The sequence below is a fragment of the Neopsephotus bourkii genome, unplaced genomic scaffold (assembly GCF_033783945.1).
Source record: "Neopsephotus bourkii isolate Nb327-2 ecotype Australia unplaced genomic scaffold, CSIRO-AGI_Nbou_v1 NB_1060, whole genome shotgun sequence".
In the NCBI taxonomy this organism is placed as follows: Eukaryota; Metazoa; Chordata; class Aves; order Psittaciformes; family Psittacidae; genus Neopsephotus; species Neopsephotus bourkii.
The window spans coordinates 2,671,867-2,911,577 of NW_026901548.1; the positions used below are offsets into that span (position 1 = coordinate 2,671,867).

The window sequence follows — 239,711 nt, forward strand, 5'->3', positions numbered from 1 at the left end:
AAGGGGCTCATCCTTCCCCCCCATAAGGCGTGGAGCCGCGGTGAGGGGCGGCCGATCCCAAAGGAAGCACTGTCCAAGCGGCCCCACTCTCCCCTCACTTCCCTCCGCCGCCTCAGGCACCGCCCACCGCCCCGCCCACCCGCCGCTGCGGCCTCTCTGATTGGCCAGCGGGGGGAATCTCAGCGGGCCACTCTTCACCACATAAGGAGCGGCGGGGCCGGCGCGGGGCTCACTGCCCGCCCCCAGCCAGCAAGACGAACTGAACCGAAGCAGGCAGACACTGCCATTGTGATACGAGACGTGGGCCGCGCCCCCAGCCCGGGCGCAGCGCGGCTCGGCGGGGACGCCTCGTCCTCTTCAGCGCCGGGACAGCGGCGGCCGCGGCTCCGGTCCCCGCCAGGCCATGGCCGAGCTCAAGTCGTTGGGCGGCGAAGCGTACCTGGCGCTGCCCCCGGGGTACGGCCCGTCCGCCTTCGCCTATGGGGCTGTGCGCGGCGGTACGGAGGGCCCGCGGGGAGCCTACCCGGGGGGCGGCGGGGCGGACTTCCATCCCGGAGCGCTGGGCAAGTCGGCGGAGAGCAGCGGCGAGCAGAGCGGCGATGAGGAGGACGGCTTCGAGGCCGGGGTGAAGGGCGGCGCTGGCTTCGAGCGAGAGGGCAAGCTGAAAGGGGGAGCCCTGGGTAAGAAGCCGAAAGAGCAGCGCTCGCTGCGCCTCAGCATCAACGCGCGGGAGCGGCGGAGGATGCACGATCTGAACGACGCGCTGGATGGGCTGCGCTCCGTCATCCCTTATGCCCACAGCCCCTCGGTGCGGAAACTCTCCAAAATCGCCACCCTGCTCCTGGCCAAGAACTACATCCTCATGCAGGCGCAGGCCCTGGAGGAGATGCGGCGGCTGGTGGCCTACCTGAACCAGGGCCAGGCGCTGAGCGCCCCGCTGCCCGCCACCCTCAACCCCTTCGCACAGACGGCCGTGTACCCCTTCGGCGGAGCGGCCTTGCCCGGTTGCCCCGAGAAATGCACTGCCTTCACAGGAGCCGCCTCCCTCTGCAAACACTGTAACGACAAGCCTTGACTGCTGCCTTCTGCGGGCTTTCGGGGGTTATTTTATTTATCTTTTGCTTTTTTTCTGTGCACTTTTCTTTCCATCACCATCAGCCCCGGCTTCCCACCATCAGTTAAGTCTGGGTTTTCTTTCTGTTTGCTTCTCTTAAAACACCCCTGTCCCCACACCCCATCTGGAGTGTTTGGCAGTTAATGTGGACCCCAAAAGCACCCGCTTACAACTTTTATTTCCCCCTCCACACATGCAACTCCATCTATAGAGTTATTTCCTTCCCAGCCTGTTAGTGGACTGTGAGCGTGATGTTGCTTTTCTGCTTGCTCTGATCTGCAAAGTTTTTGAGCAGTTTTTAAACTAAACTATAGGAAAACAGGGAGAGAGATTGATCTGGAAATGGAAACCTCAGCGAGTTCTCTTTGGCCTGATCAACCTGTGTTTAAAAAATAGCTTAAAAGGAGGGAGGGAAGCAAAATCCAGCTGCAAAACTATGCAATGGTTCAGAATCATGAGGGTGGGGGGATGTAGCCAGCTCGGCTTGGACTGCACCCGCAAATCCAAATGGAAATGTCATTTGGTAAGCTTTTGGGGGGGGGGGGGGGGGAAGTTTGGTGCTCTTGATAAAACTGTAGATGCTTCAAAATAAGATGCTTTCTTCTTCTTCTTTTTTTTCTCTTAAAAAGAAAAAAATAGCCTGTTTTTTGAACTGAGAGGAACCTGTGATTGTATCTACTGCTTGCTCTTTGCCTGTTTCTCATCTTGGTGAAGTATTCCAGATGATTTTCCAAAGTCATTGCTCATCATGATAAACAAAAGCAAAAGGTCACTTAACGTATTTATATGTATTTATAATAAATAAAAGACATGAATAACCACTTTCTCTGTCCTACATGTCTCTAAAGCCAGCTGGCAGTCAAAGCAAAACTGCTGCTGAAGGAAGGTAAAGCGGAGACAGTCCTTTGCAGAGGAGCAGCGTGGTGAAGTTAGGTGAATGATGGGAGTACTTGGAAAAGCTCCTCATCAGCAAGGATTTGTTTTTTCTCCAGTTTCGCATGAATCGTGAGCACACAAATGTTGTTTATGCCTGACACTTAGAGTTCAGTAGAAAGAGACGCGTTCAGCTTGTGTATTTTGATGCCTGTGGGAGAAGCTGTGCCCTGAAAGTGGTGTTTGAAAGGGGGTATTATAGCATCAAGCTTAGCTCTGTGGACACCCATGTATGTCGTGGCGAGGGAGGAAATTGCTTAAAGACTCTACTTATCCCTTTGGCTTGGTTTTCTGTTATACATACAGCCTGACCCTAGACTTGCGTGTGGGGTTTGGGCCACTTAGTATCATGACTAAACTAATGATGTCTCGCCAAGTATTGACTGTGTTAGTACAGGTTACACAGTGAATCCCTCGCTGGCGAAGTTACGGATGTTGCTTGTGCTGGTTTAATTTGATTTTCTGGTTTATGATGTCTAACGCTTTGGTGCCTTGTATGCTTCACTAATCACTATATAATAATAGTAATAATTAAGGTGCATCCAGTGATTCCTGTTCAGATTGGAATACCCACCCAATGTCAGAGCAACCGCATAAACTGGTACAGTCGCAGCCTGAGGGGCTGGAGCTGTCCATGGCCATTTGTGTTAGGAGTGGGGTGTAACTATTTAGGGTTATTAAACCAATTTCCATGCCTGTCGCTAGTGTTATGCTAATGTGAAGAGGACTGCCGTCCCTCTAAAGCTGCTTGTCCATGGCACTTAATTTTAATTAATACATTTCCAAAAGACTTGTTTTATTTGGAAAACCAAGTGCGTGATTAAACCTCGTTCGTAAAGACGGATGCTTAAAGCTGGATCCTGCATGTTTCCGATTTTATATCTTAATTTCATTTTTTACAGCATAGTTTTACAAACAGTTTCTTTGTAGCACTTTTCATTTATTCCATAAAAGCAAATCTCGAAAATACTCTTTCAAAGGCATCTGATGAAACAGAAGCTGACCAAAACCACTGCTGAAGCAGAAATGGCTGGAAAGTGCAAATCAGCAAAGGTCATTTGCTGACTGAGCTGTTGCTAGATAATATTTGGGAGGGGAAAAAAGGTCAATTTAGCAGAGAATCATGAGGTTTAGGGAAATATTTATTACTTCTGATTCAAATTATAGAAGATAGAGCACTTGGGAAGAGTTAAGTGAAGATTAGTTTAATTGTTCATTTTTCACCAAAACTGAAATACTTGGTGAATAAAGTATTTAACAGCTTAATATTAAATATGAGTTGAGTTTGGGTAAAGACTTGCACTGGTAATAATGGAATTTAGGATTGCTTCTTTCTCAAATTAATATGGCAACAAATGTGGCTTGCTTATTTTAGAGCCTAAAAAAAGTCTTCACAGCCTTAGAGACAAGCTATTTTTGGAACAATGGTTTTTAGTATCATGAGGGTTTAATTTTTTCCCCTATAATTTACATGAGTAAAAAGCTTCCTCATATTACTGTATCTACCTAGAATCCTAAAAATACACCGTTGGAGAGTCCTTGGAGTATGAGAGAGCCCACTTTGAATTAAACAGTCTCGGGAGGCTGAACATGGAATTTCAAATGTAGGAGATGAAACCTGCATTGAAGAGAACTTTGGTAGGAAAAATAGCAAGCTTGAGTGTCTAGATACTGTGAAAAGGCTAGGTGTTAAAAAAGAAATGTAGAACATAGCAAAGCAATGCTGGAGGAACTTGTAAGTCATGGTTAAAGTCGACCTTGTTGTACAGGGGAGTTAATTCAACAGTAAAAAATCCAATCGTAACTTTTGCTGCGATTAACATGTTCATATCAAACTAAAACTTGCCTGACTTCTCAGTTAATCTGAAAGTTTGGGGCTGTGAGTTGCTTCTTCCCACCACAGACTTGTAGGATTTTAACTCTTCTCACTCAGTTGAATCCCATGCTGAGCCCGTAGCATTTCCCGTTGACAGGAAGGATCTGTGTCGCTCTGATTTACACTTTGTGCTGAGCTACTGCTAAAACCACTGCCAAGGGAATGGATGCCTAATACTGGTGGAAAGATGACTTTGTTGGGAGGGGATGAACCAGCATCTGATCATTGTGTTTATGTGTGCAGCGTGGTTTTTAACCTTGCAGATGTGCATGGTTATCCTGAGGATGAGATCCTGTAACTTGTTATTTGCTTTTCCCCTTCTCTGGCATATGAAAAACAACTTACTTTGTGTACCGTGTAAGGTTTTAAGTGTCTGCTTCCAGCTGATGTTTCAGAGAATACAAAGGGAAGACTTCAAAATGCTGAAGGTCTTTTTATTTCTGCTTAAGTGTTCTTGTTATGGTGCCTCCTTTTTTCTTTTTCCAAGAAGGATTTATGGTATATGCTCAGATGGAACGGAAATACAGATCATGTGTTCTAATGTATTCTTTATCCTTGCATGTTCATACTCTGAAGAAAACTTAATGCCAACTTTAATTAAAGATAATATATTGTTTTCTAACTTAGTTTTTCTTTGAACTGCAAGAATGATCAGCATGAGGTGTTATAAGGAGGAGATGCAAAGAGAAAATGATCCACTGTATATTAGTAATTTTTAAGCTGCATAGTTCTACTCACTAACAAAAAGTAAGGTTTTCCTAACCAGTATATATAACCTTACTAATAGGGAGCTGGAAACTGTTGTCAGTTTGCACTGCATCAGTCAAGATTCAACATGAGCAGCTTTGAGCTTGCAAGTAAAATCTTGTTTAACCAAGTAGAGGGAAGCAACAGGTTTGAAGATGGAGGGCCAGGAAGGTGACTGTCTACTTCAGACACCAGCAAAACCTTAAATCAGTTGGAGCCATTTGATTTTCCTTGTTCTTTAACCGATACAGCTGGTATTTCGACGTGCTGCCGCTGTATCTGACTATTGCTGCATGCTGAGCTTGTTTCTAAGCCTTTAGAAACTGGTCAGTGTTCTCAGATAATTTTTTGAAGTCGTTCTTTACATAGATATACCCATAATTTCCATTTTAAAATTGTAGTTGGCATTTTATAAGGGTAAAATGTATGTAGGATCTGATCCTGCGGCTGGGTTACTAATTGGCAGCATTTCTGGCGCTATTAGTGACAGCAAAATGGGGCCTGATGCTGCAGGGCACAGCAGTGGTTTCTGAAACCAACATAATGCTGCCTTTAAGAGGCTCCAGAGGACCAGAAAAATCTGTACAAGCTTTATCCCTTTACTGTATTAGCCTTGTAGCATAACTGTCAGCATAGGGCATGATGGATAAAGACCTCACTTAAAAGCTCTCGAGGTTCTTGAGACCAAACCTGCTTGTTGCCAGCTCAGCAGCGAGGGAGCCCTTCTCTGTGTCCCACAAGGCTGTGTTCTCACCAGTGGCAGGTTTCTAGTTGTTTTCCACAGTTTGGATTATTTAGCTTACTATTTAGGAGAACAAAACCAAGCATTTGACATTGCACACATCCCCTCCTGTTCCTATAGCATGTGTTCAAAAAAGTGTATTTCCTTAAAACTACAGTTTGGACTTTGCAGTGTTACTGACATTTATTTATAGCTATGCTTGTTGTCTGCCGTGTGAATTATCGGCAGAGAAATCACTGCTCTGCTCTCAAACAGGTGAAACCACATTTAAAGAATACTAGAATATAGCAACCACTATTTTTAATTGTCAAAACTGCTTTTATTTTGTTATCTGGCATTTGATAGAATTCTGATTAGTGTTGCAGAGTAGAAAAGTTGGGGGGTTTGTTTTCGCTAATCCTGATTAAGGCTAGAAAACACTCTTGATTACAGCAATTTTAATAATGTAAATTTGTGATTTGTTCTTTAGTCTTTAATCCCCTTTGGCATCCCGTTCAAAGGGAGATGAAAAATCCAGGGATTTATAACATTGAAATCAGTCATTCCCTGAATGCTTCTCAGGCAGTTTTCCTTCTACCTGAAATAAAAAATACCTAATGGATAACGAAATATTTTGCTATGAAATTACAAATGTTTGCATGAGGTTTTTCTTTAGAAAACAGCTTAATGTCAAGCATCTTCTCTTTATAATAAAGTGTATGTGTGTAAGAAAAGAGAAGCAATTATCAAAACAAAGACTGTATTCAAAATCTTTGGCATTTATTCAGATGCTTTGAAGTAGGATTTTCACTATGAAATTATATCATCTTTTCCTAGTCAAAATTCACTTTAATTCTTTTACCCATTACCTCAAATTGTTACTTCTATTTGTATTTATGTATACATATAGTTTTAAAACAATCCAGTTCATTTTAGTGCTCTTAGCTTCGATTAACAGTGAAATTTCAGTTGATGTTTATTCCTGAAATGATGAACCGTTTTGAGCATAACTCTCAATTTCTTTCAGGCCAAATAAATTAAGATAAAGTATTAGTGCTAAATTAATTTGTAGAGACATTTAGCCAAGTTATTTCAGATATAAAAAAATGTGTGGGTTTATTTTGTTGCTGTACTTAAGTTGGTGAAATTTGCAGAAGATAAATGACAAACGTGATGTCTTACACAACAGAGAAGGAGAACATGATGGTTTTCAAACTCCCTGCCTCAGTGAAACAGTAAAAATACATCATTTCATTATTATTTAACATATGATTTTAATTTTCAAGTCTTTATTTTCATCAGTGATTCATGTTTGTTAAAATCTGTTTTGTTAATGCCATTTATATCTGCTTTATTTCTATTTCCCTGTGCTGACACTAATGTTTTGTGTGTTTATGTACATCGATACGGACTTGTACTAGGAATATAACCCAACCTCCCTCAGCTGCCACTGGGAAAAAAAAAAAGCTCTCTGCTCTTTTGCCTTAAGTATTTCAAAGGGAAAAACATGGCTGAGCAAAGAACCATCACCCCAGTTTTTCCTCCAAGCCCACTTTTGTCTAAAGTAATGAGGCCATAGTCAGTTGGCTCCAAGGAGCGTTGTGATTTAGTGTGACGTACAGTGAATCATTGCAGATCCATTCGGACTGCATTCGTTATTTTAATGAGACGGAGGCAAATCTGGGTTTTTTGGCCGCAAACCTTAAGATGCAAGCATAATGTGAAATGTTTGTTGATTGCCACAAGGCAACTGACATTATAGATTTTTATCGCCATCATTATGGGGTTTAAAACTCACCACTTCCCAAGATATTTAGCCCTTTCCCCCTCCCCTGCAAATGACAGGGCAGTTAGAGTGCTGACATTAAAAAGCAAAAAGCTCATCTATTTATTTCCTGCACTTATTAAAAGCTTGTGTTGCATCTTAGGGTCTTCACTATGGTTGTTTTATTCCCACTTTCCCAGAGGAGCAGGAAAACCCCGACCGCAACGCGGTCACCCAAAAAAGGTCACATTCATTTGGGCGACAGCAGCACTAGGTCCCCACCAGCCTTTGCTTGATGTAGTATGAGAAATGACACTGAGGCGGGCATATCTCTGCACAAACAGTAATCACAGTAATGGTGTTCATAGGAATTTACTAGTGCTCAACTTTTCTGGAGTCTGGAGTAATGTTTCCTCTGCTGTGGTACCAGTAAAGAATTTATTGGGCTTGTGGTTGCCTTCAGGCAAGCGGCAGTCAATTTATAAGAGAAAAGCTTCCAAAATGAGGGTACACTGGTAAATGTGGGTGTATGTGCAGGTGTGTTTGTGTAAAACGCACATCCACGGGCAGGATAGGTTGATGTGTATCTATAATGTCTTCAGGTATATTGCACCTGTGCCTGAAGGAATGTTTCTGTCATTGATTTACCTGATTTGTCTCCATCAGTTGGTGGTGCTTTATGTTTGCATAAAACTTTGTGCTTCATTTAGCGTGAGGTGTCCCTGCCCATGGCAGGGGGGTTGGAACTAGGTTATCTGAAGTTCCTTTCCAACCCTAACTATTCTATTATTTGATGGTAGTACAGACAGTGTCATTGCACAAAGACCTCTGCTCTCCTGGAAAATGGCTTTGACCTGCTCAACCTGACAAACCCATGAATAATACTGTTCATCCTTTTGTTTTACCCCTAAAATACCCAGAAATGATGTTTTGAGACAAGACAGGGTGCTGGTTTCTCATTCTGCCTCTGGCAGCCTTGCAATGAACACAGCAGAGGACCAGGTACTTTTTTGCTTTTCCTACTTTCCAAATGCATACGTCTTGTTTTTATTGATTTGCTAAAAGTAAATGTCATGCCTGGCGCTCCTCACAGAGATGTCATGAAGAAATCCTTATGCCTCCTATTTGAGAACTGAATTACCTTAGTGTGTTTTATCTCCTGGCAGCTTCAGTGTAAAGCAAAGCACGCAGCTGACAGCCATAGTGGACGCGCTCCGTGTTTACAGCAGAACTGGGGCTGTAGGGGGAAAAGATGAGAATCTCTTGCCAAACGTTAAAATGGCTGCTGACTGGGAGGCCTCTGGCTCAGTTCTGCATCCTTTCCAGTGTCCATGACAGTAGATTTTTACTTCTAGCAAGTTTTTCCCCTTTGGATTTTTTCCCCTTTCTTGCCTCAATCTGTTTCTTGGAAGATTTGAGGATGGAAAACACTTTAGTTACAGGAGCTCTATTACTTCTAACAGTCCTTTTTGCAATTGAATGTGGCACTGTATACAGTAATCTTGGTACGAGGAGATTGCACAACATAGGTAAGCTTATTCCTGTGTGACCTGACTCCTCTTCCAGGTGCTTGCTTGTAGCAGCTCTAAAATACCCTTTTTTCTTAGGGTGAGGGGGGGAGGCTATGCAGCAAAGAGCATCTTTTCTCAAGTGTTTCTTTGCAGACATTTGGGGGTCTGTTTTATGTCATCGTGACCAAAATCCCTTTTCAGGCAGGAGATTTTCCTCTCCTTTCTGAGCTCCTGTTTGCACTTGTTAGGACCAGACTGCTTGTTGAAGGTCTAATTCTTGCAAATCATCTCCCCTGTAAATGCTTCTGCCCTCGGTGGGATTCCGATCCAGCCTCAGACAGAATGGTTTCTGTACCAATATGTGAGAAATGAATTTTCGATCACATAGAGCATGCACATCGAGATATTTACTTGGTTTTGGTTTTGGAATTGAACCAAATTTGGAAGCAGCATCTGATCATTTTAATGAAATTCTGCTGCTTTTGACTTCCTCCTCCAGTTGCCTTGCCCTGAGGCACAGGACAGATCAAGGCGTTTGCCCATGGACACACACTGACTTGAGCGAGTGGCTCTCAGTGTTTGAATTCGGATGATCTTAGCTTGCTGCTTTCCTAAGTAAGCTGCACATCACGCTGCCTCCTCAGCAGCATCCACGCTGACATTTCTCTTTCTCTCTCAGCATACTTGGGGTCTCTGGGAAGACTGAGCCTTTATTGTGGCAGTGGTGTCACCCAAGTCACCTCCTGGTTCCTTCTGGAGCAGTGATAGCCAATGGGAAAGGAGGTGTAGCTTCATCTTGGCTATTTTCTAGCAGTCTCCTGCTGCTACAATAGCCTGAGGTGACTTGAACCTACCCTGGGGACCAGCCGGTCCCCAGCTGCTTCCAGAGTGGAGAAGCATAAAGGTGGCTTCAAGCCACCTTTGTTCTCCAATCCTCATCTTGCACTGAGCGCAGACGAGTCATAGGGGAGAATCTGGGCCAGAGCTTATGAAATGCTTTGCTATAGAAACATGCCCTCACTGCAAAATGCAGCTTTCTGGTTCTCTGAGCTCCTGTCTCAACGCCCTTCGCTTCTTGCCTTGCAACAGGGGAAGATGGCTTTCTCTGTGTCACTGTCACCATTTAAGCCATAGGCTCCTAGTTCAGAGAGCATCCTGCACAAACCCAGTGACCCCAGGAAGCAAGACTGATACATGGTGGGAGGAGGAGGAGGTATTATCACTGTCTGCACAACTCATTGTTTTCATTTTTACAAGGAAAATGGGCACTTTTAACAGGGATTCTTTATATTCATACACTCACATCCCTACTTTAGCCAGCCTGTGGTTGTGAACCAGCCCCAGTTTGTTCTCACCCATCTTGAGGTGATTATACTTACACACCTGTAATTCCCAGTTAAACACCCAACTTTTGGTTTTCATACCATGGAGTTAATCCATTTCCAACACTAATGTTGCCCAGTATTACTCTCCTGACATCAGGGACCCTTCTCATTTTCAAATGAGACAAGTGCCAGCCTCATGAAATTCACTTTTTGTGATGAGCATTATTTGGGCAGTCAACTCCTGGCACTTCATTTCTATTCTCTGGCCCCTCCCATAAATTCCTGTGTAATGCCCAACATTGCTGACAACACACACGCATTTCTGCTGGCTGAAACACTATCAGTGGCTGGTTTTAGTTGTCCAACATGAAATAACTGTTTTCACCTACCCAATGGTATTGAAGACTCTGCTAAGCAATGACATGAGGAGTGATGTGGGCAAAAGGAGACAACCCAGGTGACCAGGTAAGGCACAGAAGATACTTCATTCAACCCCGACAAAAAGGTGCATGTCTGCTCTTTTGCTGAACATCACAGGTATGTTCCACAGAGCGTAACTCTCACCAGGTCCTGCAACTGGAGCAACGCTCATCTTTTGCACTTTACTACCATCTAAAAGCTCCTCCAAGGGGCTGCACGTTTAGGTTTGGCCAGCAGAAGGTGGCACAGCCTCAGTGATGTGAGGGGCATCTGGCTCAAACCAGAATGCCCCATAACCACTACGATCATGACAAAGGCTGATTTTTCTTGTCACAAATCTTCTGATGACTCTGGAAAGATTTTCACCCTGTTTGTTACTGGCCTACGTTTCAGTCACTACATTATCTGAGCTGCCAGCCTGAAACACTCTATTTGAGTTAGACCAAAAGTTTATTCTGATCTCGATGTCAATTCAGATGTGGTTTTACCCTGAATTTCATTTAGTTCAGGTGTTAAAATCAGAGACTGGTACACCCCAAATAGAAGGCACAGGATAGTGGAGTTTAACCCAAATATGATTAATATTGAGATAGAAGCATGTATAGCTTGGGATAGACTGAAGACCCTCAGTTCACATAAACTTGGCCATCACAGCTCAGTGATGTCACTCTCTAGTATCTCTCTAGATGGCCACAGACAGAGCAAAGTCTCTTCATTCATTCAAGAGTTGAGAAGTGGAAATTACATCTTTCCTCTTCATTTTCTCTGGGAAAATCTTCTGACTAATTTATGGAGTAGTTAATCTGGTTTGCACGTGTGCGAGTGAATGAGCATGGCGTGTGTCTTTGCGTGCAGGAGCAAGAATTATTTCCTGATGGCAAGATAATGGAAACATATTGGGGGTGAGAGAAGGGCTTCATTAGAAAAGCACAGCTTCACGAGGATGGTTCTTGCATATGAATCATGACTCATCTGCTCCAGCCTGAAAAACTCACTGGGAGTCAGATTATTGTGCTTAACAGCTAAAAGTCAGGCAACTAATTAAGCCTGCTCTGTCTCCATCCTGAAGAATAATAGATAACGGTTTCCCAAGGGTAATTCATGTCACTGTAGAATAGGTGGACAAGTTGCCTTGTGGGGATGCTTATCTCTTGACATCGACTGCAGAAGCTGCACAGGTAGCTTAAACTAGATGCCTGGTTTTCAGACACATAGACACCGTGAGAGCAGCCCCCATCTTACTGCCTCGTGCTAGAATTAGGACTTGAAACAAGAGCTTAAAGGGTTGCAGATTCCTGGCAGTCAGAATAACCTGGCCCCAGTAAGAAGCAGCCCATCAGCAGTCAGAATAACCCAAGGCAATGTGAAATTAAAAGCAGGTTTAATTAAAGCTGCTGAGGGAAAGTGTTTATGTCTGTGGGAAGCAAGTGTGGTCACTAAATAATATGGCATAATAACAATGAAAGAGATAAATGAATAGGGGTAAATGGAGTAAATCATACTGGCAAACCTCAGAGTCAGGATCTTAAAGTTGAAGGTTGCAGACAGTGCAGGACATGCAATGTTAATCCTACTGAACTTTAGGATCATAGGATTGTTGAGGATGAAAAACACCTTTAAGACCGAGTCCAACCATCAACCCAGCACTGCCAAGTCCACCAATAACCCATGTCCCTAAGTGCCACATCTACATGTGTCTTAAATACCTCCAGGGATGGAGGCTCCACCACTGCCGTGGGCAGCCTGTCCCAGTGCTGGACAACCCTTTTGGGGGAAGAGATTTTTCCTAATATCCAATCTAAACCTCCCCTCATGCAACTTGAGGCCATTTTCTTTCTCCCTATTGCTTGTTTCTTGGGAGAAGAGACTGACACCCAGACAAACTGAATTTATCACACAATGTATTTGAGTGGATGAGGTCAAATTTGTACCTCTTTGTTGCCCAGCAACTGTAGCTGAGCATGGTGATGTTATTTGCTATAAGAAGGTGTTACACAGACACACGTTCAAAAACAAGCCATCATGAACCTAGAGAAAAGTCCCTGATCCTATAGTTATGAACTGGAAGAAAGCTCTTCACATGCAAGGTGGCATTTTGCACCTGAGAACACAGCAAATACTAATGCATTTCTGAAATGCATAGTACAGCACTGCATTATATGCTTACATCTGACTAATGTAATGTGAAAGTGGCCTAATGCAGTATGTTATTTGTCCTGATATAGTCTGGAGCTTCCCTGAACAAATACTGAGGAAGCTGTGAAGCTGTCATGCTTTATAGAGTCTACTCAAAGGCTGGAGATTGAGTAGCTATGATTCTAGAATGCAATTGTGCTTTTAAAGCATCTCATTTCCCAGGGTGGAGCCTTCACAGACACCCAGAAGATTGTTTAGCTGATGTCCATAACTCTTCCCTGGTTTAAGTAGGGCAGCAGAGAGGGCACTGATCCACGACGCACTGTCATTTGCTATCAAGGCTTGACAGCAGCATTCCATATGTCTCTACTGGAAAATAGTCTTAATGTCCCCTCCAACGCAGCAATTTGCCAGCCAAGATATCTGCAAACTCTGGATCCAGTGATGGAGTGAGGGTGCGAAGAGTCATCCCTGTTAACCCGTGACTGCCGCATTTGTCATCCTTACAAGGACGTTAGACACAATGAAATGAGTTCTGGTGGAAGCCTGTGCCTCCCCGAAGTGGGCAAATGGTAGGTTAAGAGAAAGCAAATGAAAGGTAAGATTAATAGCATTTAGCATGGCAGATAGACTAGCAGTTTGCTAATTAAAGATGTTAGAACATAGAAGCAGCCAAGGATCAGTGGCTTTTAATGAGGATGTTGTAGGGTGATTTAGGTCTAATTTTCTGCTTAATAAGGCTGGTTTAAAAAGTAATTTTGTTGGGATGTGACTCTCCTAAACCTGTTCATTATCAGTGATGGGACTTCACTTCAACACTCCAGGAAATGTTGTGTTTAATTAATATTGTGTCGGCAAGTGGATATGCTGACAGATGAGAAAAAAATTGATGAAGAACTTTCAAGGACATTGACTTCATTACACAGCTTCATTATAGCCTGAATAACTGGCTAAATATGTCACTGGAAAGATAACGTGCCACTTTTAACTCTTCTCTTTGTGTTGTTCGTGTAAGTAAGCACGTACGTAAGGAAGTGTATTTTCAAACTAGCCACTATTGGAACAAAATCAGCATCATGGGACCAGTTCTGCAATGTTTTCTCACTGCATTCATTGATCTCTAACTGATGGTGAGCTGTTTAAAGCAAAATACTGTAGGTTACTTACATGCATTCATTAGCCTTTTTACTTGCACAGAGTAAGACTTCAGTAAGTGACAGTCTTCACTATTGGGTAGTTTAATACAGCACCCTGAGAAAAGAGTAGAAACTGATTTAAAGGAGTTTTATTTCTCTGGGCAAAATAACATCCTGATGTATAGTGATGGATTGATCAGTGTCTCTGCAGTTGTTGATGAAGATGTATTTATACCTGTTTGGTCAGTTTGTCAGCAGTCTGTTCAAACCCATGATCATGTACACATGCATACATTCAACTTATACATACGGGGAGCAAAACTAAATGTCCCAAAGGTTCTGAATACTTTGCCTGTATGTGGAAAGGGATCAGTTTTAGCAGTCTGAGTGAATCACAGCAGGGTTACTTCTAGGCAGGAGAGAGTGTCTTACCCTGATATGAGAGCAGAGGGAGAGAGGTCATTACTGGCACTTTCCTTGAGCCAGGAATGTTTTTAGTATCTGCCATGCAATAATTTGGTACCTGGGAAGCATCTCGATCAAATCTTCTTATCTCAGTTCAGAAGAACTACACAGGAAATACAGCAAAGATGATTTGTTTCAGGCTAGGTGATGTGACCCAATGGTGACCTTAAAGACTTGGGGTCAGGATCCTCTGATTCCAAGTATTATCAGACTTTTTGCAGCAAGATAAAAAGGCTTCAAATCTGATCTTTTAAACAAGGATTGGGAGAGGAAAAGAAAAGCACTAAGTACAGGGTCTGGAGCAGTGTTTACCTGGAGGACACAGAAAAGCATCCAAAAGGTGTCTGACAAGCTTTCGAGAGAAAAACAGGTCAAGCAGCAAACCGCTGACTTCTGGGTTTCAGTTGCTCCTTCTTTGAGAAATAAGGCTCTTTAAAGAAGGAAAGGAAGAAAAACAAAGATCAACCTTTGAAGCTAAAAGCAAAAGGCGAAAATAATGTTTTCACTCTTACTCATTAGGGATATTAGCCAAGAGAAGAGGGCCAGACAGGGGAAAGGGAAGAGGCGCTGACTGGAGGCGACAGCTGGAGTTTATGTGATGCGTCAGTTCTCTTTAACACCTCCATTTTGTGCTGCTGTCACCTTCAGATGAGGACTTTTACAGAATGGGATTCACAAAAAGCATTCTCCTGTATCAGCCCTATTACACACCGGAGAGCTTTGTCCCCATAGCACTGTTTGCACTTACCTTCATAGATGCAGAGAGACCCTCACACGAGAGCGTGTCTGTGTCTGTGCAGCCATGGGCATGTGTGTAACTTGGCCCTCACCCAACACCTTTGAACTTTACCCATGTGCCAGCAACCATTAATAATGACTCATTATTTTTTTACCCTTGGTAATAAGGAAAGCAACACTCGGCCCAACTGTTCAATGAAAGAGTAACAGATAGCGTCCTGTCATCACCGCAAAGCTCAATCCGCTCCAGCACCTTATGTCTACAGAAACTCAGTCAGATACCATCCCAGGTTTGGAAAAGAGGAAGGGACTAATGAAAGCTGTCAATCTCCACCCAGGTTGGCTGTGTCGGTACATGTGGAATGACCTCCCTAATGGGTAATTGCAGGATTAGAACCTCGGAGTTTAAGTATCATGCAGGGACATCTGTCAGTGGAACAAGCCATCGCCTGGCAGTGGTACGATGCTCTTAGACACTTAATATGGCTCAGCCCACAGGAGAAAAGGTGCCTGGGAGCTATAACACTGGTTAAGCCTGTGAAACATGCAGATCCCGACAACGTGACTGTAACTGTCCACTTGCAGGCACAGCTTCTGCATGTGAGCGTGGGAGGATGGCGTGCAGAGCCCACGTGTGCTGGGTATGCATCACCCTTCTCATGTGTGCCTTGGGAAAGCAGGGACTTTGCTCCATAAGGGTAGCAAGCGCTACTCATTAAATGTGCCAGTATAGATGCCATCATCTGTGGTGGAATCACACCTACTGTGTGGGACAGCAAAGGCCAAACAAGTCCTAGATGAAAGCTCAAGTCATATCCAACTTGCTTCTAATGGATGCCCACCTTAAACACCACGGCTTCTTCTTTCTTCTGAGACAGGATAGAGTCAGGGTCATGCAACTTTTGTAGCAGAAATGTTCTGAGTTGCTCATCTTTCAGCATTTTGGGTGGCATGACAAGCACAAGCCCATAGGCATAGAGATCACCCAGTCCATTCCTTCATACTAATCGCCATAAATATGCTATTGGCCAATAAGGGATTAAACAGCTTATAAATGAGGCTCAGGACACTTACTGGTTCTGCTGATGGTGTCTTCAGTTATCTCCTGCATCCAGGCACATTGTCTTCATGGTGCCATCTCAGAGGGGAGAGCTGACATGGCCAGGGCCAGCAGGGAGATCAGTGACAGAGCAGGGCATCATCTTCTGACTGCCTGGACCACATAGGTATGAACTGAGTAATGAAGCAGGGCATAAATTTGGAAGCAAAGGGTGGTAGCAACCCACGTGTGTGAGCAGCACACATGTGTCAGCAGCCCATGTGTGTCCGTAACACATACACTTGTTCACAAGAAGAGCCTGTTGCTCCTGTGTGGTTTCAGGACTATTTCAAGTGAGCATTCACCTTCAGGGCTGGAACAGAGTCCCTCAGCACATGCTCTGTAAATATTTAGATGGACTTTTGAAAGCAAATGTCATTAGAAATTGGGCTGTTGTATAATCCAGTGCAATGCACAACTGTGTAATCGTCAGATATCCAAGGATGTAATCTTTTGTAACAAGCCAAAATCGAAAGTGTGCTCTTATTAACATCCCAAGTGTACTAAGCGTTTGGTAAACACTGGAAGATACATTTCTTGCCCCAGAGAGCATACAGTCTGCAATATTAATATTGAGTCTAGATAAGTCAACGTTTGCTTACTAAAATCATGGGCTGAATACTTTATAGCACCCGCACAGCTGCAAGGGTACTGCAAGCGATGTCTCCCTGTGCTGCCACAGAACACAACACGAGTCTGTATGCAAAGCTTCACCTTACTGTGCAGCTTTAAAACTGTGGCAATAATGTCAGTTAACAACGTCTCCTGTCACTAATAGTAAAGGTAAAAGAAATAAGATGTTTTCTGCAGATCCCCAATGGGTTTCTTTCAGGCAAGGACCATGTACACTAATACAAATCATATTTCACGTTACTCACAGGACATAGAGATAATCAGAAAGCTATCTTCATAAACAGAGGGTTATTCATAATCCCTCACATGGCATTTCAATTATCAGTCTGATGACGATGTGACATTATGGATGAGGTTGTGATTAAATTTTCTTGTGTAATGACCCTAAGTAAATCTTTGCAATTTTCATTTTGCAGAGATTTAATATAGATTGGTGGCCTGTTGTTTGGCCCCTCTTTAATCCAGAATCGCTCATTAAATTGGGACCAGTAAACATCTGATGATTGCATTTCATGGGCTGAGCTATGAATTTAACATATTAAATCTACATTCCAGATGGATATAAGCATCTGTTCTCATTATGGTTATTGGTGTTAATCTGAAACCCTGACCTGTTTCTCCTGACATTACTCATATTAAATTCCATCCCAAATTCTAACAAATATTGGCAGGAGGGCAGGAGGTAGCTGGAATGCCTTCACGTGCACATAATCCAATGAAAGATTAAGAACTGAAATTAGGGGACAAATAATACAAGCGTGTTTCTTGTTCTCAGAAAGCGGCTTTCATCGCTGCAGCAGGTAAAACAATTCCTTTTGTGTTCCAGCACTGAAAAAAAGACCCTGGAAAACCCCAGGAGCCAATTCGATTTGACCATGTCCTTGCTAATCACTGGGCTTGAGCTGTATCCTTTGCAGAGCGACACATCCCTAATTTGTAAATCTGATTTGTCACTAAATCTCTGCAGACTTTGACCCAGCATCTTGCAGGCACTTGTCTGGCATTAACCAGGCTCCTCTGCTTCAGAGCCAGTCAGCTGAAAGTCAAATTAATCGGTGACTTCCAAAGGCCATTAGGAAGGTCTCTGTTACAGGGCTGCCCAGAGCTTCTCTGCACTGAATGATTCATGTTTATTGCAGCCGGGGCATTTATTTATTAGATTGCTCAGTGTAATGGGAAATTTAAAACGACACACATTGTATTACAGGGAGGCTTAGCAAAATATTATCTCCCTGTTACTGTAAATCAAACAATTCTCAATGTCAGTTCGGATCACCTTTGCTCAGCAAAAGTTTTTCCAGAGGGTTTGTTTAGTTCCTTAGGGTTTTTTAGCTTTACCTTAAGCAAACATATGCCCTCTTCCCAGCCTGCTGTGTGAGACAGGCTCAGTGCCATGGACTGCGTAGGGATGCTGACTGTAATCCCGGATTTGCTTGGGTCTTCACACCCAGGTTGTGTGTGAAAAGGACGAGACAATGCAGCCCCATGGTAAAAAAAAAAGATGAGCCAAGAGGCTGGATATAGATTTTTGGCTTGAAAAGGAGGAATCCATTCAACATTTTAAATGGATTTAAAGGATCCAGATGCCTCATTAACTGATGCCCCAGGGTATCCTGGCTTATTGCTAGGGAGGAAAAAAGGAGGATCCAGCCTCTGGGGTGGTGGGAGAAGGAAAAGCAGCCCAGAAAATTGTAAATACCGAACAAGCCTGGCTAAGTCTAATAGAGGTGGGCTGCAGCAAAAAACCTGGACTATACCCATCACTGGAGTTTACCCTCCTGTACCACATTCCTCTGGTCAAGGCTCTCCGCATGCAGACTGTGACTAATAGCAGGAAGAAGGGTTAGGGGGAGAGCTTTGTGGCGTTTTTGACACTAAATATTCACCTGCAACATATAAACACTGTCCCTGCAGGACAAAATGCTGGAAAATACACAAAAGCTCTGGTTATTGCTGAAGAAGTGGGATGCAGCGTTTCCTGACGGCTGCACTTGTCTGTAAAACCTCCCTGTGATTTGAACAGGCTGAAAAGTGAAGAAACACAAACATTTTATTTCTAATATGAACAGAAGTTAATGAGTAAAACAAGGGAAATGGAGATTTAAGCATGTAGTAGGTATTAGAGAGAGAAAACTCTGGTGCAGTCTCCCGTAGTCATTTCATAATGGGGGAAAAAATCAGATCTCTTAAATACTGTCTTCAAGACCATAAAAAGAAAGGGACAAAAAGGATTGCAGCATTCAGTGGGTGAAAATACCCACTGAGGTGTGTATCTACCATCACTCATGGTTGTAATAGGGCACAAGTAAAAAGCCAACCCTGTCATTAGTAATTAAGCCTGCATCATTCACGGCAGAGCCGCTGTGTCTATGCAATGAGGCTAATTGTCTCCAACGTCCTGTCTGGCTTAGAAGAGTCCGGTTCAGCGGGTGTACAGCAGCGTTGGCCACGCTTCAGTCAGAGCAGTTTGACTTCAGCCCCTCACCCTGATGCAGGGTTTGGGACTGGTGGGAAGGGTTGTTACTGCTCACCAGCATCTGCAGCTCCTGAGAGCCGCAGACACGGGAAGGATGGAGCACGGTGTTGGGATGACGGCAGCGGGAACACAAGTACAGCGTGGAGACGCTGCCTGAAACGACCTACCCAAATTCAGGTTTATTATTATTTATTATTGATAATCTGTTTGTTATTCATATTTATTATTCATATCCAGGTATAGTGGCACCAGATTTTTGCCTGGTTGCTCCCAGGACAAGTCCAACAGCTGCACTATCAGTGTGTGAGCATCACCAAGAGGGTCACCAGGACCAGCTTGCCAGAGCAGAGAGTAGAAAGCAGCAAGGGAAAGGGGTCCTGGAGGAGCTTTTCTGGCTTAGAGGGTCACAGCAAGCATGCAAAAGACACCTGAGTTTAGCCACAGGACGAGCTGATGTTTTATTTGGGTTGTTATATCTACTGGTGCTGCCCGCTGGTTGCAGACCGGTGCTATGTGCATGCAGGAGCTGACACGTAAGTGGTTGATATCTCTCATCACATAGACTTCCACAGCATAACCATGGAACAAGTGGGCCTAGAGAAAATCAGAATTAAAAATGCCTTCCCCAAGAACAGTTTTACATTGGAGAAATCTTATTGCTGCCTTCCAGTACTTCAAGGGAACTGACAAGAAGTCTGAAGATTGACTTTTTAAAAGGGCCTGTAGTGATAGAACAAGGGGAATGGCTTTAATCTGCCAGAGGGGGGACTGAGTTAAGCTCTTAGGCAGAAGCTCTTCCCTGTGAGGGTGCTGAGGCGCTGGCACAGGGTCCCCAGAGAAGCTTTGGCTGCCCCATCCCTGGCAGTGCTCAAGGCCAGGTTGGACACAGGGGCTTGGAGCAAGCTGCTCCAGTGGAAGGGGTCCCTGCCTGTGGCAGGGGTTGGAGCTGGAGGAGCTTTAAGGTCCCTTCAACCCAAACCAGTCTGGGGTGCTATGAGTTTAAGTAGAGAAAGGAACTCTCTATGCCAGGGAAGGCAGTCCCTGAAATTCCCCCCAGCCTCCAAAATGAGGATTTTAAAGCAGGGATAATGCTGAATGATGGCTCCGGGGAACCATCCTGTAGCTCCCAGCACAATGGACCAAAGATTTTAATTGCTTGTTAACTACTATTGTCGCACACAAGTTAGCAAAGCTGGAACCATCTGACATAAATCACTTCTATCAGTCCAATAAATCTTCTCTCAAAATGACAGCTTTGCAGACAGCACTAAATTAGAGCGGCCGTTGCACAGACCTGTACTTACAACTGCCGCCTGCAAACCGGTGACAGATCTGTTGAGACCAAAACACTTGGCATTCTGCTAATGTCTGTCATTACCGTGATTGATAGAGCCCCTCTATCACACTCTGCAGTTGTCTCCGTTTGCAAAGCTTTATTAAATTACCACGTCTCCCAACTGTTATCCGCATCAGTATAAGGAAATGACCAAGAGCAGTCAGGGACATCTTGAGGTTTTTCAGCTCCAAAGACCTGGGGAGGTGGGAAGGGTGAAAGCTGAGGCTTTGCTGGCTTTTCTCTAGCTAAAACACTGAGTACAAGATTACCTTTGTGCTTGACATTCCACGCTGGGCAGCGGAGGGGTTGCTCCTGATAAAAGAAATAGGTTACATTGACAACTCTCTCTCTTCCGCTCCAGGCTTGGCAGGACCAAGGGACTTTCTGCTTCTTTCAATGTATTCTAATTATGAAGGTTGAAGGATTTATTCTGCAAGCCCTGGTGCTCTCGGGGCCGGGGTTATCTTAATGACTCTCCTGCAAGTGTTCCCCTTGACCTACCTTCAGTGCAGTAACAGGTGCCATTACAATATATTCCGCCCCTATGAAAGTCCTGTCGTCTCGGAGCCTTTAGGAGGAAGAATATACAGATATATTGTTTCTATAAATCCCCTGGTATTATCTTTTATCGGTAGTAATAAATGTCCATATTAATTAACTTAATGGTTTTAACTGCAGTAATGACTTTGTATTAAACTAGTGCGCTTTCATGTCCCATATAAAAGCTGCAATAATAAAATTCATCTACAGTATTCTTTCTTTTTTTTCAACTTCTATTGTGCTGAAACAAAGCAAACCCATTGCTGGAATATTCCAGCCACCAAGGCCAGCCCATGAATCAAGCCTGGTGTAAATCACTTCCACTTTAGAATGAAAGTCTCTTCAAATGTGGAAAGTTCTGAGGAAGTTGCACATAGAATAGAAACAAAACGGGGCAACCGCTTTTCTCTTTATCCTGTGTTTTGCTGACAAACAGTGAATCTGGTCCTCAAGCTTCTTTCATCTGTTGCTGTGAATATTCAGGGTGTTCCCATGAATATTTGAGACAAATTCATGGGGTTTTGTAATCATTTTGGAACACGTCAGTGCCAGAGGAGGTGTTGGCTACCAGTAATGGGGCAGGAAATACTGCGTGTGATGAGAGGAGCAAGCGAATAGCGAAGAAATACCTCCAAAATCTTGGCTTTATTCCCCAGGTTGAAATGTCTTTACATTAAATGTGAACTGGAAAGGTGGAAAATCAGCAGTGAGGGGGGTGGTGGGCTTCATAGAAAGCTTACCTCCATAAACTGACATCTGTGAATTGTTTTAACTGGTTCTACCAGAGCTCTATTAGAGATAGTTTCAGTGACTGGTTTTGCTGTGGATTTCAAGCATCATGACTGTCTTCTGTGACAGCCTGTTTGAAATGGCCCCATTTTATAACTGTCTGTTACAAATGTTTTCCCCAACTTTAAAACACTCCTGTGGATGTGTTTGTTCAGGGTTCCTAAATCCTCCTGAGAAAGACCTCTCCTGGCATCCCAACTCCACCTACACGATTCCTTTCAAGCAATCTGAAATTGGAGATAAAGCCCTAAATTAGAGCTTCTTGAAGGTGCTGCTTTCCAGAGGTAGTTTATCTCTTGCATTAGATTTAGGAGATAAATAGGGGATGGACCAGAGAGAGGTCAAGAAGTGGAACCCAGCATCCATTCACAGGGATTTCCTTCATGTCCGAGTTGCACTGGAGAATGACTAAGGCTGTGTACAATCAGGTTTGAATTTTGCACCATAATAGTAATGGATCTTTACAAATTACAACTTCCCCAAGCTTCTTCACGCTTTCTAACAGAAGCACATTGCTGGCACCAGCTGGTTACAGCAAAAGTGGAAGCCAGGTCTCAGTGGAAGGTTTCTGGTCTGGTCAATAATCCCAAGTATTTAACAGTGCATATTAATCTCTAAATTCTTTCCAGGAAGAAATTATTAGATTGAAATGACCTTTACAAGCAACAAAGTGCATGGAAAAGCACCTATGAGCCCTTTGCATGGCCACCAAAACACAGGTTCCGTTCCTCCTGCTCTAACTACTGAGCCAAGCTGCTCTCTGTAAAGATGGTTTTGAGCTTTTCTGAGCAGCTTAAAGCAAACTCACTCTGACTCCAGAGCATCTTCTCCAATCCCATAGAACCATAGAATCCAGACTGGTTTTGGTTGGAAGGGACCTTAAAGCTCCTCCAGCTCCAACCCCTGCCACGGGCAGGGACACCTTCCACTGGAGCAGCTTGCTCCAAGCCCCTGTGTCCAACCTGGCCTTGGACACTTCCACTTCCTTGAACGCTCCTCTGAGAAAAAGGCCAGAAAACATTGAGGTTCTTGATAGCTTCTTTTGCTTTTGATGCTTTTTGGCCCCAAGAGCTGAAGCTGTGACTGTGGCTGCCAATCCACACTATGGATTGTCTGGGGCAGTTGGGCTGGGTTGGTGGATAACACCCCAAAGCCAGCTCTGAGCCATGCTGCCATGCCTGGGCTGCACTAGCGTGCCTGGAGCCTTGCTTGACGGCTCCTCGGGGAGTGCTGGTTATCCTACAAGCTTTATGTAAATATTTGTAAGTGGCACATCTGTCTGAATTACAGCCGTGCCCTCCTGGATTGCTAATTGTAGGTTTTAATTCAGCTCTGACGACCAGTTTACATAAATTAGGGAGCTGGCAGTAAGCAAGCTTTGAGGAGATGGGATATTCAGTGAGAGCTGATTTTTTTCTCTCTGGAATGCTTCTCCTCCCAAGCTAGTGCTTCTTCCTTTAACTTGAATTATTGAGGGGGGGATAACAGAGTAATTCATCTCTGTTTGTTGAAGGCGTGCAGCACTCTTTTGTCTTTACCCCAGTGCTGGTGTGCCCAGCTCATACCAGTAGCCTAATTGACTTCAATTTGCTATATAAATGAAAAGGATTTGGCATTTAATTTCTATGGCATAGCCATTGGCAAAAGCCAGAGCCAGCATGCCTTGGCATTGCTCCACTGGCTTGCTGAGGTGAGGCTCTGCCTGATACAAACACGATGTGCATGTTCCCCAGGCAGTCAGTGCTGGATGAAGGATGCACCAACCAACAGGTACTTAAATGATCAATAAAAGTCTTTCAGCTCTTCTTCAGCTGCATGGGCTACAGGACTGGTGTACCCAAGCCAGCTCTGGTCATTGAATAAAGCCCAGCCAAGCTGGTTCAACATACAGCTACAAAAGGGACTGGGACTATCCCTACAGGTTTTAACACCACCATTTGTTTCCCTGGCTCTTGCGTGTGCTGGAAGCATTGACGCACCCTCATGCATGTTCTTGATATAGACAACTTGAAATTCAGGAATGTCACTCTCTGTCCTCTCTGAGTGAGACTGCCAGCTCCTAAAGGCACTGAGTGGTGCCTGCTTGCTTGCGTCTTCCTTCTGTAAAATACCTCCCATGCATTAAGCCTTCTAGTATGGGTCTAGATATAGATAGAGTATAGTGTAGTATAGTATAGTATAGTATAGTATAGTATAGAACATCCTCATCCCCATCCTTGCTTCCTCTGTATGTTTTCCCACATCCCAGACTGAGCCCTAAAAGAGAATATTGTCTTAACCCATCACTGATGCAATGGACCACAACAGGACTGCAGCCAGTTGAATTTTTGACCCTTTCTTCCCAACATGTACGCTAAAAACAATGAATTTAATCCACTTGGGTGACAATTCAGCTGCAACCAGGTTGGTCCAGAGCTCAATAAAGCTGACAGGACTCTTTCCATCACTTCCTCGCTGGAGCAGGGCTGCCTCCATGAGCACTGCAAGCGGGTGCACAATCGTGATACCTCACTACATCCAGCAACCAAACTTTCCAGAACAAAAGCTTCAGGGTTATTTTTTCCTCTGGCTGGCAGCTACTTTTTATGGAATCACTCAGGGGCCAGGTTGCAGTTCTGTAATTGTACAGGGCTGTCATCCTCATAAATATTAAACACCACTTCCAAGTGAAACTACAGCTCCTTTTATTGCACAAAGCGATGGATATCCCAGCTGAAACCGTTCTGCCTCCTTGCTGGTGCCTGCTGAAAAGTGACTGTGGTTCAAAATATTTATCGATGCTTTGTTGTATTGGGAGAATGCTCAGTGACAGATGGACACTCTCTTTAAAACCTCAACGTATGCAAATCTCCATACAAAAGAGCCCAGGATGTTTTTAATATCACACACTTGCCTCAGGACATGTTTTTAAATCCCCACTTACCAAGAGCCCTGGCTTTTTATCAGTCAAACGCCTTAAGCACTATGTCAACGTGGACATCTGGCCGCGTGGTTAAAAAATGTTCTGTTTGCTAAAATATTTAGTGATGTGACAGGGGTTTTAACTGGGGACATCGGGTCTAATGGCATATGTTCCAACCCAACTGCTCAGAGAGGGAAACCTAACGAGGTAGCTGTTCGGGGCAGTTTGCTGTTTGGTGTGTAGTAAGCCCAAATAAAAAGGAAGAGAGAAGACCGAAGCCAGGCGTTATTCCTGAGTAGTGCAGGGATGTTAAGAATTGTGTTTAAAGACATTGACGGAGTTCATTGGAATTGTTCTGATTCCTCTCCATCATTTGGATGTGTAAGAGAGAGTGTCTTAAGGATGTGTGTGGGTTTGAAGAGCTTCTCCCTTGTTTTCAAGCCGTTTAGGAGGCCTGAGCAGCACTGACAAAGGGTTTGGGGCTGGTGAGGATGGGTGGGAGAAGATTACTAAGGAGTGAATGGGTGAAAACAACAGTCAGAAAAGCATCATGAGTCTTTCACGTTTCTTTCAAACCTCTCACATTTAACACTGAGCTACTCAGCAGTGGCAATTCCCACCCAACACCATCTGGAGAGGAAGTCTTCAAGCTTCTCACAGGTTTTGGTGCCCTATCAAGCACCCAGACCATGGCAAGGAGTTACGATCCCAGCAATGCCAAGCATCCACCTTTCTTTCATCCAACTATCCCTAGCAAGTCCTCCTTGAAGGACGTTGTCAAGTTGAGAATTGAACAGAAGGCGTTGAGTAAAAGAACTGTGGAGCAGTGACAGGCCTCTTCACTGGGACTCCTCTGACTCAATGAGTGCTAACGCAATGCCCCAGCCTGGTACCAGAAGACCTTTTGCTTACAGAGCAACCATCTTTTAGCTGTAAAAATCAGACATGCAAAAGTGATTTCCAGCCCACTCCACATGGATATGCCATGGTTTTGTAAAAGCTAATTGTTACTTACCTGCTAGAGCTACTCTACTCTCAATTAACACCCCTATTATTAGGAAGTTACCACATGTGAATTGAAACATTAGGCAAGTTTGCCTTCTGCATGGGCAACCAGGCAGCCTGAATTGCTTAGAGAAATCCAGGCTTCCTCACCTCAGTGCTAATGCTAAGTCCAAGGATAGTCATTTAACACTGTCATTAACCATTTCATTGCTGTCATTTCAAAAGGAGTTGATGTGACACTGCTGCTGTTACAAAATGAGCTCACGAAGGAAGAAAGTAACGTGGGTCACGTCACCGTTGTCATGTTTGATGGTGGAGACTGAAGAATCACTTTGAGGGCAAAAGTTTCCTTTCCCTTCATTCAAGAAGAAAAATGAACCAGAAGGACCAACCCACTGTCTGACCCTTTGTCTTGTATGTATGTGATACCTGCATTTTATGTCACTGCATTATTCATGTTTATGTTTGATTAACGAAGACCCGTTGGGGTTTAATGGTATTCAGTGAGGCTGCAGATATGTCAGTGTGCCACAGTTTCAGGTCAATATGTTATAATAAATGAGGCCACTTTTCCTGAGAACAAAATTGCTGCCTTTTGTACTGACTGGTGAATGCTGCATTACTCCATTGCTCTTGCAAAATGAACGAGAAGATAAATTTGGTGGAAGAGCTGCATATTACGATGCAATGTGATGATGTAAGGCAAATGAACAGTAAAATCAAGGAGTTTCAGCTCATTCATGCAGAAAAGAGCAAACTGTGTCGGAGCCAAGCTCCATTCACATCGGTATCCTGTCTCCAATGGTGACCAGAACACTGCTGAAGGTCCAACAACCCCCGAAATGCTGATGTGATAAAGTCAGGTACGCAAAGTAGGTGCACCACCACCCAAAATAGGTTTGAACCCTGAAGCACAAGGTTCTTCTCTCTTCCAAAGTGCTGTTTATTGTGATAATTGAAGTGAAAAAGGTGATTTAAATAGAGTTTATTAAAACTGTTTTTACCTGGGGGGGTGCATAGATGTTACATGGAAGCCTAAAAGGTCTGGGAGGAGATACCTGGCCCCTTATCTGGCACTTCTTGTGACTGTAGAAAAGGGGGGGATTCTGCAGGGATGAACCAGCAGAGACATCTGCCTGGAGATCCGGTCCCTGTTCCCTGTGGTCCCTGTGGTCCTCCAGGCACCTTCTGGTTTTGGTGCCTATCACTGCCAACTTCCCAGCTCTGCATCTGCTCTCCCTCAAAGAGAAAGGTTTTGGATTCACCCCTTTTCTTTTCTGGAAAGAGACAAAATGCCAGGACTAGATCCAGGGTACACTGAAGGGATGAGGCACCATTGTAGGCAGCAAGTGCTACATTTGCTGCTTGTTTACCAAATTAGAAGCTGATAAAGCTCTCTTAAAGTTCCAGCTTTTTAGCAAACCCCTAAATGACTTCATTTTTAAAGCAAAAAGTTGTTTTCTCCAGCGCACATTCCTTCCTTTGTGTCGTGTGCTTGTCTTCGCTGCATCTCTCCCGAGAGCAGCTGGTCACTCTATTTCTATAAAGTATTAATACCCCACCAGTGATATTTATGTACCCAGATCTATTTTTTTTTACCTTTAGATGTTCAACAGCATGAATATTCTTATTTTTTATTTAAAACTAATTTGGAGTTCTCGCTCTCCAAGGGGTTTCTAATCACCAAAAAGTGCCGGAGGCTAAAACTGATTGACAGGAAAACGTTGTGGCTTCTGAAAAGTAAATTGGCTATTGACAGAGCAGTATACAAAGGAAAATGCTAAATGCTTATTATTTATGAGCTATTAGGGAAAATGTTATTAGCATCTGTTTCCCACATGGGCAAAAACACCTGTCAGACATCAGGCAACTATAAAACGATGCACAGTTAATAGTTACTTTGTTTTAAAAGTCATTAAAATTGAATGTCAGCTAAAACTTAGGAAAACATTCTTCTTCAAACAACTTTTAATCTCGCTGTTCAAAACCAAACCAGAACTAAAAGGAAAGACCTTGCCACGTTTTAATTTCCGGGAGCAGAAAGAAAGAAGATGTTTGATTTGGAAATGAGGAGGTGACTTCTGGTACACAACAAACAAGGTATGAGGAATAAAAAAGCAGAGGAAAAAAGGGACAAGTTGGCTGCCCTCCTGGAGCTGTACAACAGAGGGAATGCAGGGCAAGGTCAGGCATTGATATGGGTTCCCAGTCGCAGGGATGTTTGGATTTCACTTAAACCTCTGGGTCTGTCTTTCCTCTGTCATGGTGCTCTTCCAATGTGGAGGTAAGCATAGAGCAGCACCGGCCTGACTCCAAAGCCAGCTTTGGCATCAACCACAGACCAGGGTCCTGATGTCCTCTGGCTGGGTGTAAGACCCGTTGTGTGGCCTTCCGGCAGCAATAGCAATTAGCTTAATGAGTTGCACCTTATGGGCAGACTAATGGTAGACTCTTCTAGGTGGGAGAAGCATCATCATCATGCCCCATCCCTGACAGTGCTCAAGGCCAGGCTGGACAGGGCTTGGAGCAAGCTGCTCTAGTGGAAAGTGTCCCTGCCTGTGGCAGGGGGTTGGAACTGGGTGAGCTTTAAGGTCCCTTCCAACCCAAATCATTCTGTGGTTCTATGATCATCAGATCTGAATCACAGTCACCATAAGTCAGGACCAAACTCTGCTCTACACAGGATGGGTCACATCCACGTTGGACTTTCTTGTTGTGGATGCAAATAAAAAGGGAAATTGTGGCCAAAATGTTCCCCAGACACTGGCCAGGCTCCTTTCCCCCTGTCTACATTGCAGCTGAACAGGGATTTGACTGTATTTTCCAGCTGTTGCTGGAATTCCTGGAGTTGCAAAGAGCTGCATCTAAAAACACCCCGAGCATCTCTCTGCCTTACAGCAAGAAAGGGGATGAGGCTGGGACAATCCAGGCATTTCATGCTCAGTATATTTGAGTTTAGTCTATCAAGACTGAACCTACATCAGGAATTAATTCTATTAGAACTGTTGGAGAAAGTGAAGATTCATCAAGGGGTTTTCTACTGAGGAGAATCCAGCCAGCATTAAAACAATAGGAAAACAAGGGGGTTTAATTCTTAGTTTTACAGAAGCCAGAACATCTTCTGCTGTTCTATGTGCCACCAAGATTTATTTACCCACGGAGCCATTTTCCCTTTAAAAATTCAGATATGATTTTTCAAGCAGCCTTATTCAGGAGGCAAACCCGATCTCTGTGTTTATACACAGCTGAGCACACCAGCAGCATCTTAAAACCAAAGGCTTTTTTATGACACATGATGTGATGGCACTTTCCCCTCCAGCTTGGTAGCAACTTTAGCACAGGTTGTGAAACCAAACCCAGGGGGTCTTGAATGGATGTAGCTCCTAAAGGTGAAAATACAAGTAAAATGTGTTGTTTTCAGTGTCTGAGCAAGTGTAACAGCAAAATGTACCCACATAAGCCTTTGTGGTGAGCAGAAACATGACTTATCTTCCCGCAGCTGCACATAATAACTGCTGTTGCAACCTGAATAAATCATTTGTGTCTATACAATTTGTGTTCTCACCTGGGTGGGAATTTCATACCTGGAATTTCACTCTGGGAAATAGAAAAAAAAGACAGATGATCTTTAAAACAACCCCTCACCCCAAAGTCACCCTGGTTTTACTCGCAGTGAATGGGATCGTACTGATCCAGGACACAAGGACAAACTCCGTGTGACACCAGTAAAAATGCCAAGGAAATATAATATAAAATATTGCTTGTCCATTTAAATTATTTAATGTTATTAACATTAATTACCATACTTGGACACCCTGAGTGATTCACACATTTTCCCTCCCCCAACTTCTCCTCCAAAGCTTAACTCTGAGTTTCGACGTCTACTTGTTTCCTCCCTTTATTCCCTTAGAGAAGCAGAAGGGATTTGGCAGATGGTACCTCACCATCCAGTCCACTTTGCTCCAAACCTGATTTCTTCTGTATCTCCTTCTTTTGCACCACAGCCACTAAGTCCAGTTTGGCACATACATGTGTGTCCAGTTTCCAGCTATACCCATAGGGATACTGGAGGGTCTGCAAGGGTTTGGCCCATGCCAAGGTCCAGGGTGCACTCAATTAGTGCTGTTGGGTGTCAGGGACTCAGATCTCTCTGCATCCTCTCCAATAAGGCTAAAGAGATACTGGAGATGTTCAGCACTCTGGTGCAATAAAAGGGTCATATTTTAGTATGGATAGTAGTATAAATTACCTTCACTTGGTGAAACTGTTGGCTTTTATGAGTAAGTTTTAATTCAGTTTCTCCTGTAGCCCATAAATTGAGACAACACCTGGTCTGCTGGAGGGAAACTGTCCTCATTGCATCATGGACCGGGGATTAGCCTGTGCTTCTGATGGGGTCGGCCATTCTTTATACACTGTCAAGGTAACAGCAAGGTAAAGGATGCTTCACACAAGACCTCCTGGAAATGGCCAGGAAGGGAGGCATAAGATGTTCTCAGTTCATTATTAAATCAAATTCTGGGGTTGGTTAAAGACACGATGACATTTTAGCAGCACAGGACAAAGCAGTGACTTTCCAACCAGCACCATTACCCAGTAGAAGCAGATGTGCTTCCCAAAGCTGCATTAGCGCAATCCAGACCCCAAGTACCTTCAGAAAGACTTAGGGATGCCTCTTGCCCTTGCCACCTTCTCCCTCAGTGCTCCCAACATCAGCGACCGCCTCTGCCTTGTCCAACCCTCCAGGCAGGAGCCCTCCTGGGTGGGTACTTCATCATCTTTGATGTGCCATTTTCCCTTTGAAATGCAATGTCTCACTCATCTAATCCTCATCACATTTGGGAAGCTTCTCTTCAGGCTTTCAGATCGGGATGTCAGGGGAGTAGAGGTTATTTTTGAAAAGGGCCAGTTTGAAGTTTTTTGTTCTTAAAATGTAAATGCTTTTTTTGATCAAAATGTAGAGTAACTTTTTTGGTGGTTGTTTCTGGTTGGGTTGAGGTTTCATTGGTTTTGAGGGGGTTTCTTTGCTTGAGATTGTAAATAGCTCTCAGACACCCTTGGATCTGTTTTCCTAAACTTTCCCTTGATGCTCATTGTAGAGTCCCTACATTCCAAACCTCCAAATTGCTTTACAAGCATATGCGTGGGATCACTCCAAGAAGAGCTGTGCTTACAGCCAACAGAAACCAACACTGTGCCCAATCCAGTCCCAGGGAGTAAATCCTAATCAGACCGAAATCTGCTGTAATTTATTCCATTTGGCTCATTGAAACTGATCCTCTCCAACCCCTGTGCCTGTCTCAGGAGTGATGGGTACTTTCTTCCCAAGGAACCACCGGGATGGATGGGAGCTGTGGTTGAGCAGCTCTGAAATCCCCCAAGCCCACATTTTCCCTTGGACAGACATGGATGTAGAACGTCAAGCACAGCATGGGGTGGCTTCCAGCAACACCTTGAGTACAGAGATGTGGTTTGTTTGGACCTTGCTTTGTACACGGATCCTGCAAACACAGCGGCTGCTCCTCGCTCATCCAGGAGCCGAGAGCCATGCTCGAGGCATGGCAGCAGCAGGGATTTAACTTTGAAACGACTTGCACTCAGCCTGTTTTTCCTTACACTAACCTTTCCTCCTCCCAGTCTTGAAAGTTAGAAACATCTTTTGTATTCCAGAGGCCAAAGGGCCAAACTTGCCTTTAATTAAAATGCATATTCTTTAATTAAAAGCCCCATAACACATGAAGGGCATTCATTGAAATACGATGTGTGACACAGTCATTACCCTGCTGTTAATTACTAATTAATGAAGCTATTTCAATTAATAGCTTCCCCACTGTCACTCTGGCTTTGACAGGGCTCCGTGCTGAGAAGCCATAGCGGAATCACAGGCGATCGTAACTCCTGGAACAGCACCAAAAGGCATCAGCTGAATATTCATGTCGGACGCCGTTAACACTTTTCAATTAAACATAATAAAGTAAAAGCTCCGTCAAAAGTGTATATCAAACATGCGTCAGCCTTTCCCTCTCCCCCTGTTCTCTTCCAGCTTGTCAAAAATCAGTAGAAAGCAGTAGGGGGAGGGAAAAAATGGGTCTTTTTCTTTCCTTTTGACACTTGAGGCTGCAGCATCGTTTATCAAGCAAGTGGTGCTGCAGCATGGGGGGAAGATTTACACCGAGCCCAGGCTGCAGTTGGAACACACACACTTGCAGGTGGTTCTCGTTCTGAGGGCCAAGAATGAATCCCTCTCCTGTTTTATCTCTCTTTCCTACAGTAAAACTGCATGGGGACAGGTCCTCAGGGGTCTTCCCAGCCTTTTTTAGGGAATCTCAATAGCAACATGTTTAATTTCTGCGGTTAAAGGTACCACTTCCCGACTGCAAGTTGCAATTACAGAGCTGTGTCGCTGAAGAGGTTCCTGTTAAAAGCTGGTATAAGGAACAGGGGGGAAAGAAGCTGGTTTTGCAGTTGAGTGTTAAGTTACATAGGTCCTAAAAGATGCAGAGCTGCAATGTGCTCTCTCGGGCGCCATCTGCTTGAGGTTTCCCGTTCGAAACATTGAGAACGAGACCAAGAGAAATTCCTGTGCAGTCCATCCATCCTGAACCCCAAACGGTATGTTTGAAGAGCAGTTTTTTTCATGCAGACCTTAGGGAGGAATCTCTTAGATAGGAAACATTAGTTACAGAAAGCTGGAAATTGGGAGAAAAGGATGATATTGCCCAACTATACCTATTGCTTAGGTGCATAGAGTTATAGGCTCATATGATTTGTTGTAGAAGGCAAAAAAGACAGTGACCTGGTGTGGGATTATTCTGCTGTGGGAATAGGGGAGAGAGATGGAGATTCCCATGATTCCTATGGGAAAAAAAAAGAGGAAAGTGAGAGGGACCACGAGGAGATGTTACAATCCACGTCTCAACTTGAAGTTTCTGTCTGAAGCCAAGCAAGGCAATACTCATTATGTTGCCTGTTGGAAATGCATTGCTGAGGCATTAGCTAACAGCACATCATTGAAGGGACTAATAAATAGATCATGTGTTTTGTGTTCAGCATCTCCTGCTCTGAATGCTGGGAACCATCTTGTGCGAGTGGAACTCCATCCTTCCTAGTATAACCTTTCAGCTGCTGCCAGGTTTTCCCACCCCCTTTACAGAGCCAGGCAATGCCCAGTTTCCTTCCCCATCCTTACAGACAGGTTTTCTTTGACGCTTCAGGATTTCCTGCTATGGTCCTAGGCTGAGACTGGAAGCAAAAATCACACCAGCTCTTGAAAACAAACATTTCAGACACTCAGGAAACCATGGTTACATCACCCAGCGCCTTCCTCCATTTGGAGGGCAGTCTATAAAAGCAAAGACCCTTTTTTTCTCTGAAGCAGCAGCCAGATATGCTGAGAATAGGGCAGGATGATTTTACTCACTATCTTGAAGGTACTAGTCCCCATCTTGCTTCTAACTCACTCTGCCTTACAGCAGTTGCTTGCAAGCCTTGGACCATGCAAGAGTAGAGTCAATGCCTAGAATAAAACCCCCAGAGGTGGACAGACAGTCCTTCTGAATTATTTCTTTTGCCTCCTGCTAAAATCTGGGATGTTTTTATTCCTTTCTTCTTTTCCCTTACAGCCATTCCCAGACCGAGCCCTGCTAAAGCTGAGTGCAAGTGGAGCCCAGCTGATGTGCTGAAGCATAACTGAGGAGCAATCATTTTTGTCCAGCTGGCTGACATCTAAAGGCTGGTCTCTGAGGTCTCAATTAGGATTTGGGCTGCCTCACCTCCGCCTCTCCTGGGAAAAGGTTTTGCCTCTTCTGCTCAATTATACACAGTGTCCTCCACATGCAAGATGGACCGGGCGGGAGGGAGCTTGAGCTCTGCTTCAGTTGTTAACATCTGAAGCATAATTCAGAGCCACACATTGCTGGAAAGGCTTCACAGATTGCTCTTATAACATAATAGGCCCTTGATCTGCTATGTTTGTGGTAGGTTTTGAGCCAAATTACTTAATTGGATAGGCCCCTATTTTATCTGAATGCTGTGGCCCTGTCTCAGGCAGCAAGTGATGCTACACAGAGATCTGTGCCTGACTTCCCTGGTGCTGGTGGTGACTTCTGTGTCGTTCTGGTGCTATTCCTTATTATTAACAAAGTAAAGAAGGGCAGAATTCACACAAGTCGCCCTTCATACATTACACTGCCTGCAAAAGAAAAAGGTGTTTTGGGATGTATTGGGAGAAGTATTGTCTGAGATCAGAGATGCCCTTCCCTGGAAATATTAATCCACCAAACACGGCTGAATCTCCTGGAATAATCCTCTCTAATGCACGTTCAGGAAATCAATTCAGTGCTTTATTCTTTAATCCAGAAATCTCCAAGGAGGAGGAGGGAGAGGATGAACTGACACCATCAGGAGTGGATAAAAATTGGCACTGCATGTAAGGAAAAGAGAGAAAACAGTGTCTTTGCTGAGAGTGATGACATGTTCTTACCAGCCCAATGGTAAAGATTCATCTATAAACATTGAAGCCCTGAGCAATGCCTACATGTGCTGTTTCTTACTCATGCTGTAGGTTTTGGCTCTGCATTAAACCTGCCAGAAAAGGTACGAAAGCAAAACCCTTCTTGGTTTCCATCATCTCAGACACTCCTGGATGTAGATGCCTTATTGGAGCTGTCAGCCTTAACCCTCTCTCAATCCAAACAGCAAACCCAATCACTAAGATCCCAAATTCCTTTACCTTGCTGTTACAATTACAAGACACATATTCATGTGTCTATTCGGAGTGTGTTTTAAGGGTGACAGCCCACACAGATACAACCCACACAGACAGGTCTCAGCCAGGCTAACCATGGCAAGTTCAGCATATAATTGCATGTGTACTAGCATAGCTGGTTCTCAAACAACAGTGAATCTGGTTCAGTTTCCATCCTGAACAGCTTTATCCATATCCTTTAAACCTGTGGCTAATACATCCTAATGATGATCTTTCACGCTTGGTTTCTATCCTAAACCCTTTAAAATACAGCTGGTTCCAGGCACGTTTATCTTTCAGCTCTCCCATTTGTCAGCCCCAAGCTATTCCCATTTCCATAACCTGCCAGGAAGAGTTTGCCCATCTCAAGCCTCTGTCTCTGCTTTTGGATTTCAGTAACTTTATCCTAACTTGAATCAAACTTACACAATGCACTTCTGAAGTGATCCGAAGATGCCGAGAGAGATCACTTGGCATTTGGCAGAGCTCAAAGGATGAAGAGCTGCATCCAGAGTTTGGCAACAGAAAGACTAAAGCTTTTCACTTCACTCATCACAGAGACACAAGCCAGAGAAAAAAAATCTGATTTGGAGGTGAATCAAAATTTCCCCGTGTTTTTTAATCCTGCAATCCTTGTTTAAGTAAGAAATGAGTTAAATTTGGATCTTATACCCTCAGCTGACTCCAGGCACAACGTTCCCCCTCTGGAAAGGTTTGTCCTGGTCCCTGGATCCAAACCTTTATCTCCAGGTGCAGAACAGCCCGTCCCCACCGGTGCTGGCTCTCCTGGAAGGGCAGCCCCAGGGCAATGCAGACATTTCTCAGGTCACCCACTTTGTGTGTCCTACTTAGAGGCTTCTGTAATGGAAACTGCAAGGACGGAGGTTTTTTGCTGAGCTCTTGCTGCTCCAGGTGGCTCCTGCAGTGGGAACTGCAGCCTCCAGCCCTTTGCAAGTGCAATTGTGCCCCAGATGGGCTGAAATACAATGAAACACAACAGATCACGACCAGTTACTCATCTGAAGGTCTCCTCTCTGATATCTGATTATGCTCTTGCTGATAATATACTTTTTTAGGGGGGCTATTTTGTTAAATAACCAGTAAATACCCAGGTCTGGGGTGCAGAAGAAGAGGGCACGTCCTCCCTTGTCACCTCCCCAAACCTGCTAAATGGCTAGGAGAGGGATGGACTATAGGATGGAGGAGACAGAGGGAGGATGCTGGAGGATGGTGAAGTGGACCTGACAAGCAGGTTCATAGAACCATAGACTCCCAGACTGGTTTGGGTTGAAAAGGACCTTAAAGCTCATCCAGTTCCAACCCCTGCCATGGGCAGGGACACCTTCCACTAGAGCAGCTTGCTCCAAGCCCCTGTGTCCAACCTGGCCTTGAACACTGCCAGGGATGGGGCAGGTTGGTTTTAGCAGCAAAACCAGATGAAGGCAACTGCAGCTGGGAAAAATGTGACACCAGGGTTATGGGGTCATAGAAACCAAAGAGCAAAGTCCTAGAACCACCCATGAACAGCCGAAGGGACAAGGATGAATCTCATGAAAGCATCCGCTTCACTTGTAACTCAGGCACACAGGAGGGATTGTAAATGAGTGAGTTTGTCTGAGACTTGTTAAGAAGGGGGAATAAAACCCAACATGAAAGGAACTTAACAGCTGCAACGAGCCTAAATGGTTGCACAAGAAACTCCCCTGTCAACCGCAAACGGTTTGTGTTTAATGAGGCTGCAGGACGTGCGCGAGTAGGTTGCTAATTTCTTTGTACAAAGCCCTGCCCGTGATTCTTACACCTGTACCTTGCCATTGCCTCCCATGGAAGTGGGATTTTTTGGAGCTGAACTGAAAAACAATCTATTAAAGAATAATTAATGCCAAAGCACCAGGAGCTCGCACCCAGTGCTGTGCTTGGAAGAGCAAAAGTAAGTCACTAGTAGATCAGCAGATGCACAGAACAGGGGAAAGCAATTTGGGAAGGGATTCGAGGGATCAGATGAAGCTCTTCTGACAGCCACTTCCTCAGTCAAATCATTAATGTTTGTTAATCCTGTGCAAAAATCTGGTGATTTGGGAGCAAAATTTCACAAGTATTTCAGCACTGCTTTAGGGCACCAAATCCTATTACAGGATAATGGGACTTTAGCATTCCAGGAGCTGAGAGACTTTGGAAGATGTGGGTTTATATGGGAGGGCTCCTTCTCTTTTCATTATTGGATTAAAACCTACCTCACCCTTAATCCTGCTCCAGGAACTGCGCAAGCAGGGAGCTAAACCTGTCTGGAGACCGACTGGAGCATAAAACCCCAGTTACCGTCCCTATGGCTGATGGCCATGCTGTGCTTCTGTTATTCCTGTGACTCTTTGCTGATGGAGCTCAGCTCTCCTGGCTCACACCGTGTCCCTGGCACTGCTGTGGGGCCATCAGATGGGGCAGCTTGGCCTAAGGTGATGCCTGAGAGCCCCAAGGGTCTCCCTGCACAGAGACACCCCCAAAAACTATAGCCCAGGAGCGCCCTTGTTTTGGTAGAGGGAAAAAGCTCTTGCTTATAACCTAGTTGTACTAATGGAACTAAGCCTGGTTTTCATGTGTTTCCAGGCCACCTGCACTGAGGACACTTAGAAACAAACCCAGGAAAATTGGTTTGAAGAAATAAAACAGGGAATTAAAAAGGGAAAAGCACTTCAAGCTACCGGCATGAGCTTGATACCCTGGACCGCAACTCTCTGCCATCCCCCCCCCAGCATAACCCCCATTTTTAATTACAAGCAGTCAAACTGTAAAGGCATTAATGGACATCTTAATTATTGCATTAAAGTTTGAAATGGAAAAGTCCTCATTATGTGCCATGCAGTAGGTCACAGCTGCAGTAAATGGTGATATTTTGCTTGTTACGATGCTGGGTGCCCTTTGCAGAGCGGTGGTGTCTTTGGGGCATGTCCCAGCCCTGGGGAGCTGGCAGGTGGATGTTAGATCAGGTCTCTGCTGGGAGAGCATCTGCTTGTGTTTTCAAGGCGAAAGTACGAGAGAGAAGTGCTCTTTGCTATTTCCTCCCTCCTCCAAATTGTGCTATTTTCCTCCTGTTTTGCTTTCCATCTGCTTGAATGTGTTTATTGATTTTGTGTTATGCAAAGTGCAATAAAACAGAATCCTTCCAATGCCAGCTATTGAATATGCCCCAAACTATTTAAATGCAAACCAATCCATCAGTCCCAACCCACAGCAGCAATACAACATAACTGTGATTAATCAGCCCTTAAGCCCAGTACCAGATTCCCAGTCCCTTCTGCACAGTACCTGTCCCTGCTTGCCCAGGGCAGGCTGGAAAGCTGGGATCCAGCCTGGCAGGCAGGGTAGTTATCCTGGGAGCTGGATAATTCATGGAATGTGGCAGAGCTAATTCTTCTATCTCAGGCTTTACACAGTTGTAGGATCCCATGGAGAACAACACGGCTGGGTTTAAGGTGGGTCTGTGGCTTCTTAGAGCTTTTCAGGCCAAAATAGCTCCAGGGTGTGTATCAGAGGCTGTCCACCCCTTGGTAAGAGGAGTAAAGGAACAGGAAAAGATGAGGGCAATTTGCACTCTGCTAAAGTCTTCACCATCATTTTCATGCCACAAAGATTCATGTTGCTTTATTCTGAACACATTGAGGAGAGAATGAGTGAACTCTGTAGTCCTTAGAGATATTTTCTTGATCGCTTGACCTTGCAGATGAGGTTTGGAAACTCCTTTAGTGGCTATTTGCCTTTTTAACAGGTACCCCCAAACTTTTGTTCCCTTCCATACTAACTGTACAATTGCCACAGAATAAGGGAACAGGGATGCTGGGGCAGCAGGTCCTGGGACTCCCCAGCACTGGCTCCATCGGTTACAGCCACCAGCCAGGGCTCTGATCACTGCCCAGCTGTGCCATCCGTACCATCCGCACTGCCCGTGCCAGCTGTGCCAGCTGTGCCAGGGCCAGGCTCAGCAGCATTCAGGAGCTGCCACATCCCAAATCTAACAGCTCCCTCTGTTGGCATCTGTTCGAACCTATGAGCGAGGATGCAAAGAAGGGATCGATCTATTTCTATCAGCGCAATCTCCAGGTGGAAGGCAATGTCTCTGGGGGGGGATCTCCCATCTAACCAAAGCCTTGCTTCATTTGTGCTGCTACTCAAACAACTGATAATGGACCATGTCTCCTGATGCTGCACTGACCACAGCTCTGCTGAATAGTACCATGCAGATGGATGTGCTCTGAGGCCCCATGTACAAACACACACAAGGATGCTGTGAAAATCTGCCAACCCTGATATTGTCCCAGGAGAGCCTCCCCATCCTCTCACACCAGCCCTGAGGAGTTAATCACATTAAATGCACTTGAGCTCTGTCTGGCCCTGACTGATCACGCAGATTAGCACCTCTGCATACACAGGGAAGTCAGACAGTGTGAAAATGATTCGCTGCCTTTATTCTGTTAGATCCTTCCATAACAAAACCTCTCAGGCAGCAAGCCAAGGCTAGGTTGCTTGAACAGATAATAGCACGGCTGTGTAAAATGGTTTCAATACTTCTCCAAAGAGGTACGAACATAATGAAACCTCAAACGTACTTCAGCTATTTAACTCGTTAGCCAGCTTACAGAGAGGGGTAGCCTGGACTGCCCACCAAAGTGTTAGCTGAGTTTGCAGAGAAGGACCAGCAGCAGCATTGGCTTCTCATTGAAGATGAGTTCCAAATCTCCCAGCTTGCAGAGCCAAGGGGTGGCCAAGCTGCCTGCTTCGAATGAGAGTGATTTAAACGCATCAACTCTTCCCCAAGAGATGGTGCAAACAGCAGAGAGAACCAGAATCCCCTCCCTGTGCTCCTCACCTACAACGAACACCCAGGGAAGATGTTGAAAAGAAACCCACATCTCTTTTTCCCCTATGTCTCTATAGAAAGGCCATGCGAACAATCTGCTCAGACTGGATGAAGGACAAGGCTGGCAGAGATGGCTCTGGCTTGCATTTGCTCTGTGTGCCCTCCCTATTTTACCCACTGATTTTAAGAGGCTTCCCAGCAGCACTCGTGTGTCCTGGCTCTGCAGCACCTCAGATACAGAATTGTAGCAACCAGTCTTTTAGAGACAAAAAAGCACAGAAGGAGCTAAAAAAACACCTTCTTATCAACCCAGCCCCCATCAGGTCACAGGGATCCCATATTCTCTTACAAACACATCAGCCAGTCGCATCTGTATCTCTTAATATCCCCAGTAAGTAACCCAGCTTAGTGGCACCCATTAACGAGTCTGCAATTCAAAGGCTGTCAGTATTTGCATTATAAACTCAGCCACTCAGAGACTTTACATGGGCCCAACACACCCTCCAAGAGGAAATTTGGCCAAAACAAAAGGAAAAGCAGGGGGTAACCTAAAGCTTTTCCTGCACCATGAGGTCCCTTGGGAAATCTGCCCCCAAGGCTCAGCTGAAGGTTCCTGGAGCAATCAAAGGGGTCCTTTCAGGCTGTAAGCTGGAGGTGGGAGGGAAAGCAGTGAATTGCTTTAATACGAAACATCACGTTTAAAACAGAACCTCCAAAACCAGACAGCGGAGGCTGGGAAATCCTTCCCTTGTAGAGATACTGTGGGGAAACCCCTCAAAATAAGCAGAGTTGGGCCTCAAGTCCATAAAATATAGAATTTGGCACTTGGATTTAAAAATATTTATAAATAACTTAAGACATTCAGGCTCAGAGGCGTGTACAGCCGAGGGATCCCCTCTGACCCAGGGAACCGCAGGGATCCACATCCAGTGCTATGGATCCCCAATGCAGAAATTTGCTCTGTGCTTAACACAGAAACAAAACCTGCCCCTTGCCGGCTCTTTGGAAAGTCTCCTGTGTCCCTTTGGGAGCGCATGGGGGATGTGTCCAACCAAGCAAAAAGCATTTGGGAGAATAGATCCATAGTACAGGACGTGACCTGTTCTTCCGATACATTCACAGCATATGGCAAAACAGCTCCCAGGGGATTCCTTGGCTGCACCTACACCATGAGGTCAGCCCAGCTATGCCTGACCATGGGTGACTGCACCTTAGCTTGGCTCTTACATTGGAGCTGCTCTATGTTGGCTCAGGGATGGAGCAAAGCCAACCAGGAGAGATGGGAGCCCTGATCACATCAGCTGATGTGAGAGATTTGCTTTGCCACATCCCAGCTCAGCATCAATGCAACCTCATGCCCCTGGATCCACAGCAGACATCCAGCCAGAAGGCAAGCCTGGAATTCATCTCAGCCTGGCTTGTACCTATCAAGCAGGCTGCAAACAAAGGCACGCAAGGGAGGGGTAAGGTCAGAGGTACCTCCATTTGGATTATTCCTTTCATTTAGCTCAGAGGACAAGTGTCACCATCCGCCCTCCTTATGGTCCCAAACCACAGCAGCCTTTGGAGACACACCGTGTGAGCTGCTTCAGCCACATGGTGCTTGTCCACTACACACAGACTGGGGCACGTTGCTCACACTGGCTGTATCCTCACTGGAGATGTTGAGATGGAATGGCTCTGCAGGCCATCAGCTATGCCCTGAGCAGACTATAAACTCTGTATTTCTTTCCTCTCATGGGTTCCATCCAGACCCACAATGTATTTGGTCCCAATATATGTTTTCCTATTAAACACCTAAAAAAATAAGTTCTTTGGCACTTGTGCGACGATGACACAAAGATGTGACACTCTCCTGCCCTTGGGCTGCCTGATGGACTCATCTCTAGAGGTCCATATATGCAGAGTCTGTGTCCACCCTCTGGGCCTCCCCGAACAGGAGGAATGCACAGAGGCCAATGCTGTTAACAGCAGCCACCAGGTTGAAAACAGAGATCCAGGAGCCGGTCGTTTCAATCAGGTAACCAGCCAGGTACACGCAAATGACACCTGGGATGGGAGAGAAGAGAAAGAAATGCAAAGGCTCCATATCCAGATCCTGTTTTCCTGCAAGGATAGGACTGCCCAGGAGCGGCTGAGATTGAGGAAGGTACTTTACCTAGGAGGGCTCCACCTGTATTCCCAACACCTGTAAAGGAAAGCAGCTGTATCACAGGAGGAAGCTGAGGCTGCACGTATGGAATAGACATTTCATAGAGCTCAAACCTCCCTGCTGATGACCACATTCCCCCCAGAATCCTTACCGAACAGCAAGCCAGCACACGAGGGGGCCAGATCCTGTACATTCACTGAAATGCCGCTAGTGAGAAACACAGAGGAAAAATGGTTCTTTTAATGGAGCACGGCTCCTTTTTCATCATTCACCCCGAGTTCGGTTGTCAAACAAAAGGAAGGGACCAAGGCAATAAATGGCACTGGGAGGGAAGAGGCTGAGAGTGAAGCAGCACCAGAGAGTACCAGGAGGAAAAGGATTTGACTTCAAGCATTTAGAGGGGCAAAAATGCAATTCCCTCCCTGCTTCATCTCCCTAATCCCTGCTGGTCCCAGCCCTTCCCCACAGTAGAGTTTTGCTGCATCATTTCCAACCTATTGAACCCCACCACCCTCACAGGGACCAACACAGGATGCTCAGACAAGCATCACTTCTTGCTCTGACGGCAATAAGGGAGGCAGCTACCTTCAGGACCCCGAAATACCTAGTGTGGGGTAAGAGCTAAGGGCCACAGCTCCTGCTGCTGTCGCTGGTTACCTGTGGTTAAAGGTCTGGAGGCCAACGGAGGCGGAGGCAAACACAATTGCTTTGCAGAAGCTGGAGGTCTGGCCTAGGCACAAAGCAAAAATGCTCGAGACACCGGAGCCAATGACCTGGAAGAAAGGGAAAATCAAACACCACAACAGTTTCTGTAGGGAATAAAGCGAGTCCTTCATGGACAAACTGTTCCCTTCTACAATGGCAAGAGCTCGTATGCACCAGGTGCTTCTCGAGGCTTGTTTTCCTTGGTATCCTGCCCTTCTATGTCTGTCCGGAGGGATGGGATGCTGTGGAGCAGGGAGGATATGCTGTGCTCTCAACCAGCATTTCTATTTCTGTCCATCCTTGTATTGCTATTTCCTCAGTATTTAAGGGGTCATTTGGAGTGACAGTGTACGTTTGGCCTCTGCCTGTGAAGGAAAACCTCTCTCTGGAGCGCTCACACCTCTCTGTGCTCAGCATCACTTTTGGTCCACGCTCTGCTCCTCAATCAGGGGTTTGCGCTGTATTTCATTTCCCATACATACTGATCACCGACCAGTCTGCAACCCTTCCCTCTTTCCACCTATAACCACCAGCCCAGCTCCATAAGAAGTCTAATCTTGCCATGTAAGCCCAGCCCAGCAGGTACTCAGGTGCCTCTCTTGTGGCTTCAGCTCTCTTACCTGCATGAACTTACGAATGGTGATGGTTTTGTACCCTGGAAGAGAAAGGGAGAACTGGAGTTAAGCACAGCTCACCAGGTCTCTTTGTTCTCCAGCCAGAAGACCACAGGGTCAGTGGATTTCATATGGCCAGATTTCATTTCCAGGTGGATATTGCAAGTGAGATCAAAGGGAGCTCCAAACACACGGATGGGATTTGAACCTTTTCAGATCAGAGCCTCACATCTATTTGCTGGGTCTTCATCCTACCGACAAGCCCACCTCCTCCCAGCCAGGTCCTCTTCCCACATCTCATAAAATAAGAGCTGAGGAAAAAGCCAAAAGAGCTCTTACCTTGGCTGATTAAATGGTCAGACAGAAATCCACTGAACAAGCTTGTTGGAATCGCAACCAGCCAGGGGACTACATTAAACACCCAATCCTGAAAGGGAGCAAAAGTCAACAGAGGTTTGCTGTCAGAGCCGAGTTTCTTTGCAAACACTTTATGTGATAGTCTGTGTTATCTGTAGAAAGGAAAACAAATGGAGTGATCAGGACTGCTTGCAGGATCTCTACCCCCTTTATACAGCAAGCTCCCTGCTACGCCCTGCATGACCCCAAACTATCTAAGGCATCAGGAGCATCACAGGGCTGTAGCATCTGTGGGTTTCTTGCCTTTCCTTTTACTCTGCTGACCCTGCAAAGGCAGAAAGCTCTGAGAAAGAGGGATTAAAGTTTACTGCTCATAAAGGTGATGTGGCAGAGCCACAGAGCCCTGCAAAGCAAGTACAGACTTTACTCTGCCCTGTGGGTCATCAGTAAAGCTGCCGGCAGGATTCCGCCATCAGCTTCAGCCTCATTAGCAGCATCCCTGTGAAGCTGAGGGAACAGAGCTGGATTTTCTAATGCCAGGATTAGGGAGCGTTATGGGCAGCAACATATTTTGGCCTATTTTCAATTAAGCGAGCTTGCTGCAGTTGTAATCACAGATGATTACCGGACATCAGGATTAGAGCAGATCAGAGGTGTTTTGGTGCCCAGATCCCACGAGGAGCTGAAATCAGCACGGGCTGGGCTGAGCATCTTCTCAGCTGTCTGAACCATCCATCATCTCCAGGGTATCCCCCTTTACTCAGAGCCTGTGACCCCATGGGGGCATCCCTCCCTTCCTTGCCTGGTTTTAGGATGCCAGTTCTTGGGTGATCTTGGATTTGAATAATCCTGTTCCTGGACATCACATTAGAGTTCACCTCCAGCTTTCAGTGCCTCAGAACTTTGGGTCTTGGTCACTTTTGGAAGTGTTACCCTATAGGGCTTGTGGTTGGGTGTCTGTTAACACAGACAGGTTGCTCAGAAACTCAACCCCAACACTCTGAACTGTCCATCCCTACAGCCTATCACCTAGAGCCAAACCACTCCATCACCTCCATCCTGATGGGCTGCCAGCAGTGGTAAGGGCAGCCCACCTGCAGAAAGGGACTTTGACCAGTAGGTGACATAGGCTTCCCACATTAAGGATTATCATCCATCCTTTAAAATCAAGCATCCTCAAGCCCCTTTATATTAAAACATATGAAGCGATTACCAGATGCAGGAACGCTCATAGAGCATCTTACATAAAGGCAACATGATATAATGCTGAACAGATGGTAAATTATTGCTGCACAAGCACATTACTTGAGGTGCACAGATCTTGTCACTACAATATGTTTGCTCGTTTTAATACATGATTTTAATATGAATATCAAGTCTGCCATAAAGCACTTTACACATGCAATATGAAAAGGCATTTGTAAGCAGCTCTGAAAAGTATAAAAACCTAACAGAGCCATTGTGTGAAGATTGCCTTGAGTTTCTGAGAACAAGATCTAAATACCAGCTCTCAGCCCAGATGAGCATTGCCTAGGCTTCTGATGAATGGGAGCATCATTGGTGCTGAGGAGAGGGAAGCTGTTATAGTAGTTTTGAAGTATGTGTTATTAAAGGTAATTATGATTTTCTCAGGCTTGAGCTATACCATTCCAGTACAGTTAAAAACCCTGTGAAAACCCAAATGTGAATGGTGGTCATTTGCAACTGCATAGCATCATGAGCTCTGTGCCATTTGGAGACCTCAGAAGAAAAGCAGTCTAAAACCCAAATATAAACCTCTCTTCCCTGTCACGAAGTTGCTCCAGCTCCACCCCACTTCAGCATCCCTAAAGGAGCAACTAGAAACCAGCCTCTGCTTACCCGAAGGGAGGATGCACCTCCGAATCTATGTGCAGGGGAACAACAGCTCCTAACCCCATAGAGAAACCTCCCACCTCTTCCTGCTTCCCAGCCTGCTCTTACCAAATCCCTCTGCCATCATATTGCTCCCTAACAACCCATTTCAGCTGGTACCCAGCACGACCTCATGCGCACAGGGACCTGCAGCGCCTCAGAGCCAACTTACTTTTGACTCGGGGAAGGTTTCCTTAAAGAAAGTTGGCAGCCAGGAGAGGAGAGTGAAAAACGTGCTGGCCGTGGAGAGCTGAGCGATGATGACAGCCCTGGAAACACACAGCAGAGAGGGAACCATCAGGAGGGACAAATCACATTGGAAAAGGGCACTCGAGCAACCAAATCTTTCAGTTCCTGGTGTACAAAGGGATCCCTCACAGTGCTACAATTGCTTCCTGCTGTTTCCATAGGTAATGACTCCTTTTGGCTTGCCACTCGCAGCACTGCTGGTTCCTCATCATCGGCATCACTCAGTGCCCAGGCGAGGTTAACTGCAGCAGCAATTGTGTAAGTGCATTTCCAAGTGCTGAGAGCTGGCCTGCTCCGAGAGGTGTTTAGGGCTTCCTAGGGATTTGTTATCAGCAGATGCTCCACGGTTATTCAAGGCAGGAATGGGCTTGCTGCCCTGCAGCCCCACCACCCTCCTCCCTGCCTTAATACAGCACTTGGGAGCATGCTTGGATGAGCTTCAGTACCGAATGCATCATCCCCAAGGAAAAATGGCTATTAAAAAGATGTTTTGCCAGCAATGAGAACACCCCTGAGCATCACTTCTTAGGAGCCCATTACAAGCAGCATTTCCAACCAGACTGGTGGGGAATATCACTCCAGAGGAGCACAAAACATCCAGGAAACAGCCTGTGAAGGAAAAGGATTTGCCAGTAACAGTGAAACCTGACATTCCTCTGGATAGGACATAAACCCTTTTGTCAAGCTTACCTTTTTAGTTCTTTATTTATATAGAAGGGGTTGGAAAAGCTGGTCATGCTTCCCAAACACATGAATAAGTGGACAAAACACACATATGCAGAAGAAATAAGCACAGAAGGGAGGAAAAGCCCTTGGAAGGAGGCTGCTCCCCAGCCCTGCTGATGCTCAAGGCCACCGGAGCTGCCTACCATATCGGTGGCTTCCTGAACAGCTGCTTCCAAGGAACTTTGGTCTGCTTGGATATGGAGAGGCCTCTCATTAAACAGTCTATGGGGATGATGAGTTCTGCAGGGAAGAAAACGTACAAAGGGAAGCTTTGATCAGTAATTTTCTGTGCAGCTGGAGGGAGCCTTGGGATGCCGCTCTACAGCTACCTTTAATCTCCTTCTCACCCTTGTTTTTTGGCTATACCGCTATTGAATGCTCATGAAAAGACCTTTTCATAGTGACCAGCATTTTTCCACTGTATCCACATACTTTTCCCATCCAGCCACCTTTGTTATATCTCCTGTTATAATGAAAGAAAAAGCTCTTGAGCAGGGACCAGGATTGGATTTTGTGCAGCATCAGGCACACGCCACACTCCTGATGAGCTGAGCTCACATCACACTGAACTAATAATGCTGTAGCCAGGTGTAAGGCTTTTCCCATGTGTGGAATTACTCCCAGACAGTTACCTCGGAAGAGACGTTCCAGATTAACTGGTTTTTAAAAGCTCTATGTGTAAATGCTCTTTGTTTGGAATAAGAATCTCGCCCTGCTTTAGCTTAATCCACTTTGAAGATCATGCCCTGTTTGGTGTTTTCACTGGTACTTAAGAGTACCAAGGAGTCAGATCAGGCTCTTGGCAGCAATATAATCCACTGTGGGACTTGGAATAGGAAATCAGCAATGCCAGAGCTCAAAACTGCCAGCACAAGGGATATAGGTGACTGGATTTACCTTTCTCACTCAGGAGGTACTTGCAGGTGCAGTAAACCCAGAGCAAAGTGAGCAAACCAGAGAAGTAGAAAACGCTCTCCCATCCGTACCAATCTAGGAGGAGAGATCCAGCACCACCAATCACCAGTGTCCTGCAAGGAAAACCACCCACGGTTACAGGTCTGGCCAAGAGCATTGGGACTGGATGCATCAGTGGGAGATGCTCCCAGGGTGGATGCTACACGTCACTAAATGCACTTAAAAGAGCTGCTGCACATCAGCCCCATCACACTGTGTCTTTGCAACCTGCCTGCTCCCTGCATGGCGTCTTGGGCCAGATCCTCACCCGGAGAGGAGAAACCATGAAGGGATCTCACCAACTACTGGAGCATGCACATCAGTAAGGAACCTGGGGTTACTGGTGCGCAGGAAGCATCTCAGAGAATGTATAACACTGGAAAGCGAGGTGATTAAACACAGTAATATTTCTATTTGCCTTTTAAGCAACCCTTCCATTTAGAAAGAATATTCTCATGGCCATTAACATGGGAAGTTATATTACCCCATCTATCAAAGAGGACAGGTGAGCAGTTTCAGGCCAGCCCTTGCTCTTCCTACCGAATCAGCCTGTTTCCCATAGCAATTCAAATGTTGCAAACACCCTTCAAAGTCTGGCTTGAAAAGAAAGCTAAAACCATACACAAACCCTTGACATGCACGACAGCAACTGCCTGAGGCTTCCTCAGCTGCAGCCGCTGTCCTCAAGGGCCCAGGAAGCCACATGCAGTTTGGGCTGTGAGTTTTGCCTCCAACCCTTTAACGGCGTTTCACCACGTAGGGTGTCTGGAGACCGCCACTTTGCTGCTCAGAGCCTTCTGAACTTACCCAAACTGCGAGCCCGTCCCCACCGTGCTGTAGGTGAAGGCTCGCTCGCTGTCACGGACCTTCTGGGATAGCAGGCTGGCCAGAGATGGGAAATACACCCCTATAAGCAATGGGAGGAGGGCAGGGAGCAGTCAGGCTCCTGTGCCCTTGAGAGCAAACCAACAGCAAATGTAAAGAAGCCAGCAGGAAATAAACATGGAGACAAAGCACCAAAACCCTTGGTGAATTCAGAGCAGGGGCATAAAACAATGAAAGTGAATCCATCACCATGGAAGTCTTGTTTGTGGTCTTCTCCGTAATCCCTTGTTTCATCATTACCTCGGGCTGCTGTAAATCCATCAGTGCCAATGCACTTACCCCAGCAGTTCCCAAGCGCTGCAGCTTGGCAAGAGGGAAGGGAAATCATCCCAAATGATCCAGACATTTTAGCAAGGACTGACTATAGCCAAGTGCTTTGAAGGGGTTTTAAGATGTGGAAAACCAAACAGGAACAGGGATGGTTTCACAAGCAGCAGCCCTGGCCTGGCACAGAGGTATCTACAGGGGAATGATTTGTCAGTGGCTTGCTCTAGAGATGGCACCTTCTTTTCCAGTGGAAGTCCTGGATGCGGAGGCAGCTTTGAGGCAGAGGATGGCTCAAACATGCAGAAGGGTCCATGCAGTGCAAAGCACATGGCTTGCACCTGAATTCACTGCACAAGAGCCCCCGTGCAAGGAAGGCCATGGGCAGACAGACACAGACACGTGCTCAGGACATGGGTCTCACCTTGCAGCAGCCCCATGAGGAACCTGGAGGAGGCCATGAAAGCGAGATGTGCAGAAGTGATGTGGGTGAGCAGCGGGGTGAGCACCGTGAGGAACCCCCAGGCCGATGCTGACAGGAGGAGGACTTTCTCACCTCCTATTCTGGAACAGAGAAACCACGTTATCAAAGCCAAGGGGAGGACAAAAGGGCAAAGTCCCCCAGCCAAGACCCAAGGGCTTTTCCCCATTCAGCCTGTTTTTAAGAGCCACCTTTCGGTCAAACCTGTTCTTCCCTCACAAACGTCTTTAGCCCCTGGGGAGCAGCTCTGACCTCCTGTCCCTTCCCACCTCAGCCTCCCCTGGAGCAGGCAGTGAGTTGGGATTGCTCCCACCAGGACACTGGCCACCAGTGCTGCCCACCCAGCTCCTGCACACACCAGCCCTAGAGGCAGCACCACATTGATGTGCTCAAGGCTCCAACAGAGGGGAAGCTCAAGCTGCTGTCACCATCCTGCTTTTCTTATTCAGTGATGGTGTTTTCTCTTCCATCTGCTCCTTTGCACCAGATCTGCCTGTTCAGATGTGGGTTTTTGCTTGCAAACTATTGAGGAACACAATGAAACTGCAGAGCGCACTGCATGGGTAATGTACCTCTTCCAGGCACGTGTTCCTCACAAAGGATTTCATAGGAAAGCCCTCCTAAGAATGGGGTGGCTGGGGTAAGGAACCCAAGCAGGCGATTACTCAGATCTTTCCTTACAGTTAGCTGGGGAAGTTGGTTTTTAATTGATGTGATAAAATGGAGACACTTATTTTCCCCAGACATGATGGAAACTGTGATGGGGGTTTGCTTGTGCATGAGAACAGAGGGTGGAAAAACTGGAGGTGCTGAACTGGAAACGAAGATGGGCTGTGCAGATCAAATCAAAGCTGTAGGGCTTGCAAAAGGAAACGTTTTCTTCTTGTGGTTAGTCATTGCAGCTATAAACCCTTCCTGTCCAGCACTGCTGGGATCACACTGTTTGTCAATGGACAATGAGCAGCAGCCATGGACTGTGTGAAGAGCATCAGCATTTATCACTTCTCTAAAATAAATCCTGCTTCACACCCACCATTTCTTTCATATAAGCCTGTGGGTTTGCTTTTTTCACTCCAGTTACGGAAGCAGTGCTAAAAACAACCTCCATCAGAGGAATTACGCTGGTATAGAAGTGCTCTTCACTGTTTCCAGGTGACAAAAACCCTATGTTGGTCTGAAGTGCCCATTAACGTGGCTGTCGATCCCTCCTGGCAGTTGCTCTGTCAGAGCTCTTGAGGCCATAGTGGTTGTGTGGATACCCCCTGTGTTTGCTGGGGATTTTGGCTATGCAAAGTCCATCAGTGCAGACTGCCCTGTAAGCAGTGCAACAATTTCAAGGCAAAGGAATCTAATCAGACAAAACTACACATCCCCTCTGAAATCAGAGCTATAGACCCTGAGTGAGGCTGGTGGAGAGACCTCAACGGCTCTCAGAGCAACCTGCAGTGCCCCATAAAGCATCTCCCCATGGTTACGCTTCACCCCATCACTGTCCCAGGGTGAAACCTGGCACTGCCAAGACTAGAACTGGGCTTGGTCAAACCCAATCTAAGTGTCATTAAATGAAGCCTGAGAACAGTTTCCAGTACTGGTCACTGATGTGTCCCCCGATAATCTGTGTCAAGCAGTAGCCCCAGAAGAAGCTGCTGAGCACTATCCCAGACTGCTTCTTGTCCCAGTCGAAGGAGGTGCTCAGGGCGACGGCGCAGATGGGCACGGTGACACGGGCGCAGTACAGCAGGCACGTCCCCAGCAGCAGCATCACCGTCCAGACACGGGCCTCGGGCCTGCAAGGAGGGAGAGGAAGATGGGGAATGGTCTGTGGGGTAGATCCATGCACAGCGAGGACTCAAGGGTCAGTCTTTGCTTGCAAGCTGAGTCTGTCTTCATAAAGATCAATGCAATCCCCTGTGGCACAGTGGTTGTGACACATCTGGTGACTTTATGAATGATGCTGACATTCCACCCAAACACTATTTGACCCCAGCAGTAAAATAATGCCTGTCCAGAGGCTCCAAGGTGGAATGGGCTGCACCTGCATTGCTGTGGATAGAGGGAAAGGAGGGGGAACCTGCTTGCTTTTTTTTCCCCAAACAAATGCTGTAGAAACTGTTCTTCAAAAGATAAGGATAACAAAGAAAAGCTCAGTGCATGAGGTTGGAGGTATTTGCATAGGACACACTGTCTTGGTAGCAAACATTTGCTATTTGGCATTCCTACCCATTCCCCAGGGAGGGTGGCTGTGTGTTACTCCTCCTAAATAGGAGGGAGATGGAGGTTTTCTTTAGTGAGAGACAAGATATGATGGGGCTAAACAGCCCAAAGAGAGGAGCAAGATAATCCAGGCTGGCCTGATAAGAAGCCCAAGATAGTATGAGCAATAATACGTTAACAGAATACATTTTTTGGTACATAAGTACCCAGCCTCAAGAAAAGTGAACCCCCCTTCAGAAGATAGAAATAAGTGGGAAAGCAGTTTTCTCCTGCTCCAAGTCGGCGATGTTATTCTGGAGCAGAGACCCACATCTTCCTGTAAACTTCAAGCTGCGATAGCTGAACTCTTCTGCCTCCCCTCAATCCCACTGACAGCCTGGATCCCCTTTTGCCTACGAATCATGGAGTTAAAGGCTTAGTATGAACCCCACTGTTTGTATTTGGTTATTTCTGTGCCCAGAGGGGAGCACAAAAGCACTGAGCAAACAGACTCTGCTCCAGAGATGACCACGGAATTCACCGGAGCGGGGCATTAACCTCTGTGCTTTCCACCCTACTGAACATTCCCACCTCCTGCACTGGAAACAACCTGGGTCACTTCGTGTATCAGAGTGAGCGTTTATTCCTCTGTCCTGGAACGATGATAAACGAGGTTAATCCCACACAGCACAAAACCATTTATAAACGTGTCAAATGGGCCGTCACAGGGGGAGGCAAAGGAACAATGAGAGGGAGAACAGGCTGGGCACTTGGACCTGCTGGAGGTGGATTTATTGCTGTTTCCTGACAGGGCAGATAAGCAGCTCAGTGCCAAGCTCTGGCAGGAGGCACTGGAAGGGTTTCAGTTGGTGCTTTGGAGGTTGGAACCGTTGTTACTGTGGATACGTATGAAATAACACAGGAAGCAGAAAACCTCACGTATCTTTGCTGGGGGAATGGGTAAGCATGGGTTGAACTGCCCCATTTGAACTGATAAACACTCTCAGGGTCCCTCCTGGTCTCACAGCAAGAGGAAGGGATGCAGCAATCGTACCTGAAGTTGGTGTGATTTGGTTTCTAATCAGTTCTGGGATCAGCAGATCCACCAAAGTCACCTTCTCATGGGAAAGCACAATGAAGCCAAAGGCTCCTGGATGCCACGTGGCCTGGACAGACCAACCCCAACAGGACGATATGGGCAGGGCTTGGGTATAAATCCCCCATCAGAGGGCAGATGGGGAGCAACTGGCAATGGAAAATGCTATGGAGGGATGTCTGAGACAATCCAAGATGGGATGCTCGCAGGTATAAGCAGCCAACATTCTGCACCCACCAAAAGGGGCTGTTACCAGACCAGGTCCATCATCTCTCCAATGATTATTTTGAGCTATTGAACCTGCAGCTATTGAGGTAACAAAGTCAAACGCAGCAGCCTGCAATGTGCGTAGGTATCTCCTATTATTTAGCTGCCAAGGTAGTTTTCTACATTGTGCTTTTCCCCCTGGAGCAAAGGGAGAGCTTTATGAGTTTTCCCACTGGATGAGCTCTGCCTCTTCCCCCAGCAGTTATCCTGATGAGCACAGCAGCATTTAATGGGATATTAGAACGACATTTCTTCCTTGGTCCTAAACCTTGTCTGGCTCTGCTAGGTGTGAGATGGAGAGAAAAGGACTCATGCAGCTCAACCAGCCTTTACTCTGCTTCTCTTTGTAATATTGCCATGGTCTGTTCCATGTTTGCAACTAGGAAATGCAGCAACAACAGCGCCCAAGGAAGGTGCAGGCACAGTTTGGTGCTAATGGAGTGAACCCCCAATAGCAATGAGCAGGCTGCGGGGCAGCTCTGGCTTCAGAGCACAGAGGTAGGATGGAACACTTTGAGATCCCAAGCTTTTCTGTCACTCCAATGAGGAGGGAAGAGTCACCCAAGCCCCCAGCCCCTGTGTTGGGGACACCCAGGGGGATTTGGGGGTGTGGAGGGACAAACACCATTCAAAGCACAGCTCAGATACAGCAGTGGGAAGGGATTCCCAAGCAGGGATGCTCTCCTGACAATCCTCATCCCCAGGTGATGTTTGGATAGAAATCCAGTGAATTTCTTCTCTTGACTTTTATGCTTTTTCAGGAGCACTATATAAGCCCTTGGGCATACAATGCAGTGCCAATGCTTTGATTACTCCACTCTATACATTCATATTCTCTTCTCATACATTCAAATGCATCAGTAGAGACTTACACTCAAAACAAGTGGAGATGATAAAGATGGCTTCAGACAACCACTTGCTCCACAGGTGGCATATCCAGGTAGGAAAATCCACTGAAACAATATGAGTGACAAACGTAATCACTGGGTGCCCACACCCACCTGAGAACATAGCAAGGATTATTCCTCCGCAAGGACAATGATGTGCTTGCATCAGAGGAAAGAGCTCTGTAAATGCATTTTCTCCTAATTATAGTTATCACAGAGGCTGCCGATGAGTCAATGCTCTGCTCAGTGCAAAACAACAACAGCAAAGGTTGCAGAAGGAACCTCTGCTAGCACAAAGGGGGGAAAATAGAGCTCTCCTTCAAAAAGTAAGGAATAAGGACGACTCAAAGACTAGTTTTTGGGGGTAAAATCAGCCATCCGAGAAGTGGAGCTTTATCAGCATTAATGAATTTAATCTAATAGATTAACTGAGGAAGGAGGTAGAGGTAATCTGTGCTGGAGACAACCAAACTGAGTCAGAGTAAAACCTACCTAAACTTAAGGAAGTCGCAGCCATCGGTGTCATCGGTGCCACCATGCCCATCCCACCAGCCAAGTGGACACACTGGGCATCTCCCCACAATGGTCCTGGCTAAGCCCCAGCTATGTGGGGCAGAAACCTCCATGAGAAGGGGCAGCCACCCCCAAACTATTGGCAGGTGAACAACCAGAGCTTGTCTGGAGATGCCTAATTGACTGAATTGGATGCCCATGGTGGCAGTGACTTGCTGGTGCCCAGCCTGTGCTCTCCTGCCCTGTCCTGCCTCTCTGCTTACAGGCACTGCAGGTGCATCCCGTCTGCATGGCACCAAAACCCTCTTTACCGAGCGAAGCAGCCATGCAGCTAGAAAACACTTCCTATTTCATAACCTCCAACCACCACCCAGACAGACTATAATTAGTTCAAGCCCTAATGACTCTTCCTGGGTGGCTTTCGTATAGCAGCAGCCCTACATTTGAGCAGCTCTGCTTGACGTCCCTTGGTCCTCCTCTAAACACAGCCCTGGGTTCTTGGGGGGGGGGGGGGGGTCACAGCTTTGCTTTTAAGCACCCAGCGATGCCCTTGGGACACAGCTCCCACCAACCAAACGGGTCCCCTGCCCAGGGCACAGTGGTCAGGATGGATTTCCAAGGATGCTCAAGAGCCCTAAAGGAGCAAACCCAAGCCGAGCTGTCCCGGGGTGGGAGGGGAGCCAGCAGCACAGGGTATCTTTATTTGCAGTGTGTTTTCCTGCAGGAGGAATTTCTCCAGTAGATGCCACAGAGCAAATATTTATTTAACTTTATTTCTCTTGACCTGCTCCCTCCTTTCCCCCTGCTCTGTCGGTCTGCAGACACTGCAGGGCACTGTTAAAATGGACTTGCTGGAGTTGAGGCTATCAATCAGACCACAGTTTAGTACCCCCTCCAAGGCACAGGTTTGGGCCCTTGGGTGTTTTCAGGTGGTAAAAGAGCTGTGTTAGCAGTGCTACAAACAGCCTGCCCCAGCAACAGCTCTTGGCCAGAAGCTGTCTCTGAGGTTTGTGGGTGTTTTCCATAACTGGAAGTGGGAGAAGATCTGGGAGCTGTAACTCCTGATCTGCGCTGGAGCAGTGCCATGGCCAATGTGGGCACAAGCATTGGCAGCAGGGCTCACCGCCTACCCCTAGGGCATCTTCACCTCAGTTCCCTTCTCTATAAACAGACTGAAATAGCTCTGTGGGAGATGCACGGAGGGTACACCATCAGGAGCCACCTCCAGTGCCCCCAGCCTGCTTGCTCATCCCCACCACCAGCAGTGGACACTCGCCCATCCCTGCCAGAACCCCAGAGCAGGATGGGGATGAGCCCACACGCTGGTACCCACCTCCCAGCCACACTGAAGGGCCAACAGCTCCAGACCAAGGGCACCCAGCAGCCCAAGCATGGGACCGCCTCCCAGGGGAACATCCCCAGCACATGCCTGCAGTCCCGCTGTGCCTGGTCCCTTGCCTCAACATGGGATGCTTCCCTCCTTGACACCCATTCCCAACCCCATTGGAGCATCCCACTTCTAAAATCTCATTTCCACCTTACTTGCCTATGGCTTTAATTTACTGCAATCAGCACCACAACTGCAGCCTGACTGATGTGGCATAAACACAGCAGCCATGCCCACAAGCCTATGCAGGGAGGTAATACCCAGGTAGTTATTTCTAAGGCACTTTGACCATCCTCTCACTGCTCCCTCTTTGTTTCCCTCAACAAGAACTCCTCCTTCCCTTGGAAATCCATCACGCTTGTCAAGAGAGAGATGAATTCCCCACCTCCTTGAGCTGATTTTGTTGCGCTGCAGACTGGCTCCAAGCTAATGATTTGTTGCTGTCAAAAGGAGCTTTGGGGTTTAGAGGAGGGGTTTTTTCTCTCCCCATCCACCCGCTGACAGCCAACAAGAGCAGCACAGAGGACACTGGGCTTTTTTTCCTGGGAAAGTTGCTGGTTTCCTGCCCGCCTCCTGTGCACAAGCTCCCTGTGCAGAGCCGCAGATGGCAACAAAGTGGTGTTCAGCGAGCATGGCTCTGGGTTTATTCCCTCTCTTCGCGTCTTGCTTTCAGCAAGAGCAGGGATGAAATCAGATTTCAGCAGCTCCTATGAGCTGGAAAGGGTTGTTAAGTCCTGGTGGAGGTGGTGGGAAAACAGAATGATGCAGCACGCGCACGCTTTGCACGCTGATTGAAGGGCATCCATGGAGCAGCCAGGAATGGAATGTGTCTTCCCTACGTTTTCCAAGGGAATAAAGTCCTCAGCAAGGTCATGATTAAAACCAGGGTGAGGAATGGGTATAATAGAATACCCCCACCACCACCAAATGCAACCAAAGCTGCAACATCATGTTGGCAAGACTCAGAAACACAACGGGACCGCTGGCTCCAGCCACAGAGCGCAGTCAGGAGACTGGAGCCCAGCCTGTGACCAGTGCTACGACTCCTTTTATCTCTGGAGCTTAAAGAAACTGATAGAATAATCCCTTGTCTTCGGGTGTAGCCAGAGGCTGGGAGAGGCAGAGTGGTTCCAGGGGTCATTTGTTTCCCAGGACACACTGACTTTTCCATGTTGTGTTTATCTGCTGGAGGCACCATCCCAAATGCCAGCCCCATATCTGCTGCTGGATCCACTTTGTGTGCAGCCTGAGTTATCTTCTTACTGCTTCGGTCCTCCCTTGGTTAAACCAGAGATGCTTAAACACATCTACATGCCCCAGTCCTGCTTTGGCACGTTAAGATCTCCATTTAAAAGTGCTATCTAAATGTCCAGATGCGCTACATAAAGTGTTGCTCTTGGAAGAGGAAGAGGAGACACGCGATAACGGAGCTGTTGGAAACCTGCATAAACATTTGGGAAAGGCAGCTGGAAAGGCAGGATAAAACATAGGGCAAGAACATGGAAGAGGAAGGAAAAGCCATCGGAGAAAGGGGAGGACAAAAGAAGAAGCAGGATGAACAAAGATGGAAAATTAAACCTGCCAAGATAACTGTTGATCCCTCCTTGCTCTGACAGCACAGACAGATCTTGGAAGGCTGCCTGGTATGTCTTTTGTTGGAGCATGAAAGGAGAACCCATGTCACTTCCCCCACTTGATAAGACCTTGCCTTCATGGCAATAACTCACACTGGGAAATGGGGAGAGCTCTTTATTTGCACATGCTGTTTGAAAACTGGCCACCAAATTGACTTTAAACCACCCAATGAGGTATTTTATCCAACTCAACCAACCTGCGCCATGAGCTGGCTGCTCGCTCCTCCTTTCTGCTCTCCCTTTGCCCTGCCCACCCTCTGCCTGCTCAATCACGGGCTGTGACCACATGTGTGTGTCCACACCAAACAACAGGCAAAGGAGCTCAGCTTCTGTAAATGACAGCAATAGAGATAAGGACCTGATGGGAGTTATGGTTATCCTGCTGCTCCTTCACATTAACCAGGTTCTATTAACTAGCAGCACTGAAGATGGTCAGAATCACTGCAAAATACATCTGTCTCGAGCCACAGACTGTCTTCATCTACATCCACTTTCATTTGGGAAAGTGTTATCAAGGGGTTTTAAAGAGATTTGGGAAATGGGAGGGCTCATTCTGGCCAAATGTGTTGATTTTGTACTAGAGGAAGAACATCTAAATGGAAATTCACCTCATGGAAACTTGGTGCGAGGTTCTTCCTCTCCCATCACTCCTGTTTCACAGAGGGAACAGTTAGAAAGTGGGAGACAGAGAGAAATGAATATTCCTAAGCGCTTTTGAGGAAAAGAGTCTTCCAATTTTAAGCAACCCCAGCACCAAAAGTCTGCTTTTGAGACCTTTTAGGTGAGATAAGCATGGGTTTGGTTGGACTTTCAGGTCTCTGACTGCTGGAAAAGCCTCCCTTGGGATGGAAGTTTAAAGCAGCCATCATCCTGCTGCCCCTGCAGGAAGCAATTGATGATAAACCTCAACTTATCCAGTGGCTGCCTGTTGCTGGAAAGGGCAATTCCTCCCCTTGGCGTTCCACCTTCCACTGGACCATGTTGCTCAAAGCCCCATCGAACCTGGCCCGTTTGCTTATCCCCTGACTGTTAAAAGTGCTCAGTTTGGGCTTAATAATGTTTTAATTACTTAACTTGAAGAACGGTTCGTGCTGCTGCCCAGCAACTATTCCAGACTTTATCGTAATTAATTATCAGCAGCAGCACCAGCATCCCTGCTGGCACACTTCGATAAGAACCACTTCTCAGTGGTCTCAGCACTATGACTGCAGGCCAGAAACAAGCTCTAAAGGCTTTCCCCCCCCTCATGTTTCACATTAATCCCAGATCTTTCCCTTTTTCTCTACCATCTCCGTTGGAGCCTGCAAAGCGAAGCAGCGAGGACTGCCCGGGGCGGTGGGGCCGCGTACCCCGGTCCCATCCTCCTGCACCCGCGGGGCGCAGCACCGGGGCGATGCGGGTCTTGGACCGGCCGAGGTCCCGAGGCGGAACACCGGGCGCTCCCGACACCGCCTCAGGCTGCCCGACCGCCTCCATCCCGAAGCCGCATCAGGCGGTGGCGAGGGACCGAGGGATGCTGCAGGGGGTGTCCCGGCAGAGCGCTGCGAGCAGCGAAGCAGGGTCCAGCCTTACCTGGACCAGTGCGGGTCCCCGCCGCCATCCCTCCTCACGCCGCCGTGCTCGGCGCTGCTCACCGGCACCTTCCTGCCGCTGCCGCCGCCACCCGCGGCCATGCGGGCAGCGCCTTCCGCCTCGGCTCCGCTCACATCGCGACGGCCGCCGGCTCCCTCCCCCGCCGGGCCGCGGCCACGTGTCAGCGCCTCCCGCCGCCCCGTTCCGGGAAGTCCCGCAGCGGGCGGGTCCCGATCCCGGTCCCGGTCCCCGGTGCCGGTGTCGTTGCCTCCATCCAGCAGCCACAAACCTGCGCGGTTTTAGCGCTTTCCCCTTTTATTTCCCCTTCTCCTCCGGTAAATACTGACCCCCCCTCCTCGGCAAAACCAAACGGGGTTAACGAGGGGCTGAACCGTGTCCCTCCTCACCTGAGAGCAGGGAGTGCAACATTTGGGGAGCCCCCTGCGGCTCCAGCTTCCATGGGTTTGCCAGCAGAAGAGTCTCCCCCTGCTTTTTCAGGATTAGAATTGGACATTATATTCCTATCTAAAGAATTTAATGAATAAAATGAAGAGGGATCAGTGTTGTTGCAGCTTGATTTAACTCTGTTGCATAGGGCTGAGGTCATGCTGTAACTGAAAGGACGGACCAGAGTCTGTTGTAGAAATCAAATCACAGACTGGTGGGGGTTGGAAGGGACCTTAAATCATCTAGTTCCACCCGATCCACATCTTCCACTAGACCAGGTTGCTAGAAACTCAAAATAGATCATTAAAACGGTGGTTATTTCAGTCAAAATAAGAGGACTCGTGACTCATTTCAGGAATACAAGGGAGCCAGCAGAAGAGCGTTAGCAAAACATCATCCAGGTGATTCTGTGGCTGGCAGCAGCCTGGATGGAGGCAAGACAAAACCTGAGGTCAGCAAAGGACCAATAAGCTCCTGCCCAGGGTCACCAAGGTCATAGACAACCCTGGGGAATGTGCCAGCTCCTGGGTACCAAACTGCACCAAGAAGTACAGGATGCAGGTGCAGGGCAGGCATCTCCCCTCTGCTCCTGTAAATGCCCATTGAAATAAAGCCTTTAGCAGACTGTTGGTCACCTCACTCACCCATTCTTCTTCTCACATAAATACCTTGCAGGTCCCTAGCAGTTAGCTACTTAAATCAAGAGGGGTAACTGCATTACCGAGTTGGACTTCAGGGAGTCAAATAGCAAAGAGGCTCCTTACGCCCCATAGAGAACTCCAGAAGAACGCTGCCAGGGCTGACCAAAGCATGAATCATACTTTGTCCTTTGCTTCAGCATTTCTTCCTCAGAGAGATCTACCTCAAAAGGCCCTTGGCACAGTCACACAGACCTGCTGCCAGCTGAGAAAACCAGTACAAGTTTTGCTACAAGTGGAAACTGAGAGGAACCATGTGTAGTAACCACAGGGCTTAACCTCCATCCAGTAGTAGGCTTTCCGCCCTTTATTTGGACAGGAAACTGGAAACTATAAAGTATTTTTATTCACTCTGCTACTGTGCCCGTTTCCAGAAGAGGGAGCCAAGGCATGGGAAAACACAGCCAAAAATCAAAGCCATTGTTCGACGTGGGGGGGGTTACAGAGTGTGTATGCTTGGAGTTAATTCAAGGCAGGAGGGGATGTGAAGTGCTGATGTAGCTACACAAGTGAAATGCACATCATAAACTCAGAAACGAACTAAAAAAGTCTTGGGCATGGGACAGTATCACATATACAGACAACTTACTAACTTGAACCCCTGCATGAGTTACTACTACGCTAAGTCTCACTGCTGTGGGATGCAAGACACAACAGCAGCTGCTAACTTACCAAAATTAGGATGCAGTTTGGAAATCAAGCACAGTGCAGCTTTCTTTAGCTACAGTATTCTTCAGTTCCTCCCCAATTAACAGCTGCTTTAACTAATTTGCTTCTCACATCACCAGCGAGTTTCACTGTCCAAAATAGCTGCAGCTAAAAAAAGCATTTCAGCGTAGCATCTCTTGCATGCACATAAATAAGAAGTAAAACCACAGACTGCATCATTTTCTGGAAGCTAAGCTCCCACTGAGCTGATTAAATGGGAAATGGAGTTAGTTCAGAAGACAGGTGCAAGAACACAATCTCCTACCGTTTTTCCTGTGTTCAGCTTAACCTGCATGAAGATTCAACCCACAAAAACATTATTGGGTTAATGTATGAGCTGAATTATCACTGGAGCTTATCCACATAATGGTTGAAGATTTTATGAAGCACAGCTCAAGACCAAATCCTGAAGGGGTGTGAAAGGAGAAAGAGGCTCACAGGTTCCCTAAGAGACAACTGTCTCCTGAAAGGCCAGTCCAAGTGCAGCCTGAAAGCCTCCTGCTAACCAAGAGCAGTTTTAATGCGACTTGTCCAGTCTGAAGAAAACAAGTGTGGTTTCTCGTACTAAACACAACCTTGCAAAATCACTGCAGACTATGTGCTGAAAACAAGCAAATGATCAGGTTCACAAATGGAGACTGCTTTTAAATGAACAGCAGCTCCCACCCAGGAATTCCCCTAACCAGGTGAGAAGTAGCAGCATATTGTTGGAATTCCCATTTGATGAATACATCAATGTGCCCCCCAGAAGAGGTAGTTTGGGTGATCTCACCCTCAATTTAATCATATGAAGGCAGGAGGAGATAGGAAATGAATAAAAATCACTTCTAGCACCTCAACATGTCCACTGAGAAGCACAAATCCTTTGGAGAGTGCTGTTCATCAGCTTTGTGTTTTGTCCCTGCTCAGCTGAGCACTTGAAGCAGTGAGCTGATGAACTGGACTAGGGACATCGAGCAGGGCTGAGGACACGTTGCCATAAACCCAAGTTGTCCCTTTTCATCAGGAACATGACGGTAGGAACAGATACTGACCAGTAACAGCACTTCTGCATGGAAGAGACACCTGCAGAGCAGGCCAGAGCCTGACCCAACTTGCTAAAGGTAGATTTATGGCAACATATGACTCCATATCCTTTTCTATTTTTTGAGGTAAGCACCTCCAGGATGCTTTCAGCTGTGGCTGACAGCAGGAGACCCTGTTACCCGTGAAGATAACACACACAGGATCACGCTCCAACTCAATTTAATAAGCTTCTTAACAAACTTGGACAGAAAGTGGTTTGAAGTAAGTCGAGCAACACTCATCTACTAGTCAAGGATTCTTTTGAAGTAATGCTTTTAAGCTTATACTCAAGCATACAAAGTAAAGTTTACAAATTAAAACCAGTAAAACCATCCTAGAATAATGTAATGGCTTCCCCTATACGTACAAGGAGAGGAGACAGAATTCTTTCCGGGTAATTTCACACATCTCAAATGCTACGTAAGTGCTCTCCACATTCATTTCAATTTTTCTTTTAGTGTGGGTGGAAGAAGCTGAAAGTGATTCAGTGAAATCATCTTACAGAGAGAGCGGTACTTCACCTGGTTTCAAGCAGTATATGTTTGCCTCTTCAAAAGTCTTGAGAAGAAATGCTTTACTTAAAATGCTGACAGCTTCTGTGCAGCAGCCTCTGTTTTCCAGCTATATAAAATCAAACAGTTTGGTAAGTACTTCTCAGAAAGTATGACCAATCTTCATGGAAACCTATTACATCCCCCCCTTCACTAATGACTCCATTGTACAGCAGGAGCAGCCACAGTTTAGCTTAGATTTGACAGGCAGAATGAGACATGGCAACAGCAAAGACGACCGTTATTAAGGAGGTGATAGGTTTTGCAAACAGATTTGGAGCCTAAACCACACTTGACACAGAGCCTTTCTGCAGTGGTATTTAAGACAGGGTATTTTACAACCCAACTGCTTTGTGTCTTTATGAAAGAAATCATATTTGCTTTCAACAAGAGAAAGGTTGAGGACGGGGAGGAATGACTGTAGTGTACGATGTTTCATTACCAGGTTTGCCACTGTTGAGCCTGGAACAAATCTTCTTATAAAAGTTATTCTCATGTTGAGCTAAATTAAGTGGAACAAAAGATGTACTTTTTTTACACTAAAGCAAACGGATCCAAGTGGTGTTTAATAGTATTTGTTAAAGTGGTTATCTAACAAAAATGGGTTAGCAAAATCCCATTCATTAGTAGTCACCAAAGAAGACACTTCTCATGCATATGACAAAAGTTCATTCGTGTACTGAGACGTCTGTTTACTGTGTACAATATTTCCATAAATTATAATATGTTTCACAGCCCCTACCATTCAAGAATATTTCAAACAGATTATATATTATATTTGTATATGCAAACTATTTTATATACACTAATATAAAGATCCTTAGAAGTACCAATATCACTACCTTTATGCTTTCTCTAAAATGCATAGCTTTCGAATATTTTCTTGCAGTTACCAAAAACTTTACAGATTAAAGCTGCTTATCAATGTGGCATGTTCATAAAAACAAAGGGAAATAGTTCTATGCTAATTTGATAGTAAACCCCTTAAAAAACAGGTGTCTTTTATAATGGGAAAAAAACCCAAACCCAAACCCAAAACCACAAGCTAGTGAGAATTCAAGTAATCTATGCTCAATCTCTGTCCAAAGACTATAAGAAATTAATGTAGCGTTCTAGAAGGACAGTGAACTTCTCAACCAGGACTCTAATACTGCATTTCTCATGGAGAAAAATGCCACAAAATGCTCCACTTTCCACTTCAACCAGGACAAGCTTTAGATGACATTTACTACCACCACAACCCGTGTCAGAACAGAGGAAAAGCTGATCAGTTCTGTACAAAGAAATAAAGAGCTATTCCAGTTTTCTTTCTGCGGTTTGTTATTAAAGTTGTATTAAACCATACAGTTTCTCACAAACTAAAAGTCACACGTGGTTTTCAGACATTAACCAACTTGAAAAAAAAAAGAAAAAAGAAGAAAATAAACTTAAGAAAATAAAGTTAAAAAAAAAGAAGGGAAAAAAAACCAAAAAACCCAACAAACAAAACAAACCCACAACTGTTAAAAGTCTGGTGTTAGAATAACCAGCCTGGGTGAAGGCTGCTGTAGTCGGGGGGCTACTGTCAGCTTCTTCTGTATAAACTTGAAGATCTCCATACCACAAATGCCTCAAAGTGGAGAACAGAATGACCAGTAAGAAATGGGAACAAGTAATTTTGTTATCTCCATCATCTAGCTTAACCTTGGCGCTCCACAACTCTAACAGCTGCTTAACAAACAATGGCTTCCCCCCCACCCAGAAAATAGCTCCACAAGTAAACAGTGTTCACAGTAATGCAATCAGTAACAGGTTTTGTTAGATCCCGTTAAATCAGGTGTATCTGCAAAGCTTTATACAGTTTAATGCGTTAAGTATTCCAGTAAAATTAAGTGAAAACTAAGTTTCATTTCTACAGGGTAATATCTACCATACAAGACTAGATTATGTACAGTATGGGACCGGTGTGACAACTGCCTGCGTTTCATGATGTTAAACTATTTCACTCATCAGCTCAGTCTTTGTTTAACTAAATCTGTAATAACTTGATATACAGACCTAAAAACCTAGAGATTGATTTGGCAAGATTAGTGCTTACTACCACTGGACATACCCCAGTGCTGCAAAACTAAGTCAACCAGAGCATCCCATACCCAAAAGATTACAATTTGTTGACTTGAAAGCCTGGACTTCACATGTAAAACATTAAAACTATAATCCTAAGTGGAGTGAGGACAGTCATTAAACAAATACAGGTGAAGATGAACTGCATCTCTTCAGAAAGGTATGAAAGAATTGAAAAAGAAACAAGGAAACTTCGGCTCTGCTCAGCTCAAGGCAAAACCAGCCCAAGTAGCTCTAAAACTACAATTCTTACTCAGCAAGCATAAAGGCAGATCCTGCACAAGATGATGCATCAGAGGCTTCAAGCTCCTCTCCCCTCCACTGGATTTCCTAACATAAGACATCTTTCAGCTTGCAAACATCCAGCAGCCTTCAAAGCTTTTGTAGCCTGCTGGAATCAGTGCAGTGTCCACAGCTGCAAAGTGAATGTAGTGGGGAAAGGCCCCTGTTAAGAAAAAAACACAAATGCCTCTGGGGGCCATTTTGGTCATTAGTGAAAATGAAGGAAAAGAAACGTCTTTCCAACAATACTCCTCCTGAAAAGATGGGTCACTGATCCATTATGAATATAGCTCTCACCATATAAAGCACCAAAAAAGTCAGAAACAAGGAAAACAAAAACAAAATAATTCCTTAAATTATGATTTACAAGTTTGTACACTATTTCCTAAGCAAAACATTGACCTTACTGCAAAGTTTATAGATGAAAACTTGACCAGTTACTTTGAAGGGGAATGTATATCTGTCTATAACTTAAAGGTAGAAAATATTCACTGTTCTATATACACATTTCAAACAGGAGACAATTAAACTGAACTGAATAGTTGCCAATATAACACCGTGTTAACTCGCTGGCGACTAAACTAGGCATCAGTAGCCAATTAGAAAGTTTTGAGTTCTGTACTTCTAAAAATGCTCTTGTTCCTGTCCTGTTCACTTGGTTTTTAAAAAGGTATTATAGTGCATAGCCTAAGTCAGACTTTCAAAGAGATACAGCGCCTTTCAATGCAGTTTTTGCAGCATTTAAAAGGGACTTTTCTCCCTTCAAATTCGATGTTCATTGAAAAATCTGAATTGAGTGCTGTACTGTAGTAAAAATATTTCAGTCACAGACTGATATAAATGTATACTGTGCAGTACTAGGATTGTTTGGTGTCCATCTGCACACGTTTTACTTGGGTTCTTCAATCGTCCCCTTGCTGAGGTCTGTCATTTTGGGGTATTTCACTTTCTTCTGGTCCAGCTCATTCTGAGCCCACAGTAGTAGTTTCAGTAATTTTGCCAACTTGGGTGTTGATTCACGATTTTCATAGTCTAGAACAGCTTGATTAACCTCACTCCATACCTGGAAAAGAAATACTGGAGTTCAGTAATAGTCTTCATATGATTAACACTGCTAATGTCACAAAGACATTGCAAAGATCACACCTAGTGTGCCAATTCCTCAGGACAAAGCTCTTCAGACTATGAGCCTGGAGAAAACAAGAGAGCCAGGTAGTTGAATACTTCATGGTTTTTGAATCTTGCTTAAGAAATACTTCTGTTCTTTTGTAACCATTAGATACATTATTTTTTTAAACGTATCAACAATATCTGGACATTATTTTCATCACACATTAATAAAAGACATCAATTTCCTTTTGCAAAAGGACTACCTTCTGTCGCTGCATCATGTTAAGCAAGTCTCCAAATGGTGATTCTTCAGGATTATCAAAGGCAAGCAAAGCCAGCGTGCGCTCCATTTCTGTCAGGCATTCCCTGCTCTCCTCCCCTTGCTCTGCTAATTGGGTCTGAGCAAATTCCAGAGCTGCTTCTGTCTCACGCTGCCGAATCAGCTCAATCAAATGCTGCTGCTACATAAGGAAGATACAGCAATATTAGCTAAAGAAATTAAATCTTCATTATGGCAAGGCTGTAATATTCAGACACTAGTGTGAAACAGGAGACAAACAGTAATCCATACGTTAACAGTTTGAGGTCAGTCGTTCTTAATGTGCAAGAAAAGCAGCAGACATCTCTCAAAAATCTACTCAAAAAGGCAAACTGATGCTTCTGAATAACATGTTTTGAAAAGAAGCATTACTCAAATGCCCTGGTTTCAGTTGGAATAGAGTTAATTTTCATTTTAGCAGCTGGTACAGGGCTGTGTTTTGGTTTTAGTCTGAGAATAATATTGATAACACACTGCTGTTTCAGTTGTGGCGAAGTAGAGCCACTAAAATTCAAACTAACAGTAACTGAAGTTGGTTAAGCCACAGACCATAGCTACTGTTGTAAGTTTTCATGTTGCTAATTGTATATAATGGTTCCTGCGCCATGCCACAAAGTTCCCTATCCCTACAAAACCATGCCAAGAGCAAACATTTGAAACTGCATCCATGTTCAGTCACACAAACCTCCCAACACGCTGCTAAAGTCTGCACTGCTCTCAGCAAGCTCTAAACCAAAGTTTGCTACCTGTCCTTACCTGCAAATGAAAGTAAAGATATCTGTTTGTATCTAGCAATTCTGGATGGAGGCTGTTTATTAACGCAATGGCTTCTTGGATCTGTCCCTTCAATATCATTTCTCGAATCTTTATTCTTTCATCCAGAGTCTCTAAATCAACACTCGGTTCAATTCCCGACTCCATTCGAAATTTCTCTGCTGCTTCTTTAAAGCCCTCTGAAATAGAAACATTTTACCTATAAAACACATTTCCTTAAACACTTAAATACCAGTTTAAATGAAGATACTTCACTATTGCATGTTCGTTTGGGGTTTTTAAAGATTAAATCCAAACTTCTACTAAATTCCTTCTCTATTTAAATAAGCATTCCTCCAACAGACATCTAACAGAACATACTTAATTCATTCTTAATTCATGTGCCTTCTCTAAAGATGCATGCAACTTGTAATCCCACACCTCTTAACTTGAAAGTCTGCTTTATACTTAGAGCAATGTGCTCATTCCAAAGTGGGATTTCCAAGATTTGGGCAGTTTTGCTTTGCCCTCCAGCCCCCAAATCTGTTTCCACAGCCCTAGCAGTATTAACAGCAGAACATTTGTTTCTTATACTATAAAGTACTATACAAGTACTATAACTGTACTTTTTAAAGTTAAAATAGCTATTTTACATGCAAAGTCATGTTTTCATATACACAAAAATGATTTACACCACCGAGATGCTCTTCCTTCATCCCAGAGGCTTTACCTACACACCAGTGTAAACAGGGTGTAGATGGGACACAAATGCCTCCGCCCAGGCAACACATTAGTCTCATGGTATGTATCATAATTGCTAAGGACAATTTCTGAGGAGTTTTGATTGTTCTAAGTATAAAGTTAGGCAATGTGCTGTAGGGGTTAATATTTCTGGTCTCAAGCTGTTTTGTCAACAGTGCCCTTCTAAGAGTTTATCTTCCCAGTCAGTTAAAACTTGTTTCTGATAGCTCTTACAGCTTTCAGAGTGTTATTTAACAAATGCAACATACCTTGGGAGTCTGTTTTAAGGCACAAAAAAGGACATCGTACAAAACCAGGTTGTGTTTCTTTACAGCATTCCAGAAAACACTTTATTTTCTGTATCTTTTAGCAGAGGAGTTAAGGCTTATGAATGTTACTTCTATTACATGGAAACTGCTCAGAACCTAAATCTTGGTCAGTTTACACAAGAGCAGTTGTACATTTCTAAGAGCAGCCAACAGCAGTCACCAAGTCCTCAAAGCTCTTAATTTCACTCTATTGAGTGATACATTCCAGCCAAAACTGCCTTGATAAAGTAAGTGACATTTGTTCAAGAGCCTCCTAAGCAACACTACTCACTGTTACCTGTAACAAGGTAGTTCATGATAAGGCGGTTCATGTCTGCTCTCTGGATATGCAAGTTATTAAGTTTTTCCATCCATTCATCTTTTGTGATTTCATCAGGTTTTTCTGTATAACTCATTCTGGACTCTTACTACAAGAAAAGAAAGCATCTCATTTAACAGGATTCAAGCAGTAGCAAGTTTAATGTGTGCAAGCACTGTGTTACTACCATCTTTGTATCTTTTTTATGAAATCTTCTAATAAACCGAATGAGAGCCTTTTATCTCAAACCACAATTTCATATGTTCCTCCTCCTCGTTCCTGCACACTTTCACATCTACCAGCCGGTCTCTAAAGCTGCTTTCATCAGTCATCAGTATAAAACATTCAAATACCATCTTCTTTTACTTACTCCAAATAAAACTTGGTTGGAATTCATACAGGACACACAACATCACTGTGTGAAAAAGCGAATCAAAGTTTGACAGGTAGCCAGAAAAAAAACGTAGCAAACTTCTAAAGCAAAGCCTATGTAAGCAGCATTTGCTTTAAAGTCTTCCCCAAAACTTAGTCCGGGCGGCTCCATACTCTGTACAGCTACAAAACTACTCGTTACATTACTCAATGTATAACTAAAGACTTACGCTTAGCTTTGCTGTCCCCAAAAGTGCTCCTGTCAATGCTACGATTAAAATGTTATCTCATTGTATTTCTCTCGACATTTATTTCCCGATTAGTAAGCAAAGCGCTTTGCTAAACCCGGCATTTAACCATTGCTACAGCCAAGTCACGATCACGGGGCAGCGAAAGGGGAGGAGAGGCGGCAACAACAACAGCAACAGGCACCGCCACCCCTCGCAGGCAAACACGAGCGGCAGCGCGCCTTCTCATCACCAGTCGCTTCCAACAGGTTCTTCCTTCTCTCAACTACCGCCAAACCCCCACCGCGCCCAGCGGAACCAGCCGGCTGGAGGTACCATCAACCCGGCGCCGGCCGAGGAGCCGATCGGGCTCCGACTTCGCATTCACACCGCTCCCAACACAACCACGCGGCAGGGGAACGGGGCTCCCAGCACAACGGGCCCTGGCGGCCCGAAACACAAGAGACATTCACCCGCTGGGGGACCCCGACCTCCCTCCGCCGCCTCGCAACCCCCGGCCCGCCGAGCCGCTGCCCCCAGCCTGGCCCTACACGGGGCCCGTGACACCGAAGCCCTCGGCCGCGCTCGCCACAGGCCCAGCACTTCCCCGCCACCCGCAGCAGCCGGCCGCGGTCTGAACCGCGGGGCCACGGGAAGGGCCCTGGCAGCCCCCCGTCCCCCCGAGGGCAGCCGCGGACCGCCCGGCGCCATCTTACCGAGAGCGCCGCGGTGCCGGCTCCGACGCACAAACACGGGGCCTCCACCGCCTCCGCCAGGCCGCTGGCGTGGATCTCGCGAGAGCCGTCCTCTCGGCCAATCAGCAAGAAGCTGTAACCATAGAGGCGTCCCGCGGGATAGATTGTACACCCGCCCGTGTGGATCCACCCCGCCGGCGGTACCATAGAGACGGCACAGGGGTGACGGCGCATTAGAACCGCGGCCGTCAGTGGCGTGACGGAGGCCGGGGTGGGCTGTGTCTGGTCTGGCTGTAGGACGGCAGCAGGATCGGTGCTGTGCCGCTCAGGCGCAGCCGTGCAGCAGCGCTAGCCAGCCGGATCGCGGTCACTGGAGGCCGATGCGCACAGCGGGATAGAGTGCCAGGCCTCGTTCCTTATCCAGCATCCCTCGCGGCCTCAGGGCCGGGCCTGAGCTGCTTCCACTTGCGGTCATGACGCCTTAACTAGGAGCTCCCACGGCTGCTCTGTGGCCCACGTCCCTGCCTGGCACGTTAATAATACTTCTCTGTGGGAGAGGGACAACACCCGTACTAACAACCGGGGCAGAAATTGATGCTTTCGTTGGTCTGGTCCCTACCTCTGTGCAATGGCCGTGTGTGTGAGCACCTACACGGACACAGCAGGGTCCTCAGGAGAACAGTTGTTCTAGAGCCTTCCTTGGCAAGGGCTGGCTATTTGAGTTGGGGCTGCAGCGACAGAGTTGGCCCTGTCACGATAGTGGAAATGGAGGAGAGTGCTGCAAGTCCCAACTAGTAAAGTTCCACCAGTTTCCACATCGATATGAACTGAGGGCTCTGGTTTGTGATCTCTGACAGAATTTGTCTTGGCTGCTGAGGACAATTAATAAACTAACTGTGGTTAAACCCAGTGGGGTTTGTGGCTCAAAGCATTCCACAGCAAACAAGAACACACCTCAGTTTGTGTGTTAACATGGACAGTGGGTAGAAGATCTACAACTTTTATTTTGCAAAATGAAACTGGTCATAAAAAGGTAATTTCACTTACACAGATAATAATTTTAAATCAGAAACTCACTTCTATTGGCTATGCTTCAGCTTTGCCCTTTCCACTCATTTTCCATTCCTGTTTTTGTAACTGCCCAATAAAGCTCAGCCAAAACAAAGCGAGTCATACTCACTTTGATTACAGTTGTTCTTAGATTGAAACCAAGAAAATCAGCAATGAAATGACTATTATTTTAACTTACCTCCCCAAGCAAAGCACCAAGCTTATAAATAACACAGAACATTGGGCAAAGGACTTCAAATATTTAGTAATAGATGCTATTAGTTTTGACAAAGCAAGCTACAGCTGGCAAGTATCCCTGTTGATTGGAGAGGGCTCTTCCTCAGGCTTTACCCTAAAAGCTAATCTTAATTAATTTGACTTGTTGAGAAACATAAATGTTCAGACCCTATTTTGGAACCAGTGGGCTTGTAAATCTTGCTTTGATTTAGTCTGGTTCTTGTTAGCTCCTCCCTAAAAGGTGGAGTTTCTCACGAGACTTCCATAAAGAGGGAGAGAGGGTAAAGATGCCCTTCTCTACGAGGGGTTCCTGACTTGTCAATAGAGGGAGACATACCCCCAACAAGAGAGGAGGCAACAGAGCGTAGTTCATAGCCACAATTGCTGTTTACAGGTAAAGAATAAAGAATAAGTATCACTGTTTTCTAGTAAGTAGAATAATGTAGTGAATAAGTAAGGTAAAAATGTGTGAGCTGCTGATCGGTTTCATGCGTGACTGTGAGGTGCTGGGATATGTTTTTCCAGAGGCCGAGAAGTCCAACCAACTGCAACAGAGGTTTCTTTTTACTCCTTTATTGTTCCTGAGCTAACGAAGAGTAAGAATGAGCTGAAAGCAGCTCTTGAGTTGTGTGTTTGCTTGTCATGAAGTATAGTTTGTTGTTTGGGATTTTCTTTGTACTTGTAGGAGTTGACATTTCTTCTGACCATAATGTTAACAAAAAGAAGTTTGCAGTGTTTCTGAGCAGAATATCATGGCCAGCTGCATTCTATTCTTTTCCATAAATATGCTGTCCCTAGTTTTTTGATGTTTCTGGTAACATCAAACCTTCTTGGAAACTGGGCTTTCATTTGAGGGAAAAAGAGTTATAACCACTTCAGTTGCAACAAGCACACTGAATGTTGCTATAGTAGCATTTTCTTCCTGAGTCTGAAAACAAAGTAACTTTCTAATGCATGAATTGTTTTTATGCGGTTAAATACTACTAAATAGTACTAGTGGTAGTGACACCTTTTTTTGATGGCATCATTAGCCCAATGTGATAAAATCCTAAGTGTATTAAAAAACCCTATAGAACTGTTATGCCTTTATCTTGATACAGGCCTTTTGTTTCTCTACTAATGCTCTGAGTATAATGAAATCTCTGCATGTTTGGGGGACTGAGTAGTGTTCTTGAGTAATAAACGACACATTTACACAACTCCTGATAGAAAGCTGCCTTGTGACCTTCTGTATTTACCTCTTTTTAACTTGTATTTCACTGAATAAATGTTTGATCATTCCATGTATAATACCCATGGCTATATTTAATGAAGATGAATGCTTTTATTCCCTCTGCTTCATAACTTGGAATACTTAAGGATTTGGAAATACCAATCTTGCATGGCTTTTCTTTGTTAAGATTTACAAAATTAAGAAGGGAGTAGGGAGATACAAAGCTGTGCAGCAATTCCTACATTATTCCCTCTTTTCCTATCATTAGCGCCTGATTCTGTTAAAAAACCCTCACATTCTCCCCAGATTTGGAACCAAACCTGTCTTTTATTACTTAGGGAAAACCTTGCAGGATACTTCTGAGTACAAAGTTGGATTAAAATGTCTGGAAATAAACTGCTTTGTTCTCAGGAAATTATTGTATGGTTTCAATATGCCACAATGCTCTAAGAATCTTACAGTAATGAGGGCAGGAGTAACAAGAAAAGTGGGATTTTGGGGTAAGACTACAAAATTGAGATGAAAAGAAACATAAGTACTGTAATTCAGTGCAGTTTGTAGAATTTTTAAATGAGTTAGGATTTGATAAACCCTAATCTCAGAATGCCATTTTGATGACTGATATTTGGAGTTGAGTGAATTCTAACCCAAGATCAGTAATTCCTGGAACACTCAAAAAATCCCAGCAAAAAAAGGGGGGGAGTGGAGTTTACCTATAACTGGAGGTAAAAAATATTTGCAAGTTTCTGTCTGATGATAGGGCAATCCTATATTTCTGTGAATAGGATTAACCCTCAGTAAATATTTCTCTGTGTTCATTCAGTCTTTGCAACTAATGAAATATCAGGAGCCTTGGAGAATCAAGGACCCAGAAGATAAGCTACTCTGACATCTGACGTATCTATTTTGAGTGCTGTGCTGAACTCCAGGGACAGAGGCCTTTTTCCATAAACAAAGAGGTAAAACTGAGGCACAACCCACAGAAATTGGTCTCTTCTGACCTAAAATGATCAAGTATCTGTTAAAAATACCAGAGATGGAGGGAAGAGAACTTGCTCATTTGTTTTCCTGCTTCTACTCTTTTCATGGGCTAACTCTGTCTCTAGTTTTTACCTGGCTACTGAAATTTGCTTACCGGAACATTCAGTGAGGAAGAACTGAGAGAAGGGGTGAGTGTTTAAGTAAGTATTATGTTGAAGGGGTTTGCATCTTCAAAAACTGGAGAAGGTTGCTGTCTTGGTGAAGGGAAAGGTGGGTGTGAGAGCAGAGATGACATCCCAAATCTAAGGGGACCACCTCTTTTAAGGAAAGTTAGTGCTGAGGGATTTATTGATACCTCAGCGTAAGCTTTTGCCATGTTTAAGGAGAGGTGGACAAGGTGCTTACTAGATTTTTTTAGAAGCTGATTCATAGTCATTAATCTCTGTTAGGATTTCCCAGCAGTGTTTTCAGTTCAAACCAGTTAGAGACTATCATCATGTTATATGTGAGGAGGTCTAAACCAAAATAAAAGGTACTTCTGCTTTGCTGCCAGGACAGTGCAGATTCAGAGCAGTAACCCAGGAGTAAACTTCCTAAATTAAGGGAAATGAGGTTTTTACAGGAAAAAAAGAATGGGAAGGGAAAAAACTGAGGTGTTAATGGTACCCTTAGCAGGCGTTTAGTCGGCAAAGGTAGATAACTCTGACTTGGTCTTGAAATTGTAATGTGGTTTGGATGGTATTCACTGGGTGTGCAAAGTGAATCAGTATTATGTTAAGATGGTGTAAGCCTCTTACCAAATATATGCAAGGGGAACGTAATACCTGTTTCACTGCTGGATCCCCTATCACGGGCATCCCCTGTTCACTGCTGGTGTACAATTCCATGTTTTGCATGTTCCCTTTCCCTTGGTGTGCAATTCCTGGGTTTGAGCACTCCCTAGATGCTAAATTTGTCCATTAACAACATGTTTTAGCTTTTCCCAGGGCATATATCACAGCGCAGCTTGATCTACCAAATCACAAGGTATTTCCCTTCCATGTGCTTTTCATTTATTGTAGCTGCAGAATGAAAATCAAACTCTCCTTGTCTTTAATCATGGTGTCTTGTACTTTTGCACAGCAGTCCACTGGAGGGGGGGGGGGGGGATTACTTCTTGGTGCTCCTGTGTAAAGTATGTATTTATACTGCCCAGTTTTACAGATGGGAGAAAGAGGCTGACTGTGCTAATAGTACCTTTTCCAACATTGTGCTGTGCTTTTAGCACCAGAAGTCACCTGCATAGAATGCAGGCTTCTAAAAGATGCAAATTATTTGATGGAATCCTGTAATTCCACAGAATTCATGCAAAGTGTGTGTGTGCTTCCTCATGTTTTCATTCCTTAAATCCATTTTAGTAAACACTGGGAGCCAGCTGAAATCAATGTTATCAACCCATGAGGGAAAATGTACACTATTAGGGCCAGTCAAAAAGCCAAACCCCTCACTTCCAGCTGCCTGAAAGGGTCTTCAGGTGCCCAGGTCAGGCCTTGTAGATACTCCTGTAAACATCAACACCCCTCAATGACTGCAAGCTGCAGGTCGTTAATATCACAAATGATGGCAATAGAAACAAAACATGTAAATGGGAATTAACTATTTATAGATATGTATAGCAGCTTGGATCCTGGAGAGCTTTTTGGGTAGCCTGACCCTTTTAAAAGCAAACCAATGAGGTGGATGAGCTGATCACTGAACTTCCCTTCCTCAGCACTCCATAACCTGGACCCAGAGGAAAGCATTACTGCAGCAATTGCGTTTGATTCTTTAAAACAGGTAGAATAGGAATAAACCAAACCCCAACGGAGTACGCACAGGTGGGCAGCACGGAGCAGCTGGCTGCAAGCAGGAGAGGGCCCCCCCTGCCATGTTAATCCTGTCACGAAGCTGTGCTTCTCCTCCAGGAGAGGTCGTTGCGAACAAAACGGTGTTTAGCGCTGTTAATGTGCAGTTTCGCTCACGAATACAGCCGGGGTTCTGTAAGGTAAGATCAACACGTATTTTAGGTATGAGAATCGGGAGCAGGCGTTGTTGATGCCACAGAATTGGTCTGGGAAGGAAGGCCTGAGGTGACTGGAGCTTCCCGCCCCCGGAGTGGGGAGGACAGGCGCGGCCGGCGGGAGGCGCGGGCGGGGCTGCGTGCTACCCGCCCATTCGCCAGGGGGCGCGCGGGCCCGCCTCCAACCGAAGTCCTCCGGGAGCCGTGCGCAAAGCGAAGCGCTCTAGGCAAGCCGTTGGTCGCCATATTGGTCTCTATGGTAGCGGGGGCGGAGCGCCCCCGCCCAGCGCTCTGGCGCGGCTGCGAAGAGGAAATGGCGGCTCGGCTCGGCTGAGACCCGCGGCGGCAGCGAGATCCTCGCACCCCCTCCCCGCGGTGAGTGAGGCAAGGAGGGAGGCAAGCAGCCGGAGAACGCACCGGGACGGGAGGAGAAAGGGGAGCGGGGCCCGCCGCTGCGGCGGAGAGGTCGCGGCAAAGGGGCGGCCGCCTCCGGCCTGGACGCCTTTGGGCTCGGACTATAAAATGGAGGCGGGCGGGTGGTGCGGGTCAGGGCGGCCCAGGGACCCCAGCGGCGGGCGGCGCGGCCTGTTTTCAGGGGGATCGTCGGTTCGGCTGCAGGGCGCGGGCACGCCGGAGGCCTGGCCCGGTTCCAGAGGAGGTCGGCGACTCAATGCGGGGGCCCCGGAGGACGCTGAGAGCCGCCGCCCCGTAAGCTCATTACGTGGTTGGGCCGGAGCGGAGAGGACGCCCTCCCCGGGCGGAGCGGGCTGGAAGGCGGGATCCTCCATGTTGGGGGGAAAAAAGGAGAGAGAGGACGGGTGTGCTCTGAGGCGATCGACGCCATAACCAAGCTGACACCGGCGAGCTTCTCCGTAACGTCAGGACCGACTCTAACCGCCTTTTCCGTTCTGTTCCACCGTTGCCCTAGTACCGGTTGCGGGGTCGTTGGGGCGGGGTTAGCGCACGCGGCTGGGAACCCCGGAACATAGTGGTGGGGCTGGGGGCCCTCGGAGGGTGGGCTTAGAACTCACCTGCCCCGAGGTGATGGCTGTTACCATTGAGCGGTGGAGGCGATCTCCTTATTGGTGAGTTAAACAGGAAAAGTGGAACTTTAACATATTCCTTGTGGGGGAAAAGAGATGGGATTGGATTTTTAGGCAGTAGGGATTGTTGGCTGGCTTTAAATACCCTGTCAATAACGGTTCCCCATCCCTTGTGCTAATGTGCTGAACCACTGTCTCTTGGAGGTGATGGTAGTTTGGAGCTGCTCATTTGGCTTGCGAAAGCCGTTCTTTGATGCTGACCAAATATTGTTTCATACAATTAAGTAGTTTTCAGTGTATACCTCCAAGCGATAGCTATATTTTAGTAGTGGGTTAAGAAGATCTTACCGTTTTAGCTTGTCATTTTTAACTTGGAAAGAACCTGAAACCTGTGACAAAACGCATGTGTGTTACAGTCTCCCTGCTCTTTGTATGTTCAGTAATGCAAAACAGTGTAACATGCAGGTTTTTTCTTGCATGTGCTTTCATGTTTTCCTTCTAGGAACTTCAGGGAGACAAAAAAATGCTGATTTCTTTTATTTAACTCAAAGGATGTATATAGTATTCCTGATTTCCCTGGTTATTCCCCCTCGAGCTATTTAAGATTTTTTTGCAGAAATAGCTCTTTTGAATACTGAATCAGCACAGCCTTGTTTAAGTAAATTCTTTGGCAGCTGGTACTCAGCTATATTTTCCTTTATTTGATGAGAACTTGCTTTTTTTGTCTTTCTGTTTTACCCAGTTTTCTTGTAAGTGGCAATTTGAATTGGTTTAGCTTCGACTGTGTCCTTGCTACTTCTCCAAACAAAATATATAAGCTGTTCAAGCACTTTAATTGCTGGTCAATGACAAATGATAATGTGTAGTTACTGCACAAGTGTAGCACATACTGTGTTAATTGTAATAGTTATTTTGGGTTGTGCTCCACTTTAATGTATGCCAGCTGCTTGTTACTGTTCTTTGACATTTGGAACTTTCTATAGGAATAAATATAGACATGCGCTCAAAATAGCTCTTCACTTGGGCCTTAAATTTATTTTTCCCATGATGGCTGCAGAAACATTGCTCCAAAATGTGGTTTAATGCATTTTGGTGGAAGAGTAAAGGCTCATGTTAACCTTCAGCCTACTTGGAGACCACATGACCCCAGTGATTTGCAAATCAAGTAATTGTTGATTTCAAGACCGGCATTTAAATAATTCATTTTTTTTACAAAGTTTCTGTGGTATTTGGTTTTCTGAAGATGTTTATATTTTAGTTGATTTCTGTTGGTATGCAAATGAAGTTTGCAAGTGCATGTACATGACAAAATACACATCTTAAAACTGTTCAAATATAAAATGATACATGTAATTCACACATTATGTGCCTTTTGAGTTTAAAAACACCCCAGCCAACCAACCCTGAAGTTCCCGAAAGCAATGTTAATAGAATTGTCTGGGTCCATAGTAGTAAATAGGAGTTTTTCAGTGTCTAGGAGGCTCATCAAAAGGCAGTGTTTGTTCTACTTAATCCTGCTTCACCACTGAGTTTTTTCTGGTAGTAGGTTATTTTATTTGTTTCCCACTTAAAATAGTAATTGTCTTCAAAGTTGTAACTTAAAACTGTAGGATTTTAATTCTATTCAGCCTGGAACTTCAGCTAGAAATAGTAAGTGGGGAGAGCAAGGGCAAGGATTATAGGGGTTAGACTGAGACTTTATCAAGTTTAACTGATAAAGATGGAAGAAGGGGCTGTACTAGGTAAGCGTAAGATTTGGTGGTTATGGTAATGTCTGTCTAAACTAGTATTATTCTCTGGTGCACTTTCTCTGCCTAGTATCATAGTGCCACAAATAGGACAGTGGTAGGAGATTTAAGGAGGGGATTTTAATGTACCTAAGATTTAGCTAGTTTATGCAAGAGCTGGCTGTGCTTTTTGTGTGCTATCAGGCCTGTCTCCTCACTAGGAGGATCTTCAACAACTGTGAGTTACAAGGGTTGTACTACTATTAAGTTTTTATCTAATATAGCTTCTGAAATCAGTGAGAACTTCACAGGTACTAATGGTGGTAGATGTCTGGAGCATTCATAGACTTTGGGGTCAAGAAAAATATTAGATTTCCAGTTAAGGAGTAAGAAACAAAGATTAAATGTGTGTTATGTGTGTTCTTGCAGTAAACGCCAGCCAAAATTGGGACCTGAACTGTTTACTGCATTGTTAATAGGATGGGGGTGTGCTGTAGTTAGTGTGCTTCACTGAATTTTGTGGATAAATTTATTCGTTTTACTTCATTTAATGAAGCCTTTTTGTTAGAATAAGAGTGAAAAGGGTAGCTGGCTGTATTTAGCTTACTTTTTACAAATGAAATAAGGGAAAAAGTATAAAACCACAAGATTTTTATTTTTGTTCAACAGCTGTGCTGATGGAGTCAAATCATAATCCTGTAGTTGTTTTGAGTCCATTTCTGTATACACAGTTTTGACTGACAGCAAGAATTAGACATGCCAGAGGATACAGATTGTTTAATTATAAACTAAGTACAACAGTTTAGGCTCTGTAGCTAGTTTATGTACAGTTATAATGCCAACTTGATAAAAAGCCTGTACAGCTTTACTAGTTGGTGTAAAACTGTTTGAAAAGGGGGATTTTTAAGTACAGTGAAAGTATTCAGGCTGAAATCTGACAGTTGTAGGATTGTCATCCTTCATGTTTAAATATAAACAAGCTTATGAGCTGCTGAAGAGTTAAACTGTGAGGTTCTCTGATTTAGCCCCAGTGTTCTGAATATTCCATTACCAGTTAACAGCTGCTGAACTGTTGCTGTTCAGTTAACAGCAGTGTGCCTAGCAGTCATGATGAAGAGCTCATTTCTTTGGTACTTAAGTGGATGAATGCCAGATTGCGTGAATCACCTTTCCAAAGTGCATTTTCTTCCTGTGCAGTTGCTGAAAATGTGTTTTCAGTGCTGCTGAAGAAGTTAGATTCAGTAGCAGACACTGAACATTAGTCAAATAAGTAGTACGTATGTGTAAAATATTTCCAGTCAAGGTGACAGTAAAGGAATGGTAAAGCTATTGTATCTTGAGTTTATCCAATAACAGTCAGAGTTTGTAATTGACATTTCTGTTGCCTAAACTTAGACCCATGGCGTGTAAAACTGGCCTGTGCTGGGGCCTTTAAAAGGTTTGTTACAGAGAGATGCTTATGTTTGTTTCTTTTAATCTAAGCTTGTGACCACAGACAGCTGCGTTCTTAATCTGTATAAAGGGGGGGAAGAAAAAATCAGAGGTATCTACACTGCTTGTGATTCTGCTCACTTTTCCTAATGAGCAAAGTCTATTTTGCTGTCTCATTTTTGCTCATACTGTTCAGACCCCGAGAGCAGAAATAAACCTGACCAAAAGTAAATCAATTTTACTTTGCTGTCTTTGGGTAAATTTTCATTGTTAGGGCAGATATGGGATTAGCTTACTTGGAAGGATGTGAATAAAGGCTTCAGAAAGTATTACAGGAGTAGTAAAACAGCCAGCTGTCAATCTGTTAGTAAGCCAATAGAGTGTATGTGCATAGTGTTTTAAACACCCATGAAGCTCTGGAATAGAAAATATCAATGGCATGTGTATGATACTTTTCTTTCCTCTTAAAATTAGTATTTCCTCAAATGCAGAAAACAGTAAATTAAATGTGAATTTTGTTCATTGAACACAATTACGGGCCTTTGGGTTGGAGGATATGCATAGTCTTTAAGTGCTGTTACTAAAGCTGTGTTAGTACAGTTGTCAGTTACAGTTCTTTTACCAGTTACTCACAGGTCTGTGCTGGCAAAAGCTCTAATATGTATGCAAATATTTTGCAACCTGTTTGCTAATGTAACTTTTTTCATTCAAGGAATTTGAATGAACTTTCAAAGTTTAGCTTTCTCATGAGATAAACTGCCGCCCTCCTTGGAATGGCCTGTACTAGTGTGTTGCTGGAACTTTCTTCTTATATGTGCAGATGCACTGATAAACCACCATTGCACCAGGATGGTGCACACCTGATACCCCACCCTGCAAACAGAATGACTGAGGTGAAAGTACAGGTTTGCAGGTGTAATCAACAATACAAGGCACTTGGCACCAACATAGCTCTGTTGATTAGACATTGTATCCTTTCACCTTGAGCAGTTGTGACAGTGAACATCTGTAGCGTAGGTATGATCATAGTCCTGTCTATCATCAAATAAAATTTTCATGTTTGCCAGATTTCTGGTGGACCTGCTGCTAAAGCGCCTCAAATGTTTCTATGAGAAATCACTATTTAGCTGTGGGAACTTCACTGGTTCAAAGAAGCACTTTTTGCTCCTTATCCAGAATAAAATACATGTGTAATACTTGGTGCTGTCCTCATTTTGCTGCACTTTCTGCTGAGCGATCATCCCTTCTTTCCTTGAATTTTTTCTTCTGACTCTTCTGATCCTCTATGATGCGGTCTGAAGTAAGAATTTTTAAGGATTTTTGCTTGAGAAGATGATTTTACAATCTGAAAGGCGCAAAACCTCCAGAATGTGTTCATTCTCTATAAATCAGAGAGCTACTTCATGTTTTTTTGCTTGGAGTCGTTGGCTTCTGTGGAGCTGTTCATTGTCTTTTGTAACTGCTGCTGTGCACTAGTTGTCTGTATGTGCATGGTAGTGTGGCTTTGTCACACACATTAAATTCCGCACTTTCAGGAGGTCCCTCATTCACTGCAAGCACACAGGGTTGCTGTCCTGTATGTGCAGTTTTCCACCATGTGAGGCAGTGGCCTTCTTATGGGGCTTACATAAGGTAAGTGTGTAGCCTGACAGAAAACGTGGAGGTGGAGTATGTATTCGTTTCAGACATACAGTAGAAAGGGTTTATAGTGCTGGGTTACCAAATACATTTTAATTTTTAAGGATTAATATCTTTATTATTTAAAGTACAGAGACCAAGTGATTGTATTTATTGTTTTTAAGGGAAGCTCTTTAGCTTCTTTAATCATTTGCTTAATGATTCTAAGAAGTAAGCTGTCAAGTTCATTTGCTGTTAGACTGTTTCTTCAGTATCATTCTCAAGTGGAAGAAAGTGGTCTTGTGAAATCATAAATGTATTTGGTCTTATTTTTCATGAGTGAAATCTGGAGGAGAATTGAACACTTGTTTCTGTATCTCTGGAAATAAAAAGAGTGATTGATGGCTGCATTTTAAATCTCAGTAGCTGATTGGCGTCAGCCCTGCGTATTGGTGGTACTTGGTATCGTAAATGTGCACTTAATAGGTTCTCCAATACCAAGACAAGTGTTTTGCACCATTTACTGGACATTTGAAGTAAGTTTTCAACGCCAAATAAAAAAGCAGCTGCATTTAAAATCGGAAAGACTGCAAACCACAAAACATCATTGAAATGGTCAATCTGGGTTTCCAGGGATGTCTGTTGGTAGAAGGGTGGTAGTGACGCACATTACTGAGTTCCTTGTGAAACCACATCACGACACCACAGGGTCTTGCAGTACATTCAAAGATTCCTTGGTAAAATGCCGTGGAGATTGGGGGGGGGGGGGCTCAAAAGGGATACAGAAGCCTCTGAATTAATGCCCCCAGCATTCCCCTGGGAGATCTGATCATGTTTGTGTGCTAAGGTGTCCCTGAAGAGCTTTTCCCTTGCATTGGAGACTATTGCAATATGGGTGCCATCAGGCATTTATCTCTACCATCTTCAGAGGATGCAGATTCTCTGTTGTCTGGTGCAGCCATATCTATCCAGAGGGAGCCTTATCTCCCATGCCACTTCAGTCATTTTTTTTCCGTTACTTTTGGTAGGAGCTTAGATGGGGTACCACTGAACGCAGAAAAATAAGGTTTTACAAGTGCTAGAACCTGTCTTTGTAAAGAGATGGGGGAAGGTGAGGGAAGCAGCAGGTCTGAGTGAAAGGATGGAATGTGAGACTCTGCTGTAGATGTCAGTGGTGATATCCCTGACAAATTAATATCGTGCATCTGGGGGTGAAATGCTATTCTGATACTAAAAGCTACCTTCAAACTAGATCCTCGTGATGCTTTGTCCTAATTTGGCTCTGTAGCACTGTTAATATTTGCCTGAAATTGTAACTGCTTTATGCAGTATTGAAGAAGAGTGCACATTCCTTAAATTGGGATGGCTCATTTCTGAGGAATGTGGTGGTATTACTGAATTATGTATTACTGAATCTATTTCATGTGAATTTCAAGGCTTTTTAATGTGTGAAGTTTTTAAATGGCAATCATGTACTTACTCTGAATAGGAAGGAATTAACTGCCACTTGTAAGTTGTTAGTGTTGTGGGTATATGAGATGGTGGATTTGTTTATAATCTTGGAACTAATGTCTATTTAATGATCGTCAGCAGAGCAGTTGCATACAGACCAGTAGTACAGTTCTTGTAGCATTTTTCTATTGTAGGTCTAACTGTAAGCATTGAAATACTTTGATTTTATGCAGATTCTATTTTTAACATGATCTTTCAGATGTAAGCAGCTTCTGATATAAAATCTTTGCATTTATCAGGGATGCTTGGACTCCTGACTTTGAACTGTGGCTTGCCTATAGCAGTCAAGTAGTGAGAGAGTAAATTATTTGAGGTGCAGGGGAGGAGTTAAGGATCACAAATATTTTCTTGCATCTCCCCTTACCTATACTTGAGGAATACAACTGTGGCCTCTCTCATTCTCTCTTGTCACAGCATTTCCATTTCACAACTTTCTGAAGGGTGTTTTCCTTCTTTCAGAAGGAAGATACTGAAATCAGTAAACAGTAGATATGTTATATATGAAAATAAAAGTATGCTAGTTGTACCTGCTCATCTCATTATTCTCTCGCTTCTCACGTAAGTCAGTTGCTCTTGCATCTGTCAGAGATGAACAGATGGAGGAGCTGCGCTGCAGCCTCGGCTATACAGGGCTTTTCCAGTTCTAGTGCAGAACCTGCTTCCTGCTGTCCTTGGGGGCCAGTGGGTTGCACCTTTTGTCCATGTCTGAATGGAACTGCTCATTTATGTACAAAATAGGTTTTGCCCTACTGGCTTCATTTGGGCTGCTTTTGTAATGCTTGTTGATGCAAGGGATTAGTTTTGCCGCTGCTCTGTCGAAAGTGCAGGTTTCCCAGATGTCATCTTTGATAAATAGGGATGCAAAGTAATTTTCAATGGGATCAGTCTTCTGAGCGGGAATGGCATCAACTAAGCCATATCAAAATTTTTTTATTTGCATCAGGAATTATGGCCTTGTATGAGTTCTAAGTATTTCTTTTTCCATGTGATATTAACATACTTGCTTATTAGGAATTTTTTAACACTGGCCAAGCCCAGTTCATCTTTTACAGGGACTTAAATGTGCAAACAGTGTCGGCTGTGATTGGAATCACTGTTACAGCATTCTGGAAAGGATGCTTTCTGTCGTGTTTATAACATCCTGCAGTTTCTTTGATATTTAGGAAACCTGTCCTGGATAATTTGGCTCTAGCCAAATACGTTGCACATCAAGTCTTTTAATTCTGAAGAAACTCAAAGGACTTATACCTAGAGGCCAGTTACAAGTAACACGAACTTAAGCTAGTCTATTCAATACTGACATTGGCTGCGTCAGGACGTGGAGATGAAACTGGTAACTGATGTATGAGACCTGCTTTTGAAAGGTAGAAGGTGTAAGACTCTTACACTTTGAATTTCTTTTCAAGTGCAACCTGTGTTTGGTTCTCTCATTATAACCCTAGTTGGCATAACCTTATGCTTGCCATAGTGGTCTTGATTTCTGTCCTGTTGTTGGGCAGTGGCCATTGGATTTCCAAAATGTACCTACAACATTGACTTGAGCTTCAATAAGGCATTCTTCTGTAGAGTTCTTAGGATGAGTAGGGAATAAGAGAACTGATAGGTGCCAGATATTAATACTTGGACTAAAGTATTCTTGCAAGGTGCTTGTGTAACCTCTGAATAATGAGATACCAGCACTTGTGCAGATTGCAGCAAACTGACTGAGTCTTGAAGAGTGCTGACATCCAAGAACATGGAATGAGGCGCAGCGTGTTTCATCATGAAGCTGTTGACAATGAGAATTAACATTCATGACAGGATAAAGATCATTGGTCTTTCATATAGGATCCTCAAAAAGCTAAATATAACTGCTGGTTAAGCAGAAACAGAGAAATTTACCCTCAATTCTGACAGATTATCTCAGTCCTCAGATAAAGGTGAAATTATTTCTTTGGGGTTTTTGGTGTTTTTTTTTTTTTTTTAGTTCATGTTAAAAGGTTTTATTACTAAGCTGTCTTTCAAGATCCTTTTTTAGAGTGAAGTCTTCCCAGTTAACTGAGGCAGGAATTCTTAATGCAGTTAAAATAGTAAGTACTAGAAAAGACAAAGTCTTTCTGCAGTCAGTGGAGCCACTGAATGTCTTACTACCTTATAAGGGAAATGAGAGAAAAAATAACAGTGGAGACACTGCCTGAATGTATATTTGTTGGTAACTTGTTGAATTGGCCTTTGTCTAAAAATATAAACACAAGAAGAGTGGGAAATACTGATGTTCTTTAAAAGCTTTTCTCTGTCATCATCAGCTTAAGATGTTATATTGAGGTGTCTTAAAAAGGACTTAATGAAGTCAGCATCAGCAGATCCAGGTGTCTCTAAAGCTGCATGTCCTGCAGTTAACACCTCTCAGCCCTGTGTTACTGGCATGGATAATCGCTCTTTTGCCTGAGATTTGTATGAGCTGTTGGCTTGCAGAGATGGCAGTAGGTAGCAGTATGCTTTTCTTCAGATTTTGCCTGAATGGGAAAGGGATAAAGAAAAATGGGGTGAGATTACAAGCTTTTTGTGGTTGATGTTTAACAAGATTTTTAATGTGTGATTGTGAACAAGTGGCATAGCAGTAGCAGGATTTGGAATTTGGGAATATCTTTTCTGTCTCGTGTTAAATTATCTGCTGAGAGCTCCTCTGGGATTTCTTCAAGGCATATTTACTTAACACCACAGAGGTTTACAGGGATATTTGATGTGGGTGGTGGCCCCTGTCATCTTAGAGAGTGGGCAGCCCTGGGATTTTGGGTTTCTCGTTGCTTGAGAATAGTTGACCGTGTTGGAATTAAAAGTTTGTGATACTTTTTTCCTGAGTAGGATACTTTGATTCTTCAGCTGCTTCTGTACTGTAGGTCCAGAATGAATTCAAGTACAGAACTTGTTCTGAGAAAACTGGAACATTTTATCTGCAAAACAGTGGGGAGGGAGGGAGGGAAACCCGGAATGTTCTCTTGGCTGAATATTCTGTCTGAAGATACAGTGCAGCAGCTTTATGCTCCACTTCTGATAAGTGACTGTTCTGTTTCACTGGAATGCTCCCATTATTACAGTTTGTAAGATTAAAACAGAACCTTGACTTCAGGGGGCAGTTGAAATCCTGTTGACTGAGATTTGATGGGTACATGCTACATGGATGATGGTGTGCATGTAGTGAGTGAGATGGCAGCATGGTGCTACACCAGCTCAGCCTACCTGGGGAGATCATGTTCTCCATCCCTGTTCTTGAATGTTTTTATGCTTGTTCTAATGATCATTATTTTTATCCTTTGGCGGGTTCATTTTCTGGTGAGTTCATAAACTGAGTGTTTGCTAAGGAGCCTGATGACTGTGTTGGAGCTGTGTGTGATGAATGTGGCATAGGCCATGTAACTGAGCACAGGACAGTAGTAGCTCAGGTAGTGTCAGGGCTGTATTTTGTTCTTTGTAGTTCATAAACATGGATTTAATAAGTACTGTGAATCCTCTGTTTAATGGGGGCCTGCTGCCTGTCTTCTGTAACCATTTAAATTAAACTAGGGTTTGTACTGGAAAGGCTTGCTTTATTTCTAAGGGGAGAAGGGATTTTTTTCATGTAAGAAACTCTTGATTTATGTTTCTAACTTCCTTAATAGTTGCTCTTAAGAGCTTATGCATTTTCACTGTGGCAATTGCTTATCACAGAGGTTGTTAACCAAATCAAACCCTGGGGTTTTTTATAAGCAACATTATATATGTTTAATATTATTTTGCTTTTATCTACTGTCATTTATAGAGAACCTTGCATCATTTTTCAGAGGTATATAATATCCTTTCTAAAAGAGATGTGGCAGAAAGGCAGGGTGATGCTGGTGGTAATTGTCCATTAGGGAAACTAGAATGGTTTTCAGTTTCTGAACTTGCAGTTTCAGAAATGTGATTACTGTATTAGAAGGTATAAGATTAACTTCATCACAAAGGGTTTTCAGCTCGTTTAAAACAAGATAACCACAGTTTGCTGCTTTAGCTTAGGTTTCTGTCAGAATCTCAACTGCAGTTGAACAGTGAACTTGAGAACAAAATGAGCAAAAAATCATACTGAGTTTGGAAGAGGATCAGATATTTGGAGACTTCCAAAGTTGCCTTATGTTGCAGTAAATATTTTTGTATGCAGTTAGAGCATTTGAAGTGCAAATTATAATTGAGTTAAGGCTTTATACTTTCATATGTTGGCAATATTTGATTTTTCAGCTTTTAGTCATTTAAGTGTATTAAAATGAGGTTTTGTAAAAGCAGATTTATGTAAAATAAGCTTGAATCTTCCTCTGATTTTAGCAAAGAAAAATAATTTGGACCAAATGGGGGAGGAATAATAAGGAACAACCAAGAGTGTTACAGCAAATGTAGGGGATTGTAATTGTGTTTTAGGTGTACTGAATTTTTATACCTCTCAAATTTGATTATTTTCAAATTGTAGTTCTATTAAAGTCTTTTCTATAGGTAATAATAATGAGATAACATCTGCTAATGCAAACCAGCATGATTCTTGCATAGAATCTCTCGGGTTTCAGTTACTACTTGTGTTAAAAATGCTGTTTCATGTTGAATCAGAGCTGTACACTGCACTGTGCAGCTTTGCCACTGGGTGGGGTATGAGTACCGTTATATAAAGGATTGCGTTCAACGAGCCAGAACGTCTCCTGAGAAGAGAGGAGGATCCCAATTCCGCGTTGGGAATTCTTTAGTGGTATCAGCTCTGCAGCTCGAATGTAATTGTAAAGAGCACATTGAACACAAGACCTTGAATGCACCAATACATAATTGTGCACTGTGAAGGCAATCCTTTGGACAGTTCTTCCTTTCAAATGTTACTGGATACGTTACTCATAGGATGCACTTTGTTTTGCCTGTTTTAGAGTTTGTTTCATAGTTTAATATTAGAACTGAACAAGAAGTTCTTAGCTGACTTTCCCTCTTCCCATAGGCCTATCACTTAAAATTGCGTGATGTGTGATCAGTTGGAGATTCTGAACAGGGAGATTGAGAGGTTATTGCAGAACAGCAGCGTGGAAGAAGACACTTTAAACTCAGACTGTCTTCAGCCATCAGTGACTGATTCCCTGGATAGAATCACTGATCCAGACAATGAAGCAAAATATTTATTAGAGCAGGTATTCCGTGCCATGATATAACAGCACCAGAGTCTTTTAAAAGTAGTTTATTCTGTTGCTTTCTTTTTGTTGCTTGTTTCCTTCTCTCTCTAGAGTGGGAACAGTTGGCTGAGGGAAAGAATGTTGATAGTGTACATAATCCCCTATAGAGAAGGTCCATGGGAAGGAACTCCTGATGTGGATCTAGCTACAGATCCATGATGTTTTTCTTAATTCTTCTTTGCCACAGTCATGCAAATTCTGAGATACACTGTTCATGAAATAATAAAGTGGTCCACTGATGGAAATCAGATCTGGGAGGGATTTGTCTTTTCCCCTCTCTTTATTTCTGGAACAGTGGCATGGCATTGGTGAACACCTAGAGACAATGATTCCTTAGGAAATAAAAAGTATTCCTAAACAACAAAGATGCGTTAAGAGCTGGGGACTTGGGAGATTTGGAGAGGGGAAAAAAAAGTGTCCTTTAAAAAGAAAAGAATGTGTATTGGCATGTCTGTGAAGGATTATCTAATCTGTACTTAAACTCTCCCAGTTTTTACTCCTTTGAAAGTTACTGATGTTTCCGTTGTTCGCTGCACTTTCTGTGGCAGTTCTGCATCTTTTAATGGCAGAACACAACATGCAGACTCTGTCCAGTATTGCTTTTTTGTTCTCACTAGTATTTTATAGGCCAGTTCAAAAGTAACATTTTCTATCCTGTCCATCTGGTCCTCCTTTTCCTCCCAGATTCTTTTCCACTGTTCTTGAAGTTAGGTAGACTACGTTGGGTTAAATCCTACCCATTATCCAAGCTCACCTGCTTGGAAACAGGCAGTCAGTGTTGATGTTCCATTGCCATTCTGCACATCAGTTGGGACCCCTGGACTATCCATTTGCTCTTGTTCAGGTGCTTTAAAGGAATTCTGTGTGATTTTGAGATGGTTCCCAAGGGTTGGTTTTTGGGAAGCTTTATTGTTACTGATAGAATCTGCTGTCCTTGAAATAAAGCTTCTGAAATGTTTTATATTGCAAACCTTACTTGTTAAAAGAACAGTAATAAGGAATATTCTTCTTAATTCTGAAGCTCAACTATAAATTTTTAGTACTTTTATTACAAAATCACCAAGTAGTCACTTGGATTTAAATCCTCAAAGCTGCAGGTGTCTTCTGCAGATGTCTTTAGTACAAACTGGTAAATCTTCCCTACTGTAACCTTGAGCATGCTGATAGGGTTTAAAAGCATTTCTGCAGTTTCATTGCACACTACTAAATTTCACTCTTTGAATGCTTTTAAACTGTAAATGGATAGACTTGTTGATTATGGTTTGTTGCTGTTCTGGAAGCCTAACGGGATCTAATCAAATTGATGAGAGTACAGTCATATTTGGTATTTATTTCAGAGGTCTCAGCTGGTGAGGGTTTACTTCGACTTTTTGTTCCAGTTTCTGTGTCTTTTGGAAAGTAGAAAACTCTCAAGAAGGTGACAGAGCAAGTGATAGAGGCAAAGCAATTCCAAATTTATGTAGAAAATAGCAAGGTCAGTTCATAAATACATCAGTGCCTGATTTTGTTTCCTTTCCACCCCCCAGGAGCCAGCAGGAAAAGGAGAATTTCTAGGATTTGGTCCTGCTGACAGCTCAGCGACTCTGTCTGGCACCTCAGCATCGGGGAATTCAGCATGTGCTGGAGGGATAATGCTGAATGATTCTGATCCTTTGCTGCCCTCCTCTGGCTCTCCTTTTCGTTCAGCTCTGCAGGGAGAAACCATTCAAACCTCTAATGCTGTGTCAGGTAAAGCATATAGAGGACATTGAAGAGGCTTCTTAATTCTTTACTTTTTATCTGGAATTTAAATCTCAGGATTTGGATACCTCTTCTTGTAGCTTTTAACATTTCTTCATCTTCCAAGGTAAACAAAAATGTAATTTTGAATTATTTTGGCTTATTCCCTTCTGTTGCAGCCTTTTTCTGATATGAATATAATTTTAGTCGTGTTTATAAAAAAACTGTACTTAGTGATGTGTTTTACAGGGGAACGTAATGAAATTTCCCACTGGATTGAAGCAGTTTCAGCTTTTGACCTGTGTCCTAGAGGCTTAAAATTAACTTTTTATTCTGGATGTTATGCTAAAAATAGTAAGTTACTATTAAATGGATGTTCTGGAGTTTGCTGCTTGTACAGCAACATTTACAGTATCTCACTGAAATGACTTTTAAGTTACAACTTAAGTGTTATTTTTTTTAACCTATTTGCATGAATGTTGATGTTTCTGTAGCACTGACAAGTTAACATTTCTACTGTAGCATTGTTAAATATAGTGCTAGAAAGCAGAGGAATTGCACTACAGAGAGATGGTGTTGGATAAGGCAGAACAATAAAGCAACTGTTGCAGTATGTACAATAAAGAGGCATTTATCACCAGTGCACACCACAAGATTGGGAAAAGCTTACTAAAGGGTATCTGTGAAAACCTGTAGGTGTAATATGTGCAGTTGTTAATGTTGCCTTTTGGCTATCCTGTGCAGTTCTTGAGCCAGGAATACTCATGTAACTACTCCAAAAACACTCTTTGGGGAGAGCTGAGGGAGGTTTCTTGTTGTTCTTAAAGTGCTGTTTCTGTTTACCCAGTTCAGGGTATACTTACTACTGCATAGTATAGTTTCACATGAGCAATGTAATTGCAATGACTGCAAAATATAGTTTCTGCAGTCACTGAGGAGAGTATTTATATGGCATGCAATTTAAAGCAGTGCACCATGATGTAATGCAAACTTCAATCCATGGTCATGTTATTCCTGAATTACTCAGAATGCAGCCTCAGATCTTGTATTTCTTCCTGTTATTTGCTCCTCTCAAATAAGAGAGTCTTCTGGTACACTGGGAAAGACTTGAGAGAAAAAAAAAAAAGGTTCCTGATTGTCAGCACAGTTTCTTTCTTTTTCCTGTACGGCTCATTGGTCATTCACGTAGCTCACACAGGCTGAAAACCTTTTCGTAAATAACCATGGCAAGGAGCAGCCTTTCTCAGATTTCATTCTACACAAGCTTTTATGTTTGAGAATGTTTCTAAGTGCTTGTCTATATAATTTTTTCTATCCAAATAAACCTTGCTAGAGAAATAACGAAGGGAAAGCGTGTTGCCTTATCCTGAATACCCACCAGTGTTTCCGAAACAACTGAAAAATAGCAGCTAAACTATTAGGGTAAAGACTTGGTTTATTTTACCACAGAAGATTGGAGGATTTCTCTGGTTTTTACATTTTGTTTAAAATCCAAAACCTCACTTATTCTTTGGCTAACTCTGCATTCCCTAAACAGCAGTTCCTTTAAACTGATGGGTGTTTCTACCTTGTTTCTCACCTCCTGTAAGTAATCAGCAGAAAATATTACTGGTATCAAATGCCATCCTCCCCTTAAAGCAGTAACGCTGCCTGTACTGTCTGTTTCGATGACTGCTTGTTCTGTTCTTTGCTCTTTCACACTACTGCTTATGTGATTCCTGTGTCCACGTGAGGAGTGGAACTGCTGGATGTTTTTCCCCAGACAAACTCCAGGGAAGCGATTCATACCATTGAGAAGTATTAGAAAATATCAGAGATCTCAGGAGTCCTAAGGCTATTTAATAAAATGTGTCAGTATAGTGTCCAGACCCATATATTCAACTAAGTACTTTGAAGGGATTCAGTCAACTTTTTGTTGCTATTCAGTGACTATTAGTGGCTTGAAATTCGAGGTAATTATTTGTTACAATAACAATACATAGATTACATCAGAATATGTAATAATTACTTAAGCTATGAGTATTTTTGAATCTGAATTTTGAACCTTATGTTTTTTTTTCCAGCGTTTCAGGGTGTGGACAGTGGTGACCATACTATGGAACAAGCTGTACGTTCACAGCCAGTGTCATTAGAACCTGAATCTAATACTGACAACATGGAAAACAGTTCTCCTGGTAAGACTTATTCCTTTTAGATTGAGCAGAAAATGTGCTTATTTGTCTATGGTGTGCATATATATATATATATATGTGTGAATATACGTGTATTTTTAAGTAACAGAAGCATTTGTAACAGCTGGGTTATGTTGGCACAGTATGCAGTGAGGTACTTAATTGCTGCTGTCGCATTACATTGACTATAAAGCATTTTATCTGTTTCCAGCGACATAGAATGAGATAAAAAGATACATTACCACAAAGAAAACATACTATGTTGAAAAAAACTCCTTAAGAAATAACGTCTTTCTTCACCACCAGTTTAATACCTGTTCATTTGTGTTTAGCATCAGTTGTGGATGAAAAAGGTGAGCAAAGCAATGAGGAGGAACAAAAATCTATCAAGCCTACAAGTAAAGAGTTCAGGAAAACCTGGGGGTTTCGAAGGACCACAATTGCTAAGCGAGAAGGTGTAGGAGATACAGATATGGACTCCAGTGAGCAACAGCCCCAGCAACAGCAAGGCTTAAACCTCAGGAGAAGTGGACGGCAACCAAAAAGAACAGAAAGAGTGGAAGAATTTCTTACCACAGTACGACGCCGAGGAAGGAGGACTATTCCTACTATTCTAGAGGATTCAAGTGAAGCAGTATCCTGTCCAGCTACAGATGCCGAAACTGCTTCAGAAGATAGTGTAGAGAGCACTCCAGATGCAAAACCTTTAACTCGGAGGCTTGGCCTTAGGAGCAGTAAGGATCAGAAAGACTCTAAAATGAGACATACAAAAGAAGAAGAGGAGGAGGAGGAGGAAGAAGAGGAAGATGATACTTCTGATAGTGATAGCGATGGTTTAACACTAAAGGAACTACAGAATCGACTAAGAAAGAAACGTGTTGAACAGAAACCTGTGCAGCTGACAATAAAGGATATACAGAAGCACTTTGGGAAAAGAAATGCAGAACAGAATCCTACAGAAACTGGTGATGTCCAGCCTGAAAAGGAAGCTGAGCCTGAGTTGCCTGTCAAAGAAGAACCTGAAACTGTAGACAGCACTGAGATTGCAAGTCAGGTGGTTGTGTCTGAAGAAGACACTGAAAATCTTGAGCTTCAGAAGGAGGCAAAGCCTGCCATTGCTGCAAAAGGGAACGCAGATGAAGAACCTGAGGAACTGCCCAAAAGCAAACCTGAGTCCGAGATTTATGACCCGAATGCGCTGTATTGTATTTGTCGTCAGCCTCACAACAACAGGTAGGCAAAGGTTTCAAGTAAGACCACAGAGCAAGTAGTTGGAATTTTTCTTTGATGAAAAATGAAACCAAATGCTCACTTTTTGAGTGTAAGTAAATGAGCTTTTGGGTTTGTTTGAAGTTTTGGGGGTAGTTTATTTAGTATTTTAAAGAGGGGAGGAATGAATATAGAAGTGAGGCAGAGCAGTATACTCTACTGTATGGGGTACTTAAAAGATCTACTGCTTGAAATACCTGTTGAGCTTTAATTGTCTTTTCATAATGTTTTACTTTTGTTTATTTCATTTCCAGGTTTATGATTTGTTGTGATAGATGTGAGGAATGGTTTCATGGTGACTGCGTGGGTATTTCTGAGGCTCGAGGGCGGTTGTTGGAAAGGAATGGGGAGGACTACATCTGTCCGAACTGCACCATTCTACAGGGACAGGATGAGCCTGTTTCAGAAATGGACCAGCAGGAAGCTAACGCTGGGCAAGTAAATGTGGATGGCACAGAATTCACAAGCATAGGAACAATTGAGCAAAAATCTGTTGAGGACCAAGGAATTAAGGGTAGGATTGAAAAAGCTGCAAATCCAAGTGGGAAGAAAAAACTAAAGATCTTTCAACCTGTAAGTATTTTAATAGTTTCTTACTTTCCATGCCTCACTGAGTACATTGAGACAATGGCTTACTTATATGGCTGTAAATCTGGCTTGGGCTTTTTATAAAACTAAATATGAAGCTGAACAACTCACTAAACATTACTGGTTATCCATAGTTCTGTCAGGTCAGGAACTAAAACTAAAAATGTTATTTTGATCTGGGGGGGGTTTAAAAGTTTAATGTAGGCATAAGGAAGTGCTTTGTGCAAGTCTGCCTTTCCTAAATACTGTTTTGGAAGTCAAAAAATAAGGCAACCTTTTAAGAAAAATACTAGAATTATGGACTGAATTACACTACATATATATATATATACACACACATTATACTTAAAATAATCAATTTTTGATGTTTTCAATGGTAGTGAAACTTAACACTGACAAGTGTCTGTTGGAGTTAATTCCAGCTGTACTTTCTCTATACATCCAGTTAGTCTCTGAAGTTATGACTTCTGTCTTGGTGCTGCTTCTTCAAGTTATTAGTACATAGAAAATTGTTCTATACAGCCTTTTTAACGTGAAACTGTGTATTTTGAATTACTGCAAATTCCAGCATTAAGTAGAAATACAAAATCTTGTTCCATGCCCAGTTCAAAATCCAGGCAAAAAAATACTTCATTGAGCTTCTTCAGCTCAATGTACGCAGACGTAAAAACGTCATGCTATGGTGGTCATCTTAGTAGTGCCTAAACTACTGTAGTAATGCCAAGTCTTGAACATTTTCCTTTTCTCACTGTGCCTTTAAGATCATGTTTAATGTCATTGCTGTTAGAATGCTACAGCTATCTCTGTATTTTTTTCTATATGAATTTATTCTTTCACACATGTTCTTGAAACGTTGAAATCATCCTTAGAATAAGTATGACAAGTGTGAGTAAGCATCTCTGGAGGAATCTTTTTGTTTTAGTACATTTTCTACAAAATGTTTATGGAACACTTTTAGTCAATTTAAATAGCAGAGCTGTTTGTATTAGCATAGTGGGGATAATGTATAGATGAGAAGTTTGACCTTAATGTATGTGTTTACTATTTTACTGTGTGCAGAAAACAGTATTTTTCTCTCAAATGTTTTCAGATACATTTGGACTACTTTGCACACAAAAACATTGCAAGTCCAGTTCTCTTGTTTTGGACTACATTTCACTGGTGGTCTTAGCATTAAGTTCAGCTTCTGGGTATCACCAATTACTCTCTGGTATTAGCATGCAAACAAGTTACTTGAATGTGTTAAGCATCTCTCATTTAGTGAAAGAAAAACCGTATTATTATCAACTTATTGCCTCTTTTGGAAGAACTGCTTATATTTTAGGTGGTTTTTTTGGCATTTGGAAATGGAATGGAACTGCTGTACTGGTGTTTGCCATGGGGTACCATGTCTTGAGGGAACTGAACAGTCAAATCTGTTCATTTTTTAGCCTGTGTTATCCCTCATACCTCAGTTAAGATCCCTCCATGGCTTGGATAAGCAAGCACTGCTCTCCCTCTGGAGAATTCCCTGCCCATTTTAGGCAAAAAACTCATTTCATATGTTAATATGCGGAAATCATTAACAGTGACTGAACAGTCTCATTATTCACTTTACCTGTTTTCTTGCACCACTGTTCTAAGCACTTTGAGAAGGACTCCCTTTTGGTGCTGTGCAGAGGTCTGGGTTGTGATTAAAACTAGAAATTGTAAGAGTGCAGACATCAGCACTGCAGATCTTGTCATCATTTGAGAAAATGCCCTGAATTAGAAATGACAGCTCAGTTAACCTGAAGTTTGAGGTGCTTTTTAGGTAACATGGGTTGATACTTCTTGTACTTCACAGTTCAGTGTGTACATGATGGAAGAGTACTCTAAAGCATAAGCTTAATTTTTCGAGGGAAAACTCCTAAACTGAGGTTTTATCAGGCTGCAGCAGATAATGCTGTTTTAATAACTTTTGATAGGGGAAAAGTTATCAAATTATACAAAATTTTACTGGAAATATTCCTGAAAACCTTCCTTTTGGTAATTACACATTGCAGTTTATTGATGGGGAGGGGCTGTGTTAGAACTATGGTAGTGCTGATTGTTAGGTCAGTTGTATAACATTTTTAGGAGTAATCTAGAAGAGTGAGACTACAGGCATAATACGTGGAGGTGATATAGTGGAGCCTAAAGAGCTATCAAATATTTCTATACTTTGACCTAATGTACTCTTGTTTTCACGGAATGTGCTATTTTCCACATTTAACATCTGGAGAGGAAGCGTTTAGTATGTACACATCAGCATAAATGGAGAGTAATTGTGCAGCAGAAGGGAATACAGATTGCATATGCAAACTGCTCCATGTGTAAGAAGTTTAGGCTATGGCAAATTGGGAGAATGGTTGTATTCGTGTAGGTTGGGGACTTCTGAAATGAAAACTAGTAAACCTAAAACCTCCAGAGCAAGAATTATTTGTACACCTGAATAGCTGAGTCCTTCCTTTTGAAAGTGTGCATGGTTGAGGGCAGTGGCTGATGGTGTTATGCAAGAACATGTGTTTTAGAAACCTTGCTCTTGAGAAAGCAGCTCTGCATTATTAAAGAGATTTATCACATGATACAGAGGATCGGAAAAAAGAATGTGTGTGATTATGGCATCTGAAAACATAGGAAATGAGCCTCCCTTGGATCGCTGCTGGCAGACCCACCACTTGAAAACAACACATTCTGAAAACAGTGTTATGGGAGGGAAGTTCTTACATTTGTATGTGTTGTTTCTGTTGCACCATGAATGAAAGTTGCTTTCACACTGGCAGTTGTGCAAGTCACAGTCGTAGCTGTGGTCTGCACATACGCCATGTAAATGTTTCTTAATGCTACAAAGGTATGCTTCTGTCACTTCCTCTTTGAAGTTTGAACTCACTCCATTTCAATCCATAGGTAATTGACGCTCCTGGTGCATCCAAGTGCATTGGTCCTGGCTGTTTTAATTTGGCTCAGCCTGATTCTGTGTATTGCAGCAATGACTGCATTCTCAAACATGCTGCAGCCACCATGAAGTTTTTAAGTTCTGGCAAAGATGCCAAACCAAAACCTAAAGAGAAGATCAAACCGAAACCCGACAAACCTGGCATGCCAAAATCTCAGCTGCAGGTAAGCTTGTATTCCTGATCTGTGTTTCTTGCATGAGCCTTCTAGATGGCAGCACAGGTTTGTGGTTCTTTTGAAGAATTTTAGTTAATTCAAAATTACTGTCAATTGTGAGCTAATGTGACTGCATTGTGTATATGCTTTGGGAAAGAAAAAGATTAAAGCCTTCTCTTTTCCCTTTTGAAAATGCTATAGAATGGGCAGTATTTCTGCAAACAGATACCACCACCTCCCCCCCACCATACTGATAGTACTGTTCTTTTGAGGTGGTGTCTTACTATTGCCTTTCCCTGTAGTTAGTGTATATTTCAAGTGTATTTACAGGAGTTCACTATAAAAGAAATCTATGTATATATATGTAACTATATCTCTGCTTGTTTGTAAAATGCACCTGACGATTATTACTAACTAAGCCTCACTCAATCGTACAGGCAGGTATTAAACCTCTTTCAAACCAAAAGAGACCATTTCCTGAGAAGAGAGAGGTGAATATGAAGAAGACTGTTTTGACAGCTGCCAAGACTGAGGCAAACACTCAACCTGTTGCTAAAGAGCCAGCAGTAGAAAACAGCACACCGTCCTGGGCAAGCGATCATAATTACAATGCTGTAAAGCCTGAAAGGACTGCTGCCATTTCATCTTCACTGTTGTTCAAATGTATGTATCGCATAGGGATATTCCTGAGTAATCATTTGCATTTTCTTTGAATGCCCATCCATTCTTGGCTCTGCAAGACTAGGAAATTTAGGATTTGGGGTTGGGTTTTTTTTCTTAATGTATGGCACCAAACTCTACTTTTCTCCACCTTCAAAGATTCTGCACCCAGAGATACACACGAGTGGGAAACACTTTTAGAGGTTTCATTTGTATCATACGCCAGTTGTATGATTAAGAGCCTGTCAATCTGCCCAACTGATTCCTGGAGGAAAACTACATGATTAAGCTTTATTTTTTTCCCATAAAGATAATAACTGTTTCTAATGTAGAAGAGGTAAGTATTGATACATTTTCTGTGTTTGACAGAAGGGTTGCACAATGTGCACCGTGAATCAGCAGTTGACTGTACTATATGGATTGTATTTTTGTAATTATTTGGGTATCTCAGGTCTTGCATTTTCAGTGCTGATGCCAAGAATGAAATCTTCATCATGGTATCCAACGATACTTTACACTTCTGCAAACAGCTTTTAACTGTGAAGTTATATCCAAGTTCTTCCTGCTCCTTTTCTTCCTTACATGAAATGATTTAAGGACCATTTTTACTTTTAAGTTTGGGGGGAGGCAGTACTGTATGTTTTCTCCTTTTTCCCTTTTATATTTATATGTTCATACCTCACACATTATCCACACACACAAGAACACATCTTGAGTGGATATTAGGCAGAGATGCCGCCTTGCATATTTTTGCAGGTTTTGAATAGCATCTTTGTAGCTCACACGAAGGTAAGTAACTCCTACTTTGTAGCCTCAACAAGTCTTTCTGCTAATGACATTTTTTCATTGACTCCAGCTAAGTAGTTTTATAATGCAGTGGTGGAACTTCAGATGGAATCTTACATTTCACAGTTACAAAACACATGAACAAGTGTCTGATTTTTACTCACGTGAAGACTAATGAATTCAGAAGTTCAGTTCTCACAGCTTTTACCATAAATTAGCCCATTTACATTTTATTTTCAGAAATCTGGTTGTCAAACACTGTATGGAAACACTGTATGGAAAGTAACTGATAAGTTCATAAGTTACCTTGAAGATGAGGTTTTTTTAGATATAACTTTAAACACTGAGGGAACACCTGCTACCCTAAATTGCTGTTTATTTTTATAGCACATAGTAGATACTCTAGGTATATTTTAATTGTATTTACCCACATCAGATGTTTTAACGATTATAGTTTTTCCCTGCAAATGTTCATTGTGTTTTGTTACTTGGGCCCTGTGCCTTTTTTATAGTGAACTCCTGAGATGTATTTTGATAAACTTCCTTTTTTTTTAAGCTTATTCTAGAGGAACTGTAGTTTTTTTAGCTGAAACAGTAGTATTTAAAATGTAACTAAAAGTAGGTGAGAAAAATGAAAATGAAACTATAAGGGCTGATTTTACACATTATATGCTTACGACACTTTATCTCAGTATAATCACAAGTGTCCTTATAACCATATCACTAAAAATGTCCTTGCTGTCATCTGTAGGAGACAGGAATATAGAGGTTTTGAAGTAGGGAGTTCAGTTGTGTTTAAAGGAGGTTGTTCTTAAGTTTCACCACACTGGAGGTTTTACAGATTTAACCAATTTGAGTAGAAAATTAGATTGCTGTAGCTACATTGTTTAATTGGTTCAGAACCATGTTAGACTTAAATTGTGACTAGAAAACAACCTAGTTTGTGCGATGAAGAGCTCTCATATGAAGTGCAAGGAAGATCTTCAGCTTGCTGTTACAAGGTAAGTTTTACTAATATGGGGACTCTGTGCCATTACTGAATTCCCAGGTAAATTGTTTTTGTCTTTATGAAGAAAACTGTCCTGCTTTTTGATGGATGGGTTTGAGCTGTTACCTTCCTGAGAAGCTGCCATTGCATCGTCTTTAGGAGTATTCTACAAGACTATTTAACAACTCTAAATGCTGCTCAAAGCAGAGAGGTTATGGCGTTACAGAAATTCGTGAGAGTCATCTCGCTTCACAAAACATATAATCTGTTTCAGACACTAATCTTAGAACAAAGTGACTCACTGCTTAGAAACGTGCATTTGTGTACATCACTGATGAAAGAAGTGCAAGGTGACTGGTTCAAACGTCTGGGTGTCTAATGTTTGGACTTAAGGGGCCACCTAGAGGAGGGATTCTTCCATACACAATACTGCAAATACCTCCCAGGTTCTCCCAGTAGCTTCAAGCTAAGTCCTGCAGCTCCTGATTTGTGACTTAGGAATTGAGGAAACTTAACACGATTATTAGAGCTCATCTCTCTAATGCTTTTTCTGCTGGTCAGACATGGATTTGCTTTATACATTTACTCTGGACTTGTCAGATACAAGACTTTGTTATTGTTACATATGACAGTAGTTTTACTGAGTATTAGCAAGAAGAAAACAAGCTGTTATTATAGAGGTACTGGATGATAGGGGCATATAGTATATTTGCATCTAAACCTTGCCACCAAGCCCCTTTCTCCAGCATGTTCCGGGGAATGAGTTAGGGCTGTACCTGGAAGTGACTTTGTACACCAAAATCTGGAGGCTGTTTAATGACACTTGGTGTTCACAGTGAAAATAATCCTATTTGTTTAGTAACTGGAGTGAAAAATACTTTGAACTTAGTGAATATTAAGTAGAAGTAATAGTGAACATTAAGTACAAGTACTTCTAAAGTTGCAGGCAGTATTTGAGCTACACTTATATGAGGAAATCAGGTGCTACATTCCCTTTCAGAAGTGTCGCTTCTAAGTTCATTAGGAAAATGAGTATTTATTCAATATGTAGTGCTCAACTTTTATATTGAATTTCAAAAGTCATCCTAGCTTCCAAATTGATACATATATGGGTTGTTGAGATTTAGGATTCAAGTTGTGGTAGGAATGCTGAGTTTGTGATGTGTGCTAGTGTTACCGTATTTGGGTCATATCAGAGGAGATGCAGAATTCAGGACAAAGCAAAACAGATTTCAGTTTATCGAGTAAGATCATGTAGGTGTTTGTGGGGAAGCACCATCCAAAATGATTCATGAACATTTCAGTTTTATTAGCAGACAAACATACATTGTATGGTAATAGGAAGCCTGATTTTTAATTATACTGAAGGAGGACAGACTTTAAACAACATAATATAAGCCTGTTTTTTTCCAGAAGGAAGTGCAGAAGCAGTTTGCATCACTGCCTGTTTGACTCTGCTGGGAACTTTAAGTATAAAGTTTTACACTATTTAATATCACATACTGTATTTGTAACAGGATTCGTCCATTGTAGTCATTGCTGCCCTGTAAAAAGAGGATAAAGGAACACTTCAGACATGAAGTTTGCTGATGCAAATGGTTTGTCAGCAGTATCAGTGTCTGAAGCACCGAACTCAGACCTTGTTTGATAGAGAAACACTTGGAAGGGACTTTCTTCTGTATATTTATCTGTCAAACAGAAGCCAGCAGCAAACATGTCAGCAGTTCTAAAATAGAAAACTAATCCAAAAGGAGGGAAGATAAGCATTTGCAGGATCCCCGTTTTTAAACTACAAATAAATATGCTAAATAATGGTCAGTGCTTCAAGTCTTTGAAGTTCAGCTGACTTGTTAGACGTAGAAGAAATACACAAACTGATAACTTACTCAAGTGCTAAAGCTCCTGAAGCATCTTAACTGCATCTATTGGTAACAGTAAGTGCGCAGGAGAGTGAAGAGGGTTTCTAGATAAAAGCAGTAAATGTGTTGGGTTTGTAGTACAGCTTCTGGGTAAAAAGCATTTCTTTGTCAGATAAAGAAAATTCTGTTAACTATAGTCAGGCACATAGTGTGAGTTACTTACTGTAACATCTTACTTGATACTACTCTGCATAATGGTCGTGGTACCTAATTCTGCTTCCCAGTAGTGAATTACAGAGAGACAATGCTGCCACCTCCTGGAAGTGGGAGCCCAGGTTTGAGGAGCCCTGCCTCTGGTGATACAAATTTCCTTTTATTATCCCCTTTCAGTCGTCTTCATTTCTTCTGCCGCTAAACATTTCTGCTCCCAAGAGCTATTCATAAAGTGAATACAGAGGGCATTTGGACTGCTTTTTTCCTACACACTTCTAACAAAACGTGGAGACTTCATAAAGGGAATAATGATATTGGGAGCCCATCATCAGAAAATGTGATGTGCATATCAAAACCCTGGGATTATAGCATACATAATATAGGTATTATTTGCTTTCTTTCCATAATAAGAGTACAAAGGAAAGAAAAAAACCATAGATTGCTATAAAGAGGGCAGGTGGGAAATGTAGCACACTCAGGACAGAAGAATTAGGAGGGAAAACTGATGCAGGAAGCAATAAATACTTTGCACACAGGCTGGTGCAGATGTAATGCTCTTCTTCAGGCAAGACTGTACCAGCTTGAGTTGTGACTTTTCAGTGGAGTGCAGTGTATATGTATATACTGCTGTTGGTTTAGCTTAACTATTAAATAAGGATTCTATGTTAAACTGAGGAGCTGTTCTGAAGTCATGAGTATGTTTGTCTGCAAGGACTGATTGTACTTAAACTCAATGCAATTGTTTTGGTAGGAGTGCTTCCTTGTAGGAAAAACTAGCAGGTGCCAAGCCATGCTCTTGCACCTCAACTACTTCTGGCATCTGAATTAACTCCTTGAAAGCTAAGGTGTCTTTGCTCAATGCTAGATTCTGCAACATAGACCCATACTAAGAGACAGTAAGTATTGACGAGTTATCAGGGGAAGGAAAATAATTACTTTCTTTATGTTCCTGGCCATTTTCCGAGCCACATGGCTGCTGTAGATGCAGGTTTAGCCTTAATGGTTTGTAACTAGAGGGTTTTTCTGGAAGGCTGCTGACAGACCCAGTAATGATCCACCTAAGATGAGTCTGCCAGAACTTCCAACGAATCCATACTGGAGATCTTCTGGCTTTGGAAGGACCATAGTACGGGAGTGGCCGGTGTACCACAGCTCTGGTGCTCAGCTTGCATCATGAGAGCAAGTAGGGGCTGTGCTGGCACGTGGGCTGGTACAGGATCAAACCCTGGCTGTGGAGTGAGGCTCCAGCAGCCACCGCTGGCCTGCCAGCATCCCCTGGGAGCCAGCCAGTTAAAAGGAGCAGTGAGATCCTTGGGGAGTGATTGTCATCTCCTGCCTGTGAACTCCTGGAGCTTCCCTTCTCTGCTCTGCAAGGTATGTCACATCTGCCCTGCGGTGGGCAGCCGCATGAAGATCCCTGCCGTGTCTCTTAAGTTAGGAAGGATGGTCCCTGCTGCTGGCTTGTAGCCTGTTTTTTTGCCTCTAGTACCCCCATGGCCTTGGACAACAGAAAGCCAGCCCTCTTGCCTTAATGGGTGCTTGGCTTCAGTGTTAAGAAGCCACTGCTGAGGGGAAGGGCTGGGGGGCAGAAACCTGGTACAACTTATGACTGCACTATAAATATAAGGGTGGTGTATCTCTTGTCATCAACATTGAAAGTGATGAAAGTTTGATTAAAAGAACCTCACCACCCTCTGTTGCTGTTTTGCATTCTTTTACTAATATTTAGTTCTTTGAACTTGCTCACTTGACTATAGCCAGTGAAAAACTTTACCTGCTAGTCCCAAACAAAAGGGTTTTTTTTGAGGTGATCACTTGCACTTTTGGGTCAAGTTTTGTAGCTGATTTTGGTGCTGATGGTTCACTGTGTCTGAGCTGTACTGAATTGGAACCTGAAGATGGCCTGGCCCTGCAAGGAGTGATGATACTATCCATGAACAGCCTGGAAAATAAGGAGCCGTTTGGTTTTTTTTTGTAGCAGATAGTGCCCCTGTCTCACTCCAGAGTGGTGTAGTTGTGAAGATGCAGATCAGATAAATCACAGTCATTTCCTATAAACCAAACAGCTTTGCATATCTAAGCTGCAGATCTTTGTCAGCATAGCTACAGCTTGGCTTGAATGCAGACAAATCACTGTAAAAAGGTCCTTGTTTTGGAGTTTCCTGAATGGATTAGCTTTAAAGACAGGTTTACTTTCTTGTGTGTCTGAAGGTAAAGGCTTGGCACACAGGCAGCTTCGTTACCACCTTCTCATTGTGGTGCAGATGAACACTGATTGAGGCTTTAGAAGAAAAGCAGCAGGGCGTGAAACACCAGGTAATGAAGCCTGGTTTGGTGTTGAGAGAAGCAGACACGTGGTTCTGTAGGCAGGTAACAGTGAAAACTAACACCAGGAGAGTGAATTATTAGGACTAACGCTAAGGTGTCTGAGGGATAAGAAAATGTGGCAGAGTTTGAAGCGAGCAGGCCATGGAAGCGAAGCGGTTACAAACTACACCTCACCTCCACAGCCCTCGGCACTGAGCGCTCAGTGCCACAAGAGGGTGCTTCAGTGGCACCTGACGGGATCAGGACTGACTCTCCGACAGTGTCTGAGGCAGAGGTGTCAGGCATGCATCCCATGGGTGACTGAAAGGCTGCTCTTGAGGAACATCTCCTAACGGGTAAGTAACCTCCCGTTGTAAAGTGCTTTATAGCTGACCTGTAAAGCACCAGCTCACCCATGTGTTCTGTTCAGTTTTTTAACTTGGATAATGCCTCAAAAGGTTTCACTTCAGAAGCACCCCTGGATTAAAGTTCAGTATCAGCCATTGCATTGGGGTGCAGGGGTTGGAGTAAATTCTGCTCTGTTGTGATTATCTGTATCACAAGTGGTGCAGAAGGAGATCGTACCACAAATGCATTGGACAATCCATGTGTGACATAGGCAGAGGGAAGCTGTGGGAACACCACTGGTTTTAATTGAAAAATCCTGCCCATCCTAACAGTTTCACAAAGGGAAAAATGCAGTTCTCAGGTATTGGCATATAGGGACAAGATACTTCATCTTCCCTGAGCCAAGAGCCTGTCCTCCTCCGCTGTGATATGTGCCAACACAGGCTGCCCTCTCCTGCCATTCCATCTGGACAGCTGTGGCATGCTGGAGCGACGGCACGGGGAGATGGATGGGGCAGGCACCGGCATCTGAGCACCAACGGGTGCGGGACTTCACAGTGCTGCTGCACAGGCCTGTTGTTGAGAGACACTCAGACTGCTGGCTGGGGTTTGGGGGAATTCCTAAATAGGTCATAGTTCTGGCTGTTGTTTCCCACCTGCATTCCTGTTGCATGTTTGAGCTATCATAGAGGCCAGTGCTGGTGCCTGGCTTAAGAGACTGGCTCTCAAAACACAGAATTACTCTTTGGTGCAGCCTTTACATGGGCTGTTGAAAAGAGATCTGCTAACGGGTGGGCTCGCTTTTCCAACAGCTGCAAAGCTGTACTAGTGGGAATTTTCCTTCTAATTTGACTTTTATTACTATTTAAGACACAAAAATCCTTTTAAAGTGTAGTAAATGATCCACTTGGAGGCAGATCACAGGTAGCTGTACTGTCCTGTTTTATTGTGGCATTTTACAGAATTCTGTATTTAACAGAAAAATGTTAACTGCCAGCTTTCTCGCTGTTGGTGCCACACAAACTTGTGTGCTGTGCATGAGTTTGAAACTGTAGTTTTGGTTTAGTTTTAATTTTGGGCGCTTGGTTTTGGTGGGTTTGGGGTTTTTTTTGTGTTGTTTTTCCCCTAAAACACTCTATTTTAGTGACAGAAGAGCGTGAACAGTAGCTGCTGAAGACTCACCGATGTGCAAGGCAGCATCTTCTAAAGCGTGGGGCTGCCAACGTCCTGCTCCCTTGGGCCCCACTTGGCCAGTTCTGCTCAAGCTGGACAAGACAATGCAGCCGTCGGCCTGCACTGCCCGCGTGATGCAGTGAGGAGTTCTGTCAGGGGGAGGGGGGGAATCAGTGTAGATGGGGAAGAACACAGGGAATTGTTAAGGCAGTATATAGACTGAGCTGAGCTCTTAGGCAGAAGCTCTCCCCTGTGAGGGTGCTGAGGCGCTGGCACAGGGTGCCCAGAGAAGCTGTGGCTGCCCCATCCCTGGCAGTGTTCAAGGCCAGGTTGGACACAGGGGCTTGGAGCAAGCTGCGCCAGTGGAAGGGGTCCCTGCCCGTGGTAGGGGTTGGAGCTGGATGAGCTTTAAGGGCCCTTCCAATGCAAACCAGCCTGGACAGAGGCAATAATTCTGGGGTACGAGCAGCTTTATGCTAGATTTTTAATTCCACAGGGAGACTTCTCATAATCAGTACTGTCACAATCGGCCTTCATGGCTGCAAGATGTTTTTCACAAATACCTGTTTAGTGCAGTAGTAGTTGTGATGCCCTTTGCTATTAAAAAGGAGACTTTAAAAGAAGAAAAACTGAGCCTTACGGGCTCATTACGAAACAGACTCCTCGGGTGTAACTGCCTGTAGTTCTCCACACACTGTTTAAAACTTCCAGCATTGACTCGAGCGAGAAATGAAAGCTCTTTAAAGAGCTGTCATTTGAGTAATTTCAAAGGTACACAAAGAAAAGTAATGGCACGTGTCTTCAGTATTTAATAATTGTAAGAAGCAGATAGTATCTCCAGCAAAATAACATCACAAATGAGGTAACTTAAATAGAAACTAGAGGAGGTGGTGGTGTGTTTTTGAGGTGGCTTTTCCAAAGCAATTGCAAAGGAAGATTGCGTGAGGAGGGAAAGGGGAAGAGCCAGAATAGGTTAGAATGCTATACAAAAATACTGTTAGGAGATCAGAGGAGCTATGTTTCCTTTGGGTAATTTCTGTTCTGGGGGTGTAAAGCAACCTCCTGGTGTAGGAGAGGGATTATGGTGAGTGGATCCTTCACACTGCATTGCTTCATTGCAAATCACCCTTAAATCAAGCTTCAACAGCCACATTATAGTGCTGAAACATCACCGTTGTGGTGTACAGAAGTGAAATACATGTAACCATCAGGCTTTCAGCAGGCTCGTCTGTGACACAGCAGATAATGTGCCAGTTGTGGCATCTACCCCTTGCAGGAGTTTAGTTCTTAGCTGTGTATTGTAATACTTGGCTTAGCTTCATGGGGAATGTCCTTGGGGGGTTCTGCATCTCTTGACATCTAGAGGGAGAGATTCTAGTTATGTCTGTAGTAAACATACCATAGTAACAGTGTTTCTTAAGCCTTGCAAGGAATGCACTTCCTTTCTCTGCCGGAGGACTCGGTGAGCTGTCTCATTAGCTCCACCAGAACCTCTCAGTCTTTCAGCTTTTTCAGTCAGCAGGAATCCTGCTGCTCACAGGCCAAAATGGGGGAAACAGGAATTCATGCTTTGTTTTAAGTGATGTTTCTAACTTCAAGCCAAGGAGGTACACTTGTGTGTTCTAAAGCAGAGAATGGAAGAGCCACTGAATGCCTCACCATGGCGTTAATCTGTCTACGTTGAAACTCCTTGTTGAGCCTTGGATAGGCTGGTGTTCAGTGGTCATCTTTCCTTTTGTTTTCAATTTGTTGAGGAGCATTTATTGTGGGTATGCTGGAGCTACTGATGAGAAGGACCGGAGCCACCACTGTGCAAAATACAGTGGTCAGTGTGTGTGTGCTAGGCATTGACCGCGTCTTCAAGTTGTTTGTGGACTCCAAGGCCAAGCAATTTGAAACCCGGTGTCTGAGAGAGAATACCTGCTTCATTTCATATCCCACCAGCTTGCTGAGCTCTGGTACCTGTTCAGAAGTTAAATTCCACATACAATGCCATACTGCCCTCTGAGAAGAGTCCATGTTTCTGTTAACTCTTCCAAACATACACTTCCATGCTTCCATAGCTATCAGAAGGAAGGGTGAGCTTTGGGCTGTGCTTATGTGAAGTAAACAGAAGAATGAGCTGCCAGTGGAAGAGGCAGTCCTGCTCCTTCCTCACGCTCAGCTGGGAACTCCTGTGCATTGGATCCCAACCCGTGCAACAACACAGTGAGTTGGTTCAGCTGAATTACATGGCAGCACATTAATGTTGTCACTAAACCTCAAAGCTTCGTAGGAGAAAAACTGATTCCTCATAATCAAAATAGGATAAGAAGTTTTTTGTGTTAGGTTCATCTGCAGCCCTCACAGCTTATTTGCCTATGTAGGGATTAAGTAGTCTTGATTCTTTGTCAGAGTGTGCCCACTCTTTGATGGTGTCCTTCAAACAGCAACATGTCCTCCAAACCTGAACATGTAGTTGGCAGATGTTGCAAAGGGCTTAATTTCCTACACATAACTAAACTAGTCCATACAAAACCTGTACCAGCGATTCCTCTAATCAAGTACTGCTCGGTAGACAGTTTTAATTAGTATAAATGAGTGTTGTACTTTGAAACTGTTACACTTTCATGAAGCTTAGCAAATGTCTGAGTATTTTCTGTTGGCTAAAGCAGCACAGAATTGCATCCCTTCCTTTGGAAACCTTTCTAATCAGCCACAATGTCAACTTGCAGAATAAAGGATGCTTCTGCATCTTTCTTCACAGACACTTGCTGATTCTGCTGCCCTGGGAACTTTGGTCTACATTTGCACTAGTACCTTGTATCTATTTTACAAGTACTTCTTACTATGACATTGGTGTTTGTGACAGCTTTGTGGTGTGGATATAGTTCTCGCACATGCATCATATGATTGACCCAAAGCATCCAGATTGTGCTATTTTTAGTTTTATCAATGTAGTTCTTGATAATGAATTTGAACTGACCATTAAAAAAAATAGCACATAGGAGAAGAAAGAGAGATTTAGAATTTCACATTCTGTACTTGTGTAAACCGAAAGAACCAAGGCACAGAGGCCTGGATTTTGCTGTCATCATTCTGAAACCCGAGCCGTGCTGTCCTGCCTTTCCCTGATGAGTCACAGGAACGTGCTCCTGTCCAACCTGCGCGGAAAGGTGCAGCGCTGCAAGGATCATGCAATAAACCAGGAAAAAGAGGGTGGAAGTAAAGTAATTCCTGCAGCGTTCTCACTGCACACATGTTGGATATTTGCCTCCTCTCCATTCAAGACTAGTAAAGTAGAATCATAGGAATAGTTCCTAATCCCCTTCTTTCCCATGGGATTGCCAAAGCGCTCCGAACAACTAGAATAGTGTTGGTGCTGCAGGAGAGAGTGGGAGCACAAGGAGAGACAATGTGGGTCACACAGAAGGTCTCTCTAGGTGGGTCTCTACAGTGACCAAGATGGGTCTCCAGGGAAATCCATGGGAATAGTGTGAGAGTGATAATTTAAAGTGTAGATCTTATGTGGAGGTTTATATAGAACTAGTTTATAAGTCTTCACATCCTTTGATTTAATGTGTTACGGCAACTGTTTCCATTTTACACTTCAAATACTTAAATCTCACTCAGAAATTCTCAAGGCTTCTACTTGTAAAATGCTTCTAGAAAAGAAAATCAGGATAAATATGTAGTGGTTATGGGTCTTGTGGCTGCTTCTCCTTGTGTTCCAGCAGAAGTCCAGCACCCACCCTTGTACTTAGCTGTACAAAAGTTCATCTTCACTGCAGGTTTTGGTGTTTGCGGTGAAACCACCAGCAGCAAGAGCCCACTTAAAGAAACTGGGGTGAAGAGTGTCATTCTGCTGGAAACATATGCAAGTATCTGGGGGCACCCAAGCTTTAGGTATGGGAGAAGGTTGCAAGGCCATTTCCTCCTGAAATGAGAATCCAGTTATGACTCATGAGCATTCCAAGTCTTCCCAGTTTGAGGGGTGTTTCCATTGGAACCTTGCGCTGACCTGTGGGGTTGCATGAACTGGACTTCACAGGAGTGCTTTCTCCCCTTGCAGTCCATCTTGGAGGAGAGACTGGACAATGCAGACCCAGCCCAGTAATTTCTGCTCTTGTTATAGCAGATCTGGAAGGTGAAAAGGGACCATTTGGTCCTTAGTAAAGTTACCGATAGTTAAATTCCTGGACCTTTTCCAAGAACTGTCCTGTGTTTTGTAACTAGGGCTTTGGGGCTATTTGATCAACAAACCCTCACTAGCTAAAACCATTAGATTGAAAATGAACCTGTTTACTGGTCAGTGATTATGTATGGATTTGTGAGAAGAAAGGCTTTCTGGGGAGAAAACTTGGCTTTTCCAATTGCAACAGTTGTATTTCAGGAGTTGCGTTTTGGTAGTTTCCTCAGAACCCTTCATCCTTTGAGCTATCAGGGTAAATGTGCTGGTGTTCTATTGTAACATTGGTGTGTTGTAAATGATGTGTCGTTTGCTCTGTGTGTGTGGTAGTTTTGGCTATTTTTGCTCTGTTGACTTGTTCCTGTCAGTGCCACAAGGTGGACAGATGAAACAAGGCTTCAAGAAATGCTTACTTGTCAAGTTGTGGGCAAATGTAACTTCAGCACGTGAAAACTGGAGCCATTACTTCTAAATCTTTTAGTCTCTAATGTGTATCAACTATTAACATTTAAACAAAATCAGTATGTTGTGAATGGAGTGATTTGAATGATGGTGGGAATTGGATCACAACAGCCTGAGTAGCAATATCAGTGTTTGATTACTTTATAGATCTAGAATTTAGCTAGGAACTGAATAGGAAGATCTAATAATGGTTTATGGCAATGTCATTAGTGTGATACGGATACTACCAACCAAGTGGATTATATGTGCAGATTTTCTAAGTAACTTCTGTGTTTTCTTGCTCATTAAAGTAAGAAATATGGGTGGAAGGGTTTCTTAAACTTCAGTGATGCAAAACTTAAGGTAGTATTAATGCAGTTTCAGATTCCTGGACTCTCCTCAGGTCAGCCTCTGTAATGAAGTGGTTCTGTGAAGCACCTTAAGGATTTTTCTGTTAAAATGTGGGTTGCATTGTGCCTTTTTCTTAAATTTGTGGAAGTCTGGGGTGTTTTGGAAGCTTCCCCCTCAGGAATCTTTGAAGGTGGTGCCTTATTTTCCTTTCAGTTTTCTTGCGTAGGTTATAAATAAAATTTAACCTGTAGAGCCAAAGTGGAACTCTTAAAGAAATTCTTCATTTTGCCTCAGAGGCACAGTATCTGAAGGATCAAAGACAAACTTCTTCAAAAGAAACTATATGAATCTCTGCATGGTTTTTGAAAGTACTTTTAAAATGCCAGTGAAAGTAAATCACTTGAATTGTCTACTTGACAGTTAAGCTCTGGAGATGTTATTTCACAGACTTCGTTATAGATTGGTACCTGCTCTTCATGAATAGGAGGTTATAAAGTTAAGCCTTTAATATCTTCTTTGTTCTAACAGCTCACAGGGAAGAGAAAAGGAATGAAGATAGAGCAGAGGCTGCACTGACATCAAAGAAAGCTGTTGCATCTGTAATGGAGAAACAGACATCTTCTCTCTCTAGAAGTCTTCCTTCGAAGAAGTCCTCCTCCTTCTCTAACACATCAGTAACTAAACAACCACTTAAACCTTCTGCTGCGAGTTTCAAAGGTGTCATTCCCAAGAAGCCTTGGCTTCCAGCAGGCAGTGTTTCTCCAGCAGGCAGTGTTCCTTCAAAGCATTCATCTCTTTCTCATGGCTCATCAGTTTCCAAAAAACCAGCTGCGTCTTCCAGCTTGGGTGGAGGACTCAGAAAGCCTTCACAGGCTTCCATTTCTACTGCATCTGGAAGCAGTCAAGGAAAGGCATCACCCGGCCCTATCCAGTCACAACCCAACTCTCAGATTCGGCAAAATATTCGACGATCCCTAAAAGAAATTTTATGGAAGAGGTGGGAATTCAAAGCACTTTTCTTATGTAGGAATCTACAACTAGAAGTAAATGTTTAGCCTGAAGAGTTTTGCTTACATCTTGATAAAGGGGTATTGAGGGATTGAATTTATACTGCAAATTACTGCAATTATAATTGGTATTTCAGGTGTACATTAGTAATGGTCTTTATTAAATAAATGTGAAAAAGCCTTTAGGAATAAAAAAAAAGATCCTCATCCCTCATCCATTTATAGTGAGGCAATTACAGTTGAATTAAATTATAGCATAGGGGCATTTTACAACGCAGGTGCTCTGAAGCTTTAAAATGAGGTGATGGTAGTGTTGGGGATGTAGAGGTTATAGGGGACATAGTATAGGAAATATCACAGTGAAAGGTTAGATGCTTACTGAAGTAGAGATTCCCTCCCAACATAAAAATCCACAACAACAAACCCAGCTCAGTGGACAGCTCTATCCCTTAGGAAAGACAAAAACAAAAAGCAAACATTCCCACAAGGATTATTAAAGCTAATGCCAGCTATTGAGGCTTATTACAGAGCGCTGCACTCTGGTGGTGTCTCTGAAGTGGAAATGCTGTTCACCACGGAGATTCTAGGACTAAGACTCAAGCACTTGAACCTCACTGAGGGAGGATAAGCCTAGGTTAGCTGTGTAAAGTTAGCTTTTAATAATGCTACCTGAAGATTCATGCCTAACATAAATGCACGTGCCCTTTCTGTTTTTAACAGAGTCAATGATAGCGATGATCTGGTCATGACAGAGAGTGAAGTAGGAAAAGTAGCACTCAATATTGAAAAGGAAATGTTTAACTTGTTCCAAGTTACGGACAACAGATACAAGAGTAAATACCGTAGCATCATGTTCAATCTCAAGGACCCCAAAAACCAGGTTTGGAATTTCCTTTAACAGTAAATGTATATATTGAAATAGACTTTGGTTTTTAGTATTTCAGACTCTGCCTTCAACATTGCCTTGAACATTTAGAGTTTCAAGGGGGAGAGACTTATAAATTACACTATAAAGGATTATTATAGAGCCATTCAAATACTAGAAAAAACTGTTTTAGCCAAGTAGAAGTTCAAAGTCTACATCAGTTGGTCGTGTGTATTTATTATGTGTGGGCATTTGGTGTGAAATACTTACTACACAATGGCTTTCTTTAAATACAGACTTTATTAGTTTCTCCTCTTGTGACATTCTCTACTGTCTGTTAGATACTGCCCATATACACGATCATCTTTATGCTTTAAAAGAAAAAAGCTGGTGCTTTTCACTAGAGAACACTTGAAATTTATTATGATTTTTTAATTTCTGCAATGGATATGAAACAGGAAGTGGCAAATTCTGACACTCCTGTTACATTGATTGTTATTGATAATGAGAAAAAAATCATACTTTGTGTATATTTCATCCTTATGTTCTGGTTACTGCACCTTTCCAAATTTGCTTGTAAGTAGCCAGTATCTGTAATAGTGAATTGAGAAACTGGAACAGCTTTTGCCTGTTAAGCCTTGCAAATCTTGTTAGTCACCTTAAGCAGTTTTTCTTCAGCATAGGAATAAAGTCTGTTCTGTTTTCAGGGACTCTTTCATCGTGTCCTTCGTGAGGAAATCTCACTGTCAAAACTGGTGAGAATGAAACCAGAGGAACTTTTATCTAAAGAGCTGTCTGTGTGGAAAGAGAAACCAACTAAACCAGTAAGTAACAGAATGTTCCCTTGTATCTTTAGTAGATACAAATTAAGAGTCAGTTCCCTAACCCGTATCACCCATATTACATTGATGCGCCATTTTCTCCCTAATGAAATATTAATAACATTCAGTTTCAGTACACTTTACCACCAGGTAACTGACAACAAAGTACAAAATAAAAGTCTAAATTTATACAATAACAAACTGGTTTTAATTTTTTCAGACTCCAGAGTCAAGAAGCAAATCTTATGAAGTCAAGAAAACAGCTGTAAAGCGGGAATATGTGCCACCTGTAAATATGGAAGATTCTCCACCAGTGTCTGATTCTGATGTAAGTATTGGCTGTTGCTTCAGCATGAAGACATTGAGGGATATAAATCAGGGCCTCCAGTCTCTCTCAGAAGTGCAGATTGTTTCAGTTAAGCTGTAAGGATATTCTTGCCTAGTAGGTGCGCCATGAGCATGTTTCTTTTAGTTTGAAAGAGTGCAACAACCAAATGATAGGCATATTTGGATGCACTTCTAAAATGCTGTGTATTTTTCAGCCCTGCTGTCAACTTACAGAGCAGTCCTTTATTTCTGAATAGTAGCTATCTACTCTTTAACATGTGGAGTGAAATGAAGACAAATATTATTTGAGAGCTCTGTCTGGCATGATATGCTTTAACTAAGACCTTTAATCTTTCTTTTAAAATAGTTGAAGTTAGTTACTGGTTTCCAAAGTATTTTTTCAGTAGCAGGAATTAATGATCAACTGGAATATCTTTTGTGTTTATTCACTTTTAGGAGCAGCAAGAGTCAACTCGAACTGCATCAAATTCAAACAGTGCTGCTTCTCTAGATGTGTTTAGCAGTATGCTGAAGGATACAACAAGCCAACATCGAGCTCATCTTTTTGACCTGAACTGCAAAATCTGTACAGGTACTACAGTGCTGACTTTGTGCAAAGTAAAAGAATGGTTATGTTAAGAGTAATGTGTTTGTTTTTCTCTAAGCTATTTCATTGTTGAATAGTAATCAAAAACTTTTGAAATCAATTTATAGGTCAGATTTCAGCATCCGAAGATGAAGGGCCACCTAGGAAAAAATCAGTGGCTTCTGTTAAAAAGGTGGAGTCAAAATCAAAGCCAGAAGCTCAGCCAAAGTATGAAAGTTCTGCACCAGCCTCAGCAGCAGAGCTTACCACAGAGGCCAGCTCTGAAAACGCAATGGAAATTGAAGATGAACCAGTAGCAGAAACAGTTCCTCAGTCAAGCGCAGAAAGAGCAACTCACATTCCTGCAACCGAGGCCCCAACCGATGCAGATTCCTCTGTACCTGAAGAGGTCTCTGCTTTTCCTGCCGCTTGTGCTGGCATAGTTGTCACAACAGTAACAGTTTCAGGCAGAGACCCCAGGACAGCAATGAGCAGCTCCTCTGGTATTGTGACCCCAGCTCTGCGTTCTGCTCCTGCCTCTGACAAAGTTTCAACAGTGGAAACAAAACAGGAAACTTCAAAACCAATTATGACTGTCCCCAAATCAATATTGACAAAGCCATCATCCTCACCAGATCCAAGATACTTAGCAGTTCACCACTCACCCAATGTCAAGTGCGTATACTTTATAGTAATCCAAGCTACCCAGTCTTTAACGTGGTTATCTTCAACATCCCGTGGGTCCCGTGTCCCATTCTCCTCCTCCCTGTTAAAAGGCATGGTCAGTGTTAAAGTTCAGGTAGCCTGATTCAGGTTTTTGATTTAGCATCTCATAATTTACCATCTCTAGTTGGTAAAGTTTTCAGACCATCAGCAGATAAATAAAGCAAGGTATTATGCAGTCTTGAAGTCTGCATGTACATTAATATAGAGGAAGTTAGTATATGTGACTCTAAAATCAGTCCTAGATTATTATTACCCTATATTAAAATACTTCTACATCTGAATTTATGAATTAACCAATTGACCAGCTTGAAAGGAGGTGGATTTCTTCCATATTCTGGGTATACACAATAGTCAACATAAACATTAAGTATATCCTTATGCAGCTGCAGTTAAAAGTTTTTTGTTTGTAGCCAGTTCTTTTACTTGAGAACCTCAGGTGTATATTCTTAACCCAATTAGTGGGAAATATACAGTTCATACTAGTTTATTATAGAGTCAGGATCACAATAGTTACAGTGCTAATATGATTTTATAAAGTAATGTGTTTTGTCATCTTTTTTCCTGTCTGCAGCTGTAAGTGCATTTACTGTTACTCATTGCTTTTTTCACTAATAGCAAGTTAATGGAAAATGTTAAAGCATTTAGTAATAAATCTGTTGTTTAAAATAAAGTAGTTGATCAATAGAAGGAGGGAGGAAAAGAAAAAGGTTTCATTCTCATTTGCGTTCTGTAACCTCTCTGTTCTGGATTTGTTTTGCAGTGTTGCAGAGCCACGCTCACCTCAGGACAGCGACACTTCCCTCTTTCTCTCTCGTCTCAACACCATTTGGAAAGGATTTATTAATATGCAAAGTGTGGCCAAATTTGTCACTAAAGCATATCCTGTCTCCGGGTGCTTTGATTATCTTAGTGAGGTTAGCACTGATGTGTTTATGTGTTGAGAATAAATCTACTGCATCTCCTGTTGCTAGAAGGGCTGGGGTCACTACATAGGTGTTACATTAGAACTGTAGCAGTGGTAAATGGCATCCCTTTTGTAATAGGTGGCTCAGGCTAGAGGGGTCACTGATGTGATCTGTTACAGAAGTTTGCTTGGCCATTTATGAAATATATCGTGCTTTTTAATACCTTGCAACTGAAACCAGTTGGATGCTATTAGTCTGGGGAGAGCGTACATTGAAGTAATGAGACTGTATAAAGGTTTGAGCTAAAACAAATAAGCTTTTCTTTCCGTTTCCTCTGAAGCTTATTTTATGTGACTGTTAGGAATTTCAAACACAAATGTGTGGTTTTGGACTTTTATTAACAGGGTGGGTGGTTCTCTTTGATACTGCTTTTGCTAAACTGAGTTTCACAGTCCCCATGACAGGAAGCTCATTAGAATTCATGTGACAAGTGCAGCATTTCCTGAGAAACCGGAAGAGTGGAGGAAAGCTCTATTTCAGATGGCAGCTTCCCTATAAAAACAAAGCCAGTAATGGGCATACAGAACTAGTTTACATTTTTGCTGCTGTCCTTGTTTGGGAGTGCCTTTTCTTTTCTATGTATACCATTAGCCTCTTGGTCATTGAACACTTTGATATTTAGGAATAGCCTGTCTGAAGTTAGAAAAGTATGTATGAAAGTTTCCCACAATATAATAGTGCATTATCCACTGGGCTGCTGGGATGGGGCAACCTGCTCTGCTTTTAAACATCAGCCTCGTTTGTTTTTTCTCATGCTATCATGTAATACTTCTCGTTTAGGATTTGCCAGATACAATTCATATTGGTGGGAGGATCTCACCGAAGACAGTCTGGGACTATGTTGGCAAACTCAAATCTTCACTGTCTAAGGTATTCACTTAAAATCCTTTGCAAAACCCGGAAGAAAAATACAGCAATATGAAATAAGAACTTTTTATAATGAGTAGACAGCAAATACTGACATAGCTGGAAAACTACCCACACCACTTACTCCTTTGACACTTTGATTCATTGAAGAAATACTAGTATAGAGCTGCAGATCCTCTTGATCTCTCTCTCCTGCATATTAGTTAAAATCTTCATACTGTTTATTAATTTTTAATGTTGAGCATTAATTATTCAGTATTGAAGATTAAAGCCCGAATTTTAACTTTAATGGATTTTACTATTAAAAATACTTCAGAAATGAAAAAAATGAGACCCTGGATACAAATATAATAACCACACAAAGAATTTCCCCTTTCATTTGTGTTAACTTGAGCCTCAAGAAGGTTAGTTTGATGTAAGGTACACAAGTAACTTGTATTTCTGAAAATGGCAAGCCTAATTCTGTTTTAATATTACAGATACAACAAGAGTTCTCTCTTAAAGCCACAGTATTGCCTTGTTGAAGTGATAAATGCACAGTTATTTTTTACCCGCTGGAATTTTTCCTTTACTATTTTATTTGCTGGTATATTGCAGCTTGAATTTTTCCACTTTGCTTTTGTATTACAGGAATTGTGTTTGATTCGTTTCCATCCTGCAACAGAAGAAGAAGAAGTTGCCTATATCTCTCTCTACTCCTATTTTAGCAGTCGTGGTCGTTTTGGTGTTGTAGCTAATAACAACAGACATATCAAGGATCTCTACCTGATCCCCCTGAGTACTAAGGACCCAATTCCTTCCAAACTGTTGCCCTTTGAGGGACCAGGTAAGCACAAAACAGGGGAGGTTAAATGCTAGGTAAAATCACCACACAAAAGTCAATCTAAGACAAATTGTTGAATGTTTAATGTAAGTGTTACTAAATTTTTTTCTCTATAAAACCAATTTTAAAAGTATCTAAATAGGGAATAATTGGAAATCCAACTCTGGTTGAGATAAAATTATCTGAAAATTCCATAGCTTTTTCCAACAAGATGCTTGTATACTAATAAGAGGATGAGTTTACTTATAAAATCAACTAAACCCAGCCACATTAGTGGAAAAAATAACCAAAATAGCACCCCCACATGCCCTGTCTTCATCAACCCATGAATCCACAAAACCAAGGCCCTTACAAGCCATTCAGTGTTACTTCAACCAACCAGGAAGTGTAAGCTACAGAGGAGTCAAGAAATCGTTGAAGACAAAGGTAGTATCTGTAGTGGTTTCACTACTCTGTTGTTGTCTTATGCTGATTATTAATCTGTACGTGCAGTATGGTGCACAAGGGGTTTGTAATGTTTTATTCTAGTTGGAGCAAATTCTGGCCAAATCACTGACTTCTCAAAATTGATTTGTTGGGGGAAAAGGGGTTCATATTCCATAGGGTTAGTAGGTGGCAGGTAGTAGTTGGTATAGGCAGGTTATAGTACAAGCTTCTGGTTTTAGATAAACACACCATTAGTAATGTTTCGTTTGAGTTTGCTCCATGTTTGTGTGTTCAACATGGTGGCAGAAGAACTGAGAATGAACTCACCCATGAAACACCCATTCAAAAACTTGAAGTCATCTTCATCTGAGGTTGGAGGAGTTGCCTGTGCATAGTTTCCAAATAAGTATCTGGGATTTTATACACAGTAACAGATTGAGAAGCTGAAGAGCTGCAGGTTACAATGAAGGTCCTACTTCATTGTCCTAGCAATGGTTTGCAGGCTATTAAACGGTAGGTATGAAACAGCAGACATGCAAGGAGCTGACCTTTCTGAGAAGCTGACTGTCATCTACTCCTCAAATACATATCTAGAACTAAACTCAATAAAGCCTTCTCAGAGCTTGGTTGCAGGAGCAACAGTGTCTGGGACAGGTTTTCCTGTGTTGATGGCGTATGGCTTCAGCAGCAACAGCAAATGATACATCTCCCTCCATGAGATTGCAAAGGGCACTTGCTCTGAATCCAAGATTTTTCTCATACACTCCAAGTCTGTCTTACCCATCCTGGAACAGTGCACAGTGGAAGTCATTGTTTTTAGGTTATAGCTAAAAAGGCAGGATTATTTCTATTTGAATTATAACAGTATAGCTATAATTGTTGAATCTCAGCACCTCATGGTCTTTTAACTTACTGAATTCTTGAAAGGTATGTGAAAGCTATTATTCCGATTTCATAGCCAAGATGAATACACTAAGCACAGGACACTTGGCACAGGGATATAGGCCAAGGGTCTTAGCTCATGGACTTTTTTTTCCAGCCAGAATAAAAGCACCACCCTCCTTTCTGGGCAGTAACACCAGGAAGGGGCTGGTCATTGAATCAGCTGTAAATGCTGGCTTGGTAAATAACCTGCCTTAGGGAGGCACTTCCCTACTTGTCACCTCCCTGCATTCCAGTGGAAGGACCAGCTTTCCTTTTTACTCCCTTTTATTTTTACTTTATAGTTTTCACTTAAAATGAAGCTCTTAAAGACAGGTACGATGTTCAGGTGTTGTTCATGGAGGCAAATTTTGAGTTTTAGACTGAAATACCTATTTATAGGTGGATTAAAGGATAGCAATAGAAACAAGGTTCCAAAGGCCAGAAGATGTAACAGTTTCTTTGACTTAGACTTTGGCCATGGATTCACACTTGTTGGAAACCCCTGTAACAGTTTTACTTCACACTTGTGCTAAGTTGTGTTCAGGTAAGGTGTTTTTCTGGTTTTGTATATGTGTTAAAACCACAGTATGAAAGACGTGTAATCCACACTTTTTAATGGCATCAGATGGAATTCACTGCTTTTGCTTTCATAATCAATAAAAATATTTTATGGAAAGTGGTCATTGTCTCCTTAAATTTAATCGTGTACCTTTAAATAGAGTTGAGCAAGGACTCAAAAAGCATTATGCTTTAGATATACTTATCAAATCATCTTCAGATGACTGGACGGGGGGAAGAGGGAGAGGGCAATACACCCCTGCCACTCCAGAAATCCTAGTTAGGAGATACTCCAGCTGTATTACCCAGTTCTATCAGGCACATATGGACTGTGGATTTCTCCTGATTTCTGGTGGACTGGATTGGGAACACAACTGAGGACTTCGGAACTGCGCTAGTACCTAGAAGATCTACCAAAACTTTAACATGGGCGATTTAAAACCAGAAGAAAATGTAAGGTTATCCATGCTTACACTTAATTTACCTCAGTTATTACCAGATTTCATGTATCAGTGGGCTCTTCTACGTTGTCTCTTTGCAGTAGTTTGCTGTATGTGAATTTACTTCTCTGTTTCACATACACACTTATTTAGCACTTTCATCTGTAGATCTCAAGGCACTGTGCAAAAATAGCGTAATCAGACTTAGTTACCAATAGAAAGGGTTTTATTGAGGTATTTAGTGACGTTGGCAATGTAACAACAATCTTACATAGTTCGATTAATGAAACAGCCATATATCAGCAAAGGATTCTAGAAAAGTTGATCTCTTCTGGTAGTTTACAGTAGGATAAAGTATGAAGGCATGAAATCTCATGCTGTTTAGAATGCTCTTAAAAAACTGCAACAAATTGAACCAGATTTTACCTGTAGTTTCAATGGAGTTGGGTATCTATCTCAGCAGAAATCATTAGGAAAAGCAACAGTTGTAGAAAGACGTGGCATGAAATTCATTGTGTATCTGCCTAGGCAGCAGCATTGCCATGCAGGCAGTGATCAGTACCTCTAAACCTGATGATGCCAGTCAGTTGCTCTCATGGTTAATTGGAACAAGTACTGAAATGGGGTTGATAATATTTAAAGACTATCTTGTATCAGTCTCGCTGCAGTTTAAAGCTGTGCACCAAGCCCATTCCCTTGGCTGTGTCCATTGATGTACAGAAGTTAGGCACAGGTCTCTTAACAAGTAGTTTCTTACCTGCTGGTGATGGTAGGGAGAGATGTGGCCATTATATGTATACATATGGTCAAACTGATGTAATTAGTATAGTTAAGGATAAAAAAAAAAACCGAATACTTGTCCAGTGCTGATAATTAGTACATCCTGGTTTAGCAGCTTTAGTTACAGGATGTATCTCAATAAAACCAGTGTCTGGACTTCAAGTAATTAATAGGATAATTACTATATTATAAATAATATAGTTCTGAAAGCTGCTAACTCTGCTGACGTGGCTTGCAGCACTTCTGAAATGCTTGTGAAAGACAAGTCATTGAGCAGTAGTTGGAGATTGCAACAACCGTTTTCCTTACTACCTAAAATTAGGTACTTAACCTATTTATGGATGTTGAGATAGAGTGGGACTGACTTTAACTGCTGCAGTGGCTGTATGCTCCCATTTAAAAGAAGCATTTAGTATTTGGTCACTTCAGACTAAGTGAATGTGAAGCCAGGTTAGGCAAAACTTACAGTATTGGTGTAAAATTACAGTAGCAAAACTTAAGATGTTAATGGAGTTTCTTCTATGATGACTAAGCAGATTAAATTACAACTAATGCTATTAACTTACTACTGGAATTTATTGTCTTGAAAGTGTATTACAACTTTGCCCTGTTTTAATTAGTGCCTCGATCTCTGTTTCTTACAGAGATTAAAACCTGATTTTTCAGTAATTGCTGTTTATTAGATACCCTGGTTGGTGGGTTTTTGAAGCCTGTTGATTTCAGTTACTCACTGTTTGAGATTCATTGTGACTAACTGCATAAATCACAGGTCTCTACATAGAAGTCAATAGCCAAAACATTAACAACAGGAGAACAGCAAGTGCCTACTAGGGGGAGTTGGATGAACGCCAGTTTGAGGGATACTGTGCACTGGTCAGCACTGACCAGATGTGGAGTTGTTATTCCTATCTTGATAAAGATACAAAGCAAATTCACACACAGTGAACCATTTCTGGCTAATGGGTCTGTTCTGACTGTGAATTGTGAATATGGGGGTCTTTTGAACTATGTCTTGATCTTATATATTAACATAATTTCATTTAAGGTAGTAAATTATTGTGAACAGAACTGCTATAACTGCTTTTAGGCTGTGGGTGCAAATGAGTAATTGGATAAGTCAAGTATTTGTGATCCTTTTTGAATAGCCTTAGATTCACGTTGTTTAGATATTTAGATAATGTTTTGTTTAGTTCCTGTCCTGCCTGCTTTCATTGTCTGTCTCAGCATCCCTCCCTCTCTTACGGGGCAGATTTATGCATGTACTGAATTATTAGCAAATCTTAATCCTGGTAATATAAGTGGTTAATTTTTTTCACGCTTTCATAAATTTTAATGTTTTTTCTAAATATGAAAGAAGGTGAAAATTTGCAACACTTTTCACCTTTTTTTAATCACAAATCTTGTACCTGGAGGAAAAAAACCCCAAACTTTTGGGCACTGAATTTTAAGTGTACAAACAGGAAATAATATGTACTACAAAATGAAAGCTTCCTAAAGCAGAACATCCAGTACCCTCCTAAGCACAGAACTTCATTCTGGACATGTTGTCTTCCGTGAGTGCGAGTGGGAACTGTCCACGTAAAAGGAAGAAAGACAATAACAGACCTAACAGCCCTTTCGGTTTTTCCTCTTTATCAGCAATGTTCCCATCAGTTTAGGATATACTTCTCCAAGGATTCAAGCCTGAATGAAGCTTTCACTAAGGTGTAATTCTATATTTCACTTAGAGAAAGGCCTACGGCATCAAACTGAACTCTGCAGCAGAGGGTTTAAAGTCACCAGGGAAAGTGAATCCAGGCACACATTTAACTCCTTCCTACTTAACCCCTCCTTTGCTTGCTCAGTAGTTAAGCAGTTTCCTTGCTTCTGAAGTCTAGGTGGAAAAAACCCCAAAGGGGGAGTGAGTTCCAATTCTTGATACTGTTTCCAAACACTGTTTGAGGTCATCTTCTCAGTGATTACTGGTATTTGTTTTAACTTGGAGATAGACAAAATGTTTATCGACTGGTGTCAATGTTAGTGGTTTAGCACAGATTGTAACAGAAATAGTTACAAAGTTTAGCCTTGGTTTTGTGCTTTTCAGTATCTCTGCATATACAACATTTGCCAACTATTTAAATTATGATTTCAAACCTATTGCTGTAATCTTTTATTTAAAGTATCAAGGAAGGGATTAAAACATTACCTATTGTATACAAGTATATATAAAAAGTAAAGAAATGTATATGCTAATGAAAGTTGCCAGTAAGTCATGTAATGGAATTTAGAAAACCCTCTTATTTTTATGTCTTTTGTAGCTGCCACTATATAAAATACTAAGTTTCTACTGAAAGCATAATTAAAACCTAGGTTTTTACATCTACAATCTTTGTGTTTCCTTTCAGGTCTTGAGTCGTCTCGGCCAAATTTAATCCTTGGATTGGTTATCTGTCAGAAGGGGAAGCGTCCCGCCACTGGCATGGAAACAGAAAAGCCAGAGGAAAAGCGAAGCCGGATTCAAGCACATGAGGAAAGTGGGACGCTAGCAGCTTCACAGGAGAAGAAAGCTCCAAAGTACACCCATTATTCAGGAGACCCTGCCATAAGTACAACACCACCTGGATCTCCTCCGCCTCCACCGCCACCACCTCCACCTCCCGCTCCAGACACCTCAGCAGTCACACCTTCAGTGTTAAAGATACTGTCCTCAATCAAAAGTGGAACCACAACTACTGCAGCACCACCAGCTCCAACTGCTGCTTCTGCCAGCACTGCTGCTACCCATTCTTCATCCACCAAAACGGCCACACCGCTCGAGCACATCCTGCAGACGCTTTTTGGCAAAAAGAAAACTTTTGAGCCTGTTGCTAAGGATCCTGAAACTGCCCAGGCCTCAAATCAGGAAAGTCAGGCTGCTGCTGATGGGGGAATTGCAGCCGTTCCTTTGTTAGATCCCATTGTGCAGCAGTTTGGCCAGATGTCAAAAGACAAAGCTATAGAAGAGGAGGAGGATGACAGACCATATGATCCTGAAGAAGAATATGGTCCAGAGAAAGCTTTTGAAATGCAGATTGGTGACAGTGAAAAACGATATAATGCGGAAAAGCCACCAAATACAGCAGAACTAGAGGATGAGGCCTATGATCCAGAAGATGAAACTATCTTGGAAGAAGCAAAAGTGACTGTTGATGACTTACCTAACAAAATGTATACAGATTCTAAAAGCAATTCCTCAGAAACATCTGCTTCATACGTCCCCGATTTATCTGCATCCTCATCCTTGGTAGAACAGCAAAAGATGTTGGAGGAATTAAACAAACAGATAGAAGAACAGAAAAGACAACTAGAGGAGCAAGAAGAAGCCCTCAGACAACAAAGAGCAGCTGTCGGTGTTTCCATGGCTCATTTTTCAGTGTCTGATGCTTTAATGTCACCACCACCAAAATCTTCCCTACTAAAACCTGAAGTATTCCACCAGGACCAGCAGGGTACACAAAAAGTAGACTTACCTTCCTCTTTAAATCAGCAAGCACAACTTGTAAACCAGGGTTGTGACCCACGGCAAAGCAGAGATCCTCGCCAAGCTCGGAGGATGGCAACAGAGACTAATGACAGTGCTGATGCTCGATTAAAGCCCCAGGTGGTACAGAATGAGATGGCCACAAGAGAAATGGCTCCAGCCGGTTTTCCAAATGCTTTGCAGACATCACTTGGTAAGGAGGATAAAGCTGCTCAGCCTGCTTTTACTAGTGATAATTGGGTTTCAAGTGAAACCATCAAGGCTTCCACAGTGTCCCAGAAAGAGTCGTCTAATAGCAAATTTGAAAACACTCTCCAAATCACTTTGGAAAACGTGAAACAAACAGCCTCTGGAGAACCTTCGACCAAACCTTTACGTAAGGTGCTGCTTCCAACACCTCCAAGTACATCTTTCCAGCCTAATTTCCCCACATCAACTGACAGTCAGTCTTTGCATGATATGCATAAAGTGTCGTGGTCAGATGAGTCAAACGAAATGATGGGAAGAGATTCTTTCTCAAATCCAATGTTTACTTCTCAGGAACAGGCAGCCGGTCACTTTGAACCAGAGAGGGGTCTTTCAGCAATGCAATATGATGAGCAAAGAAATCAATCTCATCAATTTGTAGAACAAGCTGAATCTCCATCAGTTCAGGGTGAGGGTGGACCTTCCCAACAGCACTTTGAAGAAAACCGAGCTGGACCTCAGTTTGGTTTGTCGGGGCAGAAAGGAGGACCTCCACAACCACTCATGCAACCCGGAGGACCTCATGGACCTAATTTTAGAGGACCAGCACCACAGTTCCCTGAAGAGCATGGTTTTCCAAACAATGATGGGCAAAGAGGACCTCCATCCGGAAGATTCGGAGGTCAGAAGGGTCCCATTCCTTCCTTATTTTCTGCACAGCATGGACCATCCTCTCTTTTTGTTGATAACAGGGGCCCTGCCCCTCCTTATCATGGTGTTCCAAGAGGAATGTCACCATCTCAGTTTGAAGATCCCAGGGAACCTCACATGGAACAAAGGGAATTCTCAGATTCCCAGTATAATGAAATGATTAGGCCTCCAGGGCAGTTTGAAGGACCAGATCAACCTCAGTTTATGGGAAACAGAGGACCTTCGCCTTTCCCTTTTGGAGGTCAGAGACGACCCCCACCAGCTCAGTTTAAAGGACAGAGAGGAGGCCCTCAGTTTGGAGGGCCAAGAGGTCCAGCCCCGAGTCATTTTGGGGGACCAAGAGGGCCTCACCCAAATCAATTTGAAGGGCAGAGAGGACCAGCTCCAAATCATGTGCCTGGTCCAAGAGGACTTTTGCCACAGCCGTTTGAAGAACGGAGAGGGAATTCACCACCCAGATTTGCCAACCAGAGAGGTCCAGCACCAGTTCAGTTTGGAGGACCAAGAGGATCCACACCTGGGATGTTTCCAGAAGAAAATGAACCTCCCTCTTCTAGGTTTCATTTCCAAGGTCAGTCACAAGGCATGAAGACAACCCCAAGACCACTCCTGGACCTTCCAAACCATCCGTCCCACAGAAAAGAGATGTGGGATGAAGCTGGACCATCTGCATCTGGTTCCAATATTCCTGGACAAGGACCTGACTCGGAAGGACAGTGGTCAGCACCTGACTTCCGAGAAGGCAAAAATCCTGAGTTTAGAGGCCAGGCATTTGAAGGGAGACAGAGAGACAGATATGAGGGAGGAAATAAAGACAAGGGCTTAGATCAGCCAGAGTCTCAGCAAGCAGATAATCGACAAGGTAGACCCTTTGAGGAAAGACGAAGGGATCGAGAGCACAGCAGACCTTGGGAAAGAGACCGTGGCAGAAACTGGAATAGAGACCGGGACTGGGAGAGACACAGAGACAAGGATTGGGACAAAAATAGAGACAGAAACCCAAACAAAGACAGAGAGAAGGATTCGGACCGAGGTAAGGACTGGGAAAGAAGCAGAGACCGAGACAGACCAAGAACCAGAGAGAGAGACTCCTACAGAAGACGTGACAGAGATCGATCGAGAAGCAGAGACAGAGATCGCGACAGAGACAAAGACCGGGACCGGGATCGGAGCAGGGAAAAAGACAGAGACCGAGAGAGAGATCGAGATCGTGACAGAGACAGAGGAAAAGATCGCAAAGATCGGAGCAAAAGTAGGGAAACCAGTAAAGAGGTGAAGCCTGAAACACCGAAGGAAACTCAGAAACCATCAGAAACAGAAGCTTCATCTTCCACTAATCAAGCATAGAACTAAGACTGATATTTCCCATAATTAATAGACTTTTAGAACACAGCATGGACTGAAGCAACATCTTGTACATACTGTATATTCTCACCTTTACAGGAATCCCTTTGTAAAACTAGCCTTACACAATGTCCTGACAAATAATAAGCAATTTTGGAACAACTGTGAATGCAACTACTCGAATGGGTAAAAGGCAAGAACACACCGGACTGTCACTTGCTGCATTTTGTGCATAATGTTTTTCTTATCTGAATTCACAGCGTTACCTGTACTGAGATTTTGGTTTTTCTACTTGCATCTTTATCTTAAAGTTTCCATTTACAGTACAGAAATGGAAAAAGTCTAAGAAGAGCATATTGCTTTTTAAGATTATAAAGTTATGTTTTCCAGTAACTTGAATTGTAATTTTATAAGAGAATTTAATCCAGACTTTAGGAGCCATACTTTTACATCTCATTTACGTGATATTTTGGTGTCAAAAGTTGATCCTACAGCACATGCTTTAATAAAAAGAAGTCCAATGTTGCTGTCTTGTTTATTTGACAACAGAAGGGTCATGTCTATTTAGGCAAAGGCTGCAGAAGAACAGTGTTAATAACTACTTGTGACTGATGAGGATTTGAAAACGGAGTGTTATAAGCTTAAAGTGCACTGTCTTCCTTTTTATATACAGGTATTTTGTGGTTTGGAATCCCTCTGTTAAGTGTACAGCAAAGAAACAAGTCATCCTTGGGGGGGTTTCATGAGGGTGAGGGGTTTTCATTGTCACGTTTTTACAGATCTGTCATTAAAGAACATAAAAGAGGAGCACCTTTACAACCAGCAAAACTTAAGAAAGCCTCAGTTCTCTGAACAAGGCTAAGACTCAAATGGGTTGGCTTACCAAAGGGAAGTAGTTGGTTAAATTGGCAGCTGAATCTGTTCCTTTGATTGAACTGATTTAGTGGAGCATTTCTGGGGTTTGCTTTGATTTTCCAGAACTTTCCCATACACTTAAGAAATTCCCTGGGGCTTTTTGTTTTGTTGTTGGAGCCTGCTTAGCCTGATAGTGTCTATAAACCTGTCCACTGAAAAAGGTACAACTGCATTGAGCTTGGAAAGGAGAGCAGCGGGACTTCACGTTGGATTCAAGCGGGACTTTTCGCTGTGAAATCCATCACACGGCTCCTTTTCATGTGGTCCTCATTCTGAAATGTGAAATAACCCCCGCTAATTTATTTGACCGTGTAAATGCACAGTTGGGTAAATATTTTGATATTTTTATAAGATAGTTTTGGAGATATAAAACGAGTTTCCTCATAAACATTTACATCTTGGAGACTGCGAGTAGCGTGTAAGCCACGTGGCACAGTTCACATCGGCGCATCTTTGAAGCCCTGCTACATGGAGGATTTGCTGGTGGAAATGATCATCTGTATCCTGAACCTGTAGACACAGCATTACAATGAAAATGCAACCATCTCCTATGATGTAAGATTTCTTTTCTTAATGTTTCTAATTTAAAGACACCCATAAAAGTATGCAAGGAGTGTGCTTGTTTAGGTTTACTTGATAGAAATCTCTGTAAATTGTATTTTATATGGCAAATTATATCGCTGTACATGAAAATACGGGACTTGGCAGGTTTTTGTTACTGTAAAGTAGAATAAACATCTACAGAGAGCTGTTGTCCCCTTCTTAAATCTCTATGTGAATGTTGCTGTGTAATTGTTGCTGCTTCTCAATGAACCACAGGAGACTGATGGCGCATAGGTTCCTTTCCTCATTGTTTAACGAAAGAAGATGCATCACTATCAAGTGAGGTTTGGTTTTAGGCATTCTAAAAAGCCTGTGCAAATCTGTGCTTCTGAGTTTGAGTTCTAAAACATGCTCTAGTTTATTCTGAAGGGGTTTTTTGTTTGTTTGGATTAGGAAGTTTGTGATTTGTAGATTTTACAATAAAAAATGGCTAAAGAAAAAATATATTCAGGTCAGCTTTGAGGTTAAGAAAATCTCATTCACAACATGTATGAATTCCTTGAATTTATATGGAATAGATGTATAGCTTTTCATCTAAGAAACACTCCTGTGTCATAGATCAGCTTGGGGAATCTCTTCTGACTTGAGAACACTAAATGCATCCTGGCATTTAATGGCCAAAAAATCACCAGCATCGAGTCAGGCATTAACGACTTTATTAAAGCACAGCTTTAGACAGTTTATAATGACCTGGACCTGGATTTTGCAGCCAGGTCCCTGTGCTCACTGGGGAGACCTTAAGAGCAGCTCCAGTGCCTAAAAGGGCTGCAGGAAACCTGGAGAGGGGCTTGGGACAAGGGCCTGTAGGGACAGGCCAAGGGGAATGGCTTGAACCTGCCAGTGGGGAGACTGAGCTGAGCTCTTAGGCAGAAGCTCTTCCCTGTGAGGGTGCTGAGGTGCTGGCACAGGGTGCCCAGAGAAGCTGTGGCTGCCCCATCCCTGGCAGTGTTCAAGGCCAGGTTGGACACAAGGGCTTGGAGCAAGCTGCTCCAGTGGAAGGGGTCCCTGCCCATGGCAGGGGTTGGAGCTGGAGGAGCTTTAAGGTCCCTTCAACCCAAACCAGGCCGGGAATGTCATTGCTGTTGCAGCCGCATTCAGGTCACCGCGGGTCCCCCTGCTCTTCTCAGTTTCCTGGCCGTTCCCTCAACGGCCCGACTTGGACAAAGCCCCAGCCCCTCAGGGTCGGGTCCCCACCCGATATCGGGATCGATATCGCGATCAATCACAACACGCTCACCGCACGCTCCAACCACCGCCTATGGGCGGGGCGGGGCGGGGCGCAGGCGGTCACGCGGTCGGTCACGCGGGCGGCTGTTGGCGGCGGCGCGCGCGGGGGGGGGCCGGGTCTGTGCGGGAGGCGTTGGGGGGGGAGCGTTGGGGCGGGCCTGAGGAGCGGCGGCTCCTGCTCCCCACACCGGGCCCGGCGCGTCCCTGTGCTGCGGGGACACCGCTGCCCCCGGGGCCCCTGAGGCCCATGGGCGCTGCTGTGAGGGAGCCGTAGGTACCTGGAGCCACCCGTTCTTAGCGGGGCGTGCGGCAGGGGAGATCCGTGTCTGTGAGCGGGAGGGAGGGTGGAGAGGCCGCGTGTGGTGAGCCGGCGGTGGTGCGCTCGGTGTTTATAAACCGAGCGGGGGGGGGTTTCCTTGTTTCCCTTCTGTTTTCATTTTTAAATGGATAACACTGCTAATTCTGCCAGGGTTTATGCTTTAGTGTTCAAAGAGACGTTGGTAACCGATTAGGTTTACTGTAGTCATGTCAGGATCGGCCCCGGAGCAGCCTCAGACCTCCATCCCTCAGAGCACACCCAGTGTTCCCGATCCCGCTCCGGTTGCTGTCGGACCTGGAGGCTCAAGGGACGTTTCCTTTGGTGAGCAAAACCTTAGCTTCACCGCCCCAGACGTCAGCCTGGCGGAGATGATGGAAGTTGAGTACACCCAGCTGCAGCACATGCTTTACCCACCCGCCGAGGCGCAGGCCAGCCAAGGTGAAGCGCAAGCCAGGCTCAGTGCTTTCTCCTCCTCCTTGCCTGGTAACCCTGCAGCCCCCCCCCGGCAGCCCTCACCGCGCACCAGGCAGGAGCGGGGTTTAGCCACCAGCACTGGGATCCCAGGGTACCCGGTTAGCTGCCAGTCGGGGTTACTGGCTGAGAGCAGTTCAAACCCACGGCTGGGCTATGGTGACCTGCAGGAGCTCAGGATGATGTTACTTAGCGAGTCTAACCTCCCTTTGAGCCACACAGATAAAATGCCTCACAGTAGCTCGGTAGCAGTCCCGGGACAGAGTTTAGCAAAAGTTAAATATGGTGAGAATGGTGGGAGCAATAAAGGAAACGTACTTGTTGAAAATTCGGCACCAGAGCCTAGATCTAAACCTGCAGTCAGAGTTCGGTTGGAAGACAGATTCAACAGCATCCAGACAGAGATCCCCAGATGTCAAGAGCCCCAAGAATCTGGAGTAACCCGTAACAAGTGTGTTGCAATTACTTTTAGTTTATGTTGTTAGACTGTGTTATCGTCGTAGATTTCAAAGCTGGTTTTCTAAATGAAGCTTAAGAGCCATACTTTGATTTAACACGTGAGAATGATGAGTTGGGCTTTCTAAAAGGTGGCTGCAACTCCACTGACTCAGATTAGGGCCCTCTGTACATTGCATGAATGGTGCAGCATGCAGTTCCAAACTGCATTAGTTTACAACTTTATTCTTGATAACAACATGCAATATAAATGGAGGTGAGAGAAGAACATTTAACATGCAGCTTGCTAAAAGGAAAGGAGATTACCTTTTTATCATAATAAAATATTAAGGGCTGTTGGTTAGTGTTACAAGATAGTGGCCTGACTATGGGGAAAACTTTGAGCAAAGATACTGTTACACCCCTGGCCCTGTAACTGTGTTTGTGTGCTGATGAAACATCTCATTGAGGCATAAAGCCTGTGTTACTGCACAGAATGAAATACCTTCTCAGCTGATTGTCCCTGAAGCAGGCAGTATGGCAATAAGAATGATTTCTCTTTACAGTAAATGGAAGTAATTTCTTGGTGGTAGTGACTAGGAGTATGTGTAGCTGTACATCTTTGTGTGCTCATTTTCAGGTAGTCAGTCTGGTATGTTCTCTGTGTTGTGTCTTTGTGTGTGTGTGTTTCTTTTTAAGTCTAGTAACATTGATTCGACAGCCGTCTGAACTGATCGGTGTTCCTCTCCATCAGCAAGAAAACAAGTGTGCTGCACTAGGGAAAAATAAGACATCCCCTGCCACTCCTTCCTCACAGTTCCCATACCCAGTATTGACTATGAATGCATATTCTACTGCTGGAGGTGCCAACCCTTCACAAGCACAGGTAGGTAACACAGTCACCTCTAGTGCTCTGCTGATTTCAAAAGCTAATAGTGTTAACCTCTTAGGTGTAATATAATTCTAGAGGTTTGTGTTGAAGTGTGACTTGGTTTGAGTAGGGCTGGTTAGAGTGAGCCGTATTTGTTTAGTCTTACATCAGTCTTTAAGACCATCCAAAAATCCTTGCTCAAATCAATGGTGTGGCATTTGTAACAACCTGCATCCAGATAATGATCAGTAGGCTGTTAGATTTATTACTAGAAAGACTGTATTCTTGAGTACATCAGTGCATCATCAGCTTTGTCTGTGCAAGACAAGGAGATACATGATACCATTTTCCATGGTTCCTTTCTTTCTAATCAATTCTGATGGAAGATAGATTTCCCCCTCCAAATTCAAGAGTGATAGCGTGGCACTGAGAAGAGTCAGAGGTATCTCCCAAAAAACCTTGTGTCTGTCAAAATCCCAAGGTTGTGGGCAGAACTAATGGAGATTTATTCTGATAAAATAAACTGAATCACAATTGAATCACAGGTCTAAAACTTAAAAAGTTAACATGAAGATACCAAAACAGTCTCTTTTTTATGTATATAGCCCTCTAAGTTACAGGTTAAAACTTAAACAGGGGAAGTTTAGATTGGATCTAAGGAGGAAATTCTTTCCTGTTAGGGTGGTGAGGCACTGGAATGGGGTGCCCAGGGAGCTTGTGAATGCTGCATCCCTGGCAGTGTTCAAGACCAGGGCGGACGAGGCCTTGAGTGAGATGGTTTAGTGTGAGGTGTCCCTGCCCATGGCAGGGGGTTGGAACTTGATGATCTTAAGGTCCTTTCCAACCCTAACTGTTCTATGATTCTATGATTCTAAGTATTCCCATTTTGGTTTTCACAGACCTCTAGTGCATCTTGTGCTATTTTGGAAGCTGCCAAACATCAAGACCTTGGAATATCCAAGGCATACTCTTTCTGCTATCAGGAAATTGACTCCACGAAACAGACAGCAGGGGCTATGAATAAAGCTTTACCTGAAGAAGTTTGGGTTAAAGTTGGAGGTAAACCACTTCTTTTCACTTTGCTTTCTTTTGGCTTTCAGATCTATTGTTGTTCTGAATTTGTGTGTTTTTTAGAATGAATATGATTTTAGTGAATCATATTGGGGGTGGGGGGTGTTATGTCTGAGATATGCTATAGGTAATATGGGACTGGATTTCTCCAGGTACTTGTGAGTTTAGTTCCACTTTCAAAATCATTTAGCACTCCTACCTGGAAGTGAGAAAACCAGGAGGTTGCAAAGTGCCTTTGAAAATCTGGGCCTTGAGTAAGCAACTGGTTTCTTTCTACAATTTTTGTCCCCCAAAGTTGATACAACAGGTCCAGTCAGTATCAAACTGAGGAACATGTAAAGGACTACTTCAAGTGCTGATCAAAGGCAGGCATGAGCTCAGTGGGTTTGCTTAGAAAACAGAAGCTGGGTGGATTTTGAAACAGCAAGTGGTGCTTTAGGGCTTCTCAAGGAAGCTGTGAGTCTATCTTGGTTGGCAATAAAACTTCAACGATCACTCCACAGAAATAAAGCAACACAAAAAAAATCCCCATGATCAATGGGAGGGTCATAAATAGGTTCTTCTTTTCCTCTTTGTTTTTTCCAAGAAGAGAGCTTGTGCAAGCAAGCGCTAAACAGAAGGAGTTGCAGCCAAATAAGCCCATTGGATCCAAATATAGATCGCAAACCTCTCAGTGAAATTCAGAACACAAGTGATGGTAGCCAGAGTGCCAACGCTGCCCAGGGCCCCTGGCAGGCAGCACAGTCCAGTTCAAGCCTGCAGATGCAAAGTGGTATTCAGGATGGAATCGCTCAGCGAAGAGAAAGGCATAACCGCATGGAGAGAGACAGGAGGTAATTTCTGTTAGGAGTGGTAGAACAGGTTTTGAAGCTGATACTGCAGTATTCCTGTCATTCTCCAGAGTCAAATGTAAATTGGACATGTTCTGCTTTACCTACAAGGACAAGCGGTGCAGGTAGTGAGGGCTGGGTGTTTGTTACAGGCAAGAATAGAATCATAGAATAGTTAGGGATGGAAAGAACCTTAAGATCATCAAGTTCCAATCCCCCTGCCATAGGCAGGGACACCTCACACTAAACCGTGTCACCCAAGGCTCTGTCCAGCCTGGCCTTAACGCTGCAAGGGATGGAGCATTCACAACCTCCCTGGGCAACCCATTTCAGTGCCTCACCACCCTAACAGGAAAGAATTTCCTCCTTAGATCCAATCTAAACTTCCCTGTTTAAGTTTTAACCCGTTACCCCTTGTCCTATCACTACAGTCACTAATGAAGAGTCCCTCCCCAGCATCCCTATAGGCCCCCTTCAGATACTGGAAGGCTGCTATGAGGTCTCTATGCAGCCTTCTCTTCTCCAGGATGAACAGCCCCAACTTACTCAGCCTGTCTTCATATGGGAGGTGCTCCAGCCCCTGATCATCCTCGTGGCCTCCTCTGGACTTGCTCCAACAGCTCCATGTCCTTTTTCTGTTGAGGACACCAGAGCTGCACACAATGCTCCAAGTGAGGTCTCATGAGAGCAGAGTAGAGGGGCAGGATCACCTCCTTCGACCTGCTGGTCACGCTCCTTTTGATGCAGGCCAGGATACGGTTGGCTTTCTAGGCTGCACAAATGATGGATGAATGATGACTGATGTATGTTGTTGTGATTGTTGGTTTTTACTCTATAAACAAATAAGAGAGCTTTCCAAACAACCAATTCTATAAAGACAAAGTAACTTGTGTAAACACGACTGATACACAAATGCAAAGCTTGTAGCAAACAAAAGGAAGTTCCCAAAGCCCACAGCTTGTAGTGCATGTAAGTAGTCTCCTTTTATTTTTCCCTTCCTCTCTCCCATGGTTGCTAACCTTTTGTATTTGCCTGCAGGCGCAGGATCCGGCTTTCCTGTGATGAGCTGAATCTTCTGGTTCCATTCTGTACTGTTGATACCGATAAGGCAACAACTTTACAGTGGACAACTGCATTTCTGAAGTACATTCAGGAAAGGCACGGGGATTCTCTGAAACAGGTTTGACCTCTAACTTCATTCTTGTTCTTGATAAAAACATGAAATGGCTTAAAGCTATCACAACACAGCTTGAAGTGTGTGGAATGCTTCTGTGTGATGCTGTTTTAGAAGGACTGCTGTATCCTTGAACCTTCCTTTATTTTTATGTTTGCTTTTTATTTTGTTTTTTAGCTGTTTTGGTTCAGCAGTGTAAAGTCATAGGATGTCCTCAGGCAGGGGTTTTCAAGTCAGATATCAAGCCCTGAGCATGATATTATCTGGATAACAATGTAGAACTGAAGTTCTCTTCATTCATTCTAACCACCTTCATTTTCTATTAATTCCCACCTCAAAGTGGGAGTGAATATTAAAGGATTATGTGTTGTATGAGCAGCTCCCATATAACTACACCAGTAGTTGCAATTTTCACTCTATTCAGTATCGTAAGAGGGTTGGTGGAGTCTGTATAGAAAAATCTGCTTGTCTAAATAGTGGGATGGCCCCTCACCACTTCCTACTAGAGGGTCTTTTTTCCCCCAAAGACACTAGTGAAACAAAAACTACACATCTGAAGTAAATATCCACATTAAACATAATTGCTATTTCTTTTCTTATATTTTCATTTGTAGGAATTTGAGACTGTGTTCTGTAGTAAAACAGGCAGGAGACTAAAAATCCCAAGGTCAGACGCATTTGTAACATGTCCTGCGCAGGAAAATACGTATGGTTATGAAGACCAAGTAGCCTGACCTCTGACCACCTTGAGTTGTACGGCTAACAATGGCCCACGTTGTTTTATTTTCTCCATTGTCACGCTGAATATGAATTACAAAATGTAACTTGTAAAATATATAAATAGAGCTTTACAGAAAACATTCTTTATTCAAAATGGAAATGACAGTGAAGTACTCGCAATAGAAATCAGTGCTCTGTTAAAGGGGCTTTGGGACCTACAAGAAAAAGTCATGACAGCTACATATTTCTCCCTTTAGTTATAAAATACATGTTCTTTTTCTGTTTGTCATTCTACTTCGGGGCATTTTGGGGTTTTTCATTTGTTTGTTTTATTTAAGAGATGAGCCGGTAGAGTTAGGAATAGCTATAAAACATTCATTTGTCCTGTTATTTTAATGACTAGATGCAAATGTACTCTTCAAGTGTAAAAAGAAATTGAAGTTACTATATTAGAATGCCCATATTTTTTCATTAAAAAATCAGATTGTTTAATGGCATAAGTGCATAGTTCCTAAACCGTGCTTCTATAATGAAGTGTACATTTGCCATATGCATTTTAACATGCCTGGCCCCAAAGAGTAATACAATGGTGTTAGCATTCTTCTGTAAATACAGTGCTGTTTTTAATGTCTGTCCCACAACTGTCCAAGAGGTTCTTGTGTTGTTACTTTAGTCCAAGAGTGGCATATTGTAAACTGTAGATTATTTAAAAGCACAGACTATTTTCATATTTAAAGCTAAATACAACTCCTTTGTTCATAGGCTTTAGCATATAGGGCAGAAACAGAATAGTGTGGGAGCTGAGAATGGTTTTACTGATTTTTTAAAATAGATGATATTATAGTAGGTTTTAAAGGACAAAAAAGGGCTCCTGAAAGAAATACCTTTTTAAATCACGGACATGGACAATTTTGCACCAGTTTATTCCCAAACAATCCTAGTAAAACCATTTCTGGAAAGCGGAATTCAGCTGCATTAGTTTATGTATAACGACACTTACAACATCACAAAGGTTAAAAAAAATCTCCTTTTATTTTTACAACAGTTCATACAGGGCTTTTTTACTGGACTTGAGACGAGCATCCTTTCTTATTGGGGGGTTCATTCACAATTACTGTGCAAATAGCTTAAGTAGAGGTCATGAAAACGCTGTTACTTCATTTCCTTTATTATCATATGGAAATACACAGAAATTCTCCCCTGTAAATTAAAATATATACATTTCACTTTGGCAGAATTTGACTGTAAGAGGATTACTAGTTACTGGTCTTGGCAAATATTTGAGGTGCAATCTGAGAATTGATAACTGACAGCACAGACCTAAGCTAAGGGCTTTACTTGGGCTAGAATCTTAAGATAGTGAAATATAGGATACTTAAATGCCTAATTTCCACCAATGGAAGGAGCAGTTTGGTGCCTGAACACCTTAATAGCATCTGTCTTAGTGCACAAACCTGCAATAACCCACCCAAATCAGTGGGAGCAGACCAAGGGATTCAAGTGACAAGGCTCAAAGAGTGATACAGTGAGGTCGTGATCTTTAGTACGCATTAAGAAGGAATACTGCTTCCTCTCACAGGTCTCTTGAACAAAGGGAGAAAGAGAAGGTGAGGTTGGTAAGCAGTAAAAATTCTGGACAGTAATTGGGGGGGAAGGAGAAAATACTCATAAAGCATCTTTTAATGAAAAGTTTTCATCTGATGCTTGCTTTCTCATAGAACTGTGTCAAAGTCTCCACTCAATACAATAGAAGGCACAACTGTCCCTTTAGCACTAGGAGGATTCTGTCTGTTTTCTTACAATGCACTGTTTATTTAAATAGTCAGTCACTTCTCCACTTCTTGTACTGTTGTTTTATGATTTCTTGGAAGTTGATACTCCGACAGCTCCCATGCAAGCCGATGTGTCACATATTCCTGGAGTTCCCTGAGCCCCAATAGCACCAGGAGTACCAGGATCCCCTGGAAGACCGGGTTCACCCTGAGCACCATCACGACCATTTTTAGTGACTCCAGGTACACCAGGTGGTCCTAAACAAGAAAGGGAAAGCAGTGACATGAATTATTTCCTTTTTTTTTTCCTTTTCTTTAATATATGTGTAAATATATGTGTTACTTATAGAATTCTTACAATCCTTTGTCGTGTCTGTATGTGAGACTTGTTGAGTACAAGGTGTTGAATAAACTTAGCCTGACTCTGGAGTATATGCGTTGGATTTTTTAGACTGCCTTTGTGTTGATTGTGGATGTTTAGTATTGAGTGTGTTTGATTTGCCTTTTGCTGACCAGTGTGGAACTGGATTCCATCTCAGTACTGCCTCAGTCATAGTAGTACCAAGTAATTACTAACCAGGATTATTTTACACCATCCCTGAATAGTTTGCTCAAGGGGTGTCCTTATTATTGTGACAACAGGAGCGCTTACAACTGCCCCTCCTTCCCAGCCACCAGCTTCCTCCTTAGTGGGAGGCTGTGGCCTTCACCTGCTTTAGCTCATTGCACCTCCTTTAGTCTAGTTGTAATTCAAATTCTGAGTTAAAGGAGAGTGGAGAGAATGATGATAAAGAACATCTCCCTGCCATTACAGATCAGGAGTTTCCTTTGTACCTGCGTCTGCTTTCAAAACTGTACTCGCAATGAAATACATGGCTTGTTTATTGGCAAAACCAGTTTCTGCTTTGGGTGACTCAAGCTGTTACTTCTTTTTTTCTCCTTCAGATGCCAAAAAAGATTCACAAACCACTAACTGCCCTAACAGCAGGCTAATGAGGCTTCCTAAAATAGGATTCTGTCTCCCTGAGGGACACTTCTATCAGTATAAACCTGCTTTTCTGTCTCAATTATGGTAGAGAGATGGTGCCTAACTCTTTTTAGGCATGGAAGTGATGAGCTGCATCTGCTGTTGATCTTACATTTCCCGAGTAGAACAAATGCTCTCAGTATCTAATATGTGAAACAGCCTCTTTCTACATGCTTTGGAAAAGAAAACATTTATGGATTAATGCAATTATTTTATGGAAGGATCTAAGACAAGGGGGTATAAATATTCTACTTCTATGAAATCATATGGGTGCAGAGCCTGTAGCTTATTCACTGTACAGATGTAATCACAATTAGAAAGCTGCTTTAATGGGTGAGCAAAATAAAGACTATTCTTGCAAGTTTCTAATAGAGACTCATTAATTTGCATAAATTAATCTTTGAATCTTTTGAGAAAGGATTTGTGACTTCAGGAGCTGGGATTAGAGCCAGGTACAGAGCAATAGCACCGCTTTCTCTCAGAATCACTGCACTGGGAAGGTGTATTTGCTTCTGGTAAAATGAAATATGTCCAGAAACATGACATGAATTAATGAAGTTCTGCTGTTCCAACTCTCCCCACTGACTCTAACCCCAGGAAAACAACCCCACTATAACAGTTACAGGGCCAAAGTGGTTGTAATGCACTGCTGACACTATGCAGAGCTGTCCCTCTTGAACCATGACTGAAGTAATTTGCACAGACTTACCTTGAAGTCCTTGATCACCATCAGGCCCATCAATACCTTGGCCAACAGGTCCCTTGTCTCCCTTCTCACCAGTGTCACCTTTAATCAAAACCAAGAGGATTTCAACAATGGGTTGTGAATTGCAGCTGGATCCAAGGTCAGGAAGAGGAAAGAACAGGAGAAGCTCAAAATCCTCAGGCCATTGCCGGGATCTTTGCTTCCATTGCATCCTTAAAGATGCAAAACTGCCCTCTACAACCCCAAGGCTTGATTTTGCCTCCTCCACTGCTGAAATGAGTGCACGTTTGCACTTTATTTATGTGGGCATAAAAGAGTAGCAGGTTGGTTTAGTCCTTCTTACCTCTGGGACCAGGATCACCCAGCTCTCCCGTTGGCCCTCTGTATCCTGGGGGACCACGAGGACCAGGATGCCCAACGCTTCCCACAACTCCAGGTGGACCCGGGGGACCAGCTGGGCCAGGCCGACCCGTCATTCCAGGAGACAAGGGCTTCCTCAGGTTAGCAGCTAACTGTGCAATTTGATCTGAAAAGGAGCAATTAAAACAGAACAATTAAACCAGGACAACTAAAAACTCCACATCCACCATCTTCACTCTTTGCTTGGCTGTTTGTTGTCTGCCACCGAGTGTGCTTAATAGAGTGAGAGCTGAAAAGCAAGTGCCTGGCATTAAAGCAGAGCTGTGTACTTGGGCAGAGCTTGCTCCCTGCACTCCTACACGCTCTGATTTTGGTGAGAAATCTGCAGGTTTTTAAGCTATCGATATTTCCTTTTTCCTAAACCACTTGAAAAAATATCAAGTATTCTAGAAAATGATATTCAATGATTAAAACAAGTTTTCTGAAACAAGCTTTCAGAGTTAACTTCATCCCAGTGGTCAAATATAACCTCTAAATGCAGGACTTCGGAGGAAGAAGTCCCCTCCTTGGCCTGACCAAGGTGATGGGGTGTGCTGAAGTTCACAACAGCACAGGTTAGGGGCAAACCCTTGCAGCCAGTGCTTGCGGTATGTGTGTGGGGTACAAGTGTCAAGGCTGCTCTAAGCACACACTGCTTGTTGCCGTGATGAATCACTTAAAAATACTAATCTTAGAAAAATGAATTTCATGCCAGACAACAAGTGACCTCTGAGTAAGTTCTTACATTAAAGGTCAGCTTATTTCTTCTTACCAAGACACAAAAATAGCAACCCACAGGAGCCATCTTCTGTTCAGGATCTACCCATCTTCAGCTAAGCGTGGTAATTAAAGCCCCTTTGCTCTCAGTAATACTCACCACTTATCATTTCCCCACAGAGCTCTCTTATATGTTGTTCACTGGCCTCTTTGCCCTGCAATTAACAGAAGAATGAGGACACCTCCTACAAACCATGTTGTCCATCATCATCCCTGACAGAAGCTTCAGGGCACGAAACTCCTTGCCAGCAGCTCAGTAGGAAGCACTGCATGAAGAGGAGTGGGTTTTTCCCCCCTCTTTGAAAGATGATTGCTTCAGTTCAAAAACTCTATTCATACTAATGGCATAGACTGAATATCTGGCCTGATGTTAAAATTAATCTGGGGTTTATTTGACCTTTCCTGAATGATGAAACATGAGCTCTAGACCAAGATAGAAGTGGTGAATAGAAGCTATATTTTAGATTACCAGCTTCTACCTCACTTTCGTAATGAGAACAGGGACTTGCAGCCTGTGCCAATGGGCAGAGATAATCTGCTCATGGATGACTGTGAGACAGGATTAATTCTGCAGAGACTTTAATTCTGAAGCTTGCAAAGTGTTAATCCTTTTGCACTGGTAAACTCCCAGTACAAGACTGTTCTCTTGCAAGCAGTTGCTCACATTTGTCTACTTAAATACAGGACCTTATTCTTTGAATATGCATCCAAACCCCATGATTTATCCACTTGGGAGGCTCCCTGACTGTGCCTAGAAGCAGGTAATACATACAGGAGGCCCAGGTTTTCCTGTGATGCCGGGGACGCCTTGCTCTCCCTGACGGCCCATGGGCCCTGGATGTCCTGGGATTCCCGGTACTCCAGCTGTCCCATTAGGTCCTTGGGCGCCTTTTGGACCAAGCTCTCCTCTTTTTCCTGGCTGTAATGAAGAAGGAGATTAAAACCCACTAACACTTCAAACAGAACACATGGCCCATTGATTTCTCATGGGGATTAGTTGAGCCTTTCCCCAGGTTTCCCTAACTCATCTGGCATGTACCCTTCCTACAGTGTATGAGTGATTTCACATACAAAGGTCATGATAACTGGAGTCCTTCCTGCAGCAAAACACATCTGAGTGTTCTGAATGCCACAAAAAGTCATCCTTGCCATAGATTTTATAGCACGCCCAGGAAGAAAACGTGCTTCTAGGATATGATGCCAGAACATAGTTTATGGAGATACATCATCTAAAGATGCAATGAACATGTTTGCTCCCAAAGCTTCAGCGCACAAGCCTGCAAGGTCTGACACATACCTCTCCTTTCTGGCCAGGGGGACCAAAGGGACCCTGTTAGGAAGAGAAGGGAAATAAGAAAGAATGATCATTCAGCAACCACACATCTGAATTCAAATCTCCCAAGCTGCAGGAAGCCACGGTCACACACGTGGCACCTCATGGGCTTTTCTGGCAAAGAGGCCAGGAATGACAACAGGATGCTGGAGACCACATTGAGCCCTGGCACAGCAGGGAGGGGACTCCAATGACAAGACCTGCCCTGGGTACCAATGCTGAACACAGGTCCAGGCAACCTGGCTGCTTCTTGGGATGGACAAACCCCATGGATAGTTAGTTCTAACTGACCATATTAACCCTTGATACATAGTTCTCTGCACCCATCTGTTATTCGAGGGGTCAATTCTACCTCATTTCAGGACACCTACCAGCTCTCCTTTGTCCCCTGGGAGGCCATCTGCTCCAGCAATGCCCTGAAAGTCAGATACCACAATTAATGGTGCACAGTAATGCTAAGCCTTGGATAACCCCAGCTCCTAAGGGAGATGAGGGCACGTGGCAGCTTATCCAATGCTCCAGCAAAAGCAAGTTCTCTTTTCCCAAAGCTGAGTTCTGCAGTTCCCTGGCTGCATCCCAAGCTGGCACTTGGATGAAAGGCTTAATTCATACAGATGAGAGCCCTGATGGAGTGAAAGACATTCACAGGCTGGCATTGGCATTCCTTATACATTGAATGTAAACTTCAGGTCTCACAGAAAATGTGGGTTTGCAATAACAGCTGAATGTTCAGTGTCCTGTGTAAATGGGCTTCCTCAACAGAGTCATCCGCAGAGCATCTTCATCCCACCCTTAAACAGGAGCATCCATCTCCTAGTGAGGACCATCCCTCTCTGCTCTGGCTGGGGAGCGTAGCCTAAGAGTGGCTAAAGCTCTGCTGTGACAAGGAGCATCCCTTTACTGCTCACCTCCATGGAGCCAACAGCAGCAATGCTCAAGCATCACTGGGGGCAGCAGCAATCCCACCCCAACACTGCAGCAGAGCTCATTACACAGTAATCAGGGCAGAAAATGAACACTGCTCTGGTGCTCCTACGGCTTTAGAGAGGAAGTTATATCAAGACAAGCAGGGATCAGGTTCATCTTTCCCTTAGCAACAACACAGGGCTCACACAGGCACTGATACTGGTGAACAGAACAAGCAACTTGCTGTAAAAGCTCTTGTTTTCTGCACAGACACAGTCAGGTATTAACAGAAATCAGATATTTGATGAAAACAGGCTCAAAATCTCACTGACGAGAGTAAGCCAGCAAAAGGAAAAGGTGAAGTTCTGTTTAATAAAGTCTATTAGTGTGCCAAGCTTTGAGGCTACAACAAATCCTCTCCATGAAGTTCAGTGAAAAGCTGTGCAAACTGAACTCAGCAGTATGAGCTCACCTACAGCACCCCCAGCATTAGGAAATACACAGCAAGAGATCAGCATTTTTATGACACCATTTTCACGTGTCTCCATTAGAACAGACTACACCTTTTTCCCCAGCACAGGAGAAATGGGACCAAGGAGGGTTTAGTTGGTGTCTGCTCCAGAGTCTTTTCATTTGAGGGAGAAAAAGCAGTTTGTGCTGTCACAGGATGCAGCTATCACACGCTTTGAATATCCCTGCTGACTCCAACAGCAAAGTTATCACTTACCTGGTTGCCCTTGGGACCAGGAACACCAGTAGGACCCTGAGAATAAGTGAAAGAAAGAAGGGCAGTGAGCTCAAACTGTGTGGTCAGACATTCACTCGCTCAGCAAGGGGTTGGGAATTAGTCTTCCAGCTGCCAAGTAGAACAGTTTGAATCCCATTTGAATCCCATTTGAATCTCATTCATACTTCTTGGAAATACGAGATTTTAAGCATCCCTTCTAGCTCCATAGCACTCTGCAGTCACCAGTTTGTGTTGTAGGGCAGCTTCCCAGAGCAGGGCTCTCAGCTCAGGCCCAGTGGTCCTCTGCTCACCCAGTCCTCATCATCCAGACCAGTGATACCTTCTTGCCATGGCTCAGCAATGCATTGCTCCCCGCCTGCCTGGCACAGGTTATCTACACTGGCCCGTTTCACACCATCCTACTCAGTTCCCTGTATCAAACTACAATGAACTTAATCCTAGCCTTTAAAACCTGGCTTACAAAAGCCATCTCTCACATCCATCCCAGTTACAGGAACCCTGCTTTGCCCCTCTGCTTTCCATTACAGTCACTACCATGACTGAAACAGCAATTTTACTAATGCCCAAATTAAAGGATGAGGTCCAGGATGGGACTGGTGGGGACTGATCTCTGCCTTTCACTCCTGAAGATGCAAGAAGGAGATACAATCCTTCCACCTTTACCTCCCTGCTGTTCACAGAGAGGACATGAGGCCTTTTCAATCCTACTCCTAACTTCGGGTCCCTAGAGGCCAACAAGGAGTTCAGAACCCCAGGGGTTTTATCTCTACTGCAAACAAATAGGATATTCAATCCTTTTACCATTCTAACAGGATTTCTATGGCACATTCATCAATCTGGCATCTGCAAAATGGTCTTTTTTAATAACTAGATCTGGAGATGGCTCAGTGGAACAAAAGCTTCAAGGAAGAGAAACATATATAACCGGGGCATGTCGTTTTGCTCAAGTCAAGCTAAATAAGTTAAAAGGGGGCATTTCTATTAAAGAAAAAAATAATCCCCAGCCAAGCAGACAATGGAATGTGGAAATGCACAAATGGCCACAGCTATTTATAAGCCCCATTTTATGCTTGCTGATGGCAAAGGAGATAGATTCCTTTCTGAACATTAGCATCTGGATTTGTACCTCCGCCTTCACAGAGTCTCAAGGCTCCATGGAAGTTGATGGCGATAAAACACAGCTCAGTCACCAAAGGCTATGTCCTGCAAGGAGCTCCCTTAAAGAAAAGCTCAGATTCAAACTATACGGTGATTCCTAACAGCAGGAATACATGACAGGATTTTAGGACCACTGGCTGCCCTCACACTGGTAGCACCCCATCAGTTAAACACAACCAACATTCTTGGGCAAGCATCTCACGATGCCATGATGGAGCCAAGGCATTGTCCCAGTGGCTGCCAGCATCCAGAACCCTCAGGAATCTGATCATAATAAAAATCCTTAGGAAAAACATTTGCTTATTGCTACCTCAGTCAGCAACAACCATCAAACCCCTGCCCAATATCCCACTGCAACAGGACGGTTTATACATCATCTCAATGCTGTTTTATACCTTAATGCACTAAAACTCTTGTGTTTTTCAAGCCAGCAAACACACTTACTGATAAACCAGGTTATATTCCTGGCCACAGTCAATCCAAGGACTGTGCAAATCAGATCAGAACCTGTTAAATCAGGCCTGCAGGAATAGCTTTTCCTCCTAAATAAAAAGGCACAATTGATCTCAGGGTGGGCTGCTCTGATTGTATTGATCCTGTATTGGCAGGATCCATGACCAGCAGGCTGGGGTGCCCATAAAGCACCAGGGCAGCATCTGCTGTGCTTCTTGTCCACCCCCAGCAGCAAACACTTATTGCTTAAGGTATAAAGACACAGACTGAGGGTTTAGGGTCTTTCACAGCCCAAATCTTGTGCCCATATGTGAAAGTCCATAGTGCCAGCACTGCCTGCATGGAGGAGGACTGTGGGCACATGTGGCTGTCACCAACACCAGTGGGATGGGGTGGGCAGATTGGTGTTATTCCAAGTACCAGTTGTGTATGCAGAGGGGGAAAGTCTCCTGCCACAGCATGCTTTCTGGGGGTTTTTCCTATTAACAAGCTGGGGTGTTAAGAAACAACCAACAATTACATCTTACAGTAACTAAACTTGACTTCAGAGCCAGAAATCAGAATCACGGAATGGTTTGGGTTGAAGGGACCTTAAAGCTCCTCCAGTTCCAACCCCTGCCATGGGCAGGGACCCCTTCCACTGGAGCAGCTTGCTCCAAGCCCCTGTGTCCAACCTGGCCTTGAGCACTGCCAGGGATGGGGCAGCCACAGCTTCTCTGGGCACCCTGTGCCAGCGCCTCAGCACCCTCACAGGGAAGAGCTTCTGCCTAAGAGCTCAGCTCAGTCTCCCGTCGGGCAGGTTCAAGCCATTCCCCTTGGCCTGTCCCTACAGGCCCTTGTCCCAAGCCCCTCTCCAGGTTCCTGCAGCCCCTTTAGGCACTGGAGCTGCTCTCAGGTCTCCCCTTCAGGAGCCTTCTCTTCTCCAGGCTGAACCAGCCCAGCTCTCTCAGCCTGGCTCCAGAGCAGAGCTGCTCCTATATAAAACATGGACTTTTTGATCATATTCTCCTTTAAGCATAACATTTTCCCTCCCTCTCGGAGCTGCTCTCTGGATGCTGGGATGCTCTCTGGGTGCTGAGCTGCTCTCTGGATGCTGGGCTACTCTATGCAGGGGCCTCTTCCCCTCTGAACATACATTTCTGACCACAGCAAAGCCCTGCCTGCAGTCAGAACCCCCAGCTCCACAATAACCCTCCTGTCTCACACTTCCAGCCTCACATTCCCTTTCAAGAGGCCTTTGTAATCCTGCCTGGAGCTGCCACAGAAGGGCCATTGTGAAAGCCCCGTGGCTGCGGTTGCTTACACAGAAACTTCACCTTAAAGCTGGAGTCGAGGAATGGCAAACACAGGGCTCCTGTTCTCCTGCAAGCCCCCAGCACACAGGGTTTGCTTTGCCCTGCTGGCTTCTTTTAAATGAGGATGAATTCATTTCAACAGCCACATTTACTGGGGTGTGGGGCTCAGGTGTGCTGCTGTTGAGAAAGAAAGTCACTGAGCAAAGTGCTCTTTTAAGATGCAGAAAGCCTGATCGAGGATCTGAGCAATGCAAATGCATCAATCAGCTCTCCCGTGCCCATGGGGAGCAAGGCTTTGGTGAGATCAGCGTACAGAGCAGGGCAAACACCAACAGCTATCACCTATTCTGGCTAAGAGGATCCCTTTAAACAAGCCATCCTGCCTAAAAGTAGTGGGAGCTCCTGACCTGAAACAGAAACAAGGAACAGAAGAGACAGGATGCACGCACCCTGCTACCGGCTGTAGGGTCTGAAACAGCCACAGAGGATAGACCAGGACACCCAGTGGGCCCACCTTCTATCAAGCCTGCTTGTGTTTGCTGGGGTGCCATCAGCTACACTGTGTTTGGAGCCCCATTAATGGTCTGATTTCATCTCTCCCAAGCAGGAATTACAGGGGGAATCTCCTTACCCTGTCACCTAACTCTCCACGAATTCCAGTCGGGCCGGGCAGGCCAGGTTCACCGCTGGCACCTTTGGGACCCTGTTAGGAAAACAAAAACCAAGCTACAGCTTAAGAGTGCCAGGAAACCCCCAAAGTTCACCAGTGCCCATAACGTGTTCAGGGTCACTTGTCTTAGATCTCTTCTCTTGTATTCCCCCATCCATCTGTTCCACCTAGGGATCCCTTGCTGATGCTGATACCTCTTGTGTTGGTTGGTACAGCCCATTCCAGCTTCTGCTCATCACTGAGGTGAACCACCCTGGCAAAGTACTTCAGGCTTTGCCTGCCCTAGGTCTTTCACTGGTGAAACCCCATCTGTGCCTCCTGACCAAGCGATGCTCCCAGCACCACACACTGGTTGTCAACCAGTTTCATTGGGGAATGGTTGTGAACACTCCTTTGGAGATGGGAGGGAAGGAATATAGGAGTCTCCAGTGCAGCAGAAGGGAAGAGGCGTTCACTGAAGACATATAGGCTGGAAGCATCCCAGCTGAGGATGAATTAAGTTGTCTTTACAAAGGTCAAACTTAAAACCTTTGCCAACAACTATTACATATAAATAGCTCCAGCAGGCAGCTTATCTGGCCTTGTGCTCTTCCTATGGCACTGTGCTAATGGAGGCATCACACTGGTTCTGGCAAACAGAAGGAGGTTTTTTCCTATCGCTTGTTGCCATCATGCAATTGTCCTGCCAAAGGTGTGCAGAGAAACGGCCTGTCAAACCCAATGTGCATTCAGTTACCCTTGTGAGTGACTGACCTGGAAACCTCTGACACCGGGGGCTCCCACCGGGCCCTGCAGACCAAGTGGTCCCTGGAAAGAGAGATAAGCTTTGGTAAGGAAATACTATAGGGTCAGGTAAGTCACTTGTGTCATTATATCAGTTCTAACAGGGAACTGCTCTTGTATTGCAGCAAACTTTGCCCAGAGCCATTGCTGATGAACCTGATGAGCCACTGTAAAGGGTACCTGGTGCTAACATTAACAGAAATGCTCCTATATTAATGCTCAAGAACATGCCACACTCATGAGTAACACAGATCAATGACAGCAGAAAGTGGTAGCAGGGCAGAGCACAGGCGATGTACATTGACAGGGATCTGCTGTCCCAATATTATGCTTTTAATTGATCCTGTTCTGCGAGAAACTACGGTAAAACACGTGCTACAGGCACTTGGAAATGAAAGATGGCAATTGCATCCACTTGCTTGGTAGCAGCAATAAACAGGCAATATCTTACACTGTCAGTGCAGGTGCTTGTAAGAGCCCTGCTCACCAGCCAGAACATGAAGGTTACCATTAGGAGTCTCTATTGCTTTCTACACAAAAAAAATCACATACCCATTTAAGATCTTGGGTGAAAACCCCCTAATTTAGACATCTAAATCCCATTTGCAAAGTGGCTTCTAGAAATAGGTGCCTTTGGCAAGCATCTGCCACAAGGTGGGACTTCAGCTTTGTCCCCTTTCACATCCGCATCTGCTGAGTGTAGTGTTAACGGACACAAATGAACTTCAAACTGGCCGTTCCAGGCAGAGGATCAGTCAGCAGGGACTGTCCCACATGCCCAAGAAACCCACTGGATTGGGTATGTGTTATAATGGCATCTGTGGTTTTCCCTTAAGTGTATTTTCCCTCATTGTTAGGCCCTATAAACTCTCCCTGGTATCTGAACCTAAGTTTTCCTGGTCATCACAAAGAGGAAACCCTCGTGTGATGTGTGATGGAAGGAGCCAATCTGCTGAAACAGAGCAGCATCGCCCTCAAAAGGCCACAGAGCTGCTCGGGCATTTTTGTTCTGGTTCCACTTCTGTTTTCTGCCCGTGATTCAGTGATGAACTTGTGAGGGTTGGAAATACAGGTAGGAAAAATGACATTAAACTGCAGCAAAACTGACTCTGCTGGTGCCTTTACAAGTGGTGGGACCTGAAAGAACCAACAGCCTCTGAATGGGAAGAAACCCCTGGTGCACTACGCTAAATAAAGGCAAACTATTCAGAGCCAAACAGCCTTAGCCCTGGACAAACCCTGCGACCCTCAGCACAGCCCAGGCTTAACTGTAGCTCATATCAGTTAGGACTCTAATAATGCAAATCAGAAGGTAGAAACCCAGGTTAGAAGCAAACACGGGTTCAGCTGGGATTGCACCCAAATCAGAAGTCCACCCCAATGCAATTCGCTGGACTGCATTTGATTTTTGGCCATAATATCGTGATAACTTTTGCAGGGTCAGCTATTTTGATGAGAACTCGCAGACATAAATAATCATCAATATTTTGTTGATGATTATTTATCAACATCAATATCAATATCATGACATCAATATCATGATCAATATCAATATAATGATATCAATATCATCAATTATCAAGATCAATAAACACCAATAATTTAGTTGATTTCTAAGGCAGATTTCCCTCTCCTTGGAAGTTTAAGGAGCCGCTGCTCCCAAACAATACATCATCACACAGTTCAGTTTGGTCCAAGCAGCACATACCAGAAACCACGTCAGCGGGCTTCTGGGCTTCAAAATGAGATTAAAAGGGAGAAAAAAAAGCAAAGGAAAAAGGCCAACAAACCCACTGGAAGGTCAGGACCAACCACAACAGCAGCACTAGATGGGGGGTGACAAAGTAAAAGGTAACCTGGCATTTTGAGCAGTAGAATCAGGCTTTTATCATCCTGGTATCATTTACTGGCATCTCTGCTACTGAGCAGGGACACAACAGGTAGCCATGCAGTTACTTGCAGGTTTGCATTGCAACTCCAGTTTATTTCTCAGGCTCTGAGGTGGTGCAGGGAACACAATGAGAGCAGGAACAAGATGTTCCACTGAAAACCTCAGTGGTTTCTAACCCAGAAGCATCAAAGAGCCATCATTTTAGAGCAAAAATGAGATGACGTGCAGGCTTCCCAATCCTGTTGCTTGTAGAGCTTTTGCAGTGAATCTCTACTACTCCAAGGGAAGCGATAGAGGAAGGGGAAGGATTTCATGTTCCATGTGCTGGAGCAATGTACGTTCCAATGGCATACCAGGAGTTTCGCTTCATTAATGACTCACTTTCAGCAAAAGCTGAATGTTATTACTGTCTAAAGAGGGAATTGCTGGCGGCCCAGTCTTTCCTGTCTGCCCATTGCAGCTCCACAAAGCTCTTGGACAGCTGCAGCTTCCATTGACAAACTAAAGGGGAGGAATCACTTTGCATCTGCACAGAGCTGTCAGTGAGAGCAGGATCTGGTCCTCTTTTGGAGGAGTAATTCCTCTGCTGCCAAACCTCCCTATGGACAATACTAAGAGAGAATGGGGTCTTTTTCTTTAGCCAGAGAGTCATCCCCATGTGCTTATCTCCCTTTTGGTATCTATCTGATCTACAAGCAGTGCTGTACTTACAGTAGCTCCTCGCGGGCCCGGCAGACCTCTCTCCCCAGGAACACCAACATCACCCTGGCAATAACACCAAAGTCAGCTGTGCCATTTAGGAGCCACGAATCCGCTTTCCCAACCCACTGCAGAGCCAGAATGCATTCCCAGATCCCAGGTTACTTCAACCCCAACCTTCCTGCCCTGCTGGCCCATCCACTGGGTCACACCGCCTGCCCTGGTGGGCTTTGCTGTAGCACCATATCTGTGCATGGAGGTGTCCACTCATCCAACTTGCATCCCTGGGTAGCTCCACATAAGCACGAGGATCACCACCATGGTTTGCATGTGTTGCAGGCAGTGCAGCACCTATGCCATTACTGAAAGCTTTATCTGTGCAGGGAAGCAGCACACGAGCTCTGGCTTTGCAGTTTGCTTTGCTCATGGTAAGTGTGAAAGATGGGGATACGTACAGGGATGCCTGGCTCTCCAGAGGGACCCGCCTCTCCCATCTCTCCAGGACTGCCCTGCAGTGTAGGAAGCAAATACTCAGTTAGGGCATAAGTTCAGAGAGTTATTTCTATCGTAATGCAGAGCAACAAATGGAGGGAGTTAAAACCTGGACTGGGGAATAAAAACAGCTTTAAGCTTTTACAGTTCTAAAACCAAGATGACAAAATCTCAGTAACAGACATTTAAAGAACTGAGCATCCTGTCCTGTGGCCAGGGCCTAGGGAGGGCTCATTAAGACTGGAGTGGACCAATGATACAGGGATGCTCTTTGGGAGGCATGCTCAGGATACCTCACTTCATTCATTCATTTATGCAAGGAGAAACTCCTCCTTTCAGTGTACTCCATGGATGAGGATTAGAAAAGATAATGATGCAGATGGAGAGATTCAGAGAACAAGGGGCAGGGAGGCATTAAAAAAGACACTTTCCAGAACAGCTTTGTGCTGGACTGCTTTGGTCTGAGACTTCCTTTTATCTCACAGGTAGGTACCAATCTAAAGCTCTGTGGAAGCCTTTCTCCTGAGGTAGAGGGGAAGTCTCCAAGAGGCAAGATGAGATATTCCTGCTCCTGCTTGCACACACTCAGCCTTCTGACTCCCAAAGATGAAGCCCTGACAAAAGGGTGAACGCATCCTTCTGAGGGTGACTAAACCCCTGATGACTTCCCTGTGTACCTGCTATGTCTTTGCTGAACCAGGTCCTGTCTTAGCAAGAGCAGGGACATCATATTACCTAATGCCTGCTCCTAACCGTCAGGGCAGCTCAGCCCACCATCACTTTGGGGTAAGTCCTCTCAGGGTCTACCCATGAGCACCAATCCCCCAAAGCTGAAAAGCCTCGCAGTGACAAGTGTAGCAGCTTCCCCACCAGAACCCATCATTAGGGATTCACTTACTGGTTCACCCTTGGAGCCTTTAATACCTGCTCTTCCAGGCAGTCCCTGCAAGGGGGAGAAAAATCAATGTCAGTAGAAATAGGAGTTATTACATTTGTTATTCTGGTCTGATCTGACACACAAGGAGCAGCATTTGCTTGAAGAAAGGGAGGATTTACCCTTCCTTGGCTTTCACCACGAAAATAATGGCTTTAATTTCTCTCTTGTTCACTGCCCTCGCAGCTCTACGCGCACTAATCCTTGACAGCTCGACATACACTAATCCTTAACAGGGCAAAGAGAAGGAATATACAAATAGAGCAAGAGCAGCAACGTTTTGCAGAGCAGAAACCTCTCTCCAGGGGTGTTTGGAATGTTCTCTGAGACAGGAAGAAAAGGAGAAAGGGATAATTTACCTTTATTGGGATAAGCGGAAGTCTGAAGAGAGGAAACATTTTGCCAGTGAAGAAGCAAAAGCCAGGACAGAGCTGAGGATATTGTACCCCAGATCTTACCTCCCTACTTAAAGAATGCAGTCACTGGGATGGGAAAGAGAAAACCCCTCTCAAATTTGAGTTTAGAGAGAACGAGAGCAGCCAAAGGCCCCAGAGGGGACGGGTCCTGCTTCCATACTCACAGGAAGTCCATTTGGCCCCTTCTCTCCAGGAGCACCCATGCGAGCTGCGTCGCCCTGTGGATATAGAGAGGTCAGAGGGACACCTGGTACCAGAAAATGGTCTGACGCAGGTAGGAGACACATTCCCAAACAGTCTTATCCCTCCCTGTATGTGCAGGACCAAGAGCACATTGTGTCTACAGGAGGTGGGCACCCAATGGGACACAGGGTGCAGCGCATGGTCCATGTTCCCACGGGATCACTGTTCAAAATCCAGGCCTGCATCTGACAGCACTTTGTCTACAGGCAATTAAAATAAACAGATGCCTCCACCGACAGCTCTGAAAAGGCATCTCTGAAGGCCTAAAGTCAGCCAGTAGGAACCACTAAGAACAGGGACACAGCTGAGCTTAGATCATCCCTGCATGGCCCAGATGCGCATCTTCTCCCTTTAGAGAATATCCTTGGGATTAATTAATAGAAGCAACTTCTCTCTTCTTCACTAGTTACACTAATGGTAAACCCTGTAGAAACCAAAGCTTTCCAGCCATGTTCTTGACAGCACCAGGAGCCTTGCAACACACACGGGATGGAAATGTGCCGTGCAGCGGTTAAGTAGGACTCTACAAACCTTCTCACCATCGAGTCCGGGAGCCCCATCCCGTCCATCCTTGCCAGGCATGCCCTGCAACCACACACAGCACAGGTTAAGGTTATAAGGAGATTGTGGTTTGCAAAATACATTCATATCAAAGAACCTTTGGGTAATGGGCCCAGCTCCAGTTGTACTGGGAGACTTACATTAACAGCAGTAAAACTGGGGTTACACTGAAGGTTACAGAGACCAAGAGAGCAGAAGTTTGATAGCAAAGACTAAGATGCAAGTTTTTTGCTATCATGTTTTATTTCATCATAGCCAGCAGGACATTAGTGAGACTTGCAACCTGTTTCATTGACTTACGGGCTCTCCTATGAGTCCACGAGCCCCTGGGTTTCCTTTTGGTCCAGGTCTACCCTAGAAATCAAGAACAAATCCTGTTATCCAGGGGACAACCCTTCAGAACAATCAGTCCACAAAGATAATACTCAGACTCTGGAGGGACATTTCAGTGGCTCCCATCCTGTTCAGGTAGGCACGGCTGTTCTTTTAGGACACAGCAGAAAACTGGCCCAATGCTGGCTGTAACTCTTGATCATTTCAAGAGACGGAGATGTAAGATCTGACCCCTGTGCTCTAGGCTGTAAGCGGCACTTGGGCATCTTTAATGAGACTCAAGCATCTCATTTTTGAGAGGAATACTTTCATCTCTTTCACATCAGGGTGGGGACAAGCCATAATAAACCCCTGAAACAGACACCTTTGAATGTCACATCCCAAATCTGAGCAGATGGGTGTTTTGCTGTACTTACAGTATCTCCTTTGGGCCCCCTGAATCCTTGAGGTCCTTTGTTTCCTTGCTCCCCCTGTAACAGAGGAAAAGCCATTAAAAGCACCTTCACCACACAGTGACAAGGACTAATGTTTCAAGGGTGTAAATGATGAAGGGTTTGTGCTGTTTGCTGCTGTTAGCAGAGGAGGGAGCATTCACATTCCCTTAGGAGCTCGGCTGTGCTTCCTCAGTTACACTCTGTAATTCCTGACACAGATGAATCGCAGCAGGGATTTTGCCAACAATCCCTCGGGGCAGAGACCATCATTTAATGAAGCGATTTCTTTAACCAGAAGCAGAGTGGGAGAAAAGCTGTAATGTTTTCTGTCTGGGTCCTGCTTGGCGTAATGGAACGTTGGCTGGACGGCAAGCACCTCACGTTATTTCAGTTCACATTAATACCTTCTATAACTGCAAAGCCTAGGAGGGGTCCCCAGAGGGGATGTGGTGCATCTTTAATACACTATTATTTCTGCTCATAGCTGTGGACACCTGGGAATAGACCAGGCTCAAAGGATGCAAGCTCAGGATAGCGCTTACTGATTCCTCCTCAAAACTCTCCTTCCCAAGCACAACAGAGATGCCCTTCTCAAGCTGCTGATGCTCAGGGAAGAGCAGTAAGGAACAGAGAGCAAAGGAAATGTGGTGAACTTGTTCTGGAAGAGGGCACAACTGAAGGAAAGACATCATCAGATCTGGGTCAGGTGGAATAACATTGCTCTAACTGGAGGGAAAAGGCAAAGGGAATGGTCAGATGGAGATGAGCACACTCCTGTTCATTGGCAGCAAAGAGTTTAGTGCAGGAGGAAGAAACTTGAGGCTTAGGTTGTGGAAAGCAGTGTCATAATGATGCAGATACATACGGCTCTCCCTGGAGGTCCTGGGATTCCAGGTGGCCCTCGGAAACCAATGTCACCCTGCAAAGGATAATACAGCACTGTAATGCTGTGGTAGGCAGAGGGGGCAGTGACGGTATCACTACCTCATACTGCAATCTAAGAAAACACAAAAGCCCTGGAAAGACACCCCATTCCTGCAAGTGATCCCCATCTGAACCAGCAGGTTTTTACTCTGGATCTCTGTGACACGCTGATACAATTCATGGCCTTGTTATCCTGATAACACACTTGTTCCTAAATAAATACATGACTTTATCCAATTCAAAGCCATTCTAGACTGGTGGTCAAGGGACCCTGGCAAAAGTCCAAAGCCACAATGAGCTAAAGAGTGACCCTGTTCTCACCAAGGAGCCTTTTCATGTCTGGAAACCTTTGTCCATCAGTGATTCTTTGCTTTTCTCTTCTAAAGAGACTGAACAGAAACGTTCACAGAACGCTCCTCAGGTTTCTACAAGGTTCTTCAGCACTGTCAGTCTCACAGGGACAGCACTTTGTCCTTCTGGTCTGGATGCTTAAATCAGGCTGGGTCTGATCCTGTCAACCCCTCAGGTTGGTTTGGAAGGAGGTTGTGCTGAAGGGTGTAGGAAAGAGCCAGCTCTTTACAAGCTCCCCAGTGGTAAAGACAAATAGAACCTGGCCCTCGCATTAGATAAACCTCGCAGGAGGGAATAAAATCAAATCTGAAGGTGTTTTGCTTACTCTGTCACCAGCTGGACCCATTGGACCAGGGAGGCCTCTTAATCCTCTTGGGCCCTAATTAAGGAAACAAATCAGTTAAAACCCCATCACTGTTAAACGTAAACCAGCAGAACAGCATCACGGTAACAACTCATCAAGACGGAAAGCATTAAGGAATAGCAAGAAGCAGCAGAAAGCTCAGCCTTCTGATGCACAGACATTTTCCTCTATGGTGACAACTCTGAGCAAGAAACACTGTGCTGACACCCCAATGCAGAGATGTATTCTGATACAGGCCTCCTGGCCTGTCAAGCCAGCACAGAGCTCAGCTTTCAGATCCACCCAAAAGGTGCCCAGCTTTGGATCAGTCATCACTACTGGATGTCTCAACCAGGTTTGGGTCAGTCATCAACCCAGTCACCAATCAGTCATCAATCCAGCTTTGGATCAGTCATCACTTGGATGTCTCAACCAAGGTATGCAACCAAAAGCAAGACCCTGAATGAAAGCTTGGTGAAAGCAGCACGGTTTTATCACCAGCATCTGTTCTATGGAGCAAGAGCTGTTTGTGTAACACAAGGAGGTTGATGGCACCATTGAGTTTCACAGTACGAAGGCCAATGGAACTGGTCTGAAGAGCAGTTGTTACCTGCAGGCCAACGCTGCCGGGGATGCCAGGAGGACCCGGAGGGCCAGGACTGCCCTAGGGGAGAAAGATCAATCAGACAAGGGGTGAGCCAGCATGAGCCTGACAGCACAAAGCCGGGGAGCATCCCATCTCCTTTCTCCTTGAGCTCCCTCCCACCCAGATTTGTGCTTCGGAATCTGCATCCCTATTACAGGCAATTTCCTCTCCATGCAAGAGCTCTGGATCAGTCAGGAATTTACCTGAGTGATTAATGCAGGGCTTTTTCCTGAGCTGACACCCCTGCATGTGAAACAATAGGTGTTAACTCCTCAAACTGAGCTGAGCATTGTGACTATTGGGAAGACAGGTTTCCTTGAAGTACTAGCACAGGGTCACACATGCAGAGCAATGGAAACCAGGGCGCTTCATTCACAGGAACTCCTTGTTCTTCAGCCAATTGCCTCATTTCTCCCCACCTTGAAGGATCACTTATGATGCTTTTAAAGAGAAAACCCCTCCCCTGTACCCTTGCAGTTGAAGTTTACCTTCTCTCCTTCTTTTCCTATCTCACCAGGTTCTCCTTTGTGACCAGTGTGTCCCTAGAAATGAGAGCTCTGGTTATTCACATTCCAGGACAGAGTTGTTTCAAAACATAAAGGTAACTGCGAGACCTAAACCCACACAAACAACCCACTGGGAAAAGAACCTATACTTGTGCTGTAACCATGTGAATGGAGGTCAGTTCTGGGGCTAGTTGGCCATGCACTATCCCTGTGCTTGGTATCACTGTGTCAGAATTGGTCCAGATTCAGGAAATGCCCAGATTTGGTTTTCAAGAGTAACTTGTGGCCACAGATCTCTGGATTTCAATGGCAGGTCAGGGACCAGAACTTGGTTCCCATCGCTTCTAAAAACGGGGTCAAAACGCTTCTGAAAACCCCATTCTGAATCTTTAACCTCCCTTTTTGTTTAAATCACCTTTAATGTCTACAGCATCAAGCTTGCAAAGAAATCCATATCCTACTGAAACCTTTTCCATAAACTCAGACTCAATTTGCTTCTTGGCTCCCTTCCTACAATTGTGGAAGAGACCCAGACCAATTTCAACCACGGCAGATGTTACTCCTCACCACGCAAAAGGTCCTGGGCATCATTTGTATCATAACTGGAAACCCACAGAGGTTCTCCCCATTCCCTAAGCTATGAATTGTGAATAGCTCTACCCTAAACACTGTGTGTTTTAAACAACATTTATGACTCAGCTCAGAGACCAAGCAGACCTGCACACAATTCATGTGGATCATAGCGGGGATGGAGAGGGGCATGTTTAACTGCTGAGTGAGGTTTCCCGATGGCCACAATTTAGGATTTATGTACCAGAATGAAACAACACAATCAGGAGTCTGGCTGGTGCTATAAAATGACAGTTAAATTGTGTTTAATCATGTAAGGTCTTGCTTGGTTTTGCTTGCCCTGTGCAAAGGGTTGAATTTCATTTGTAGGAATAAGCAGCCGTCGTTAAATCCTCCATCTAACAAAGGCTGCAAGGGATGGAGCCACAAAACAACGTGCCTGCAAGTGCAAGTACTCAAAGGATGTAAAGCCTCTTGCTGAAGGTGAAGGGAGAGCACTCACACTTCACAGGATTGATTTCAGCTATTGCTACAAGGGGGGAATAGCATGCAAAGAGGGCAGGATCGCATCCTTCATCCTCCTCTTGTCTCACATTTGGCTGCTTTAGGGATTTTCTGTTTCAACAGCATAAATGCACGGCTGGTTTGGAGGTGTGGAGCTATACATTGTGCATAAACCAGTTCAATCCCACGGATTCACAGTGGTGTTTGTTCTTGTATCTGCAGGTGGTGTTTCCCTTACCTTGAACCCTGGCATTCCCGGGGGACCTGGAGGACCCGGTGGGCACAGAGCTGGGCACTGCAAGGAACAGAAATGCTCTGGTTTATCAAACACAAACAGCACGGCCAGGGAAGCTGGTTTTATTGCAAGGGAGAGGGGGAGAAGTCAGGTGGGTTTTGGCTGTAAACCACTAAATCTTAGGGATTCATAGCATCATGCATTGATCATAAGCATCTCCCTATGGCAAAGGATCCTAAACAGGTCCTCAGGCCCCCAGTAACCCATACAATAGTGATTGCTAAAGGGTTTGCTTCACTGTGAGCATGGACTGTGAGAGATTCTGAAGGCTGACAATTGTTCACAGGCCAAAATGCTGAAGAATCACAGCTCCCCAGTGAAGCTGAATCAGTATCTTGTACATCGTCAGGAACATGTTTTATCCTGGGTATTAATTCACCCCTATGGATTTCCTTTGCACTACTCACCTCACTGAAACAAGAGCAAGCATTAGAGCATATTGGAAGGGGACCTATAAAAAAATGACCCCAATACCTATAAGCTGGTACCTGCAGATGTCTAAGGGTGGTTGGGAACTCAAGTTTGACTTGCATGGGAATTTAATGGGGCTCAAAAGCCATACTCTAAAACGTTATCAAAAGGGAATGAGATTTTCTCCTGCAGCTATTCTTTCATTTATTTTTCTTTCTTTTAATAAAGCTCAAGCAACGCCTCTGCAGCAGAAATTTAATTTTCTAGTCTATTCCACAGAGTAACTGAAATTAAACCTGTAGAAACAGCATCGTTTTCTATTACCTTCCACGTAACTTGCCATAAGGCAGCCTAAACTGAGCTTTTTTGGGGCACAGCAATTAGAAACCCAAAGATGCTGTCATAACAGCAACTGTGAAATGTGGAAATGTCACTTCCTTTGTGCATGGACTTTACAGGCCTCTGATTCCCCTGAAACACAGGAATCAGGACTCTGTTATAAGGAAGGATGTCTAAACAGAGCGTATGCCCAGAGGAACCCGGTGCCACCATCCATGGAAATAAACAGTGCTACACACACAACCTTTCTCTTGTAAAGCAGGATTAGAGGCGGAGGCATGAAAAGCTGTTGTCATTTACCAAATGCTAAGGTTGCTTTCCAAGGGAAGGATGTGTGCAAAGCCTGCGTGTTGGAAAACAAACTGGAAAGCAAAGATAAGGGAAAAATCAAGCCTGGGGTATCTACCTCCTCAAAAGATCATTTCAGCCTTGTAAACGCACACACAAGGATTATGCATTCTGCAATGAGGCAGTTCAGACCCACATCTGCAGGTCTGGATGGTGCACGTGAAATGGTCACCCACATATGTTAATGAAAAGTCACAGCAAGGATTCAGATTGGATCTAAGGAAGAAGTTCTTTACTGTTAGGGTGGTGAGGCACTGGAATGGGGTGCCCAGGGAGGTTGTGAATGCTCCATCCCTGGTGGTGCTCAAGGCCAGGTTGGACAGAGCCTTAAGTGACATGGTGTAGTGTGAGGTGTCCCTGCCCATGGAAGGGGGTTGGAACTGGATGATCTTAAGGTCCTTTCCAACCCAAACCATTCTATGATTAAACCAAAAGCATATTTCCATAAGGAAAACCTACCTGAAGGTCCCCACCGCCATCGGGAATTGCGCCTGGGAGACCCTGCAGTCAAACAATGTGGTCTTTTAAATACATCAAGACAAACACCAGGAGGAAATACAATCTGTAGGAAACGCACTTTACAGACACAGCTCCGTTGGATCAGCACAAGGCAGACACCCAGCCCCACAGCTTAAAATGCAAGCTCTGAACCAGAGCAATCCTCAAGGTGTAATCACCCTCTGGAGATGCACAGCTGAGCTTCAGGAAGAGCTTTGAGCCTTATGTGATGAAGGCAGCAACTCAAGAAGAGCATCTTTGCACAGCCTCCTCCTGACCTGGGGAAAACTCCTTGGGAAAGACCTCCCGATCCCACTGTTCAACCCTCCAGAGACACCACAGCAAATCCAACCAAAGTGGTTTCAAGCCCCACTTTCTGGCCCTACAAGAACACACCATGATCCAAACAACCATATAGAACTCACTGGAGTGAACAGGAAGCCCACCCTGCAATCCCTTTATGCCACAAAGCCTGGATGTCATTGGGTTCTGCCACCCAAATAATAACCAGGAGATCATCCACATATCAAAGTCTGGCCAGTGAAAAGTCACTGCTCTCCTTGGGGCACAGTGTTTATGGCCTGCTGAAGCTTAGTCGGGAAAGGGAGAGCTCATGGCAATGACAGCCAATAAGAAGTGCCTGTTCTGGCAGCAAGAGGAAAACGCCAGATGCTTCCCGGGAGTTTCCCCACATTTATTTACTTACGGGAGGTCCGGGTGGTCCGGGAGGCCCTGGGAATCCCGGCAGACCAAAAGGTCCCTAAAAAGAGTGAAAAGTGTCAGAATTCCCCTTCTTAACCACTTCAGTGGAAACACAAAGGGGGAGGAAGGGCAGCTACCAAATACCACTGCAGACTTGTGAATGTGGGACGAGGTATCCCTAATGGGACTAAACTGCACCTTTCTTTCTGCAGAGGGTTCTATGATTGGAAAGAGAACAGCAGATGCATGTGGAAGTATAGCGATTAGGGCAGAAGAATATAGCCCTGTGCCTACATTCCTATTTCCACCAGCTCCAGTGGAGCTGTGGGCACCCAAAAATGATGCTATGCTTCTGCGTAACAGGCTCCCCTAGATCAGACCCATTCTGTGCAGTAGCTCCTTTTGAGGATGCTGAAAGTACAGGCCAGCTGGTAATTAATCTCTTGTAGTGACACTGGCTGCTCTTCTGTCTCTATTCATAGTTGGCAAAGGAAGATGTGGCTGCAAGCGGTTGCACATCTCTGGCATTGCACTGGTTGATGGAAGCGACCCTACACAACCTGATACAAGGAATAGAGTTGCCCGTGGGCATTCGTAGAGCTTACAGCTTCTTGTGCATCACACTTCCTCAATGGGGTAAAAGACCAGAAATAGGGGGTTGGAACTTGATGATCTTAAGATCCTTTCCAACCCCAACTATTCTATGATGCTATGGCTGTGGCATGTTCAGTAAATGGGGATCAGATGGTTGGAGAAACTCACAGGAGGACCCCGAAATCCATTTCCACCTGGGAGCCCACTGGGTCCTGGAGGCCCCTGTAGAACAGAGAGAAGAGCTTTCAAACCCATGGAGACCTCGCATAGCTGCCAAAGCCTAGGAGCAACCAAACATCCTGGCTGTGCTCCTTGTCTAATCCCCCCTGAGGAGCTCAATCCTGATCCAGACAATCAGTTTACCAATGCCCATCTTTGCTCCACATTCCCACAGAGCATACTGTTATCATCACTGCATGCTGCCAGCATCTGCATCCCCCCTAACACAGGGCAGGTCTGAGATGCCCCAGGAACCCACTAAACAGAAGTTGCCCCAGAATTGGGTGCTTCCAGTGATTACAAAGCTGCTGTGTCTTGAATTCACATCAGCATCAGCCTCCTTGGGCTTAGGATAAGCATAAAACCCCCATAAAGCTGCAACCTGTAGGACCCCACATCCCTCTGCCTGGCACAGGAGAGGGAAACAAGGCCTGGAACGGGCTTATAACACCCAGGGTACCCCATAAAGATAGTATAATAATGTCAAACTCCTTATCCTCATTACTTACTGGAGGTCCTGGTAGTCCTTTGCCCTGGAAACAACAATTAAACCAGTCAAGGATCACTTAGAAACTGAACATACAGGAAGAAAACCAAACATCAGAAAATGCTGCCTAATTCTTATAAGTTTCCTTAGCACTCCCCCATCCCCAATTATTGTAATTTGCAATCAGAGCAAAGCTGGAGTCTTGATGAATCCTTTTGTTGCCTCTAGTAATTTGTATTCCCTTTACATCACTGTTACCTATGAGACATCTCAAAATAAAGCCACATACGATGATGTGATAATGGGACACAGTTAAGAAAACAATGTTATTGTTCATCTACTTTTCCTTTCTTCTCATTTTTAATAGATATTATTTAGTGTCTAATAATTTTGATAGCATTTGATATGCTAGCCTTTATGCCAGGGCAGGCTTGCTTTACAACATCTCAGAGACTAAACGCAGGTCCTGTGTTACCAGAACAGGTCCTACATTCATATTTAAACACTTCAAACCATGTTTTCACTCATTCAGGGTTTGACCCCTTTGTTTGGGATACAAAGCTTCTTATCTGCCCCTGGTGATGGGTTTGGCATAATATCACACACCATTTTACATAGGCAGTTGTAGGAGTTACTTACAGCAGGTCCAGGTGGCCCAGAAGGTCCCAATGCACCCTACAGGAATAAAACAGAGTGAAAACTAGCAGGGATAAACCAGAGACCTCAGTATGGGTGGACATGAGGGCCTGCCCCCCTTGGCACCAATCTTTGCTTGGGAACTCCAGCAGTGTCTTACAGAAAGAGCCCACAACTGGAGATGCTCAGCTGAATTCACAAACAGGACAGAATTCATGGATAATGACTCTGTTGTTCCTGATGGAGCTGGAAAACATCCCAAAACAGTGCTGCTGGTTGTGATCCCAGGGAAGACGCTGGCCCTTTCCTCATGTTCTGCGTACCAAATTGGATTAGAAACATTTCCCCTTGTTATGCTGAAGGAGAAAGATACAGAGGACCCAAGGCCTCATTAAGAGCAGTCTTGTGAGGAGAAAGCTGTGATCCAATAAAATCAACTCAGCTGCAAATGTCAGCTCCTTCATTCCTCTTGCTGCAGGTTACTCTGCTTTGCTTCCACTCCCTTTCATCTTCAGGCTCAACTCCTTACAGCTACTGATGGTTGTAAGGGACAAGCTGGGATTTCCTCTCGCAAAGCAAACACTGAATTCCTCACCCCTATTGACTTGCACCCTAATCCTGCCCGCCCTGAAACCAGCTGCACGGCCCCTTTCTGCTGTGGCCAACATGCCAAAGGGTCGGCAGAGTACCCACAGTGCCAAGTGTTGGCACTTTACTCTCCTTTCGTTTGCTCTCTTTGTGTGTCTAAGGTGCAGCAGTGAATGCTACTGGCATGGTAAAAGATCATCAAGTCCCTGAGCAAGCTGATGCGATTCCATTAAGTTCAAAGAAGAGACTGTGATTTACACCTTGATCTTAATAACACTGACTCAACCCATTCTCCTGGTAACAATGTTCTTTCTTTTTTGATTAGAAAACAATCTCACCTTAATTTCTCACTTTGAAGTGATGTACTCTATGAACACACAACTATGGAGCACAGGAAATACTTGATTAATCTGGCAGTCATAAAGAGATGTGAATAATGATGTTTTCCTCATTGTTCATAGTGTAAAGCACCAAACTTCAAACCGGTCTTTGAACACATTGTAATGAAGGACACTCAGTAGCACTGAGGTCAGAATTCAACTTGCTCCTGGCTAAAAATAAAGGATATTTCCAATTGGAAAAACAAGTAAGCTCGATCTCATCACTCTGGAAGCAGAACCATGAGAAAAGCCAATGGATGGTGGTAGCAGGAGGAGATATACAAGATATACCCCACTTTTTTATGCTGCCTTCCAGTACTCTGTCCCTGGTCACACATGAATCACTGTTAGACCGATGAAGCATAGCATATAGAGGAAATGTTTAGCAATAATATAGCTAAAACCTGTCTTCCATGAGCCCACTTCCATATGCTGAACACCTTCGCTTTCAGATGCTCTGGATAAATATGCTTCTTTAGAAGGAAGTCATAGCGCTAAGCATGAATTCATTCCCACAACAGTAGGTAGACACCAGCTTATTTCAGTGATCCCTGGGAGACAGAAATAGGTTCTAAAAGCTGGGGAGAAGAAAGTTGGGATAACAATGGTCTCCTTTCCTTGTCTCCAAGCTTTTGTTAGACCAATTAAAACAATTTTCCAGATGGATCACTGACCTTGAAAAGCTCCCATAAATGACAACAGGTCCCAAGTTTGCGCCATGCTGGTGAATTGAGTTAGGAGCCACAGGAAAGCATGTCAAATCAGAGCATGTAGTTAAGGGAACCATGCTTGTGTGCTGCTACTGAATAGCTGAGGAGGAAGTTCTTGTGCCCAGAAATTATCTGCTCGATTACCCTGCAAACTAGGAGCTTGTGTGCTAAAGTGGGCATGGGCAAACACTGCCGCTGAACATAAAGCAGAGGCATAAAACTGCTCACGATCTTCTGCGTGTGGTCCTGAGCTTTTCTGCTTTAGAAATCAGGGACCAGCTCCCAGGAGGTGCTGGATTCCTAACACAGGCTGTCAGAGCCATCAGGACTTTGCAGCCCTGGATCTTTAGGGTAAAGGAGATGGGGTTTAGTGCAGTGCTGATGGATGGAGGCTTGGAGTTGTGATCAAGACTCTGAGTCCTGCCACTGAGCTTTCCCCATGGCCAAGCAAGCTTTGCCTTGCACATGGGAGAGGTAGAAGAACATAACAAAGATACATAGCTTTATCACTCATTCCTTTAACTAAATGAGACAACGCACAGAGTTTTGAGCTTTGCGTAACTCCTTGGAGCAACAAATGGATTATTTGAGATACATTGAACATCTTAGAAAGTCCAGTTTTTAACCTCTGCATGCCGTGATGTGTGTTCATCCCAACACTGCAGCCTGGAGCTCAAGAGACCACTGAACCAGCTGTGAGTACAAGCCTTATCTTCCCACATCAGGAGGCAGGAAAATAGCTATGCTGGATAAGAATCTGTGCTGAATAGCTCACTAATGTTTAGTTCTTAACGTCACAAGGAGGCCTTTACAGCCCCATGATGATCTGAAGAACATCTGTAACATCTCAGGCAGTCATTTCTCTATCCCTGTGGTGCCCCTTAGCAGAGCTGTAATATGCAGGAAGAAAGAAAAAAACCTCTCATGTCTTACTATGCTGGCTGGGGAAGTTTATGCCAAAGCATCTAATAATGTCAACCATATGGACAGCCCCAGAATTAGCAAAAGGCAAAAGTTTAAACAGTTAATACACAGTAGCAGTGATCACAAACACAACAGAGCCACGCACTCAGGCTGCAAATAAAGGCCAAAATAGCTTCACTTTGATAAACTTCATCATTAAGCCTAATGACTGCTTCAAGGAACATTTTAGATACTCAAAATACCACCAGAGCTGTTCTGCGCTGGTACTCCCACCACTGAGGCTGCCCAGGCCCATTCAAAGCCACATTAAAGAAAGATGGATTTCATGTCCCGCCTAATGAAAAGCCATCTGGGGCTTCATTTCAAGGGCCCAAGTATTCTGCAAGGATTTATGGATAAATAAAGCCTTGTATCAACACTTAAATGTCACCAATTTACAAAGGGATGAGAAATCATTGGTGCAATCAGTGATAACGTTCATTTAAAGGGGCTTAGGCTCTGATGTGGTACTCACACGGTCTCCTGGAGGCCCATTTGGGCCAGGTGGGCCATCATTTCCTGTTAAACCCTGAAATAGCATAAAGAAAGTTGATGAGGCACTTTGGGAAAACACCCATGCTCATATGAGAGATTTAAGGGAAGATGACAAAGTACTCACATCCACCCCAGGAAGGCCAGGCAATCCGGCTTCACCAGCTGCTCCAGGCTTCCCTGGTGCACCTTTTGGCCCCTAAATCAGATGCAGATGTGATTATGAAGATTATTTTCAACACAGTAACAAGAGGAATGTGGTGTGTGTTGATACAGGCTACAGCATGGAAGCTCATTTGTTGATGTTCATCCCAAGCCATGCAAGGTGGAAGAATTCCTTCACAGAGATGAAACTTGCCATGAATCCAAACTCTTAATTTGGATTTGGTGCTTTGGCTCAGTTCCATGTACTCAGAAGCTGTTCCTAGTAAAGGGGTAGAAAAGGATGGGGCAAGTGGCTCAAACCGAAGAGCTATGCCACACGGTACAACACTGAGCAGCCCTTGGCAGACTGAGGAGCTGAAGCAGACTCAGACCAATGCCAAACCCAACCCCACCTATGCGGCTCGGTGCCAGTTTTGTTGTGCTGGTGACAGATGAGCTTTATTTCATGGATATCCTCTGCTAGCAAAGAAGCAGGAGGATGTGTTTGAACCCAGGACCAGTGCTGAGCATCCCCACTCCTGTGCATCCCTTCAGGAAACACTGCTGCAGATCAAGAGGAAGATGAGCCAGTCCTAGCTCTTACACTGTGTCCCTTTCCAAAGGATGAGCAAATCAGTGTCAGCCACAGAATACTTACTGGTGGGCCTGGCAAGCCAGGAGGGCCCGGTTCTCCCTAAATGAAAGAGGAAAGACATCAGTGTTAGTGCTGAACCTCCTTCTGTTGACTCTTCGCCACAATGGTGTTTCCAACTGTCACAGCACCCAAGCCCCTCTTCATGCCCACGCCAAGATTCACCATGCTCAGTCTTACGAAGCTGATACTCTAGATCCTGCCACCCCCTAAAGTAGGATGAATTTTAGGGGTTGAAACTAGATGATCTTGAAGGCCCCTTCCAACCCAAACCATACTATGATTCCATGAACACGGATAGCCTTTTCCATATCCACGGTAGTAGATGTGGTGAAACCCACATCCTCAACCTCCCAGAAAGAACCAGTGCTTCCAAAAGGTGCCCAGCACCTCCAATTTGTCCCAGGTATTTGCACTTGGGATTGCCTGCAAGCAGGGCAGAGAGGAAGCTGGGTATCCAGAAAGGCTTTCAAATGTCTTCCTGATGAAACAGGGGGATATAATGATAAGCTCCAGGTATCCAGGACACAGCATGAAACTGTGGCACTACCAGGAGTTCGTGACTATCAGAAAGTGAAGAAGCTTTGGTTTCCCATCTCATCCTGCAGTCCCAGTTCCCAGTGTCTGGATGGTTCCTTCCCCTCTTGGCTTCAGGAGAAGTGCACTAAACATTGCAAGAGGCTCAGGTATGGTGGATGAGCAGAGGGGAAGAGGCACGTGGATACCCTGGAAGAAGAAAATCTACATGGAAAAAGGGTCTATTAACAGAAATAACACCCTCCCCACCTTGGGGCTGATAATTAGGAGTCAGAAGGCAGTCTGCAAAGTTGTGGCATTTATAGCGTGTTTCTATATTTACTGTGTCAGCAACTGTGAAGTCTGTGGGCAAATCTCTCAAGACTGGCTGCTTTGATTTGCTCAGGCGAGGATTTATGTGCTGCATTGGGGACTGACCAACACAGAGCAGGGGGTCATGGAACAGAGGGCTCTTTATGCTCTGTCTTGCTGAAGCAACTCCTTTGCCCACGGATTTTTCCATAAATAGTTATCATTATGATAGGTGGAGAAGGTCCCCTGCCAAAGAAATGAAAGGAGCAGTTCTTTTGCAAGGAATGGCTTGAAAACGCAGCTAGAAATGGCAGCAGAGGTGGTTTACTCCCTCCTCCATCACCTGATTGCCAGCCCCTTGCATGTTTTCTTGCCTACGTGATGGCAATCTAAGCAGCAAGGTCACAGCATCAGCAAAGGCTGTTTGGGACCATCTTAAACCTTGACCCAGCCATCGTGGACCCCTGCGGGACTCTGCAGGAGCACCAGAACTTCAGCCAGCTGAATCAAAGGCCTAATCAGGGCTCATATCCCTAATGCCAGATCACTGGGAATTAGAGGCAAAGGCTGTCAGCAAGAGGAAATGCTCTCCTGGTGCTAGGCGAGAGGGAAGGAGGGTTACTCTTTCCTAGCAAGTCAAAGCAGGAGACGGGGAGGGGGGGGATTGAAAACACAACTTGATTTTTGCCAAGCGACAATGGCTCATTAGCAATTTGGGGAATTACATCCCCAGAAATAATTCACAGGGACTCGCAGCCAATTCTTTCGCTCACAACGCGCTGCTTCTATTCTTGGGAGGGAGAGATGCTGCTTGTTAGCGAGGATGAAACGTGGAGTGTGTTAAAGGCTGTAATTATAAAGTATTTCAGAGGGACTTCACGTTGCAAACCCCACTTTTGTGTCTGCAGAAAGGCAAGGATAAAAGCAGGAGCTTCTAGAAACTGTGCTTATGGGGTTCATCCAGGGTTTGTTTCGAGATAGCCTGAATAATTCAGCTGTGTGTTATGCACTGCTCACTGCTTGCAGCCGATGGTAAGGGACTGTTGAACACCTCAGCAATGCTCATCCAACTCAGAGACCATTCAGCAGCTCTTCCCACACAGCATTCATCCAAAGCCATCTGTGGAGATGATCCAGCTGGTGGCTCACAGAGTTCAGAGAACTTGCATAGATACAGCCCAGAAAAGTTCTGATTGTGCTTCAGAAGAAGCCTCACCATCAAAGTAATAACGGGTTTCATTCTTTGCACTGGTGGAATTGATGCTCCCACTCGGGCTCCATATGATCCTCTCCATGAAGAGCTATGACAATGCAGAGCAGTGCTGGATTTTCTATGCCATCATTTTGGAGGGCATTGCGAATGTATGACTATGCTCAACAGCAGCCACAGCCCTGCATCTCTTCTTCTACACAGTCCCTTAAAGGCCTCAGTATCCTATTGAGCAGCAGGAACCATCCCAGAGCCTGTCCCTGACCAGCTGGGATGAACACATGATGCTCACATGAACGGGGCGCCTGAGCACCTACATCTATAGGAGGGATATAGATCAGGGCTGTTCAAATGAGACACTGTTCCTGCACAGCCAACACTCCAGGCTCAAGCTGGGATTGCAAAGACTCTGTACCTTAAGTACTTTACTCAGCCATTCGATGCATTAGGACCAAAGATCTACACGTTAATTAAATGTTGCTATTTGGTCATGTCCCACAGGGAGCTTCCAAAGCTTCTGGCAGAGGAACAAAGGGAGCAGTTTCACATGGCTAACATCTCTCCAGGATCCTGTTTCCAAAAGCAATCAGGAGTGATGCTGGTGCCGTTCCAGAATTAAGGTGTAAAAGATCCTGTAGAAAGCAGGAACCGAACAACACAGTCACAGGGATCTGTTTCTTTCCCATTGCCTATACACAGAAGTTGGTTATGAATGGACATCTGAAGGGCTTGATCCCTCCTAAATCCTTCTTTTCCACTCTGTACAGAACCACAGCCAGCCTTGCCTGCTGGCCATGCTGGTGCCAGAGACTCCCTGTTCCCAACGTGAACGCGCACCCTCTGCCCTCTTCCAGGGTGTCCCTTAAGCCTTTTATCACACCATGAAAAACAGCGCAGAGAAACCATCGAGGACCAGCTCTGGACTTTCCATGCTACAAAACCAGAGTGAGATTTTCATAGAAGAGCCTGTTAGCCAGAAGGACACTTCACAGGGACCAGCTGCAATCAATGAGGTTCTCTCTTCAGCCCTGCTCACAGAGCCACTGTGAAAGCTCCCCGCTGCAGACAGAAAAGCTCCTTGTTCACCATATGCCACAGAACTCATACATCTTTCTTTACCTTCTTATCCAAGAGAAAATGACCTGCATTAAATGAACAGATTTTTTCCAACGCTGCTTAAAGGCCCAATCCCAATAAACTCCCTTCTGACGAGCCTTAAAAAACCCTGCCCTATTCCATAGGCAGCTTAGAGACACAGCACTACTCAAACTGAGTATAGAAGCAGGAATCTGGCCTTCTGCATTTGATGTGGTCTTGTTGAAGGTCCATCAGATGCACTTTTTATCCACTGCCAGCTCCAGGACACAATTCAGTCCTTATCCAACAGATGCACAGAAGAAAAATCCTTCATTTCTATGGAAACAATTAAATGTAATAGGACAAGCTTTTCTCCACCGGCAAGTGCTGTGGTTTGCAGCCTTCTACCTCTGCGGGAGGTGGATGAATAAGGAACTGCTGCTGAAATAAAGGTTGCCCATTTCAGCTGCCTTTGGTGCCACTACAGGCAACTCAGGTCTAGCAACACATGAGCCAGATTCTGACCTCATGCATGCCAGTGTAAACCAGGGATAACCGTACTGACAATGCTGAAATAAACCAAATGTAAGTAAGAGCAGTGTCCAGCGCTGCAAATTGGAGTTTCTTGGAGCCTCTTAGGAACATGGATGCTCTGAAGTGTCACATAAACCTCTCCTTGAGCTGCAGAACAGGCAATGACTCCAACAAACACCATACCTGTGCACTCAACCTTACGTACTACATTCCCCTTCCTCCCTAGATACCAATAGAGAAATATCCCACTTTACAAGCAGGGTCACAAATCCCTGCACATACAATAGCTTTGCCCTGAAGCTGCTCTTGAGATAGGGGATTGATCCTGCAAAGAACCTGATGCCACTCAGCACCTCCACCCGCTGTGCTGGCTCTTGCGAGCAAGCTGCCTCTCCAGGTCCATTAACCTCCATAGGATAGCCCAAAGGCTGGGGCTCTGGAGAACAAGAGCAGCTTCTCTGCTCAGCTGGCTTTGCCTCTGCTCCACCCCTTCCCTCCCTCTGCCATATGTCACTCACGTCGATGCCATCCTTCCCAGATGGTCCAGGGGGTCCTCGTGGTCCAGGAGGGCCTTGTGGTCCCACTCTCTGAAAGGACTGGAGGGAAGAGAGGGAGAAGAGTTTACATTTGCATCAGAAATGGGCTAAATCCTACAGCTGAACCCTAACCCTGCATCCCCGAGGGCTCCCCCACAAACAGGGGGGACTCAGAGGAGCTCAGGACTAATGCAAGGCTCTTTGGAAAACCCCTTTGACTGAGGGCATCCTTAGGGCTTCCAGCTTGTTTAACGGGTGGTTTATACTGGGAATCAAAGCTGATTGCTGGGTGAGAAATGGGTTTGGTTGTATAGGAAATCCTCACTGCCTACAAGCACGGTTCAATTGGGGCAGAGGAGGAAATGCAAAGCCCGCGGAAAATAGGTGCAAGTGAATGGCACTAAAAATCAAGTCCCAGCCTTATGGGTGATGGAAGAGCCGGGCAGACACCGCTGGAAACAGGAGAAAGGGAAATTCTCCTCTCTGAGCATGATGCCATTTGAAAATCTGGGATTTTGGAGGAGGTGTGAGCTGGGGGGAAGGAAAGCAAGCTCCAATCGCTGACTTCTATATGGAGAGGGCTCCAGAGAGCAACTGGCTGTAGCTTCAGTGAACAAAGGTTTCATTGTAGAAGCAGCTCTGAATTCCCAACCCAGGCTGCAAAAATTCCTCACAAACACAATGGAAAACCTCACTGAGGAGTTACTACCCCAGGCAATAATATCAATAACATACAGGGGAGTTCAAGAGAAATCTGCAGTGACCAAAGGGTTAGATATGCTATTTTATATGTGTAAAATTTGGAAGTTAATTGAGGGAAGGAGTAAAGAGCTCTGCTTCAGATGAAAACCCAGATCAGCTCAGATCAGTCTCACTGGCAACCTATACTGCACTGTAAAAGAAAGCTGTCCCTCTTACATCAACAGGTCTCCCCTTTCCCAAGTCTTTCTTGTAACTGAAGTCCTGAATGGGAAGACAATACTTACACAGAAAGTATAAAGCAGCACTTTCTACACGAGGATACGATCTGAAAGCCTTCACTATGCAGGCACAAACCCAGATGTGCTTGCCAGGCACTGTGTAACAGCACAAGCAACACACACATTCTTAATGAACGCTAGACTCTAATAACCTGCAAACTGCCACCTTTCACCCTGCAGGTACAACATACACACATCACATTGTCTTTTACCCTTATAGACCTGTTTCTGGAGTATAGGCTTCTTACCTGAGCTGCTGTTGTGGCTAATAGCTGACAGAGGAAGAGAAGCCCCAAAGTAGAGAATCCAGCCATGGTGCCCAGGCTCTGCCTCCCTTCCTTCCTCCTGGGCAGCTAAACCCTTTCTCCTCCAGGGTCCAGCAGATCCCTCCTCCCGGGTCTCAGCTTACACACAGGGACTCCTCTCCTCCAGATAAACCTGCGGCTCCAGCCGAGGGGCAGAGCTCAGGAGCACAGGCAAGAGGGGCTGAGCTTGGAGGAGGGAAAGAGGAGGTTTAGGAAGGAGGTGGGAGCAGGAGGGGCAGCAGCAGGCAGTCAGGAAGGGCAGCTCATTCATGCCCTGCTGAGCAGCCCCAGCCTAGAGCAGCGAGGGAGCCTACAGATTGGCTGGACATAGGGATGCTGCGGGAGATGCAGACGCTCACATGGACCATTTCTCAAAGCCCATCACCACCTCTGCACCGGACAGATGCTAAAGCAACACAAAGTGAGTTATTCAGTGCCTGAGGCAACCCAACTTCACTAGAGGAATTAGTATGCCTGTAAGAGCACAGGATGCACTACAGAGACATGCACTTACTGCTTTGTGAGAGGGTTTATTAGCTCTGGAGGTGTATTCACATCTGATTGGGGTTTGCTCTTTTTTGCAGGGAGATCTGAAGGAAGTGATGAGGAAGTGATGAATTCTGAGCAGAGAACAGATAACTGCAGATGGATACAAGGGGGGAGATAAAAGGAGAAACATTCTGAGAGCCACAAAATAATTTAAGGAAGAATTTGCCTTCAAAGTATCTGCATGGAAGGAACAGGATGAGAGTTCCCATTCCAAATGGCAATATATTCATGAAGATGCATCTTCCGCCCATAGCTTCATGCTTCCCTTTATCGATGAAAGGCAATTTAATCCAAAGCAGGGCTGGGAAGCAGAAAGGAACAGTGGCAAGATTCATCAGGACTGAAATGACACAGCCCACTTGGTTAGCAAGAGGAGAGCATTAGTGGAAGAGCAAAGCTTAGGTGAAATACCAGGTCTCAGTTTGGCATCCTTGCACCAGGAGGTTTACATGAGCACAGTGTGTGCCTGTCCAGCTCCACAGCAGCCAATACTAACTGTGACAGAAGGATAAAGGGCTCCAAGATTCACTCAGTTCCCACAAGACTTTGTGGCAGCTGGGGACAGAAAGGGAATGTGTGTGTGTGCCTGTCATCAAAGTGAATTAAATGTTTCATAAGACACCACAAACCCCACAGAGGACGAGCAGTGCAGCCACTACAGCGGCTTTGCACAGAGCTTGCATCTCCTCCTTCACACGGAGGCCAACTGATAGCAAGAGAGAAGGCAAAGAATACTCAAGTTCCTCAGCCACACGTTGCTCATAGCAAGGCAGGGATGAGGGCTGCTGTGAGAGAAGCCTGCTTACGACCAGCAACAGAAGAGCCCTGGGAGGATGCACCCAACAAAAGGACTGGTCCTCTTCTTGCATGTCCCCAGGCAGAGGGGGCACAGCTGAAGGGACACAATGACCCCAGAAAGCATCACCACAAAGACACCCCTGTGCTTGTGTCCTGTGGTGGGGCAAATGGATGTGGTCATGTCCTACCCTCAAAGATGAAACAAGTAGAAACTGGTACGCATCAAAGTCATGCTTTAATAGGTGACATTAACATAACAGACTCTGTGATACAGCTCTGAGTGCTGGAAACATCCTGTGAACTCACTGCAAACACCTACAGCCAAAATCAAACCTGATCATGATCAGGAATGGTTTGGTTTGAGCACTTCAGACCAGGGCTCACAGTGAAATCCCATTAAACACAAAGACAAACCACAAATCACCCTAACAAGAGTTATGATCTATGCCCCAACTGAGCGCATATTCACAATGAAAACTTCATTAAATAAGAAAATTACTATAAATCTGTACAAAAGCCACAATTTTGTCATGAATCTTTTATGAACGAATTTTCACTCAACATCTTCAAGTATCTATGTCTGTAGTTCAGTGTATTCTCATTGGCTTTGTAACTCCACCTGTTCATAGGAAAAAGAAGTAGTACTTTAAAAACATTAAAGCCTTTTTCCAGCATGTGTGTGACCATGAACATTAGATGTTAGGCTTGCAGACTTGTACATGGCAGCTGGATCAGTACCCAGTAATCTGGGAAGTCACAGATCAAACTCCATCAAAGAGGAAACTTAAGAGCTGTAGCACAGAGGGAAAACATCAGCATTGCAGAGGCTACTGCATCTCCCCCTTGCAAATGCAGGCAAACCTTTAGCCACCTCCTACACGAAACAAACAGCACCTAAAACCCCCAGAACTAAACCAAACCATCCGAGCAAACAAGTCCAGACCTTTTGGCTGTTGGGAATGGCTTCCTCTGCTTCACGAAACAGGTCCCCTGTTGTAAACCTCTAGGAGTGAAAGTGCTAAATTGCTTTAACGCTCCTTCAGGCTGGGCTGAACGCTGTGTAAGTCAGGCAGAACAGCTAACAGGGAGGTCAGGAACATTAAGGCAGGCAAATAGCTGGCAAGGTCTGAGGGTAAATTCTTGAGGGCTGTAAATAAATGAAGCAGACAAGCACACCCCCCCTCCCTGCAATTAAAGCTTCAATTATCTGCCCCACAAAGCCCGGTGGTTTCCAGACACGTTGCACTCCAACATGCCCTCACTGATCACTACTGGTAAAGCAATCCTGCCCTTCCCAGGGACTGGGTTAAATCTGACACATCTGACACCATGCAGAGAAGAGAGAAACCCCCAACAGACCACTGCAACTTCACAGCAAAGTCTGAAAAATGCAGTAACAAATACTGTGTTCTATTTTGGCAGCTGGAGAAGGAAGAGCTTTGAACCAGCACTGGGTATAAATGGAAAGCTCTATGCAAAGTCTAAAGGTTCTTCTCTTAGAAGCCAGTAGACAATTCATACTCAACTCCAACAAGCACTACAAAGCCACTTCAGCGGTGGTAAAGGGAACACATTACTCAGCACTTTGCACCCTAGAGAACAGTATCTCTTTGAGGTTTAATACTGGTCAGAGAGCAGTTTTGACTATGCATTTTATCCCAGCCTAAAGTCAAACCCACTTTCTTTATCGGAGGACAGGCAACAATACTCTTACATGGTGTGAAATGAATACATATACCCTTTTCTTTGGGGGGAACTGCACCTTTGCCAGGAATAAATCCCCTGGGAAGGTACAGCCATCCAAAATAACAAATAGAAGTTACATGGAAATAGAAAGTTTTGGCAAGTTAGGTCATGCTGTCTTACACTGAACGCCATGTATTTAGTAAGAACTTGACCAGTTCAAACAAGGGAACAGACCAGTTCTCCCCGCCTCTTTAAGAGGGGGCATACCAGAATCAAAGTGCAAAAATCCCTGTTGCTCCAAGATAGTCCTGAAAATCAGATAAAAACCAGGAACAGGACACAGCCTGCGGGGAATGACTAAATCAGCTTTCCTCTCTAGGGTAGCCAAGGACTGGATCTCAGTGAAATCACCACAGATGGTTAAAAAAAGAGTTGAAGAGTGCAAGTCACACAGGGTCTAGCCTGGATCAGCCAAAGGAAGTTTATTCTTCTAATTCTGCTATCCAAACCACCAAGCTGGCTCCTAGCAGTTAGGCCAGTGCCATCTTTCTTGCTCAAGTGCTTCCCATGCTGGTGTCACTTGCTGCTACCTGCTCCTCAGCAGGTTCTGCTGCACACTCAGAGCTTTCCCGTTCGTGTGTTGCAACCTCAGTACTGTCTTCTTCAGGACAAGGGGATGCAATGCTCTGCTTCAGACTCTCTGGGGGATGTTTCTTCCCTGTGACTTCTGCTTGCTCCTTTTCACTCGCATTTTCTGCCTTTTGATGCTGTTCTACCCCATCTACCTCACTTTCCCCTTGCAGGAATGTGCTGTTGCAGTGCTGCTTATCGCTCCTTGCTGTGACTCGGTCTCCACTCGCCTCCAAGCCATCACTTATTGGAGAAGTCCAGCCAGACTTGTGCAGCCTGGAATCGACTGGGGGTCCCACAGCCCCACCATTTGCATCACCACTGCTCCTCTCTCTCACCACATCCACAGCTGCATTTTTCTCACCATCATTTTCAGCCTCAGCATTTGCAACTGATGGATTGGACTTGATTCCCATATTCAGGTTTATGGCCAAGTTGCATGGTCTGTTTCTCGTTGTTCTTTTATCTACCTTCCTCCGTTTCACAGCAGCATCAGTGCTCTCTGGTGCTGCTGGGTCTTTGGTGCTTGCATCCTCTTCTTTCAGTGTTTCCTTGTCCTCTTCTGCTTCTAGGAGTGGAGCTGAGGAGGTGATCTCTGCATCAATTGCACATTCTCCCAGGTTATGAGAAATGTTTTCAATATCAGTAGGGCTTTTCAGTGGTCCACTCTTAGCATCTACCCTATTTGCATCCAGTTTTCTCTTCTTGCTCTCCTTTGTGCAATCATTCTCTGCTGCACCCTGCACTTCTTCAGCCTCGCTGTTTAAATCCTCCTCCTCCTGCTGGGTAAACGAAGCTTCTTTCGCCTCCTCATCACCTCCTCCTTTCAAAGGACATTCACTTATCTTCTCTTTTACATCTTTATTGTTCACTTCCGGCTGCAAGCTTGCAGCATCTCCAGCCTCCTGCTCTTCCTCTGGTGACTGGTTCTGATGATCCACAGAATCATCACATTTTCTACCAGGAGTTTCCTGTTTATCTTCAGCCTTTTGCTGCAGTTGTGACTTGGCAGAGCGGGGTCTGTACTTCAAGAGTTTGTGGTGTGGCCCCCACACGAAGCTGTCTCGAGGTCTGAAGTGTTGCCAAGCATAGTGGACCAGTTCTCTCCTCTTCTGTTTGCTCCGGATGGTAAACAGGAAGTAATCCAAGGCACTTCTCTTGACATTTGGCAACGTCTCCTTAACAAGAGTTTCTGTTAGGAAAAACTTTACCAAGTGCACTTGATAATGTTCATATCCCATCTCCCCCAGGCACTTCAGGATGCGAGTAATCCGCAGATTGTTGTGGCTGAACCTGAACAAAACGGAGAAGCAAAGGTGTTAAGAGAAAGCCTCACAAGTCAATATGAACATTGAGGCCATCTGCAAAACGTTTAGTGCATTACTGACCCTCCTCTATTACAGACTATTTGACAATGCAGATGGGAGTACAGGTGGGTTTCCTTTTAAAGCACCTACTGCTGCTGTCTGCCTTCAGCAGCACCTTCCCAGCCCTTCTTTCCACGTAGTTGAGGTGATCAACCTCAGCAGCCTGAGGTTCTGGCTTTCTGCATCAGTAGATTACAGCTACCACATTGGTCAGACACACAGGTCCATGCAGCCCAATCTCCTGTCCCTGACAGTGACCCTGCAGTTGGTTTTTATTTTGTGAGCATGCCCAGTCCTTTTAGAGCCCTTTTTAATATCATAAAGGGCACTAGAATATAGAGGTCATTGCTATCTCTGTGATGCGACCTGCAATCATATAAAGCCATTACCATCAAGTCACAGAGCACTTTTCAACCAAGGACTCCAAGCATCTTACACACATTAAGGCATCTTTATAAAGAAGCAGGGAAGCAGATGGGAACACTCCCATTTTGTAGCTTAACCAAATGCTACAAAGGCAATTTGCCTATCTGTGACAATGTCTCAGTGATTCCTGCTTAAAGTATGGTTTAAAACATAAGCTCTGCTAGAGCAAATGTTCACATCTCCAGGTCTGTGTTTTGTATTTCAGCCAGAACATGAAGAATGCCTGCTGTTAACGGCTGCACTGGATGGAAAAGAACACCAGGCTCAGCTGGCTTACTTATTATACTTGTCACTTAAAGTCACCGAGAGCATGATGACCTACAGAGGCTGAGCGAAGTCAAAAAGACTTTAACTGGCTAACTTTCCTATCAGTAAAAGCCTCCATTCCTCAAGGGCTGAGGGTTTTCTTGAGTTGCTTTTTCTTCTCCAAGAGCCTGCCTGCAGTAATGAGCAGCAGCATCGACAGACACTCACCGGTTCAAGTTCTGAAACCGCTCAGCCCAGTTCTCTGCTCTCTTGAGTTCTCCAGTTTCCTCGTTAAGCAGAACGATTCCATAAAATCCCAGCATGAGCCGATAAGCACGGATAAATCTTTGCATAACTTCCTTGGACTTCTTAAAGGCCTGGAAACAAGACCTGGCAATGAGTACAAGGTGCAACTCCCTAATGACCGGCACCAGTTTAAGCTGCACCTGAATCATAAACAAGGCTTATTTTATTACTATATCACTAAGCATTTAATTTGCTTGGGTAGCTACTGGCAGACACAAGATAGAGGAATGCTTAACAGTGCTCAAGTGAGCTCTCTTCTCACTACAGCCCAAGGAAGCAATTTAAAAAACTCTATAGACTTCAGATACAGGGAAAATCCCATTATCCTTCAGATCTCAAAAGACAAAAGCTTTATGTACCTGGATTTCTCGACACGTGAGTGGCTTGGCATACCAGTTCATCCCAGGTTCACGTAAAGGGAACAGCCTGAAGGGAAAGGAATATTCAGCACAGATGAGCAAGATGACATTCAACTAGGGCACCCATTTGTTTAAACTAAAAAGATTCCGGAAACTGTGATATCACAGACATCTCTTGGAGAACTCACATATTTATGGATACAGAAATAGTTCACTGTAAGACAAATTAGTCTCATAAAAGCATCAGCCACACCAGTGATAACACACTTTGCTTATCTGGATCTCTCTTGTTCTGCAGTATGCTGTAAAGCTAAGGATGACTGAGAGCTATGCTGTAAACCTGTGTCTTCAGGCTTTCCACTGCATTGTTTCCAGGAGAATATAACTCAAATGAAATAAAGGTGACTCAGGTTTCATTGAAGAACAATCCTGGGTCTTTCAGGAAGCTGAATCCAGCAATATACAAGTGACCCTTAAGAGGCACAGCTAAAGACAGACACTCTATTCATGCACATAGTTTACCACTGTATGTAAGAATGGTTTTCTTCCAGAACTTCATAGTTGTCCCACCAAGATTCAAGCAGATTTTCAATAAACAAACCTGGACAGAAAAGGGAAAAGTCAGGCAAGGCAAAATGATGCCAAATAAGAATTACAATTAGCCCCTCATCCAAGGTGTTTGCATACAGGTATTGGCTTCTCCAATGAGACAACCAGGCGAGCCCAGAAAAACACCCTCATTTTCTACCACCAAACAGAAAATTAAGGAACACAGAGCAGGAACAAGGACATTTTTCAAAGGGTGGTGCTTTGGTTCTGGTGGGGGATTCTTTGGTGGTGCTTTGTTTGGTTTGGGTTTTTTGCATGTGTCCCACCTGGATCAAGCTACGCTGTCATCAATTCAACCAACTACAGCAGACTGCATCAGTTATCACACAAGGCACTCACCCTGGGGCAAAAAGTGAGTCTTGTTTTTATAAAACCTTAAGTTCAACATCTCTTCTTCCTCCTCATTTTCTGATTCCATCAAATCCTGGCAATGAGAACAAGAAATCAACAAGCAGCACTCTAAAAGGCAGCATTCACTGCTCCTATTCACCACACTGTTCAGTGCTCCTCCTTGCACTCCCTCACGCTTCCTAAACATTTCAAGCTGAATCCTTGAAATGTGTTTGGGGAAGTAACAGCTTGTTTCAGATGCACCCACATACACATCATCCCTCCCCCCTCACAAATGAATCCTTTAAAGGCTCTCAGCCTGTCACTGTAAAGACTAAAAAGTGCCAACGTGTACCTAAAGGGAACATGCAATGAGGAAGAGCCACAAGGGTCCAAGCATCATTGTTTAGTCCATACCGGGTACTGATGTCTGTATCTCTGCAAGTCTTCTGCTGCATTCCAGTTGCGCCTCCCTGAGAACTGGAGGAAAGAGACAGATCCAGAATGAAGCCGTCTTCTAAGTGAAACCCAAAGAAACAAAATCCACTGCCTGAATCTGGCATCTCTTACACATGTTCCCCTGCCTATCAATTTCCACTCCTCCAAACCAGCCAGTCTGTTACTGCAGTCCTTTTTCTATGTTCCTGAAGACAACTTTGGACTACGAGAAGTTCCCATTATCTCCTTTAGCCAAAACATTTCTTTTTCTTTCTAGTCTTATTAGTGAAGGTCTTCATGTTTTATGTGCATCTTTTATCCCAGTTGGGCTTTCCCATAGAAATGCTCAGAACTCGCTGGATATCCCCAACATTTTACATGTCATTTTCTTCCTTAACTCCATGGTTTTAAAACAAGACAAACTAAGCCTTGCCTGCCTGTCTGTGTCTGAGCAAGACAGAGATCAGACTTTAAAACCATTGAATTTAGGATGTAGAAATATTCCTTACATTCAAGATTCTCATTCCCTGCATTGTTGAAATAAAGTTTTCTTCATCGTTGCTCTATAGTCAAGAGCAGCCTTGCTGATTCAACATCATGCTGATCCAGACAGTGCACAATAATAGAGCCATATGGTCACACTGAGATATTTGTTTTATTGGAATTCTGTTCCAATTACCATCTTCATCATCGCTCATGTCTCCAAGTAACCAACCTACCTGAAAACTCCTCCGAAACAACGGTGACGAATTTGATTTTGGCTCCTACAAATAAAAGGCATTCAGTTGAAGCATCCTGAAACCAAACTTGACTAATAAAACAAGTGAAATAAGAATACCCACAGCAGTGACTCACATGATCCCTACCAGTTGCCAAGTGACAGATTTACCTAGTTACAGCTGAAGTCGCTTGATTCTATTCATAATGCAAACTGCCATAGAGAAAAAGCTGTGGGGCCACGTCCACCTGATAATTAGGTGTCAGCTTCCTCGCTACACATGTGCCAGACTATCTCAAATGTAGCATTTAGACAGAAATCACAAAGAACAGCTTCATTTCTTCCTCTGAACTCCATGGAAATAGAAGCTGCAAGTATGACTTCATTCCAAATGCATTTTTACAGTGCATCAGTTCAATGATAAGAGATTATGTTACACTTCACAAGCCATATAAACAGGTTTAATGTTGCTGAGTGCTGGAGCATCTTGTCCCAAACTGTTAAAGTGCTTTAAAGTGTCCTGTCAAGGTAGAACCATCAAAATGAACCCGACTGCTCATGAATACAAGGATGCTCCCAACGCCAAGCACAGTGCAGTTAGAACATTCAACACCAGCTCACAGCAAGAGCAGGGTCTTTGTGAATGGAATAAGATGGGCAGGCTCTTGCAAAACAAGCATTTTAAGAAACATAGAAGAAAGAAGCAGCAAGTTACTCTTTAATTTAATGAGATACTTCTTAAAACCACTTTCTCGTGTACACTGAACACTGGTGCATTAATTATTAAGGCAGGAACTGGATTAGATTTTGTAATGCCTTATAATAAAGTCATCCGTTCTGCTGCCCTGTTGGTTGTTAATATTTAATTCATGAAGCACACACACCATTTGGGAGATCAAACCTTTATCCACAGAGGGAAGCCATCAATGCAGAGCTTTCAACATACGTTTACTAATCATAGACACACCATGATGCCCCCATACTTTTGGAGAGGAATTAAACAAAGCTCAAGTTGGTTTTTAAATGTACTAACTTGTGATGACCTAAAATACTGCCTGTCTCTATTGCAACACATTTCTATTTTATCCATGACAACATAGACCAAAATAGGCAGCAGAACTTCCCACAGGCGCATGGCCCAATCCAAGCACTGGTGTCCATCCCCAGAACCCACCCAGACTGCAGAAATGCACCCACCTATAAAAAGCTTGGCTACCCAGCTAAAAAAACAAGTGGCTGCCAACACAAGACTAAGAAATGTGTTCAGCCAGAACAGATCACTACCATTCCTTTGTTGTAAGCAGAGGCTGGGCTTCAGCACTCAAATTCATCGATGCTGTTGACTTCTGAACCCCAAGGATGAAATCCTGATACACATGGAATTCATGAACATTTTGTTCCAAGCTATAGAAGCATCAACTTCCAGATATTCTTTACACCTCATGTTCTAAAATAACATCTGCTAACAGAGTCAGGTGGAAGAGGCTAACAGTAGACTGAAACACAATTGGGTTGCTGCAGAGTAAGCGCAGATACGGAGACAGATGCAAAGTGCTGTATGGGTTAGCTGGAAAGAAGCTAGATCCAGGACAAAGGCATTCTGCCTGAAATTCAGCATGGAAGAGAACAAGACGGGGAAGCAAAGGGAGCAAAGCTCAGCCCTCCCTCTAAGCAGGTGTTGCTTCTGGGTCTCTATAAACTCCTATTTAAGGCACACAGAAACATAACCTTCCAAGTTAGAAAGACCTTTATAAAATAAGCACAAACCCCAAGCTTCTCAATGCTCACTCCTAAGACACTAAAAGCCCCAAAACGCAAGAGAGTTGAAAAGGCATCCCTGCAAGAATTTCAACCCACTAACACAGAGGATTTGTAGAGACATGAGTGAAATGCAAAGATAAAAGCAGAACTTTGGGTTGGTTTTGAAAGCACACAGTGAAAAGAAGAACAATAAAACCCTCCAACCTCAGTACTGAATGAAAACATTAGCAGCTTCAGCAGCAGAGTGCACCATGAAAGCTGAGGGGAGAAGAACAAGAATTAGTGCAATATAAGCAGAAGTACGAACTACTTCTGGAAACTGATTCAAGCCTTTGGCAGGTTGTAAAGGCATTAATGGACAACACAGAATTTACTGTTCCTTTCTGCATCCGCTCTCACTGCCCTTAGAAACATTTCAGGCACTGTGAGACAGAGGTGAATACGTGTTCATTGCTGACGGAAGAACTCTTTAAAGATGCAGAAGAGTATTCCAAGGGCTGCAAGTCTCAGGAACAAGGATCCTCCTTTGTGAGACAGTTTGAGGAGTCCACTCACTGGAGTGAAAAACTGGTCCTTGCTTTTAGTGGTCACAATCCAGAAGCAGCTCTAAGAAAACAAAAACATCTGAAGAAGAAACTCATTTAAAAAGCAACAATGCGAATGCTGTGGAGGCATTAAAACGTGTGGACAACATCAGAATACAGAAGGAAGTTGCCAGTGTGCCCTCAAACAATGCAGAACACTTCAAAGGCAATCTCTGCCTCTGTCTTTAAGTTTTACAACTATTCCACCTGAAACACCTGTGACCTTGCACAGACCCAGGTGCACAGCCAAGGCCTCACCACATTCCCTGCAGCAAGCTCCATGGAGATGCAGAGACAAGCATGGGCATCTCCATCTGCTGCAAATAAAATCAAAGTTGAAATGCAAAGAATAGAGTGTGTATTTTTATAGGAATCTTGAGTGTTTGGAATACTCTGTTGCACAGAATTACATTTTTTAAAGGGAGGTTATTTTAACATCTTAATGCTTATTAAAAACAATTTAAAGCTTAACATTAAACTCCTTTACAAGTGTATTACTTAGAAAGCTTTATCTGCCTATTTATAGTCAAAAATAGGGATGAGCCACCGAAATGAAACCCAAGTGAATGATCAGTTTCCCTTTCTCCGAAAGGGGAGGAGTTAAAGGACTAAACTCAGTGTGTTTTGACTGATGCAAGAAATACTGAAGAACAGAGACACAAGTTTTGCATTTGCCAAAGCAATGCTGTACAAGAAATCACTGTCAGTCCACATCAAACACATTGATGCTAAATACAGGAACCTCATGTAAGACTAACAAGTTCTTCTTATTTCAAATCAAGATTATTTTGAGGCACAACTGTTCATATTATGCAGCACCACCTCACTTACTATAACTGCACCACATATACCTGCAGGTTTTAAAACATTGATGGGTATTTTGGTTTTAGAGTTGCTCTGCATATGCTCAGTAGGGAAAAGGCATGTTATGTGATGGCTTCTTATGGACGGCATTAAAGAGCATAGAAAAAGCCACCATTCAGAGGTGAAGATACCAACAAAGAACTTCACACCAAGAAGCACCTGAAGAACATCAGTGTTATAACATCAAATTCAGCGGTCATCAGGATACGATGGAGAGGGAGGTGTGGGACAGAACTTGTATTTATGGAATAAAGCATCCAGATCACAGGGAATGGTGGTGAAAGAAATATTAAAACCCAACTCATGGTGGTCTAATGGAACTTAAGGGGTCATAAAGTTACATCACACCTCTGCCTTCACCACCCAGAGCTCCTTTCTGAACGGGCCTCAGGTCACGTCTCCTTTGCTTCATGGAAATGAGGACAAAATTATACGCTATAAATCACTGCCAGGGCAAAAAAAAATGTTTTACTTTTTGGAAGCAATTTAAGCTGCTCCAGTTCCTGACAGCAAATTAGGAACTGCAGAGAAGTAGCCCACATGCACTGACAGCAGAGGAGGGGGTGGCCTGGGAGGACCCAGGGTGCGCATCACCCGCACACGCGAGTACCTGGGCTGATCCCGAGGGTCGCTGTAACCCTGACGGTGCCGACCCCTCTGCTGAGCACTAAGGGGAGGAAAGCTGCAGCGAGCGGGACCGGGACAGCCGCGGAGCGGACAGAAGGGGCTTCCTCACCGCGGGGACCCCGGACCCACCTGGGCCTGCCAGCAGCTCTGCACCCAGCTCAGCGCCGACTGCTCGCCTTCATCCTGCGGATCCTCCTCGGCTGATGCCTCCAGCTCGCCTTCGCCGCCATCCTCTTCCTCCTCCTCTTCTCCATCGCCCTCCTCCTCCTCCCAGGTGGAGTCGTACTCCCAGAGGCACGCCTCGTCCTCCTGCGCCCCGAAGCCGTGCCTGGCCGCCATGGGAGCGCGGCGGGAGCGACGGGAAGAGGAAAGGAAAGGAAAGGGGGCGGGAAAGGGAAAGCGAAAGAGCTGCGCGGCACAAAGCGCGAGCACGTGGGGCGGGACAGGAGGGAAGGAAGCGCGGGAAGGCCACGCCTCCTTCCTGCGGCGCCGCTCCCCATTGGCCACCTCTCTGCTCGCCGCGCGGTCCCTGCGCGCGCCCGCCCGCCGCCGCTCCATTCACGCCGATGGTGGCTCCGCGTCTCTCACGGGATCCATCCATCTCCCGAGGGAAAACCGGTAGGAAACGTATTCCTGCTCTTTGCCATCCCGCCGGGCGATGGGCAGCTGTAAGGGGTCCCGAATAGGCTCTGTGTGTGTGTGTGCCGGGGTGATTGCTAATGGAAACTAAACACTGGAGTAACAGAGCTTCCTCTTCCCCTTGGGAGTTTAGCAAGCCTTGGGTGTTCACGCATTAAAAACTGACTCCTTCCACAGCAATATTCCTCTCACAGGAGAATGAATACAAGAACAACCTTCCCAAGAAGCCAGGAGTTGGTGCCAGGGAAGGGAAGGAAGGAGCAGTAACACACAGGTCACTCAAAGCACTCGCAGTTGCCCGATACCTAACTTCTCAACCAAGCAATTCCTAAAATACCTGTGTCACTGCACTGACCGTGAAATCCCAAGTGGGCTTCTCCCTGCTTCTGGGATTGCACCAGTACATGTTAATGTTGACACAAATCTAGCTATGAAAACAATTCATTAGTGTGTGTGTATATATATATAGAGAGAGAGAGACTAGAATCCCCTGGATGCAAAGGATTTACCCCCAAAGCTGTGAAATTTGTAAGTTACAAAATCTGCACTTTTTGGCCAAGATCTATGTAGATCAGGACAAAGTAACCAGCTCATTTGAAACAGCAAAACTTAACAGCACCGTTCAGTTCCCAGCACCTACTCTGATGGTAGATGGAGAAGTGACAACCTCTAGGAACCCGATCAGACCGAATACATCCGTTTTAAACATCAAAATTAAACCCAGGAGCTTCCTCACTCAAGATTATAAAGTTCAATCTCTACCCACCCAGAAAATCTCTGAGACACCAATACCATCTCCCTCACAAACTGTGCAGCTGGCAGGTACCTCATTGTTCCTTTTGCAGGGATTATCCAAGTGTAGCACTGAATTCACAGCACTTCATTTGTTTGGTGACATGAACAACTTTATGCCCCACTATTTCAGACCCTAAACCAGTGAGCTTTCATCAGGCTGTAAGCAGTTACAGTGGGGATCCTGATAGAGTTCTGACCTTCTAATGCCATACTTCATAACTGATTCTTGCTAGTTAGAACATCCTCTGGTTTGGAAGCTCAGAGCGACCTGACTCAAGCTCAGCAGGCAAGGATTATTAAGCATCTTCTAGAAATAACAAGGTAGTAGTCCATAAGCCCAGGCAAAGTTAGTAAAACCAATTTCACTAAAGGCAAAAGGTGTCTGAATAACTTCCAAAATAAGTTGGACCAAGTTTTAATCAAGTTGCACAACAATTCCAATTTAGTAAAATAAAAACAAGTCAAATTTATTCTTGGTATAAAACAAGTGAAAACAAAATAGGCAGACCAGAACTTGGCTATGTACCTAGAATACAAGCAAAAACTAGTAGATTCCCAGTTTCTCACTTTGAAGGCAATACTGACGGATCAAGAAGTAATCCTTCTTTTTAGTAACTGGTAGTTAACATGGTGAAACAAATACAGTAACTTGTCAGTCTACTTCGTTCACCATTTAACATGTTTGTTGACTGTGGTCCATCTTTGCACAACACAAAAATAAGAACTTCATCAAATCTGAATATTCTAGCATATAAAAGAGAAGCATTACAATGTCAGGAAGATTCTGAAGTTTTACAACAAAAGTAACATTTTGGAATACCAATTCCATTACCATCTACTAAAACTGCTTTAAAAAAGAACAATAAATAATGAAGTACAAACCTCTCTGTTACATTCTACTGTGTTATAAATGGATGAAGCAACACCTCCAGGTTCAGCAGATCCCCTACAGGTGACATTGGGGTATTTTATTTAGGACAGTTATTATTCTATCTGGGGGCATCATTTTCACTTCACTTCGGGATATAAACTTACAAAGATTGCAAAATGTTACATCTCTAAGGGTGAAAGAAGTAAAGGTTCCTCCAGCAAATGGAATGAGAGAATACAGTGAGAATAACTCAGTGGTTATGTGGATTTAGGATTTTGGTTTCACTGAACCAAGAGTCAGGCATTTGATGCAAACACTATGTTAGCATTAAGTAAAATGGCCAAATGTTACCCTCAGAGGGTCTGTAAGATTCAAAGACAGCAACAAAGCAAAGGCAGGAAAAAACTACCCCAAACTTACAGAAACAACCTTTGCTTTTCAGGAACAGAGGCTAGGTGTTTCACTGAGCATTTGCTGGAGGAACCATGCTGACACAGGGTGTGTTACCCGTTTGAAACGCAGCCACAGGAACTGTTACATATTCGTGATCTCTGGACACTGCCAGCTTTCACTCCCAGTGCCCTGAGAAGGTAGCTGTCACTCAGCCACTCACTGCTGAGCAGAGAACACATCAGGAACACCAGAGTCTTCCGATTTAAAGCCAATGTGCAGACTCTTCAAATACCTGGCTTTTTTTTTCCCCTTCCTCCAAAAGTTTATGTAGTGAGTATCCTGCTACTTGTTTTTACTGTTCCCTCCTCATGTTCCAGTTTTGACTTCTCTCTTTTCACAGCTTGCTTCACGTTCTGCGCCGCTTTGCAGCACTGGGGCTGGAAGGATTACTGTTCGCGTTTAAGACCTTTTCAGTGACTCTGTTGCGCTTCCTCTTATCAGATCCTTCTTTGGACCCAGGATCTGATGAAGTTTTCTCTTTCTCTTTGCTGCTTGGTTTTTCAGTTGTTTTTCCTAAACTTCCAGAGGGTGCAAAAACTGAAATAGGATCAAAGTAATGATTCCAGATCAGAGTCATACACATAGGCAAACAAGAAGTGACATCAAACTTCTTTATATTACATCAAACTTTCCAAACCAAGCCATTCTCAGCATAATTAACCACCGTTTAAATATGACTTTAATGTTTCAAGGAAAAATCTTCTGTAAGAAAGGCACATCTTGCTTTTATTATTTGCTTTAAAGACAGGCAAAAAATGAAATTCAGTAAGTGGAATTAAACAGCACTTGAAATACTGAAGAGGAACACTTACAGAACAGAGGACCAATCTATGAGATGTATCATCAGCAGAAGTCAATACATTTGGTATTACAGATTTTAAAGCTGAACACCCAGAATATGAAATTTAATATATTTTTTTAAAATACATTCTTAAATCTTTTATTACACTCAATCTTAAAACACCACTTATTCTGTGATATAAATATTATAAAGTTATATAGTTAACAGTTAGCTTGGCCTGTTAAGGGAAATAGCAGGATCTCTACTTGTTCACATATGACCTTGTTCTACAGCAAAGTGTTAGGAAAGTAAGCCTTAGATTTGTAAGAAGCAAGATAATGCAATTAAGATAAAACCCCACTCTCCCCACCCTCTCATTTAAGCATCTTTTTTGACTTATAGGCCCATGTTTTTCCCCATGACTACAAAGATCCTAACACAGAGTATTTCAGTCTCAACTTTCAGAGATCCTTCGATTACTTCAGGCTCCCAGGGTTTTGTTAAGTACATATTAAAACCAAAGCTATACAACTTTGCACACATGAATTAGGAGCAAAGGAGAAATCTTTCAAAGTATCAGATGCGGGCAACTGCTTATCCTGTGCATTCTAGTTCTTGGCACAAGCATATGCTAAGTCTGAATACAAATCACAAAGTACATTGGATTTGGGATTTACATTTTGACATTAATTTCTCAAGAGTTACAGTTGGTTTTTAATCTCGTATTACACAGTAGAGAGTTACAAATTTACCTTCTTCTGGACCTGCATGTGTTTCCATCTCTTCTTTTATTTCCTCTTTTACTTCTTCTTCCATCATTACTTTTCCTATAGAAAGGATTGTTAGCAATGGTTAGACTCTTAAAGAACCACATAGTTCTTTCAGGATTAGTAGCCTCAGCATATGTACACGGTGTTAACAAATACTCAGTGCAACATTCCGCACTAATTTAGAAAGGTTCCTCAGCACTGTGCCAGAAAAATATAGCTAACAAATATACAAAATATAGTCCAGGCATACTGAAGCACTAAACAAGATAATGTCTCATGTCAAGAAGTTCCATTAAAATTAACAGGAAGCAAGCAAAATGCTGAACAGACAAAACACACTGCAGTTTCTTAGCTATACTGTGATTTTTATGCTGAATTTTTAGCGTAAAATTTAGTGTAACCTAGTAATCGAGAAGCTGTGGTCTAAAATATCCCTCGGGCTCCTGTGGTGATGCTTGAACTCTGTAGCTCCTACCTCAGATAACAGTACCGAGCAACACATGTATTGCTGAACTTTGCAAATCCAGCTCTCACTGCTCAACCTAAGACTTCTGTCAAACTGCTGCACGTTAGATTAAGCAATACAGACAGGCCTATCATGAGTGAGAGAGATTTGGAAGAGCAAGGTAGTTGAATCTCAAGAAGGTAACACTACTGAGAGATGATTTCACAGTGCAATGAATTGTATTTTGCCTTCCACTCTGCAAATGAAGATCAGTGACGCATCTTTTGTGTATACCCAGGAGAAGCTAAATGTAAATGGTATAAATAGAACATGTTTGTGATACATTAGCATACCATCTACATTAAACTCAACAACACAGCAATACTGTGTGGCACCTGTCCAAAGGTCTGTAGCCCGTCTGCTACAGTGGCCATTCACAGAAGCTGAGAATATGAATGGCACAAGCACTGTGATCATTTCCAGTCCAAGCAACCAAGAATAAGAGACTCCTATGACACCTTACCTTCTCTCACTTCTTGAATCATTTCATCAGGAAGAGCAAAATTCTTCTCTATATTAGGGAATGGAAGAATCTCAGATTCGTGCTGAGAAAGGAAAGAAAGGTCTCTATGAGTGACTTTGGTAACAAATTTAACTCAGATTAGAAGTGCAACCTCAAGTTCTATTTCACATGCAACCAGTAGCTAAATAATTCCTAGCAGGACACTTCAGACATTAGAGATCAGGAGGCTCTTGATGTCAAACTGACCATTAAGGTTAAGATACTTGAGATAACTTCTGGACACCAAACATGGCACATTCTTATGCAAACACACTATAACCTCCTTATTTGATACTTAAGTTACCCATGCAAACGTTTGCTGGATTAGCATTAAGGCAACTTTAACAAACTAAGTCAGAACACAGTATGGACAACAAAACACAAATCAGTGCTGGTTTTATAGTCTCCCACCTAACGTACTTTTATAGAGAGAAAACCCCATCAAACACTGAACACCACATAATTCTTAGTAGATGTGCCAGGCGCAGTGATTTTGGCCTACTGAAACTCTCAAACTGTAAGGAATAAGAACGTGGCTGCATCCACCCTTTATACTCACAAGAGCTTGCATGTCGTACATGGTGCTCAGGTGGTCCCAAATCACCTTGGATGAAATCTGCCGTCCAATATTCTGACTGAACTTATCCCGGATACAAATCATGTGGAAATGGCGATTCACACCTGGGAAAATAACTCAATGCAATTAATGCCACTTTATGCCACAGAATCATAACACCCCCCCCCCCCCCATCCTATTGTTACAAGGTCATACATTATAGAAGAAACGCGTGGCAACACGGGGAGCTCTGGGGGCTGGCATTTCACCCTGCGTTACAGGTGCTGCTCTGGGGAGCGGCGGAGGGTGCCCCAGTGGGTACCGCTGACATAGAGCCGCAGCCAGGGCTTTTAGAGGGGCTGTGTGAATGACAGCCGAGGTTAACAACGCGTAAGGCAGCGAGACAAGAAAGGCGATGGCGGAGGGAGCGAGGGGGAATGGTTCCGTGCCGCGGCTGGGGCTGGGGCAGCGGCAGGACACGGCACCGCCTGCCCCACAAGCCCCGCTGCGCCCGGTAAAAGCCCCGGGGCCCTGGGCCGGCAGCCGCAGCGAATCCGGGCCCAAAGCACCGCCCCTTGCCCAGCGCCTGGTTCTCCTCCCCCGCTAGCGCCGCTACTCGAGGCCGCGGCCTGCTCTCACCTACGGGCTTGTGGCCCAGCATGGCGTGGAAGAGGCAAACCTCCACTTCAGGGCTCCACACCACCACCGCCTCCTCCGCCGGCACACCGGGCTCCGGAGCGGCGGCCGCTGCCGCAGCTGCAACGGCGGCAGCGACCGCCGCGGCGGCTCCAGGCCCGGCCGCGGGCAGCGGCGGCTTCTCCACAGCGGCCGCCGAGCCTCCCTCCGCCTCGCCCATGGCCGCGCCGCCCGCAGCGGCTCCTGCCGGCCGGGAGGAGGGCGGAGCGGGACGGGCCCGTTCTGGCCCCTTCCCTGCAGCGAGGGGAGGTTCCCGGGGGGAGTTTACCTCGGGTTTGGGCCGCGCCGCGCTCGTAGCGCGGGGGGCGGGAGCTGAGCGCGGAGCGCATCCCCTGAGGGGCGGTTCAAGGCCGCAGGGTCGCTGGGGGGGGAATTGGTACCCGACGCTGGCAAGCGTAGGGGTTACTTGGGCCAGGCATGGGGCAGCGCGGTGCGACATCACTAATGCCCCCCGGGGGCCTGTTCTGCTGCTGCTGGAGGGTTGGGAAGGTGGCACTGGGAGGGCAGAGCATGGTTACCCCAGCACTCACCCCCCCCGGCTCAACTGTGGCTGCCCCATCCCTGGCAGTGCTCAAGGCCATGTTGGGAGCTTGGAGCAAGCTGCTCCAGTGGAAGGTGTCCCTGCCCATTGGAATTGGATGAGTTTTAAGGTCCCTTCCAACACAAACCAGTCTGATTCTGTGATTCTAAGTTGCTGCCAAGGTGGAAGATTGTGATGGAGAAGGGTCCGAGCACCTCAAATCCCCCAAACTGCTGGTCCTTGTCACAACAGCATCCTTTAGATCAACCTGACATTGAAGCCTAACAAATCACTTTGCCTGGTGTGTTTAAATAAACGCACAACCCACTGGCTTTGCCCATCGTGTAGAAAAACACTTTGTTCAGGAAGGAGAATGTATCCTTCCCTCAGTGACAGGGTTTTTTGCCTTGTTAGGTATAATTAGACACAGGCACGAAACAGGACTTCTGTTGCTGAGGTGATCAGGTTTTCCTATTGCTCACTCCTCACTTGAAATCTTAATCCTTTTTGTGACATTGAAAGTATTTCAATAGCAAATAACAATGATATCATATGCAAAGAACAACTGTTCTGAGTGAGTAACAAAGCAGTGGGGGCAAAAGCTCATAAGCAGAGATGTTATTTTCATGCAAATTATGCAAATAATGAAAAGCAGGAAAGGAAAGATGCAATTTTCTGAAATGGAAAACTTTCTGTGCCTCTGATACCCAAAGAATTAACTTGACTCGTATCATTCTTTGGGGCTTGATGTAATGCTTTTACCCAAAACAGATTAATCTAATGTGATTTAACTCGTTTCAAATTGAACTGAAATTCACACGTGAGCCCCAAACCTCACATGTGAAGCCTTGTGAAGGCTGGCAGTGCAGATCCTGGATATGGATGCCTGGATGCAAATGCTCATTTCCAGCAGGGTTCAGGCTACCCTCCTGAATGGAAGAGACTCTTTCACTCCGCTCTGGCTTAGGCACTGTTGAAATTCCCCAGGAATAACTGTTTCTGTGAGGGCTCCATTCAGAGTGATGGAGATCTCGCTGGAATGACTTTACTGCATCAAAACTGCAGGAATCTCCAGGAGCATTTCCTCTGCCTGCTGCCACCTCCATACCCGTGGCCTGGTTGCTCTGAACCTGTTTTACACAGCTCAGGCCTCACACGACTTCCCTCATTTTGAGCCAAAATTAGCTATCAACAAGATTCTGCCAATATCAAATACAAGCATCCATCCTTTTCCTGTTAAACCCAGCCCTAAATCCAGTGTGGATCTCAGCCCTCTTTAATCTCCCAATGTTCATTTGATCTACACTCTTACCTGCTCTTCAGCTGCTCCCAAAAGAGAGGGTTGTGATTTCCTGTGATGCCTGCACAGCAGGAGTAAATGAGCTCCTGAACAACTAAATTCCTGTTTTCCTACACATTTCTAGGTGTAGAAACACGAAGCAAATAAATGACAGAGGAGAAAATCTGTTCCCCTCTAGAATAGTTTTCAAAGTTCTGCAGGAGTGGTTTTTATGTATTATTATCTTTAAGTCTGTGCGAAACACTGAGCCTCAGTGCTCTCATCTGTCACATTAGGCTTCTACTTAAAGACTACCATCAAGAGGGAATAACCGTGTCGACTCCGATAGCAATTTTTATGTCATTAAGTTCTGATGACTAAAAGAAGTAGCATATGAAACAGAACGCGAAAAAACCATATGGCTACCTCTGAAAGTACAATAGAACATGAAAATAAGTCAATTCAGTGGAATAAGGTTAATTCAACAGGAAGAGTACATGCATAAACCGGCTGCTATTTGTTTCAATCACAAATAATTACATTTCCCTGTGTCTGAATTTCCTTGTCTTGTTCGATGCCTGTAGGAAACATATGGAAGCCTGTAAAAGTGCCGCATACAGCCTCTACCTGGAGTCAGACCAGCGTTAATTTTTTCTCTCTCTAAACTCCAGAGGGTTTTTTCATCCTCACAGAACAGATTTTTCAGATCCTGAAAATTTACCCTCCCCTGGTTCAAGCTTAAATCTTCCTTTTGGTTTTAAGCAGATATTGGCTGTGTCAGATACACACAGTTCGGTTCCTCTCTTTTCCTTCCCACTCTTCAGGCTGCTTTCAGCCCCAGAAACACATCTGCCTCTTAGATCAACTAAGGGTGCTCAGTCCTTTGCTGGATCGGGTCGTGCCCCTCGGAGAGCCAATCTGAGATTTCATCAGACGTTGCAACAACTGAGAAATAGCACTTAGCACTTGGCATCCTCCCTTAGAAGCGTTGGATTTCTGGGACGAGCAATATGACTACGACTATTTCTGTCATTATTTTAGAACACCATGTGTTAGTGCCCTTAAAGTAAAAACTTCATTCCAAATCCTGGAGAATTTCTGGTATGCCACATGAATGGTTGTAAAAGAATATCATCTGCATACTTTCACATTCAAACCAATCACTTAAACTTGGCTGGGGGGGTTTAGGGCATATTTGACATAGAATCTATCAGAATTTTGCTTTCATAGGTAAATAAAACCTCCTGAGACCCCCAGATTGCATTCCCAGCTTTACAGAGACATGCTTTTCTCCTTGTTAAACCTGCCAAGGAGGAAGACTCAGAAAGATCTATTTGTCATTAGAGTCTTATCACACAACCCTTTAGAGCAGCGTTGCCTCTTCCAGGGGTTGGCAAGGAGATACTTCCTTGCTTGCTTCCAGTTACCTCCATTCTTAGCAGAACAGAGTGTTGGATTATTTTAAACAAGAACATTGAACAGAGGGGTTCGCTCTCAGATCTGGCCTGTGTGGCTTCTTGAAAGGGCAAAAATAGAGAATTTAATTCAAAATGGGGGGGGCTGTAAAGCAGCAAAGAGGAGGGAAGCAGCTGTCAGCCAGCAGTTATGTTCTGTTTGCTAAGACATATGTTCTTGAGCTGAACTTTTCCCTTGTGATCAGTTGTGCTTTCTCCCAGCGGAGAGAGGCTACATACTAGATGGGCATCAGATGGCAAGCCTTAGAAAAATAGATTGAAAACAGTGCAAATAATCATCTCTAAGCATGCACAGAGACTGTTCATTACCTCTGCTGTGCACTTCAAAATATCTCAGTGCAGAGTGGGGATCAGAGAAGGAAAAGCCATCTTACTGATTTTGCAGTTTAATAAATCCATTATATCCCAGTTTTAGAGAGAAGCATAAAGAACCAGTGGATTTAGAATGAATCAGTTCAAGAACTGGTTCAGGAATCCCTGGCCAACATCAGAAGACCACAGCATGTTTTACTGAAGGTGGTTCTTACCAAGAGTGGCTGATGTGCCTGCCAAATGATAGTGCTAGCCCAGCTGGTCAGAAAATCAGGAAGAGATTCCTTTCCTTGACAGTTCCAGTGTTCTGATCGGGATTGCTCAGATCATCATTTTCAAACCAAAAATACTGCTTTTTAAAATAAATAATATATAATGAAATGAAACAGAAAGGATCCTCAGAAGGAAAGCAGAGGAGCACTAAGCCTGCTGAGCTGACATGAAAATGACAACCACGCTCAGCCTTTCACTGTGGCGGAGGGTGGCAGCAGATTTTCATGAAGTACATGCGCTCCTTTAAGCACATACAAACCTTGACAAAACTATGCAAGGCAGGGGTTTGGGAGAGTCTGTTAGCACCCTGTTGTTGCATTTCAGCTCTGACTACCTCGGAGTATTCACAAGTAGCCTTCAGCATCATCATCCTTTAGGCTCCAGCACTTAGGTGACATTAAAGATTGATTCCTAGTCCTGGGGCTTGGGGCAACCTGGTCTAGTGCAAGGTGTCCCTGCCCATGGCAGGGTTGGAATGAGATGAACTTAAGGTCCTTTCCGACCCAAACCATTCTATAATTCTATGGTTCTATGATGAATTCGATGCACTGGCAATAGATGATGAGTTAGGAACAAACTGCAGCCGGGCAAAGCTACTGTTATAGAAAGCTATGAAACCAACAGGTTAGTTTGAGGTTTTGCTTGCAACGATGATAAGTCAATAGCATCATCCAGGCCTAAGTAACTTGTAAAGGATGTCTCAACTTGTCTAATGTATAGAAACACGTTTCTAGATTCAGCATGTCTCTGAAAGAAGAGTCCATGAAGTGCTGATAACAGTCTGGTTTTTCCCCATTGCTCATGGAAAAGAGGCCTGTCCTCTCTCTTGTTTTGTTTTACAAACACTTCTGTTCTGATTCCACAATTTCAAGCCTGCATTTGATTTACAGAACCAGATCAGAGCTCTGTAACTCCAGGTTTATCCTTATGTGCAAAGAATATAATTACTCTCAGTAGGGGATGCTTAATAAACCATCGTACGATGGAGCTTTATCTTTGAGGCAAATTCCTCACTGTGTGTAAAGTCCATCACAAAGAGAACAAATTAGATTCTCAGAAATCACCAGTGTTATTTGCAGGGGTTCTATCGGTAGAAGATGCTGTTAACTTGGGTCAGGTTTTCAACCAGACAGATGCTGCTGACCTGCTGCATCAGGAGGAACTTTGGTGTTGCCAAAAGTCTCTTTGTCCTTCACCACTTTCAATGAATCCACCTCATTAATCCTAAAATAGAACCACTAAAATAAGAAACCAGAAAAAACAGTTGTCATATGCTTAAGTGTTAATCAAAGGGGTAAAATACCATTGATTTCAGTGAAGGTGTTACTTCCTATAGACTGCATTCTTGTTTCTATTTATCTGACAGTTTATGAGACACCTGGAAGAGGAGACAGGAGACAGTTGGTTGCTATATCTCAGGCCTGTGACTCTTATTTTTTTTTTGCTTTAACTTACAACACATATTTCAAAGCCAGTTATTCCCTCTAAACCAGCACAAAAATACCAAAGTAACTATATTGTTAATTTAAAGTATTTGGATTAGATCTGAAGCATGGAAATGTTTGCATCTTCATAGCCAACAAAATGTCAGTTTTCACCATGTGCATGCCTAGGGCGTCTAAGGGGGAAGAAAAACCCCTCAAATAAATAAACAGGTTTAAAGAAAAACTGCAGACAACACTGGCATGACTGACATCACTATTTAAGAATATAAATATATACATACACACATAAAGTCTGTTCCTGCAAAAAGGAACAAAGGAACAGATACAGCTAGTGATATTACCAAGGTAATGTGTACAGTTCTTTTTGTGACAGACTGATACACTCAGCCAGTCTTTGTTTCCTGATTCAGCAGGCAGATCTTTATTTCAGTGCCTTGCTCTTTGTACACCGTAACTCAGTGATTTTATAAACCGTGCAGAGGTGATACAAGTTGATGTAAAAGTCAGTGATGCCAATGGGCTATTGCTGTATGTTACCTTCACAACAGACTTCATTGTATAACCCTACCCACTGGATCAGCAGTTCTCTACTACACTCCGAACTTCTGATCACTGCCTTCTGCACTGTTTCCTACTAGGAGCACCTCATAACTGGACTCTTGTGTTGGAGGAAGTTATAATGGATTGATACAAGCCAGTATGTTCTACCACTAAGACACTGTCCATGTTTGAACTACTGGTCCTGCTTTATCCCTTAGTTATTTCACTCAGTAGCTGCTACACCAGAGTTGCTATCCCAACCTAGCAGAAGTGAGCATTCACTCCGAACTCCAACTCAGATCCTATCAGAATGCATTCCTTGCTTGGTCAGGCCTGTAAGCAATTTTACATATGTATTATAATTCCCATCTGAACACATATGTTAGAGTATTCTCAGGCCAGCTGTGATACACAGACCTCGCAGTTAGAATAGCCTCATTTTTTTTTTCTGAAATAGAAGAAACTGAAAACTTGCACATTTAAATAGATTTTATCTCTGCATTTTTTTAAGTAATCTTCCTCCCTTCGCATAATGGATAGCAGCCTTTAACACTTCCCATTTCTTTGACTGCATCAGCTGCTTAGAAGCAGGATGTCATTTTCACATGAATCCTATGGCAGGGCAACCTGATGGACCTAAATTCAAGTAAAATTACAGAAAATTGAAAGAGAGCAGATGCCATCGTAAGTGATGGCAGGGCAGTGCTACTGCTATCGTCTGCTTTGCATAATCATGTTAGTGACAAAGCCCGTTAGCAGATTTCACAGCTTGTCCCAGCAAGCTGCAGTGATAAGCTTTTTAGAAAGACACAGAGCTTTTCCTATTCAGGATTTCCCAATTGCCTCAGCCATTCATGCTGGTTTTATGCTCCTTGAGACAATTTCAGAGGCAAAGTATCCCATTTGGGCTTGATGATCTTAAAGGTCTTTCCAACCTAAGTCTATGGTCTATGATTCTATGATTTTCTAAATGGTAGGAAAGCCCCTATGTCTTTCACAATAGATAAATATGTTAGAAACTTACACAGAAAATAGCTGTTTGATTTTATCCTGTGTGCTGGGGAGCATACTTTTAAAAGCTTGCTAACTGTTTCTTTATAGTCTGGCACAGGAAGGTGAGCCATGAGAGGCTGATGCTTGGGTGCATATAATGCTTTGGCTGGCTTTGGATCCCACCTACACATCCCAGTGCTATTGAGTCACATCTTCCAGCCCATGTAAGAGTAATCAAGTGTCTCTTGCACTTATTCCATTCTTAAAACTGTCTCTGCTGATCTGAATTACTCACACTTCCATTCCCATTAGAAAGGGACCTCCACCGTGCGGAGGAAATGCTGATACAGAAGGTACTGATGTCTGTGGGGGTCTTTCTCCTCATCTTAAATTCACCCCTTAGAAAGCCATTAGCAGTGGGGGTAGAGAAGCAGCATTTGCTATAGATTGTCCTCTTAGAGTTGGAGAAGTAATTTAAGAATATCCTGGGGAATGTCAGCTCTGTGATTCCCCAAACACTTTATACCTGTCAATCTTAGCCCTCCAAGGTCCTTTAGCACACCGGAGATGCTATTACATGGTCTAAAGAATCAGCAAAGAGAAAAATCCTCCTTTTTTCTAATTTTCTTTCACTGACTAGTGTTCACATTTACCAAGGTATCTCAAGGGGTTAGAACTAAATGATCTAAGGTCCTTTCCAACCCTAACTATTCTGTGATTCTGTGACCTGGCTGGATGGGGTGGAGGCAAAGCTGACCCTTCATTCCCACAAAATCAATGCATTTGTTAACTACCGACTTCATCCTGGTTGAGGGATGATTTGTTAATTCACATGCCTCAAAACAGCTACCTGTGTGCTTTGTATTTTAGAGACTGTATATATGTGAAGGAAATTTGATTTCTTTAATTTATATTTGCCCAGCTTACTATACGTCAGAGCTAACTCCAGGTGTTTCAGAACACAGCTCTTTCCCCAACTCTCTTTGCTGCTATGAGACATCAAAACCTTTAGAAAACAAATAGAAGATTCTTCTTGCAGCAACTCCAGAAACACTAAATTAGGCCCAGGGTTCACCAGCAGCCCTGAGGTAGGAATTATTCAATCACATTACATTTCTGATTTCAGAAGATTTTCCTTTTCTACTCAGCCTTGAAAGCAGACGAGAGTTCATTTGGAATCCACCCACACCTTGCCATATAATAGAGTACAATGGACTTTAAGAAAACAATAAGAATAAAAGAAAAAAAAATCAGTTTTACCTGAACAGGAGGAAATTTGGGGCTCAGCTGAACTATTATGGGTCCTATTAACATTGCACACCAGAACTCTGTGCTTATGCGATGATAATAAATACTTACATGTTTAAGAGGATGGCTTTATTCCCAGTGTTTTATTTCCCTTCCCTGTAAGCTATTACCTGAAGTGCTCTCAGCTTTTGGTGCTGTGAAACATAATCATCCTCATTTTTTCGTTTGAATGACTAAGTCTCCACTAGAAAATATTTACAATTGTGGTCACTTTGGAAGAGAGCTTGTATCTACCAATGATAGAATCATAGAAGAGTTTGGGTTGGAAAGGAGCTTAAGATCATCCAGTTCCAACCCCCCTGCCATGGGCAGGGACACCTCACACTAAACCATCTCACCCAAGGCTCTGTCCAACCTGGCCTTGAACAATGCCAGGGATGGAGCATTCACAGCCTCCCTGGGCAACCCATTCCAGTGCCTCACCACCCTGACAGGAAATAACTTCTTCCTTATATCCAATCTAAACTTACCCTGTTTAAGTTTGAACCCGTTACCCCTTGTCCTGTCACTACAGTCCCTCCCCAGCATCCCTATAGGCCCCCCTCAGATACAATGTTTGGATGCTTTTAAGGGAAGAATTGTGTGTCCTTAGAAGAGCCACCTGGCATGGTCAGGGAACAGAATCATCCAGCTCTGTTGAGTACAAGAACTTGCCACCAAATCTGGTTATCAGCTGGGATTCTCATAACTTCCCTTTTATACTGGCCTTTCTCATGCTGCTGTGTTTTGCCTATATCTGGTTCTGCTGTGCTCCCTTTTATTTCTTAGCCTGAAGAGTAAATGTTCAATAGTTGAAATGGAGAATGACCTAAAATGAGAGATGGAAAAAATGATGTTTGTGGTAAATTGAAAATGCTGGCTCATTCCCTGCCTTTGTTAAATGATCCCCTTTAAACTAGTGTCATATTTTTATATTTGGGTTTAATGGGAAGGATTTTAATCAGTGAATCGATGGAAACATAGATACAGATTTAGCCCTGGGTCTAATGTGACTGCTGTCATTATACAGCTGCAAGCCTTTCACCCTCAGAGCTGATTTTGATTGTATTCTCATTTCAGATGCTCTGCTATTGCACAGGACAACATTTAATCTGCCATTGCCTTTCTAGGTGTCCAGATGTGGTGATCTGTGGTGGCTCTCATAGAGGGGAACAGCAAGGACAGTGGCAATTTCTCCCCATTTTGTGTATAGCAGTTTCTGAAGCTGTTTTAAAAGAGTCTTGCATGACTTACTACATTCATTTCTCTCCATTGAAGGGGAGTCTGAACATTTTCCATGATCAAAGGTGAGATGAAACAGGAACCTTTCCACCCTTAGAAAACAGCTTCACGTATAAAGTGTGTAGCTGTTTATGTATGCAAGTGCAGAAGTGTAATTTATCTTCAATACAGGTGGGGAAGTTAGGGAGAGCTGATGAATTATCCTCTATATCTATAGTCTATTCGGGAAGAGGAACCCAAGAACACAATAAGCTGTATTTACCACTTTGAATATTTTGGGTTAATCTTCTTGGATCAGCTTAGTTGAGTTGTTAAGAAAAATAATCTCACCTCATTTTCCAGTTTATCTTTTATTGCTGCAATTCATCTCCGTATATTACCTTGTCTCTGTGCCCTGATGGGATTGTTTCTAATCTCTTCAAATTCAGCACGGTTTCTATTTGCTCTCACTGTGATCAAGGTGGGCTCATGCAAACTGTGCTCTTCTAATCAGTTTTATTAGATGGGATTGCAGATTAGGTGTCTTATACTTGTCTTCCAGACCCATTTCTTAAATGAATTCTGACAGCAGCTTTGTAAAGCTCTAATACAGGCATTATTCAGGTTCACCATAGGAAGTTGCTGACAAATGTATTTCTAGAAAATGAAAATCACAAACTGACTGGAACAATGAATGCACGATGTGTGCTGCTCCCTTTACTCTTTAGTTACAAACAGACAGTGCTTTAAACAACAGGCAATTAAACATGGTGATGATCGTGTGGTTTGTGACACTGGACTAAACCTACTAAGTTCAGTCATTGGAACTACCGATTCCCAGTGTAAAGAGGAGATGCCGTGTCTGGATGGCAGAACCATTCATTCCTGCTGTGTAGCTACTTGTTTTACACATTGCTGTTTTATTTATCCTCTATTTATATGTTATTGGTGGATCTAATTCAACCCCTCGGACTTTGATATTTGCTCTTTTGGGCAGTTTCATGTTCAAGTCCAGCTCCAGATAAAGGGTTGGAAAACATCCTTCCATGTGCAGTGGACAACACTGTGAGCGGTTTCGTTCTGATGGATTCACTATAGAGCAGGGATTGCTCAAGAAGTTTAAATTGCCCTATTCCTCAAATGTCTAAGGCAAGACAATAAAGATTGTTAAAACCCTGTTGAGAGGTAATAGTTTTATCTCTAATATTGTCCTAATATAAGAAACTTCTGTCTCCAAGCCCTACATTTTAATTTTCAATTTGGAACAACAGTTGCTATTTACATTGCGAAAAATAACCTATCATTGAAGCTAATGTAATTTAAAACCTTTGTGACCTATTCTAAAGAGAGGGCAGCTGAGGGAAAAAGCTTTTCATTATGACTATTAGCTGCAATGTGAGTCTGATTTTTATCCTCAATTTGCTGTTCAATTGAGTCTTCAGCCAAGAGCTACTATATTAAAATTGTTTTTCTCTTTAGATGGTTAATGAAAGGTTATAATTAAGGTAAGTGGGATCAAGCATCCGATCTCAAAGTGATGTTGTTTGGTGGCAGCAGCTGTCTTTTTGCTGCTTTATGAGCTCTGTTGGTATCAACAACTGGAAACCTGAATGCTCCTCAGAATCATCATTAGGTTTCTGTGTGTTTGCGTTCAGCCTCAAAATGAAAACTCTCTGCAATCCTCATGGCTTGACCCAGTGGTCGCAGAGATTACAGAGCTCATATAACTCACAAAGTCAAGTCACCTTAGGGAGTAGGGGCAACCAAAAATGAATGTGAGCTAATTACTAGGCTTCTTGAGGGTTTCTTCCTTTCAAAATCGAGTGTAACTTTGCAAGTTATTAAACTTTGCAATGCAGAAGTTGTTTTCTTGTCAGAATGGTCAAGCAGTTCAGTGCAATCCTGCTGATGATACGGGTGGCTGGAAAATACAACTGTTCACTGACTTTAAGGGATGAGGCTGGAGTGCAGAAGGGAATCTGAGGTACAAATCCAAATGCCTAGGTCACTGGTTTGTAATCTGGAGTTGTACTCTGATTTGTGTTCTTGCTGGGATAGATTTTAGCCAGGCAGTTTGGCTTTGGACTCCAGTATCTCTGACATCAGGAAAGATCTGAGGTTAGTCCTCATGCTTCAATCCATCTCTCGCAAGAAATACTGGCACAGAGATAACACTTATATAGCTGGAAATGTTTGGAGTAAACATAGCTTGGAGTAAAACTGTTTTAAGTAACAAACAACATGTTTAAAATGCCTCATCTATAGAAATAAACAGTTCCAAAGGGAGCTTGGGTTGGGATTTTAGTGTTTGCACAGAGTTTTCTTAAACTTCTCATAAAGCAAAAGAGCAGCTTTGGCAGAGAAGAAGCCATTGTGTTGGAGGTGTGGAGGTTGCAGCAGTAGTGGTGCTGTGTTGGTGGCAGTGGCAGGGGTGAATTTGTCCAACAGCCCTATACCTGGGTTAGGGTTACATCTGCATCTGTTATACCTGGAGGGTTACATCTTAAAGCAGAAGCTGCAAGACTGGTGCTAGTGTCAACCTTCCTGGCACTGATGGAGTGCATGCAGTAAGAACGATGATTACATGCTCTGCTTCCCCTAATGGAAACCAGCGTTCTAATTTGCTGTGATTTTGCTCTCACTGCAATATGCCTGACCTCTCACTCCCAAGGTGTAGCTTTTCCTATGCAATTAATCCCACACATCCTTACACGGAAATGTGTGACTAGGAATTCTATTGTCTGAATACCGTTGTGTTTCTGTGAGCTGCACGTGGAGGGGCACAGCAAGATGGAGAGGAGAAGCCAAGACATTGAAATTGGGCTCCTGTCTAATGTCTGCAGAATGGGCTTTACAGTATAAATAATTTCCAGCAACCCACTGGACATCAGCTTTACTGGGGCTATCCTATGCATTTCTGTGTCATGCTGACTGTGTCAGCAGCATGGTAAGATCCTTTAGGAAATGCCATTATAGGCTGTAATCTTAAGTGGAAGATGCTTGGTTTCACAGTATTTAAGTGGAACTGCCTCCGATTGCTGTTTTACATGCAAACCACTTATTTTTAGTCCCCTTGGTGGCATTAGCATCCATTTGGAAACAGCCCCAGGGGTGCCTTTGCTCCTGGAGCAGCAGGCTGTGCGCAGTTCTCAGTGTCCCCTGCCTCTGGACTGTTCCTCATGGTTTGCCCTGGCTGATGTGTTCCTACCTTTGCTACATGATACCTTACTATAAAGGGCATCAGAGTTTCTTTAAGTGATTAATCTGGTTGCTACAAGGGTTTTCCAAATGAACGTCCACAAGAGGTGAAAAATTCGCTTGGAGGAGACTTGTTTTAGAAGCAGTCCTGGTGGGAAGAGCGAGGGTCTGGGTTTGGAGTTGTTACTATAAATTATCCCATGGTAATGGATTGTATTTCTGCTTCTGCTGGACTGTTCCTGCTAGGAAGCCTGCTTTAAAGCAAGTTGTAGAGAACAAAGCTTCCTCACAGGACTTTCAAATGATTTGTAAGAATTAAAAGTTCATAACAACAGATTAATCACAGAATCCCAGACTGGTTTGGGTTGGAAGAGACCATAAAGCTCATCTAGTTCCAAACCCGGGCCACGAGCAAGGACACCTTCCACTAGACAAGATGTGCTTCAAAGTCTTTACAGATAAGGATGCCCCAGTCTTTCACGAATGAACAGAAGAAAACCCGTAACTGCCTTTGTTTGATACCACACTAAATATCAAAGTGGGGCAGGATTCAGGTATTCCTACAGCTCCATTTTAATTCTTTCCTCTTTCCCTCTGCCCAAGACATGTTCTTTAAGTTTCAGTTCTAAAGCACTCCTAGACACTGATTTTGCATTCTGTTTCCATAACAAACTACACCCCAGCATTCATGTGATTCAGACACATAGCAGGGAGATAACAACAGTTTAGTATACACAGGGAAATTACAAAGTGCCTTGTGTGGCTGTGTTGTGAAAATAACAGGCTTTAATGACAGCAGCTTTGAACTGGAATCAGCTCACCAAGCAAATCCAAAGCCCTGGCATGTCAATAGCATCTCTGTGTTTGTTTTGCCATGGCTGGCTGGCTGGATGGGTGGGATGGGCGGCATCAGTGACAGCAGCTCTGTGATGCCTCCAATGTGGTTGAGATCCTGGTGAGCAGCAAGTAGGGGAAAACGGTTCTAGTTTAGGTGCCTGGAGATTAAACCAAGGAGAAGGCTTTACTGGGGCCTGGCACCTGAGCTCTGACAGCAACAACAGATCCAAATCTCCTTTATTATTCCCTTAATTGGGAAGATAAGTACCGCTTAGGAGGCTTAATGGGCAGTTACCATCACTTGTGTTTCTTCTATACTCTGAGAGTGCTGACTGTTATCTGCATTTACACTGCTATCACTGGTGATGCTTTGTGACATTAAGACAGCTCCCTTGGATACAAGTCCCAGAGGAGCCAATCCAAGTTTGAGATTTAGTGAAATAGCTGGAGGCTTTTCCACAGATGCTTGTGGCCTGTTGATCAGCTATTTACAAAGAAGCTGTCTGCAGATTAGGTGATTCCAGTTCCAGCCAGAAGGCATTAGGCATTTTTACATACCTGTCTTTAAGCAGACATGGAATAACCCCTGTTAACCATCAACCAGAGAAGCCACAAATAACAAAGGGGTTTCTTGATAAGTGACAAAGCAAAAGGAGAGGGGGGGTTTGAGTTTGGAATGACCTCTTCTCTGCCCCATGAATTACTTGGGTGCTTCCCTTCAGAAAATCCCGCTGGTTCTGCTCCTACTGGTTCCTGTGATGGCTGGGAGACCTGGCAACGACAAGACAAATCTAGACAATAGGATTCTTGGTCATTTCCTTCTATTTTCCATTAGAGGGAAGAACACTGTTTTGTGGGTATTTTAAGTACACGGGTCCCCTGAGCCCAGGTGGTTTGAGAATAAGCTGAAGGTTGCCTGTTACCTGGATTGTACTTGACTAAGCACACGAGGGGTCTGCAGACAGAAAATATTAGATGGGAAGACCTTCTAATCTTCATAACAAACCCAAAGTCTAAACACAGCAGCAGCCTCCACTAAATCTACTGGGGTTGCATTCAATTCTTTATCCTTTGAGTGGGTGTTTTGCAAGGCAGTGATTTAGTCGGGTGTCAGAGGCATCAATGCGTATTTTTTGGGGGGTAGCAAAACTCGGCAAGAACTTTAATCTCCAAAGAAAAAAAATTCAAGCAAAACTAGCCAGTCACTGCTCCTGTTCTGCTCCTATAGTGAGTCTTAATCTTATGTTCCATTACATATTCACATGGGCGCATGAATCACTGTGTACGGTTCTGAGTAAGGATTTAATCACACTGCCAATTAATTTGCAATGGAGCTGATTGAAAAATGCTGCTAAGTTTTGGAAATGCAATGCAGCAGCTCACCAGGTGTCCATGTTTGGGATCTGAAGGACTCTAATGTAATCTGATTGATTGGTTCTGTAATGAAGTTGCCGTGCTGAATTTCAAAGCCTTTGGCAACGGGGAAAGGAATAATCTTTTGTTTCATTAGACCATTGAGGTCGGATATATTTGCAAAACTGAATTAAACAGAGTAAAAAGCTCCAGTCAAATGCTCTGGCAGGAACTAGAAAATTGGGTATTAGCATACATATATACATATGACAGCTCTGCTTCCCCAGGAGCAGGGTGATGACTCACAAGATCTGCCTCTGACACACAGGAGACGATGCTCCCTGAGTGGATTTAACACTGCCCCATCAGCTTTCCTTATTGCTTTTTGGCCTGGGTCATTGTAACTGTACTCAGCTGCCTTACAAGATGTGATCGTGGAATTCTGCTCTGGATTAGCAGCATCTTTTTCCCCACCTGTGTATCATAACCCTGGAAATATCCTTGCTTTGTCTGCTAGTGATGAGATTTGTCCTGCCCTGGGTCCCAGTAAACACAATCAGCTTTAGGAAACAACAGTTCCATTCAATTAATCCCTTTCAATCAAGCAATATTTAATGAGGAAGAAATAATAACATCTGAAAGAAAATAAAACCGACATCAAAGCTGAATTTTTATCCTGGTGTGCAAGAAATACTGAGAATAAACTGCAGTTTACATCCACTCTTTGTTTTACTGAGTTAAATCTCAGCTGATGAGGGGTGATATAAATTAGTTGTATAGTATTAGAGGCTTAAAGCAAAGGGTGTGCAAAGCCAGGACAAAGAAATTTAAGAGTTATGATTTACCTACATAACGCTGTAGAAGGATCTTGTATGAAGTCCAGTCACCAGGAACTGAGACACAGCAAAACTTCCATCCCTCTTCAGAAAGCACTTTTGATCAGACCATGATCTTAAATACTGCAAGTATCCACACTGCTCATTTTTGCAAGAGTGATCACTTAGGAGGAAGAGAATTGGACAAATGCTTTAATGTCATTTGCTATTCAGCTGCAGTAGTTTATCAAGATAGAGAGATTAACATTTCTGTGTTTCTGGGCAGGCAATAAGCTTTTGCCTTTGTCCTTTCTGTTGCTGAGATAGCTGCTAGATGTATTTTTAACTAGGAAGTTGTGTGAGACTAGAGCTGAGATCTGAGTTAGGAGGAGCTGATGCAACAGATCCGAAGCTGCCATTCAATGGAAAACTCAGGAACCCTATTTTTTATATATATGAAGGAGTGAAATAACTCCCAGGAAAGCTGTCTCACAGTCATGGGAAACAAACATTTATGTTAGGGTAGAAAACCAGCTAGAAGGGTAGGAAAATACCACACATGACCAGTGGAACATCAGATGATGAGTGGTGTGAACTCCATGGAAACCCATCATCCCTGGGAAAAGCATACAGCTGCATCCTCTATGTCACTGTCATCTCCAGCTTTTGAGGCTTTAGACTGTGTGCCTCTACTTTCCCCTCCTCTGAAGGAGACAGAAAAGATGCTTCTTTTGCATTTATCACTCACTGTGCCAGGATCCTAAAGTGTCTGGTGTGCTAAAAACACTTAATAGCACAGAGCAGCGTCGGCTGCTTTCCATTCTTCCAGTGTGCTGACAGCTCACTTCTGGAAGTTTTAACTGTAGAGAGGGAGAAATTTGCCTGCAATTTCTGATTTTTCATTTCATTATTCAGCTTTAAAGGGGGGTTCAGGATAAAAAGTGGCTCAGGAGGAAACAGGTATTTTCTGTGAGCTTGTAAAAGCCTGTATGTCTTTTGTTCAGTTGGTATCATTGCTCGCTGACCTCCACTTGGATGGCTGGTCCCAGGGGACAGGGTGGTGGGACAACAGCAATCTGCTGTTGTTCCTTGCCAGAGGGTCAGCAATGAATTCACAGAGATAAAACCAGACATATTGCAAGCAGCACGTGTCAGGGCAGAGAGAAATTGCACGCAGAGGCTCCCAGGTCCCCTCTGTTGAATCTGAGACATCCAAGATGCTGCTTGGCAGCTTGTTGGCAGCATCCTTCTAGGAAGCTGCATCTCCCTGTTTTCACCTGAGATTCCAGCAACACCTTTGAATTTGAATTCGTAAGAAAGAAAATGCTGGTGGATAAACTGCCCTTGAAATGGTGCTGCCTGCATGGAAGAAGGCACTTGGCAGTGGCCACTCAGCATGAAACAAGTTGAGTTTAAAACAGATGGGTTTATTTGCGATTGGTACCTGCCCGTTTTTCAGTGGACAAGGACACATTATTTTGCACTTCACTAGGAAAGATTGAGAGATCAGTGTGGGATGCTCAGCTATAGGAAGCATGGCTCTAGGCAGGATGGAGTTATCTGGATATGGTCTTCAGTGAAGCGTTTTCTCCTTCCCAATTTGGGGTGAACCATGCACCAGAGATGACCACATAGATAAACTCTTCATTGCCTTGTTATTCAGACCTGGAGCTCCTCTGGACTGCAGAACATTGTAAGATCAGGTCTCCATGAGCAGATGGATTGGTGCTGTAGCATCACTGGGATGTGCAGAGGGAGGTTGCTATTCCAGAGCTCTTCCCACAGCAGCTGCTGCAGGCTGGAGAACAGGAAGATGGATTTCTTGGGGGTGCTTCGAGCCTCCTTCCCCTCCTGCTCCTGCCCACCTTCCCACACACTTGTCAAATGGCTGGTTTGTAAGGAGAGGAGTTTTTGTTCCTGCAGTCCAATTTGTCACAACAGGCATGCCAGGAGGAGAGCTTTGGCTTTTTTTTCTTCAACCAGGCACATTTCAAGTGTAATTTTCAGGGAGCCAGCCCAAGGAATGGCATCTACAAGATGAATAGAGGATGTTCAGATGGCTGGGAGCCCATCCGAGGTGGTGGTAGCCTCTTTGAATGAGTGTTTTGCTCCTGATCAGCAATGAGCCATCTGACTATAGGATGCAAATCTAGGGACTACCGAGTTTGTATTTCATGTGCTTTGCAGCCTAGCTATAGGTAGAGAATCATAGAATGGGTTGGGTTGGAAAGGACATTAAGACCCCCACAAGTTGTAGATTCGGGCACAGGGATAGGAACTGTGCTAGTGGCTGCAGTTGAACCATGGCTTGAGCTAAGCTGTCAGTGCAATCCTGCTTTCCCTGCTCCTTTCTCAGGGTCTGGACCCTCTTTTCTGTGTTTCAGACTATTCTAAACTACAGATTTTGTGGCTTTCTTTTCCTGGGAAGACAAAAGATTCTCCTTTAGCTCAGTGCCTGATCCCTGGGCTTGTGAGAGGCCTTTTCTATTGTGTGACAGATTTGATCAATACGATCAATTCTTTCCACCTATTACATTTCAGTCTCCCCTGCTTCTGCTTTACTGCCATTGATATTTGAAGCAGATAACGTGGAAGGCTGGAAATACCCTCTTCCCCATATATTTTTCATCCTCCTGCTTCCACCAACCCCACAAAATACTCTGCTGCTGTTCCTGCCTTCTCTTTTGCCGTTAACAGCTATGGTTTGTGACAAGAGCTAGCGTTTCAGTCAGCATGGAAAATTTGCTGTTATTTTAAATAACCATCTGCTCTCCCCACAGTCTGCTACCTCATCCTTAATTCCTTTATTTTTTAGATGTTTATTTTGATTAGCCTTGTCACATGGTGCTATAAGGAAATCTTGCTTCACTTCACACGCTGCTGCCATGTTGATACAGAAAACTGGCTTGCAACCAAAAAGATGTTATTTTTTTCCATCTCCCTCCCCCTTTTCTTCTTTTTTTCCAGCAAAAGTTTTATGTAACAAAGTGTTGTGTAAGGAGAACAGCAGGGAATGCATCAGGACTCATGGATTTACTTTCCCTCTCTGTCACAAATCCACTATGACACATTGGGCAAGTCCGCACAGTCCAAATCTTCTTATTGGGATCAATGCAATGGGTGGTGAAGTCAGTTAAATAGATCCATAGTCACACCTGTGTAATGAAGATTAAACTGTAGCCTAGAGCAGAAACAAAAGCCTGGAAGAACCATCAATATCAGGGATGAGCTGATGCACTCAAGTAGGTCACGCATTAAAATTAAAGGTACACAGGTCCTGCATTCCAGACTAACATTCGTATTTACATGCCAGGTTTGCATGCATAGGAGTTATAATAGAGATGCTATTTCTCCATTAGGTAACAGGCCTGTGTGCACAAGGCTGTGGTAAGTAAACAGCCACAACCCTGGGTGGGGGATTTGTGCATGTGATGGAAACGTGACAGACCTGAAGAAATCTCTGAGGAGTCAAAAAATCACCAAGAAATCGGTACTCAACTGCATGTTGCGATTACTCAGTTGGTATTGCAATCGGTATACTCGGTATTGCAAATGCAGATTTCACTACTCGGGGTTGAATGAAGGAATGTAATTCGGCTTCCTGAGAGAAACATCTCAGAGGAAACAGTCCCACTGAGTGCTTCACAGACATTACAGTTCTTGCATATGCATGGGGAGCAAACTGAAGGGTGGTAGTATTAAAAATACTGCTGGGCTGCCTTTTGCTTATCCTGTGCTTTTCCTTAGGACTTAATGTTGGCTTTCGGCTCATAAAACAAGCTGCTGCCCCTGGCAATGGTGGTAAAGTGCAGGAAGGTGAGAGTGGAATCAGGCCCCATGATTCACATGATGACTTCTTACAGGGGAATGTAATGGCAGGCCAAGGGGAATGGCTTGAACCTGCCAGAGGGGAGACTGAGCTGAGCTCTTAGGCAGAAGCTCTTCCCTGTGAGGGCCCAGAGAAGCTGTGGCTGCCCCATCCCTGGCAGTGTTCAAGGCCAGGTTGGACACAGGGGCTTGGAGCAAGCTGCTCCAGTAGAAGGTGTCCCTGCCCATGGCAGGGGGATGGAACTGGATGAGCTTTAAGGTCCCTTCAACCCAAACCATTCTATGATTCTATGATCAATGAGTCTTTGGAGAGTGTTAGAGCACAACCTAGGCTTATTTACTGTGAGTAATTCTACTAGTAAAAATGAAAGGCAAATAAGGTCTTTTGGTTTTGTCAGGCATTGCAGAGGTTCACTTGAGGTGTAATTTTTATGTTACAAAACACAAGGGAATCCTCCAGAAGCTTTAAAACGACACCTGCGACTGTTTAAACACCACATGTGGCTTTCAGTGGTGTGTGTCAAGAGCAGCTCTTCTGAAATCAAAACAGTTCTGAAGCTGCTCCCTGAATTAACGATGTATTACTCTCATTATGTAGTAGTTTTTAGATACAATTGAATGCATTTATTCTACCTAACTCATGTTATTATCCAGTTTCTTCAAACTGAATACCAGAATGGGTAGTCAGCAACGCTATTGCATGTGTGTCATGTTACCAATGAAAACAGGAGCAGAAGTGTCCTTAGGATGGATTTTCCTTTGTCCTTCCCTTTGATTATCTCACACTCCATTCTGTATTGGCTTTTGCAGGCACTTATTCTCCCTGCCCACAAAACCCAAGCCAACAAAGAAACCCAATGAACAACAAACCTCCAAAACACCCCAAACCAGCAACAAATCCACACCAGAATCACTGCAGTGATGTGCTAACACTTACTGATATTGGATATTGACTTGCCAGGAAGAAAATCTTCATTACTGTTGACAGCTAAATAAGCAACACTTCTGTTATCTACACAACACAGCCATGGATTCAAGACAAGGAATGTCCTTTTCAATAGTGTAGCCCTTTCCCCAGGCTGCTGCTGACTACCCTTGAGTCCCTATGGGAATTCATTGAGTTTATCTGGTGAATTAACACCATGACGGACTGGCAACCGCGTTATTTCTCCCAACACAAGGGTACACGCTGCTGCTGCTGACGTTACTCAGTGAAAAGCAGTGATGGATGAGCCAAAGAGGTTCCCCTGTTCAAGGTGAGTGAAACCCACATAAATCTTGTTCATGCAGAGCCACAGACAGGGAAGCTGATTCTGGTCTGCAAAAGATGGATTGAGAGATGTCCTGGGGAAAGTTTCCTGAGCTCATTTGCAGGATGCTCTATTCTGATTATTGTTAACCTAAGGCAATTCTCAAACAACCAGAAAAAGAGGATCTTTCAAGAATCTTTAAATTGCTTTATTTTTTAATGGGGGGAGGAGTAGCAAAGAGAGTGTTTATTACTATGAAAAATGAAAAGGTCATAGGTACTAATTCTGCTTTGCCCCAGCTACACTCCAAATGATTTTTTTGCCTTATCCTGGGACTGAAAAGCCATGGATTTTTGTTCAATGTCCGAGTGTTTTTCTTCTTAATCTGACCATCCTAATAGCCAGAAAATCCAGTGGGAATCCCTTTGCACAGGCATTTGTAGATACGTCTTAGTAAAACAGACTCTTTCCCAAGTGCTTGTAGCCTGTAACTACTGAAAGAAAAAGGGTGGATAAAGCCAGGTATTAAAGCAAGCCAAGGCTGCCCTATTAGACTTGAAATCCTTAGAGGTCCTGAAAAGGAGGAAGGGCTGGCTTTGGGTGGATCAGGGATATTTCGCATCTTTCAGCTTTTCACTCATTTCCCATAGGAATTGTTGTGTAAACAAACCCTGAGCTTGTGTCCCAAACGGGCAGGTTTGGTTTTCTTTCATTTCACACGATAGGAAGAGTCCCTGCAGAAATACATGTCTGACAGATCTCTTTGCAGAAGGCAGCCTGGTAAAGGGAATGGACTTTGTTAGCATTCTTACCGGGGAACGGTTGCAGTACAACCACAGCCCTAAGGAGACATCAGAGAAGACACACAAGAAGGACACAGTATGAATACTGAAGTCTTTGGGGGACAACTTCAGACAAAATAGTATGCCTTAATAAATACTAGAGAATCCAGCCATGCAACACCAGTTTGTAGGCTACCAGGCTTCATTGCTCACAGAACAACAAGCCTGTGAATATCCTGGGAGCATCCAGGTTTTCTTCTGTTATCCCATAAGTGCTTCGATTTGGCACGTGAGCTCCTCAGGGCAGAGGCATTAGATGGCAGAAGCAGAAAGCAGGCACAGTTAGACAAGTTTTCTAAGTACAGGCTTCTCAGCTGACCTTGGAAGGCAAAGAGTGCCCTTCTGCTTCTTCATAGACTGCTGTAAAATCCACTGTGCACTGCTGCTTGCTGTGAAAGTCTTTAATTATGAAGCAGGTATCTTATTGAACATGGGAACAGGGCGCATCTTTGTCACCTGCATCTTGCTGGCTGTGATTATTCTGCCTGGTGAACATCAAAAGGAGCTTTGCTTTTCTCCCTGCTTCTCCAGGATCTGCCACAGGGCTCCCTGTCCTGGGAATGTTCCCTCAGCCATAATCCTTTTCCCAGAACTGGTGTCATTCAGGCTTGGGAGAGCTGAACAGAGATATATTACAGACTTCCCTCTCGATGCTCTTAGGGGAGCATCACTCCTGAGTCAGCTGAAGGGTTGGCTGTTAAATGATGTGAATTAACCCCTTCAGCCGGTGCTGGGCACCTCTCCCTGAATCTCCTGTTGCAGAGAGCACAGCACAAGGACCATCAATCAAGGCAAAGGCACTCACAAAGCAGTGCTGGCAACTCTCCAATGACAGTGCATGACAGAGGTTGGGGCAATACTGCATAGCTCAGTGCTTCATCTCCTTTCCTATCCTGTGATAGCACTTACCAACAAAGATTCATCTCCAGAACAGGAATACACTAAGGACTTCCTCTGGAATCCATGAATTTATAGTAGAACTGGCAAGACCTGAAAGGCAAATGCTGGGTGAACTGGACTATGAAATTCCAACTCACTGCAGAGAGGAATGCATGACAGAGAGCAAACAGGAAGTGTGAAGGGGAGATTGGAGAACAAATTGACATGAACTGCCCTCTTCTAATACAGAATGGGTTTAAGCAATACCTGTGTTTAAATCAAACCTACCAGCTGTCATCTTTCCCTAATTAGGCCTGATTATATTTATGCTATGAAAACTGTCAGGTCACACAGTTCTATCCAGATTGCTTGGTAACTAGCTGAATCAGGAGTAATTGGAGGCATTGCCCCAGTATATAATTTACTTGACAGTTGTAATATGTACTTAATTTCCTCAGGGAGTTTCCCAGCCCCCATGAAGTTCTGTAGTGCTCAGGGTACTTGAGTGGTTTCAAGCCAGCTTAAGGCTATTTAGAGCTGCAGCCGCATATGGGACCTATCCAGTGGTAAATGCAACAGCTCAGCTTCATCCATCCATCCATCCATCCATCCATCCATCCATCCATCCATCCATCCATCCATCCAATCTGCAGAGCAATCTATCTCTTCTCTGTCTCCTGTATCTGAAGACTGCCTGTCAGAATATTGCTTAGGGAACAAGGAATTCTGATTGAGGCATTTTGTGATTGCTATTAATTAGAATGACTGCAGGTGACTGAGTGCTACTTGGGGATACAGCTGTGGGGAGATTTTTGGTGGTGGTGCTCAGCACTTCCAGTTTAATCAAACTCCCACCAGGTTTGCAATATCCCGATGCTTCCAGAAAGAAGGTGGCACCAGTTTTTGCCTGAAAATTGCATGAGATTCTTATTAGTGACTAATCAGTGATCAGATTTATTTATTCATGAGATAGCAATGGAGGCACCTGTGATGCAAGAGAGTTTAAGAAACCTCTTTAGTGGCAAAAAAAGTCAGCTCTCTTCATTGGAAGTTGTCCCCCCCCCCCCGCTGTGAGATACTAGTAAATGGTAGCCAAAGCTTCTGCTCTAATGATCTCACAGCGAAAGGTGTGTATAAGAAGAATAAGAAATGGAAACAATAAGAATAGAAATAATAACAATAAGAAAATGCTCAGCTGAGGGAAATGGAGAGGTTTGTCCATAGGGTAGCTTAGGTTAGATTCCTCTGACTTGTCAGCTTAGCTCTTCCTCTGCAGGCAGTCAGCTCTGCCCCATCTGCAGGTCTTCTGAGTGGGAAGAACACTTCACTGAAGTCTCTACAAAGGTGTGAGAGCATGCAGCACTGAAGGACATAAATGACAGTACTTCAGGCGATATTATTGAACTCCTTTTCCTGATGGTCCTTATTACCCTATTTAACTAGTACAGCCCTCAACAGGCTTCCCACACTAGCAATTGGAAGGTGCATGGGAAAATCAAAGAAGAGTCAGAGCTCTTGCCATGCATTCCCTCCCGGTTAACTGTTTTGTCGTTACCTCATTTGTTTTGTGCTATTTAGTGGGATGCTGACCAAGCTGCACAGGGAAACTGCCATTAATTATTAAGAAATTGTCTAATCCATCAGGACATCAGCACCGCTGTAATGTTTCCCCTGAGGAGACAAAAAGAGCCTTGAGTAAGGAGCTGGAGGTGTTCCAGGGAGAACATGCAGCCCCAAAAAACAGGCCTAGTTTTTAAGTTGGTTAAATGAAATTTCCAGATGTTTCCTTCCTTTTCAGAGTTACAACACCAAAAAGGCACAGCAGTTTTAAGAGAGTGAAAATTCACCCATTTACCTTGCTTGTGACATGGTTTTGTTTGACTGATACCTGGCTCAGAAGATACCCAATATTAATCTGAAGCTAGCAAAATCTTACTGACTTTACTGCAGTGTCTGCCTTCAACTTGTTAAGTCTTGTTTTGCCTCTGGGACAGCAACTCAGAACCAAGTATGCATAAGGTATCAGAGATAGCTGACTTGCCCTACCATGGTCACCCTCAAAGAGGGTTTGGGGCAATTCCATTCTTCCTCTGCAGTAATTCCCTATTGTGTAGCAAAATAAGACAAAATAAGTGCTGCACATGAGTTTCTGTAGCTGCGTATGTATGTGTGTCTCCCAGTTCTCAGCCCTTACACTCTGGGAGAAAGGATCTGATAGCACCCACTGTCATTTTACTTGGCAGGTGGAAGCAAGAAAAACCTGAGTAAAATGTTATCCATGGATCACTTGGATTTAAGAAGGGATTTTCATTTTATCCCCTGTTTCCAACCTTTCTTCTCCCCTCTTCTATTAAAGTCCTGTATTAGAAGTGAAAGGCCCATGAGCTTCTGTCTGAAGTAATAAGGATGCCTTCTGTCAGCTGGTAAGGCTTCTTTTCTAACCATGAGAGCAAGCCTGTAAGCCTGCAGCTCTCCAGGCTTGAATCTGGCCATTTCACTCTCTCTGTTTGCCCATTCCAGGTGGCTGTGATTCACCTTTAAGCTCTGGAATAGCCAAAGCGTATCAGGGTGCAATGCATCTGGCTGTGGATGGTTTTGTCTCTTGTGGATGATACTGTGCATCTCCTCCCTTCTTTTATGTTTGGGACACAACTGTGAAGAGGAGCTGTTGAGAAACATTTTTGGTGGAAAAAGTGGGTTCTTTGGGAAGAATTCCTTCACAGGAGCATTGAAAACCAGTCTGTATAAAGCTTTTGTCAGAGATTGGTGCTAAGTGTTCTGTAAAATTAAATTTCTGGTTGAAATGAAAGAGCATCTAAGTAAGTCTCACTGTCCCTTCATGATCTTCAGAGCAGCCTGGGATGATATTAGCCTCCCTCACGGTTTAATTTATATCCCAAGCTTTCAGGAACATACTGCTTCTGTTCATCATGGCATCAGTATTCGGCGAACAAGTTTGCAAATCATACAGTAATCCTTGTCTACATTAAAGGCTCTACTAGTCTGGGGTGAGAAGTTTGAACATGGCAAAAATTATCCTGACAAAAGAAAGCAGTTTTCCAAAGGAAAATAATTTCTGGAGGGGTTTTGACTGCTCTGTGTGCTACGGTATCTGGAAAGTTTACCAATAACAAAATACACTGCAATTTAACTAATTGTTTGATTAGGGGCAATTCTGGAGACATTATAACGTGTCAGGTTTTCAGTGACAGGGCTGACAGACTAGTCTCGTATTTTCCTGTTGCTATAAATCACAGTGTGTGACTTGCTAGCAAGCCTGAAGTATGGAAATGAGATGCAATGAAATGCACAACCACGCAGGCACTGTGGGGCTTGTATTTTATTCTAAGCAATAAAGCAAAGGAAAATAGCTCAGGCATAGGGAGTCTTTGTGTGCAAATGGACCCCTTGCAAGCAGCCTCAAGCCTTACACAATTAAGCTGAGGCACAGTTACATGGAATAAGTAGAGACATTTCATTTTTTTGGGTATCTGTTCAGTCAAAACACAGTTTGCTTCATCACTAAACTGTTCACAATAAGGAAGTGACAGCAAAAGGCGTGAAGGTAGAAGAGGTTATACCTGAGGTGAAGGAAATGGATGTGAAAAGAACAGCTATAGCATACCTAAGGGTATGGGACTGAATTGCAAATATTGCTAGCATGAGGATGTCCTCAAGGATCTCTCGTGCAGAACAGAGGTTCATACAAATAGAAATGGCTACTACAATTTTATTAAGTCATTAATTATCAAGCCATATACCATGTCGGTGTAAGCTGATGATCCTTGTGTTATTTGATCAGGGCAATCCAATGGAGACAACCTCACTGTGCAAGATCCTCAAAGAGGGAGCCCAGGGGATGAATGATTCCTTGGCAGAGTTTTAAGCGCATCCTCCCATGCCACATGCATAGAAGAACACCAGGATCTGATTAATTCCTGACTGATGCACGAAGCTGTGTGTGATTTAAAGGTGGCTCAGTGAAAGTGGGGAGCACGCATGGACATCCATAGAAGCCTTTCTGTGTGTGTAGTTTCTGCCTCTAATTTTCTGGGGAGGGCAAACCCCACTATAAAATAGATTAAAGACAGTGTATGGGCATCTACATTCTGAACTCTTGTAGAGTAGTGATTCCTGTTAGGATTCAGGTGCCTTTTCAGTCCTTTTGTCAGGAGATCGCTCTGTGGTAAGACTTTGGGTCTCCTGTTTCAGGTAGATCATTGTCTCTGCTTTTGTGAGCACTGCTACATAATCTGGTTTGCAAAAATGCAAACACCTTTGCTAGCAAAAAAAACTCTTTCAAGAACTGTTCCTATTTTCTACAGGAAATCTGACACTGTCTTCATCCAAGATCCTGGCCTTTTTTGTGTTTCCATCAGTCAGGCCTCTTTCTCCAAAAGCCTGCCCTGTAGCTCCAGATCCATTTCTTTTCATGGATGTCAATGCATGTGCCATGCGATGGCTTTCAGTTCCTGGACTTTCACAGTTTCCTTTGTCTTTGTATCTGAAGCCGTTTAGACGCAGATCTGCTCTTTAAAGAGAAGTGGAGCATCAGTCAAGTGGATTACAGGGAAGCTGGCCGGTCCCAAAGGCTTTATGAAAAATCCACTCCTTTTTGGCAGGCAAATTGTCCCTTGAAAAGGAAGTTCTATCAAAGCTGCACTTGTCTGGGCCTGAGAGTTTCAGATCATTTGTAGGAAACACATGCTTCGATTTGCCCACAACATGGATACCTTTGATGAAAAGAAATGATTTCTCTTTACCATTCTTTTAGTGTCACATAAAATAAGGAAGAGCACCAAATAAAATAAGAGACCATTATGACTTCTTATTCCATAACCTTTCCGTTCAGACATGGTCTTTGAAAAACTAATTAAGGAACTAGTGGTGGCTAATGCATGCACTCAAAATAATGCACATTCATACTCTATTTTCAGCGAGAGCAGCCGACATTCATTAACATTGTACACTAGCAAATGAATTCCGTTTGGGATAATGCCATCCGATTAAACTTTCCACAGCCCACTTAACTGGAGCTTTGGTGTGTGTTTGACAGACACTTTAAATTCCCTAGAGATCCTCTGCTTCCCTGTTTTCATTGCATCCCTGTCTAAAGGCCAGATTTTGTCTGCTCTCAAGTTGATTAGTGACTTGCTCTTTCCCGGGCTTTAAGTGAGATGAATTACAGAGCTAAATGTTGTCCCATCTGGGGAAAGGGAGCAGAATGGGATCCAAAATGATGAAGTTAACTAAAGGGTATTTTTTCAATTATCCCTTCACAACTGCAGCTCAGAAAATGGGATTTAGGTAAGATGCTGGGCTGGAAGTCAAGACGTGAGTTAGCCTTAAGCTTAATTCTAGAACTTGAGTGAGATTGTAGACCCTGTTGTTGTGAGGGATGCCTCAGCTGAGCACTCACAAAATGATGACACTCTTCTCAGCTGCCATCTCCTTTTGGTTTGCAAAGTGTTTCCACACGTTGGTCCTGCACCTCAAGCAGAAGTTTGTTCAGTGATTGTTACTATGGGATTCACACAGGGAATGCAGAAAAGATGCGGATTGAGTGAGCTGCAGGGATTTGTGCTGTAAGAAGCATGTACAACCGAGTCTTGGAACCTCAGACAGATGGGCAGGATGGCACCATCCTCACCTCACAGGGGTGACAAGTTATAAAAGCTCAGGCAGGCAGACAGATAGGAATCCTGCAGATGAAGCTGTTGCCATTACCAGCATGTGTTTGAAAGTGGAACCAGCTTCAGTGGCTGCCAGACACCCACCCCCGTTCAGCAGGACGGGTATCCCACATCATGGGGGTTTTATTGAAATGAGATTCAAACAAAGACTTTATTCCTTACAGGTGGTAGCCCTATGCAAATTAAAAACTGAGCTCAATAAATACACGCTGAGAGATTGCCTTTATCATGCGTTTTGATTTTTATGGTAGTGTTTTTCTGCATTTCCTCAGAAAAAGCAAAGACACAAATACTGGGTTAATAATTAATGGGTTGGCTAATTGAGTTGCTGCCCTTTTCACTTGTGTGATTAACCAGTATTCTCAGCTTTCTAGAGCTCTTTCCATTAGGATGAGAAGTGGTTGATGTCTGACTCGCATCTTCTTTGACATTAATTTATGACAGATATCCACAGATTTCCGGCAAACAGCACAGACACACAGTAAGCAGTTCCCTTGATGAGAAGAATCCTTGTCTGGACCTCCTGTGTGTGTCCTCCCGGTGAGCTCTGCCTTTCTTCCTGCTCCTGAGAAATCACACACACCCAAGGCGTCAGAGGGAGCCCGGCTTCATACAGTGACCCTATACAATGTAAAACAAGGTGTGAAGTGATGGCGGCAAGAGGTTATTTGAGATATGCTTTGTTAGACTGTGCTTTATAACAAAGCACAAGGTGCTCTTCTGGCCAAATATTATCATGTTTAAAAGCAGAGAAACTCCTTAAGCCCCTCAGATGCTCTGAATAGCCTTATGCTCTAGTTAATCAGTTGATTACCTGTAGCCATCTGAAAGGTCTTGATTGCGCCATTAATGAAGACTCATGTTCCTTCTGAAGTCTTCATGGTCATGCAGATAATCACCAGAAATCATCAACAAATCCAAATAGAATATATAAAATATAAAATAATACTCCTTTGAGTAAAGGGAATGGCATTTGGGGAAGCTGGATCAGTTGGGAAAATGCTTTCTATTGCCGTTTTTATCTTTCAGATATATGTACTGTACTGTACAGTTCCTGAATGAAACGCTTTGATTTTTCAGTGCCCACAGCTGGGCAGGACTGGAATCACACTTTACCTTGGGAGGTGTGGGATAGGGTCACCTGGGGTTTGAGCTTCCTTCACCCATCAGTTAACACATGCTTCCTGGCACCAAGATAATGTGCCCAGTGTCCTGAGCTGGGCAAGCGTGTGTCTGGCAGCGAGTTCATTTGGCCTGAGACAGCTCAGATGGCAAAAATCCCTCACTTATCTGCCAAGAAAACTGAGCTCTGTCAACATGAGAGCAGCAGAGGGTTGCCCAGTCAGCCAGAAGATGAATTTGTGCTTGTTCTGTCAGCTGCTGGAGATTGGAATGTCAATACAGAGCCTAATAAACTTCTAGTTTCTAAAGCGCTGGCTGCAATGAGATCATGTTTAATAACAACCTGGTCTACCTGAGCTCATGCAGCAATCCGCAGCATCATCTTGGGGCCGGTAGTGTTGCCAGTACCCTGGTTTATCAGGTCTGCTTAGGTGTGTGATCCGCCCAAATTAAACCTTGGCCTCTGGCGGCTTCACTTCTCAAACCTTCCATGTGCAAAGCAAAGGAGGTAATTAAAAAGAAAAGCCAGCAACTAGCGATTGGGAGATGAATGTATTTCATTAGATTGCTTCAGAGAAACTGAAGCAGAGGCGGGATACTGAATACACACAAGCAAATATCCTCATAAGACAGGGATGAGCCCCTGAAAGTGATGGAGGGCAGCCCTTATCAAAGGGATGATAATATCTCTGTGATTAAACCGGCTTTTAAAAGACTAGCACCTAAAAGGCTGTTAGAAGAGAAGCGGAGGGAGTGCTGACGGATGTCTGGGTACCAAAACGCCTCATTGCACTGCTTTCCCCAAAGTTCACTTCTGTGGAATATAAAAAGCGCAAAGCAAATATTGAATGCAGAGATTTTTCCTTTGTTTTTATGTTGGCTGGGTTAATTAAAGGTGTCATTGATCCTGACAGGACTGCCTTGGGGTAATATGGGCTGGTGCTATGCTTGCTACAAATAGCTGGTGATGAGGGTGGAGGCAGTGATCTTTTTGTGCTGTATTATTCCATTCGAGTCCACTTGAGTTCCTCCCAAACAACATTTCTCACTAGAATTATTACATCCTCCCTGTACTTATTGATGATGTGTGGTAACTTATTCCAAGATGCTGGAAATGAAATTGGTTGTTGGTGATTGCAGGGTTTTCATTTGTATATTCTTTAAATGCAAAGCAATAATTTATTGGTAAAGAGAAGGTGGGACACGATTCCCACCCTGCTACACTGATATCTGAGCCCTGTTAAAGTAGAGGAGTGCTCATCTTGCAGCTCTCACAAAGCAGTTCCCTAACTATTTCTCATTATAGCTAAGATTCAGTTGTCAAATGCCATCAGGTTGGAAATTGCAAAGATGGGAAGGATGGAATCAATGCATCTGTGGGCAGAGGGCAGGTGACGGGGTCAGAAGCACACGACAGATCCATTTCTCCCACAGCCCTGTAATTTGTTGTGTGACTGTCACTGCCATTTATAGCCAAGGGATTGACTTGGTGACCCATAGGTGATTGATGGGCCAAAGCACGAAGCATCTGTCTTGACTGTAATAAGGCTGTAGCCATGGCAATACTTGGATGCCTTAAAGGCATGAATGTATTTATCCCTGTAGTGCCCTTTGGAGCTTGGGCAATGATATTCAGATTTGTATGTTATTTATTTTGGAGACAGCAGGAGAATAAATGAGATGTTAAAGGTGACGGGGAGCATTCCTTGCAGAAGCAGGAACTAAAGCATATTCTTCCAGCTTGCAATCTTGTGTCTTGACCATAAGATTCACTTGTCAGGTGGCATCCTAAAAACCTGATCTGTTTAATCTGTTCCTCTGGGGTTTTCTGAATAGCTACATGTTGAAGATATATCTGCAGGAGATACAGTTTAAAAAGCTTTTTACTGCTTCTGCAAGAGTGAGATCACTTTAAAATCAGCTGTGTCCTGTTTTCAGTATTGTAAATTTTTATCCTTGATGGAAAAATATCAATTGCACACTGGCTTTTACTCCATGTCCACTTATCCTTGATGTCTCTCTGAATCAATGATGGCTGAATTACAGGTGAATTACATAGACAGCGATTCGGTGCTAAATTTAGTTTCATTCCTTTGATGAGAACCCTTGAAGACAGAAATAAGGTGGCTGAAACTTTAGACCTCTACCCAAGAAACACCTTGTTCTTCCTATAAACCCGATAAATGCTTGTCTGTTACCAGGGACAGAGCTTCTAAATGAGCCTCTTTCCAAAGAGCATCTCCATGAATAGTTATTTACTTGGTGGTGTGTAGTTATAGAAGAAGAAGTAAAATCCTTTCTAATTGAAAAAGAAGAGCTGTCCATCTGGTCTCCGCTTCTGTGACAACACATCTATTTATCCCACATTCTGAATTCCCTTAATTGCTCCTTTCTTGCCACCTTTGGGTTGTGCATGCTCCTCCCAGAGCTCCAGAAGGCCTCTAACAAGAGCTAGGAAATGTAATTATTCCCACTCTCTCTGTTTTCATTATGTCTGCAGTAATAGTTTTCCTTTTCCCAACAACCTTTGCTGACAGCAAACCATTACCATATGATGCACATACACTGAGTACAGATGCAGGTTAATACACCAGGATGCTGTGTAATACACTGTCCTGCTGCTGAGCTTTGGCTAATGCAATGTGATGTCAGATGCACCATGACACGAGTAGCTATTGTCTACCAGGATGCATTATCTTGCAGAAATTGCTGAGGCCTTACTTAAAAGCTCTCTTTCTCCACCAGCATCTCCTGTCAATGTAAAGAGGCTGTCTATTCCTGCAGGGCTGATACAGGCACCTGCTGGTATCAGATGGATGGCTGCTTGCTTCTGTGCCACGCTGTCCTCTCTTAAGAAGGGAAGAAGGGCTGTCAGAGAGGAATCCTCAGGATGCTACCAAGATAAACTGCTGCCAGTGAGCTCAGTAAGCTTTACCCTTCACAGCTCTTAGATGAAAATGGGTTGGGTAGAGGGAGTAGGGGGCATGGAGGATGCCAGCAAAGGATGGGGAGGAAGGAAGATCCTGTAGCCATATGCAGCCATCCCAAAAAAGATCAAATGAGAGGTGTGAAGACAGCACCTTCATGGATCCTGGCAAGAAGTTTGAATTCAAGTCACTTGCTGGTGCAGTGACTCACTTTTTCTCCCAGCTATCACAGCAGATGTGATGTTTTCTAAGATGGGCTACAACAGCAGAGCAGTATTTCTATCTGTCTGGGGTGTTTTTCTTTCCTCAGCAGTGGGCACAACAAACTCACACTGCAGGCATGGAGAGGAAGATGAAGCTGTTATGTTGTGGTAAAAAACACTGACACATCCCATGACTCTTCTGGGTCCCAAGCTCTGTCAACAGCTCTTTCAATCCCATATTCCCTTTTTTCTCTCTGAAGTTTATGTGGAGAGACAACTCTATGAGGAAAATTTGAGTGCTTTGGCTCTGCCTCTGTCGTCCATCCCCACATGTTCCCCTGAATTTAGAACACAGAGTGTGCATTGCTCATCAATGCACAGACCCCACAGTACATCTCTCTCTGGGACAGACTCCTCATTACTCCCCAGGGTACTCACAAAGATCCTTAGATTCTGGCAACTTTCTACTCCCTGTCTTGCAGGTCACTGCAAGTCATTACCTGTGGCACCATTACATCCCCCTATAACGTGGGAATTTCCTATTGATTCTGCTAAGAGAGAAATCAATGCAAAATGATACACTACGTCTGGGAAATTGATCCAATTGTTTCCAGAGTCATACAGACTGTCATCTTCTATGCTATTATTTCTCCTAAGAATTAAGGCCATACCATGAGCCAGAACAAACAGTAAGGTGGAAATAATTTGGCTGGTTATTTTATTATTATTGTTATTATTATAAAATATTTTATTATTATGCAATAATAAACAAAATACAGAGTTTGAATCCTCTCACCAATGCAGTTACAGCTGTCTAATTCATTGGACCTCAGTGTAACTCCATGTAGCATACTGTACATTGGTCTGAGCCCCAGATCTACCATCTGCAAATCAGCGGCAAGCTCCCCTTTTCTTTCCACAGAGAGACAGATTTATGACAGCTGCTGCCATCTCTTCATTTTTATAGCAGACTGTTAATTTAGACTTCTCATTCAATTCCCATCCAGAGAAAATACCAGTCCGCAGCAGCACTGACAGTCATTCTTGTTCCGGAAACAATAACACTGCCTAAACAATAGAATCTTTATTGTGAAGACTCAATAAAAGTTATGCTGATACTCGAGACAAAAAATGTCATCTTCAAACCATCGAAGGAAAAAACCTCCCCTTCCTGTCACAGTGATGAGCCGAAAATAGAACTTTTGATCTGATGCTCCTGGACCTCTAGATCTTAAAGGCAACTTAAACTAAATGTAGGCAAGGGACTGGCCCAGTTAAAGCAACAGAAAACCGAAGACACTCTACTTTGCTGGTGTCTGTCATAAACTAAATAACCCTTGTGAGGAATAGCTTCTACCAGCATGTCAATGACCTTAGCATCAACATTATTCCAGCTTTTCCTATTAACCGGCTGTGCCAAGATGGAGACACCATATGCCCATGGCTTATACACATTTCATATCCCTGATTCCCAAAGGCAAAAGTAATGCTTCCACCCCAAAGGCAGACACCAGTTTTACACTGATCAGAGTCAATACAAACCCCAGAAGACAGCCCACTACCATGGGGTAGAAGAAATTCTCTGTCCAGGAGCAGTGAAGAAGCAGCAGCACCGGGAGACCTGACCATTTAGCCAAAAGGTGAAGAAAGCAATTTCTTCTCTTTACCTCCTCAAGCAAAAGAAGACACTGAAAAAACATATAACTCAGAGAGATTTCATTTCTTTCCAAAGAATGCTTTGGGTTGACCTCTGTTCCAACTTCTGCCCTCACCATACATCTTATATCCTGTCATTGTTGAAAAGAGAAGCTGAAGAAACAGAAGAGCAAAAAACCCCAACAGATAAATCCCAATTCACCCTTACCCTCCAATCCCCCTTTCTAGAGCACAATAAAAATCCTCATCCAAGAAACCACTCCTTCTAACTACCCACACACAACTGCTCGAGATGAGATGGTTTTATCCTTGCAGCAGGTGATTGCTGATTGCTGAGTTCTTCCCTACCCAGTTCACATCAAAAGAAGCAAGTGACTGGCAGAAAGCTCAAAGGTTCAGCAGCTCCTGATGCGGTTGTCACTACAAATCTGGGAGAGGCAAGAACAAGAGAAGACAAACATGATGGATGATAGACATTGCAAAAGGCAGCCCATTGCCCTAACACTGTCTGGGCACTGTGGGCTAACCTGCATCTTCTCAGGGATCTTCTTGAGATGAAGGAAGAGTTTTCACTGTGCTCAAGAATCATAGAATTTTAGAATAGTCAGGGTTGGAAAGGACATTAAGATCATCCAGATCCAACCTCCCCCATGGGCAGGGACACCTCGCACTAAACCATGCCACCCAAGACTCCATCCAACCTGGCCTTGAACACTCAGCTCCTTTTGCTTTGTGCCTGTGCTGTTTAATCAATGTAATTAAAGCTGAAGTAATTATGAGTGCCTTTGATATAATGATAGTTGGTAATCACACAGCTAACCTTAGTATAGATAATTTTCAGTAGCTCCCTTATGCATATTAACATGAACTTGACATTTTGCTCTCATATTTGAAGCCCGACCTATGGGACAGATGCAGCAAGAGAATTGCTTTCAAAGGGCTTTGATAAGGCTTTACTCACGTGGTTCCACATGAGAGAGTAATAACACTAAGAGAGGTTTTTATCACAGTCACATTATCAGCGAGACATGACAGAAAGAATTTGGGTCACTGGGAATGAAGAGACTGTGAAAACCAAAGATATACATGAAAAAGAGTAAATATTAAGGATTGCCTTTTCTGATTAGGATCCAGAGAATTTAACAAATGAAATTCCTTGCACAATATTCTTGGCCAAAACCAGATCCTTTAGGTATTTGAGTGCCAAGGGTTTTATACATGCATTTATTTCTATGTGTGATCATCCCAGCATGAAAAAGGGTAAGTGCAGATTAGTGGTACACAAATGAAGACGAGAGCCTCTTGGCAGTAATGGGCTTGATGCTGTACCAAAGCTGTGCCATTTTGTTCCCAATAAAACAGCAGCAGCTGAGGAACTCTTTGCATGCCCAATGTGTAGAATTGGAATAACCAGTCCCTGAAGCTGGCAGAACATGATGGAAGAGCAGTGTCAGGAGAGTCGTGTCAAGATCCTCTCAATGTGTACAAGTCTCTAATTATCAAGTCAGGCAAGGCTGTATATATTGGAGCACAGCTGACAACCTTCTCTTGCATGGGCAAGATGAAGATGTCATCTGTGCCAATCAGGTTGTGCAAATGCTTGGTCAGTATTCCAAGGGCTGAGCAGAAACCAGGTTTCAACTGAACAAACAAATCCCTGACAGGGCACTTCTGCAAATGAAACAAGGGCTAATTTCATGATGGGATGATCTGCTCCTGTCTACCTGAGCTTGCTTTGGAACAGGTCTTTTCCTTCAGCAGATAATTATTCTAACATGCTACAAATTATGCCATTTTCTGTTATATCCTGCTTCTTTTTCCTTTTTTAAGCAACAAAGAGTAAGTGAAATTATTTCATCCTTTTCCTTTAAACACATAGATTTCGACATACATAAATCAATATGCTTAATAAAAAATATGCTTTCTGAAGGAGTTTAAAGAAGTAGAAAGACCAATCATGAAACATGCACAGAGCATCTGTAATAGAATTATATCATGTGAATCTATGTAAACACATTTGTCATCTTGGGACAAAGCTATAGCCAGGAAGGAGTATTACATGAGAGCTTTCTCTTTGCAGAGCATATTGCTGCTAGCCTGGCTAGAAACCCACAAACGAAGAAACCTTTTAGTTTATTTAGGTGCCAGATGCCTGATTTAAAGCAAATTGGGCCTGATCCCAAAGCCTATCAGAGATGATAAGAAGTCATCCTTTGAATCCAGCTGGCTCTGACCCAAAATGACAAGCTGGTCTCTTACAGTACATTTATACCACATTCAGTGTCACTGACCAAGAGTATTTATGTATTACAAATGCTCTCCTTACTGGGTTTGAAGTTTAGGCTGTGCTTACTAACACTTACTGGAGCTCATAAATAAATACTCCTTGTGTATTTGGCCTCAGTTTTCAGTATGAACTTGTGGCAATGGTGCTATTTTGAGGCTTCCACTTCTGAATTAATATGCTTGGAGCAGTGCAGGAAAAGGAGGTCATAAAATTTGGTGCTCCAAAATCATGTTGTCGCTATCATTTCATCCCAGCCTGTGATGGGGACTTCAGAGAGAAGCCCAAACTGATTGGGTTGTGTGTAAGCAGCAAGGAAGTACGTAACGGAGCTGAGAAATAAGCAGAGAAAAAGCAGATTTGTTACAAAACTGGGTAAACAAAATAGGTGATCATTTCCCCAGACTGGCTTTTCAGTAACAGATCCTTTCCTCATGCTTTTAAATCCTCACTGGACTGCACCCTGATGTTAGGAAATGCTCTTCTTCCAACCACATCAATGTTGATTTAATGTGGCTATAAGGTGGCAGTTTTTTAACTGGCTAGATGTTTGCTCCAGCTTCATTTAAGATGCCCTCTGGCATCAAAGGAGCAGTTGATGCTGCCTTGAAAACTGGTGCTTCAGCATTTCAGAGACAGCTGAGATAGTGGGGGAAGGCTAATGTGTGTTCTTAGTGCATCTGGAGTCTGATGAAGAGAATGAGCAGAGCTGATAAAGGATGCTCACAATTAAATCCAAGCCACATAATACAATCAGGTGAAGAACAGACCTTTTGCCCTGAAGCTTTAATTCTTACTGGCAAAGAAAAGAGAGCATTAGTGCTATTTCATCTACTGCTGCCCTGGCTCACTTCTCTTCTTCACCAACAAATACATTTGTGTGCCTCAAAGCTAAGATTCCAGCAAAAGTAACTTAAAATGCTGCTTCTTTTCTACATAAATTCTTGTTTTGTAATCCTGGATTTACATCTGAGCTCACTGAGGGTCACTTTAGCTGGTTGTTATGGCAATATCTACACCTCCAGGAAATTCTAACAAAACTGAGAGAAGGGGGAAATGAGTTAGGTCCCATCAAAGTTATGTTTTCAAAGAGTGAGAGCTGGGAAGAGAGCGGAGCTGTTTCACTGTGGGTGCAAAACAAAGCTGCACAGGTTTTCTTGTCATTGGTTCATGAGGCAATGTCATCCAACACTGATGGTTGCAGGTTGGGCTGCTTTTAGGGGTATAATAATAGACACTGGGTTATGCTTGCTAACCAGTATTTGCTCATGATTGTAGAAGGTAATGTATTATTGTGCTTGATTACATAGCACACATCATCTCATCAACCACCTTCATGGAGCTTGCTCATCCAAACACTTCAATTAGTGAATACTCATTGGATTGTTCCTCCTCTGGTCTTTCTGCTGCCAATAGTTCCTTCATCAGTCTGTGAATGTGGTGTATTTGTGCTAATGTTATTGCTGCTCCTGCCAAGGGAACTTTCTGCCTGGTGAAAGACACGTTACAGCTGAAAAATGAGTATTGAGAATCACTCGAGCACAGGAATCTGGATTTCTGCTGATCCAAACAAGGTTCCAGTGTCCAAACAGTCAGATTAACACAGCTCCACTGTGAATGGTATTTAGCTGAAAATTAATTGGACATATCCTCTAGCCAAAGATGAATAGATGTACTTCTTTTGCTTTGATAGAAGGCCACTGACACTGGCTCCTCCTGGTTCTAAAACGCTGGCAAGGAGACAGGATTGCATAGAGCTAAGCTAGGCTTCAGCCCTGCTTCGTACAGTGCAGCCAGGGGTGATTTTAGCAACCTGGAGCCTAGAAAGAGGGAGAAAGACTCTGTGTCTAGTGAGTGCCACTAGAAATGCATATTGTAGCACAGAAGGGTTTTTTTTATCCCATACAAATTGATTCACTTCTACTTTCCTAAGTCAAAAACAAGCTGGATGAACGCACCTAGAATCAGCCATAGTCCATTTGGAGCTTAATGCTATAGGTTGTGGAAGTGATTCTGTTCCCTTTTCCAGATGTAATCCTTCCATTGTCACATTTTGGCTGTGCTAAGCCAAGGAGTAGATGTGAGGGCTGGCTGTAGACCCCTCAATCATTTCTTGCTTTCAAATGACAGCAGCACACACCCTGCATGAGTTGCCAGGAGTGCTGTTTAGTGCGTGCAGCAAACTGAAGGGTAATGAAAATAGCAGAAAATTCATTATTGTTGGGGGAAAGATATTAGGAGTAACATAAACTGAGAATCACTGCAGACTGATGGGACTGAAAGGGAGAAATGAGGTATGAGAGCACACCAGTGGTTTTGTACAAAAACCAGAACTTGGGAGCAATGTTGCTTCCTGCTCTGGCTCTGGTCTTCACCAAACTGCCCGAGTTTCTTCTAACAACATGTACAGCCATTCTTTTCTGTGCTTGTAGCATGAACTGCAGACACTCGTGGGAGCTGCTGTGCAGCCAAGTGCCTGATCAACACATGCAACTGGACACGCAAGTCAAGCATATGTGGCTCCAACTCCTATGTTCGCAAGCCTTCTGTGTTCCAAACTGCTCCATCTCCTGTCCTTTTGATACATGGTGAGTGATGCCCATCTCAGAGAGGCAGATATTGTTGGCAGAAGTTTCCCCTTTGGCTTTGGCTACCTTTTCAGCAACTGATTCCTCTGAGTCTCACAAATGAAGGCAGGCTTTTTCTTGGCCATAGGAGGAGATTCCCTTGTTGGCATTATCCAATAATTAACTGCCGCTTCCAAGGATAAATCAGGACAACCAGGTAGAGCAAGCCATTCTGTTCATTCTCCATGTTAGCAAGATGTCCCTCAGAAGGGAGGTGCACTTCAGTGTGTTTCTTCTCCTATCCTAATTTCTTCTTTCTTGTCCATGAGGGGACTAATAAGATGTGTTGGATGTCAGAGCTAACCTCCTGGGTCATCTCCCTACATGGGGTGTAATGAGGTTAAGCAGAGCTCTAGCTGCTTACATTATAGCCTGTGACATAGGAAGGTATCCCTTTGCTCATCAAAGAGCTGGAGGTTGCTATGTTACATAGTTTTCCTGATGGAAAAAAAGCACAGTTATTACAAGGCACTGTTATCTCCTGTCACATTCAATAAAATCAGCTTGGCTTTCTGAAGGCCCTATGAGGAAGGCATCAGGGTGAAAATTCATGAGTGCAGGCTCAGAGACACTGGCGAATAAGACCTTCTGTCAGTCATTACTCCTCAGATCCCTTTTTTTAGGGAAGGAATGAGTAAGCTGGGATTAGGGGATCTTGCTGCGTGATTTGCCAAGCATTTCAGAATGCCGACCCTACGTGTAGTGACCAGTGATGAATGCAGGTTGCGTTACTGAGCTTTGCACTGCAGCGAGTTGGGTTATAGCCGCTATGCAGCTGTGTCTGATGATGGATGTTGACTGGTCACCACGGTGGCTCCTTGCAGGGAAGTGGCTCTCATTAAGGGGGAAATGCCTCACAACAGAAGCTCTCTCATGGATTCACATGTGAATGGCATCCTTAGAGGTGGGGATCCATGATCAAACACTAAATAAGATAGAGCTTCTGACAAGGCCATTGGAGTGAGAGAAAGAGCTTCCTTTGCTTGAGTTGATATTACTTTGCTGAATCTGGTGACTTCTTTCTACGGGTGGGATTAGCAGGCTCTCCACAGATAATATGAACACTTCCCTAAGGAGAAGCAACTCACAGTGCTGTTGCTTTTGTCACACCCATAAGTGCTATCATCCTTCTTGTCCTAACATTAAGAGAAATTCAAATGGTGACTTGATTTCTCCTGACAGCAAAGGATATGAGTCCATCATTTTATGTACTTAGGTCTATGATTCTATGACTGCTTTTTTAACCATCTTATAAATTGTACTGAGAAACCAAACCCTTTGGCACTGCCGTGGCCAGCTGACCATGTCCCTCCCCATGGCAGGGGGTTGGAATTAGATGACCTTTAAGGTCCCTTCCAGCCCAAACCATTCCATGATTCTACATTTACTAATGTTACCCATTAGTTTGTTACCAAGCTTCACCTTCTTTGTGAGAAGACTCAAAGGGAAAGGAGTGAACTGTTGTTGTATTTCAGTGTGCAGCCTGTCTTGGGAGCAGCTTGGAAATGCATCATAACCAGAGAGCCAGCGATGATATGTGTCCAATCTGCACATGGAGCCTTACACCCAGACTGCTTCCCCCTGGGTCTGCAGGGTCCACATCTCACGGGGCTTTTGTCTGAAGTGCAAGTGACAAAGAGCAAGTTGTGTCTCTGGAAAAGCTTTTGTCTCTCGGGAAAACTTCATCCTACAAGGTGCTGGCAGCTCTTTACCTTTACTGACTTCAGGGGACAGGGGGAAACTTGTTTGGATTCCAGCAGAGCAAAGCTCATCAGGGAGTTTTAAAGCATGAAGGTGCCTGTGATTCATAGAAGCTGCAGCAGTAATTTAATGCATGTTTGTTTTGCATGGGGGTTTTGTAAACGCAGCTCAATAATACCATTGTTTCCCCATCTTGCCCTTTCTGTTATGAGCTCTTTAGGATCTTTGTTGTGGATTCCCAAGAATACATGCGTTTCAATTCAAATGTGACCCTAGGAGAGGAAGAACCGATCTTCTGCTCTTGTGTCAAGCCTGTCTGATAATGAATTGACAGAACCTGACTTTCTGACATGGACATTTCCACTTAGATCCTTTCTAGTATGTGAATATTAAATTTTCTAGAATATTAAATTCTGAAGCCAATTGACCCATCTTAATAGGCTTGTCCTTGTCCTTGCTTTGCCAAGCATCGCACTGAAATAGCTTATGTCTTTCAGAGGCACTTTGTTAGCAACTCATGGGAAAATGGGAGTAATCAACCTTTCTGCAGCGTTGTTCCTAGCAGTGTAGGCAGCAGAGGGGTTGCTGTGTCATCCCACAAAGTGTGCAAATGGAGGCACTGTGGTCACGTTGCCCCATTAGCTGACAATGACAAAAAAACCCCAACACAACCCCTGTTTGTGCTGTAAAACTGGGGGTTCAAGGCTGCTTTAGCTCACTTGCCCTGAGACCACCCAAAAGTTACTACAAGGGAGTGGGGAGAACTGAGGAACTTCTCCATGGAAGCAGGCATCAGTGGGTAGGGTTTTTATTCACTGGTTTCCACCTGTCAGACTTGTCAGTGCTGAAAATGGATGTTTGCAAAGAGGAAAACATCCTTCCCCCTCATCCACCCCCAGCCCTCCTCCCTTCCCACTGGCCTGTCTCCAGGCTCCAATGTGACATCTGAGCAAGTTTATTTCAGCATCTGCTGTCAGCAGGAGTGGAGGAGTTTGTGCAAAGAGGCATCCCACGGCTCTGGTTCCTAGCGGATATTTTGTGTCTGATCTGTGTTTGGGAATCATTTCCTTTGGATGGTGTCAGGGACCTGTTGTGATTCACGCCCTGGCATTTAGGCTTGAGCAGCTTCTGAGATGTGCTGGTGCTTTAACAACAGCTTTGCAGGTCTGTGCAGGTGGGGTGAGATGATCGGGATGAGCTGTCCATCTTCAGAATGTCCCAGGTACCGCGATATTGGTCTGTGAGGAGCAGTAATCAGCTAGGAAGGAGGAACTGTAATGAATACCCACTGTGTGTGGGTATATTCTTTGCTCTTCACCCGTTTCATCCAGTGACACCATAATGACTTCAGCTGGGGGCAATGAGGGGAAATGGGAAATCTGACGTAATAACTGAAGCTGTTCCCAGCAGGGAAGATCATGAAGCAACAGCTGTAGCTCTGTGTGCACACAGAGCTTTTTTCCTCTCCTCACTACTCCAGAAGCAAGTGTATGCTCATCTCTACTGGTGAGCAGCATCACCAAACAAAGCTTTCAAGACAGAAGTCTGCAAGTAAAGAGGATTCTCTCTTCCTTGCCTCTTTTCCTTCACTTAAAGGAATATGTATTTAAATAAAGGAAAATGTGTGTGAGTGAGGATTTGCCATTTGAGTTTCAGGGATAATTAAAGGAGAAAGGAAATAATTCTCTTGTGCTGGCAGTAGGAGACAGAGCAGAGCAACCCAGATGCAGCCGTGTTGTCTATACTCCAAAGTCCACTGTGTAGATGACTTCCCTGCTTATATGTCTTCCCTTAATGGAGCTATGATATAGTAAAGATTTAGGTGGTGAAACCAAATGAAAAAAGGACCAAAACTTTCAGTTATAGGGAAAATTATTTTGTTTAATGAAAAGGAAAGAGGAAAGAAATCCCCCTTGTACACAGTTGTCACCCAAGAGATCTCTGCTTCTACACGATCACCTGAATTCCTGAGACAGAATGTATTAAGTCCAGCTTTGTGCCAGCAGACAACTGAGATGACAACACTGTTAGTATTCTCAGGTCAAACGTGTCATGTTGAATTAATAGTTCATAAGCACAAGAGGTACTGTTCCCCCATGTGAATCAGGACTGAGACATCACCTGCACAGATAATTGCATTAGTTTTGAATCAACAATGGAAACAAAGGATAAACAATTATCTACTTAAGTTCTTCATCCTTTTTGGTAACATCATTGCACAGAGTAACTGAATTACCTTTGACTTTCCATTTGTCGTGGGGTTTATAAGACACCCCTTCTTCCTTTCCCTCCTCCCCATGCAGCAAGTAGCCTGATGTACCTCTGTGTCTGCATCCAAGGATGGGACCACTGGACCAAAATGGTCTGGTTCCCTACCTGCTTCCAGGGAGTGTTAAACTACAAACTCCTGGTGTGGTTTAAAAAGGATGGGGAGCTGCCAGCCAAGGGGGTGGGAGCAGAGTAGAGAAAACATGGGATTCATGCCCCAGGATCCTGCAACACCTCTTGAAGTTTGACAGGACTGAGATGCAGAGTTAGATTTGGCCTTTCCTAGTTATTTTTCCATCACTTGGGCTGCACCCAGACAGGGTTGGCACTCCTGCTTGGCACTACACCTCCAACCATCAGGCAGCACTAAGTGAGCAAGCAGGGATGGCTCCAGGATGCCGCAGGGAATGTGAGCTTGTGCCCTTGGCCACAGGCGCTCAACACAGGCACTAACAGCTGATGGTTTCCAGTGGCAGAGGCTGTTTTTTTGGGTGAGAACCTGGCTGTTTCAGCTTGGCCCCTTTTTCTGCAAAAACATTAACTTTCAACTTCTTTTTTTGCTTATCAGGAATCTCTGGTGCATCTTTCTCTGCTTTCCCTGGCTGGTATGTTCTCTATTACAGGCCCTTATAAATAAAGGGGGTTGTGACACTTATGAAACTAAGCAAGGCCCGCCAGAGTCAGCTCTTGGATGGGAAACCACAATTAGAAGCTGTTGGAGATGTTAGAAAATGCAACTTTTTCTGATCTTTCAAAAGAATGCATAAAAAGAAGCTGATCTCTGCTTACAGAAGTGCTGTCCCTCAGGTGAGCTGCAAAAGTGAGATACATCCATACATGACTGCTCACGATCCCCGTGATGGAGCTAGAATATCTGTGATACCTCAGTATCTTCACCTAATCCTGACTGTGCAATCCCAGATTTGCCTGTCTCATATTTACTTTCTATGTATCTATGCAAATTTCATGCATTAACTCAGTACGTAGCATTGCTCCCACCACAGTTTGTGATTTATTTGAGATGAAATCCACTTTTCTGCATCACAGATTTTCTGCGTACATCTGGTTATGATGAGGCCTTGGTGCTTGACTTTTGAAACATTATATTTTCTAGTAGTCCTGAACAGTTTAAGGGAAAATAAGGACTTTTATCTATGAATATTTATGGCTACAGTTGAACTGTAGTTTAGATGGCAACTCATTATTGTTGGTAGAATAGTCGCTAGAAGCCAGCAGTCAATGTAATTGACGTATTTTCTCTTTTGTGCTTGACCAGGCACAATTTATCTGAAATCTGAATCCTGTAAATCTCAGTATTTAAATCTTATTAAAGTTTCAGCCTTATTAAAGAAAACAAAGCGAGGAATAAATCTGTCCGCAGCGCCGATAAGCAAGAAGTATTTCTGCTCACAGTCAACATGTAGAATTGACTTAAGCCATTTTATAGAGTAGATACTTTGATATGAACAGAAACAGAAATTATCCTCAATTTAAACATTCATGGGCTGTAACCACAGCTGCTTGAGTGAAGCTTCTGCTTGTTAATCCTAAATAAAAGGAGCTGGTTGGAAAGATGTGAAACATATTTGCAGTGGAGATGAAATAAATCAAACCAAACATGCACTTATTGTAAAGGTCTGGGTCTGACCATTTTTTTCCACATTTAACATTTGGAGAATAGGGATGACTGGAAAAAACAACTGTGATGAAAAGATGGATGCGGGAAGAGGGATGCTGATAAAGATGCAGCTTGACATGCTCTGGGGCTGTATTTGACAGCAGATAATTCTGCAAACCTCCCCAGGTTTGAATGATTAGCTCCTTCCTTGCTACCCCACTTCTCTCTTTCTCCTGTAAAACAGGTAGTGTCCCATTCCTCAGCCTCCGTAGCATCAGCTCATATCCTCTTTCCCCCTTTCTCTTCTCCCACTGACTTTCCAAGTGTCTTGGCAGCCCTCCCTATAGCTTGATACGTGGAGATTAGAAACCAAAGAAAGGAGATGCTGTTAGGTGGTCCAAGGAGCTGCTACCAAACTGAATAGAAATGAATTGCATCTGAGCAGAAGGGAAAATGTCCTCAGTCGCACTCTGCAATAATCGCTCTGAGAGCGAGTCGAGAACAGTTAAAAAATACAGAACTCTGGCCAAAAAAAAAGACAGAAATTGTAGGAACAGCATTTGCTGGGAGACATTAACAAACTTAACTCCTTGATTCTCTGCTTTAGGCTGATGCCCAGTGAAGGGATGCTTTACTGAGCAGGTTATTGGGGTTGTCCGCATGCCCTTCCTCCATTTCACTGCATTGGGTGCATTGTCTGAGCAACCCTCTCTCCCCTCTAGCTCATTTCGATTATGGTCCTATTCTGTATTTCTCTTTCTGTGCACAATTGAGCAGCTTCCTGAGAAGCTCCATTTTGTGCCTCAATAAAGTAGGCTTCATTTAAAATAAAAATGCAGTATCCCCAGCTTTATCAATTGTCTCCCCAGCAAAACATCTTTCCCATCCTATCATCTGATTCAGTGTTTCATTTCAGCCCTATACCTCCTAAATCTCCAGTACTCTAGTGCCAACCACTAAGGAAGTCTATTGGGATCATCAAAGTCTTGCTGTGACTCACAGCCCCTTCTGACATAAACCAGCCCTTTTGTGTTGATTAAGACAGCGGATCTTCAAACCCTATGGTGCCTCCTGGAGAGATGGATATAAAAAATAGGCAGACCCTGAACCCTGGAGGCAATCTGCAAGGAAAACGAATAGCACAGGGGGATGAATTGTCGTAAACAAGTGGAAGTGAGATTTTGGTTGAAGAGAAAAGCTTTTGACTGATTTGTGAAGATGTGAAAATCAGACAGGAGCAGAATGTTTTCTTCCCTCCCCCCCTTTCCATTTTCCATGTATTTTTGTTACATGCTGGTGTTGCTAACACAACTGTCTTCAGTTGGGAAAAGTCTGCAGATCTTTTTGATGACATGATGTGCATAGAAACACAGAAAGCAAAGAGAATTACTGTGCACTTATTTCACCCACATTTTCTGAAGGCATTTGGAGGCCTTTGTACCTTTTTTCCTACATATTAAGTCGATACGGCCCAGCATTTCTCAAAGCTGGGCACTGACAAGTCAGTAGCTTTTGGGTTGGCGTGCATTTCAGCAGGGGGCCAAATAAAGTGAGACCTTCTCCTGCAGGAACCTTTCTTGCCTCTATCTCCCTGTACAAAGCTTCATTAATTTTGCATTTGCCTTCCAGACTGATCAGCTGAGCAGAAAAAGCCCTCCACACATTCAGTCTTTGTGTTCACCTATGGGTAGCTTTAGCTTTCCTGTTCACCGCAGGTATAAAGCTGCCATTCACACACGTATTCTTCCTCAATTTACTGAAGAAGACAGCCCTTCTTCCTCAGGAATCAGACTACAGCAACGTGGCTGATCTCACAAAGATCATACCCATAGGGCAAGGGAGAGAGGGATTTCTACCAGTGAGCTGTACTAAGCCAAGGATGGTGCTCTTCGATGAGGATCTGGTTTCAGTGGTGTATAAATGGAGTGAGGCTGGCAGCATGGGAGCACCTATTTTTCTCTATCATCTCCCAAAGTCTATGAAACTTATTAAGATATAAAGTGAAATCTGCAAGGGTGTTTTGTGAATGTCAGTGCGTTCCATATGATAAACAGTATATTAAGAAGCACTGAGGCGTGCTGTGACAAATGCTTTCCCTCCTTGCAGTTGTAATATATACAATAAGCAAGAGATATCATTCTGTATTCACTTAAAATCTTTGTTCCTTCAAGACACAAGCTACGAACTGTGATTTCTGTTTTAATCTGATCAGTGCCTCTGGCATCTAAGATTGGCTCTGGAGCTGTGAACATAATGAACTGCTTCAGTCTTCCCCTGCTAAATGATGTTTGAAAGAAAAAACCTCTAAAACAAAGGTAGACTCGGTCATTGAAACACAAACTGGGTTTGTTTGCAGATATAAAAGGTTTCATTTTGAAATCCTATAGGCTTGTGCTTACATGTCTTGCCTCCTCTGGAAGGATGCTCACTTCCCTAGGCAAGTCTGGCTGCCTTGCTGGGGTGTCATTGACGACCAGCTTTAAAATCCCTGTACCTTTGGCCTGCCTCAATCCAAATCAAGGCCAGAGAAAGGAGAAGGATAAGCCTCAAGTTCTGAATCAGGGAACGCCACTGGCTGCATGAGGTGGTTTTTTGGGATGGTCATAAAAAATGTCATTTCATGCTTGCAGCGATGGTAAAGAGAAATTGATCTTAACCCAGCTGCCAGCCTGAAGGAAGACTAACAAATGATTTATTGCAGGAATGTGAAGCTGTAAGAATGCATACCATGTGTGGGAGCCGTACTGAAAATGCTGTAGGTAGCAGGAGCTGCTTTTCAAGTGGACAGAAGAACTAGGGCGTTGAAAATGTCAGGTGTCACAAGAGTTTGTTACAGTTCTCCATAGCACTGCTAAGGTCATTTCCACTCAGTGGATTTTGGTCCTGTGTGGATATCTAAATTCAGAGTTTCAACTGCTCCTGCAGCCTGCACTAAGACACCATGGATAACAGCACAGTCAGGAACACTCTGAGACCTGCCAAGTGTTATGCCAAGGTGGTTGCTGTTGCTGACAACCAGCAAGAAGTTGCCTTTAAATGGTTGAACGTTAGCATGTTTTGCTAATTTATGTCTTGGAATGGAGGTTTAAAATAGCTCATAGACTACCTGTTTATGGTGAATGAAGGGAAAAATGAGTCAGAGTTGACTGTGCCGGAAACACTGGGGTTTGACGCTCTGGTCTACAAGAAGATTTCATTACAGTCAATGCCTTAAGCTCTCTGTGCCTGAAATCTGTACCATAAAACAAAAGCAGCCTTGCAGCAATGAAGGTACGGAGCTTGCTGGGTTGTTAGCAGTGGGCTAACACTGTTAAATCTTAATAACGATGGCTATTACATCTCAATGATGTTCATGAGATGCTGAGGTGCTGGCGAGTCCCCCAGTGACTGTACAGCATGCAGGATGCAGAAGTGGATCAGTGTTTGCTCTCCATCTGAGCCTGGGGGGGGCTATTCTACAGTAAATGTGATTTCAGAGGAGTGAGTATGGCATTGTGCAACCCACACTCCAGTTATTCAGAGTAACTACTCCATTTGCGCCAGCTTGGATGGGAAAGCAGCTTTCCCTTAGTGCATTTCTGGGAAAACCAGGGGTTTACAAACACCCCTTGTAGCTCTGGTGCTGGGAATCTTCCCTTGCATGTTTGGTTTTGGCAGGGAGATGACCCACAGGCCTGTGTGACCTGTGCTGATACCTGCTCAGCAGTGATGAAAATGCTATGTGAGTGTTTTCATTGGAGATTGCATAGTTCTGGACCAGCGATGAGATACAGATCAATCAGAGCTGAATAATTACAGTGTGTTATAGTAGTGCCTGAGGCTGAAAGCTGTACTGCAGGAGTCTTGAACGTACCTATAGAGCAGCTTCCAATGTCAGGAGAATGGAGAAGCAGAAGAAAGGAACAAAGAAATCTCAGTCTAACTAGTTCAGCTCTTAATGGCAACTGAAACTAATGTGATGGCAAAACATGGTGCGTCTGTCCTTTCATCTTCATGCTGCATTTCATTAAGATGAAATGATCCACCCAAGATACCTGTTACCTGCAGGAGAAGAGTTCTTTATTCTCTCTGTACCTTTGCAGATCTTGAAGCAGATCTTCCAGTCTATGGGTTCGTAATCTTTCCTTATGTAACTTGAGTTCACAACAAAGCCTGACAACTCAGCAGTGCACAGTGGAACAGCAGCAGTGTGAAAGCACAGAGTGGGCTGCTCCTGCTTTACAAGATGGTTTTACATTTTTGTGTTAAAAGGGTGAAGGATTTTGCTTCCCGTTTCTTCAGGATTTCATAGAGAAGCAGCCAAGTGTAATGAAAGATCATGTCACTGGTGATGCAAAGTAGCCAAGTCAGGCAAGAGGACAGGCTCGTCACTGGAAAGACCAACAACTTACAGTGAGTGCATGCACACGTGAGTGTGTGGCTGCCTATTCACCCCTGTGATGATATTCTGGCCATCTCTGAGATGTTTTAGTAAGTTTTTTCTGACTCTTCCCACTTATTTTGCTTTCAGTGAGTCTTCAGGAGCAAAACAATTGTGTTTTCTTTCTCTTTGGTAGCTATTGTCCCTGGTAGGGTCACTTGAACTGACTTAGTCTGAGCTGAGCTCTTAGGCAGAAGCTTTTCCCTGTGAGGGTGCTGAGGCGCTGGCACAGGGTGCCCAGAGAAGCTGTGGCTGCCCCATCCCTGGCAGTGTTCAAGGCCAGGTTGGACACAGGGGCTTGGAGCAAGCTGCTCCAGTGGAAGGGGTCCCTGCCCATGGCAGGGGTTGGAGATGGAGGAGCTTTAAGGTCCCTTCAACCCAAACTAGGCTGTGATATTTACCATCCTTTCCTCCAGCATTTGGCTGTGTGAGCCCAGTGTTGGGCTGGCAGAGGCAGGTCTGGATCCTCTGTGTTCACCCTCCCTGGCTTTACTCCTGGGAAACAACCCCATCACTTTGGTTTGGCCGCCCCACAGCATATGGGGCTGTGCCTGTGCTTGTGTAGTTCTGAGGGGGTTTTGCACTTGAGTGCCCAAAGTCACTTCACGCTCTGCTTCATAGTTCATAGCCCACAGGAGATTTGTAATAATAATCAGGATGCAATGCCTTGTTGCTTAAATACCCTCATGAATATACTTCATCTTGATCTACAGTTCAAACAAATCCAATAAGGCAGAGGAGGGTTTAAAGACATTTTAAATAAATTAACTTCTGGGTGGATGTTTATTACTTTTCATGAAGCCATTTACTAAAACGTGGCATTTGTTTCAAAAGGCGTCTGAAATTTTCCTCTTGTGGACTATGGAAATTACTTTTATAATTGAAATGAGAAATATAGGCATTCCTCATTGCTTGGGGCACAGTCCTTGTGCCTTTCTAACAGGAAAAGGCAGAAATGAATTGGCTGTCTGCAGCATTTTGTTTTGTCTCACATCAGTGTGGTGTGATGGGATGCTCTATTGCGTGACATTGAGTGGGAGGGTTGCATGGGAGGAATGAGGATCTCTGGTTCCCGAGAGTTTTGCTTTGTCAAGGAGTCAGCCCCGAGCTAGAGAAGTCATAAGCAAAGGGCAACATATTTCGCTCCATGTGGTCTGGGTTTCTGCTTAAGACATGGAGGATCCGCTGGGAGCATCGTGCCCTGCACAAAGGTCTCCTGCAGCCAGAAAACAAGGAGATTGCTACTTGTTGTGGGTTTTCACTGCTGAAGGCATGAAAGCAGCACCATAGGCAGCAGACTAAAGGTACACCTTTTAACAGAGCAGGGCTGGATACCAAATAAAGTGGTTCATAAAATAAGTGGTATGATTCTTTAATGATTGATGGTGTAAGGGCAATAGAAGCTCTTGCTCTTCTCATCTAGAAGCAGCACCAAAACGCTTTTGGAGAGACAGTGATTTTAGCTGTGTTTCAGAAGATTTTCCAGGCATGAATGATTCCAAATACTTAATGTTTATTTTGTTGCTCCTTCCAAGCAAACTTCCCTCTAGTAGAAATCAATGCAATAGGGTGGAACGCCTAAAAACTATGTATGTTTTGTGGATTTTCCTGGTGTTCAGCTGGGGTAATTCACAACAGGATGTTAACGGGGAGCTGCAGGGGGAATGGAGGGGACTGATTTTTGCTCATTAAGTGTAAGGATGCTTTAATATAGTGGGTGATACCCAAGTATTCTGTTCCCACAAAATTATACCTTTATCACAAAAACAGATGCCAGGGAGGAAGCACATCATGGAAAAGAGGAAGGTGGGAAGGGAAATCTTACTGCTAGGGCACAGCGAACCTGCTTTGGTTTCCAGCAACAAATTCTCTGGGATAAGGGCCGTCTCCTTTGCTCTGTACCTACAGCTCCTAGTGCATTGAAGCCTGCCTGCAGACTGTAGGAGAGAAGGACTCAGGGGCCCTCCTGCAGAGGAGATGCAAAGGTCAGTTCAAGTTTGATGGGATTTCACCAGTTTAGACCACAACCAGACAGCCCACACTGGTAAGCAGGCTGAATGCTGAAGGCACAGCTGCCATTTCAAGCACTTCCAGCCCAAGCCTTAAATTTGGATGTTTATTTCTTAGGATCAATAAATGACAAAATAAAATAAGATACCATACAGTACAAAGGCTATATCAAGAAGTAACCATTTCATTACAGTTTGATCAGTAAATACAGTATCAATAACAGCATGTTACATTGAAAGAGTGGTTCCCATTGCCACACAAAAGGATTTTACACCCTCTTCCTTCCCTTTGTCACAGAAAATACTACAAAGGAGACGCTGACTCACTTGCAACATTCATCTTTTTGCCCCATTGCACAACAGGCCACAGAAAATAAAGCACATCAAAGTTTTGTACCTCAGAAAATAAAAGGTGCACTTCAAAAAGTATTCGCCATTTAAATACAACATGTGCAGGACTATCGGGTGGCACGGCTGGGGAAGGACTCTTGATCACAAAGCTGGGACATGGCGTCATGGGGTTTTGGATTAGCAATTCCTGTTGTCCTACTAACCGAATCCAGACTGAGAGCAGGAGAACTGGTTGAGCTGTAATGTTAGGAACCAGCCCTAGCCCAAGCAGATACACCTTTGTTTAAACAGCTACCAAACAACACAGCCAGGAAGGTATCAGACTGACACACAAGGTG

The 239,711-nt window shown here is 43.9% G+C and overlaps 8 protein-coding genes and 1 long non-coding RNA gene across 21 annotated transcripts; 3 read left to right on the plus strand and 6 right to left on the minus strand.

Annotated features, from left to right (window-relative positions):
• Positions 1-314: 314 nt before the first annotated feature.
• Positions 315-191,683, plus strand: BHLHE23 (basic helix-loop-helix family member e23). Of its 2 annotated transcripts, XR_009726687.1 has the most exons (2): positions 315-1,495; positions 191,663-191,683. XR_009726687.1 is itself a non-coding variant. In XM_061361579.1 (1 exon), the coding sequence occupies exon 1, from the start codon at positions 404-406 to the stop codon at positions 1,073-1,075; it is 672 nt and encodes a 223-aa protein (XP_061217563.1). In that variant the 5' UTR covers positions 315-403; the 3' UTR covers positions 1,076-1,936. The 2 variants fall into 2 exon arrangements, 1 of the variants encoding a protein (XP_061217563.1); XM_061361579.1 differs by lacking the exon at positions 191,663-191,683 and having other exon boundaries at positions 315-1,936.
• Positions 4,942-16,280, minus strand: LOC133216734 (uncharacterized). Its single transcript, XR_009726709.1, has 3 exons — positions 15,962-16,280; positions 14,462-14,562; positions 4,942-5,989 (listed from the first exon to the last, which is right to left on the minus strand). It is a non-coding gene; the product is annotated as an uncharacterized LOC133216734 (long non-coding RNA).
• On the minus strand, positions 39,408-58,213 carry SLC17A9 (solute carrier family 17 member 9). 2 transcript variants are annotated; one of them, XM_061361522.1, is made up of 13 exons: positions 58,095-58,213; positions 50,135-50,332; positions 48,489-48,628; positions 47,723-47,822; positions 46,859-46,989; positions 46,105-46,201; positions 45,159-45,255; positions 43,076-43,163; positions 42,743-42,777; positions 42,075-42,190; positions 41,569-41,624; positions 41,424-41,453; positions 39,408-41,314 (listed from the first exon to the last, which is right to left on the minus strand). In XM_061361522.1, exons 1-13 carry the CDS (start codon positions 58,193-58,195, stop codon positions 41,151-41,153), a joined length of 1,353 nt encoding a protein of 450 aa, XP_061217506.1. In that variant the 5' UTR covers positions 58,196-58,213; the 3' UTR covers positions 39,408-41,150. The 2 variants fall into 2 exon arrangements, with proteins under 2 accessions (XP_061217506.1, XP_061217507.1); XM_061361523.1 differs by lacking the exon at positions 50,135-50,332.
• On the minus strand, positions 64,284-68,933 carry GID8 (GID complex subunit 8 homolog). Its single transcript, XM_061361524.1, has 5 exons — positions 68,814-68,933; positions 67,478-67,607; positions 66,134-66,330; positions 65,322-65,519; positions 64,284-65,011 (listed from the first exon to the last, which is right to left on the minus strand). Exons 2-5 carry the CDS (start codon positions 67,593-67,595, stop codon positions 64,838-64,840), a joined length of 687 nt encoding a protein of 228 aa, XP_061217508.1. The 5' UTR covers positions 67,596-67,607; positions 68,814-68,933; the 3' UTR covers positions 64,284-64,837.
• DIDO1 (death inducer-obliterator 1) lies at positions 74,466-125,368 on the plus strand. 6 transcript variants are annotated; one of them, XM_061361538.1, is made up of 18 exons: positions 74,466-74,686; positions 86,608-86,794; positions 88,363-88,564; positions 90,619-90,729; positions 91,059-91,959; positions 92,250-92,568; positions 95,491-95,703; positions 96,132-96,357; positions 109,517-109,985; positions 110,716-110,875; positions 111,568-111,684; positions 111,902-112,009; positions 112,465-112,600; positions 112,723-113,269; positions 114,081-114,234; positions 115,066-115,155; positions 115,783-115,978; positions 121,488-125,368. In XM_061361538.1, exons 2-18 carry the CDS (start codon positions 86,630-86,632, stop codon positions 124,844-124,846), a joined length of 7,473 nt encoding a protein of 2,490 aa, XP_061217522.1. In that variant the 5' UTR covers positions 74,466-74,686; positions 86,608-86,629; the 3' UTR covers positions 124,847-125,368. The 6 variants fall into 6 exon arrangements, with proteins under 6 accessions (XP_061217522.1, XP_061217525.1, XP_061217524.1 ...); XM_061361539.1 differs by lacking the exon at positions 74,466-74,686 and adding an exon at positions 75,276-75,396; XM_061361541.1 differs by lacking the exon at positions 86,608-86,794 and having other exon boundaries at positions 74,466-74,690; positions 88,366-88,564.
• Positions 127,827-134,414, plus strand: TCFL5 (transcription factor like 5). 2 transcript variants are annotated; one of them, XM_061361528.1, is made up of 7 exons: positions 127,827-127,862; positions 128,112-128,829; positions 129,513-129,699; positions 130,584-130,743; positions 131,342-131,588; positions 132,624-132,765; positions 133,374-134,414. In XM_061361528.1, exons 2-7 carry the CDS (start codon positions 128,114-128,116, stop codon positions 133,491-133,493), a joined length of 1,572 nt encoding a protein of 523 aa, XP_061217512.1. In that variant the 5' UTR covers positions 127,827-127,862; positions 128,112-128,113; the 3' UTR covers positions 133,494-134,414. The 2 variants fall into 2 exon arrangements, with proteins under 2 accessions (XP_061217512.1, XP_061217513.1); XM_061361529.1 differs by lacking the exon at positions 127,827-127,862 and having other exon boundaries at positions 128,003-128,829; positions 131,345-131,588.
• On the minus strand, positions 134,489-169,628 carry COL9A3 (collagen type IX alpha 3 chain). 2 transcript variants are annotated; one of them, XM_061361526.1, is made up of 32 exons: positions 169,225-169,628; positions 167,979-168,056; positions 163,818-163,853; positions 163,143-163,214; positions 162,999-163,052; positions 159,886-159,921; positions 159,269-159,292; positions 158,709-158,762; positions 157,951-158,004; positions 157,206-157,247; positions 155,592-155,648; positions 154,262-154,315; positions 153,738-153,791; positions 153,110-153,163; positions 152,375-152,428; positions 151,492-151,545; positions 151,043-151,096; positions 150,713-150,766; positions 150,103-150,156; positions 149,487-149,531; positions 148,552-148,605; positions 148,109-148,162; positions 145,477-145,530; positions 144,685-144,756; positions 141,127-141,162; positions 139,865-139,909; positions 139,458-139,490; positions 138,933-139,079; positions 138,261-138,315; positions 137,328-137,510; positions 136,988-137,065; positions 134,489-135,509 (listed from the first exon to the last, which is right to left on the minus strand). In XM_061361526.1, the coding sequence occupies exons 1-32, from the start codon at positions 169,288-169,290 to the stop codon at positions 135,334-135,336; spliced, it is 2,037 nt and encodes a 678-aa protein (XP_061217510.1). In that variant the 5' UTR covers positions 169,291-169,628; the 3' UTR covers positions 134,489-135,333. The 2 variants fall into 2 exon arrangements, with proteins under 2 accessions (XP_061217510.1, XP_061217511.1); XM_061361527.1 differs by lacking the exons at positions 167,979-168,056; positions 169,225-169,628 and having other exon boundaries at positions 163,001-163,052; positions 163,818-163,857.
• OGFR (opioid growth factor receptor) lies at positions 172,293-182,035 on the minus strand. 3 transcript variants are annotated; one of them, XM_061361530.1, is made up of 9 exons: positions 181,709-182,035; positions 179,709-179,762; positions 177,745-177,789; positions 177,005-177,067; positions 176,597-176,681; positions 176,171-176,249; positions 175,649-175,715; positions 175,212-175,360; positions 172,293-174,237 (listed from the first exon to the last, which is right to left on the minus strand). In XM_061361530.1, exons 1-9 carry the CDS (start codon positions 181,916-181,918, stop codon positions 172,869-172,871), a joined length of 2,121 nt encoding a protein of 706 aa, XP_061217514.1. In that variant the 5' UTR covers positions 181,919-182,035; the 3' UTR covers positions 172,293-172,868. The 3 variants fall into 3 exon arrangements, with proteins under 3 accessions (XP_061217514.1, XP_061217515.1, XP_061217516.1); XM_061361531.1 differs by lacking the exon at positions 179,709-179,762 and having other exon boundaries at positions 181,709-182,034; XM_061361532.1 differs by lacking the exons at positions 177,745-177,789; positions 179,709-179,762 and having other exon boundaries at positions 181,709-182,034.
• On the minus strand, positions 183,413-188,342 carry MRGBP (MRG domain binding protein). Of its 2 annotated transcripts, XM_061361534.1 has the most exons (6): positions 188,227-188,342; positions 188,091-188,181; positions 187,455-187,576; positions 186,857-186,938; positions 185,871-185,945; positions 183,413-184,874 (listed from the first exon to the last, which is right to left on the minus strand). In XM_061361534.1, the coding sequence occupies exons 1-6, from the start codon at positions 188,305-188,307 to the stop codon at positions 184,684-184,686; spliced, it is 642 nt and encodes a 213-aa protein (XP_061217518.1). In that variant the 5' UTR covers positions 188,308-188,342; the 3' UTR covers positions 183,413-184,683. The 2 variants fall into 2 exon arrangements, with proteins under 2 accessions (XP_061217518.1, XP_061217517.1); XM_061361533.1 differs by having other exon boundaries at positions 188,091-188,322.
• Positions 191,684-239,711: the final 48,028 nt, after the last annotated feature.

Bases quoted from the DNA above. Each gene is read 5' to 3' on its own strand.
- BHLHE23 (XM_061361579.1), top strand. From the start codon at position 404: ATGGCCGAGCTCAAGTCGTTGGGCGGCGAAGCGTACCTGGCGCTGCCC.
- SLC17A9 (XM_061361522.1), bottom strand. From the start codon at position 58,195: ATGGCCGCGGGTGGCGGCGGCAGCGGCAGGAAGGTGCCGGTGAGCAGC. The intron at 43,164-45,158 runs GTAAGTTGGCTC...GCTCCCTTTCAG, and splicing joins AAACCTTCCCCGAGTCAAAA to GATTGGGTGTTTAATGTAGT. The intron at 41,625-42,074 runs GTAACCAGCGAC...GTTTCTCACTAG, and splicing joins CTCCAGACCTTTAACCACAG to CGGCATTTCAGTGAATGTAC.
- GID8 (XM_061361524.1), bottom strand. From the start codon at position 67,595: ATGAGTTATACAGAAAAACCTGATGAAATCACAAAAGATGAATGGATG. The intron at 66,331-67,477 runs GTAACAGTGAGT...TTTCTATTTCAG, and splicing joins CATGAACTACCTTGTTACAG to AGGGCTTTAAAGAAGCAGCA. The intron at 65,520-66,133 runs GTAAGGACAGGT...TTCCTTATGTAG, and splicing joins ATCTTTACTTTCATTTGCAG to CAGCAGCATTTGATTGAGCT.
- DIDO1 (XM_061361538.1), top strand. From the start codon at position 86,630: ATGTGTGATCAGTTGGAGATTCTGAACAGGGAGATTGAGAGGTTATTG. The intron at 96,358-109,516 runs GTATGTATCGCA...TTGTTCTAACAG, and splicing joins ATCTTCACTGTTGTTCAAAT to CTCACAGGGAAGAGAAAAGG. The intron at 111,685-111,901 runs GTAAGTAACAGA...TAATTTTTTCAG, and splicing joins AAGAGAAACCAACTAAACCA to ACTCCAGAGTCAAGAAGCAA.
- TCFL5 (XM_061361528.1), top strand. From the start codon at position 128,114: ATGTCAGGATCGGCCCCGGAGCAGCCTCAGACCTCCATCCCTCAGAGC. The intron at 128,830-129,512 runs GTGTGTTGCAAT...TTTCTTTTTAAG, and splicing joins TCTGGAGTAACCCGTAACAA to TCTAGTAACATTGATTCGAC. The intron at 131,589-132,623 runs GTAATTTCTGTT...ATTTGCCTGCAG, and splicing joins CGCATGGAGAGAGACAGGAG to GCGCAGGATCCGGCTTTCCT.
- COL9A3 (XM_061361526.1), bottom strand. From the start codon at position 169,290: ATGGCTGGATTCTCTACTTTGGGGCTTCTCTTCCTCTGTCAGCTATTA. The intron at 163,215-163,817 runs GTAAGTATTCTG...CATCTGATTTAG, and splicing joins CTGGCTTGCCAGGCCCACCA to GGGCCAAAAGGTGCACCAGG. The intron at 157,248-157,950 runs GTAAGTAAATAA...GTTTGACTGCAG, and splicing joins CCGGACCACCCGGACCTCCC to GGTCTCCCAGGCGCAATTCC.
- OGFR (XM_061361530.1), bottom strand. From the start codon at position 181,918: ATGGCGGCCAGGCACGGCTTCGGGGCGCAGGAGGACGAGGCGTGCCTC. The intron at 177,068-177,744 runs GTAGGTTGGTTA...TCTTTCCTCCAG, and splicing joins TGTTTCGGAGGAGTTTTCAG to TTCTCAGGGAGGCGCAACTG. The intron at 174,238-175,211 runs GTGAGTGTCTGT...CGTTTTGTTCAG, and splicing joins CGGTTTCAGAACTTGAACCG to GTTCAGCCACAACAATCTGC.
- MRGBP (XM_061361533.1), bottom strand. From the start codon at position 188,307: ATGGGCGAGGCGGAGGGAGGCTCGGCGGCCGCTGTGGAGAAGCCGCCG. The intron at 186,939-187,454 runs GTGAGTATAAAG...TTCCTTTCTCAG, and splicing joins TGTACGACATGCAAGCTCTT to CACGAATCTGAGATTCTTCC. The intron at 184,875-185,870 runs GTAAATTTGTAA...ATCCTATTTCAG, and splicing joins ACATGCAGGTCCAGAAGAAG to TTTTTGCACCCTCTGGAAGT.